Source organism: Medicago sativa, chromosome 7 (genome assembly GCF_051527215.1).
Source record: "Medicago sativa cultivar Bolivia chromosome 7, Bolivia_mono, whole genome shotgun sequence".
NCBI lineage: Eukaryota > Viridiplantae > Streptophyta > Magnoliopsida > Fabales > Fabaceae > Medicago > Medicago sativa.
The window spans coordinates 66,307,913-66,551,312 of NC_140755.1; the positions used below are offsets into that span (position 1 = coordinate 66,307,913).

Below are 243,400 nucleotides of genomic sequence, written 5' to 3' on the forward strand. Positions count from 1 at the left end.
TGGATTCTCCCCAACCTCTGGTGTTTCAACAGGAACTTTCTACAGTGCTGGGTTCATCAATGCTATTGCTGAAGATGCTGCTGGAAGTAGTCACGTGCCTACATTTGTTGTACCTGGAGGCACTGTGAGAAATTGGGAGGCCATTGATGTTCCTTTAGTCATGCATGCTTCCATGTAATGTGTCTTGTTGCTCATGCTTTTTTTGTTTTCAAAATAACAATCCTTTCGCCCTGCCCAAGACGAAAGTGATATCATTGTAAGGGCATGTTTGTTTCGGCATTGCCGTTATCAATAAAAGTTGTCGTCTTTTTCACGACTCTTTGTTTTTTACTTTTTAGTGCCTTTTTCTTGGAAATAATGGTAATGCCAGAAAAAAACCAAAACATCTGTATTTTCTCATTAATTTTAAAAAAAATCTGCATGAAAAAAAACATTTTTCTAAAATCATCCCAATCATATTTTGCAGATTGAACCATAATAAACCCGTTGAACCCAGTGACCCTATGGTTCCTCCAAATTTTGAATTCCCTGTATATGAAGCTGAAAATGAGGATGATGATGAAGAGATACCGTATGAGATCACTCGACTGCTTGAACAAGAAAGAAGAGCCATTCAGCCTCACCAGGAAGAGATTGAACTCACCAACCTGGGTACTGAAGAAGACAAGCGAGAGATCAAGATTGGTGCTGCACTTGAGCCAGAAGTGAAAAAGAAGATTACTCAGCTTCTCCATGATTATCCAGATGTCTTTGCATGGTCCTATGAAGATATGCTGGGTCTAGATCCCAAGATTGTGGAACATCGGATACCGACAAGACCTGAATGTCCTCCTGTCAAGCAGAAATTGAGAAGGTCTCGTCCAGACATGGCTCTTAAGATCAAGGCTGAAGTACAAAAGCAAATTGATGCGGGTTTCCTCATGACAACTGAATACCCTGAGTGGATTGCCAATATCGTACCAGTACCAACGAAAGATGGGAAAGTTCGAATGTGTGTTAATTACAGAGATCTGAATAAGGCCAGTCCAAAGGATAACTTCCCATTGCCTCATATTGATGTGCTTGTTGACAGTACTGCTCAGTCTAAAGTATTCTCCTTCATGGATGGTTTCTCTGGCTACAACCAGATACGGATGTCACCTGAAGATAGAGAAAAGACGTCCTTCATCACTCCATGGGGAACATTCTGTTATAAAGTGATGCCGTTCGGCTTGATAAATGCTGGTGCTACCTATCAAAGGGGTATGACCACTCTGTTTCATGATATGATTCACAAAGAGATTGAAGTATATGTTGATGATATGATTGTGAAGTCAAGTGATGAAGAGCAGCATGTGGTGTATTTGAAAAAGATGTTTGAAAGATTGAGGAAGTACAAGCTGCGATTGAATCCTAATAAATGCACATTTGGCGTAAGATCTGGAAAGTTGCTAGGCTTCATTGTCAGCCAGAGAGGCATTGAAGTTGACCCTGACAAAGTCCGAGCCATCAGAGAGATGCCAGCCCCTCAAACTGAAAAGCAAGTCAGAGGTTTCCTCGGACGTCTGAATTATATTTCAAGATTCATATCTCACATGACCACTACCTGTGGACCAATTTTCAAATTGCTCAGAAAGAATCAGCCTGTCGTATGGAATGATGAATGTCAGGAAGCTTTTGATAGCATTAAAGAATACCTGTTAGAGCCACCCATCCTTGTCCCGCCAGTGGAAGGAAGGCCTTTGATTATGTATCTGTCAGTGTTAGATGATTCAGTGGGTTGTGTTCTCGGTCAACAAGACGAAACTGGTAAGAAAGAGCATGCTATCTACTATCTGAGCAAAAAGTTCACCGACTGCGAGACTCGGTATACGATGCTTGAAAAGACCTGTTGTGCTTTAGCTTGGGCTGCCAAACGCCTGCGTCATTATATGGTGAATCATACAACTTGGTTGATATCCCGAATGGATCCAATCAAGTATATCTTTGAAAAGCCTGCTGTTACTGGAAAGATTGCGCGTTGGCAAATGTTGTTGTCTGAATATGATATTGTGTATAAAGCTCAGAAAGCAATCAAAGGAAGTGTCCTTGCTGAGCATCTTGCTTGTCAACCTCTTGATGATTACCAGCCAATTAAGTTTGATTTCCCTGATGAAGAGATTATGTATCTGAAAGCGAAAGACTGTGAAGAACCACTGATCAATGAAGGGCCGGATCCCAATAGCAAGTGGGGACTGGTGTTTGATGGTGGTGTTAACGCTTATGGTAAAGGAATTGGAGCCATCATTGTAACTCCGCAGGGGCACCACATTCCTTTCACTGCTCGAATAACTTTTGAATGCACAAACAACATAGCTGAATATGAAGCATGCATCTTGGGCATTGAAGAAGCCCTTGACCTGAGAATTAAGCACCTTGACATCTATGGAGATTCTGCACTTGTTATTAATCAGATAAAGGGTGAATGGGAGACTCATCATGAGAAGCTGATCCCTTACCGTGACTATGCAAGACGTCTATTGACATATTTTACCAAGGTTGAGCTGCACCATATCCCTCGGGATGAAAATCAGATGGCTGACGCTCTTGCTACTTTGTCTTCCAAGTTTCGTGTCAATCACTGGAATCACGTGCCCGTAATCAAAGTACAGCGTCTTGATAGACCCGCTCATGTGTTTACTATTGAAAATATGCCAGATCAAGCTGATAAAGACGTGAATAATGGAAAACCTTGGTATCACAACATCAAACAATTCTTGCAGAATCATGAATATCCACCTGATGCTTCCAACAGGGATAAAAAGACCTTGAGACGATGGGCTAGCAGATTCTTTCTGGACGGAGAAATCTTATACAAGAGGAACTATGACATGGTCTTGTTGAGATGTATTAACAAACAAGAAGCTGAGAAATTGATGCATGATGTACATGACGGTACCTTTGGGACCCATGCTTCGGGTCACACTATGTCAAGAAAACTGTTAAGAGCCGGCTATTACTGGATAACTATGGAGCGTGACTGCCACAAAAATGCTAAGAGATGCCACAAGTGTCAAATTTATGCTGACAAGATTCATGTGCCTCCACACGCTCTCAATGTTATATCTTCCCCATGGCCTTTCTCTATGTGGGGCATTGACATGATCGGAAGAATTGAACCGAAGGCTTCCAACGGACATCGTTTCATTCTAGTGGCGATTGACTATTTCACCAAGTGGGTTGAAGCTGCTTCCTATGCAAATGTGACCAAGCAAGTGGTTGTCAAGTTTATCAAGAATAACATCATCTGTCGATATGGTGTTCCCAACAAAATCATCACTGACAATGGCTCCAATCTGAACAATAGCATGATGCAAGCTTTATGTGAAGAATTCAAAATTGAACATCACAACTCTTCTCCTTATAGACCTCAGATGAATGGTGCAGTTGAGGCCGCTAACAAGAACATCAAGAAAATTGTTCAGAAGATGGTCACTACTTACAAAGACTGGCATGAGATGCTACCTTTTGCCTTGCATGGTTACCGTACTACAGTGCGCAGTTCAACCGGGGCAACTCCTTTCTCTTTGGTATATGGTATGGAAGCAGTTCTCCCTCTGGAAGTGGAGATTCCATCTCTTCGAGTAATCATAGAAGCAAAATTAACTGAGGCCGAATGGTGTCAATGTCGGTACGATCAGTTGAATCAGATTGAAGAGAAACGTATGGATGCTATGGCTCATGGACAGTTGTATCAAGTGCGGATGAAGAATGCTTTTGACAAGAAAGTCCGACCTCGAGAATTCAAGGAAGGCGAACTTGTATTGAAAAGAAGAATAAGCCAGCAACCCGACCCAAGGGGCAAGTGGACACCTAACTATGAAGGTCCTTATGTTGTCAAGAAGGCTTTCTCTGGTGGTGCTTTGATTCTTACACACATGGATGGTGTTGAACTCCCAAATCCTGTTAATGCCGATATAGTCAAGAAATACTTTGTCTAAAAAGAAAAGAACAGCGTGGTAGGTCGAAAACCCGAAAGGGCGGCCTAGGCAAAAATGCGCTTCCCGGTGGATCGAAAACCCGAAAGGGCGATCCAGGCAAAAGTTAGGGACAAAAAAAATGAATATGAAAAAGCTCGCTGAGATTGCATGCAACTCAGGCAAGAATGAGCGCCTCGATGAGCCGAAAACCCGAAAGGGCGGTTCATGCAAAAATGAGGTTGACAATAAAAGACAAGTAACTATATCTGGCAAATCACCATCACCCCTTGGGGCATCTGCAACTGTCAATGATCATATTCATCAGAGGCTTCTACACTTGTGAATTCAAAATTTCTATGAAATGTAGCGGTCATCATGTTCAATGTATCACCAACCAATAAAATTACCATTTTCCAAGCTTTGTAAATCCGTGAAGTCATGCCTTTGGCTAACTCTCACTCTTATACATCAATTTGAGCCTGTGCTTTTGTTTGAAACTCTATTTTTCTTTCTACTTTCAATGCTATATATACAAAACATTTTCCTTCTATTTGATAATGTCAATGTCTGAAACAAACATCTTTCGAAAATTGAAAAATCTTTCCTGTCTATTTTGAAAGCAAACCTGAGCAATAGGGTACATTTCAATGAAACATGCATGAATAAATGAATGTCAATGTCTATTTCAATACATGTTACGAGCAGGTTACTCCCCGGGATGATCTGTGGTCAATGGCAAGAATGAAAAAACAGAATGAAAAATGAAAAAATACAAATGAAAAGCTCGCTAAGTTGAAAACCCGCAAGGGCGGCTTAGGCAAAAATGAGCACCCCGCTGATTGACAACCTATGAAGGCAACTCAGGCAAAAATGGGGCAATGGAAAGAATCTTATTCCCCGGTGAATCGAAAACCCGAAAGGGCGGTTCAGGCAAAAATGGGGTTTGAAAATGAAAAAATAAAATGTTGAAAAGCATTGACCACAGATGCGAACATCCAATGTTTACCCAGCACTGACACGCCTAGCAACGGCGACCTGTATCCAAGGATCTTCCAAAGGTTCCCTCCTCTACAAGTTTATTGCCCTCAGCCATGGTTTCGATACGTCTCTCAATGGCGATCTCTCCAAAGAGGTTTTCCCCTGTAATATGTTGCAGCACGAGCCACTACGTGCCCAATCATCCAATGTCTTGTCTATCTCTGTGAAACTTCTCTGTCAAACTGCCAACCAACCATGCATTTCAAGCATTCATACATGCATAATCATGCATTTTATGTGCTCATACATCCAATAATCTTGCTATACTATACATACATGTTGCATATCCAACTTTCAACTGTCAAATTCAATGTCAATTTCAATTTCAATTCCAACTGTCAAAATTCAACGTCAATTGTCAAATTCGATGCAATCTCAACCTTCCAATCTCAATTTCCAATCATTTCAACTGTCAAATTCGATGCAATCTCGACTTTCCAATCTCAATTTCAAATCAATTCAATGTCAATTCGAAGCAATTTCCAATCTCAATTTCAATTCAATGTCAAATTCGAAGCAATCTCAAATTCAATTCAATGTCAATTCGAAGCAATTTCCAATCTCAATTTCAATTCAATTCAAATTCGAAGCAATCTCAATTTCAATTTCAATGTCAATCTCCAATTTCAATCCAATCTCAATGTCAATGTCAATTTCAACTTTCAATTCAATTCCAATCCAATCTCAATGTCAATTGCAACTCTCCAATCCAATGTCTATGTCTCTGTTCAATCTCAACTTTCAATCTCTCTTTCAATGTCAACTTTCAATTCAATTCAAATCAATGTCAATTTACTCTCAATTTGATTTTAGGCCAACAAAAATGGTCATGTCTACCCTCAAATCAAGTCAATGACAATTTACCCTCAATTGGTATCTTGTTAAACCAGACTTTCAATTTGTATCTCGTTACTGGTCAAGTGCCAGGTTCGACCCAAAAAGAACCACTTGTACCTGCTTATATACCTATGCTTCTGGACAAACGACAAGTTCGATCTGAAGAACAGTTTGTACCCAGCTTATGCTTTGTTATCGGTCAAACGGCAAGTTCGATCTAAAAAGAACAGTTTGCACCTACCCACATGATGTGGTGATAATCCAACGGCAAGTTCGATCCAAAGAATAGTTTGTATCTACCCTTTTGTCTATATCTCCAGCCAAACAGCCAGTTCGATCCAAAGAACAGTTTGTGTCTGCCTATCTGTTTGTATTCTCAATCAAGTGTCAAGTTCGATCCAAAGAACAGCTTGTATCTGCCTATATGTCTATGTTTCCGGTCAAGTGCCAAGTTCGATCCCAAGAACAGCTTGCACCTATCTCTTGTTTTGTATTCCTTGGTCAAGTGACTAGTTCGATCCAAAGAACAGCTTGTACCTTGTTTTCTATCCCCTGGATTGTCTACCCTGTCAATGTCCACCTGAATCCCCAGTGACATGACATGTTCCATAGACTCCAGTTGTTTGTCTTGCATTCATAATCAAAGTATTGCATGGCATTCATATTTTTGAAAATCTGAAGACGTATTTTTATGTCCAAAAACAGTGCAAATGTTAATATTTAAGTATCTTCGTCCTGTCAACTCTAAGACTTCGTCTCTTGACTCTCCGGACAAAGAAACTTAAATAGGGGCAGCTGTTATACCCTAATTTTGGACCTAAAAATACCAACTCAATTCTTCTTTTCTTCCATTATAAGTCATTTGATATGTCTCTGATCAATTACATCCTTCTCTGCATTTTATTTCAATATTATTTGCAAAATCCATGAAAAAGGGCAGTTTAGTCATTTCCTATGTCAAAATTTCTTTCTGTCTTTTAAAAATTTGTTTGAGTCCTTTCAAGTAGTTTGAATAAGTCTCTGTTTCATCCTATGACAAAACCCAGTTCAAAATTTGCATTTGAAGTCATTTTGGGTCAGTTTTGCCACTAGGGGCATTTTAGTCTTTTCATGTGTTAAAACTCTGTTCAAATTTTAAAAAAACTGTCTCTGAGTCTATCAAATTAGTTTAAATAAACTTTTGCTTAAATTCCTTGTTCAAAATCCTTTTTAAATCGCATTTGAAGTCATTTTGAGTCAGTTTTGCCCCTAGGGGCATTTTAGTCTTTTCATGTGTTAAAACCCTGTTTAAATTCTAAAAAATTATCTCTGAGTCTTTTAATTCGCTTGTATGAACTCTTGTTTTAATCCCTTGTTAAGAAATCATTTTAAAATTGCATTTGAGTCGTTTCGAGTCATTTTAGTCCCTAGGGGCGTTTTGGTCATTTCACATAATATTTCTGATTCGTTTTAATCTGCTTTGTTGTTTTTAATCGTCTCGTTTTACGTTAATTTTAAGTTTACTTTTTCAATTCAATTTTAGTTTTAATTTTCATTTTAGTCCTCACACTTTTATTATTTACATTTTAATCCCGTTTTAAGTTTGTTAGAGTCCAAGTGCCATGTGTCCAAATGCTATTGGTCCATAAGAGTTTGTTACAAGTCCAGTGCCATGTGGCAGCCAGTCATTGGTCCAAGGCCAATGAGCTAACCTATATAAGTCAAAGTCATGGTCAAAGTCCACTCATTTTTTCAATCATTTTTCCACAAAAAATCCCAAAATATAAAAATCAATTTCTTTCTTCCCTCTTTTTTTCCCTCTCTCACGTGGCCACTCCTCCACCACTTCCACCACCACAACCAACTTTCAACCACCACTTTTCTCATCTCTAACCAACTTCCACCACCCTAACTAACTCATCTCCACCATAACAAACCTCCATAACCACCTCAACTTCATCTTCAACCTCTCTCCAACAACCATAAACCACCACAATCTTCATCCTCTACAACCTCAAACCTCCACAAATTCATCACCAATTCACAAATTAATCCAAAAACGATTAACAACACTCAGATTTACACTCAAACATCTCAAATCACAACAAATTCAATTTCGTTTTCCTCTCACAAACACCACACCACGTTCATTCAAACTCGTCGGATTCAAACAATACCAACTACAACAAGTCCGAACAGATTTGAAGAGAAGCGAACCGGAAAGAGAAGAAGGAATTCGCATGACTTCTTGTTCGTGAAAGGGGAAGAAGAACGAATCGGACCATACGAAGAAGAAGGAAGAACCGGCAAAGCAAGCAAGAAGTATTCTCCAATTTGTGTAAGAGGTAATCATGTTAATCCTTTCCTTGTTGTGATTTTCATTCAAGAATTTGTTTTCAAAAGTGCTGAATTTGAATGTTTGATCTATGTGTTGTGGGAACTTTGAGCATGAACATGTTTTTGGTGAAAAAAGAATGAATGAAAGGAAAAGGAAAGAGCAGCAGCGCTGCTATATGCTATTCTTGTTGGACCGGTTCGGTTGAACCGACCCGTTCCTGAACCGGTCCAACTTTCCTTGGTCCCATCCTGCAGCCCAAAATGCTTCATTTTTTCCAGTATGCTGTTTACACCCCCCTTTTCTGTACGTTTTAGTTAATTTCTTGCTAATTACACCCCTGTGATGCCAAAAGCCTTTTAAAAAAATTCCTAAAAATTGTCCAATGATTTTCTTGATATTTTTGATGAATCTTGATGTGTTCACATGTTAAACATTGATCAAAGCTATGAGGAAATAATTTGTTCTTTGTTAATTCAATTCTTTTTCCATTTTTTTTGTTAAAATCTTGTTAAAAACTTCCAAAAATTTGTGAACTCTCTTGCAATTATTTTTGATGCTTGAAACTTGTTTCTTGTGATATTTTGGCATGTCAAAAAAAAATGATAAGAGTTTATGTAGAATTCCCTTGTGATTTTGTGTCACTTCTTGTCAATTTTTGTGAAATCTTTGTATGCTTTTGATTCTAATATTTTGCCACATTGTATTGAATACTTAATATGCAAATGTGTAATGTGTTTACTTCTGAAAATTGTGTTTGTTTGGCTGTTTTGAAAGTGCAAATTGTGATTTTCTTGTTTCATAAGTAATGTGTATTATTACCATGAGAAATAATGTGTAAAGTGGATTTGAAAATGCACTATAGGTCTTGGCTCATATTTGTCCTTATAATTCTCATAATGTGGCTGAAATGAACCATGTGAAAATTACCATTGATATGAGAATTTTAAGTCTTAAATTTGCCTTGATGTTATGGTAATTCTTCAAGTCCATTTTTTCCATTTTTTGGCTAAAGTTTTGTTACTTTTTGGTTAAATTTTGCTCATTTTGTTATGGAATTTCTACTTGCTTTATTTTCCATACTATATCTTGTATTGCTAATCTCTTTGTTTCATGTTTCATTCATAAGCATTCCATACTTCATCTCCTCCTCCATCTTATTTCTTGCACTTTAAGTTTCACCAAAAATTAGAATGTAAAACTTAGGAATTTTGTAATATTTTTCTTATGCATTTTTTAAATTCCTTGCAAGACCATAGAATGTAAACTAGGGCATGATGTAAAGGACAATGGACTCTAATAATGTACACCGACACAAGCACCGACACATGCACACACACCACTTTAGGTATATAGCTAGAATATGCATGTTTAGATGTATGTCTAGGATTGTATGTTTAGATGAATGTTTAGGCTTTATACTTAGAAAAATCATTTTCCAAAAAACTTGAACAAATTTCACTCCAACCATTTTCAAAATAAACCTTGGGATCAAAATCCCATTGAATTTTCCTTTTCTTTTCTTAAATAAAAACTTAATGAATTTTAATCATACTTAGACCGTATTTTGCAAATGACTAAATTTCACCTCACTTTTTTCTAATCTCATGCCTTTAAGGCCTCTCTTTCTATTCTTCAAAATCCAATTTTCAAACTTAAAATCAACCAACAAAAACAAAAACATTTTTTGAAAGAGAACTACGGTGGATTTGATCCCTTAAACGGGTACGTAGGCAAGGAATCAAAATTCCTTCAATTCAAATAAAATAAAAATTCAAACACATTCTTCTCCCTCCAATTCTTCACTTAGAAACTCTTAGGCTTAAATAAACACTTTCAAAATAGCATTTAAAAATAAAGCGCACGCGTAGAAGTTAAAGACGGTTCCTATAGGATACTATAGTCGTTATGGGTGCCTAACACCTTCCCATAGCGAAAACAACTCCCGGACCTCGATTCTCAAGGGTTTTGCTTACTTTTTCCCTTCCCAAGAAAAAATAAGATATCACCGGTTAAAAGGGTCAAACGTAATCAATGTTTGACACCCGAAAACCAAGATAAAACACATTCCATACTTCATCTCCTCCGTCACTCTTATTTCTTACATTTTAAGCTTCACCAAAATTAGAATGTAAAATTTAGGAATTTTGTAATATTTTGCTACATGTTTTTAAATTCTTGCAAGACCATAGAATGTATCTAGGCCAATTATGTAAAGGACAATGGACTCTAATAATGTACACCGACACAAGCACCGACACATGCACACACACCACTTTAGGTATATAGCTAGGATATGCATGTTTAGATGTATGTTTAGGATTGTATGTTTAGATGAATGTTTAGGCTTTATACTTAGAAAAATCAATTTTCCAAAAAAATATGAACAAACTTCACTCAAATCATTTTCACAATAAACCTTGGGATCAAAATCCCATTGTAATTTTCCTTTTTCATTTTCTTAATCAAATTTCAATGAAAAATAATCATACTTGACTTTCTTTTGCAAATCACTAATCCAACCTCACAATTTCATAAATCTCATGCCCCTTGAGGCCTCTCAATCTCCATTCTTCAAAATTCAATTTTCAAACTTAAAATCAACCAACAAAAACAAAAACATTTTTGGAAGTGAACTACGGTGGATTTGATCCCTTAAACGGGTACGTAGGCAAGGAACAAAATTCCTTCAATTCAACTAAAATAAAAATCCAAAAACATTCTTCTCCCTCCAATTCTTCATTTAGAATCCTCTTAGGCTTAATACCACTTTTCAAAATAGCATTTAAAAATAGAGCGCGCGCGTAGAAATTAAAGACGGTTCCTATAGGATACTATAGTCGTTATGGGTGCCTAACACATTCCCGTAGCGAAAACAACTCCCGGACCTCGATTCTCAAGGGTTTTGCTTACTTTTTCCCTTCCCAAGAAAAAATAAGATATCACCGGTTTAAAAGGTTCAAACGTAATCAATGTTTGACACCCGAAAACCAAGATAAAACACTGTCCATATTAAGCTATTATGTGTGTGCTTCTTGTGATTTCTGATCTTGATCATGTGGTTATGATGAATCTTGCCTGAGCCCAAACTGTTTTGCTAAGCCCATGCTGTTTCTGTTTGACTGTTTGCTATGTAAACCCCCCTTTCCTATGCGTTTGTGATGAATCTTGTTGTTTACACCCCCTCTGTACGTTGTTTTCATGCCTAAAAATTCTCCAAAAAATTCCAATATGTTCTTGATACTTTTTTGTGAATCTTGATGACTTTTGCATGTTAAATCTTGATCAAAATGTATGAAAATATTTTTGTGCTTTGTTAATTCAATTCATGCTAGTTTTTTTGCTAAAATTGTGTTCGAAGTTTCTAAGACTTGTGTGAGTTTTTGTGTGATTAATTTTTGGCACTTGATATTTGCTTTTGGAAAATAATTACATGTTAAAACCTACTTCAAAAATAATGTGTGTTTGTTTTTGTCATTTTTGCCACTTTTTGTTAAGACTTTTGTGAAAATTGTGATGTGATTTTGTCCTTGAATTTTGGTACATAAGTGTGGCTTTGAGTATGTCGTTCTTGGAGTGATTTTGTTTCTTTTTAGTATATGCTTGCTGTTCTTGTTATGGATCCTTCACCTTGTGAATAATGTGTGTTTCTTGTGTTAAATAAAGTGCAAATAGGCTTGAAAACACTATGATTGTATTGCATACTAATTTCCCTTGATTTCTCACATCATGATTGAATTAAAACTTTTGAAATGTTACCATTGATGTGAGGATTCTAGGCCTTAGTTTTGCCTTAGAATTTTAGTAATCTTTCAAGTACTATTTCATCATGTTTTTGATTAAGTTCTTGGTTATCTCTTTGTTAATTTCTAGTTACTTTAATTCTCTTTACTTGTTTCTATTTCTTTTCTATATTTTTTGTGCTACTAACATTTTCGTCTCATGTTTCATACACTCCATAAGCATATTTCATCCTTTAGTCTTAGTTTCACTTCTTGCCATTTAAATTCATGCAATACTTAGAATGTAAAGACCTAGGAATTTTGTAATTTCCTTTATGCTTTTAAATTCTTGCAAGACCATAGCATGTATCTAGGCCAATGATGTAAAGGACAATGAGCTCTAATGATGTACACCGACACAAGCACCGACACATGCACACACATCACATAGATACTTTAGATGTATGCTTAGATGTATGTCTAGGAACTTTGAAACTTAGGCAAAAATCAATTTTCCAAGAAATATGAACAACTTCACTCAAATATTTTTCTAAATAAACCTTGGGATCCAAAAATCCCATTGTATTTTCCTTTCATTTTCTTAAATAAAACCTTAATGAATTCTAATAATACTGGGATTTCTTTTGCAAATAACTAATTCAACCTCACCTTTTCAAAATCTCATGCCCTTGAGGCCTCTCTCTCATTCTTCAAAATTCTATTTTCAAACTTAAAATCAACCAACAAAAACAAAAACATTTTTGGAAGAGAACTACGGTGGATTTGATCCGTTAAAGGGGTACGTAGGCAAGGAATCAAAATTCCTTCAATTCAAATAAAATAAAAATTCAAACATTCTTCTCCCTCCAATTCTTCACTTAGTAAACTCTTAAGGTGTAAATATCACTTTCAAATAGCATTTAAAAATAAAGCGCGAGAAAGTAAAGACGGTTCCTGTAACACCCATACTAGACGTATCTAGAAAGTCTAGCACGTGCGTTGAATTTAGTACTGGATACATTAATAATTTACAACAATAAAACTTCGAATGAATATAAAAGACAACAAGGGCGTTCGTACGATGATAATACAACTTAACTTTTATAAAACATAATAAAAGCATCCTTTAAAATCCACACCATCCAGCTGCAAGTACGAACGAACACTTGTCGTATCATCCATTCGGCTACTAGCTTGCTAATCCACCTGATATCTGAAACAAATAAGGATTGGGATGAGACATAATGTCTCAGTGAGTTCCACCTAATCTTAGGCTATAGGCAACCTCAAGGGAAACCTACGGTCAACACGTGTCTACTTTACAACCTGACAGTTGATTATACGTGTGTGGGGACTTGCATACTTAGACGGTCGTGCATACTAGAGCCGTCATAATTTCATCTTACATATTACAGGTTTCACATCCTATATGTGTCATGGCGGCCGAGGGGAACCTAGGACCGCATTGCCAAGAATACGCTCTATGTATCATGGCCTAAACATAACATATCATGGCACGATTCTAACCGGATGATAAGGGGAAACTTAATATCGTCATCGGTATCATAATCTTTACTTGCTCTATTCCATGTCTTATGCTTGTCATAAAGCATCTAGTGCTCTTGGTCATGAACTAATTCTTGCATGGAAATCATTCTTGCATTTCACAATATAATGATAATCTTGAGAAACATAATCGTAACATAACATACATAGTCGTGCATACGTTCATTCATTGTTATGTTAGCGTTGAACAAACAATTATCTTGAATTCATTTTACGGAGAGTCCCGGGTGGAGTAACCCCGAGAACAATCCCATCATGACCGATGTACGTACATCAGACTCCCTCAGTGTCGTGCGATCCCCTTACGAAGCCTTCCCCGTTCTCATCATGAGAACCCCTTGAATCCATACCTTCATGGATTGCAAGAGACACGAACACCTACATTCTTAATTACTCAGTACCATGTGATCCCCTTACGGAGCCTTCCCCGTTCTCATCATGAGAACCCCTTGAATCCATACCTTCATGGATTGCAAGAGACATGGCACCTACATATTCATTAATCATGGTCTTATAGTTCATTTAGGTTAAACCTAATCATGCATACATAATTACCTCGGAACCTTGATCGATCCGATTAATGGTAAAGTCTTACTTGTACATGCTTGTACATTCTTGTCATCTTTCCTTGCAACTCATAACATTATGGCCTTGATTGATCTTGAAGAAAACCTAGCTTGATTACTCTCCCATATTACCATAAGCCAAACCCTAACTTTTATACACTTGCTTCTTTGGCTCAAACCTTACCAATCTTGTTGTTTTCTTGCAAACCCTAGCATGATGATCTTTACTAGTTCATCTCTAATCCATTCCAAAGCTTCTTTCACCAAAACCCTAATTTCCAAACACAAGAGAGGATTAAATTTCATGAAAGATTGGTGAAGAGGAAAAGAGATGGGATGAACTCCATGAGAGGTGGAAAAGAGAAATCACCCTTAACCAAGCTTCTACTTGTACAAGAGATCATGAGGGAGCAATACTAATTCACTTGCCTTGGAGAGGAAGAAGATTAGAATGATTGGGTGGAGAAGGAAAGGGATATGCGTGGGAGAAGAGAAGAGGAAAGGAAGAGAAAATATTTTCCCAACCAAGAGAGAGAAAAGGATATGGAAAATGAGATATTTTCCACCCCAAAATCATATAAATATCCAATTCCGTGAAATTACCATCATACCCTTGCCTCAAGTGTGTTTTAAACGACTCTGATACTTTATCCGTATTTAGCTGACATCTCATAAAATATTTCCATTAACTTACTTGTCATGAATTTAATTCCTCTGGCACGATCGACTGGTAATATCTCGATACTGACAGGCGGGATATTACATTCTACCCCCCTTAAAAAAATTTCGTCCTCGAAATTTAGAGATCACATACCGATCATCATGACAAAATCCTACCATCTTTGGTCTAAGCCATACATATGACAAATACAGATTTTTCAAGAAGTTCATCATTGCTGGTGTTTCGTCTTGTTTCTTAACTCACATGCAACTGAACATAGCCTCCTTAATCTTAATAGCACTTAAAATTTAGAATTAACTGGTTACATCATGACTTAGAACATTCCTTGTTACTCATAGACTTATTGTCTCGTACTCATACTTTACCCGCTTAACATGAATCATTCATAAAGATATCTTATCATAAACATGAACACTCAGGATTTGCCTTTTAACTGGGATCCTACGGAAACCAGGTTTGCCCTGCAGTGCTTACTTGTAACTTCAAAACATCTTTTCATGCATACGTAGCCTTTCTTACCGCACTTTGCGGCTTATGCCTCGTATCGAGTCTTAAGAAACCTTCCTATCTTATGCAACCTTTTGCACTCGCAATAATAGGTAAACTCACATAGCTTGACATAGAGGAGTGAAATCAAATTTGCTACATCTTTTGACAATCCATTAATTAACATCGTGGCTCACATGTTCCCGAAACTTTCTAGCAAATTTAATTGCACTTACATCATACTTTCTTAACACCTTTCCATGTATCCCGTAGGATATTGACTTCATACGAACGTTATTATTTTCACCACACGTACATACTCTCGAGTGCCACTCCTTGTTAAATGATAACGATACTTGTTCTAGAATCTTAATCAAATTTCTTAATTATTAGCATACGGTTTCTTGGAACAAATGGATACTCGGCTAAAAGAATTATCATTTCAAAACTGAGTCCGTAATGGTACTACATAATCACAAGACGAGTCTTTATATTTTGAAAAAAGGTTTCATAGCTCGTCTTGTGTGAACTTATTTGCTCTGAACGTACTTCCTCAGTTTTGCCAATAAAAGATTTCATGTTTTAAATAAACATCGGTTCCAAGTTCCACATACCAATCTTAGCTTTAAAATTGTTTAAAATCATGATTTGGCATATCTTAACGAGTATCGTTTTCACTCAACAAGTATTGCATACAAGAGTATGAATCTCCTTACACATCACTCAAAAGTTACATCTTTCTCATGATAACATGCTCAACTTCGAAGATGATTTCTTCCCTTTAACCGATATACATGCCCGCATTTCCGCTTATATATCCGTAGGAAATCCTTAGACTTCTTGATATATTAACTTGTTCCTCTTCCTCGGGACACTAAATTTGAATCTTCAAATAATTCTTTTCAAGTATTACTTGAACATCACTACCTTTCTCGAATACCGGCAATCATACTTTATGCTTCAATCATTACCTGAATCACAAGAGGAAACCTCCTGAACCTAACAGGTTTTCCAATATCATCATTCATGCATTCTTGACCATATAAACATTCATACTTACTTACCACATCGAGAACTTCTCGCTTGCCTTACGATGCTTCTTGCTAAACTTGCATTACCAACCGAACATTCATCCCGAAAATTCTTTCATACTAAAATTCCATGGCGCTACTCTGATCTCCACCGGTTGGCTTAAACTAATACTCTAATCCGTTAGAGCAATTGAAACTTCAATTCATACTTACCACTTGCTTACTTACTTCTTGAGACCTTCCATGTTGTAACCGACATCACAACCTTACACCTGTTTTGTAAATTCAAACTCAGGATGACTTATCTTATACTCATAATACTTGACATGGGGGTAACCTTACATTCTTGTTAGTTGGATTTACCGGCTGGGGTATACATGTTATACGTGAACTTGTTTCGAAGTAAACTCAAATTCCTTTGACAAACTCGTCTTGTACTTGAACATAACTTCCTTAAACTTCTAATCTTATACCTTCGCATTCTCGCATACTACATTTTGCTTAATCATACCAATGGTTGCTCGTTGACTTTTCTTTTAAAGAAAACTTCGCAAACTAGCGCACGGGTTATTGACGTTGAAAATTTTCTACTTTATATATAGATATTGAGTTTAGGCCCCGGTTGTTACTCTAAAATGATAGAACGAGTTGAAAACACATGCACGTCATCAAATCTAGATTTTTAATGAGTCTAGCTCGCTCTACGAGTATCGTAGCAAACCGGTTCATAGAAAATCTCATGAATTTTCAAATGTCAACTTCAATTACCCATACGCGTAAATCCTTCTTAAAATTATTTAAACTTTATGATTCAACATCATATCGAGCACCAGCATGTCTATTAAGCAAAACATAGGTTTGAGAGATACACCATAATTTCACATAATCCATGAACCTTGTGATTCCTCATAACTTTGCATCGCTTTAACTTCTTACTTCATACCTCATACATAATCATCTGTGACTTTCCTTCTAAACGCCGGAACTTCTATACTCTCGATCTTGGCTCTTGACACATCAACCTCCAAAGCTACCTTAAACCGTATCGACTTCGTTGATGGTTGCCCATGTCTTTTCCTTGAAAATTTTAGGATATGGTATGCATTTGTTACTTGATATCATACAATATTTTCGTTACATAAGAGTTTATTGTGAAGACATCTCTCCAATAGTCGTTGCAACCCATAGGAACTAACTGGTAGAAAATAAAAAGTTTTGTCCCAAGCTTGCTATTGGTGAGCTTCTCCAACTCTATTTTTCATAAACATTCTTTACATAAATTTTTATTCTCAAGTAACCAACGCGCATCATTTATTCCTATCATCATGAAATATTTTATAACATATGCATGGCAATCCTCAACCTTTTTCGATACAGTTCTTGGCACGTCGGAAATCAATGCCTTAATCCTGATAACATAAAACCTTCTCTTGAATTCTTAACTTCCACCACTATGAATAACTTACCTCATTACGTTGCCACTTACGCAACTTTCCGAACATACATGTCCTTAACTTCATTCATATAATACTATTCCTGAGAGCCTGCTGACTTCATCAACACGTGTCGACTTCTCATTATCTTGTAACCTTATACTGACATTCCAGAATTTCGTAAACTCGTTCCAACAACAACTCTTACCGAATCTTTCGGTCATGGTTAGATACATATCCAACTTCTGCACTTACGGGTACATGAAGTATTGCTAACATCTTAACCTACACTGTCGGAACGTTCCTTCTTAACATGCCTTACATTCCCGGAGGATTCATACTTGCACCTGATTAGTTCACCGGCCACCTTTTGGCACGATCAACTACTTCATCACATACTTCGTTCCTCCTGGGTCCTATTCAGCTCCCAGGCATCCATTCTAGTTGTTGAATGTTAAATTGAGTTTATCAGGCTCAACTAACAACAACAACTAGAACATTTACCCGGAACCCAATGGTCCCACTACCTTGTTGTAACTTAATGACCCAAGGCACGGTCTGAATCGACCTGCTCTGATACCAACTGTAACACCCATACTAGACGTATCTAGAAAGTCTAGCACGTGCGTTGAATTTAGTACTGGATACATTAATAATTTACAACAATAAAACTTCGAATGAATATAAAAGACAACAAGGGCGTTCGTACGATGATAATACAACTTAACTTTTATAAAACATAATAAAAGCATCCTTTAAAATCCACACCATCCAGCTGCAAGTACGAACGAACACTTGTCGTATCATCCATTCGGCTACTAGCTTGCTAATCCACCTGATATCTGAAACAAATAAGGATTGGGATGAGACATAATGTCTCAGTGAGTTCCACCTAATCCTAGGCTATAGGCAACCTCAAGGGAAACCTACGGTCACCACATGTCTACTTTACAACCTGACGGTTGATTATACGTGTGTGGGGACTTGCATACTTAGACGGTCGTGCATACTAGAGCCGTCATAATTTCATCTTACATATTACAGGTTTCACATCCTATACGTGTCATGGCGGCCGAGGGGAACCTAGGACCGCATTGCCAAGAATACGCTCTACGTATCATGGCCTAAACATAACATATCATGGCACGATTCTAACCGGATGATAAGGGGAAACTTAATATCGTCATCGGTATCATAATCTTTACTTGCTCTATTCCATGTCTTATGCTTGTCATAAAGCATCTAGTGCTCTTGGTCATGAACTAATTCTTGCATGGAAATCATTCTTGCATTTCACAATATAATGATAATCTTGAGAAACATAATCGTAACATAACATACATAGTCGTGCATACGTTCATTCATTGTTATGTTAGCGTTGAACAAACAATTATCTTGAATTCATTTTACGGAGAGTCCCGGGTGGAGTAACCCCGAGAACAATCCCATCATGACCGATGTACGTACATCAGACTCCCTCAGTGTCGTGCGATCCCCTTACGAAGCCTTCCCCGTTCTCATCATGAGAACCCCTTGAATCCATACCTTCATGGATTGCAAGAGACACGAACACCTACATTCTTAATTACTCAGTACCATGTGATCCCCTTACGGAGCCTTCCCCGTTCTCATCATGAGAACCCCTTGAATCCATACCTTCATGGATTGCAAGAGACATGGCACCTACATATTCATTAATCATGGTCTTATAGTTCATTTAGGTTAAACCTAATCATGCATACATAATTACCTCGGAACCTTGATCGATCCGATTAATGGTAAAGTCTTACTTGTACATGCTTGTACATTCTTAATCATGGTGGAGTGATTAACTAATCAAACCACGACTTAACTTGCTTGCTAAACACTCTTAAACATATGCGAAGAGTTTACACTTCGCGTCTTATCATGCTAAGAATTCATGCTAACTAGCTAGTTCTCGACAACTATATCGAGGCTCTAGTTTTTCCTTGCTTGGAGTATTACTTGCTACCCGATCGTGAAACAAATATTTCCCTCATACGTCATGCTTCTCTATACGATATAAATACTTGCTTTACTATTAGAGAAAAACATGTAAAAAGCTATGCCTTGGGGTCATGACTTGAGGGGTTTAATACTGTAAAAGACTGCACGAAGAAAAACTGGATCGAACGGCGATGAAAGGGCCTGATTCGGATGAACAGGGTGCTGCCACCCTGTTACTCGCCACTGCGAGTTCACCCACTCGCCACTGCGAGTTACTTAACTCGCCACTGCGAGTTCACGGCAAGTAAACACCCTTTTCGGTGTTGTTTGCTTGCCATGGCGAGTAATTACTCGCCGTTGCGAGTTATGACAGTCCAGAAGTGTTAAAACGATGTTTTTAACCCAAAATCCTCAAATCAAAGTATCCTAAGGCATATCATGACTCTATGGGTCATTTAGAACCTGCAAAATAGTCTAGTAGCAAGTTTTTACATGTATTGAGAGCATGACAATAAAAGGGATAACAATTTCTATGTATAAACCCTAAACATATATGTTTTCTTGCAGGCATAATCACACAATCCCAAAGGGTAGGAATTTAACTAAGGAACTCACCTAATCAAGATTTGCACATGTGGCCCAAGCTTCAAGCATCACTTTCACTTCTTGCCTCAAAACCCTAGCTTTTGATCCTTTTGTCTTCTTTGTTCAAACCATACATTCTTGTCATCTTTCCTTGCAACTCATAACATTATGGCCTTGATTGATCTTGAAGAAAACCTAGCTTGATTACTCTCCCATATTACCATAAGCCAAACCCTAACTTTTATACACTTGCTTCTTTGGCTCAAACCTTACCAATCTTGTTGTTTTCTTGCAAACCCTAGCATGATGATCTTTACTAGTTCATCTCTAATCCATTCCAAAGCTTCTTTCACCAAAACCCTAATTTCCAAACACAAGAGAGGATTAAATTTCATGAAAGATTGGTGAAGAGGAAAAGAGATGGGATGAACTCCATGAGAGGTGGAAAAGAGAAATCACCCTTAACCAAGCTTCTACTTGTACAAGAGATCATGAGGGAGCAATACTAATTCACTTGCCTTGGAGAGGAAGAAGATTAGAATGATTGGGTGGAGAAGGAAAGGGATATGCGTGGGAGAAGAGAAGAGGAAAGGAAGAGAAAATATTTTCCCAACCAAGAGAGAGAAAAGGATATGGAAAATGAGATATTTTCCACCCCAAAATCATATAAATATCCAATTCCGTGAAATTACCATCATACCCTTGCCTCAAGCGTGTTTTAAACGACTCTGATACTTTATCCGTATTTAGCTGACATCTCATAAAATATTTCCATTAACTTACTTGTCATGAATTTAATTCCTCTGGCACGATCGACTGGTAATATCTCGATACTGACAGGCGGGATATTACAGTTCCTATAGGATACTATAGTCGTTATGGGTGCCTAACACCTTCCCGTAGCGAAAACAACTCCCGAACCTCGATTCTCAAGGGTTTTGCTTATTTTTCCCTTCCCAAGAAAAAATGAGATATCAAAGGTTAGAAAGGTTCAAACGTAATCAATGTTTGACACCCGAAAACCAAGATAAAACAGTGGAGTCTCACAAAAAATATCTCCATTCCTTTTTTTTTTCTTTTCTTTGTACATATAATTATAAAAGAATTGGAATATGTTAGTGTGTGTGTGGTTAACGTGTGAGAAGGAACAAGGGGGAGAAGATATTTTCTTTCACAAGCCAATCTTCATTTGACTACTATAGTTACATTTGGTTCTTAAAAGAAAATTTTCGATGGAAAAAAAATATTTTTATTGCATAAATCTATCAAAAATAATTTTATGAGTATATACAAAAAATTTCGTACAAAACGAAGTTTGTTTTAAAAATTAAGCGCGGTAAAATTTCCGTTTGTGGAAGAGACTGAAAATTAAATTTTCGAGAAATTTTCTCAAAAATTTATCATGAGTCGCTATCGCGACAAAAACTACAAAATATTCGAGTAGCGATAAAAATTCATCGTCGAAGGTATTATTCATTTTTATTTGATCATAAACTAAAATAAACGAGGTAGCATAATATTATATTATTAATATTTATTTATTTTTCAAAATTACGGATCTGACAATTACCGAGCGGAAAAATGGAAGGACCGTGACAAGTAACAAGTGACACAAGCATTCTAGAAGATTGATGACTCATGAGTTTGTTAGGAATTTGGCTGTAAGTGTATTGGCTCAGCCAATAGAATTCTAAGATAAATGATTATTTAAGCTACTGTATCAGAATTATCAATGAAATAGAATCTTACTCCCTCCGTTTCAAAATGAGTGTCGCTTTAGCCAAAAAAATTTGTTTCAAAATGAATGTCGCTTTACATTTCCAATACAACTTTAATTTTTTTCTTCCAACTTTACCCTCAATAAATACTCCAACTTTTCTCTCACACAATTTCCAATGCAACTTTATGTTTGTCTTTATCTTATAAAGTAAAGGGCAGTTTAGTAAAAGTGTTATATCTAATGATTATTTCATTCCATTTTTAATTTGTGTGTTAACACCTAAAACGACACTAATTTTGAAACAGATAGAGTATTTGTTATTCTTATGAGTTTGCTTTGTACAATAACAAAGTATTATCATTTACCTATCATCTTCTCACATAAATTAAGATAATTATATAGCTGAATTGGCAAAATGTATGTGAGTAAAATACATAATTTTTTTAAAAAAATGTATCTTTTTTTCTGATGTAAAAAGCAAAATAAAACGAAACACTGATAAGACAAAACAATAGAGGAACAAACTATGATCATTCAAATCACTTAAGCAAAACCACATATTTCAAACACCAAAATAGAAACATGCTTTCTCAAATCCATCCTCCGTAATCAGTTATCACACCATAGGCTATTTCGAGCTTCATTTTTCTACCTTTGGCTTCTTTAGGGGATAGCATTAGTTGACAAATTAGCCTGAACAGGTCTACTTCCAGCCATGCATGTACATGAACATATAATGAAAGAGTAGCTAGTACATGTTCAAAATTGTTAACTCGAAAACAAACAAGTGACCATGATTACACAACCTTCATGACACTCTATTCTCTTCTCACCTATCGACCATTCTTTCTTCCATTAATTCTCTTCTTATTCCATGTTCATTTTTAATTACCCAACTTGAATGGTTTTTGTAAGCAAACTTTAGTAATTTAGTGGTTATGTTAGTTTTTAAAGATTAACTCTGGACCTCCGATTTAAAACTAATTCTCTTAATTCATTAACCAGACTACCTAATTGGAGAAAAATATTTGATGTGAAGTGTATACAAGCACAACCAATCAAAATCTTGGTAATACGAAAACAATTTCTATATGAGCTTTTGTATCGTTTTTATTCTAATTATAAATAATAATGTACAAAGAAGTTTTGTTTGGTTGAATACTTTACTAACCTATGTACGGCCGGGTTGAGGCCGTTTGTCAATGCAGATGTTGAGGTCAATGAAGCTTTAAGTATGCTGAGATCCCGCAATCATATAAACAATCAAATATTGTGAGTTGTTATCAGTGGCGGAGTCAGGATTTATATAGAGCCTGGGCGAAAATTTTATCGCAAATTTTACCTCGGATTATTGGACTATCTTCCATTCGGTCTAACCACCTTATGCACCATTCTACTTCTTAATAGATCTTCTCATTATGGGCGGTGAGTCCTAGAAGGTTAGGTGGTTTGAACTTCACAACTGAAAATGTTGGTGATGTTCTTATTTATACAAAACATTAGTTATTTAATCAGGTTTGAACTAATCTAGCAGTTACTTATATCCTCTATCATTACCCTAAAAAACTCTCACAACAGTTGAGAAAAATGAGCTCTATCATTATCCTCTATCATTACTTTTGAATTTGAATAATCAATTCCTTGATTGATTCACCCACCCATTAACAAATAACAAGCAGCAATAATGTTGTACCTTTGGGAGTTTGCTGTTCAGCATCTTTGTTAGTGCAGACTGAGGACATGCCATGCTCACAAGAGAAGAACATGAAGTCATCATTGTAGCAGGAGTTGTAGACACTGGAAATTCAGAAACTGCAGGTGATGTTGATTGAATAAGGTTAGTGCATAGCCAAAGAGCAAGTCTAAATTCATCATGATAAATCAAAAGTAATTAACGAATTGAAGATTTCTCAATATAGCCAAGTCATAGCAGATTTTGGTGACTTTAGAAAAACAATAAAAGCAAAAACATCAACTTCCAATTTCTTATATGATTCATCACATTAACAACACTCTTTCCACTTATCATTTCAGATGCTTTATGGCACGATATGAGCAACTCATCATGTTGAAAAACATTGTCTTCTACCACAGTAACATAATGACCAAATTTTACTCATAGGCATTTTATCAAACAACTACGATGCATTTCATCAAACAACTACAATGCATTTTATTCCCATTGTGGAGAAGATAGAAATTTATGAGAACTGATATGGTTGAGGCTTCCAAAGAATAAGGAATAGCAAATGGAAGAACAAACACAAAATTAAAAAACAGCAGTAATTGAATAAAAGTTAACTCATCCTAACCTTAATTCTCCATAAGTCCATCTTGGAATGGTTTACTACCACAGCAACATAATGGGAAGATGGAGGAAAAACTGCAATCTGGAAGCTTCACACATGAATTGCAATCAATTTGTAAAGCTTCAAACATGAACTGCGCACATCTCACTGAAGGAGAAGAAGCATTGCACTTTTCTGCGGAGCCATGAAAATCTTGAATCATCTCCGAAACCTAAACAAAGGTATCACAATCAACCACCACATTCTCCGTAATCAATTTCACCCTCTCTTTTTCAACAACCCCAAATTCTTCTCCAATTCTTCATTGCCTCAACAACCCACCACCAGTACTCCGCACGTTCAACAACCTTCGCTTGTTGTAAAGAGTATAGATTTGCCCAATTTGCCCAATTTTTTTTGTTTTTGAAGTGTGTAAATGGAGGGTCTAATGTGAGGAACTTATGGATCGAGCCCGGGCGACCGCCCGGGGTTGCCGGGCTCTGTCTCCACCACTGGTTGTTATCAAACATATATTCATGAAGTATTAAAATGAAAGACTTTTCTAAATGAAGTATCATACACTTCATTTACCTCCTTAACACCAATACTGATGACAATTTCCTCCACGTCATTAAGTGGGACCTTCATTCTTTCTAGATATGAAATACCATCAATGGATGACATTGGAGTTACAACCAAGTCGTCTGTAACCATAATCGTTAATGGCCCTCTTGTAAATCCTCCAGAAACAGGGTTTTTTTATCAACAAAATCAACTACCTTATCAGTGTTTTTGCACGTTAACTCATCCACAAATACCGGTAATATTTGGTTCTTGAGTCCAAAATTTGGAAAAATTTGAGGGTCACTTTCGTTTGCAAGTTTCTGTGACCTTAAACATCTGTCTGGACTCAACTCAGTCATGCTTTTATATAACATATCAATGCTGCTTAAAGAAGACAATCCTTCTAGCATTCGCAACACACCTCTCAAAGGAAAAGTGAGAAAACTGAAAAGGAAGTCCGCAAAATTTTCCTCAGCGATTGCAAATAAAATCTTTCTATTTGATGTCCTTCTCAGTACTTTCACAACAATATGCGTACCATTATCAGAATCAGATGGCAAACCCTTTCCAATCTTAATCTCAGGCTGGAATTTCGGGTCTTAGCGACAAAGGATTTGCTTCTTGTTTAAAACAAAGTCTGTCAGAGGGGTCTTACAGAGCAAGGAAAACTTGAGAAAATCTGCTACCTACACACACAAAAAATCATCTTAAGAACAACAACAATTAAAAGCAACACCAAAGATGAGATATACAAACCGAGAAAACATGCCTCATTCTTGCCGATAAGTAGTATTTTTTTCTCAATATCTGCAATGTCATTGATTCCTCTCTTCTGAAGCAAATATAGACTTGTTCCAAGATCATTTGGAATCACACAAAGATTGTCCTGTATTGTAAAAGTAGCACTTTCCTTTACAAAGCCATTTCCAGATGTCAAATTAACACCCTCTTTCAAAAGCTTTCCACAATGGCATTTTTTATTCCTAAAAATGCTCACACTTCTACACAACAAATTATCACATATGAAAAGCTGTGTGGGTGTGTCGTCGATTTTCAGTTTGATGGGCCTGCAATGATGTTCCAGTGAGTTCCTTGGCTTGAGTAGCATTTCCCTGTAATTATGTGACCATAGATGTTGTTCATCAAGATCTGATACACTTTGATACAGTGAACTCAGGCTGCCAACTCTCACTGCTTCAATATTTGACTCCTTGGCGACGAGTCTTGAAATAGTCCCTAAAGGCAGTGTTAAGAAGCTGAAGAGAGCATCAACAAAATCTTTCCCAGCCTCAGCATACACAACTTTGTTCCTCTTTTTGTCCACCATAACTCTCCAGGTAACTTTTTCAGATGATTCAGGTGCAGTGCAAGCCATAGTAACAAAAAAATCGCAGATCACACAGAAACTAAGCAATTAGCAATACAATTTTGTCAGCTGTTAATGGACGCTTTCTTTCTTCAATGTGTGTTTTAGTAGTTTCTATACGACTTTGGAAAGTGAAATGAAACTATTATTATAAGGGAAATGTTAATTCATATTAATTAAACACTTAAACGAGTACCAATGGATTTGTGGTTATACTTGTAATGGTACATCTTCATTTTTTATGTATAATGAATTAACGATACATCTTCTTGAATATGGTACAAAAACTAGGCGGAATTGATTGCAAAATAGAAAATCTAAAATAGCCGTATAACAATCAAAATATCAAACGGTATGATTTCCCCCTTCAATGTGTATATTAAATTCATTTCGGAGGGAGCACTTTGAAATTTGATTTTATTCTTACTTTGAAATTAGATATAACCAAAAATTTAAATTTTTTTTTTTGGTCAAGTAGCCTAGTGGCTAGAGCTCACACAATTATTATTTTTTTGGTCAAGTAGCCTAGTGGCTAGTGCTCACACAATTAAATTGTGGAGAAGTGGAGTGTCCGGGGTTCGAACCCCGGCCATGCATATAATATGCAATATCCCTACCAACTGAGCTAAGCTCGCGGGGATAACCAAAAATTTAATTTAAAGAAGGGAAATGTTAACTTCTGCTCTACAGCACAAGTTAAATGAAAATAAATATAATTTGAAAATATAATCTTTTTATTACGTCAAGGAATTTAAATAAGATTAAGCATTATTTTTAAGGTCATGTTAACTTAGGGTATTTGTTAAGGATTTAAAAATGAAAATAATTGTCAAGTTTTATGTGGAAAATATTATTTTTCTACATATTTAGTTAAACTTGTGATTTCTACCTATTTTCGGTCGTCTTTGGTTTGCTTTGGTGATTTCGTCGTATTCGCACGACTCTGTTCGTTTTGATTTTCAGTATTTGTGTGATGTGTTTTTTTCGTCTTAATGCAGTGTTTATTTGATTCAGGTTGAAAGGTTAGCGTTGAGAAAATGCATATCCAATCAATGACTTTGGCGTCGTCAACTTTGTAGATCGAAAGACATGAGTATTCTGTAGACTCGAATATAGTCATATTTTTAGGCATAGGTAGTATGTTGTTTTTTGTTATTAATACAGATGTTGTGAGTTTGTTCACAAATTCATCCTTTTTATTTTAAGCGACTTTGAATTTCTTTGTCCAATGAGTCGACCGACGCCAGTGTTATCTCCCCCATAAGGTCCAACGATGATATCATAGTCCGTTTCAACTTGTGGGGAAGCAGAAGTGGTTCCTGGTGATATATCTCAAATGCGGAGAGTCTCATAATTGAGGGAGAGATGTTAATGTGTAAAATGTGAGTTAAAATTTCATATTAAATGCAAAAGTAGCTGTTAAGGAACATATAAGAGATATGACCCATATACCTAATGCCCTAAGGTTTAGTATTAAGATATGATATCAAACTCACCTGTGTGGTTTCTCTTAATGTAATGTGATGATCAAACTCAATGTAGAATCTCCCAAAAGTCAAAGCATTATGATGAACTATTATTTTAGTTTTTGAATGTCATTTGCTTAATTTTTGTATCTTAAAATTTAGTTTGTGGATGTCGTTCTCTTTCATGTGAATTTTTTCATTCAACCTTATGATATCGAATTTATTCACTTTTGGTCTTTGATAATAAGTGACAATGGAAAATTGTAGATGTGTTATGCTGAATTGACAAAATAAATGTTTATTAGACATCTAAAATTATGTGACGTTTTTTTTAATTGCATCTAATTTTTTGGTAAAAGAGGTACCCAAACTTCCAACTTCTTCAACAAACCAATATAATTACCGACAACTCAACTATTTCGTATACCATCACGAAAAAAATACACAATACTTATTTTTTTACTTATCTTCTCTCATGTTCAAATTCCTTTTTCGTATTCGTTTTTTCTTCTAATTTTCTTTCTCTATTATCATGAAAGAAAGGAACACAACCTCCCTCCATAAAACCATCAGCAAAAAATATTTTTAAATTTATTTGACTCTGTCACTTAATTACGAACACAGAGAGTTATGCAGTTGATTAGGAGATGTTAATGTGTTAAGTGTGAGTTACAATTTTATATTGATGAAAGAGTAGATTTTCAAATTTTATATTGATGAAAGAGTAGAATTTCAGATAATACCTAAAAGATAATAAGTTTAAATTTCTTCATTGTTATAAATTTTCAAATTTTCCAAAAAAAAATTGCAAATTGACACCTCAGATTTTCCAAAAAAACTTGCAAATTGACACCATAATGGCTTGGCTTGGCTTAGAACCTTCTTTTTTGATTTACTGGTGATTGGCAGCAATATTGATGAAATGAAGAAATTCAAGATGCTTATGATGAAAGAGTTTTTAGATGATTGACTTAGGTAATATATCATACTTCATAGGAATATAATTCATTAAAACTTATAATTCTGTATTATAAGAAATATGCAAAAGAAGTCATGGAAAGTTCGATATGGTTGATTGTAGTCATGTGGCTACACTAATTGAATCAAACTTTAAGCTTGAGAAGAACACTGATGAAAAGCAAACTGATTCATGTATATATGCAATAGCAATCCTGACATAAGTTTTATAGTAGCTTAATTAGCAGATTCATGGATGTTCCTAGAAAATGTCACATGGGTCCCTCAGAACAAGAAGATGAAGTCATCACATGATTCTTTGATGCAGACTGGTGTGGCGATAAGGTTTAAATTGTATGAAGCTCAAATTTCTTGGTGCTTAAGGAACCAACTAGTAGTAAAATCATTCTCATGTGAAGCAGAATACATATCTGGTTCATATGCAGATTTTCAAGCTATTTGGATCGAATCAGTGCTAAAGGAGTTGAAGATTCAAATGAAGAATCCAATCACACTGCAGATTGATGATAAATCTGCTATAAATTTGGGCAAAAGTCCTATTCTACATGGCAAGAGTTACATTGAAGCTCGGTTTTCACTTCTAAAGGGAGCGAGTAATATTAAACAATGGAAGGCTAGAAGTGAAACATTTTCTAAGTGAATCTTATAGATTGCAGACATACTAACTAAGGATTTGAAGATAGACATGTTCTTAAACCTTGGAAGAAACTTGAAATCAGTCAATTGATTGATGAATAGTAGTTGAATTAAAGGAGCATGCAATGGAATAATTCAACAACAAAGCATTTCTTTGTTACAAATAGTTTTTTTTTTAGTTACAAATAGTTAGTTAGAGAAGTTGGTGGTTAGTAACAAACAAGTTTGTTAGTATTAGTTAGTTTACCTGTGATTCAAATCACTCTCAATTCATTACCAATAGAATTGCAATTTACTCTCTCCCTCTCAATTTCTCAATTCAATCCTTTCATTTTAGTTCTTTAGAGTGCAAGAAACACATCTTGCGCTGACAAAAAATAAAGGTCGAATACCACTTTTGGTCCTTTTAGTTTCACAAAATTCCCAAGTTAGTCCTTTAAGTTTCAAAAGTTTCAAATTGGTCCTTTTAGTTTGTAAATCATTTCAAAGTTACCGTTGCCGTCAGTCTCTGTTAAACAGATGCCAAGCAAACCAAGCAACACATCTGCTTTATTCAAGGGACAATCAACTGCTTCAATCTCAAAAAGACAAAAGATGCAAACTAGGAAGAATACATCTCAGAATGATATTCTAATCAAATTTCATTAACTTGATTATCTCATATTACAAAAAGAACACCACACATATCAGTCGCACAACACATTCCATCTATATATGGATTGCTAATCTAGACACATTACATTAACTAAACACATAACACATTCCATCATATGTATATCATCACTTTAAATTGTTGGCAATCAAGCATATTGTGGTGATGAAACATATCATAGCTAAGAACAAACAAATAACAATAACCACCATCAACATAGATTTGGTTGATTTTTCATTGCTCTTAATCTTGGTTAACTTCCTTGTAAGTGACGTTATTTCTGTATCCTTCTTGCAACATTCAACACATTGTGTACCAACAATCTGGCCTTGGTCTTGACCTTCAACTTTTGTTGATTTTTTGTTGTCTGAAGGACAACTAAAGAAGCCACATCCAGCAGTATCATCATTAGGCTGAACACAGATGTAATAAACAAGTTATTAGTTAGAATGGGAGAATGAGGGATGGAAGTTTAATAGATCCATGGTCACCCATGGCTTCCCTCTCATTCAGTAACAACTGATTCAATATCTGGTAGAACGACATTTTACAAAAGTAAAGTAATTTAAATTGCATCGACTTTTGTCAAGTGCTTTTCTATTGATCGATAATATCTTTAGCCTTGTCACATAAATAACAATAATTATATAACTGAGGTGGCAAAATCTATATGATAAAAATACATGAATTTGGTAAAAAGGAAAACAACACGAAACACTAATAAGACATGACAATAGAGGAACAAACTCCCCTTAGTCTTTCTCAAGAAGTAAATCATGACAGAATACAAAATAAACTGTGATCATTCAAATCACTTAAACAAAACCACATATTTCAAACACAAAAATAGAAACATGGTTATAACAAGCTTCATTTTTCTACCTTTTGCATCTTTAGGGGGCTAGCATTAGATGACAAATTAGCCTGAACAGATCTACTTCCTGCCATGAACATGCACATATAATAAAGGAGTAGTTAGTACTTATTCAAAATTATTTATGACTCTTACTCTCTTTCCTTCGCACCTTTCGTTCAATCTTTCTTCCTTTACTTCTCTTCTTTTTCTATGTTCATTTTTAATTACTCAATTTTCTCAACATTAACTGTCATTACTCCTCATTACCCTAAGATCATATGAACATCCCCATATATGGGTACCATTCATTGCATTTCCATGGAAAATTAGTACTACACATAACAAGTCGGTTACTACCGAACACATAAGAGGTGGTTACTAGTAAATGCTCAATTAAAAAAAGTTCATGCGACATGTTCGACGTGACTATTTTTGATGATATTTCTCGATGAACTTCAATATCGTTTTTGTTATAATTATTATGTAGGATGAGGTTTTGTTTGGTTTAATACTATACTAACCAATGAACTGGTTGAGGCCGTTTGTCAAAGCAAATTTTGAGGTCAATGAAGCTCTGAGTATGCTGAGACCCTGCAACCACAAGAAATCAAATATGGTGAGTTGTTATGAATCTAATTCAAGAAATATTAAAACGAAAGACTAACACAGTCCCTTTTACCTCCTTCTGGCCAATATTAACGACCATTTCCTCCACATCATTAAGTGGGACGTTCATTCTTTCAAGATATGAAATACCATCAATGGATGGCATTGGAGTCACAACCAACTGGTCTGTCACCATAAACGTTAATGGTGCTCTAGCATATCCTCCAGAAATAGGGGATTTAGGATCAACAAATTTAACTGACATATTTCTTACCTTATAATCGTTACAAGGTATCGGTAATATCTGGTTCGTGAGTTCAAATTGAGCAGAAATCTTTGGAATGGTAAGCATGTCTTTGAAATGCTGTGACCTCAAACACTTGTCTGAACTCAATTCAGTCACACTCTTATATAAATTGTCAATGCAGCTTACAAAAGAGATTCCTTTGAGAATATGCAACACTGCTCCTAAGGGGAAAGTGAGGAAACTAAAAACGAAATCAGCAAAATCATCATCTGCTTCAACAAACAAAATCTGTTCATTTGATTTTCTTCTCAGTACTTTCACAACCATTTCATCAGATTCTTCCTTTTCTTTACCAATATTAACCTCCAATTGGTTACTTAGAACTAAATTTTCAACAAATTGTTCCTTTTTAAATATAAAGTCGGACAAAGGAGTTTTTGAGACCAAAGACAATTTGAGTAGATCAACTACCTATTCAAACCACATATTGAAGAATTAGTTAGAGAAACAACATCAACAACAACAACAACTACAATAATAATAATAATTATTATTATAATCAACAACAAATATGTCAGACAAACACATAATAAGAAAACATACCTCTTTCTTGGTAATGTTGATATTAACGGTTTGTTTATCAATAGCATCAATGTCATTGACTCCAAGCTTCTGAAGGAGATTTAAACTTGTCGTAACAACATTTGGCATAACATAAAGATCATCAGATACAATAAACGTCGACGTTTCATTAACAAAACCGATTTCCTTACTCAAAATCATGAATTTTTCTCGGAAAGAAGATGCCCTGCGCGTGAATACCACGCTCTCGCCATAAAAAAAAAAAACGGTGTCACGCTTTAAAATTCCAATATTTTACATTATATGCAAAATATTTATTATTTATTATTGTTCTGATCTTTTGCATAAATTTTGGAATTTTTGACACATTGAATATTTTATTTGGGGATAAACTTAAGATTCCTCTTGCACCCAAAATATTTTTAAGAAGATTTGATTTATTCTATACCCTTAAAGTTTGGGATTTAAATTACTTTTGAATTCTCTAAATATTTGATACAAATTGATATGAGTATCATATACTCTTTTAAGTCATATATTCATTAGATTTGAGTCTATAATATCCTATGAGAAAATATTCTTTTATGGTAATAACACTTATGTGAATTAGTTTTAAAGTGTTATGATTGTGAAAATTCTTAGACTCGGACTTATATTCTTGCATCAAATATTCTATATTAATATATATTTTGAGATTTGTTGATACCCTCAAAATTATTTGTCTTGTCAAGAATAACTTGACTATTATACTATATATATTCTTGATTTGTGGGTTTCAAAATTTTGTCAAATCTTGAAAGGATCGTATCAATTAAACTGAGAATATTTCTTTCAAAAACATATATTCTCAATATTTGAGCTTAAACTATTTTGAAAATCCTTTCTTATATTAGTAACACTAACTATCTAATCAATTAAAATGTTACTATTGTGAATATATAGAAGGCTCAATTTTATTAATTTTTAATGCCAAATATAATTAATTTAAATTTTACGATTTTAAATATTCTTGGCATTTTAAATATTCTAATATGAGATATTCTTTAATTCATATTGTCTTAGCATAAAGATCCAAAGTTTATTATTTGATCATTCTTTTTGCGACATATTTAAACTTAGATACTTGTCACAAATTGTTTTGAAGGGTCCTAATAATATTTTGTTTTCAAAATGAGTATAGTGAGTTGTATATATATGTCATTTATATTAATTGAATCTAAAATTGGCATATTTCTCTTTAATATACATTATGCTTTCTACTATGCTCTCTATTCTAGTCCCGTAGTTTATTACTCTAAATTGTGTGACAAACACCATCAACTATCTAATTATGTGTCTTGTCGCAATTAAATATTTGGATCACAATGATATTAAACTATATATTTTATATATAGTGAATAATGCATTGTTGCATTTTTTTTATGCTAAAATTCTAATTATGAATTAAAATTTGTACGTCTCTTTGTTGTTTATCCGTCAACTATTATCAAAACAACTTATTAAGAATTGAGGCAATTTTGAAAATATTTATCATCCTTACATCTGAATTCTTATATAAATTATATTGGTTTATAATTAGAGTCTCACATATGTTTATTTACAATTGCTTATTCTCTATTGATGAATATTTTGAGATGACTATATTATAAGATATTCTCTTTAAGTCATCAAAGGTCATTGGCTCTAAGTATAAGGATGAATGTCACACTTTGTGAGGTAAGTTGTTATTTAATTATTTTATCCTCTTGTGACTTATTGCTTATTATTGCACATATGAAGAAATTTAGTTCTTCTTCTCTTTTGTTGTGCAATTATGATATCCTATATAGAAGTGAAATCCTTTTTCCAGAATATTCTAAACAGAACTCTGTTGTTATATACTATTTTCTTACTATAATACTCCATTTTGTATTTATGTTCTTTCAAATTTATAGTGGGAGTATTGAAAATTTTATTCTAAGAGTTCTATTCTGGATAAATTAGAAAACTATTTGAAACACTTGTATTCCAAATAATAACTTTTGTTATTATACTACTTCATATAAAAGAAATTATAAAGTCATATTTATGATGTGCTAATTTAAAATATTATTAAGCACATTTTTCTATCATTTGAATATGACCGAAGTTGAGTACATTAAGTACAATTGTTTATGCATGATATTAATTGTATCATATTCTCTTAAGCATAAAAATTATTTATTTGTATAATTGTAATCTCACCTATCGGGGGTACAATTATGCGAATTTTTTTAAATAGATTAGCATTATATTGATAAAAGTCATACCCTATCGGTGTGTTGTTATTAATATAATTGTTATTATTCAATGTACCTAAAATGTTTATACTTATGTCAATTATAATTAGAATACTCTATCAATGTTTAAATTTTGAGACATAAGAATTGTACATTGTGATGATATAGTTCTTACTTATTATTATCTTTAAGGTCCTCGAATGAGATTACAATAAGTAAGTTATTATATTAAAAGACATGTAGAAAATTGTATAAATTTTGCAATCCAATATTATTATATTTTGAATTAAATTTCTACCTAAATGTGATTTTATATATATATATATATATATATATATATATATATATATAAATATTTTGGATTGCTATTATCCTTTGTTATGTGAGTGACGAACATACCCTATCGGTGTGACGTTACTTAACATATCATTTTGTGATAGAGAAATAGTTGAATATTTTATTTAAAATATTTTCAAACTTTTAATTCAACTATCATGATTAGTTCTCTATCAAGTGAGAGAATCATTGCTATGTATTGTGTAACGTGATGGACATACCCTATCGGTATAACATTACTTAACATAATCATACTTTTGTGGGTAAGATAGTTTAACTATCATTCTCCATCAAGTGGAGAAAATATCATTCTTCAACAAGTGAGAAAAATTCTACATGTCAACTAACTATATCTCAAAAACAAATATATTTATTTGTTTCATAACTTTAGATATGAAATTATTGTAGAGACTTATATTGAGGATATTAATTATGCTATTGCTATTCTTTACTACTTATGGAAGCTTATGACTATTTTATCTTATATCCTCAGTAATAATAAAATATAAGTCTTATGTATTTCCGCTGCGTGTAACCTGATATTTTTTCAAATGTGTTGAAGAATAATTGTAGCATTTGAGTTTTGAGTGAGTTATTAAAATTGTGAATAGAGTCTCATATCCTATTTTATAATAATAGAGACTTATCTCACTCATATGATGATAAACCTTTTATATAACCATCATACTATGTCATATAAAGGTTACTATATTTATAAAATTCTTTGGAATTTTAATTGTGAAAAAGGAGATTTTGTGTTATAAATTTCTTAAATGAAAATTACATTCTCCTTAATTCTAAATGCAGAATATGTGGTTAACTACGAAACCCAATTCTTGATGATATCTGCCATTGATATCTGCCATTGTTAATAATTCTGCTATGCTTATGTGCAAAATATGTGGTTGAGTTCATGAAACTCTGTTAGTTAAAATTATATAACCACTTATGTTAATAATTTTGCAATATCAATTAAGTATCCCACTGTTGAATATTACATTATTATAATATTTTTTATATCAGTGATCACTAATGAGAATCCCACTTACTCTTGTTTATATATATACATATATGTGGGATCAGTGGGAGTGTGTACACAACATTATATATTATGAGCTCAAATGAGAAATCTCACTCTTGTTTATATATATGTGAGATCAAGAGAAATGTGTACACAATATTATTCTCGTTATCGCCATATACTCTTGTGGATACTATAAAATATGGCATAGCTTATGAGACTTTAAACTTTAGTCTCATTCTATTATATTGAGATATATATTAAAATTCTATCAATCTCAATGAGCATCATAATTGGATGCTTAAGTCAATTTTGTTGGAATATGCACAATAACTTCTTGGCATGCAAATATACATTGTGCTTCTGTTTTACCAACATTCCACATTTTTTGAGGTCATAAATAGTAAGTACAATGTATAATATCAATACTCCTATCGAGTATGATATTGTTTTCTTGTGGTACTTATAATTTGAGATAATCATAAATGTTCTTTTGTTAATGACATTCTAGTGGCCACATTAATCCACATCTTTTTCTTTAAACTAAGTGTCTATGTTAATCCAATTTGGGGATTATTGAATTTCCTATTTTGCTTTTATGGATTTTCATAGCCACATTTTTTGTAAAACTTGGATTAATTGAATGTCGTTGAACATTTATTGATTTTGACTATATGTAATTACACTCTTAATAGGCTATCCCTATAAGTAATTACTATTCGTGTACCTAGGTGGATATAGGACTTCTGTAATATTGAAAACTCATTGGCAGAACCACTAACCACAAACTTATATATATGAGTATTGTAACTCATAATGATTTGATCAAGTCTATGTTATTTTGGATTAGTGGGAGTTTGTTATAGCATTTATTAAAATGCTTAGGCCATTCTTTAATGACACATTCTTTTTTAATTCAAATGTGTCACTATAAATTCATCATTTGTTAGAAAAGTGAGTCTCTAATATGTATGATTTGTTTTCCCTATCGGATTCAATTTCTACAGCATTAAAGCTTACATCTATTTTGAATGATTAGTGCTTTGACCATAAATAAAAGTTTTAAAATGAATTTTATATTCTTTAGTGATTGAGTATTGTCATCCAAGTGGGAGACTGTTGGATTAATTAATTAATTAATGGCTAATGTTAACTTGTGCCCTCAAGGCACAAGTTAAGAAGTAAAAGTAGAAATGTTTTGTTGTAATTAATGCATTTGAATTTAACTTTTTAACTTTTAACTAATTGAATGCACAAAATTTAAGAAATAATTTCTACATTTGGGTTGCTTAACATGTGCCCCAAGGGCACAAGTTAATATGACCCTTAATTAATTAATCAATTATGGATTGACAATCACCAATTATTATAAGTTAATCTTATAATATAAATTATGGTCTATTGTGTTAAGCACTAATTAGTTGATGAATATGTGTGATTGGGCTATTGTTTCTAAATGGACCGTGATGGGTTGGACCATTTAGCTAAGCCCAGTGAGAGGACCCTGCCCTCAGCCGTTTAGCTATTTAAACGTCATCCCATCAGACGGTTAATTATTCTGAGTGTCATGGTGAAAACCTAGAGCTAGACGGAATAAGGGTAGTTACCCCTCTCATAGTTGTCGGCGTTCTCTACGGTTATCCTTCATCAACCTAATTCAAAGGTACACAGTTCTTCTTCCTTTTTATTATTGATAATATGCTATAACTTGTATCTATTGATATATGGCTAAACACTAAAACTCTCATCATGTACTTGTAAACGAAGATTAGTAGCTTATGTAAACTAAGTTTACATATACCTACTTGAACAGTTAACCTCAACAATATAAATTAATGTTAACGCCAACATCAAATAATTGTTGTTCTACAGTGCGAAACATATCAAATATAAATCTTCCATCAAATTACTTACTTATATGCAATCGAGTATGGTGAATTTCAATTATGTGAAGCTGGGTGTGGTTCGCATTGTTTGTGGATTGGTGGGTCGCTTTGAGAATCAATGTACGAATCGCATTGATCTTTAGAATGATGATTGTACACGTGATTGGGGTGCAAAGTTGAGAGCAGAGGCCGGGTGGCATAAAAACATCACAGACACAGTGGCTTTGGGAGCAAGGCTCGTTTGGAGGGAATGATGGAGTTGCCGACGAGACTCAGGAACCGTTGCAAAATCACATTGTGCATGCAAGAGGTGGGACCCAAAATAAGTGAGAAATAATGACGGGTTGATAAGTGTCAAATTTCGATAGTTTTACCTATTTATTCAAAGCACTTATTAACATGTTTTGCATGTAATCTCGGGAAAAACTTATGTCTCGGTGATTTTCAAAGATCAAGCTATTCATCAGCGTTGACTCACAAATCTTTAATTTTTTTTTAAGGGATAATGGGGGAAAAGTTCGAAAAAACCCACATTTTAAAGATGTTTAAGGTTCGGGGTTGGTTACGTGAAGGGAATGTGTTGGCACCCTAAACGTCTATAGTATTCTATACGAACCCCTTGCTTTTATTTATTTTTGACTAAATTGTTTTATTTGCTTAAAAAGATTAATGTGGTGAGTAAAAAGAAAGAAAATGTTTTTTATTATTTTTTGATTTGGAAAGACAAATGTTTTTTGCCTACGTACCCGCGAGGGATCAAAACCACGTAGTTCGGGGTAAAAAAAAACCGAGTGATTTGTTTGATGTTTATTAATTATTTTTTAAAAGGTTTTAAAAATGAAAGCCAAATGGAAAAGAGAAAAATTTGTTTGGTGTTTTTTAGTTTTAGAAAAAAAGTTTAAATATGATTAAATGCATTAAAGTTTTCATTAAAGAAAAGTAAATGAAAAAGTCTCCTGATAAGAATCAAGGTTTTTTTTTGTTCTCGTGAGTTTAGCTCAGTTGGTATGGACAATGCATAATATATGCAAGGTCTGGCGTTCGAACCCCGGCCACCACCAAAAAAAATTCCAGGGTTCGAACCCCGACCACCACCAAAAAAAAAATCAAGTTTTTTTTTTTAAGAAAAGGACCTCTTTTTGGATTTTTTTTTTAATATTTGAATGTTTTTGATTTTTTTTCTTTTTAACCTAAAATTAAAATAACGACGATGGAAAGAGCGAGAGTTCCGCAGTGACACCGGGTCAAAGTGGATCCCTTTCCATTGGATAATAAACTAAACCTAATTTTTTTACATTTTTAATATAAAAGATGAATAAATAAATAAATAAAAGACAATGCTTATTTTGTCAAAAAAAAAAAAAGACAATGCTTATTTTTCTTTATATTAACAATTACCTAAATAAATTCTAATTGCAAATGACAAAAATTAAAATGCTAGATGATAATAATAAAATGAAATAAAAAGTGGACCAAAAATGAACCAAAAAATGAGGTATTTTAAAATACCTCTCAGGGACAATAAACCGAATAGGGACTATGGTCTTAAGACCACTCTTAAAATCCGACGGGACTGAAAAAGAAAGAAATAGCTCGTCAACACAAGCTAAAGGAGGGAGAAGAGAGAAAAGTTCTTTGACAACTCAAGAGAACTTTTTATGTGTCTATAAGTGAGGAATGAGACCTCTCAGGAGATTGATAAAAATGGAAAACAGGTTTAATGGATTTTGATGGGGATTGAATGTGATTTGAATGATTTTTGAAATGGGGAAGTTGACAATGTGACTTGCTACGAATGGTGGCGTGGCTGAGAAATTTTTTTGGACCCATGACACATCTTTTAATTTTTTAAGACTTATTAAAAAAGACTAACTAAAATAAAATAAAAAGACTTAAAATAAAAATAAAATAAAAGGTAAAAATAAAATAAATAAAAACTAAAAAAAATAACATAAAAAAATAAAATAAATAAAAGGTGTGCCCGAAAACGAACAAAAAATGAGGTATTTTAAAATACCTCTCTGCCGAAATTTTTTCTGAAAAGACAGAGAATATTCTGGGCCACAAGACGTGTAAAAGTGGGATCTTAGGTCAAAAATTGAGGTATGACAACTTCAATTTCACATAAATACTTAGTTTTATACCATCTAAGTTGTTTTTACCTAATTCCCTTCAATTATGTATGATTTTGAGCTTAATGACCAAGAAACGATAAAGAGCAAGGATTCTGATCCAAATCAGTTTCGATGGGCAAGCTGAGCAAGCTCATGGCGAGGGATTCAATAGAGTTTAGGAGAAAACGAAAGAGTAGGTTTGCTAGGTGACGGTTAATTTAGCAAGTGTACTAAACTAGCGTCAAGTAGTAAAATTTAAAAAGTTTGTATCCAAAGGGAATGTGAAATTCCTACTTAACTACTACAATTATGATTTGGATGTGTAACTTGGAGGGTTTCACTTGGCAATGATTGATTTATACTGACAAAGTAAAAAACTATTAAAAAGTGATTAGGTCATGTTTGATTTCGATCTCTTTCGCTACTTGGTAACTGGGTCCGGAGTCTACAATTCATTTACTTAGTTTTATGGTGTTCTAAAAAAAATAGCTAAGCCCAATGTGTTGGTACTTAACCCGCTTCTTTGGTCATAACCCCCTAATGTCTTAGGTGAGTAAATATCCATTGAGGGTTTGATTTCACTCTTAAACTATTGTCATTAACCCTAGCTTTGATTACAGATTGAATGGTCAAGATTAGGTCAAACACCAAATCTAGGGTTAATAGTCAATGAAACCTTTATAGTTTTATGAATATTCTTAAACACGTAAAAAAACATTAACAACAAAAGTTTGCCAAATAAAACAAAGCTAATCAATTGTATTCAAAGGTAATTGAACAGATACATGGTTTAAGTAGCTACAAAGAAGGTTATCTACATGATATAACCTAGGAAACTAGTTACTCATGATAACTAAACAAAAATAAATGAATACGTAAAGAAGTGCATGAATAAGGGATCATTGTATGATGAATCTTGGTCTTTAGGATGTTTCTCATCGCTCCTAGTCATCGCAAATTTCACAATGTTCTAATCGCCAGATAGTGATTTTCCAATGAGGCATGGCTTTTATATTTATAGGCGAGTGTTTCTATACATTCTTGAACTCTCTCTAGGTGATGCGCTAATCATGCAACTCAATAGGTGTTTTGAGTCTTTTGATTGATAAATCATGAAATTTGGAAAATCAATACACCACATGGAGAATCATCCCAAGTTCCACGGCATTTCAAGACAGAAGAACGCTAAAAAAAAAGGACAAGAATCTTTTGAATTCCCCCCAGGGACTGTCCAATGCGCACTTGCACATGACAAAAGCACCCATGCACTTTTCAGAGCCTCAATGGTTGTCAATTGCACCCATGCTCTTAGGTTTATGCGCCTTGCACTTTTGCTGCAGGAAAAATACATTAGTTGCTTGTTTTTCAAGCTGGATTGGAGAAATAAGCCCATAAATCACATTAGTTGCTTTTTTTAACATTATAACGCTCTTCAAAAAACGGTTGACCTGATCTCTAGGTTAAGGTAGAGGACTGACTATCTTGTCTTTGCTTAAACAATAACAATAGAAAATTACTTATTTCTTTTAATCTAATATTTTAATTTAAGTATGATGTTAGAGTTATGATTCATCTCTAGGGGAAGTCAAAAGTATAACCATTATCTGGGCAAAAATACTAGATCTTTCAACAGATTCATCATGGGGTCATATCATAACTATCTTTTATCAATGGTAGATTATAATAATAACCAAAGTTCACTCCAACAAAGAATATAGAGAGGATTCAGGGAAACTCTAATCGGTGCTACTCATCTAAATCAACAAAAACTAATATAACACTATGTAAGACAATTAAAAATATGTAACGCATATTCTCTTATATTGTTTTCAATATAATAAATTATGTTATTTGATTAGTTGAACGACAACATCTTCGGAGACGATAACTCATCACTTTATTACTTGTTAATTTGTCCATCATATACCCCCAAAAAATCACTTGATAATTCTTGTAAAAAATATAGCACGGCCACAAAGTTGTTTGATTTGGGTGATTTGACATGGTTCAGGCTTTGTATGCTTAATTACTCTTCCATGCTCATCCATTGACAACGCTAGTGTTGATCAACAACGCCTTTCATGTTTTGGTTCATTTGTACCTTTGTGGAACATTGGTGTCTGAATCGTCTTCCGAATTGGCTTGTCAAGCTTCCAACTCCTTGACTTGGTTCATTGTTAGCCCTAGTTTCAAGAAAATAAACTAATAGAATAGTACACTTTTCGTTCACTATTATAAGCAAAAATAACATTTTAGATACATTCATTAAATGATATTAGAATATGTCTAGATTCATTGTATGTTTGACTTGTAAATATTCATTAGCAATTCATTAGCAATTGATTAGTCATGAATTATATTAATTAGCAATCAAATAGTTTCTAAAATAGAATCAGCAATGGTTGTATATTATTCACAATTGATATCAATGAAAGACACAGAATCATATTCTTACATGGTATCACCTCTTCCGATCCAAACCTAACCCTTCTCTTCTCACTGTCGCCGTTTCCTCTTCTGCTTTACCATGTCAGCAGATTCATCAGTCACTCAATCTGTCCCTCCTCCAACGGCGGCTCCAAAACTTCACTCCGCTTTCGCCATCAATAATGTCTAAACCATCATCCCTATAACGTTGGAAAATGACACTAACCTCTACCTCTCATGGTCTGCTCTCTTCAAGGTGCAAGCACGCGTTCACAACGTGCTTGATCACATCATCCCGCCGTCGGATGAACAGGCCATCAAAGCATCGGCTGACCTTAAGGCTACTGATTCTGATCTGTGGAATCACCTCGATGCTGTCGTGTTGCAATGGATGTATGCAACAGTCACAACAGATATTCTTCAATCCATCCTTGTTGTTGATGATTCCGCTGAAGCATGCTGGAACCGCATCGCCGCAATGTTTAATGACAACAAACATTCCCGTGCTGTGCAACTAGAGAACCAGTTCAGCAACACAAACCTGGAAGAGTTTTCCTCCACCAAAGCATACTGCACCCGCCTCAAAACTCTTGCAGACCAGCTTGCAAACATGGACTCTCCTGTTTCCAACACGCGCCTGGTTCTCAAAATGATAGCTGGGCTCACAGATGCATATGATGGTTTTGTTACCTACATACAACAACATGATCCTCTCCCTACCTTTGCCACCGCACGGTCAAGGCTGGAGCTAGAAGAATCCACCATGATCCAGCGTGCCGCCCGCGACTCCCACTCCTCATCTCCTTCAACCGCACTCATGGCCAAAGCCGCTTCAACTGAAGCTGTGTCCACACCACCATCATCTGCTCCCAACCCAACACCATCTTATTCTAATAACCGTGGCAACAGAGGCAAGAAGAACAACCGCGAAGGCCGCAATTCTGGGAGAGGAAACAGCGGACAGCAACAACAACAGTGGCAGCCATGGAACATCCCACCTTGGCAACAATGGGGTCCTTGGAATTATCCACCGTGCCCTTACCCAACTTCAAACTGGAACAAACCTAATAATGGGCCTAAAGCACAGCAGGGTGGAATTCTTGGACCTAAACCTCAACAGGCTGCTTTCAATGTCAACACTCCTAGCCCAACCGACATTGCAAATGCTTTCAGCACTCTCAACCTCGCTCAGCCTGATCCCTCATGGTACATGGACACTGGAGCCACCTCTCACATGACATCCTCGCAAGGCAATCTTTCGTCTTATTTTAAATTGAGCAAAAATAATAAAATCATTGTTGGAAATGGTCATTCTGTTCCAATTCTTGGTCTTGGTAGTACACATTTAGAAACCCCCCACCCTCCTCTTATCCTAAACAATGTCCTTCATGCTCCAAATTTAATTAAAAATTTAGTATCTGTTCGTCAATTTACTACAGATAATAAAGTTTCAATTGAATTTGACCCGTTTGGTTTTTCTGTGAAGGATTTTCAAACGGGGATGCCTATCATGAGATGTGAAAGCCAAGGCGATCTATACCCTATCACCAACCACAATATCACAAATAAGGCCAAGCAACCATCCACATTTGCAGCTTTGTCATCATCAACTTGGCATAATCGTCTAGGACATCCGGGCGATCATGTTTTATCTATTCTTAGCAAAAATAAGTTGATTGAATGTAATAAACCAAGTAAATTACATTCTCAGTTTTGTCATTCTTGTCCTCTTGGTAAACACATTAAATTGCCTTTTACAAATTCCATCAATAATAGTTTGTTACCGTTTGATATTCTGCATAGTGATGTATGGACATCTCCCATTTTAAGCTCGACAGGTCACAAATATTATGGTTTATTCTTGGATAACTATTCTAATTTTTTGTGGACATTCCCCATTTCACATAAATCTCAAGTTTATCCTATTTTTCAAAAACTGCGAGCTTATATCAAAACACAATTTCAACGTGATATCAAAACAATTCAGTGTGATAATGGTGGAGAATATGTTTCTAATAATTTTCGAAATATGTGTGAACTTAATGGAATTTCCTTTCGTCTCTCATGTCCTTATACCTCTCCTCAAAATGGTAAAGCTGAGCGAAAAATAAAATCCATTAATAACATTATTCGAACTTTATTAATTCATGCATCACTACCTCCATCATTTTGGCAATATGCTCTAGAAATGGCCACATATATCTCTAACATTTTACCAAGCAAATCAATCAATTTTCAGTCACCCGTTTCCATGTTATACAACAAAAACGCATCATATACTCATCTACGCATTTTTGGTTGCTTATGCTTTCCTCTTTTTCCTTCAAGCACCATCCACAAACTCCAACCTCGCTCCACACCATGTGTGTTTCTTGGGTATCCGTCAAACCATCGTGGATATAAGTGTCTAGATATGACAACCAACAAAATTATCATTTGTCGTCATGTCTTATTTGATGAGTCTACTTTTCCCTATGCAAAGTTGCACACCCCTGCAACTAATACCTACACTTTTTTAGACAATGAACTATCCCCTTACATCATCAACCATATCATGACCCACGGTCATCAGTTGGATGTCAAGAACGCATTCCTCCATGGTGAACTCAAAGAAACTGTCTACATGTATCAACCATTAGGTTTCCGAGATTCTACACATCCTAATCATGTATGCCGTCTTCGCAAATCACTATATGGGCTCAAACAAGCTCCTCGAGCTTGGTACAAACGATTTGCCGACTATGCTTCATCAATTGGTTTCTGTCAAAGCAAGTGTGATCACTCCCTATTCATCTACAAGCAAGACTCTAATCTTGCCTACCTCTTACTTTATGTAGATGACATCATCCTCACCACATCCTCAGACACTCTGCGACAATCCATCATCTCTCTCCTCAGCTCCGAGTTTGCTATGAAAGATTTAGGACAACTCAGCTACTTCTTGGGTATTGCAGTTACTCGCCACAAGCATGGCTTACTTCTTTCACAAAAGAAATATGCCGAAGCCATTCTCTCACGAGCCGGCATGTCGTTCTGCAAAACTTGTCCGACTCCAGTTGATACAAAATCTAAGATGAGTGCAACACACCGTGTCCCATATGAGGATCCATCTCTATATCGTAGCCTTGTAGGTGCCCTCCAATATCTCACATTCACACGACCTGACATATCATATGCTGTTCAACAAATCTGTCTTTTTATGCATAATCCGATGGACACCCACATGCATGCTCTCCGACGGATATTGCGATATATTCAAGGCACAAAACACTACGGTCTACATCTTTATTCCTCATCTACTACCTCATTAATCTCATATACAGATGCAGATTGGGGCGGATGCCCAGATACTAGACGCTCCACTTCCGGTTATTGTGTGTGTCTTGGAGACAATCTCCTCTCCTGGTCGTCTAAAAGACAACCCACGCTATCTCGCTCTAGTGCTGAAGCAGAATATCGCGGCGTTGCCAATGTGGTCTCAGAATCCTGCTGGTTAAGAAATCTTTTGCTCGAGCTACACTGCCCTATTCATAAGGCTACCTTGGTCTATTGTGACAACGTCAGTGCTATCTACCTCTCGGGTAATCCAGTTCAACATCAACGAACGAAACATATTGAGATGGATATTCATTTCGTTTGTGAAAAAGTAGCTCGGGGTCAAGTTCGAGTACTCCACGTACCCTCGAAACATCAAATTGCAGATATTTTTACCAAAGGACTTCCGCTTATACTTTTTCAAGACTTCAGAGACAGTCTCAGCGTCCGTCCACCTCCCGCTTAGACTGCGGGGGAGTATTAGAATATGTCTAGATTCATTGTATGTTTGACTTGTAAATATTCATTAGCAATTCATTAGCAATTGATTAGTCATGAATTATATTAATTAGCAATCAAATAGTTTCTAAAATAGAATCAGCAATGGTTGTATATTATTCACAATTGATATCAATGAAAGACACAGAATCATATTCTTACAAATGATGTATGTGATCTATAATATAATTAAAGATCATATACATCATTTAATGAATGAATGTAAAATGTTGATTTTTTCTTATAATAGTGACTGGAGGGTTTAAGTTGCAAATATATATTTTGAATTTATTGCAAACTAGGATTTATTTTAAAAAAAAAATAAATCATTTCTTTTTAGTTTTTTTTTTTAAAAGAAACTCTTCAATTCTAATGGAAAATGTACAGTATTCCATTTATTTGTCTTATAGATTTAGATAGCCGCAAATTTAATTGCCTTAGCTTTCAATGAAGAAAAATATAAACCCTTGCAGTTTGATTGTTATGCGATTACTATACTTGTCCTTTCCAAAGTGTCTAGAAACTATAACACATTCAAGAAATTTATTCTTCTCCTTTTGACCACTACGTAACTAATTACTCATTGAGCAAGAGTTTGGTTTAGTTCTTTTCTAAATTGTAGCAACTGTGTTGTGTGATTCTCATTGATTCTGTGTAGAGATTCTTATCATGGCTGCCAATGCGTCAGATGATCTAGGTGTCCAAGTTCCCCTAACAGTAATGGTGGACAAAGAAAGGAAGAAAGTTCTATATGCTGAGGCTGGAAAGGATTTTGTTGATGTTCTTTTCAGCTTCTTGACATTACCTTTAGGGACTATTGCTAGACTCATATCTAAAGAGTCAAATATGGAAGCAGTGAGGTTTGGCAGCATTAGTTCACTGTACCAAAGTGTGTCAGATCTTGATACACAGTATCTTAGTTCACTGTACCAAAGTGTGTCAGATCTTGATACACAGTATCTCTGGTCAAATACCTGCAGAAAAATGCCACTCAATCCTAGAAACTCTATGGAAGCTTATTGCCAAAAGATGAAATTGAACATTGACGAAACAGAATGCTTGCAGTTCTTTCTCTGTGAGGACGATAGTTGCAAAAGAAAAAATGGGTACTATGCAAGTACTTTTGGGGATCAAAACTGCATTTGTGGAAAACTATTGAATGTAATGCGCACACGACAATCCACTACAGATAATGGCTTTGTTAACGAAAGTTCTACCTTTATAATTTCTGACAATCTTTTTGTGAGGCCTAATCATCTTGGAACAAGTTTGAACCTCCTTCAGAAGCTTGGAGTCAATAACATTGATGATATTGATAAACAAATAGTTAACATCAGCAAGAAAGAGGTATGTTTTCTGAGTTTCAATGTTATCTTTTTCTGTTTATTATTATTTATTTTTGTGTCTCTCACTAGTTTCTAATCCCTTGTTTCATCAGATCATTGATCTTCTCAAGTTTTCCTTGCTCTCAAAGTCTCCTTTGTCAGACTTTATCTTTAAAAAGGAACATTTTGTTGGTAATTTAGACCCAAGAAATCGTTTGGAATTTTGGATAGGAGAGGTAGAGGAGCCGTGCGATGAATCTGATGAGATGGTTGTGAAAGTAGTGAGAAGAAAATCAAATGAACAGATTTTGTTTGTTGAAGGAGATGAAAATTTTACCGACTTTATTTTAAGTTTTCTCACCATTCCCCTGGGTGGAGTGGTGCTCATGTTTGAAGGTCTCTCTTTTTTATGTTGCATGGATAATTTATATAACAGTATGACTGAGTTGAGTCCTGACAGGTGTTTAAGGTCACAATATGTTAAAGACAGACTAAGTGAGCCACAAGTTGGCATGCATCTTGAACTCAGGAACCAGATATTACCGATTGGTGAGACAAACTCATCTGGCTATTTCATGCCCTGCAAGGATCATAAAAAAGAAGTGAAATTTGTTGATCCCAAATCCCCTATTTCTGGAGGATTTCTCAGAGGGCCGACGTCGTTCATGGTGACCGACGACTTAGTTGTGAGTCCAATGTCATCCATTTCTGGTCTTGCGTATTTAGAAAGAATGAAGGTCCCCCTTAATGATGTAGAAGAAAGAGTCATCAGAATTGGGGTGAAGGAGGTAAAGGGAGTGTGAGATTTGATTTGGCACGCAGTCTTTCATTTTAATATTTCTTGTACCATCATATATTCGTAACATCTAACAATATTTGATTGCATATATGGTTGCAGGGTCTCAGCATTCTGAAAGCTTCATTGACCTCAACATCTTCATTGACAAACGGTCTTAGCCTTTCCATAATGGAACAATTCTTATATCAAAATTATCTGTAGGCGTTATATATGCCAATAAAACTGAGGAGTAGAAGTTATAATATTAGAGCACTGCTTTTGTAACAATATTGTATTTGAGGCTAGTTGATGGGCTCTATTTGATCAAATATTTTGTATGTGTTATCAATATTTTGAAATGTGATATTGGCGATTTTAATTTCTCATCAATATTCTACCAGACTTCATTTTTTAGAAGTACTACACTTGTTTTTGTTGAGTTAACAATCTGTTGATAATTATTAGTGAAGCTCCAATTTGTTAACAACTAACTATTTGGTTCTAAAATAAAAATCTACTTTGTAAATAGTCTCTATTACCACTAGAATTATCTTAATGACGAAAATGAAGGTTGATCCAACACATAGGGTGATAACTTGAATAACCTGGGAAGCCTTTACAGATCTTTGCTGCTATTCAATTCAGGTAATACTAGTCGAGATACGAGCACAGAGTGTGATGCACAGAGTAGTCTCTAAGGTTGTCAACAGCTTCTTTGATTTCAACAGCTTCTGAGTACTTACAAGGCTTTGTATGAATAATTCCCAAGGCGTACAACGTTTACTATAATTTATTTATTCCGTCAGAAAAAGGAAAAAAAAAATTATTTACTGTACATTGTATGATTAATTCCCAAGGCTTTGACGCTTCATTTCTTTAACTTGCATTCTCAAGGCTTTTGTATGAGTAATTAAGTGTCTTTATTATCTTTTTGAAATACAAACGTATCCGTTCGGATACATATAAAATATCGATACTTCACTTATACATGTAAATTACAAAATAACTACCAAAAATATTCGAGTTTTTACAGTTTTAAACTTTTTTATATCGGTTTATGGCTTTATTTTTGATCGATTTAATTTCGAACACCTCAAAAAAAACATAGGTACATATTTAGGGCTGAAAATAAGTCAAGTCAAATTGAACTCGTCTGAGCTCGACTCGATTCGATAAGAATTGGTGCGGCTCGAAACTCGACTCGAGTTCGAAACGAACTAAATTTTTGACTCGAGTTCGGCTCGTTTAAAGTTCACGAGAAACTCGGTTCGGCTCGTTAGGTTCAACTCGTATTCCGAATTACATAATTCAAAAATAATTTTTTTTATAAAAAAAAAAAACAAAAATCATTTGTTTTATCAAAAAAGTAAAACAAAAATTCCTTTTAATCTTATATAGGGACCAAAAGTAGTGATTGAAAATTTTTTAGGGACTAAAAGTTGAAGGAAAATTTTAGAGGGACTAAAACAAAAAGTTGGTATATTTATAGGGACCAAAAACATATTTAACCCTTATTATTATTATTATTATTTCTCTCACTAATTCTTAAATCTCTGATTTGAATAGGTAGTTAATCTTCTCAAATTGTCTTTGGTATCAAAAACTCCTATGTCAGACTTCATATTTAAAAAGGAACAATGTGTTAGTAATTTAGACCCAAGAAACAGATCGGAGGTCGGGATCGGTGAAGAAAAGGAACAATGTGATGAAATGGTTGTGAAAGTAGTAAGAAGAAAATGGTCGTTAATATTGGCCAGAAGGAGGTAAAAGGGAGTGTGTTAGTCTTTCGTTTTGATATTTCTTGTATTAGATTCATAACAACTCACCATATTTGATTTCATGTGGTTGCAGGGTCTCAGCATACTAAGAGCTTCGTTGACCTCAAAATATGTGTTGACAAACGGCCTCAACCAGTACATAGGTTAGTAATTATTCTCAAACAAAAATAGTCACTTCGAACATTTCACATGAACTTTTGCTAAAAAGAAAGGACTAATATTAGTAACAAAAAATTTATAGAGACTAAACTTTGATGGAATTTTTAGAGTGATTAAAAATGAAAGTTGGTATATTTAGTGGGACCAAACATATTTAACTCTTGTTTGTATATTATCTTTAGAATTTCACTGATTGTGCCTTCATACTATTTTCATATTGAAATACTTATGTAAACTAACATAGCCATTAATTCACTTACATATTTGTTTATAAAACCATTAAGGAGGATAAATTACTGACGTGTTACGTGTAGTACTAGTTTTCCTTGAAAATGTAATGAAAGGTAACCATAAATGGGATGTTCATATGATCTAAGGGTAATGAGGAGTAGGAAAATTTAATGTTGAGAAAACTGAGTAATTAAAAACGAACATAGAAAAAGAAAAGAAGTAAAGGAAGAAAGAATGAACGAAAGGTGAGAAGGAAAGAGAGTGAGAGTCATGAAGGGTGTGTAATCTTGATCACTTGCTTGTTATCTACTAATAATTTTGAATATGTACTTATTATTACTCCTTTATTATATGTGCATGTACATGGCAGGAAGTAGACCTGATCAGGTTAATTTGCCATCTAATGCTAGCCCCTTGAAGTTGCCAAAGGTAGAAAAATGAAGCTTGACATAACCTATGGTGTGATCACTGATTACGGAGGATGGTTTCTATTTTGGTGTTTGAAATATGTGGTTTTGTTTAAATGATTTGAATGATCATAGTTTATTTTGTATTTTGTCATGGTTTACTTCTTGAGAAAGACCAAGTGGAGTTTGCTCCTCTATTTTTATGTCTTATCAGTGTTTCCTTTTATTTTGCTTTTTACATCTGAAAAAAAATATACATTTTGCCAAGTCAGTTATATAATTATCGTAATTTATGTGAAAAGATGATAGGTAAACGATAATACTTTGTTATTGTACGGGGAGCACTTCTGTGCCTTTGGTGCCTTTGTTCCTATCTCTCTCTAAACCATTCATTCTCTCTCATCTAAATAATTAATTTTAATCATTTATCTATCATTCTCTCTCCTCTAAAATGAACTAAAGGCACCCAAGTGCCACCCGTTATTGTACAGAACAAACTCTTAAGAATAAATAGATAAGAAGATTCTATTTCATTGATAATTCTCATACAGTAGCTTAAATGAATAATCACTCATCCTAGAATTCTATTGGCTGAGCCAATACACTTACAGCTAAATTGCTAACAAACTCATGACTCATCAATCTTCTAGAATGCTTGTGTCACTTGTTAGTTGTCACAAAGTCCTTCCATTTTCCCGGCTTGGTAATAGTTCTCTTGGACCTTCCTTGCACACTAGGCCCAACTGTTGGGTCGATATCATTACTCTCCTCTTCCAAATCGACCTTGTCCTCAAGGTCGTAAGTAAAGCGCAATTCATCCCACTTCTCCCATGAAGTGTCGTCTGGGGGGAGGCCATGCCACTGCACCAGGATGGGAGATCAATGGAATGCGGAGGAAGCTGATCCACACTAGATGGGAGAGGAGCTTTGTGTGGCTTGAGAAGTGAGCTATGAAACATGTTGTGGATCTTGGAATGAGTTGGGAGGGACAGTTTGTAGGTGACCTTATCAGAGGCGGATTTGTTTGAGGCAGGGTGTGGCAATAGCCACACCAGCCCAGCCCAATGCTTTTTTTTTTTATTTTTATAAAAAAATTGATCTAAACAGCCGGTCCAGTCCAAACACTCACGTTTTCCCTTTATCCCCCTTTCTAATTTAAACACCCACAATGGGGTGAAGATCCTCTCCATTTATTATCTTCTCCATTTCTACCATTTGGAGAGATAAAGACACATAAAAAAGTCAAAATTAATTAATCATGGTGGGACCCACTTTATGGTAGGACCTACTACTTATTTTATGTGTCTATCTCTCTCCAAATTGCATACTTCCATTTATTTTCTAAATGGAGAGGATCTTTACCCCCCACAATGGGAGTCACTAGTCAACTTATAATTTGCTATTTATTATAAATTTTTAAACAAGAAAATATACTAATAGCAATAATTATCTCAATGAAATATAAACAATATGAAGATGTAGCTTCTTAGTTCTAATTTGAAATTTATCCCGAGGTCACAGGCACGCTTAATGTCAAGGCTTAAAAATAAAAATTGAATAGCAAGACACTAAGAAATATCAACTTTCTTTGTGCAAAGCTTGCGGAAACAAACAAGTACACTATCTTTGATCTTTGATGTGGTGTACAAACCTTTGAAGTTAGTTCAGATTTTGACAGTGGCAACTGCACACATGTTTTCTCAGCCATAAAATATGTGAAGAGTCAATAAGTAAGAAAATGGGTGACTTCCTTAAAAAAAAAAAGGGTGATTCAATGATCAAATGTCTGTCTTGTAACATTTATAGAAAAATTTGCTCTTAGAACAGTTACCAACGATATATTTTTTTTTTAAGGAGTTAGTAATGATGAATTTTAGCTCATTTTAAACAAATGGATAATATATATATATTTTTTTTGTAATTTTGATTGTTACAACTATTTTTAATATATTTAGTATTATTTAGTTATGAACAAAAAAATTTAGCCCCACTGATATTTTATGTCCAGATCCGCCCCTGGACCTTATAGCAATACGCTTCAAGATCAAATATGGACCATAATACCTTTTTGACAACTCGTGGTACTTGGAACCGGCGAGGGAAGTTTGTCTATAGGGGTGGATCTTGACATGCACCCAAGAATTTACATCGAACTGAACTTCACGACGATGCTTATCCGCCATGGCTTTCATCTGCAACTGGGCTTTCAACAGATTCTTCCTAAGCTTGGACAGAAGGGCCTCTCGGTCAGTCAAGACAGTGTCACTTGATATCCAATTGTGAATCATTATTGCTTGCTGGTGCCGTGTTATATGTTGTTTCCACTCTTCGTGTGGCTGTTAAATTAAGTTTTGAGTAATTAATATTACCACTGGGCCGTGCCAATTTAAAAAAATTCAATTTAAATTGCTGTGAATTGCTTGCTGCGATTTCACTATATACTTTTGATTTAAAGTTTCCATCGTTAACAGGTTCGGTGTTACTAATTTGGTGTTACTGTTTCAAAACGACGGATAGCATTTTTCAATGATACACTAATATAGTAAAAGTATAATATAAATTCTAATCTTTTCAAAGTACACCAACAACAATATATCATTCTCCCACACAAAATATATATATATATATATATATATATATATATATATCATTCTTTCCCCCAAAAAACAATCAATATAACATTCTTATAGCCAAATTTATTCAAGGGTATAATTGAAGTGAAAAATCCACCCCAAAATCATATATTTCTTTTATTTATACTTCTATACTGTATATAAAGAAAATACATGAATTTGAGCTAACTTTTTTCCTTTCTAATTTTATCTCAATTTAGTATTTTATTAGTATGTGAAAAGAACGAATCGAGAGAGAAAGGAGCAGCGATAAACATGAACAGTAACTTCATCACCACCGCCCTTTTAGGGGTTGCTTTCAATCGGATTCCTTCATCACCACCGCCCTTCTGTTGTGAATCTCTCTATCGCGATTCAATCAGCAGGTCATATCTGGGTTTTCTTTGCTCTGTTCCTCTTGATTTTGTGGGTTTAGGTTTTGTTCCCTTGTTAGTTGTTTTCTGTGTTTTTGCTGCTCGTTTGTTGCTTCTGTTGGGTTTTGATTTTCCAGAGAGCTAATATGTCTGCTGTTTCGTGGCCGTTCTTGGGCTCTCCACAATCTCCGAATCTGCCGAACAACAGTCTTCGCACCTTTGCACAAGCTCTATCCAATGGCGACAACCAAAAAAATCTTTTACCCACTCCTGTCATCAAAGGGGACTCTCTGAGCATCACGATTTCACTGGATGAATATGAGAAAGGAGTTGAAGGTTGCCAACATAATCTTCGTGGAAGACTGAGCTTGAGCAAATGGGATAAACCAGTTACTGCCCGTAACCTTCATGAGAAGCTTCTTGCTTTATGGAAGCCTTTAGGAAAGCTGAAGATCAGCCCTTTGGGTAAAGGTTTTTACCATTTTCAATTTTCTTCAATGGATGACATGAAGAAAATTTGGCCTGCTGGTTCTTAGAATCTTAAACCAGGTATTCTCCGACTTTCAAAATGGTCTGCAGATTTTAGCATTCACAATCTGATGCAATCCCATGTTCAGGTCTGGATTAGACTGTTAGATCTCCCGCAGGAATATTGGAGACCTAAAATGTTATTTGAAATTGTTAATGGGGTGGGATCTGATAGACGTTTGGCAAGTGCACCAAATACTATCGAAGTAGTAAAAATATCGATCCCACGAGGACTGTTTTTAACTTCAATAATTCAATTGCGTTATAAAAATAGGATGTATAAAAGTTTATTTTGTTTTGCCACTAGACAGTAGATTTGGTTTGATTTTAATTAAATCAAGTAACAGAAAATAAAGATTTGATTAAGAAAATATGAGAGAAAGATGAGATCAGATCCTTCGAATCCTCTAAGTTCCCCTAATTGGTCTACTGCACCTATTTGTTATGAATCCTCTTCTAATTTACGATGATTAACAAAGTAGCCCTAATCAATCCCTTGAACTCACAGTTAGACCTTTGGAATTTAAGCTCTCCCACCTTAGAGAAGGACATGCAACCATCTACACACGAGTGATTTCCTTAACCCCTGTTTGTTCAGACTTCGGGAAAATGTCAGCACTCCTCACTTTTGGATTTTCTTCCACCACAACCTTGTGACACTCAATCTCCATCTGAACCAGCTTCCTCTGAGACTATGTGCTTTCTCAACAAGATCACCACACTGAACACCAAACTTCTCAAATGAAACTTGATTTGACACCAAGAAATCATCTAAAATATTCTGAAGTTGAGTATTGTAATCGATGTTGATCACCTCTTTCTTCCCTTCACCATCACTACCTGGTTGATTCGCCTCATAATGACCACAACTCGAGATTTTGTTGTCCAAAATTTTGATCTTAAAAGATAGCATATATTTTTCATACTGCAACTTAGCAATCTCTTCTGTGTCATAGAGGAGTACCCTGTCTATCATAGCTGCAAAACTTGGATAAACTTTTCAGTAGCACAGTACAATGAGAAGAAAACAAAGAGCATAATATTTTTTTATTAATATATATATATATATATATATATATATATATATATATATACAAAAATATAAAAGACAGAAATCCTAAATAATAACGTAATTGCCTTGTTGAAATAATTCAACAGTCCCCGGCAACGGCGCCAAAAACTTGATAGACGTTTGGCAAGTGCACCAAATACTATCGAAGTAGTAAAAATATCGATCCCACGAGGACTATTTTTAACTTCAATAATTCAATTGCGTTATAAAAATAGGATGTATAAAATTTTATTTTGTTTTGCCACTAGGCAGTAGATTTGGTTTGATTTTAATTAAATCAAGTAACAAAAAATAAAGATTTGACTAAGAAAATATGAGAGAAAGATGAGATCAGATCCTTCGAATCCTCTAAGTTCCCCTAATTGGTCTACTGCACCTATTTGTTATGAATCTTCTTCTAATTTACGATGATTAACAATGTAGCCCTAATCAATCCCTTGAGTTAGGACCCTCTTCTTAAACTACAGCCCCTAATTCCTTAGGTGGTCTAATAATTCTTGAAGGTTTTACCGAACGTTAACCTATTATCACTAACAAACAATTATCTATTCCTAGACTAACCCTGTTTATTAGAACAATTCAATTAGGTCTAAGTCGAAAGCCATGGTCAGTGGTAGTTCGTTCTCACGAAATCAAGTTATATGTGATCAAGATATAAAAAGCATTAAGAACAATTGAATTGAATAAACTAGAATTGAATTCATAAACAAAATAGAGTTTCACAACAACATGTGTTAATTAGGGTTACAAAGATTCATCTCGGATCTAATCTCTAAGAGATTTAGCTACTCATAATCGAGTTTACAAATAGCATAATCAATGAAATAATTAAAACATACATGAATTGGTAAAAGGTTGAAGAAATCGCCCTTCTAGCCATCTCCGATGTCTCAAAATCGCACTTTGCTCTCCAAAATCGTAACCCTTGTTCTTCAGATTGAGTGCAGTATTTATAGAAGTCATGGGCCTGACCCATCAAAATCGCGCCGCGCCTTGTATATTGGCATGCCGCGATTTCCCTCAAACAGGGATGTTGTAATTTCGCTTCAAAAATCGCAGCACGACTTGAAATTAGCGTGGCGCGATTTGCTTCAAACAGACTTCAATATTTCAGCTTTTTTGCACTCCAGAACAGTATAAATTGCATGAGAACTCTATCAAAATGTCACAATAAGTCCTAAAAATTACGTAATGACAGCATGTCATCACAACCCCAAACTTAAACCATTCCTTGTCCTCAAGGAATTTGCTTGCAATAGTGACAAACGACAGTAAAATAACAGTTACCTGACAAAACGATAATACCCAAAAGTTCATTCTCCTTCTAGCTAAAGATGAGCTAGTTTGACTTGTTCGCATCCACCAATTCACAACTCCTCGCATCAAATTGACATAGGGTTCTACCAGTCGACATGCAGGTCTACATATTACCATACGCTTGAAATGTTTCTAAACATCAATCAAAGTCAATATCATTACACACTTTTGAGGTCTTTAGGGTTATAACGGGGCTTAGGTGAAAGGTGGGATATATTTGGATAAGTAGGATACACAGAATTTGAGTTAGGCATTCCTACACGTGTAAAACAAGATTCAATCCCCCAATCCCTATTTGAAACAAAACTTAGGTACCTAGAGAACATTTTCAATAACTTTATCAAAAGCTTGGGACACATCGAGTTTGAAGTTACTCGGATATGACATTGTGTGCCCCTTTTTCAATTTCTTTCCTCTTTTTTTTTTTTTGATACACCTATTTTTGTGTGTATGTTTTTCATTCTTTTTCATTTTTCATCACTTGTTCTCTAGTACCCCCACCCCAAACTTAGTAGGTTGCAAATTCCAAGGGCAACCCCAAATTTAATATCAAGCAACATACTACATAGCCTAACTCAAATTAAAATTTCAAGGTAATCATCCTAAAAAGGCTCTAGGCTTCATTTGTAGTTTGTCACCGAACAAAAAGTTCTAATCCTACCGGATCATAATTGGTTAAGAAAGGATAAATTCAACAAATTAAACCAGGGTAGGCTTCAAAAAGGCTCACAGGACCAAGCACTTTTGCCTCAGTGTGTAATTAACAAAGACCAATCAATAATAGAGAAACAATCCAAGTTCTAGAAATGTAATTGCATGGAAAACTAATCTAAATATAAGTAAATTGAAAAACAAAATTTGGCAATGAACCTTATGGCTGAGATTTCTGGGAGTATGTGACTACCTAGCAACGCCGTACACTTCGCCTTTGAATCAAGTCACCCCTCCTTTAGAACTTTTGGAATACCGTTTCATCAAACAACTGTTACTAAACTGGAATAGGTCACATGAAACAAAACAGATTCATTAATAATAAACAAGTGCAGGAGCAATTACAATAGGGAAATAAGTTCAAGGGACTTCGATATAAAAAGAAAATAAAAAAAATACATCAAAAGAAAAATGACTGAAAATAAAATACAAAGCAAAAAATGCTAATCCATCAGTAGATCTGCCCATGTTCACATCATCATCCGAGTGTCCAGCCCCCGGTGTCCTCAATCCCTCAAAGATGCCATCCCATTGATCTTGCTCGATGGCATTGAAATCATCAGTGATTTCCCTCCTCATGCACATACCATACTCCTCTTGATGTGTAAAATACTGCTCCATGCGCTCACGGGAGCCTCCAAACCTCTCATAGGAATTTTTTTTTTTTTGAACTAGCCCAAATCGCGCTGCGGTTAAAGCTTAGGCGTGCCGCGATTTGGGTCAAACAGGGGGCTTGTTTCTTTGCTTGTGAAAATCGCACTGTGGCCATATACTGGCGCGGCGCGATTTTGGTCAAACAGGGAGCATGTTTTGCTTCCTCAGGCCAAAATTTTTGTTTTCTTGAAAAATGCCTGAGTTCCTTTAATTTCTGAAAAACTTTTGAGGAGAGAATCATGCAAGACATCAGTACCTTGCATGATTTTCTTGGCATGAGGTATACTTGAACAATTTTTTTTTTTTTAAAAAAAACTTTCCTGCCTCGTATTAAAAAGAAAAGAAAAATATTTTTGTGTTTTTGTTTTTGAAAGCAATAAAATCATACCTGAAAAATAAATAGTGGGTTGCCTCCCACCAAGCGCTTTCTTTTACGTCATTGAGCTTGACGCTTCAACCACTGTTAGGGTGGAAAATATGTCAAAAAGAACACATCATCCTTCTTCTTCCTCTTGTTTGGTAGGAATTCCATGAATTTGTAACAAATAAGTAGATGCTCCCATGAACTCACAGTTAGACCTTTGGAATTTAAGCTCTCCCACCTTAGAGAAGGACATGCAACCATCTTCACACGAGTGATTTCCTTAACCCCTGTTTGTTCAGACTTCGGGAAAATGTCAGAACTCCTCACTTTTGGATTTTCTTCCACCACAACCTTGTGACACTCAATCTCCATCTGAACCAGCTTCCTCTGAGGCTATGTGCTTTCTCAACAAGATCACCACACTGAACACCAAACTTCTCAAATGAAACTTGATTTGACACCAAGAAATCATCTAAAATATTCTGAAGTTGAGTATTGTAATCGATGTTGATCACCTCTTTCTTCCCTTCACCATCACTACCTGGTTGATTCGCCTCATAATGACCACAACTCGAGATTTTGTTGTCCAAAATTTTGATCTTAAAAGATAGCATATATTTTTCATACTGCAACTTAGCAATCTCTTCTGTGTCATAGAGGAGTACCCTGTCTATCATAGCTGCAAAACTTGGATAAACTTTTCAGTAGCACAGTACAATGAGAAGAAAACAAAGAGCATAATATTTTTTTATTAATATATATATATATATACAAAAATATAAAAGACAGAAATCCTAAATAATAACGTAATTGCCTTGTTGAAATAATTCAACAGTCCCCGGCAACGGCGCCAAAAACTTGATAGACGTTTGGCAAGTGCACCAAATACTATCGAAGTAGTAAAAATATCGATCCCACGAGGACTATTTTTAACTTCAATAATTCAATTGCGTTATAAAAATAGGATGTATAAAATTTTATTTTGTTTTGCCACTAGGCAGTAGATTTGGTTTGATTTTAATTAAATCAAGTAACAAAAAATAAAGATTTGACTAAGAAAATATGAGAGAAAGATGAGATCAGATCCTTCGAATCCTCTAAGTTCCCCTAATTGGTCTACTGCACCTATTTGTTATGAATCTTCTTCTAATTTACGATGATTAACAATGTAGCCCTAATCAATCCCTTGAGTTAGGACCCTCTTCTTAAACTACAGCCCCTAATTCCTTAGGTGGTCTAATAATTCTTGAAGGTTTTACCGAACGTTAACCTATTATCACTAACAAACAATTATCTATTCCTAGACTAACCCTGTTTATTAGAACAATTCAATTAGGTCTAAGTCGAAAGCCATGGTCAGTGGTAGTTCGTTCTCACGAAATCAAGTTATATGTGATCAAGATATAAAAAGCATTAAGAACAATTGAATTGAATAAACTAGAATTGAATTCATAAACAAAATAGAGTTTCACAACAACATGTGTTAATTAGGGTTACAAAGATTCATCTCGGATCTAATCTCTAAGAGATTTAGCTACTCATAATCGAGTTTACAAATAGCATAATCAATGAAATAATTAAAACATACATGAATTGGTAAAAGGTTGAAGAAATCGCCCTTCTAGCCGTCTCCGATGTCTCAAAATCGCACTTTGCTCTCCAAAATCATAACCCTTGTTCTTCAGATTGAGTGCAGTATTTATAGAAGTCATGGGCCTGACCCATCAAAATCGCGCCGCGCCTTGTATATTGGCGTGCCGCGATTTCCCTCAAACAGGGATCTTGAGCAAGATTTTGGTTCTGATAGGAGGCAACTTGCTTTAGTTGCTCCACCTATTCCTGCTGCGGTTCAAAGAGATATGGATTTTCTTAGACAATCCTGGGATAATATGGCTGAAGTTGATGACAATCAACAATTTCAAATGGTTGTCTCAAAGAAAAAGAAGAAGCATCAAAAGCAGCAGGCTGAAGCTAACAAAGGGCCTTACTCTACAAGGCTCAGGGTAAGTACTTCTAAAGGTTTTCAATTGAAGCTCTAATTTCTCTTTCTATCGTTTTTTGTTTCTCTGAGGGTTTTGGTTTATGTCCCCCCTCTTCTTTGTACTTTATTTTCTTTTTATATATATCTTTTGGGTGTGGCGGTAGGTGACCCCTCTACCTCATCTTTTGCTTAAAAAAAATTAGTATTTTATTTACTCTTTTATCTTTTTTTATAATATTACTTTAATTGTTAATTAAAAATAGTTAGTAGATTTTTTATGTCAATAAAATTGTATATTATATTTGTTATATTATATTGTTGGTGTAATTTTAAAATATAATCATTCAGTCACAATTTGAAATAACAAACATATTACCTATATTTTTTATCAAAACACTAGCGGAAAGACGGGCATTATCGTACCCGTTTGTCCCTTCTTTCTACTGCGCTAACGTATGTGATTATTTTATTATATTTGTTTGTATAATTTTGATTTAAATTTTTAAATTTTTTTTGAAGGAAATTTTTTTAATTTTTAAATATTATGGAAATTATTGATATATTGATTAATAAACAAAATATTGTCAAGGCATATAACAAAATTATTTTTGAACTCAACATATTTTAGTTTGCCCGCATATAAAATTAAGGTAAAATAATGATCATTTATTGTTTATTATAATAGTAATTGGTAACATCGTAACATAAATGTGTGTATTGTATATAAGAAACATCATAAATAAATGTATAACATGGTATGTAAAAGAAACATTGCTATGATTGCGATAAAAGAATATCTTTAAAAACTACATTTTTCGTAAAGTCACCATCTTCTCCTTCTATTTTCCCTTCTTTAATGAGAATTTTTGTTGAATTTTGAGAAACTCCTCTTGATAAAGCTACATATAATTGACCACGGCTGAAAACATGCCGTGGAAGATAGATTCCGACATTGGGAATGGTCTGCCCTTATGACTCATTTATGATAATAGAAAAACTTAGTTTAACGGGATATTGTTTTCTACTAAGCACAAAGAGAAGTCATGAACTCGCCTTTGTTTTTAATTTAATTCTTTGCAAGAATGCTCTTTTTCCAGCATTGCTTCCTGTCAAGATTTCCACATCCAACATATTCTTAAATAAACCACGATATAACAATCGTGTTCGATTACACAGGCCATATCTAGGGTATATGTTTTGCAACACTTTTTTTACCTTTAAAATATGTGGTGGGATACTTCCTTGATCAGTTGAGTTTAGGAATTATTGTTGATATAAGTTATGAGTATTCCCTTCAACCTCGTTAAATGACAACAAATTATGTTATTCTCCTGAAAACTAATTGATAATTATGTCATTCAATTTTTGAACATCACCATTTGCAGGTGTAATTATGGCTCTTTCGACCATATATGAATTATGGTATTACTCCTCGCCTATGAATCACATACACTCCTCATATTAGATGTGTCTGAACATGTGTTGCATCCGCATCCACTAATATAATTACCCTAAATTATGTGATTTTCTCAAATTATCAACGTTATTGGCGTGTCAGTATTTGTGTTGTATCTGGTGTCGGTGTTTGTATCCATACTTCTTAGCAGTCCTCTCTTTTTATGGCCTCTCGGATGGTGGTTTAAATATAACCAAAAACAAAAGATGGTGGTTTGAAGCTTTATAGTGTTTCTGTTTTTAGTTGTTGGTAACATCATGAGTGTGATTATCGTTTAACAATTTTGAATTGTTTAAATGGTTTTAACATTTTGATTTCATTATTTTTTGTTGGACATTGGATGAGGGCTATGGGAGCAGTTTATCAATTGTATACATGCAGAATGTTTGAAATCACAAAGAAAAAAGTAATGCTTTTATTCCTTTTAACGGCAGTGGAAGGAGTTTAACGAGAGGGGATGTATTGCTTATTTTCTCTTTATTTAATAATTAAAAAAAAACCATGGTTCTCTTTATATATATAAAAAAAACCCACGCTATCATAGTTTGTATAAGAAATTATAAACCAGAAAAGTCAAATAATTCTTAAAATTAATCGTAAACAATTTGAATCATAATCGCTTATAAACCAGCAAAGTCAAATATATAATCCTTAAAATTAATCGACTTTGATTAGTTGTAACATGAAAGAAAAAGAAAAAAAAAACTAAACAGGTTAATTTTGAATTCTGATGTAGAGGGTTGAGAGAGGTTGAGAAAAACTAAACAATTAACTGTGAGAACCCTATTTATTAATATTTAATATAGTGCTAACAAATCTTTTTCTAAAATATTTTGAGTTCTAATCTTTTTTTAGAGTATTGTTAGAGGATTTAAAGTCCAATCTTTAAACCCCGACCACCACCAAAAAAAAAAGTTCATTCTTTAACATTATTTTTTGCTTACGTTTGTTACAAATATTTTTTTAGAGGATTTAAAGTCCAATCTTTAACATTTTGCTCACGTTTGTTACTAATCTTTTTATCAGAAGACTTAAAGTCCAATCTTTAACATTATTTTTTGCTCACGTTTGTTACTAATCTTTTTTTTAGAGTATTTAAAGTCCAATCTTTAACATTATTATTTTTTGCTCACGTTTGTTACTAATCGTGCGTCTCTCTTTCGTTTATGCAAATACCTTTCGATCTCGGGAATTAGTACCACTCGATTTCAGGTTTTTCGCATAAAAAATTGAGAACCCAAGAAGTTAATGATAACAGAAAAATAAAAAGTTAAAACTAAAAATAAAAAGAAAAGAAAGAGAAGAAGAGAGAAATCTAATCACTAAAGAAAAGTTAATTAAATTAGTTAACTCCCCGGCAACGGCGCCAAAAACTTGATAGGCCAAACCGCAAGTGCACGGTCTATCGAAGTAATAGTAGTAAAGTAGAGTATCGTTCCGCTAGGGAGTTGTTCAATCTAATTAACTTTAAAAGAATGATTAGAGGAGGAGAAAAGTTATAAAAAGGGAGGTTTAGTTGCTGAAGGTAAATAACAATAATAATAAAGAGCCTTGGGATCATTGGTTCGTCATAACAACGAATCCTTCACAATCAAGCCTTAAACTTATAATTTACGTTATTCTTAATTTCTAAAGACAAGTTTCTCTTTAGCATATCAAAGCTTCTCTCGAAGTCAGTGAGTGTATCCCTCCAACAACCACACCTATTCTCATGGGTGATTGCCTTTGGGACCCTTGAAGATCGAAACTTTATATGTCACAAGGTTTTCTAGACTATTCTCATGTTTCGCAAACCTTGTCTAAATTCACTTGTTCGAATATCAAAGCTCCGCGTTCGCTTTATGAATTGATATTTGAGATGATGAATTAACCGTTATCAAACCCTCCGCGTTCGCTTCCACAGTTTGATAATAATTAATTCATGTTAAAACCGTGAATTTAGATTAGAAATTAAGGTAACATATAATTAGGGTTTAAGGCTTGGATTGATTCGGATTACGTCATTAGACTTATCCAACAATCCCAAGACAAAGAAGTCTACTCACTCATGTTCATTGTAGACATGGGGGAAGAAGAGAGAAAACAATAAAATAAATTGCGAGAAAGAAATAAAATAAAGGAAGAACTTTATTAAAATAATTATTGCTAAAATAAATTCAAATATTAAAAGGTGTGTCGTTTATGATGGAATGCTACTCTATTTATAGTTTTACAATCGACTTAGAAACTAAGCAACTATAAGGGCAAAACAGTAAAGCTGCAACATGGTAACTTGGGCTTGAAGAAAAGCAGCAAAAGAGCATCCTGGAGGGCGTGGCACGGCCGTGCCACATGTTGGCACGGGCCGTGCCAAGTTTCTGACTAGGTGGGATCATATTTTTGCACTGTATTTTCATATTTCTGCACCGTATTTGCTCCAGTTCTCTTTCTTTTGCTCCAAGACACCTTCCACCATATATTCGTTCTTAAAATAAAATAAAAAACAATTTGTAGTAAAAGATTTAAAAAGGAAATAAATATGCAATAAAATAAAATCAAATCTAATTAAAACTAATATAAGTAATGCAATAAAATAGACTAATTAATGACTCATCAAACTCCCCCACACTTGAATCTTTGCTTGTCCTCAAGCAAAAGGCAATAGACATTAGCAGCAGCAAAAGATTAATCATGGCAATACTATTAAGAACACATGTCTCAAAAAGAAAGGTTTTGTTTGAAGTACACTAATCACAATTTCAAACATTTCTCGTGAACCTATTCAACCCAACATCAAGTCTCAAGTGAATGTGTGTGTGCAGTCCAGTCCTCTTCTTGCTTCTGTATAAGACAGATATTATGAGGAACAGGTTCTATCCTTAATGCTAAAGTAACCGAGAAAAGTCCTTTCTCCATTTCATATAAGAGTGATGGGAATTTAAATTGAAATTGAATTAAATTAACAATTAAGCACAAGGGGCTGCAGATGCTTAGGGGCTATCTATCCTCATAGGAAGTCTTTTTGGATGTAATTGTTCTTTCCCCCTAGATTCAAAATCACCCTAAGCAGTGCTGCAAAATTTTTATTTCTTTCATCTCCGCGTAGGAAGTCTTTTTGGATGTAAATGTCCTTTCCACCTAGCATTGATGAAATTATTTTACTTTAAGTTCAAATTAAGGAGTCGCCACCACAATTAGGAAGTTAGGGATTGTCCTTTCCCCCACATGTTGGTGCCATTCTGTTGGAACAAAATGTGTTTAACAATGAACCTTAAAGAGTTTTGATGATAACAAGGTATTAAAAATTGTAAATTGGACTAGCTAATATTTGTTCAAGTGTACAGGACCACAGTTAAAAAGTTACATCATTAATTGGTTCTGAATGAGCAAATAAAGAGCAAAAGAAGATGAAGCTTAGACGATTCTGAAGGCAATATGCTCCTGAAAGTGGAAAGCGCTCCTGAAGTCAAGCTGCTCCTGAAGATAGTAAAAGCACTCCTGAAGAATAGTGCTCCTGAAGACAAGAGGTCTAGAAGCCACATTATCAGAAGATGTATCATCAGAAGCTGCACCATCAGAAGCTGAAGAAGCTGCATCATCAGAAGCTGCAGAAGCTGCTTCATCAGAAGCTGCATCATCAGAAGCTGCCTCATCAGAAGTCATTTCACCAGAAGCTGAAGATCAACTAGATTTGCAGAAGATTCAAAGATTGAAGAATCTACATTGCAAAAGCTGTCTATTGGATTCGAAAACACAGCAGAAAATTAGTGGAACATTGCAACGGTCATTTCAAAGGTGTTTGAAGGCATGTGCTTGCAATTTGGACGAAAGCGTTGACATTGTACTTTGTACGAATTGTACAACCACGTTCTCCACTACTCTGTTTTGTGTCCACGCTACAAGACAAGAAAACAGCTCCAGAATACGGTTTCGCCTGCATGTATGTTCCTTTGGATAAGGAATGGATTTCAAATTGGTTCTTCATAGGACAACAACCAAATCAGGCAAAAGATCATTGGTGAAAGATCAAGCTTCAACAACGACTCTTTGGTGTGCTGGCAATTTCACAACGTCTCTTTCACACCTCTATATAAAGGAGTGAAGACCTAGAGATTTGGTAATGCTGAACAACAGACTCTCAATATTTTTACAAGTGCCAAATCTCTGCTGAAATTGTTCTGCATTCACTTAGAATTTCTGTGTCTCAAAGTCATTTCTTAGAAATTCTTAAGTCCATTGAGTCTGTATCTGATTTGTATTGTGAGCACCTCTGATTGTATATCAAGTGTTCAACCTTAAACAATTTTCTGTGTAATTTTGTTTAGTTAGGAAGTCTCTTGCAGTTGTGCTTGAGCAGGAAGTCTCTTGATTGTGTTCTTGAGCAAAGGAAGTCTCTAGCTTGTGTGCTTGAGCAAAGGAAGTCTCTTGCTTGTGTGCTTGAGCAATCGTAATCAGATATTACTCTTAGTGAAATCTCCTTGGAAGTGCAAGGGGGACTGGACTACTTCCGGATTGTGGAAGGAACCAGTATAATTGCTTTGTGTCGTTCTTCTTCTCTCTCTCTCTGTTTTATTCCGCTGCATTTAGATTCTGATTATCACTTCAGAAGCTGTCTCACTTAGCTTCTGATCAGTGTGTTCAGTTTTTTTTGGAGAATTGAAGAATTTTTAAAAACACAATTCAACCCCCCCTTCTTGTGTTTTTCTCACCTTCAATTGGTATCTAGAGCCTTGGTCTGTTGTGAAACACTTAACCGTGCAACAGTCAAAGATCTGAGAAAAACATGTCTACTCCTCCTCCTACTGGTTCTGGTGATACTAGCTATAAAAATGTCTCACATGATTATAGTGATAGTAAGAAATCCAGTGTTGGAAAGATTCCAAAATTCAATGGAGATGCTGAAGAATTCTCTTGGTGGAAGACCAACTTTTACAGTTACATCATGAGCCTAGATGAAGAATTATGGGATATTCTGGAAGATGGTGTTGGTGATTTAGTCCTTGATGAAGAAGGAGCTGCTGTGGATAGAAAGAAACATACTCCAGAACTGAGGAAACTCTACAAGAAGCATCATATTATCAGAGGAGCCCTTGTCACTGCCATACCCAAAGCAGAATACATGAAGATGAGTGACAAATCCACTGCTAAAGCTATGTTTGCTTCTCTCTGTTCAAATTATGAAGGGAGCAAGAAGGTCAAAGAAGCAAAGGCTCTCCTGCTTGTACATCAGTATGAGTTATTCAAGATGAAGGATGATGAAACTATTGAGGAGATGTACTCAAGGTTTCAAACCTTAGTTTCTGGGCTACAGATTCTAAAGAAGAGCTATGTTGCTTCTGATCATGTAAGCAAGATACTCAGAAGCTTACCTGCCAGATGGAGACCAAAGGTGACTGCCATTGAGGAAGCTAAAGATTTAAACACTTTAAGTGTCGAAGATCTTGTTAGTTCTCTCAAAGTTCATGAGTTAAGTCTTAACGAACATGAGTCTACTAAGAAGAGTAAATCAATAGCTCTTCCATCCAAAGGCAAGTCATCAAAAGCTCTCAAAGTGGTTGAATCTGAAGAGGAAGAACAGTCAAGTTCAGATTCTGAACCAGATGCTGCTGAAATGGCCATGCTCTTAAACAGACTTCAATATCTGGCCAAGAAGAACAGAAAGTTTCTCGCCAAAAGGGGTAACTTCAGAAGCTCAAGGAAAGAAGATCAGAAGGGATGCTTCAACTGTAAGAAGCCGGGACACTTCATTGCTGAATGCCCTGATCTTCAAAGAGAAAAGTCAAAGGACAAGTCAAAGAGGTCTACATTCAAACCAAGCAAATTCAAGAAGCAGATTAAGCAGAGTTTAATGGCAACCTGGGATGATTTGGGTAGTGAATCTGGATCTGATAAAGAGGAAGCTGATGAAGATGCAAAGGTAGCTGTTGGGTTGGTAGCAACAGCAACTTCAGAAGCTGGATCAGATTCAGACTCAGAAGATGAAAACGAGGTATATTCCAAAATTCCCAGAGATGAACTTGTTGAGTCACTTAAAGAACTTCTTACACATTTTGAAGTAAGAACCAATGAGTTGAAGGATTTAAAAGAAAAATATGCTGATTTGGTACAACAGCAAAAATCAACTCTATTGGATCTGAAAGCTTCTGAACAAAGACTCAGGGGCTTTGACTTCTGTTTTATCTTGGTTTTTGGTGTCAAACATTGATTACGTTTGAACCTTTTAACCGGTGATATCTTATTTTTTCTTGGGAAGGGAAAAAGTAAGCAAAACCCTTGAGAATCGAGGTCCGGGAGTTGTTTTCGCTACGGGAAGGTGTTAGGCACCCATAACGACTATAGTATCCTATAGGAACCGTCTTTAATTTCTACGCGCGCGCTTTATTTTTAAATGCTATTTTGAAAGTGATATTAAGCCTAAAGGTATTCTAAGTGAAGAATTGGAGGGAGAAGAATGTGTTTGAATTTTTATTTTAGTTGAATTGAAGGAATTTTGATTCCTTGCCTACGTACCCGTTTAAGGGATCAAATCCACCGTAGTTCTCTTCCAAAAAATGTTTTTGTTTTTGTTGGTTGATTTTAAGTTTGAAAATTGGATTTTGAAGAATGAGAGAGAGGCCTCAAGGGCATAAGATTGTGAAAAAGTATGAGGTGGAATTAGTCATTTTGCAAAAGGGTCTAAGTATGATTAAAATTCTTTAAGATTTTTGTTTAAGAAAAGAAAAGGAAAATTCAATGGGATTTTGATCCCAAGGTTTATTAAGAAAAATATTTGAGTGATGTTGTTCATATTTTTTGGAAAATTGATTTTTCTAAGTGTAAAGTCTAAGCATACATCTAAACATACAATCCTAGACATACATCTAAACATGCATATTCTAGCTATACCTAAAGTGATGTGTGTGCATGTGTCGGTGCTTGTGTCGGTGTACATCATTAGAGTCCATTGTCCTTATTACATCATTGGCCTAGATACATTCTATGGTCTTGCAAGAAATTTAAAGGCATAGGAAAAATATTACAAGAATTCCTAAGCTTTACATTCTAATTTTTGGTGGAACTTAAAGTGCAGGAAATAAGATGAAGGAGGAGATGAAGTATGGAATGCTTATGGGATGCATGAAACATGAAACCAAATGGGTTAGTAGCACATGACAATATCAAGAAACAAAAACAAGTAAAAATTACCACAAAACATAGGAAAAATGATGCAAGATATAGCTAAAATCCTACCACACAATGCAAGGTTCACATGACTTATAATCCTCACATTTCAACACATTTTGAAGACATGAACTCAGATTTTAAAATGGGGATCAAAGAGATGTGATAGACCATGCATTTTGATAGTGAATTTAAGCACATTTTACATTATTTATTCACAAACAAATCTTGTAAAGCAAGCAACTAAGCACAAGACACACATTCAGCAAGAAAACATATCCCCACAGTAGCAAATCAATCCCCAATCCACACATCCCAACTCACAAGCATACACTAAAAAAATTGGACTCAAGATCATGTATATTTCACTAGTTCTTAGCCTAAAATTCAAGGAATAAAGCAACACACAACACATCATTTTTCTTATTCATTTTTGTATATCAAAATATCCTAGGTAGCAAGTTTTAAGTGCTAAAACTACTTCCAAGGAGGTTTACAAAATTTTGGAGGTTTTTAAACAAGATTTTCATCAAGAAATGGGAAAAAAATGAATCAACAAGAGACAAATTACTTTCATGTATTTCCTATCAAAATTAACATGTAAACCACATCAAAATTTATTGAAAATAACAAGAAAACATTGAACAACCTTTTAGGAATTTTTATCAAAAGTTTTTGGTAAAACAATGGTGTAAAAATCAAAACACAGCGTTAAAATAGTAAAAAAAACAAGAAGCAACAAAATCTGCGAAATAGAGGCCCAAGCCCAAGGTTACTGATGGATCTTGGATTATCCAGACGCCACAGAAGCGTTGGATTGATCCAACTCCATCAGAACCCTAGATCCAAGGGTTGAGAGTATGCAGTTCATGGTAAAGGGGCTCAGGTGCATGGAAGCAAGAAATCCTAGGCATACACGTGTCCAACCACGAATCAGACGGTCAAGAGGTGGAGAAAGGATGAACCGAAGCTAAACCGTCCTGGTTCGCAAGAACCGGCTTGGTTTACGTCCTATAAAAGGACATAAACTGGTTTAGACTTCATTCCATACCTCTCTTTCTCTCTCTAAGCTTCTCTAGAGAGAGAAGCTCTGCAATTCCTTCGCCTCCTCCGATCTTCTTCTCCGGTGAACTCAACGGCGCCGGTACGGTGGTTCGCCGGCGGCGCCACCGTACTAGAGTGGTTTTTTTAAGTTTTTTATACTGTTGAGTTCGTCTCTTCTTCCTCTTTACGATTTTGCAATTATTTTTTAGAGGAGAAGCTTGAATCGGAGTAGATCTTGGATTCTTTGATTCGGTCTAACTTCGAAACGAAAAGATAAAAAAACGAAGGAAAGAGATTGTACCTTTGTCTTAATTGGAGGAACCTTCTCTTCTTCTTCGTCTTACGCTTCTTCTCTGTGACTTTGTTCGAATTTGGTAACGTTCCAACTCTTTCCCTCTTCTTCTCTTCCTTCCTCTGTGATCGTATGATTCGTCACTTTGGTGGCGAATTCATGCTGGAATTGCAGAGTCTAGGGTTCAGTGATGATGATTCCCCAGCGAATCTCTGAGAACCTACTTCAAGCTCGTTGAAATTGTTGGATTCTGTTGAAATGGACCGTGAATTGAGCTTGTATCTTGTGGAATTGGTAGAAAGTTAGCGCGAATTTGTGAAGTTTTGGTCTGGAATTTGAATGTGAATTGATGATTCAGTGTTGGATTGGTAATGATTTGATGCGAATTTGATGTTCTGGAACGGTTAGGGTTTGAAGATTCTTCAAACCTTCATCATTGTTCTTGAAGTTTTTCTGCGTTTTTGTGGTGTTTGATCCGTGAGAAATAGAGAGAGAAAGATGGAGTCTGTTTGTGCAGTGTAATTGTGATGTGGCACTGTGTGATTGATTCTCTGTGATGAGTTGGCCTTTTATAGGCTGACACATGTGATAATTGGACCAATAATAAGCTGCCATGTGGACTGTAAATGTAACAAACTTTGACCAACTCTAACTGCTTTGACCTGTGGGCCCTTTTCTGCAAAGAGGAAAAATACAAGGACTGGACTGCAATTAACAACACTGGACCAAAGTGCAATTTTAGGAATTTTTAGGACAAAAATAAAAATAAAAATAAAAATAAAATGAATTAAAATTGGTAACCGGAAAATAACGTAAAGTGAAACGATTAAAAATTGACAAAACGGACTAAAATGAACCAATGACTTAAATGAGGTACTTTAAAGTAACCTCTCTCTGCCGAAATTTCGTGTGAAATGACCAAAATGCCCCTGGGGCTAAGAACGACTAAAAATGACTCAGATGCAAATTTTAAAATGAATTTTTAACAGGAGATTAAAGCAAGAATTTATTTAAACCAATTTAAAAGACTCAAAGACAATTTTTAGAATTTAAACAGGGCTTTAACACATGAAAAGACTAAAATGCCCCTAGGGGCTAAACTGACTCAAAATGACTTCAAATGTAATTTTAAAATGGACTTTGACATAGAATTGAAATGAAGACTTATTCAAACTATTTGAAAGAACTCAAACAAATTTTTAAAAGACTGAAAGAAATTTTAATTATAGGAAATGACTAAAATACCCGCTTCTATGTGAATTTTACAAATAATATTGAAATAAAATGCAAGGAAAGATGCAATTGATCAGAGACATATCAAATGACTTGAAATACAAGAAAAGAAGAATTGAGTTAGTATTTTTAGGTCCAAAATTAGGGTATAACAGCTGCCCCTATTTAAGTTTCTTTGTCCGGAGAGTCAAGAGACGAGGTCTTTGACTTGACGGGACGAAGATACTTAAATATTAACATTTGCACTGTTTTTTGGACATAAAAATACGCTCTTAGATTTTCAAAACATGAATGCCATGCAACATTTTGATTTGGAATGCAAGACAAACAACTGGAGTCTAACAGAGCATGTCATATCACTGGGGATTTAGGTAGACATTGCCAGGGTAGACAAACCAGGGGACAAAAGATAGGTACAAGCTGTTCTTTGGATCGAACCTGCCACTTGACCAAGAGATACAAACAAGAGATGGATACAAGTTGTTCTTTGGATCGAACTTGCCACTTGACCGAGAGATACAAACAAGAGATGGGTACAAGCTGTTCTTTGGATCGAACCTGCCACTTGACCAAGGAAATACAAACAAAAGATAGGTACAAGCTGTTCTTTGGATCGAACTTGCCACTTGATTGAAACCATAGCCATATAGGCAGATACAAGCTGTTCTTTGGATCGAACTTGCCGCTTGATCGGAAATATAGACAAAGGGTAGATACAAGCTGTTCTTTGGATCGAACTTGCCGCTCGATCAATACCACAACACGTAAGTAGATGCAAACTGTTCTTTGGATCGAACTTGCCGTTTGACCGATAACAAAACATAAGCAAAGGGTACAAACTGTTCTTTGGATCGAACCTGCCGTTTGACCGGAAACATAGACATATAAGCAGGTACAAGCTGTTCTTTGGATCGAACTTGCCACTTGACCAATAACAAGATACAAATTGGAAGTTGGATTTGGAAAGATACAAATTGAGAGTAAGTTGATATTGACTTGATTTGAATGTAGACATGGCCATTTTTGTTTTCCCAAAAGCAAATTGAGAGTGAATTAACATTGACAAAGACATTGAATTGAAAGTTTGAGATTGAAAGAGAGATTGAAAATTGAGATTAATCAGAGACATAGACATAGACATTGGATTGGAGAGTTGAAATTGACAATGAGATCGGATTGAAAATTGAGATTGAATTGAATTGAAATTGAGATTGAATTGAAATTGGAGATTGAGTTGAAATTGAAATTGAGATTGCTTCGAATTGAGATTGAATTGAATTGAATTTGGGATTGAAATTGAGTTTTGAATTGAAATTGGAAATTGATTTGAATTGAGATTGAGAATTGAAATTGGACTGAAAGGTTGAAATTGATTTTGACAGTTGAAATTGGAATTGTGATTGGATTGAAATTGGAGATTGAGATTGAGTTTGAAATTGAAATTGAGTTGAATTGGAAATTGAATGTTGATTCAAATTGAAAGTGGGAATTGAACTGAATTGAAAGTGGGAACTGAGTTGGATTGAAAGTTGAAATTGGAAATGCAGCATGTATGTATGGTATAACAAAATTATTGAATGTATGAGCACATAAAATGCATGATTATGCATGTATGAATGCTTGAAATGCATGATTGGTTTGTAATTTGACAAGAAAGTTTCACAGAGATAGACAAAACATTGGAAGATTGGGCACGTAGTGGCTCGCGCTGCAACATATTCACAGGGGAAAACTTCTTTGGAGAGACCGTCGTTTGGGAGACGTATCGAAACCATGATTGAAGGCGATAAAACTTGTAAAGGAGGGACCCTTGGAAGGTTCTTGGATACAGGTCGCCGTTGCTAGGCGTGTCAGTGCTGGGTAAACATTGGATGTTCGCATCTGTGGTCAATGCTTTTCAATATTTCATTCTTTCATTTTTCAATCCCATTTTTGCCTGAACCGCCCTTTCGGGTTTTCGATTCACCGGGGGATAATATTCTTTTCATTGCCCCATTTTTGCCTGATTTGCCTTCACAGGTTGTCAATCCGCGGGGTGCTCATTTTTGCCTAAGCCGCCCTTTCGGGTTTTCAACTTAGCGAGCTTTTTGATTTTTCATTCTCATTTTTCTTTTTATTTTCATTCTGTTTTTTCATTCTTGCCATTGACCACAGATCATCCTGGGGAGTAACCTGCTTGTAACTTGTATTGAAATAGACATTGACATTCATTTATTCATGCATGTTTCATTGAAATGTGCCCTATCGCTCAGGTTTGCTTTCAAAAAAAAATAGACAGAAAAAGATTTTTCAATTTTCAAAGATGTTTGCTTCAGACATTGACATTATCAAATAGAAAGAAAATATTTTGTATATAGCATTGAAAGTGGAAAGAAAAATAGAGTTTCAAACAATAGCACAGGCTCAAATTGATGTAGAAGAGTGAAGGTCAGCCAAAGGCGTGACTTCACGGATTTACAAAGCTTGCAAAGTGGTAATTTCATTGGTTGGTGATACATTGAACACGATGACCGCTACATTTCATAGAAATTTTGAATTCACAAGTACAGAAGCTTCTGATGAAAACGATCACTGACATTTGTAGATGCCCCAAGGGGTGATGGTGATTTGCCGAATATAGTTACTTGTCTTTTATCAAGCTCATTTTTGCATGAACCGCCCTTACGGGTTCTCGGGTTTTCGATCCACCGGGAAGCGCATTTTTGCCTAGGCTGCCCTTTCGGGTTTTCGACCTACCACGCTGTTCTTTTCTTTTTAGACAAAGTATTTCTTGACTATATCGGCATTAACAGGGTTTGGGAGTTCAACACCATCCATGTGTGTAAGAATCAAAGCACCACCAGAGAAAGCCTTCTTGACAACATAAGGACCTTCATAGTTAGGTGTCCACTTGCCCCTTGGGTCGGGTTGCTGACTTATCCTTCTTTTCAATACAAGTTCGCCTTCCTTGAATTCTCGAGGTCGGACTTTCTTGTCAAAAGCATTCTTCATTCGCACTTGATACAACTGTCCATGAGCCATAGCATCCATACGTTTCTCTTCAATCAGATTCAATTGATCGTACCGACTTTGACACCATTCAGCCTCAATTAGCTTTGCTTCCATAATTACTCGAAGAGATGGAATCTCCACTTCCAGAGGGAGAACTGCTTCCATACCATATACCAAAGAAAAAGGAGTTGCCCCGGTTGAACTGCGCACCGTAGTATGGTAACCATGCAAGGCAAACGGTAGCATTTCATGCCAGTCTTTGTAAGTAGTGACCATCTTCTGAACAATCTTCTTGATGTTCTTGTTAGCGGCCTCAACTGCACCATTCATCTGAGGTCTATAAGGAGAAGAGTTGTGATGTTCAATTTTGAATTCTTCACATAAAGCTTGCATCATGCTATTGTTCAGATTGGAACCATTGTCAGTGATGATCTTGTTGGGAACACCATATCGACAGATGATGTTATTCTTGATAAACTTAACAACCACTTGCTTGGTCACATTTGCATAGGAAGCAGCTTCAACCCACTTGGTGAAATAGTCAATTGCCACTAGAATGAAACGATGTCCGTTGGAAGCCTTTGGTTCAATTCTTCCGATCATGTCAATGCCCCAAATAGAGAAAGGCCATGGGGAAGAGATAACATTGAGGGCATGTGGAGGCACATGAATCTTGTCAGCATAAATTTGACATTTGTGGCATCTCTTAGCATGTTTGTGGCAGTCACGCTCCATGGTTATCCAGTAATAGCCGGCTCTCAACAGTTTCCTTGACATGGTATGACCCGAAGCATGGGTCCCAAAAGTACCGTCATGTACGTCGTGCATCAATTTCTCAGCTTCTTGTTTGTCAACACATCTCAACAAGACCATGTCATAGTTCCTCTTGTATAGGATTTCTCCGTCCAGAAGGAATTTACTAGCCCATCGTCTCAAAGTCTTTTTATCCCTGTTGGAAGCACCAGGTGGATATTCATGGTTCTGCAAGAATTGTTTGATGTTGTGATACCAAGGCTTTTTATCATTCACATCTTTATCAGCTTGATCTGGCATATTTTCAACAGTAAACACATGAGCGGGTCTATCAAGACGCGGTACTTTGATTACGGGCACGTCGTTCCAGTGATTGACACGAAACATAGAAGACAAAGTAGCAAGAGCGTCAGCCATCTGATTTTCATCCCGGGGGATGTGGTGCAGCTCAACCTTGGTAAAGTATGTCAACAGACGTCTGGCATAGTCACGGTAAGGGATCAGCTTCTCATGATGAGTCTCCCATTCACCCTTTATCTGATTAATAACAAGTGCAGAATCTCCATAGATGTCAAGGTGCTTAATTCTCAGATCAAGGGCTTCTTCAATGCCCAAGATGCATGCTTCATATTCAGCTATGTTGTTCGTGCATTCAAACGTTATTCGAGCGGTGAAAGGAATGTGGTGCCCCTGCGGTGTTACAATGATGGCTCCAATTCCTTTACCATAAGCATTAACAGCACCATCAAACACCAATCCCCACTTGCTATTGGGATCCGGCCCTTCATTGATCAGTGGTTCTTCACAGTCTTTCGCTTTCAAATACATAATCTCTTCATCAGGGAAATCAAACTTAATCGGCTGGTAATCATCAAGAGGCTGACAAGCAAGATGCTCAGCAAGGATACTTCCTTTGATTGCTTTCTGAGCTTTGTACACAATATCATATTCAGACAACAACATCTGCCAACGTGCGATCTTTCCAGTAACAGCAGGCTTCTCAAAGATGTACTTGATTGGATCCATTCGGGATATCAACCAAGTTGTATGATTTACCATATAATGACGCAGGCGTTTGGCAGCCCAGGCTAAAGCACAACAAGTCTTTTCAAGCATTGTATACCGAGTCTCACAGTCGGTGAACTTCTTGCTCAGATAGTAGATAGCATGCTCTTTCTTACCAGTCTCGTCTTGTTGACCGAGAACACAACCCACTGAATCATCTAACAATGACAGATACATAATCAAAGGCCTTCCTTCCACTGGTGGGACAAGGATAGGTGGTTCCAACAGGTATTCTTTAATGCTATCAAAAGCTTCCTGACATTCATCATTCCATACAACAGGCTGGTTCTTTCTGAGCAATTTGAAAATTGGTCCACAGGTGGTAGTCATGTGAGATATGAATCTTGAAATATAGTTCAGACGTCCGAGGAAACCTCTGACTTGCTTCTCAGTTTGAGGGGCCAGCATCTCTCTGACGGCTCGGACTTTGTTGGGATCAACTTCAATGCCTCTTTGGCTGACAATGAAGCCTAGCAACTTTCCAGATCTTACACCAAATGTGCACTTGTTAGGATTCAACCGCAACTTGTACTTTCTTAATCTTCTTTTTCAGATACACAACATGCTGCTCTTCATCACTTGACTTCACAATCATATCATCAACATATACTTCAATCTCTTTGTGAATCATATCATGAAACAGAGTTGTCATACCTCTTTGATAGGTAGCACCAGCATTTATCAAACCGAACGGCATCACTTTATAACAGAACGTTCCCCACGGAGTGATGAAGGACGTCTTTTCTCTATCTTCAGGTGACATTCGTATCTGGTTATAGCCAGAGAAACCATCCATAAAGGAGAACACTTTGGATTGAGCAGTACTGTCAACAAGCACATCAATATGAGGCAATGGGAAGTTATCTTTCGGACTGGCTTTGTTCAGATCTCTGTAATCAACACACATTCGAACTTTCCCATCTTTCTTTGGCACCGGTACGATGTTGGCAATCCACTCAGGATATTCAGCTGTCATGAGGAAACCCGCATCAATTTGCTTTTGCACCTCAGCCTTGATCTTAAGAGCCATGTTTGGACGAGACCTTCTCAATTTCTGTTTGACAGGAGGACATTCAGGTCTTGTCGGTATCCGGTGTTCCACAATCTTGGGATCTAGGCCCGGCATATCTTCATAGGACCATGCAAAGACATCTGGATAATCATGGAGAAGCTGAGTGATCTTCTTTTTCACTTCTGGCTCAAGTGCAGCACCAATCTTGATCTCTCGCTTGTTCTCTTCGGTACCCAGGTTGATAAGCTCAATCTCTTCCTGGTGAGGCTGAATGGCTCTTCTTTCTTGTTCAAGCAGTCGAGTGATCTCATACGGTATCTCTTCATCATCTTCTTCATCTTCAGCTTCATATACAGGGAATTCAAAATTTGGAGGAACCATAGGGTCACTGTGTTCAACGGGTTTATTGTGGTTCAATCTGCATAATATGATTGGGATGATTTTAGAAAAATGTTTTTCATGCAGATTTTTGAAATTAATAAGAAAATACAGATGTTTTGGTTTTTTCTGGCATTACCATTATTTCCAAGAAAAAGGCACTAAAAAGTAAAAAACAAAGAGTCGTGAGAAAGACGACAACTTTTTATTGATAACGGCAATGCCGAAACAAACACGCCCTTACAATGATATCACTTTCGCCTTGGGCAGAGCGAAAGGATTGTTATTTTGAAAACAAAAAAAAACATGAGCAACAAGACACATTACATGGAAGCATGCATGACTAAAGGAACATCAATGGCCTCCCAATTTCTCACAGTGCCTCCTGGTACAACGAATGTAGGCACGTAACTACTTTCAGCAGCATCTTCAGCAATGGCATTGATGAACCCAGCACTATAGAAAGTTCCTGCTGAAACGTTAGAGGTCGGGGAGAATCCAAGGCCCTCTTTACGCTTGTTTTCCAGAATCTGAATCACTTTGCCCCAGCCGGCAGCTTGCCCTTCTTGAACAGCTTTCTGGGCATCTTTCAGTGAAGCCATGCTAGCACCAGCCCTCCGGGGCTCTGCACCTTCAACAGTTAAGCCTTAAAATGACGTCCCTTTAGCGGACCCTGCTTCAACACAAGAGAAAGATGACACTTGGCGAACCAGATATGCTTCTTCACCATGCACAGTGACAATCTTACCGTTCTTCACAAATTTGAGCTTTTGATGCAAAGTAGAAGTTACTGCTCCAGCGTCGTGAATCCATGGTCTTCCGAGGAGACAACTGTAAGAAGCATTGATGTCCATGACCTGGAAAGTAATCTGAAATGTCTCAGGACCAATGGTAATTGGCAAGTCTACTTCCCTAAGAACATCTTTGCAGGATCCATCGAAAGCCTTAACCAGATAGCTACTTCCCCTTAAGGAGATTCCATGATGACTCAACTGCCTTAGTGTAGATTCCGGCATTACATTTAAGGATGATCCAGTGTCCACCAACACATTTGATAACATGTCAGACTTGCAGTGCACCGAGATATGTAGAGCCAAGTTGTGGTGTTTCCCTGCTTCGGGGAGCTCATCATCACCAAACCCCAAGTTATTGCAAGCAGTGATGTTACCCACTATTCCATCAAACTGATCCACAGAGACTTTATGATCAACATAAGCTTGTTTTAGTACCTTCATCAACACTTTCCTGTGAGCTTCTGAGCTCATAAGCAGAGACAAGATGGATATCTTTGACGGAGTTTGCAGCAGCTGGTCAACAATCTTATAATCGCTCTTTTTAATAAGCCTCAGAATTTCGTCCAGATTAGACTCTTCAATAGATTGGCCTGATGGGCCGGTGTTTTTGTCAATAGGAGGAGCAACTGGTGGAGTTATTGTGGCAATAGGTGGAACCACCTTCTTTTGGAACAAGGGTGGACGGACTTTTCCACTTCTCAGAGCTGTAATTTCACTAGCAACGTTATCAACTGTAGCTGGGGATACCAGAGGCACCTCCACTCCATTCTCAATCATGGTTGCATTGTACTTGTAAGGGATTGCTTTTGTAGAGGCATAAGATACTGGACCAGGTAACTTGATCACTAAGGGTTCAACATTCCTTGTCTGAGGTGTTCTTTCGGCCGGAGAATCATGAAACACTGGCACAATCACACAAACATCACTGGCAATCAAGTGCTTATCATCCATCAGACTCTGGATATCATCTTGCACCACAGCACAACCCATAGGATTCTGAAGACATTCTGAACAAGAAGCGTGATCGTGATCGAACAAAGAAGCCTGACAAAGTTTGACATGTAGCGGTACCAAGGGAGTAGCAACATTGCGGACATCCAGCATGGGATCCTTTTGAGGAACAGGAATTCTTTCGAAAGCCTCGATCATGTTAACAGCAGCATGGTTTGGAAGTGGATTGTCAAGAACATGAGGAACGCTATTCTCAAAGGTCAGCCTTCCTCTGTCTATCAGGTCCTTCACAACATACTTCAAAGCATAACAACCTTCAACATCATGGCCTTGAGTGCCCTGATGGAATTCACATGTAAGATCCTGTCGGAACCTAGGAGGCAAAGGATTAGGCGGAGGCCTGCCTGGTCTGGTGACACAATGTCCCTTAGCAAGTAGAGTTGGAAGCAGATCAGCATACCGCATTGGTATTGGCGGAAAATAAGTCCTGGGCCGAGGACCCTGTTGCTGCTGCTGCTGTTGAGCAGGAGGCTGTTGTTGTACTTGTTGAGCAATGGCATTAACGGGCACTGGTGGTTGACCCGGTGGCAAAGGATATTGCTGGTAGAATGGTGCGAAGAAAGGATGTTGAGAGTACTACATGTATTGGTAGGGTAAAGGTAACTGAGTAGCATTAGCAGGTGTAGACTGATTACCAGATACCATCCCTACTTCGGATTCTTTCTTCTTATGGTGGCCATTACCATACTTCTTAGGTGCGCTAGTTGAGGATTCACCCTTCTCAAGAACAATAATACCCTCTCTGACAGCCTCCTCTAGACGAGTTCCCATAGTAACCATGTCGGAGAAGTTGTTTGGAGCAGAGACTATCATTCTTTCCTTATATTCCTTCTTCAGAGTCTTCAGGAATGTCTGTGTTAATTTTTCTTCATCAAGTAGAGGAGAAACACGGGCAGCTGCCCCTCTCCACCTCTGAGCATATTCACGGAAGGTTTCATCTGACTTTTGAGACAAGGACTTAAGAGAGTCCCTATTTGGCTTCAGACGGGTATTGAACTCATAATAACTTTCAAAAGCAGTAGCCAGATCCTCAAAAGTATGGATGTTGTCTTTTCTCAAACCAGTGTACCAGTCTGCTGCATCATCTGCCAAGCTATCTTGGAAGCAGTGGATCATCAATGCGTCATTATCTGCGTAGTTTGCCATCTTTCGGACGTACCGGATGACATGGTTGTGTGGACAAGAAGTCCCATCGTATTTGTCAAATTCTGGCTCTTTGAATTTCTTAGGAACCTCAAATCGGGATACCAAGCATAGATCACGAGCTTTAGCAGGAGCACCATTGTTTCCACGGCTGGCCTTGACCTCATGGAGTTCTCCAGCCAACTCCCTTAACTGTCTTCTCATAGATTCCATTACAGGGTCTTGTCCACGCGGAGTATCGACATCAATCACCTGTTGCACAGTGTGTACAATAGGGTCGGTAACAACAGTAGTCACTTGAGGCATAGAGGTGGATACAGGAATATGTCCTTGACCAGCAAAACTAGAGACACCAGCAGCAGTATTAGGAGAGTAGTAAGCTGAGAGCCCATAAGGACGTCTGTTGGACATAACAAAACGAGCATCAGAAGCCACAGTAGACAGTGGGATAGAGGGAATCCCTTCAGTAGAAACTGGAACAGATGTGGCTGGTTGTTCCTGTGCAGCCATCATAGTGGACATAGCGTCATGAGCCTTAGCCAAGTCTTCTTTCATAGCAGCCAATTCGGCACGGAGCTGAGCATTTTCTTCTTCAAAGTTAGCCATGATTCTTCTCTTGTAAAATCTTGTTTGATGAACTCTATCTGGTTGGTAAACTTTGCGAGCACGAGCCACTTTTCGGACTGCGGCGGACAAAACCAGGAGGCAATGAGCACGAGAGAAGCTTTTTGTGACCAATGAATGCATATGATGCATGAAATGTGTAAATGCATATGCAAAAAGATTCTTTTTATGTTATCGAAGGGTTTTAGACAAATTAGAAGTTTGTAAACATTATTAAACAACAATTAACATAAACGGGAAACAATCTCCTCAACATATCTCATAGAGGGGTAAGGCATACCAATCTCCTCAGCTTGGTTTATCACCCACTGCGTATAGGCCTCATGAGCAACTCTGGACCTTACACCCATATGCTTCACCTCTTTCTTCTGGAGCTTAGACCAAGCTTCCATGAAATCTTCTCTTATTCCAGTGGGAGCATTGGAGTAGTGAAAGAAGTAAGGAGCTGTAGCAAGATTGATGGGTTTTTCTTTCATCGGGAAACCAAATTGTCGTAAAGCAAGCCCCGGGTTATAGTTGATTCCACCCCGGGTACCAAGAAGAGGTACATTAAGAAACTTTCCACCACCAAAGATAATTTCCTTGACTCTAGAAGCGGGAGTGAGCCAAACCACTTCATTAGGAGTGAAAGCCATAATCCTCTGTGAAATAGACCAATTCTCCGGATTGTCGTGGAAAGACTTCGGAAGGTGCGAAATAAACCACCTATAGAGGAGAGGCACACAACAAAGAATGTACCCACGACCTTTGCCGGATCGATCGTGAATAGCATGGTATGTGTCAGCTAGCAAGGTAGGAATCGGATTCTTGGAGTGGAAGATCATAATAGCATTCATATCCACGAAGTCATCAAGATTTGGAAAGAGAATAAGCCCATAGATGAGGAGTGCAAGAATAGCCTCGAGAGTGTCTTGACAAGTGGTCTTGAGGTTGGCTTTCTCAAGAAGATACTTTGAAGTGAACCCTCGGATGCGAGCCTAAGTGACAAGATTCTTGGAGACATCGGAGGTTGTAAGATGGAGATCCTTAGCAATAACCAAAGAAGTAAAAGGATGCTCAAGTCCCGCGAAGGGTACCCCCTTAGCAATAGATAAACCCGTCAAGCAAGAATAGGCCTCTAGAGTAGGCACCAACTGAAAGTCCGGAAAAGTAAAGCACCGATACTCCCGATCATAGAATTGCACTAGAGTGTGCACAAGCTTCTCATCCACATTAGTCTGGAGAATAGTAAGTAAAGCCCCGTAACGGTGTCGGAAACCAGTCGGATCCTCGATCTTGAGTGCCAAATCTCTCAAACTAGCCAAATCCACTTCCTTGAACTTGTAGGACTTAGTCTTTCCCATTCCTACAATGTTTACAAATTCAACTTGTCTAAGCCTTTCGATAACAATGCATGGAAAAAGTTTATGCATGTATGCATGAATGCATGATTATGTTCAAGTACGGAGAAAACATGGTGGGTTGAAATTCAAAGTCGAGGAGTCATGGGTGGACACGGTGTCCGGTGAAACTAGGGCTTTGGATAATAGTAACCGGGTTCTACGAAGTTCCCAAGTTGCAACCTCTCCGACGTATATCACGGTGTCACGAGACAACACTCGCTCCATGATTATACATAAGAAGGTCTAACTTGAGTGTAGTATCGCGTGATGACTAAAACTCGAGACAACACTCGGTTTAGCCTCCGCACTACATCCTAGAAAATGGCCATGGATGGGTTCGGTTATCTACGGTTCATAGCGTCATAGAACAATTAGAAGTAAAGTGCCTAAACGCGACAACAAGCGCCGACAACATCACCCCCAAAATTCCTTAGCTATGTGGGATTGATCGCATAATCCAAAACACGAGGCAACCCCCGGAATGAATTGTCGATTATATCCCTCCTAAATCCTAAGTTCACTCAGCCCGGGTGCAGGACTTTTGATATTCTCACCCCACACGTTTGCAAGAAATTAAACATTTATTCACATAAGAAAGCAAGTAAAAGAAGCAAGTGAAAACGAAGCGCAAGCGTGGGAATAAAGACTAGGCGTAACTCTCGAATCTCCCCAGTGAAGTCGCCAGCTGTTTTATCTTGGTTTTCGGGTGTCAAACATTGATTACGTTTGAACCTTTTAACCGGTGATATCTTATTTTTTCTTGGGAAGGGAAAAACTAAGCAAAACCCTTGAGAATCGAGGTCCGGGAGTTGTTTTCGCTACGGGAAGGTGTTAGGCACCCATAACGACTATAGTATTCTATAGGAACCGTCTTTAATTTCTACGCGCGCGCTTTATTTTTAAATGCTATTTTGAAAGTGATATTAAGCCTAAAGGTATTCTAAGTGAAGAATTGGAGGGAGAAGAATGTGTTTGAATTTTTATTTTAGTTGAATTGAAGGAATTTTGATTCCTTGCCTACGTACCCGTTTAAGGGATCAAATCCACCGTAGTTCTCTTCCAAAAAATGTTTTTGTTTTTGTTGGTTGATTTTAAGTTTGAAAATTGGATTTTGAAGAATGAGAGAGAGGCCTCAAGGGCATAAGATTGTGAAAAAGTATGAGGTGGAATTAGTCATTTTGCAAAAGGGTCTAAGTATGATTAAAATTCTTTAAGATTTTTGTTTAAGAAAAGGAAAGGAAAATTCAATGGGATTTTGATCCCAAGGTTTATTAAGAAAAATATTTGAGTGATGTTGTTCATATTTTTTGGAAAATTGATTTTTCTAAGTGTAAAGCCTAAGCATACATCTAAACATACAATCCTAAACATACATCTAAACATGCATATTCTAGCTATACCTAAAGTGATGTGTGTGCATGTGTCGGTGCTTGTGTTGGTGTACATCATTAGAGACCATTGTCCTTATTACATCATTGGCCTAGATACATTCTATGGTCTTGCAAGAAATTTAAAGGCATAGGAAGAATATTACAAGAATTCCTAAGCTTTACATTCTAATTTTTGGTGGAACTTAAAGTGCAAGAAATAAGATGAAGGAGGAGATGAAGTATGGAATGCTTATGGGATGAATGAAACATGAAACCAAATGGGTTAGTAGCACATGACAATATCAAGAAACAAAAACAAGTAAAAATTACCACAAAACATAGGAAAAATGATGCAAGATATAGCTAAAATCCTACCACACAATGCAAGGTTCACATGACTTATAATTCTCACATTTCAACACATTTTGAAGACATGAACTCAGATTTTAAAATGGGGATCAAAGAGATGTGATAGACCATGCATTTTGATAGTGAATTTAAGCACATTTTACATTATTTATTCACAAACAAATCTTGTAAAGCAAGCAACTAAGCACAAGACACACATTCAGCAAGAAAACATATCCCCACAGTAGCAAATCAATCCCCAATCCACACATCCCAACTCACAAGCATACACTAAAAAAATTGGACTCAAGATCATGTATATTTCACAAGTTCTTAGCCTAAAATTCAAGGAATAAAGCAACACACAACACATCATTTTTCTTATTCATTTTTGTATATCAAAATATCCTAGGTAGCAAGTTTTAAGTGCTAAAACTACTTCCAAGGAGGTTTACAAAATTTTGGAGGTTTTTTAACAAGATTTTCATCAAGAAATGGGAAAAAAATGAATCAACAAGAGACAAATTACTTTCATGTATTTCCTATCAAAATTAACATGTAAACCACATCAAAATTTATTGAAAATAACAAGAAAACATTGAACAACCTTTTAGGAATTTTTATCAAAAGTTTTTGGTAAAACAGTGGTGTAAAAATCAAAACACAGCGTTAAAATATTAAAAAAAACAAGAAGCAACAAAATTTGCGAAATAGAGGCCCAAGCCCAAGGTTACTGATGGATCTTGGATTATCCAGACGCCACAGAAGCGTTGGATTGATCCAACTCCATCAGAACCCTAGATCCAAGGGTTGAGAGTATGCAGTTCATGGTAAAGGGGCTCAGGTGCATGGAAGCAAGAAATCCTAGGCATACACGTGTCCAACCACGAATCAGACGGTCAAGAGGTGGAGAAAGGATGAACCGAAGCTAAACCGGCCTGGTTCGCAAGAACCGGCTTGGTTTACGTCCTATAAAAGGACATAAACCGGTTTAGACTTCATTCCATACCTCTCTTTCTCTCTCTAAGCTTCTCTAGAGAGAGAAGCTCTGCAATTCCTTCGCCTCCTCCGATCTTCTTCTCCGGTGAACTCAACGGCGCCGGTACGGTGGTTCGCCGGCGGCGCCACCGTACTGGAGTGGTTTTTTTAAGTTTTTTATACCGTTGAGTTCGTCTCTTCTTCCTCTTTACGATTTTGCAATTATTTTTTAGAGGAGAAGCTTGAATCGGAGTAAATCTTGGATTCTTTGATTCGGTCTAACTTCAAAACGAAAAGATAAAAAAACGAAGGAAAGAGATTGTACCTTTGTCTTAATTGGAGGAACCTTCTCTTCTTCTTCGTCTTACGCTTCTTCTCTGTGACTTTGTTCGAATTTGGTACCGTTCCAACTCTTTCCCTCTTCTTCTCTTCCTTCCTCTGTGATCGTATGATTCGTCACTTTGGTGGCGAATTCATGCTGGAATTGCAGAGTCTAGGGTTCAGTAATGATGATTCCCCAGCGAATCTCTGAGAACCTACTTCGAGCTCGTTGAAATTGTTGGATTCTGTTGAAATGGACCGTGAATTGAGCTTGTATCTTGTGGAATTGGTAGAAAGTTAGCGCGAATTTGTGAAGTTTTGGTCTGGAATTTGATGTGAATTGATGATTCAGTGTTGGATTGGTAATGATTTGATGCGAATTTGATGTTCTGGAACGGTTAGGGTTTGAAGATTCTTCAAACCTTCATCATTGTTCTTGAAGTTTTTCTGGGTTTTTGTGGTGTTTGATCCGTGAGAAATAGAGAGAGAAAGATGGAGTCTGTTTGTGCAGTGTAATTGTGATGTGGCACTGTGTGATTGATTCTCTGTGATGAGTTGGCCTTTTATAGGCTGACACATGTGATAATTGGACCAATAATAAGCTGCCATGTGGACTGTAAATGTAACAAACTTTGACCAACTCTAACTGCTTTGACCTGTGGGCCCTTTTCTGCAAAGAGGAAAAATACAAGGACTGGACTGCAATTAACAACACTGGACCAAAGTGCAATTTTAGGAATTTTTAGGACAAAAATAAAAATAAAAATAAAATGAATTAAAATTGGTAACCGGAAAATAACGTAAAGTGAAACGATTAAAAATTGACAAAACGGACTAAAACGAACCAATGACTTAAATGAGGTACTTTAAAGTAACCTCTCTCTGCCGAAATTTCGTGTGAAATGACCAAAATGCCCCTGGGGCTAAGAACGACTAAAAATGACTCAGATGCAAATTTTAAAATGAATTTTTAACAGGAGATTAAAGCAAGAATTTATTTAAACCAATTTAAAAGACTCAAAGACAATTTTTAGAATTTAAACAGGGCTTTAACACATGAAAAGACTAAAATGCCCCTAGGGGCTAAACTGACTCAAAATGACTTCAAATGTAATTTTAAAATGGACTTTGACATAGAATTGAAATGAAGACTTATTCAAACTATTTGAAAGGACTCAAACAAATTTTTAAAAGACTGAAAGAAATTTTAATTATAGGAAATGACTAAAATACCCTTCTATGTGAATTTTACAAATAATATTGAAATAAAATGCAAGGAAAGATGCAATTGATCAGAGACATATCAAATGACTTGAAATACAAGAAAAGAAGAATTGAGTTAGTATTTTTAGGTCCAAAATTAGGGTATAACAACTTCATGTGTAAAACATATGAAGATCAGCTCAGGTTCTTATGTCAGAAGCTACAAGAAAAGTGTAATGAAAAACCTTTAAGTAACCATGAAATTGCTCTTGAAGATTTTATTATATCTGGCATTGACAGAAGCAGAGTAGCTTCTATGATTTATAGCATTTACAAGAACAATGGCAGAGGAATTGGTTTTCCAGAAGTGAAACTTGAGAAAACCAATCTAAAATCTTGTTGTGAATGCATCAAGGAAGGTCTGAAAACCTTCTTTGTACCAGAAGGGGCTGAGTTGGAAACTGTTGTTCAATCAGAACCTGAAGCTTCTAGTTCTAAGGCTAAGATTACTTCAAAGCAAAAGAACTCTAAGTCAAAGGCTATGATCAAATCTGATTCCAAGATTTCAAAGGTTAGGATCCTGAAAAGATCAGAACCTATTCCTCAGAGTCTGGTGAAACCAAAATCTGGGGTTCTGAAGTCTAAATTTCAGAAGAAGTCAGTTACTGCTTCTGAAGTACCAAAACCTAAGGTGATGGTTAATCAGAAGCAACCCAACTCACAGCACAAGGTACAAGAAGTGAAGAGTAAAGCCTTAAGTACTAACCTTCCAGGACCCATAGGACAATGGGTACCTAAATCTAAAAATGTCAATGATGCATGTATGTCTAAGAGCAGTGCCAAAGCAAAGATCATGGTACCTAGACAGCGGTTGCTCAAGACACATGACAGGAGACAAGTCCATGTTCCTCAGCCTAACAATGAAAGAGGGAGGAAATGTGAAGTTTGGAGGAAACCAGACAGGCAAGATCATAGGAACAGGAACTATTGGTAATTCCTCTACCTCAATTAATAATGTATGGTTGGTAGATGGTCTTGAACATAACCTTTTGAGCATTAGTCAATTTTGTGATAATGGTTATGATGTGCTTTTTGAAAAACCCAACTGTACAGTAATCAACAAGGAAGACAAATCCATTGTGTTCAAGGGAAAGAGAGTTGACAATGTCTATAAAATCAATTTTTCTGAACTGGCTGATCAGAAGGTGATTTGCCTACTATCAGTGAATGATAAGAAATGGATGTGGCACAGAAGGTTGGGACATGCTAACTGGAGGTTAATCTCTAAGCTTAGTAAGTTACAACTTGTGAAAGGGCTACCAGACATTGACTATCATTCAGATGCACTCTGTGGTGCATGTCAGAGAGGGAAAATTGTGAAATCATCTTTTAAAACCAAAGACATCGTTTCAACCTCAAGACCTTTAGAATTACTCCATATTGATTTATTTGGACCAGTGAGTACTGCATCCTTATATGGAAGTAAATATGGATTAGTCATTGTTGATGATTACAGCAGATGGACTTGGGTGAAATTCCTGAAAAGTAAGGATTATGCATATGAGGTATTCAGTAACTTCTGCACACAAATTCAAACTGAAAAAGAGTCAAAAAATTTGAAAATCAGAAGTGATCATGTTGGAGAATTTGAAAATGAGCCATTTGAAGCTTTTTGTGAAAAACATGGAATCATTCATGAATTCTCTTCTCCTAGAACTCCACAACAAAATGGGGTTGTAGAGAGAAAGAATAGAACTTTACAAGAAATGGCCAGAACCATGATCCATGAAAACAATTTGGCTAAACATTTTTGGGCAGAAGCAGTGAATACAGCATGTTATGTTCAAAACAGGATTTATATTAGACCTATTTTGGAGAAAACAGCATATGAACTTTTTAAAGGAAGAAAACCCAATATCTCTTACTTTCATCAATTTGGATGTACATGTTACATTCTGAACAACAAGCTCTACCTAAAGAAATTTGATGCCAAGGCCCAAAGAGGAATCTTCTTAGGTTACTCTGAAAGGTCAAAGGCATACAGAGTGTATAATTCAGAGACACTCTGTGTTGAAGAATCTATGCACGTTAGATTTGATGTCAAAGAGCTTGAAGATAAAACTTCAAAGCAAGGTGAAAGTTTTGCAGAGATACAGGTTCCTGAAGTTACTCCAGAACCTGATCAGATAGCTGAATCTGAAGATAGTCCAGAAGCTGAACCCACATCAGAAGCGCAAGATGAAGCTGCTTCTGATGAAGCACAAGATGGCTCACATCAAGCAGATCCTCCCAGAAACACATTCAAGCACAAGTCTTCACATCCTGAGGAGCTAATCATTGGAAACAAAGATAGTCCAAGAAGAACAAGATCACATTTCAGACAAGTAGAGTCAATGATTGGACTAATCTCAATGATTGAACCTACAACAGTTGATGAAGCACTTTCAGATGATGGATGGATCCTAGCTATGCAAGAAGAGTTGAATCAATTTCAAAGAAATGATGTGTGGGATCTGGTACCCAAACCTCAGCACAAAAACATTATTGGAACAAAATGGGTATTCAGAAACAAGCTGAATGAGCAAGGTGAAGTAACAAGAAACAAAGCCAGGCTTGTTGCACAAGGGTATAGTCAACAAGAAGGCATTGATTACACTGAAACGTTTGCTCCAGTTGCAAGATTGGAAGCAATCAGGTTACTTCTTTCCTATGCAGTTAATCATGGCATAATATTATATCAAATGGATGTCAAGAGTGCATTTCTAAATGGTGTCATAGAAGAAGAAGTGTATGTCAAGCAACCTCCTGGATTTGAGGATATTAAATATCCTGACCATGTTTTTAAACTGAAGAAATAACTATATGGCATGAAACAAGCTCCTAGAGCTTGGTATGATAGACTAAGTAATTTCTTAATCAAGAATGATTTTAAAAGAGGACAGGTTGATACTACACTCTTCAGAAGGACCCTTGGGAAAGATATTCTTGTTGTGCAAATATATGTTGATGATATAATATTTGGTTCTACTAATGCATCTCTTTGCAAGGAATTTTCTGAGTTAATGCAGGATGAATTTGAAATGAGCATGATGGGAGAGCTGAAGTTCTTCCTTGGCATTCAAATCAATCAATGCAAAGATGGAGTCTATGTTCATCAATCAAAGTACACAAAGGAGCTTCTGAAGAAGTTCAAACTTGAAGATTGTAAAGTGATGAACACTCCAATGCACCCTACGTGCACCTTAAGCAAAGAAGATGAAGGAGCTAAAGTAGATCAGAAGCTGTATAGAGGTATGATTGGTTCTTTGTTATACCTTACTGCATCTAGGCCAGATATTTTATTCAGTGTATGCTTGTGTGCAAGATTCCAATCAGATCCTAGAGAATCTCATATGACTGCTGTCAAGAGAATCTTCAAGTATTTGAAAGGAACAACTAATCTTGGACTCCTTTATAGGAAATCCTTAGATTATAAGCTAATTGGATTCTGTGATGCTGATTATGCTGGTGATAGGATTGAAAGAAAGTCAACCAGTGGCAATTGTCAATTTCTGGGTGATAATCTTATATCCTGGGCTAGCAAAAGACAAACAACTATTGATATGTCTACAGGAGAAGCAGAATACATTTCAGCTGCAAGTTGTTGTACACAACTACTTTGGATGAAACATCAGTTGGAAGATTATCAGATAACTGCTAACAGTATTCCCATTTATTGTGATAATACTGCTGCTATTTGTTTGTCTAAAAATCCAATTTTGCATTCAAGAGCTAAGCACATTGAGATCAAACACCATTTTATCAGAGATTATGTTCAAAAAGGAATTTTAGATATACAATTCATTGATACTGAAAATCAATGGGCTGATATATTTACTAAGCCTTTAACTGTTGAAAGATTTGATTTTATAAAGAAAAATTTGAACATGCACTGCGTGTCTGATTAGATGTTTGCTTGCTCCTGAATAGGATTTTAGGTTCTGAAGTTAGTTCAGAAGCAGTAGTCCATCAGAAGCTCTTTATTGAGGTTCTGATAAAAACTCGCTTCTGATGATGACGTCAGCATCTGAAGTCCAGAAGCTGAATTTATTGCTTTCGAATAGTTGAATTAGTGGAAACGTTGGGAGTTACTTTTTAAAAGTAACTTCTGGCCCACTAACTTGGTAGTTACTCTGTGAACTTCTTACGTGGCCTGTATGTGTTGGTGTATAACTAAAAGGGCAATGATGATTTAATAGCTTTGAAAGTACTTTTCACGCGCCCCCAATTTTGTCATTAATGTTATGTTTGTTTGTCTCTTTTGAATTGCAAACATTTTTACTCTTAAACACTTTTTCAATTCACACACTACTCACTCACAACAAACACATTTTGCTCTCAAACCTCTTGCGAAGTAAGCGCAAAAACCTTAGAACCCTAAATTCTCTAAATCTTCTTCAATCATCATCAAATGGCATCATCAAACTTGCAACAAGAAGTTTCAGTATCTACTTCACGGATGGTCCCTGAATATGACTACAAAGGAAGAAGCATGAAATTGGAAGAATGGGATTTGCAAGTTCAGATAGAGAATCCAGTGGATTTTGATTCTCTGGCTTTTCACCACTGTTGGATCAGAAATTACTATGAAGAGCAAGGACTCATGCAATATTTCAAAATGTTGAATGGACCAACATACGAAGCATTGGTCAGGCACTTCTGGGTTAGAGCAAAAGTTTATAACAGAGCTGCTTCCATAGCTGAAGAAAGTCATATGGTTCTGCTCTATCCAGAACTGGAAGGGAAATCAAGAGAAGAAATGGGTCTTGTGCCATTTGTTGAAGATGAAATCAGGTCTAGCATCTGTGGTATTCCAGTAAGAATTGCACAATGGCACATAGAGTGTCTGAAACAGAGTCAGCTACTGGATAAACCCTGGGTTCCTTATGGAAGACTCTTATCGGAGATATTCTATCAAGGAGGTGTCTTGGACAGTCTCAGTAGATCTCAAGGCTACACAGATCAGCTACTTGACACTAAGAAGGGGAAGTTCATTAATGCTCATACTCTCTTAAATATGAAGCTAATCAGTAAAGTCACCCAACTTCAAACTGATTTAAGTGAATCCCATGTGTTGTCTGATCTTATGAGAGATTTTCCACCCATTTGCAAACGGGATCCTATTGAAGTGCAGATGAGGTACATCAAGGATCACTATGAGACAACCAACAAGATCATCAGGTTGGATGAAGTACCTGAAGAAATGTTTGGTGGTGCAGTGCCTCTAGCAAAAGGCAGAAGGTCTAAAAGAAAAATGACTACAGAAGATTATCTAGAGGTTGAAAAGACTGTTAAGAAGGCAAGAGTTGCTGCTGACAAGCTCAAGATTGGTGGTTCATCAGTACCTTCAATTGAAGAAGCTATTGAAGACATGGATTCTAGGTTGATCATGGATGTTGGCATTACTGGTGATCAACCTGTAGTACCAAAGAAGAAGAGGAAGCCAGCAGTAAGGATGACCAAGGACTTTCCTCATGTTTCTGAGAAGGGTGAAGCTCCTACTAATGTGTCAGAAGCTATTGGAAAAGCTATGGAGATCGCTTCTGAACTTCAAGAAAGGGTAATGACAGAAGCATCACAACTTCTTAAAATTTCTGGCATTGCTGAAGACGATCAAATGAAGTCAGCTGATTGTTCAGAACCTTCTACAACAGGTAATATTTTCACACACTCAGAACCAGTAGTACATGAGATATCTAGTGACTCTCCTTCACCTTCTTCAAAATCCTCATCATCATCTTCAGATTCTGATGATGATATACCCATAGCTAAACTTTTTCGAAAACCAGTAAAACGCCAGTCAACATCAACCAATACCAACACAAAGCCATCTCAGTCAAGCATTTATGAACCAGTTGGTCATATAATCAATGAGAAGTTGACTGAATTGGCTGTGCAGAGAGATAGAGTCATTAATAATATCTTTCGTCTTAACCCTCAACCTCTTAACATTCAACCTCTCAACATGATTGTACCAGAATATGTTGACTCAACCTCACAAAAAGCCTCTGAAACAACTCCAGAAGCAGCTGCTTCTGATAACGTTGTTTCAGAAGACCCCCCACAACAAAAACCTTCACCAGAAAAAGCCTCTTCACCCCCTACAACTTCATCACCCCCAATTGTTCCTGAACCATCTGTTCCTGAACAAGTCTCTCCTCAAAAGACCGTTCCTGAACATACTGTTCCTGAACAACCAGTTACTAAACCCACTCCTGAACCTGAACCTGAAACTGCTGCTCCTGAACACATTGTTCCTGAGCCAACCCCTGCTTCCATAACTCCTTCACCAGTACAAGTTATCAAGATCACCCATCATACTGGTGTATGTGATATGGACACAGACTCTGAGGATGATCAAAATGATCATGCCTCTGATATGGTAGTTGACCCCACTTCTGACCAACCATCAACTAGCCATTCCTTAACTACAAATGACCAATCATCATCAAACCTACCCATTGTATACTTGGCCCCTCCAAAACCCTCTAAACAACCTTCACCTCCCACCATTTTCCTGGATTCTCAAGTACTAAAAGATGTGTGGGAAGATATTGCTTCTGAAGCTCTCAGACTGATAGCAGGAAGAAATGACTTGGGTCATACAATAAGCTATCAGAAGCAATGGAAGAGGTTAAAAGAAAGGGTCGTCAACCTGATTTCAGCTTTGCATGATTCCTGCATTGAGGCTCAAGAGCAAGCCAAGCAGAAGCTGGAAGATTGGTTGAATGGAATAGAAGAGAATACTGGAGATGTTGAAGTTCTTGGTACTTGGGTGAAGAATCCACTCAGTATCAGAGGCAAAGAACCTGATGAATTCCTGCCTAAGGAGCTGCATCTGATTATTCCTTCTGAGATCCTGGAGAAGATTGATGCACCTAACCTGGCTCTAGCTCAAGAGAACAAGGTGCTCAAAGAAGAAAATGAAAGGCTTGAAACAGAGCTACTAGAACAGAAGCTGAAGATATCAAAATTGGAAGCTGATATGCAAGAAGCCAAAATCAGAGAAGACACCTACAGGAAAGAGATGGATCAGAAGTATGCCGATGTTCAAGAGCTTCTGAAGAAGATTTTAGAGAAATAAGCCAAACCCATAGTTGCACACTTTTAGCTTATTTTTTCTGTTTTTTTAGGCTTTTGATATTCTTTGTTCATTTCTGCTTCTGACTTAGTCTTATGCTTCTGATATTAGATGCTTCTGAATTCTTCTTGCTTCTGAATATCATTAACTGATTATACCTTGTGTGTTATTATTTGCTTTGATAATAATGCTTGCTATGACTGTTTATTTAATCTTTGAAGATGGTTAAAATGCTTTAAATTTATTTGAATTATGCTCTGAATCTTTAATCTTATGTTTTTCTCATCTCTTCTTTTTGCTTAAGTCTTTTTGCTAATGACAAAAGGGGGAGTATATGTGATAGTATTTAAAGGCTCTGAGCCCCATTAATTAATATTTGAAAATTTTGAAAATTTCTATCCTTTTTATCGGTGTATCAAAAAAGGGGGAGTATCAAATTTCAAATAAAAATTAATTGAACCATTCTTCTTATCTATAAGTCAATTCTTTCAATTTTTTAAGCTCTGATATTATTGTGCGAAAAATGAATTTAATTAACCTGGATAGAACATAGGGGGAGCTTACAAACCTCACCTTAAAGACTATCAGACTCAGGGGGAGTTAGAGCTTACAAACCTCAGACTCTGAGCTTACAAACCTCAGAACCCCAAGGTCAACTTGTTAATTAGATTAACAACAATTGATCAATTTTAAATACTATTGTTTGTCATCATCAAAAAGGGGGAGATTGTTGGAACAAAATGTGTTTAACAATGAACCTTAAAGAGTTTTGATGATAACAAGGTATTAAAAATTGTAAATTGGACTAGCTATTATTTGTTCAAGTGTACAGGACCACAGTTAAAAAGTTACATCATTAATTGGTTCTGAATGAGCAAATAAAGAGCAAAAGAAGATGAAGCTTAGACGATTCTGAAGGCAATATGCTCCTGAAAGTGGAAAGCGCTCCTGAAGTCAAGCTGCTCCTGAAGATAGTAAAAGCGCTCCTGAAGAATAGTGCTCCTGAAGACAAGAGGTCTAGAAGCCACATTATCAGAAGTTGTATCATCAGAAGCTGCACCATCAGAAGCTGAAGAAGCTGCATTATCAGAAGCTGCAGAAGCTGCTTCATCAGAAGCTGCATCATCAGAAGCTGCCTCATCAGAAGTCATTTCACCAGAAGCTGAAGATCAACTAGATTTGCAGAAGATTCAAAGATTGAAGAATCTACATTGCAAAAGCTGTCTATTGGATTCGAAAACACAGCAGAAAATTAGTGGAACATTGCAACGGTCATTTCAAAGGTGTTTGAAGGCATGTGCTTGCAATTTGGACGAAAGCGTTGACATTGTACTTTGTACGAATTGTACAACCACGTTCTCCACTACTCTGTTTTGTGTCCACGCTACAAGACAAGAAAACAGCTCCAGAATACGGTTTCGCCTGCATATATGTTCCTTTGGATAAGGAATGGATTTCAAATTGGTTCTTCATAGGACAACAACCAAATCAGGCAAAAGATCATTGGTGAAAGATCAAGCTTCAACAACGACTCTTTGGTGTGCTGCCAATTTCACAACGTCTCTTTCACACCTCTATATAAAGGAGTGAAGACCTAGAGATTTGGTAATGCTGAACAACAGACTCTCAATATTTTTACAAGTGCCAAATCTCTGCTGAAATTGTTCTGCATTCACTTAGAATTTCTGTGTCTCAAAGTCATTTCTTAGAAATTCTTAAGTCCATTGAGTCTGTATCTGATTTGTATTGTGAGCACCTCTGATTGTATATCAAGTGTTCAACCTTAAACAATTTTCTGTGTAATTTTGTTTAGTTAGGAAGTCTCTTGCAGTTGTGCTTGAGCAGGAATTCTCTTGATTGTGTTCTTGAGCAAAGGAAGTCTCTAGCTTGTGTGCTTGAGCAAAGGAAGTCTCTTGCTTGTGTGCTTGAGCAATTGTAATCAGATATTACTCTTAGTGAAATCTCCTTGGAAGTGCAAGGGGGGCTGGACTACTTCCGGATTGTGAAAGGAACCAGTATAATTGCTTTGTGTCGTTCTTCTTCTCTCTCTCTCTCTGTTTTATTCCGCTGCATTTAGATTCTGATTATCACTTCAGAAGCTGTCTCACTTAGCTTCTGATCAGTGTGTTCAGTTTTTTTTGGAGAATTGAAGAACTTTTAAAAACACAATTCAACCCCCCCTTCTTGTGTTTTTCTCACCTTCACATTCTGCCACCCCATTTAACTTTAACAATTAAGAATATAACAACAAAGCACAATTGATTAATTTCCCACACAAACTTATACTACTTTTACTCTAAAGACTTTTAAGGGTCTAAGTTAACACTTAAGATAGAACGTGCTCCTTAAAATACCTATTCATACACTTGCTCAAAGATTGCAACCGGGTGCTTTTCTCATTGGAGAATTTTCACAATAAAACAAGATATGGGTATAGCAAGAACACAAAAAGCTACTTTCATGTACAAGAAACAACCTTTAAAGAAGAGACAAAACAAAAAATTTTATGCCATAATTTACATTAAAAGCAAGCTATCTGTCATGCCTTTTACTTTAAAAACAAAAAAAAAGAATAAAGTTCAAGGGAGTTTGGAACACTACGACTCTAGACACTTTATTAGCCCCCCCCCCCCCCCCCCGACACACACGAAGCATTGTCCTTAATGATTCAAAAGAAAAAGAAATTAAAAGAGAAGAAGAAGAAGGAGAAGTAGAAGAAGAAGGAGTAGAAGAGATTGATAGAGAGAGTATGAGAAAGAGAGAAGAGAGAAGGGAAGAGAGGAAGAGGAAAGCACACATTTTCTCATTGAGGTCCGTAGGGAGGACCTTGGAGATTGAATTGGTGCATCATCCTTCGGAGCATTTGATTGTTTTCTTCCTACAAGCGGTTGCCCCTTTGGACTTCATTTCTTAGCCCTAAAAGTTTTACACCTTGCCTTTGTTGCTCGGTTGCCCCTTTGATCGTCATTTGCTCGGTTGCCCCTTTGATCGTCATTTAGCTCTTCGGCTTCATGGTCATGGTGCTCTTCCTCATGGTGCAAGTTTGCACCTTCTCCTTCATCATGGTGCTCATGTACCTGTTCATTATCAACAAATAGCAAATTTTCTTCCACCTCGGTGTTAGTCCGAGATAGGTTAGGAAGCAAAAACAGAATAGGCACATTGAGTTTAAGGGCATATTTCAATGGTGGACGATGTGTAATGAATTTCATAGAGATCAGTGTCTCTATGTTAAGCCTATTGTTGCCCTCAATTTGATTTATCCCCTCCTCCTCACTTACTCCAAACTTCCTAGCAATGAATGTGATAACCCCCCCCCCCCCCCCCCCCCCCGACCACTATGTCAGCTACAAGATTAGGCTTAGGTCCTATTGAGGCAAGGTAGTCATGCATGTAAAAACAAGTATTCACGGGATTATTATGAAGCATAGCCCAAAGCATAAAGAGTTCATCCGTCCTACATGTTCCTACTTCCTTCCTACCCCAAATGGTACAAGCCATTACCCTTTGAAGGTACCTAAGGACTGGGTTGTGAATGTTACTAGCTTTGTTGGAACGTGAAACATATTGATTTAAACCGGTGATGCGTTTCCAAAAGCTAGCAGGGTCATAGTCTTCCGGCTTTAGAGCTTGATTCCAAGAGTCATGTATGAACCCCACATTTGCGAAGCCCATTTCATTGCAAAAAATTTCAAGGGACATCTCGTAATCAATTTTCAAAAGCCGGAAGGAGACTCTATAATCGGGGTCATCTAAATTCAACTTATCTTTCTTGAATTGAATAGAACTTAAAAACTCATAAGTAAAATTTTCATACCCCCTCATAGGTCTAAGCATCTCACCCCATCCTAATCTATTCAGCAATTCAAAAGCATTGTCCCTAATCTCTAAGACATTCATAGTATGAGAATCAGGGTACCTACAAGGATGCAAAGGTTTAGTGATAAGAACTTTATACCTTTCTTTTTTGGTTGCTATCCTTGAAGGTGATGCCATGATTCTTAGCCGGTGCTCTTTTCTTTTGTGGAGGTCCTCTGGAAGAGCTTGTTGGCTCCTTCCACTTCTCCTTGAAGCCATTGAACCTTGACCTTGGGTTGACCTTAATTTTTGGTGAAGTTTAGGGTTTGGATATAATTTTTGTGGAAAGAGTTGGTTTAGGGTTGGGGTTGATGTTTTAGGAAGGTTTATGGGTTAGGGTTTGGAGATTGGTCAAGATTTATGGTCTTTGGGTTAGGGTTTATGGAGGTAAGGGTTTGGTGAATTATGGGTTTGAATGGATGAAAGTTGTTTTTGATTGGTGGTTTGTGTTTGTAATGAAGTTTGGAATTGATTGGGTGAAAGAATTGAATGATTTGGTTAAGTTTTGAGTGAGATATAAAGGTTTGAAGATTTGTGGTTATGGAGGTTTAGAAAAAAGTTTGAAAGATGAAAAAGGGTTGTGGTTTGTGAATGAGGAAAAAGAGAAGAAAAAATTGAATATATGGTGTGTTAGAAATCGGGCACGGCCGTGCCACCTATTGGCACGGGCCGTGCCAACTTACTGGACTTGGCATGGTTTTTGACTTGAACATCTGGCACGGCCGTGCAAACCTTAGCACGGGCCGTGCCAACCTTCTGGACATAGGGGCTTCAAAATTTTCAACTTTTCTTGAATCACACTCGGACAATTACCTACAAAACACTTAAACCAAAGGAAAACAAAAAATAAAGCAATTAAATGTGTGGGTTGCCTCCCATGAAGCGCTCTTTTAATGTCATTAGCTTGACGGTTAGGAAAAAGTCCTTAAAATGGATCAAAGAGATCATGTTGTGTAGATGACGCTATAAAACGCTCTTTCACATCATGATCTTTAATCATGTAACAAGAGTAAAGAGCGGGACCTTTCATAACATTTTCCAACTCAAAGCCGACCATTGTATCACTCACTTAAAAGACTATCCTACCAAGTTTAACATCTATAAGAGCTCCCGCAGTGGCGAGGAAAGGTCTACCTAGGATTATAGGGACGTCTTCGTCCTCTTCAATGTCAATGACTATAAAATTAGTTGGGTTGTATATCCCTTCTATCTTAACAGGTATGTCCTCAACAAATCATATTGGTTTCATGGTAGAACGATCAGCTAACTTCAACTTTATCTCGTTAGGTTTCAACTCTCCTATTCCCATCCGTTTAAAGGGGGACAAAGGTAACAAACTAACGCTAGCTCCTAAGTCACATAAGGCATTGTCAATGGTCTCACTCCCAATCATACAAGGTATGGCAAAACTACCTGGATCTCTAAGCTTAGGGGGTGTCTTTTGGATGATTGCACTAGTATCCTTAGCCAAAGCTATTGTCTCACTATGCTCTATAGCTCTTTTCTTTGAAAAAATTTCCTTTAAAAACTTGGCATATAGAGGCATCCTAGACAAAGCTTCCGCAAAGGGGATTTTAATGCAAATTCTTTTAAGGATGTTGACAAACTTATTGAATTGACCTTCTAGCTTAGCAATATCTAATGGGGATGGAGTTTGGGTCTTGTCAAGCGGTTTCTGACTCTCTATCATAGTTTTGTCACCTAAAAGCTTAACATTTTCTTTCTTGATGTTTTGAACCTTAGCAATAGTATCTCCTAACTTACTACCCTCAAAAGATATGACATTAACATGAGCTTTAGGGTTAGCTTCGGTTTGACCAGGAAAGACTCCCGGTGCTTGAGAAAGAGTGGACACTTGTTGGGCTATTTGGGAGATTTGTGTTTCAAGCATTTTAGAATGAGTAGAGATAGAATCAACCTTGGTATTGAGTTTGGAAAGAGAATCGTTCAGAAATCCGGTTTGGTTTTTAAGTTCTTGAAGTTGTTTATTTTGGTTGGAAATAGAATTTTCCAACAAAATTTCCAAATTGGATTTCTGACCGAATCTATGGTTGTTTGCATAACCAGGTGGTGCTACTTGTCCATAGGGATTTTAATTTTTGTAAAAATTTTGATTTTGTCTCATCCCTTGGTTGTATTGAGCATAGTTCATGTGCTCAACACCATCAATAGCACTACCTAGTTGGCAATCAACACCAACATGACCAGTTATACCACAGATTTCACAAGAAGAAGGAGTAGAAGCGGAATTGACAGCACTAACATTGAATTTTTCAAATTTTTCAGTTAATGCATCAATTTTGGAAGCAAGGTGGTCATAGTTAGAGACTTCGTACATACCTGCCTCCTTTTTGGAGGTTGAAGAACTAGTGATGGCTCTCTCGTCGGTCCATTTGTAATGATTTTGAGTCATGTCTTCAATCAAGGCGTATGCCTCCGTGTTCTTGTTCATTAGGGCTCCACCTGCAGCTGCATCAACAAACATCTTAGTGGTATAAGATAAGTCATTATAAAAGGTGTGGACTATGAGCCAACTCTCTAGACCATGGTGGGGACAAAGTCTAAGCATTTCTTTGAAACACTCCCACGCATCATAGAGAGACTCCCCATCCTTTTGATTGAACCGAGTAATTTGGTCCCTAAGTTTAGCAGTTTTGGATGGGGGGAAGAAACGGGCAAGGAATACTTGCCTCATCTGATCCCATGAAGTAATGGAACCGACTTCGAGGGAATGGAACCAAGCGCTAGCTCTATCCCTTAAAGAAAAGGGAAAGAGATGAAGTCTTACGGCCTCTTGGTTCTCCTTCATGGATCCACTAATTCGTAGGAAAACAAAGATGTGAAGATTGGGATCCTCGGTGAGGGATCCCGAAAATTGGTTTTGCTGCACCATGTTAAGTAGGGCAGGCTTGATTTCAAAATTATCATCCTCAACCGTTGGGTACACAATAATAGCTTGTGGCTCAGCCGTAGACGGCGTTGCATACTCTTTGAGAGTGCGATTAGCCATGGCGGTATTATTTCGTGTCTCTCTTTCGTTTATGCAAATACCTTTCGATCTCGGGAATTAGTACCACTCGATTTCTGGTTTTTCGCATAAAAAATTGAGAACCCAAGAAGTTAATGATAACAGAAAAATAAAAAGTTAAAAATAAAAATAAAAAGAAAAGAAAGAGAAGAAGAGAGAAATCTAATCACTAAAGAAAAGTTAATTAAATTAGTTAACTCCCCGGCAACGGCGCCAAAAATTTGATAGGCCAAACCGCAAGTGCACGGTCTATCGAAGTAATAGTAGTTAAGTAGAGTATCGTTCCGCTAGGGAGTTGTTCAATCTAATTAACTTTAAAAGAATGATTAGAGGAGGAGAAAAGTTATAAAAAGGGAGGTTTAGTTGCTGAAGGTAAATAACAATAATAATAAAGAGCCTTGGGATCATTGGTTCGTCATAACAACGAATCCTTCACAATCAAGCCTTAAACTTATAATTTACGTTATTCTTAATTTCTAAAGACAAGTTTCTCTTTAGCATATCAAAGCTTCTCTCGAAGTCAGTGAGTGTATCCCTCCAACAACCACACCTATTCTCATGGGTGATTGCCTTTGGGACCTTTGAAGATCGAAACTTTATATGTCTCAAGGTTTGCTAGACTATTCTCATGTTTCGCAAACCTTGTCTAAATTCACTTGTTCGAATATCAAAGCTCCGCGTTCGCTTTATGAATTGATATTTGAGATGATGAATTAACCATTATCAAACCCTCCGCGTTCGCTTCCATAGTTTGATAATAATTAATTCATGTTAAAACGGTGAATTTAGATTAGAAATTAAGGTAACATATAATTAGGGTTTAAGGCTTGGATTGATTCGGATTACGTCATTAGACTTATCCAACAATCCCAAGACAAAGAAGTCTACTCACTCATGTTCATTGTAGACATGGGGGAAGAAGAGAGAAAACAATAAAATAAATTGCAAGAAAGAAATAAAATAAAGGAAGAACTTTATTAAAATAATTGTTGCTAAAATAAATTCAAAGAGTAAAAGGTGTGTCGTTTATGATGGAATGCTACTCTATTTATAGCTTTATAATCGACTTAGAAACTAAACAACTATAAGGGCAAAACAGTAAAGCTGCAACAGGGTAACTTGGGCTTGAAGAAAAGCAGCAAAAGAGCATCCTGGAGGGTGGCACGGCCGTGCCACATGTTGGCACGGGCCGTGCCAAGTTTCTGACTTGGTGGGATCAAATTTTTGCACTGTATTTTCATATTTCTGCACCGTATTTGCTCCAGTCCTCTTTCTTTTGCTCCAAGACACCTTCCACCATATATTCTTTTGCTCCAAGACACCTTCCACCATATATTCGTTCCTAAAATAAAATAAAAAGCAATTTGTAGTAAAAGATTTAAAAACGAAATAAATATGCAATAAAATAAAATCAAATCTAATTAAAACTAATCTAAATAATGCAATAAAATAGACTAATTAATGACTCATCACTTGGCAATCTTTGTCGGTCGTATTGAGGGGAACAACACAGATGTACAACATAAAATCGGCTGATAAAAAAGTAACATGAGTTTTTGTTTTGTGCTAGTTTTTTGTGAGTTTGATATGTGGTTAACGGATATAAAAGAGGGTTAACTGGGACGATTAGTGACATGAATTGATTATCCACGTGTTATTTTATAATTGGCTAACAATAAAAATAGTTCATAAGGAATTGTGCGTAAGTTTTCTCCTTAAATTAAATTTATTCTTATCTATTTGTTACATGTGTTATTTGTATTTAAAATTAAAATTAAAAACTAAGGGTATCTTTGGAAAGAAAAATTCAACCCAAAAGTGTGCTGAGAGGGATAGTTTTTTTTTTTTTATATAGTATAGATAACTAAGTTCATAAAAAAAACGCATTAAAAATAACGAGTTGGTCATCAGAAGGCTTAGTAAATTTCTTCCACATAAAAAAAACGCATTAAAAATAATCGTTAAACCCACCCTCCACACGCAGCAACCACGGTCTCATTCGTCATCCTCTCCCATTCTTTTACGATTCCAATTTCTTAACCTAAGGTATTTACACGTGTCATCTGCTTTTCAAATTTTTTTAGTTTCGAACTTTTTATATATATGGTTGGATTCGTCAAAAAAAAAATATAGATGGTTGGATAAATTATTAGATACTTGCGTAAATTATAAAAATTTAAGGTAAACAATCGTCTTGCTCCCTCAATGTATGTGAGTCGCCATCACTATAATTCTTTTTTTTTTTTTTTTTGTGCAACCATCACTATAATTCTAATTTTAGAATAAATTGAATTATACACACTTCTACAACATCTCTTTTATTGATAAATTTAGTCCATAAAATTATTAACAAAAGAAATATCTAAGAATGTGTTTTTTATTCTAATCATTATTTATTTATCATATTATTTATAGATATATATTTTGTCGTTATAGGCTATTAACTTGTATGTTGTATGTATATCTGTTCTCGTGAGCTTACCTCAGCTGATATGGACAATGCATAAAAATATGCAAGGTCCGGGGTTCAAACCTCAGTTGTGTGTATTATTGTTTTGATTTTTTTTTTAAAAAATTATTAAAAAAATAAAGAGATCACCTAGGAATGTATTTGTGATTTGGATTGAGTTATACGTACTATATTGATACCACTTCACTCGTTTAATTTATTCATTTTTTGGTAGAATTATATTTAGGGTGAGAGGATGGTGACCCAATCCAAAGCAGAGAGGACATGTAGATTCGGATTCAAAGAACACTTACAAAGGTATTTAAATTTACCTTCCTCTAAGGGTATTAAGAAGGCTCGAACCCGGCACATCTCGGATTCAAGACCTGTTCTTTTACAACTAGACTAAATCCTTTGCTTCACTTCTATTAACTATATATGTTTACATTTTTGCGACTGATTCGATTAACTTCTACGTGGTATGACCCTTGTGGTAGCACGGGTCAAGAGTCTAGTTAAGTGAGATATTTTGTTAGCGTGTTGGGGAAGAGTCCCCTAATCCCAAATTTCAAGCTTTGCTTCTGAAACAATAAAGTGAGAAAGTAGTGCTACTTCTTTTCTTTTTCATTTTTTAAAGATAGTGCTACTTCTTTTTTTTATTTTTTTTATAGATAGTGCTACTTCTTTTCTTTTTTTTGAAGATAGTGCTACTTCTTTTCTTTTCTTTTTTGAAAGACAGTGCTGGCGTTACATCATTTCCTTTCTAAATGGCCGGCAGTGACCCCAAATATAATTGTTTTCCTTTCCAAAGTCTTCTAAAAACCGTCCTTTTTTTTCTTCTTTTTTGATAAGCAGAAACTACGCGGCTAGATTTCTACTCAGTGATTATTGTTCTCCTTTCCAAAGTTTGTCTAGAAACTACAACACATTACTAAACCTAGTCTGCCCTTTATTTTTACTAGTACGTTCACGCAACTTATTTTTTCTTCAATATTTTTACTAGTGATTTTTTCTAATAGATTGTAGCAACAGTGTTGTGTTTTTTTTTTTAGTTCTGAGATTCTTACCATGGCTGAAAATACCTCAGCAAAACAAGTAGACAAGGTTACCATTAGAGTTTTGGTGGACAAGAAGAAAAATAAAGTTCTATTTGCTGAGGCAGAGAAGGATTTTGTTGATGTTCTTTTGAGCTTCTTAACCTTGCGCTTAGGGACCATTGCAAAACTTGTGGCTAATGACTCAAATATTGAAGCACTGATCTTTGGCAGTATTAGTTCACTGTATCAAAGTGTGTCAGATCTTGATGAAAAATATCTATGGTCACAGACATGCAAGGAAATGCTTATCAATCCAAGAAACACAGAAGGTGCTCATTGCCAGAATATGAAACTGAACATTGACAATACTGATACCTTGCAGTCCTACTACCTCTGTGAGAACGAGAATTGCGAAATTGAAAATGGGTACTGTTCAAGTTTCTTCAGGAATCAAAAATGTATTTGTGGAAAGCTGTTGATCCGAGAAAAATTCATGATTTTGAGTAAGGAAATCGGTTTTGTTAATGAAACGTCGACGTTTATTGTATCTGATGATCTTTATGTTATGCCAAATGTTGTTACGACAAGTTTAAATCTCCTTCAGAAGCTTGGAGTCAATGACATTGATGCTATTGATAAACAAACCGTTAATATCAACATTACCAAGAAAGAGGTATGTTTTCTTATTATGTGTTTGTCTGACATATTTGTTGTTGATTATAATAATAATTATTATTATTATTGTAGTTGTTGTTGTTGTTGATGTTGTTTCTCTAACTAATTCTTCAATATGTGGTTTGAATAGGTAGTTGATCTACTCAAATTGTCTTTGGTCTCAAAAACTCCTTTGTCCGACTTTATATTTAAAAAGGAACAATTTGTTGAAAAGAGCAATGCTAGGAACACTTGCTCATACACTCTCTTTAAGCACTCTCTCAATGTATGGTGCCACGTTTCCCTCTTTTTCAATTTCTTACCTACTAACCGGTTCAACAGGTTGAGATACTTTCAACATTTTTTTTATTCTCTACTTTTTTACACGTTTTCTCCCCCTCTTATGACACTTCATCTAAACAACCACGGCGGCTCCAAAGACCAACACACCGGAGAAGACAAGAGTGATGAGAGGAGGGAGGAGCAGTGGAGGAAGACGACGGAACAGTCATGGAAAATGATGACGGCAGAGAAGACGACGGGATGGAGTTGAAGTGGGATTTAATAATGGAAGACAAGTGAACATCTTTCCCCATTGTTGTGGTTCCCGATCTACTTTAATGGCCTCTCCGCCGGCCAAATTCTTTGTGTGTGGCGGAGCTTGATTGACTACAATAGTAGATCTCGTCCTCCCACCAGTACAGCCCAGAAAAAATTGGAGTGATGCTGATATTTCAAATCAAAATTGATAGAAGATTTAAGTGTGATTATGGCATCTTTTTCGTTAACAATAGTTGCCTTGCTTTTTATAATTTTTTTACTAACCGATGATGACAAACGACAAGTCCGATTTGAGTGAAGAAAATGGTACTAAATTGATAGGCATACTTTTTATATTGAAAAAAAAAATCAAAAAGGAAAAAGTTATGGAACTGAGATTTGTACATGGCGGTTGTGTAATCCTTTTTCCATACACAGAAGCCATTGTGATTGTACATGACGGCGTCGGATTGCAACCGTTTGCGAACTGACCTTTCTGATGGTAATTATTAAAAATAAAAATAAAAATAATAAATTCCCTTACATTACTTTAAAAACCGGTAAACAAGTGAGGACTTAAAAATTTGGACATGTGGCACCATACATTGAGAGAGTGCTTGAGAGAGAGTGTATGAGCAAGTGTCCCTAGCATTGCTCATTTATGCAAAAGATCAGAACAATAATAAATAATAAATATTTTGCATATAATGTAAAATATTGGAATTTTAAAGCGTGACACCGTTTTTTTTTTTTATGGCGAGAGCGTGGTATTCACGCGCAGGGCATCTTCTTTGCCCGGATTTCAGAAAACGGGTCGTATTCGACCAGCAGCAAGGCCCGACGATATTTATGATTTAGTACAACGTTTTCGTCGATTTTTAAAGGCCTTTTGAACCCGAGATTGTAACAGAAGGATTTCACATATCAATTACATAAATTGTCGAATAAAATTTCAAATCAAAATTGGGGTTATTTGCACTAAAAAGAACGAATACGATGAATTCTCAGAATTCACATGGCATAAACATCTGATTATATCACAACCTTGAGCTTCAAAGGAAAACGTAAAACAATTCTCTCCTTTAATTTATATTGCCATAAAAGAGAATAAGAGTGATAGCGTCAATATAGATTGGCTTAGTATTAAACATAAAATAGCCAATTACATAGCAAAAAGGAGCTACGGCAAACAGATTGATCACCCCACATAAAAGAAGCTTTTGTTCAACGATATACAATTATACCCTAGATCAAACTTTAAACAAGATTCGACAACAAGAATAGAGTAGGATAATAGCCATAACATGTATCTATTTGGCTCATACCAATTGATGAAAGTTTTAGTGTTTAGCCATATATCAATTGATACAAGTTATAGCATATTATCAATAATATAAAGGAAGAAGAACTGTGTACCTTTGAATTAGAGCATCCACAATGGTAGTTCCCTAACAAGGACTCCTTAAATGGACCCCACGTGACACATCACTTATTTATAATTTTTTAATAAAAGTACCTATTAAGGACTCAATGACTCCAATGGTAATACACTAATAAGGATTCCAATGAAAAATACTTAAATATGTCCCACTATCTTTATATCATTAAACAAAAATAATTTATCCATTACTCATTTTTACAAGTGGGGCCAAGTAGTACACATTTTATTACTCATTTATGCAAGTGGGACCAAGTAGTACACATTTTATTACTTTTTAAATGTGGGACCCGTTAGTTACCCAAGAGAGAGAGGGTCCTTATATAGTTGCCCGTTCCTTAACGGGGACTCATTTTTTCTTCCTCCAATGGAGGGTCCTTAACGGGGAGTGGTCCTTGTTAAGTAAGGACCCCCCATTGGAGATGCTCTTAGGTTGATGAAGGATAACCGTAGACAACGCCGACAACTATGAGAGGGGTAACTACCCTTATTCCGTCTAACTCTAGGTTTTCACCATGACATTCAGAATAATTAACCGTCTGATGGGATGACGTTTAAATAGCTAAACAGCTGAGGGCAGGGACCTCTCACTGGGCTTAGCTAAATGGCCCAACTCATCACGGTCCATTTAGAAACAATAGCCCAATCACACATATTCATCAACTAATTAGTGCTTAACACAATAGACCATAATTTTTATTATAAGATTAACTTATAATAATTGATAATTGTCAATCCATAATTGATTAATTAATTAATTAATCCAACAGTACATACTTAAAATAAGATTACGTAGAATCATTAAACAAGGTCGAATATGTGAAAGCAAAAATTTAACTTTTAGCATTTACACTTAAACTCATACTTAAACTAAGTTTGCATGACCTACTTACACTGAGTTTAAGTAAGTACACTTAAACTCAATTTACATGACCTACTTAAACTGAGTTTAAGATTAAATTACCGTAGAATCAAGTCTTCTCCTTCGTTAAAGAAAGTCTTTTTTTTCTTCTTCTAGGTTTCATTTCACTCAATTTCAATTACACTCGAATCAAGTCTTCTACATCGTTCATCTCAATTTCAAAAGTTTTTTTTTACTGTTTTCAGTAAATGGAAATAGGAGAAGAAAATATCGATGCACTCAACGACATAATCGAAGAAGAAAATGTTGATGTGGTTAGCAATGGAGTGAAACTTGAAAACACATAATTATTAGATTCTACTAGTGTTTTTGGGTTTCGGAAAAAGATAGAAGCAACAAACATATTAGTTTTCTGAGTTTTTCTATTCACACCCACGTATTTCTGCCTTTTTATAAAAATTCTCAAAACCTTAATTTTATTCATTGTCACTCTAAAAATTCACCCTCTTTCACCCACAAACAATCATGGATATTCAATCAATCTCTATAGAAGATTCAAGAGTGAATTAAAACATCTTTCATCCATACTAGATTGCATATAAGTAAGCGATTTGATGGAAGGTTCATACTTGATATGTTATGCACTGTAGAACGACAATTATTTGATGGAGGCGTTAACGTTAATTTATATTGTTGAGGTTAACTTAAATTCAGTTTAAGTACGTTCATGTAAACTTAGTTTACATAACATACTTAAAGTGAGTTTACATGTACATACTTAAAATAAGATTACATAGAATCATTAAACAATGTTGAAGAGGTGAAAGCAAAATTTAACTTTTAGTATATATACACTTAAACTCAATTTACTTGATCTACGTAGACTAAGTTTACATGACCTACTTAAACTGAGTTTAAGCAAGTACACTCAAACTCAATTTACATGACCTATTTAAATTAATTTTAAAGGTAATTTTATCATTTTATGCTGTAACCAGAAATACATGGGGTGTAAATTGAAAAATTCCAAATCAAAATTCATTTTTACCAATAAAAAGCTTTAAAAATAATAAAATCAACTTCTATTCTCTACTTACAAACCTTTTTTTTACATAATACTTTGAAACTTTTTTGAAAGAGAATACTTATGAAATTTATTGACTACCAAAATCAATGTTACCACATTCTAATTATTTGAAGCATCATCAAAATTATATCTTTTGTGTACTTTGTTTCAACCTCCCCCTATTTTCACTTCTAAATATCTAGAGTCTAAATTATATCTTTTTGTGTCTTGTGCCTTTTTTTAACAAAGAAAATTCCACTAAGAGGCGAGAGAAAACAACTGGTCAAAATATATTGAGGTAATTTTGTAACAAAAAATCTCTTTTATATAGCTATATCTAAGCAAACTAAATTATTTTAAAAAAAGTTGTTTTTATTACAATTACAATAAACAAACACATAAAATATTTTGATATTTTTATAAAATCACTAAAAAAAAATCTTCAAATTATGGAATGTCAAAATCACATGTATTTTAATCCGTAACAAACGGTCTCATAGTTTGTTATAACTTTTTTAAGAATCAAAATCGTTTTGTTACCTCTAGAAAAATCTCTAATTTCTTAAAAAAGATCATATATTTTTTAAAATAATCACATTTTTTATCATAAACAAAACACTATAAAAGGCATTCTTTGCATTTCCTACAATTTAAAAAAAAAAAAATTCAGCATCTACTTTAGAATCTAATGGTGGCTGTCTACCATCTCATAGTTGGTCCTATTTTATGTTATGTTACCTTCTTTTAATTTCGTTAATTGTGCTTTTCCCATGAGTAGCTATGTTCAAATGATTAGGTCTAATATGAACTTGTATATCAAGTTGTTTGAACCATCTGATTGTATAAAATATAATTAAATTATAATTCTAGTTCTTATTCAGGATCACTTGAGCTTAATGTATTATGTATCTTAATCGCTTCAGAGATATTGGGTTGTTAGGTTGTGAATTATAAATTAAATTTCAAGTAAAACGTTTGATGGTTACGGACTCACCTAAGAGATTAGGGATAGTAACCCTAAAAGAGAATTCCGAGTCTAAAGATTGATCATAGTTATTTTGCTTATTTTTTGTAACACTAAAAGAATAATTGAAGAGAATAGGTGCAATTTACCAAAGGAAAAAAAACAAAGAATTCGAAAGACTTGATCATATTTTGTATCAATATTTCCATTTCCGGATTCAAATACTAGTTCATAACACACACATTAAACACAGAGTGCTAGGAGTTAAAAGTACAGAAATGAAATGCACTCAACATAAAAAAGCTTAAAAAAACAATAAAATAGCCAAAACGAAACTTTAAACTGTATGAGAAACCAAATTAGATTCAACAAAACCAAACTAAAGTTGCATTAACATCTTTCATTCCCTTTTGGTCCTTCAAATGTCTTCCACCGGTCTTTGAATCAATGTCCTATATCAAATGAATAAACTTTAATTCAGTCTATAGTAATACATATTATGAAAAACCTCCTATAACATACAATAATAATATGAACAAGACTATGTCAATTGAGAGACACCAATAATCAGAATAAATCAGCAACAACAAGTGATGATTTAGTCTAACATACAAAAATAATAGTACAAATTCAGTTCATAGGAGAGATTATATAAAACTAGAGTTTGACCAATCCAAATTATGAACAAGGTTGCACTGACTGAAATCAGAAGCTTCTTTAAACATCGCTACTACCAGGCAAGGAGCGACGAAAATAATAGCTAAAACGAGAGAACCCAATAATCACGAATTATGTCACCAGAAGCACAATAACCAAACACCACCAAAGTCAGAATATAAACAACACAAAGTAAACCAAATTAATCTGAAATAATAGAAGAGAAACTGCCTTGTGAAATAGAAAATAAATTTGGCAGGAGAGAACAAAACACAATAATTCAAGAACCATTCCTCTTATATTATGATCAACATTGTCAGCTCAACTGGGCAATACAGACAACTAAAACCAAACCATAAGTTCTGAAACAAAACACAATGACATCTTGTCCTTTTAGCTTATAACCTAGTTTCTTATTTCTTAGTTTAATTTGTCTCATGTTGGGTGCTTTTCATATGAACAGTCATAATTTAAGTGTGTTTTTTTCTTACATGGAACCCAAGTAAACGTATGTGACCCATGCTAAACTCTAAAAACCAACAGGTAATATATGACCCATGCGAAACTATAAAAATCAACAGCTGAGAATAGTGTGCTATGGAAAGTGAATCAATCCTAGTGATATAGTTCAGGAGAAAGCAAAGAAAAATAATGCAAGTCAAAACGGTGCAAAACACTTAACATGTTGCATTAAAATGTACATTATGATGTACCGAGTGATAAGAGATACAAGAAATTTAAGCTGACATCTTCAACAACAAAAAAAAATGTAGATGTAACTCCTAAAAATATGAATACTTTACTTACTTTTCATAATTCAAACTTTAGCAGATCAGTTCCAACATACTAGCAAACAAGGCATCCATGACGCAAGAAAAATTTCCGCTTTCTGTCACTACAACGAAAACAAGGCGGAGCCACTATCTTTCTAAGTGACGACCTTATAAATACCATTGATTTAACAACATCAGCAACCACTTTACAACAACCCTGCAAATTTATCTCTCTCAGTTGTGTGCAGTTTTCTACAACTTGCATGACTCCATTCTCTGTCACATTACAGCAATGTCCCAAGTCAAGATGCTGTAACCCAAAGCAACTCGTTGAGATCATGTAGAGTGATTTGTCACAAATTCTAGTATGTGACAAGTTCAACACCACCAGCGTAGAAACTTTAAGGTTCATTATAAGTTGCTTCAGTCTTGAACAGTGTGCTAAGTTCAAATGTCTAATCTTACTACTTTTCCTAAAAACTTGACCAATACCTTCTTTAGATATTCCATCGCAAGAGCTCAAATCTAAGAGTTGTAAATTGGGGAAAACAGAAGCTAACATATTGATGTCTTCATCCCTCAACCATGGGTTGTTAGCTAAACGGAGAGACTTCAATTGAGGGTATACATCAAAATCCATCAAGGTGTACGAATTCTCTACGCTCATCTTCCCAATAGACGTGCATTCCATTTTGACGTCACTTAGTTTAGCACAGTTCTTAAGGAGTGCAAACAAGGCTAAATGTGTGAGGCTGTCACATTTACTAATGTTTATAGACAACAAATCAACAAGAAACGAAGACAACTCAATAACATGCCAATCATTCATAAACTTAGCATTTTGAAGATCCAAATATTGAATAAATTGACACTTTGACAATAAGTTAAAGATTCCAACATAAGTATAGCCAAAGCATCCCTGTAGGAAGAGTTTCCTAATAGGAAGATCTTTCTCTGCAACAGATGAAAGCAATTCATCTGGGATAAACGAATATGATAAATCAAGACAAGTTAAGCCCATCAAACTCACCAACGACTCAATAAAGATGTTGAGATTTCCGAACGTCATTCTAGTTATGGAGATAGATCTCAACCCGGGTCTCTCACGAATAGCAGAAGCAATGTCATTGTCGGTTAAATAGTAAGTGTTCAACATCACAATCTCTTGAAGAAACACACAATTTTTACACAAGTGCAAAAGCACCGAGCCATTTGCATAGTGATGACCAGAGAGATTAACCTTGCGGAGCTGAGGAAGCTCCAAAAGCATAGCGTTTGCTGCAAAATTGCCATCATTTTTAGGGTTACTAAGGTCAAGTTCTTCAAGGAAAGGGAAACAGTTCGATATCAAAACCATGTCGTTTTTATGAAGAAAACCAATATTGGAAAATGTGAGAGAGGTCACAGTTGTAATATATTTGGACAAAACTCGTAACCCCTCTGTGGGAATATTGGATTGGTTGGAGAATATGAGGGATTTGAGTTTCAATGCGCAAGTGGAGATTTGGCAGAGAAGAGAGTTGAGGTCACCGCCGAAGTGAGTGAAATGGAGGGAGGTGAGGTTTGGGAACCTGTCAAATAGGCGAGGGAGGAATGGGAGGGTAGCATCAGAGATTGTGAGAGAAAATCGAAGACGGTTAGTGCTGGAGAGGAACTGTTTTGAGACAGAAGAGAGAGGTTCAAGGTAGCAGTTGTCGTGGATGAGAAATTTGGATATCGATTCCCAACACTCGTCTGGAAATTGTAAATCTCTGCGATTGTTTCTGTGGGAGAAACCATTTTGTTGTGAAGATTTGAGTGATTTTCTCTTCCGTTTCATTGTTGTTCGATCGGAAAGGCTTTAGGTTAGGTTGTGTGTGATGAAATGTAATCAAAATTGTAACATGTGTCTATCTTTTGTGTGACATTATCACAACCGTTTTTTTTTTTTACAACAATCACAGCCGTTTAAACTATCGGAGCAATCTGCTATTATCAATGCTATGAGATACGGTTATGTTAGAAAAAAATCAATTTGGACCAAAGATCATTGGATGAGATGGCAGCGAATCTCTTCCAATTTAACTAAAGATCATGAGTTTGAATTCAGTGTTGAGCAAACAACAATGTTAAATCTATTGGAGTTTTTTTTTTATTTATTACTGATTGAGCAGTCTTATTTTGTTGAATTTTCTAACACTGCCTTCCTTCCACTTAGCCTAATATGTACTATTACCCTAATATGTACTATTAATGATGATAAGAAACACAATAGGCATACAATGAGAATGACTATACTTTTGAGTCTTCTAGTTAATTTATATGATAGATCCTCTCATACTTTGCTTTTCTCTTTAGTAACATTAAACTCTTAGAAGATTCTTTAAACGGGCGAGCTTATAGGTTTCCTCACACTTCTTAAACATTAAACATACACGCTTCTCTTGAGAAAGATTCAGAATTTCAAACCGTTGATTTCTCACGTTGTAAAGGACTAATCTATTCGGCTTGATCTAAACTCAATTTCTATATGTTGCACAGTTCTAATATTTGATTTTTATGCAAAATATCTTGCCCTCTAAAATAGATGTTTATGACAAAATTTGTAGTTTCAAGAGTCCATTCTTTCCAACGAGTCTTCAAATAACAGATTCAATTTTATCAACAATTGTGCTTATTGAACATAGAAAAAAACACAGAAAATACACAACACTTAATAGATAGCTTGCAGCCTAAGAAAGCCACTTAAAGGGCATTTTAGTCTTTTTACTTTCTTTATCTTAAAACATGAACTATCTAATTCTTTCGCCTTCTCACCCACCCACTTGGTATCTTGTAGGCACATAGATTAATCTTCCTCCTAGCCATAGTGTCCATTATTTCTATAGATTTTCCTATATATAGTTCAAGTTCCCAAACGAATAATATATGCAAGGGCTGATATTCAAACCCCGGACACTCTACTTATTCACCTTGAAGGTAAATTTCTCTAACCACTAAACTACTCGACGAAAAAGAAAAGCATATAGACAACACATCTCTGAATTTCTACTAGTTTAGATAAAATAACTTTCACAATAACTAATGAATTGTTTCTTTTTTCATTTTTAAAAATGAATAAAAAAAAAAGGACAATCATTTTTTAAAAAAATATACATAATTATTTAAAAGAAATATGGAGAAAAGTTGTTAAGAAATCAGAGAAAACTAAAAAAATAAGGCCCCAAATCATATTATTCCAATATTAATATAGTCATAATATTATTTAAAATTTTATTTTATTCGTTAATTAACCCATCAAATAACCATTTATAATCCTAATTAGTAAAAAGGTGTAGTAAATATTTTAATATTGTTGTCTTTATCAACATGAAATGAATAGTCCTACATTTTTGGATTGACAGTGAAAAAAACTTATTTAAAAATGCTTAATGAGAGGAAAATACTAAGTTATGATAAAAATTATTTTAAGACTCTTAAGTATATAAAAAAAAATTGAAATATATGAAGATCCTTTTATAGAATTGACCTCTAAGGCATAAGAAAAAAAAATATCAAAGGAAGTTCAGTTATATAATACCCGATCATGACAATTAACTTTTTTTTTTGACAAAAATTAACTTTTATACGTTTTCAAATATTTTTTCCTTAACATTCTCGATTATTTTATTCATTAATTTATACATTCAATTCACTTATCGTATTTCTAATTATTGAATAATATAGTAATTATTTTATTGCACTTGTCTTATTTTAAGGGATTATTGCACTTGTCTTTCTCAACACGAAATGAATTATTTCAAAACTGAGTAGGATATAGATATAGTTACCAAAATTTTCATTAATATTTTTAAGCATATACTATATATGAATACGTACTGATCCACAATTATCACATCCAGTTCAGCAATCATAATCCTAATTGAGAAATAACTTAATGAATATACTATATATAATTGTCTTTCTCAACAAGAAATTAATAATGTCGTAATTCTGAACTAACTACTTGTAAAAATAAATCATTGTAAGAAATTATTTTTAAGAAATTATTTAAGAAATTATTTTTAAATTAAAATTCCAAAAATAAAATAAAAAATTAAGTTAAATTACATGCTGGTCCTCTTCAAAAACAAGTATTACTTTTAGCTGAACATTTTTATGAAACTTAAACAAGTGAATTAAATTAAAATGAGCACTATGACGTTTTTTTTTTTAACGTTAAGCACTATGACATAAAACACAATAGAATGTATATACAAGACAAGTTATTCAAGCCCAAATCATTGATTAAATAAAGGAAATTATACCCTATACCCCTACATACATACTTTCACCCCTACAAATCTTTGAAAATTCCAAATTTATCCTTTTTGTCATTTAACGGTGTAGACATTAATTTCTCACCCCTCAGCTCACTTTCAATATTTTCCAATCCTGAATGAGTTCACCCCCACTTACAATCCCATATGTATTTCTCGTACAGCTGCTTTAAACACGAACTAGTATTTGTTTCTCCAAAAATCATTATCAAACTTTTCCGAATTCAAACAAATTTTAGGAACATTCATGTTTATGTTTCAGGAATCTATACTGAAAGTCTTTACAAATCCTTTTCCAATAGAAGCATTAATCAAACAGCCTAACTTGATTAAAAAACAAATCAGCCTTACTTGATTAAAACAAAGAATTAATAAAAACACAAGAAATTAATAAAATAATACCAAACTAGAAGAATCGTAAAAAGTTTCAATTGCAACCTTTTCTATTATTAAAAAGTTTCTGTCCAAAAAAAAAGAGAATAAGAGTTTCGATCATAGTGGTAAAGGATTCAGTTCCGGAATTTTATGTAACCATGGAAAACCCAAAAAACCGATGAATGAATCAGAGAACGAATACAAACATCAGGAAACCTGCAACTCAATACAATTCATTCATGTAAATGAAAAATAATTTGGAAGACAAGGAACGGTTCAGGTAATGCACAATGTTATCCAGAAAAAGTGGGGTGAACAAGTGAAAAAATGACTGAATTTTATTTTAGATAAAGGGTAAATTGGGTAATTTGAGTTAAATGTTGGGGTCAAGGTATAAATGTAGGGGTGTGAGGTAAAACTTCCTTAAATAAAACATTCACATGGACATAATTTATGTTACTAAGAATAAAACATCCTTTTAAGAGCAATCATGATTTTAGAAAACCAAATTTAAATTACAAAATTGAGACATTTTTTCATTCAATTATAGCTCAAAAGCCACTATTAGGCCAATGTCCTTCTTTTGTATTTTTGAATATATCTTGTAGACTAAAGAAGAAGTTCTAGTGCTTGATAGCCAAATTCATTTACTATGTTATCCGCTTGTATGATCAATTTTTGTCTACTGATATTTGTAAGTTAATTCCATCATTGATCAATGAGATAGCAGAATTTCACCATTTGAAATTAGAGAACATCCTTCAACTAACTAATTGAAATTTACATCCACATAACCCCAAACTAATGATTTAAAAATCGAACCGAAAAAACTATGTTGAACCAAAGAACCTGTCAGCTCGTTGGTTGGCTTGGTTATGATTCTACCTTAATATAATTGAACCAGATGGAACCGGTTGAACTGCTGTTGCATGATTCATCTCGTTATTATTATTTTATTTTTTTTATTTTATTTTTGGCATCTGGTTAGTCATTGTTGGATTGAATCATGATTAATCGGATCATAAAATAAAATAATGATTTAATGGTTTTTGTCATGATAATAATGAGATTGAGGAAAGAAGAACAAGGATCAATGGAGCAAACTAATTATCCATTCACTTTTTTTCCCTACAAAGGGAAATACAAGACACTGAAAAACGAAATACAAGACATTGAGTTAAAGAAATGTATTTAAACTAAGAAATCAATAAAAGATTGGGGGTCCTATGAGACACCAACACAGACACAAACACCAAACCCTACGCTCCGAACTAGTAATGAATTGAAAAATAAAAAAATAATGAAAGTAATCACATGTGTCGGTGTCTGGTGTCGGACACCGACACATGTTAGACATCATACACATTCAATATGAAGGGTCAGTGCTACGCAGCTTGTATCAATCTAATTTTGAATAGCAGGATAATCATGTGATGGAGCAGCAGCATGAGAATGATTTAGGACATCATACAGAACAAGCGAATCGAAAACACCAGGTTGTGTCAGCCATGCAGTCAGCACTTCTCCAGGAGACACCAATCTTCCCAAATTATTCTCATAAATTCTGAAAGGTGAACCCATGCCGTTAAGGAGTGCTTGAACAGCCTTTTTCAATGTTCCTTCTCCCATTATTTTACTGTGCTTACCCCAACCAGTTAAAATGCTACAACAAAAAAATGAAATTGTGATCAATAATTTAATCATCTTACTAATCCAATTAAATGAAAACAATAAAAAATTCATAGGTAGTAAAGATCCGTACTTCACAAACATAGGCAGTTGAATGCCTTGAAAAAGAGAACTATGCAAACTGAGCAACCATGAATGAACCATTGCACAAGCGGCACCACAAGACATCAGATGCAGATCCAAGCAAGAAATTGACCATTCGCCTTTCCACACATTTCGGCGTCTCCCTTCAATTACAACCATTTCAGCTCCGCGTCTCTGATGTCAATAACAAATTTTATTGTAAAAAAATAGACAATTAGAATGTTAGATAAATAAATCAGAAAAATTAACAGAAGCAAAACTAGCAAATTACTAATGGCTGGACTTTTTACCTGACCAAAGTGCCACAGCATATCAGTGAGGGAATTATAAAAGGCAGACGAAGTTGAAGGATCCATGCGCATGATTTCATCGAACAGAGTCTCAGCACTAAACCATACTTGTTCTCTGTAACCCATCAACAGTCCATTGGTTACGCCATACACCTGATTATCAAACAAGCGGAGCGTGTCTAACAACAGTGAAGCATCTTCATATGAATTGCAGCGACTGCATCAAAATGGATCAAATTATATGGTTTGAAAATGGTTATAATTCATGCAAGAATATCAACGCACACATTACAAAAGATGTATAATTCAAAAAATATTGTCAAAGTATTTACCTGCAAGCATTTAAAATGGCTGAAAATGTGACAACATTTGGTTTAATGTTCAGCTCATGCATTTTTTGAAAGAGCCACAATATGCACTGTTTGTCTTGTCGTCCACTTGTATTCTTCTTTATCTGACCAGCTTTTTCTGCAGCAAGCTGCTCGAACATCTTCAAAATCCGGTCCTCCCCTGGCTTATTCTGAAAAGCCCCATCAATAAGCATAGGAGGCGATTTTTCAATCGGATGGTCAATGGCATCAGAAGATCCATTTACTCCATATTCCAAAGTTGGCGATGGTTGAGATGCATCAATTATGGAGTTGAACGTGACCACATTTGGCTTTATTCCTTTCTCCATCATTGCTATAAGCAACATAATAGAAGACTCCATTAACCCGTTTTTGCATAGTGTATCTATGATTGCACTATAAAAGACGACATCAATCTCCAATCTTGCCATCTTGAACTCTCTATAAACATCCATCGCTTCCTGAAACATTTCACCTTTAGTGTACATATCGATCATTGTAGAGTAAGTTAGCGTATTTGGATATATATTCCGTGCCTTCATCTCTTCAAACAGTCTTCTAACTTCATCATACATGCCATGCTTGCCATACCCGGACAAAAGAGCATTGTAGGTTACTACATCTCTGTTGATTCCAGTTCTCTCCATCTCTTTGCACTTCTCAATAGCTTCATCAAGATTGCCGAGCTTCGCGTAGATTCCTACTAGTGTGTTATAGGACACTCTATCAAGACAAACAGATCGGAGCTTCATTTCTTCGTACAGGTTTAGGGCATCTTCCAAGAGGTTGGCCTTGGCATAGCCATCCATCATTGCACTGTAAGTGACCACATTTGGCCAAACTCTCTTCGACGACATCTCTTCGAATACCCTTCTGGCCAAATCAATTTGGCCTGCCTTACACAAGGTGTCCAAATATGTGTTATAAGTAAACACATCGGGAACAATACGCCTGTGGTCCATTTCACTCAATAATTTTTGAGCCATTTCCCACATGCCCTTCGATGCGCAAACAGAAAGGAGTGAATTGTAAGTAAGCCGATCTGGCATTATGCCGTTGGCTATCATTTCATCATAAAACTTAACAACTACATCAAAACTCACTTCCCCTTTTGCCCCAGCATCAATGATTGAATTGTACGTTATCACATTAGGTACAACTCCCCAGCTACTCATGGACCTGAACAAATCCACAGCATCAAGGAAGCGCCCATTTCGGCCAAAAGCACTAATCATGGCCGAAAAGGAATACACAGTGCTTCCATACCCTTCAAGCCTAGCTCTTTCAAACAATCCCAAAGCAAGATTAATCTCCCCTAACCTACCAAGAGTGCCAATCATAGCACTAACTAACTTACCTTTATCAACCCTCCCATTTTGTTTCGACATAATGAAATCAAAACACTTTGTAGCATGCAAAAGACTACGAGTATTACCAAACTCTTTTAGCATATAAATATAATCTTCAACCTTCCATAACTTATGTTCATATGTAATAAAAACATTATCAATAGCAGCAACATTGTTACCAGCTTTGAACAGAAAGCTAAGTGCCTCGTCAGCCGCAGCACTGTGAGCATGTTTGTTTGGAGTCACCCTCGGCATTCCAGAATGCATCTTGGCTGCGTACCACGTTGACCTCCTGCCAGAAAATTCAGGAGCCAATCTTGATTGCCTTCCTTCCAGAAAAGTGGAGGAATATGCAGCTCTTCCTCTGCCATTGCCCCTGCCACCAGCAGCACCACCACCAGCAGCAGCAGCAGCACTTTTATTGGCACCTACTTCAGCAACAGCAACAGCAGCTAAAGGTGCAGAGTGTGAGTTGGAATAGTGCCTAGACGACGAAGACCAACAATCTCTAGGACGTTTATGAGTACTGTGGTGACTATGTCTAATGTTTTGTTGATTTTGGTGATCGTGTTTATGATTTTCAGCATGTCTAGGAGCAGCAGGGAGTAAGGAGTGGTTTGGTGGAGGGGTTGGTGTAGAAGTCATTGTAGAAAAAAGCTAAAAGGGTATCTAAAACTTTTGGCTAAGGAAGAGCTTTTAGCTTCACTACACAAGAATCAATGAAGTGAAAGCTTGAAGCAAGACAAAGGAGAGAGATTATGGTTGTGTTGGTGTGAGGAAAACGGCTGAGAGTGAAGGGGTATTTATAGGATGATTGAGGAACCTTCTTCAACTTATTTCCATTCATGGCTTTCATAGCTTTTCTCTGGTTTACACTTCTGGCTTTTTAACCACTCTATCTAGTCACATAGATTTCTATATCAATAATAGGATAAGATCATTTCTTTTTCATTAAACAAGTGTTTTTAACAATTTTTTTATCCTCAACTTTTAACCATGTTTCTCTTAAAAAAAAATTACCACATAAACAAAATAATATATATGAATGGCGTCCATGACTTTATTTAATTTAATTTGTTCAAGTATTTATTTTTTTCGGTAAATATGTCTCTTTAGAAAATATAGAATGTTAAGTTTTAGTTCTTACATAAGTCTTATTGAGATCATTTTTTGTATAATTTTCATATAAAAATATGAGATTGTATTTTAGTCACTGTGCATAATCCCTACAAAGCTGGATATTGTTAATTTTATAGGGATTAAAAGTATATTTAAGTATTTTTGTTACAACCATAATTTTATAATGGAAAGGATGCTTAAGGTTTTTATTTTACCTTAGTGTTGGAAAAATAGGTTAAAGTAACACTAGTCTCATTATAATATGTTAAGATCAAAACAACGCAAATTTAATCTTCACAGCTGTTGAAATTCCTTTCCAGGTCATCAGGACAAAACAATTCATTTCGTGTCGAGAACGACAAATATTATAAGTATACACTTAAATTTTTTGCCAATTAGGGTTGTGATTGGCTTAATTTGATGAATACATTAATGGAGAGTTATTAAAGTATTCAGCGTATCTGTTCAATATATTATTACATAAAATTTGGTAACTATATTGATGACCTTCTCTGTTCACATCTTTCGAGGTAATTCACTTCGTGTTCAGAAAGACGACAATAAGTCTTATTGAGATCATTTTTTGTATAATTTTCATATAAAAATATGAGCTCGTAATTTAGTCACTGTGCATAATCCCTACAAAGCTGGATATTGTTAATTTTATAGGGATTAAAAGTATATTTAAGTATTTTTGTTACAACCACAATTTTATAATGGAAAGGATGCTTAAGGTTTTTATTTTACCTTAGTGTTGGAAAAATAGGTCAAAGTAACACTAGTCTCATTATAATATGATAAGATCAAAACAACGCAAATTTAATTTTCACAGCTGTTGCAATTCCTTTCCAGGTCATAAGGACAAAACAATTCATTTTGTGTCGAGAACGACAAATATTATAAGTATACACATAATTTTTTTGCTAATTAGGGTTGTGATTGGCTTAATTTGATGAATGGAGAGTTATTAAAGTATTCAGCGTATCTGTTCAATATATTATTACATAAAATTTGGTAACTATATTGATGACCTTCTCTGTTCACATCTTTCGAGGTAATTCACTTCGTGTTCAGAAAGACGACAATAAGTCTTATTGAGATCATTTTTTGTATAATTTTCATATAAAAATATGAGCTCGTAATTTAGTCACTGTGCATAATCCCTACAAAGCTGGATATTGTTAATTTTATAGGGATTAAAAGTATATTTAAGTATTTTTGTTACAACCACAATTTTATAATGGAAAGGATGCTTAAGGTTTTTATTTTACCTTAGTGTTGGAAAAATAGGTTAAAGTAACACTAGTCTCATTATAATATGATAAGATCAAAACAACGCAAATTTAATTTTCACAGCTGTTGCAATTCCTTTCCAGGTCATAAGGACAAAACAATTCATTTCGTGTCGAGAACGACAAATATTATAAGTATACACTTAATTTTTTTGCCAATTAGGGTTGTGATTGGCTTAATTTGATGAATACGTTAATGGAGAGTTATTAAAGTATTCAGCGTATCTGTTCAATATATTATTACATAAAATTTGGTAACTATATTGATGACCTTCTCTGTTCACATCTTTCGAGATAATTCACTTCGTGTTCAGAAAGACAACAATAACTCTTATTGAGATCATTTCTTGTATAATTTTGATATAAAAATATGAACTCGTTTTTTAGTCACTGTGCATAATCCCTACAAAGCTGGATATTGTTAATTTTATGGGGATTAAAAGTATATTTAAGTATTTTGTTGCAACCATAATTTTATAATGGAAAGGATGCTTATGGTTTTTTTTTTTTACCTTAGGGTTGGAAAAATATGTTAAAGTAACATTTAATTTTATAATATGTTAGTTTCCTTATTGACATATCATATATTTTAAATATTTCCGAAATACAACCACAAAAAATCCTATCAAGTCATATTACTAACATTTAACTACTCATATAAGAGTCAAGTGATGTCATAAAATAGTGAGTTTTGACTGAACTAGTCTCATTATAATATGTTAAGATCAAAACAACGCAAATTTAATTTTCACATCTGTTGAAATTCCTTTCCAGGTCATAAGGACAAAACAATTCATTTCGTGTCGAGAACGACAAATATTATAAGTATACACTTAAATTTTATGCCAATTAGGGTTGTGATTGGCTTAATTTGATGAATACGTTAATGGAGAGTTATTAAAGTATTCAGCGTATCTGTTCAATATATTATTACAGAAAATTTGGTAACTATATTGATGACCTTCTCTGTTCACATCTTTCGAGATAATTCACTTCGTGTTCAGAAAGACAACAAAATTAAAATATTTAATTTACTATTTACTGATTAAAATTATTATTGGTGTACTAAATATCTAGATTAATGAATGACAGATATAATTACGGAGTGAATAGGCTATTTCATTCCCGAATTTGCACGTACTGGTTAATTTCATCCTTGATTTTTTTCATAATAGCCATCAGGTCCCTAAATTTTACGAATGTCAATCAATTGAGTCCCTCCGTCAAGTTGGGTCGTTAACGGCGATGACATGGAATGTTAACCGGTGACGTGGCTTGCCAAGTCAGAAGCCACATGTTCAGGAACTAATTTGACCGAAAGTGAAAAAAGTCCAGGGACAAAATTGACCGAATTGGAAAAAAATTGTTGCTTTAGGACCGTTATACAACGATTCTTTCCTCCCCATTATATATATATATATATATATATATATATATATATATATATATATATATATCTGAAACCCTAATTTTTTAATATCTCATTTACACTCCGAAATCCCCAAAATTTATTTCATAAAATTTGTTCAAATTTCATCCAAAATGATGGGTGGTGGTCCTATGGTCAACAACAGCTCTCAAAGTCGAGCTTCATCTTCAAAGCATCATCGGAAAGGTCACTATCTAATTCAGATAGTATAGCTTGTCCTTATTGACCACGTGTAGAGACAAACAAAGAACTTCAAGAACAATTGGAATGAAACGAATAATTTCTTTTCAAGCAAAGGAATTTCAAATGACCTTTAAACAACTTAACCATATTAGTAAACATTTCAACGTCTATGATCAAGCTTCTCTAGGACTCAAATAATACATTGGCACCTCTCCAACGTCTCTCAGATTTCTCTCTATAAGTAATTGAAGACTCGAAGAAATTAACAAGATTCTACATAGAATTTCTTACAAACTTTGTAAATAAAGGTTGTTGCCAATACTAGGCGTTTTACATACACAGGTTTGAGTTTGTATATGACTAACGTAAAGTCCTCTCTAAGAAAGGATAAAACAATAGAATTTAATATTAATTCAAGAGTATTTCACACTACCTGATTGATTTACATCAAGATCTACATTACACTCAATTAAGAGGATATTACAAAGTATTTCCAAATCATGTTCTTGGTTTTTTTTTTCTTTCAAAATTTCCTTTTGTAAAAGAACATATCACTTTCTTTTTAAGTGTGGTGTATTAAACACCTACATGGATTCTTCCTCTACATAAAATTAGTGAAGGATCTATGATGAGAGTATTAAGAACAACATCAAAGTATATTGAGTATCTTCTCTTTTATACTTGAAAGAATACTACCGTTGGATAATGAGGCAAAGTCGTGTACAAAGATTCGTTGCAATAGATTGTACGACTTGTACTATTTGACCATTGTCTTCATTTTTTTGAATGTAATCTCTTTATCATTCAGCTATTATTCAAACAGAGCTTGGGGCATGATATTTAGTTATATCGTTGCATCAGATCAATGTGTCCACATTGATTGCTTATGATAAATGGTTGTATCAATCATCCAGAAGATAGCTTGGTCAGATGGTTGAACTTTTCTTAGCGTTGACGATACAGAGGATACTCATATCTAGACGATGGCTTTGAAACCTTTAGCACAATTGATTCTTTACAATGATTTCCCATTGACCGTAAGATTATCTTATGTGCTTCCTTTGAACGTGATCAACTTATTTTGGAGGGGGGGTGGTCTGGTTCTTTTGTCTTTGGTTTTCTTATCGTTCTTTGGACCTAGTTGGTTCGTTTATTTTCTGTCCCTTATCTCTTTTATTTTGATAGATTAAATTCACACCATACACATGCATAGTTTTCATTTTACATACATTCTTAACCATGTTTCAGAATCATTGTCTTAACCTTATTCCGAAGTTGTAAGTAAACCAAAAAATTTAAAGAGTCATAATTCAACCCCTTCTTTTCTTACGACTGTTATTTTTACTTCACACTCTACCCATTTCATCAGCTTCAATAATTCTCCTCTCATCAAACCATAAACCACCACCACTTCAAATTTTACCCACCCTCCCTGCATTTTAGCTTCAATGGCAACATGACCCTTTTATTTCATTTCGATGCACAATGGGGTCACCCAACAACCTTCAACCCCCACATCTCAACGGATTCATGTTGCTAAAGAATCTTGATTTTCTCGATTTTGATTGGTTTTTATGGATATAAAAGCTGCAGATAAAGAGATCAAAGACTAATGGAAATATGAATATAGAACAATCAGCTCCTTCCTTAATTTTCCAGCACCGATGAAACACGAACACAACTGATGAATTCCCCACACAGAAAGCTGATGAATTAAAATTCTATGAAACACGAACACAAACATCGGACACAACACTTATACCAACACACCGAAACTGATAATAATTTGAGAAAATGACAAAATTCAGTGTAATCATAGGTGTCGGTGTATGTCGGAGTAAGACACCGACACATGCCCGACATCAGGACATACCTAATCCGGGGAGTGTCCGGGTTTGATTTCCCTCAAGCGGTTGGAAGCCTTTTTGAAGTAAACTCCATACTACTGCTAGGAGTCTAGGACTGTATTCAAACATCGATTATAGCATTGCGGAATTGGAACAAGCCACTGTTGTTCCAGGAAACACTATCTAGTATAAAATGTTGTCAAATATAACACTGTAACAGAGGAATGTGAGAAAATCGCTATTTTCCGAGATTCACAGTCATCAACCTTGCATCTTACTATGAAGTGTGATTTTTTCAATAAATTTTATTATTTCATCTCTGAGGACAATAATGGACTTGAAGGGCAAGGTATGGTCGGAGAAAAAACATAACAATATCAATTTTGTGTTTACTCTATATAGTTTGTGTTTTTAATTATGGTTTCCATTTATGTTGTGATTCTACATATTAAAGCATTGAAATCGTTTTCGGTCTAAAAACAATGCAACAGTCATAAATGAAGAACCCAAACCTATAATTGTAAAAAAAATAAAGATGTATGTTTTTCAAGTAGACTCTAACTAGAGCAAATTGTTTATCTTATGAATGAATACAAAATAAATGCTCCAAATACCATAAAGACGGCATGGTTCTCTGCACCATCCCTAATCAGTTATCACACACACCATAGGTTAGCTCAAACTTCATTTTCTTCCTTTGACTTCTTCGGAATATCTGTCAAAGCAGCATTAGATGATTACCTTTTTGACTCTATTGCCTTCTCACCTTTCATTCATTTTTTCTTACTTTTCTTCTCTACAATTTCATCTTCGTCGTTTTTAATTACTCTATTTTCTATGGAATCAACAATAACTATCATTCTATACTGCTCTTAGCTTTAGATCATATGAACATCTTATATATGATTACCTTTTATTACTTAGAGAAAGAAGTACTACTTATAACATGTAGGATGCTATATATTCATGGAAGAAGATAGAATATTGATGATAATTGAAAAGCAACCATTGCCAAATTTCTGAACATTTTGCTGGAATATAATAAAAATTGATCTAATAGAGTCTCCCTACTCTCAAATGTAATAATTCACCAAAGTAATCTAATGTTATTAAGCAAGAATCGCGAATAATCAATAATTTGAAATGTTTTTTTAATAAGAAAATGTTGGTTTAACTCTTTCAACATAACTCGTCCCTTCGATAGCGTGGCGTGCGTAAATTTCCATAGAGGGTGCGTGCATTTGAAAAAAATAAAAAAGAAAACATGACAAAAGTGTAACCAAAAAAAAAAAAAAACCAGACATGACAAATAGAGGAACATACTCCCCTTAGTCTTTTCTCAAGAAGTAAACCATGACAGAATACCAAAATAAACTATGATCATTCAAATCACTAAAACAAAACAAAATATTTCAAACACCAAAATAAAAATATCCTTTCTCATAACCATCCTCCGTAATCAGTTTTCACACCATAGTTACAAGAAATAATGTTGATGAAAAATGAAAAAGAACAATCCTCTAATCGGTTATCACTCACACCATAGGTTATCTCGAGCTTCCTTTTTCTACCTTTGGCTTCTTCAGGGGGCGAGCATTAGATGACAAATTAGCCTGAACATGTCTACTACCTGCATGTACATGCACATATAATAAAAAAGTAGTTAGCACATATTAAAAATTATTTAACAAACAAGTGACCAAGATTACACACCCTTCATGACTCCTACTTTCTTCCCTTCTCACCTTTTGTTCATTTTAAATTACTTAATTTTCTTGACATTAACCGTCCTTACTCCACATTACCCTTGGATCATATGAAGATCCAAAATACATACAGTTACCTTATGGAAAATTAGTACTATTTGTTATATTAAATGCAGAGGTCATCTAATATTTTTATAAGCATGAGTTGCGTAGCACATTTGAGTAGATTAAAATAGTCGGTGATTTCTCCTTAATTGTTAAATTAAAAAAGTGTTAGTGATGTAATGGCTATGTTAGTTTACACAAGTATTTCAAATATGAAAATAGTATGCAGGCACAAACCAGTCAATTCTAAAGATAATATACAAATAAGTGTTAAATATGTTGTTGGTCCCTCTAAATATACCAACTTCCATTTTTAATCACTCTTCAAATTCCTTCAAAATTTGGTCTCTAAATTTTGGTTAACAAAAGTTCACTTAACATGTTCGAAGCGACTATTTTTGAAGAATTTTATAGATGAACTTTAATATTGTGTTTATTATAATTAAAATGTAGGATGATATTATGTTTGGTCTAATATACTAACCAATGAACTGGTTGAGGCCGTTTGTCAAGGCAGATTTTGAGGTCAATGAAGCTCTAAGTATGCTGAGACCCTGCAACCACATGAAATCAAATATGGTGAGTTGTTATGAATCTAATACAGGAAATATTAAACTGAAAGACGAACATACTCCCTTTTACCTCCTTCTGGCCAATATTAACGACCATTTCCTCCACGTCATTAAGGGGGACCTTCATTCTTTCAAGATATGAAATACCATCAATGGATGACATTGGAGTCACAACTAATTCGTCTGTCACCATAAATGTTAATGGTGTTCCAGCATATCCACCTGTAATAGGGGATTTAGGATCAACAAATTTGTATGACATATTTTTTGCCTTATAATTGTTTTTAGGTATCGGTAATATCTGGTTCCTGAGTTCAGATTGAGCAGAAATGGTTGGACTGGTTAGTATGTCTTTGAAAAGCTGTGACCTCAAACACTTGTCTGAACTCAACTCAGTCACGCTCTTATATAAATTATCAATGCAGCTTACAAAAGAGAATCCTTGGGGAATATGCAACACTGCTCCTAAGGGAAAAGTGAGAAAACTAAAAACAAAATCAGCAAAATCTTCCTCAGCTTCAAGAAAAAAAATCTGTTTACTTGATTTTCTTCTCAGTACTTTCACAACCATTTCATCAGATTCTTCCTCTTCTTTACCAATATTAACTTCCAATTGGTTACTTAGAACTAAATCTTCAACAAAATGTTCCTTTTTAAATATAAAGTCCGACAAAGGAGTTTTTGAGACCAATGACAATTTGAGAAGATCAACCACCTGTTCAAACCACATATTGAAGAATTAGTGAGAGAAAAAACAATAATAATAATCAACAAAAAATATGTCATACAAACACAGAACAGCAAAAGATACCTCTTTCTTGGTGATGTTGATATTGACGGTTTGTTTATCAATAGCATCAATGTCATTGACTCCAAGCTTCTGAAGGAGATTTAAACTTGTCGTAACAACATTTGGCATAACATAAAGATCATCAGATATGATAAACGTTGACATTTCCTTAACAAAACCGATTTCTTTACTCAAAATCCGGGATTTTTCTCGGTTCAACAGCTTTCCACAAATACATTTTTGATCCCTAAAGTAACTCAAACAGTACCTATTGTCCACATATAAACATGACACGTTCTCGCAGAGGTAGTAGGACTTCAAGGACTCGGTATTGTCAATGTTCAATTTCATATTCCAGCAATAAGCACCCGCTGAGTTGTTCGGATTGAGTAGCATTTCCTTGCAGGTGTGTGACCATAGATATTGTGTATCGAGATCTGACACACTTTGATACAGTGAGCTTATGCTGCCAAATTTCACAGCTTCAATATTTGAGTCCTTAGCCACAAGTTTTGCAAGGGTCCCTAAAGGCAATGATAAGAAGCTCAAAAGAACATCAACAAAATCCTTTCCTGCCTCTGCAAACAGAACTTTGTTTTTCTCCCTTAGCACCACAACTCTAAGGGAAACTTTGTCGACTTGCTCAGCTGAGGAATTTTCAGCCATGGTAAGAATCTCAGAACACAGTCAGATAACCTGAAACATATTTAAAGAATTTTTTTTATAAGCTTATAACTTGTTTACTTAAGATTTCCTGTTCAAGTAACCTGTAACAAACAAGGTTATACTGTCAACCACCTCTATAACATATGCAGGTTGTTACTAATGACACGATTTGGAATAAATCAGTTCCGTTAAAATTATCTCTTTTTTGTTTAGAGGATACTACGTATCTGGATTCCTACAAAAGATAATTTCGTTATGGGAGGAGTAATTCAACAAAATTCTAATGTGTGCGTTGGTGGTCGGAGATCAATGGAAAGTACTCACCATCTATTCGTGGGTTGCAATTTCCGTGCCCATTTGGGTCGCGGTCCTCGCGAATCAATGGATAAGTGTTCATATAGGGAATCCTTTACATTTGAGAGCAGTCTCTAAATATAATTGGTCTGTATTACAAGTGATTTGGCTAGCTTGTGCATGGTAATTTGGAAAGAACGAAATTGTAGTTTCTTCGACAAAAGGAAAACTCAATACAACATTAGTTTTATAAAGTAAATCTATTATCTTATTCATTGTTGAAAGCAAAAAACTTAGTTACAGTTTTTCATCTTCACCATTGGTGGTTCAACTCTTATGGGTTTGAGTATTGTTTTTTAGTCTTAGATTTAGTGTTGCTGTGTTGAGCTACTAATTGACTTTGTGAACTCTTTCCTAAACCTTCAGTTTAACATAGCTGTGAACTTAATTAAGTCGGTTGGGACATTGCATAATATACGCAGGGACAGATTCCAACCCAGACACTCCATTTATTTTCCTTAAAAAAGAATTTCTAGTTATTAGTACTTGCCAAAAAACATTGTAACCAAAAAAAAAGTACTTGACAAAAAAATACTACCTTTGGATTAAATTAATTTATTATATTTTGACTTGCTAAAAAATTAAAAAATAAATAAAAGAAAATACCTAAAAACAAAAAGAGCTATAACGAGAAGAAAAATAAACGAGAAAGAGAAGAGAAGGTGGAAAAAAAAGGTACAAGGTAATAATAGAATGAGAAGATGAAAAAGCATTCGATAATAGAAAGAAGAAAGAGAAAAACTTGATAAACCTGAACAGTAAAGGTGAGAAGACGATAACAGCTTCGAGTCGTTTGGGTTTTTCTTGATAAGCGGGGGCCGACCAACAATATACTTCAAAATTTGGACTGAAAATTTTAGAGACAAGTCATGGTTTTATAACATGGACCTGTCTTAAATAAATGAGGGTTTACCCCTTCTAGGGTATAAAATCTTTGTTGCATATTTTTTTTTCGTATCCATGACAAATATTTGCTTCTTATCTTTTTGATATTTATTATTGTTAAATATTTATCCCGTGTTTTTATATTAATCATAACAAATACTTTTCTGGCACTTTTTATATATTAATGATAAATATTTGTTCCTTTTTTTATATATATCAATGACTTTTTCTACGTATTAGTGACACATATTTGTCCATTATTATTTTTAATAATTATCAATGATGAATGATTTTTCGTATTTTTTTTTATATTATTTAGGGTCAAAGTATTTGTTACTCCCTCGTCCCTTTTCATAGGAGTACTTTACAAAAATCAACGTACTAAGAAAAGTTGTCGGAGTAATAAAGTTATCTCATATGTGTGTGATTATTACTAGAGTACCCTTATTTAATGTTAACTTTTCATGTATCAAGACAAATTAGTAGTATTAATAAGGATATATTTGGAAAAAGAGGAATCAATGCGTCTAAGAATTTGTACATGATCTTATATTTAGGGACTATTTTTTTTTTTAAACTACTCTTATAAAAAAGGATGGAGGGAGTATGTTTTTTATGTTCAAATCAGTTAATGAGTATTGAGTGTTATGGATAAAAGAGTGATGTGTGTAAATTTTAAGCTTCAACGACTTCTTGATTTACTTGTTCATTGAAGTAAAACTTGAATAAAATTGAAGTGTGAAAAAAATTATAGTTAAGTTTTTGAGGGAAGAAAATTATAGTTAATGTTTTATATTTGTTCTCATTTTTATTTAAGTGATATTTAAAAAACACTAATTTTAACTAATTATATCGTCACCATCAATTGCATTGTGTATTAATTTTATAATTAACACAAATTAGTATATTATAATCATTCTTGTTTTTTTAGAGGAAAAGACTTGTAGTTTTTCATTCATCAAAATATGTAATACAATTTGATATGTTAATCAGTACCTGAAAACTAGTGGATAATGTGGTTGTTTTAGATAACTGACGGGTAACCACATTTGCTTAACTTCGTACAAACCCCACACATGACTTTTCATAATATAACTAAAGAGCATTTTCACAGTTTTTAATAATAAGGTTAATTAAGTTTTTAGTCCCGGTAAATATTCACAGTTTTGTTTTTAATAGTCCCTGTAAATATTCACAGTTTTGTTTTTAATCCCTGCAAAATAAAATCACACTTTTTAGTCCCTATGACATTTTTCTTAAGCATTTTAGGGACTAAAAATGCTGATGGAAAAATTTTATTGGGACTAAAAATGCTGATGGAAAATTTTATAGAGACTAAAAAGTGTGATTTTATTTTGTAGGGACTAAAAACAAAATTCTGAATATTTATAGGGACCATTTACTTAATTAACCCTTAATAATACTATGTTTTATATAATGAAAACCATCAACAACTCTCTTAGCATCTAGCTCAAAATCCACATGTCTAAGATTAAGCTCATGAACCCATTTTAGAGAAGATAATAATCCAAAAACTCCACCCACATGAACCTCAAGAATTGGGATAAACCATTCAGGTTTAGCTACAACAAATGTACCTGTCGCATATGTTGGTTGATATGATGAAAAATAATTCACAAAAAATTATTTTTGTGAATCTTACTCAACCTTAAGGATACATTTGATATGATAAACAATAAGTACTCAACAAAACACCACATGATAGAACAACACAACACAAGACAGAACAACGCATGACAAATTTTTATGGTATTCAATAATATTTGGTCTTAAATAATTTTTGGTGGACAAAAGACTCTTTTGATATTTTAGACAACTTGTACATGAGACAAAAAGTTGTGTTGTGATTTAGTGAAGGACAAAAATTCCAGTTTTTGTCACGTCCTTTGCCTTCAATTTGTCCTTCATTTTTTAGCAGATCGCCATTTACTTTTTAGAAAAACAATGTGTGAAAATTGAGAAAACATGAGGGAAAAAATGAAGAGGATCTACTCCCTCTTTTTACACCTATTGCTTTCTCATCATTAACTTTATTTGCGCACCCCTATCATTGGTTTTTTTTAATGTCTCATTTGTTCCCTTTCTTCAAACTACAGACGTTGAGAAAGGAATCTTGTCCCTCGATTCGGGCTTTCTTAACTGATTAGCGTTAAATACAATTGCTTTTGCATTTTTGCTACTGTACCAAGAAATGCTTATAAAATGAAGAGTTAAAAATAACAAATATAATTGTGTTTCATTGTATGTCTAGTAAATTTTATTGGGTAAGTAGAAATGGAAAACTATTCCTACTCGCCAAAACGACATGTGTCTCGCCTCCTTTATCTTGGTAGTGCATTGAGGGCACCGTGGTGGCCCACGTCCGGATGCTTGCTTCCCATTTTGCGGCATGATATGTTGACAAAGTCCAAAGTGTGGATCATTCGAATAAAACGTGCTACTGTACTCATCGTTCCTTCCTTGCGGTTGATTGTGCTATAAACATGGAGTGTGGTTTTGATGATTTATTATCCACTTCTATTGAGATTTTACTCATTCTGAGATCTTCAACACCCACCTAGTAGACTTAAGAAAGAATCGGCTATGTCTGACCTCTAATTGCCTATATGCTGATTTTGACTAACATGATCATTATTTTTAAGTTTAAACATAAATATATGAAGATTTTAGATGCATTGTTTTTAAATTGGAAATGCAATTTTTCAAAACAAAAATAGGAAATGCAACTATTATCTATAGCTTGAAAATCCAAATATCAAAGTTTAGGCGAAACTTTCCTGTCGCTCTGGTCTTGATTGGTAATCTACAACGAGTCTTCCTTCCAGATCTATCTGTTTGTCCTTCCTCTTATAGTAATGGAATTTTGGCTAAAGATTAACCAAGAACTTGGTTTGATTAGGAAGTATTTACTGCGTTGATCACATTCTCATTATGGGAAAGAAAAAGCGGTCACAACACGAATACTACTCCCTTGAATCTCCCAAAAAATATATGGAAAATTAACTAATCACACTCTATATATCATAAGGAAAATTAAATTAATTATACTCTATTCAGAATTGCAAGCGGTTAGGTCTTCAAAGCAGTGATTTGTTAAGTACAATGACAGAACTTACAATTATGCAAGTGAAAAATTTCATGATGTTTTTAGGTTATTCGACAAGGAGAATTTGGACGAGATTAAGGTAAGTTGGTATGGATTAGGATTTGCAGCCTAAATTGCAGACTTATCCAGCTATGAAAATGAGTTCTCCAATCATTTCGCAATAGAATTGGTTGAAGTCTTGTATAATTTGGTGTCAGCCTAACATTATTTTGTCAATGAATCTAGAGTTTTATTCCTTTAAAGAGGCAGGAGATGAATTTCTGTCATATTTTCCAGTTATTTAATGAAGGTTTCATCTCTGTTGACAAATTTGAATTTGAAATATATTCTGCTGTGAACAAACTTGTGCTGAAGATGGTAAAATATTTCAATATATACAAAAATGTTTTCTAACTGGCGGTTGAAGTTTACCTCGCAAAGTGCATGCAAGCTGGCATTGTTGATAAACTACTCATTCTGACCTTTCTGAAATTGTGGGGTGGCTAAAATATTGGTGCACTAATTCTGAGTGCTATGATTGTTGTTTCTGATCAACAGACCTATCAACAGACCTAAAAATTTGATTTAATATAAAAGGTCTCTAATCAGAACAATCTCCATCACGAAACTCATAAAGTTTTCATAATAAAACAACATAAAGTTATATAGGTTTCAGCATTAACCAACATAATACAAAATAAACTATGACCATCCAAATCATTTAAACACAACAGCATATTTCAAACACGAAAAAGACTACACGCTTGCTCTCCAGTCTCCACCATCCCTAATCAGTCATCACACCATAGGTTTCCTCAAGCTTCATTTTTCTTCTTTTGGCTTCTTCAGGTTGCACATAGGATCATCTGTCAAAGGATGCATTAGACAACAAATTAGACAGAACAGGTATACTTGATGATTAAGGAAAAAAGATCATTTCACACCATGATTAAATTGAGGTTGCACATACGCACATAAAATTGTGTAAATTTAGTATTGAGTAGCAAATCAAAATTGTTAACAAGAAACAAGTCACCATGATTAAGGAAAAAAGATCATTTCTCTCTTCTCTTCTTATATTTCAACCTTTCTTCCAACTCTTCTTCTTCTATATTCGTTTTTAGTTACTCCATCTTGTCAACATTAACTGTCCTCTATATATTTCACACTAGCTTTAATAATCATTTGTACATGGCATATATACGATTACCTTTCATTACACAGATATATAAAGTACTACTTATAACAAGTAAGATACTAATCATGTTATAAGAAATAATATTGATAAGAAATGTAAGGAAATCATTGCTTTAATTCAGAATATGTTACAGAAAAATTAACAAAAGATAATCAAAGATTCGAAATTACTCTTAAATGTTATAAAACAAAATCCAATGTTTTTATGCACGAATTGAGTGGAACCCACGATTTGCATTAATGTAAACAAATGGTTAATTCTGATCCTTACTGGTTTGCCAATTTTTATGTGAAGATGGTAGTAGTAAGTAAGTGGTTAACTCATTCGGATCCCCTTAGCTAATAGACCAAACTACATACTACTACTAATTGGACAGGAGTATTTCACATATGACTTTTGAATAGAGTCACATTCAGTAAAAATCTAAAGATAAAATTAAAAAAAGTTCTGCACGAGCTTAATATTGTTTTTGTATTAATTATAATGTATAAAGTGTTATGAGGTTTTGTTTGGTTGAACATTTTACTCACCTATGTACTGTTTGAGGCCATTAGTCAAAGCAGATGTTGAGGTCAATGAAGCTTTTAGTATGCTCAGACCCTGCACAATAGATATTAGATAAAAATTATGCAATCGAGAAATATTAAAAGGAAAAGGTATGCTAAATGAAGTCTCACACACTCCCTTTACCTCCTTCACTCCAATATCAACGACAATTTCCTCTATGTCATTTAGAGGGACCTTCATTCTCTCTAGATATGAAACACTATCAAATGATGACACTGGAGTCACAAGCAAGTCATCCGTAACCATAATTGTTAATGGCACTCTTGCAAATCCTCCCGAAAGAGAGGATTTAGGATCAATAATTTCAAAGACCTTAAAACCTGATTTGTGAGTAAACGCAGCTGTTTTGATTGGTAATATCTGGTTCCTTACTCCCAATGTAGGAAAAATTCGAGGCTTACTTAGTTTGTTTTTAAGTTCATCTGACCGCAAGCATCTCTCAGGACTCAACTCAGTCATGCTTTTATATAAAATATCAATGCAGCTTAAAGAGGAGAATCCTTCTAGCATTTGCAACACTCCTCCCAGAGGAAAAGTGAGAAAACTGAAAAGTAAGTCCGCAAAATCTTCGTCAGCTATACCAAACAGAATGTTTCGAGTGGATTTTCTAACTAGTAGTTTCATCAGCATCAGCTTATCCTCTTCAGATGGTAAGCCCTTTCCAATACCAATCTTACCCTCTTCAGATGGTAAGCCCTCATCAGCATATGTTGGTTTCTTCTTTAAGATAAAGTCTGTCAGAGGCGTTTTCGAGAGCAAGGACAACTTGAGAAGATCAACAACCTACACATATAAACACAGATATTCATTTAAAATAAAATCAACAGAAATGATAACGATATAAATATCGAGAAAATTCAAAAAATCATGCCTCCTTCTTGCCGATAAGTAGCGTTTTTCTCTCGATATCTGCTATGTCATTGATTCCATTCATCTGAAGCAAATGTAGACTTTTAACTGGATCATTAGGGATCACACAAAGGTTGTCATGAATTATAAAAGAAGCAGTTTCCATAACAAAACCATTTTCATCAAGAAACAAATCTCTCGGACGGATATCTTCTGTTTCCGTAAACCGTCCACAAAGACACTTCTGATTCCAAATAAAAATGGTCAATCTCCCACATTGAATACATCTGTAGTATTTCCTCGGTGTGTCATCAATATTCAGCTTGAGCTTGTGGCAGTAACCTTCCATTGAGTTCCTTGGTTGCTGTAGCATTTCCTTGCAAATCTTTGACCACAGATATTGGTGATCTAGATCTGTCACACTTTGATACAGTGAGCTAATGCTGCCAAATTTCACTGCTTCAATATTTGAGTCCTTAGCAACGAGTCTTGCAATAGTACCTAAAGGCAATGTTAAGAAACTGAAAAGAACATCAACAAAATCTTTTCCAGCCTCAGCATACACAACTTTTTTCCTTACTTTGTCCACCATAACTTTCAAGCTAACTTTGTCAGCCTGTTCACTTGATTGATTTGCACTGCTAGCCATTGTAAAGATTGCACTGCTAGCCATTGTAAAGAACAACAATAAATCACTTAGAGACTATTAATCACATCAGATAGTGCAAAAGCCTTGGAGTAATTGGCCACAAAAAAGGTTTGCTTATTGTTATACTTCTTCATTAAAAACTTAAGCAAATATACCAATGAATTTGTAACGTCACATCTTATCACTGTTTTTTTTGACAAAACACCTTATCACTGTTATAAACAAACATTTATATTTTGCATTCATTCAATAAATAAATACGATCTTTGCTAAAAACGGCATACATAATTCAATGTTGTACTGTTGTATATCGTCTCATTTGTTCAATTGATTGAGCATTGTCGGCCATTTAGAAAAGAAAAGATGTAACGTCTTGTCAGACACAAGAAAAGAAAGAAGTAGCACTACTTTCTCACTTTACTAAATGTGGTATTGTTGTATAATGCTTGCAATTTGCCCAAGAACCATACCCAAACAATATTACTAATTTGATCAACCAATTTTCCCACATTATCCACCCCACCTTGAAATATACTATTTCTTTCAATATTGTAAATGTACATATTGTTGCCAATCAAACCAATTTCTTAAATTTCTTTATGCGACTTTGCTATAACAAAGCTCAAAAATGTTCTCTCTAATTGTTATGCATAGAACCTGAAAACATAATTAAAAGAAAAACAAAATCAATCTTGTTAAAAAAATAATGTGATCTCATTAAAAATAAAAAACAACAACAAATTTTGTTAAGAAAATAATATGCTCTTTCAATATATAATGATACAAAATTGAAAGTTGATTGAAGAAAGTGATAATGATGATCTAAAACCAAAATAATACAACCGAAATATATACTCAAAAGGATGGGACAATAGCCCTTAATTAAAATTATAACCAACCAATTTTCAACAAAAGTGTAGAAAAGTATTTGTTGTGAAATTGATATCAATAGAATGCTTGGTGGAAACATCCAGGGATTGAGTGAAAATGAAAGTGGCATAAGTTATGGTTGTAAAGGGTGAGTGGGAATTCAAAAAAAAAATGTGCTTTAAATTTTTCCATTTTGTAGGTTATAATTGAAGGAATGTTAAGAGATACAACCAATGATGATGGTGTAAGAAATTATAGAATGTTTGAATATTTTGTTAGTTTCATAAACCATTACTATTAGATTCTTAAAACATGGCTATAGAAAAACAATGATGTTTCTGTTCATTAACTTACATCTTTGTTGGTTTTTATCTAGAGTGAGTTCATAACTCCTTGTATTCTAATGCATTGTATGATTGAGTTATCATTATTGTGAAGAGAAAAATGTGAGAAGTTACGTATTAGATTAGTTTATTAGATAGAATAATTAGAGAGTATAAATTTAGCCTTTTTTAGAGGTGCCACATAGGCACAGTCCTAACATTAGAGTGAGTCAAGTTTAGTTTAAAAAGAGAAGAAGATATAGATAGATGGATGCTTCAAACATGTGACACCCATCTTGTTCCTGTTGGAACATTGGTGTGAAGTTGGAAAGAAATTGGAAGGTTGGAAGATTAAACACTAAGTAATTAAACTTTGATCTAATGTTGTGTGAATTAAAAAAATAGAATGTGGGGTCCCACATAAAATAGAACACACACATTAGTTATGTTTAAATTGCGGTATTTAATTTTAAATACCCGATAATGATGAAAATAATAGTAATTATTATTTTTAATTCATGGATATCACTTCCCATAATTTTAGTTTATGTTGGTTGTGATAAGATTGAGAATCCAACTGAATTTCCTATTTTTCCTTCGTTAATGGATTTGTTTCTGTTTGAACTTATCCGATTAGTTTGTTACTTGAGCTGATCTGTGGGTTGCTTAATTTTTATGTTTACTTAATTCTTAAGTTTCTCCCAATTAGTTACAAACTCTCCCTATAAAAGGAGAGCTCACCTAGTTCAAAAATCACACCAAAGAGTTTCATTGAGCTGTCAGGAACTCTTTCTCTCTTCTCCCTTTCTTGACTTGTGTTGATGAGTCTTTCTTCTCTTCATCTCCTTTTTCTGTCCCTTCGGAATTAAGAGTGTTCTTAAGACCATAGTCCCTTTTAGGTTTAATGTCCCTTCGGAATTAAGAATGGTCTTAAGTTTATAGTCCCTTCAATATTTTTATGTCCTTCGGAACAAATAATAATTTAAGATAATAATCCCTTTTCGGTATAATGTCCCTTCAAAATTATGAATGATCTTAAAATATATTATTCTTCGACTCTTGAAGAAGTTAGATGTTCGAATGGTGTAAACCCATATTTGAGTGATCATAGTATCATAGTTGGAGAAGTTAATAATTAGAATGGTGGTAACACCATATTTGAGTGGTCACAGTACCATAATAGAGTGGTAACAGTACCATATTAAAGTGGTTTCAGTATTAAAGAGTGGTCTTAGTACCATATTTGAAGGTGTAATTCTCGAACGGTTTTCTGCAGTGCAGTAATTAAACCGCACAGTTGTAGCTGGGCTTGTTTTATCCTGGAGGCAGCGTGGTTGATAATCTGCCTTGCACAGTTTTGGGCAGTGCCACGAAACGTCTTAAAGAGAGCGACCTGGTCGTGACTCAACCTAGTAACAACTTCGGTAGAAAATAGAATTTGGAAATTCAAACATAACAGTTTGGAAATTCAAAAACAACAGTTCCTCAACTCTTCAAACTTGTCATGCTTCACAATTTTTGTTGGAACGTCTGCTTCATGTATAGCAGTAGGACAATGTAGCGGTTCCAGCCTCCCTTTGTTTACTTGATCTCTAATACAACGATTTTTTGTCTCAATGTGTTTATGGTAAAATTTCACAATATTTTTTTAGATAGGTAAAGTTTCATAATGTTTAATTTAAGTTTAACAATTAGACTGGAGAAAAATATGACAACTTATAATTTTTTTTCCTTGATTTACATTGTATTTCAAATGGTTCAAGTAAAAAGCAATAGTTTATTTAATATAGTTTCTAATCTTCACATATTCTTTTCCCACAACTTGTAATATATTAAAACAGACCGCGGAAGTAATTTGTTTACAACTCATCAATTATTATACGCTACATAATTACCTCAAATCCTCCTCTAATCCAACACTGTGCTCCAAAAAATCATTCCCAACACTTCTTTTAATTTATTTCTCATTCTCTCTCTCTTTTTTTTACTAACTCTTTCTCACATTTTCTACTCTCTACGCCTTTTTTAATGGAGGATAAATAACAACTACAAATATATTAAGAAGGGATATATTAAGAAAGGGTGATAAGTTTTGTAACTTAGAATTACTTGCATTATTTTAATTTTTTTTTAGATGCATTATTATAATTATTAGATTAGATAGATTAGATAGAATAAGAAAGGGTGAGAAGTTATACTATATACTATATGTGAGAAGGTTTTTTCTTAGAGGTGATGCATATGCATAATCATAGTTTAAGAATAACGAGTCAAATTTAATTTATGGGAAGGTCTTAGTGGTACCATATCATCATAATACTAGATAAGTAACTCAAAACTTACTTTACAATATAATATAGAAGACAAATATATAATTGATAGAGACACTTATACATTCAACTTTAACCTCATACTTTCAAATATATAAAATCCATATAAACTTCATTAAATTAAATATGAAAATATTGCTAATAAATTTATTAAACCTTAATTAAAAAGAAAACAACTAAATGACAATAAAGTCATTATATTAGGGAGCGGTTATGGTGCATAAGGAAATCCTTATGCACTGTGCATAAATCCCAACATAATTGCTTCCTACACCCCCAAAGGAAACCAAACAAAACAAAACAAAACGAACCAAATGCTGAAACAAACTGAATCATCACCGTCGTTCATCATCATCACCATTGGAATCCTCAATCTCATCATCAACACCGTCGTTCATCATCATCACCGTCATCATCCCCGTACCGGAATGCCAAAACCATTTTGTTGTGGAAATGGTTTCTGTGAGTTGTACTCCAAACCCATTTTGCTGTGGAAATGGTTTCCAGAATCTTCAATCTCATTAACAACACCATCGTTCATCATCATCACCGTTATCATCACCGTACCGGAATGCCAAAACCATTTTGCTGTGGAAAACCATTAGATGTACTTAATGGTTTCCAGCTGTTGTGCTCAAAAACCATTAGATGTACTTAATGGTTTCCAGCAGTTTCCCAGCCATAAATCCCTCTAACATCACAAAGATTTTGAATCCAATAACAACTTCAGATCTAAAACCGTGAACACAAACAGTGACGAAACAGTAACATATAGCAATCAACACAGTGTCATTGGATCAAAGAAGAAGAAGAAAACGCGAGGGAAGAAGAGGAGCGAACCAGTTTTAATCTTTAGATCTACTTCTTCTCGTCGTGTTTTTGCGCGATCCGAGTTCGGATTTAGCTTTAAAACGAAAATGGATGTTGAAAAATGGCTTTAGTTTTTAAAAAGGGTGAGTTTGGTTCTCCGGTACGGCGGCGCCGCCGCCTCTGGCAGGCGACCACCGCGCCGGAATCATCATGTGTGGCCGGAAGAGATGAAGACTCATCTGAATTGTAGAGAGAGGGAGAGTTTTATGTTTTAGTGAGAGAAATGTTTGAAGCAAATGAAGTTTGATTTGGTGTAGTTTGAGAAGTCTGGGATTATTACATGTGTACACTAGATCTGATGGTTGTGAAGTGTTTATGCACGGTGCATAAGGATTTCCTTATGCACCATAACTTTTGTCATTTAATTATCCTTAAAATAAAGTAATAATAAAACTTCCCTAGAGGAATGTGGGTATAGTTAGACAATTCCATAAGTTGCACCCAAATTTACTCTTAATTGTAGGAAACTCAATTGATGGAAAGTATGAAGGTCAGCCAATTCCATGGTCAAGGATTAAATTTCCATGTTGGTGCATTCAAATCATCAAAACATGATTTTGTCTTTCCAATTTCAAGAAGATCAAGAACATTCCAATATAATTTTGAATAGATGTGTGCTTAGTTGCTTAGGCTTTGAATACATGTGTGCTTCTACAATTAGTTACCTAGGATACTTGATCTTATAAGAAACTATTCAATTAAAAAATAATAAGAGTTCTCTTATTACAAAGACACGAATACTAGATCAAATTAAACTAACAGCTATGAATAAAGATTCTTACTTTATCTTGTTCGACCCTTTAGGATTTTTCGTGTTGAGAGTTTTGAGTTTCTTGTAAGCTCCATCCAAATCCTCCTCCATCTTGTGGCAATTAGTTGAGAAGGAAAAATCTCTAATAGTTATAGCAACAACCACATGCTGACTTGGAATAAAAATGAATAAAAAATATGCATTTTTTATACATTTTTAATATGTTTCATAACAATGTTTAAAAAAAAATGAAAAAAATACTTTAATTTCAATGAAAAAAATACAACCACCTTTTCATATATGAAGTATCCTTTCAACAAAATTCTCCCTTTTCCCAAAACCCGTGTATGTGAAATCAAAGAAAAAATATCCATTAGAGAATACGAAAAATTATAGAAATAGAAACACACACACGAAGCTTGAAGAGAAAATCAAAACTATCAAAAAATGAAAAGGATAACATAAGCAACATATATATATATGTGTGTGTGTGTGTGTGTGTGTGTGTGGGGGGGGGGGGGGGGGGGGGGGGGGGGGCCTGTTAACTTGCACCCACCTAAAAACACTAAGGTGCAAGTTAACAAGCTGCACCTACTTGTACTTTACTAAAACACTTTTTTGTCTCTATTAAACTTTATTTTAATTAAAATGAAATTTTTGTAAATAGCATAAATAATATTTGTTTATAATAGAAAAACATGGGTGTTTTGGTAAATAACTAGTAGGTGCAGCTTGTTAACTTGCACCTTAGTGTTTTTAGGTGGGTGCAAGTTAACAGCCCCCTGTATGTATGTATGTATGTATGTATGTATGTAGAAAACAATGAGGAGCTTTATAGTAAACTTGTGTGTGTAAGAGGATTGATTAAGAATATGAATAATTTTAAAATGTAACCCCTCAATATTAATAAAATGGATTATAATGCATTCATTGTGTAACTTGCATGAAGTGAAGTAAATGGAGTGTTTTTGCAATTGATGGGAAATGAAAGATAGATAGTAAGGAATGGCTAGTAAGAAAGGAGAGCCACATGGCATAACTCATAAGTATGAGAGATTAGTTACAAAAAGGGAACATTGGTGGCTCAGGGACAAAAGGAAAGGTAGAGAAAATAGAGAAACTCTCTAATATTCTCAAAGAAAGATATTATTATTTGAATGCTTCAATACTTGAGTATCGAATGTGCCTAAACACTTGGTGGTGAGCCTTACTGATACTACTCTAGCTAGGAAGGCTCTACATTACAAACTAGAAATATTTAGAAACATTTAATGCTACTACTTAATTACAAGAACTATCTAGAGATGCAAATATCTAGTTCATGTGCCTAGAAAGTTCTAGAGATGTTAAGTTGATCCTAATCACTACGATTTTATTTTGTAATATTCTTGAAAGTTCTTCGACATCTTGAAAGTTCCATAATGTTCTATATTATTCTCCATAATTCTCTATCATTCTCCCCAGGTTGGAATTGTCCTCGAGTCAAGAATTTCTTCTTCGTTCTAAAAAAGCACCATTAATCTTCTGATATGAATCGTTTATAGAATCCTTCTGTTGTTGAGACCAGAGTAATCCAAAGGAAAAACAATAGTAGCATCTTCCCAAGGTGGCTTAGGAATTGGACGAGGCATGTATAGATTTGTCTTATCCATGAATGGTTCATTTGCGAGTGAAAGTTCAAGTAGCTTGAATTCCGCTTTTCCATCATTGAGTGGTAGAGGTGCCAACTTGATTTCAATCATATATTTCACGAAAGTGCATGTTTTGGCATAATCATCTTATAATGCACAATGATCATATTGACAAGGCCTCCAAGTATCCATATAAATAACATCACACCATTAATTTTCCTTATAAATATTGCCAATGGAAAATGAGACAATGGAGTGTTGAGATACTTTTACCTTATCATCCTTGTTGAGCCACCGAAGCTTGCACTGGTGTAGGTGCTCCTTTGTTGGTAGCTTTAAATTGTCTACCATATAATTTGATACAACATTTTCACAACCTCCACTATTGATGGTAATATCACAAAGCTTACCTTGCAAGGTGTTGGAAGTGTGGAAGATATGCATTTACCATTATTATAAATGCAAATTAGAATATACTCCCTCAGGTCACATTTATAAGAAAAAAACACTTTTTAGATTCATTCAATGCTTAATGTATTTGGTCAAAACACTTTTTAGATTCATTCAATGCTTAATGAAAATACATTATGTTTTCAATGAACCTAAAAAGTACATTTTTGCTTATAAATGTGACCGGAGGGATTACATATTGAATTGTGAATGATACTCCCGCTGTCCCTATATGTAAGCACCCTTTTATTAGAGGTAAAGGGTGTTTACATATAGAGACGGAATGAGTAATAGGTAGTATTAATTATCATACACATAAAGTTTTCAAACCTATTAATTATCATACACCTATACTTGACAAGAAACTCAAGTTTTAATGCATTTTTCATTATCATGTACCTAAAATAGAATATTAATTAAAGTAAAATTAAATTATTTTGGGACAATTTTTTTATGAATAACTCGGTTATTTTAGGAAGGAGGGAATATTACTTATTAAGGATAATTTGAAAAAAGTAATGAATGCGTTTAGTTTTTTTGTCAACTTGTTGCATTGATTGAGCACTGCCGGCCATTTAGAAAGGAATAGATGCAACTCCTTATCAGACACAAGAAAAGAAAAGAAGTAGCACTATCTTTCAAAAAAAAAAAAACAAAGAAGCACTATCTTTCAAAAAATAAAAAAAATAAGTAGCACTATCTTCAAAAAAATAAGAAAGAAGTAGCACTACTTTCTCACTTTATTGTTTCAGAAGCGAAGCTTGAAATTTGGGATCAGGGGACTCTTCCCCAACAAGCTAACAAAATATCTCACTTAATATCCAGTGAGCTTAACTCAAATGGTAGGGATATTGCATATTATATGCAGGGGGTCAGGGTTCGAATCCCGGACACTTCACTTCTCCACAATTTAATTGTGTGAGCTCTAACTACTAGGCTACTTGACCAAAAAAAAATATCCCATTCAATAATATTTGCTTTCTGTGGACTTCCTCATTGCACCTTTTCAAAAGCTATCACCATAATATCAGTCCCCCTCTATCTATTCTACAAAACCCCTCCAAAAAATACGTGATCAGAAGATTTATTCCGGTGACCACCGTGCCGGAAAAGCAAGCAAAGATCAGCATTTGCAGAGAAAATTAATCACTATACCATGGGTGCAAATCTAATGAAAGAACAATGTATCAGTGTGAATCTTTTCATAGATGAAGAGAAAAATAAAGTTTTGTTTGTTCAAGCACAAAAAGACTTCATGGATGTGTTGCTAAGCTTTTTAACTTTGCCTATGGGCACGATTGCTAGGCTTGTGAGTAAGAACTCTAACATCCAAAAAGTTAGAGTTGGAAGCATAAGCTCTTTGTATGATAGCGTTGTCAACCTTGAGGAAAAGCAATTCTGGTCACCTGTTTGTAAAGAAATGCTGCTTCAACCAAGGAACACGATGGAAAAATATTGCCAACATATAAATGAAGTACTTTGTATGTGAGGACCGGGACTGCAGTCGTAGATCAGGGGCATTGTTGAGTACTTTCAGGAATCAAAGATGCATGTGTGGGAAACCAATGAATCGAGAGATATTTCATGCAAGTTCATCTACCGATGGAAATGTTGATTATGATGGCTTGTTCCAGAAACTGCATCTTTCATTATTTCAGATGATTTCAGTGTAAAGCCTGATACTTGTAATGGGACTATTTTCAAACCTCTAAATCTTCCAGAAAGTCGTGATTTGGATGCTATCAAGCAAGTCACTATAAATGTCACTCGGAAAGAGGTATTTATATCTGTTTTATGAAATTTCCAATACTCAAATGATTGATCTTATTTTATTGTGATTTCTTTTCTTTTTTTCTTTAAGCAATTGATCTTTGATATCTATGAAAAAATGGAGCTCAAAGAGAACTTGGATTGTCAGGGATCCTATGCAGACACCCAATAAACTATTGGGTCGTGATCAAATGGTCTAGATTAAGATTACAACGTAATAGAAATTTCTTTTAAACTGTTGGATTGAGATTGGAGGGTCTAGATTACAATGTAGTTGATAGGTTACCGATGCCCTAACAACAAAGACATTTGTTATGTTGGGACCTGAACTCGGACATACAATTAACCATTTTTACGTTGTGTGAGATTCGCCATTGAACTTTTTAAATCCCCCCAAAAAAATCCATTATTTTCAATGTGTTGAAGTTTTTTTATTTTATAACAAACATTTTCTTTTGTAGATACTGGACTTGCTCAAGTGCTCCTTATTTTCAATGACACCTTTAACAGATGTATTCTTGAGAAAGAGTTTGGTTACTGAGAATAGGCAAGCACAACCCATCAATTCATTTGATTCTGGTACTGGTGACCTTAAAGCAAAGTCAAAAGAGAGAAAAATAACAGTAAAGCTACTCGTAAGAAAATCAAGTAACACAGTATTGTTTTCTTTGGGTGGAGAGGATTTTACGGACCTTATTGTTAGTTTGCTGACATTCCCCTTAAGAGGTGTGGAACACATGTTAAAGGGAAACTCTAACATGGGCAGCATTGATAACCTATACAAGAGTGTTCTTGTTTTGGATCATTCTAACTATTTAAGATCCCCTAATTTGATGGATAAGCTTGTTAATTCTAGGCTTGCACACCAATTTAAAATCCACAACCAGATGTTACCTATTGATGAAGCTTCTGCTTTTAATTACTCTTGCGATAGTAAGAAAGACATGTTTGGTGTAGTTAATAGTTCTTTAGTGTCTTCAAGAGGAGGTTCTGCTGAAGTTAGTAGTAGTTCTTTTGCTTTTATTAATTTGAAATATTTGGAGCCGCAGTCATCTACTGGTGAAGCATATAACACATATGGTGGCAGAGGATTCACCAAGAAGCCATCGGTCTACATGGTAACTGATGACTTATTCGTCACACCAGGTTCGTCCACTTCTGCCATAACCGTTCTGACTAAGTTGAGAATTCCTCTCTCTGATGTGATGGAATGTTCGATCAACATTGGCCAAAATGAGGTAATAAGATTGTCTCTGTTATTTTAATCTGCGTTGTTTCATATTTCTAATCAAATAGTAAATTGTTTCTTTTTTTTAGTATTCTGTTACCTATGTTTTTTCTGTGGAATTAATTGCAGTGTCTCAGCATTTTAAAAGCTTCTTTAATCTCATCATCTGCTCTGACTAATGGTTTGAGTCCATTTCTTACAAAATTTACTTAAACACCGCAAACATAGACAATGGAATTTGATCCTCCACAGCCAAACTTCCACCCTCGTTGCAGTTATGATTTAAGATCCTAAATCGTGGTGCCTACCTTAATGGTCTATATCCCGATTACTATGTCTTATATGAAATGTTCAGTAACGTTTATTAGTACTTGAAGTGTATGGATTGATTGGGCTACATTGCCTTATGATAGTAATATATTTAATCTTGTTTCGTAATTACTGGTTTCCTATCAAGTTTTCTTCTTATTTAGTATTTCAATTAGTACTATTTACAATATGTGAGATGAGAAATTTGCCACCACTCTTAATAGTTGTAACTTCTAGATCCAATGACAACTATATATGCTCTTCAAAATATTTTGCAACTAGGTCGATCCTGATGATTTATATGTCAATTGGGGATTTTTTTTTCTCTCAATTATGGTTGCTAAGTTCTCATTTTAAGGCATGGATACCCTAGATAGTTCATCAAGAATAAGTTCTTTAAGTTTCATAGGTAATTATTCTAACTCTTGCATATCTTTCTCCTTTTATTCGGACTTGAGAACAACTATGCATAACAAGGCAAACATAGGAACGAATAAAATAAATAACTAAGTAAATAGAAACAAATTTTTTCCTACAAAAAGGACAACTAAAAATGAAAAGATTATAAAATATGTTGTGATTAGGACCATCGAGTTAATTGGAGTCACAAATCACAATCTACATATTACAAGTGTGCAGAGGATTCACCAAGTGGCCATTACTTTAATTAGTGACATATGACTTCTTCCGTTTCTCCATCGAGTTATTTGGAGTCATCGTCTTCTTCCTCCATTTACTGTCAGACCGAACTGAGAGTTCCACTCTGATTTGAAGGAAATAATAACCATCTTTGGTTAAAGAAAAGGTAATGTTTCACTATTGAATCCATTTCTGCTATGTTGTTTCAAATAAGATTCTTAGACAAACGTGTAAATTGGTTACCTTTGATTTATTCTACTATTTTGGTGGTACTTCAGGTCTTAGCTTTCTAAAATCTTATTAGATCTCATCATCTGCGTAGACTAACGGTCTTGGTGTATTCCTTAGAGTTAGAACCAAGAACAGTGAGAGCATCGCAATCTAGTACGATCATGTTATAGTCTCAACATTAATTCATGGCGCATGTGTTGATTGTGTATTGTATATGCTCATTATGAATGCTGCTTATGTAATGTTTTGTAACTGAAGGGTATGGATGAATTTGCTTGCCCCATATCAAAGATATATTATAGGTATCAATTTTTTTTTTTTTTTTGACAGATAAATGTAAGTTGTTAGTTTATGTCAGTTGTGAGACTTTAAAATCTGAGACATCCTTCTATAATGTATGATTAGATACCCTCTGTACTCGTTCTGATTTGCAGCCATAAAACCACAATACCTCAAGCATTTCATTCACACACTTAAATTATGAGTGAACCTTTGAACCTTTTATAATTGTTACTTAATAAAAAGCGGGGTTATCTAAATTATGAATTATTCATTATTCTCAATAATAAGGTTTCTTCTTAGAAAATTAGAACTAAAAAAAATCATATCACCATAATGTTCCCTTAAATGAAACTAAAACATAATTCAAACAATAAAAATTTGCAAGCTTGCTCTACACCACGCTTTATCAAGTAATTATCACCCTATTGGTTAAATCAAGCTTCAGTCTCTTGCTTATTCTTTTTCAGTCAAAGCAGTATAAGAAAATCATTTCACAGTTGCTAACTCTACACCATCCTCTGTTTGTTGTATACCTACCATTTTCACATCTTTAACTGAATTTCGCTATCCCAGAATTTTGATGAGCTCGATGATAATACTTGAAAACATAATCATTATGTATTAATAAGAAATAAAAGCACAGCCAGATTTCAGAATACTTAACTGAAAACAAAACAACAAATTGGATCAAACTCTGTCCAAAAAGTCATCAATTACTAACAAATATAGAACTCCATTATGCAGCATCCGGAGCTTTTAATTTGTTTCTGTTCTTTCAAGCTTTACTCTTTTATGGTTAGACTGAGACCTTTTTTCATTCATGAGTTGTTCCATAATGCAAAGGTTGAGGCCGTTTGTCAAAGCAGAAGTTGTCGTCAATGAAGCTTTTAATATGCTGAGACCCTGCATCATCATGCAATCAAATTTTGTTATAGGGAATCATATACAAGTAATATTAAGATGTAACTATGCAGTGAGTGTTTCCAAACTCCAAAGTGAAGTTTAACACAGTGCCTTACCTCCTTCCGACCAATCCTGATGACCCTTTCTTCCACGTCATTAAGGGGGACCTTCATTCTTTCTAAAAATGAAACAATAGAAATAGATGACATTGGTGTCACGACCAAGTCGTCTGTCACCATGAATGTTACTGGTCCTCTAGTAAATCCTCCTGAAATTGGGGATTTAGGATCAACATATTTAAAAAAATCTGATTTACCTGGGTTCTCAAGTAACTGTGATATCTGGTTCCTAATTCCATGATGGCGGGCAAGAAAAGGACTAGTTAGTTTATCTTTGACTTTTTCTGACAATAAACATCTATCCGGACTCAACCCAGTCATGCACTTATATAGATTATCAACACAGCTTAAAAAAGAGAACCCTTGAAGCACATGCAACACTCTCCCCAAGGGAATGGTGAGAAAACTAAAGACAAAGTCAGCAAAATCTTCCTTTGCTTCAACAAACAAAATCTGTGCATTTGATTTTATTCTTAATACTTTCACAAGCATTTCTTCAGATGGTTTATTTACATCTCCAATCCAAAACTCCCATCCGTTTCTTGGGTCTAAATTAACAACAGATTGCTCCCTTTTAAAGATAAAGTCAGTCAAATGGGTCTTTGATATCAAAAACAGCTTGAGAATATCAAATACCTATTCATACCAAGATTTATTAGAGAATTAATGACGGAGAAAACTAAATAATAACTATAAACAGAAAAGATGACATATAAATACAGAAAACATACCCCTCTCTTGCTGATATTAACAGTTTGTTTATCGATAGCATTTATGTCATTGATTCCATACTTCTGAAGGAGATATAAACTTGTTCCAACAACATTTGGCATCACATTAAGATCATCAGAAACAATAAAAGTCAAAGTTTCCTTAACAAAGCCATTCTCATTCCACAAATTTGGCCAAGTTTCTCGGTTCAATAGCTTTCCACAAATACATATTTGATTCCTGTATAAACTCAGACAGCGCTTATTTTCAACTTTGCAATTATTGTTCTCACAGAGAAAATATGACTTCACTCGTTCTGTGTCGTCAATGTTAAGTTTTATATTTTTGATATAACAAGCCATGGAGTTTCTTGGCTTCAGTAGCATTTCGTTGCATATCTGTGACCATATATATTGTTGGTCAAGATCTGAAACACTTTGATAGAGTGAGCTAATGCTGCCAAATTTTACTGCTTCCATATTTGACTCCTTACCCACAAGTCTTGCAATAGTTCCTAATGGCAATGTAAAGAAGCTGAAGAGAACATCAACAAAATCCTTCCCAGCCTCAGAATACACAACTTTTTTCCTTACTTTGTCTACCATAACTTTCAAGGTGATTTTGTCAATTTGTTCACTTGATTGAGTTGCACTGCTTGCCATTGTAACGAACAACTGCAGATCACACAGAGATTAAATAATTAACACAACTTGTTTTAGGTTTTGGACAGTTTTGGAATGTGAATAAAACTACTCACATCAGATAGTGCAAAAGCTTTGGAGTAATTGGCCACATAAAAGGTTTGGTTATTGTTATGCTTCTTAACAAAAATAGGTTTGATACCAATGAATTTGTAACGTTACATCTTCTCGAACACATGAATAAAAGTCCTTGGAATTGATTGTAATAATGGAAAATCTAAATTTCATACTAGTAGTATTTTTTGGGAAGGAGAATATTATTAATCACATCACATTAACCGTTTAGTAAAAATCGAAATATTAAACTGTATGATTGTCCAATGAAACGGGACGGGAATTGGAGTATTAAATAGTAAAGATTATCAACGACGGTGAAGTAAACTTATGAAGAAGAAAAAATAGTACTCACTCGATCCTCTTTGGGAGAGGATCCACTCCAGTGGAAATTTTCTCCTGTTTTCTCCTGTGAAATCATTTTAGCCGTCCATTCCTTTTAATGACATCTTAATTAATCCTAGCCCTTCATTCATTTTAATGTGTCATTTTCATTTCCCTCCCTCCCTTTTCACTTTCACGTTCTGGCTTCCTGTAGAAATAATAGAAACTGCTTCATCTTCTTCCATATCAACACAGACCCAATGAACATTGAACATCATCTTTATCGACGCCGTTGTCGTGTGCTATCTGTTGACACCGTCACGTGCTACTATTGTTGCTGCCGTTGTGTGCTCTTTGGTTGACAACGACGTCGCCGTGCTCCATTGATTACTACCGCAGTGCTTCTCGATTGCCATCGCCGTCACCGTTGTCGTTGTCTCTGTCCCAGTAATCGACGTTGTCTCAAGGTAACAAGTAACATTCTCTCAAATTCATCGTCTTCCTATTGTGTGTTTTGTGTTCTGGTGTTCTGTGTTCAGTTGCGGCTTCTATGTTTTTAACTTGTTCCATTAATAAATCTCTATGTTTGAACATCTCAAGTTAAATTTAATTGTGTATTGCTTTTACATAGGCAAATGTTGTTCCAAATAGCTTAAATAGCGTGTCAAGTTCACAACCACTTCTATTTGTTCCAAACATTCATGGCTATGGCCTGAAGGTAATTTCAGTTGCGACTTAAATGTTTTTTAATTCGTTTAATTAGTAAATCTCTGCGTTTTAGCATCTCAAGTTAAATTTCATTGTGTGTTGCTGTTAAATAGGATAATGCTGTTCCAAATAACATGTTTGTTGTGTCGACTTCACAACCGGTTGTGTCGAGTTCACATCCACTTCAATTTATTTCGAATACACATAGTTTTACTAGACTATTAATGGTAAGTTTTCTGTTTTCATTATTGTGTTTTAACATTTATGTCGTTTTAGAATCCTTTTAACCGTTGTTTATACTTTGTCAATAATATAGGATCCACAAAATGATACTTATCTCCAATCGTTAAGTGGAGACTTCCACCAAGTTTCAAATCACAAGTCAGATTGGCTTCCTCAACCGCAACGGGATCGGGATATTTGATCGCAAAACCTGAGATTTTGTTACAGTGGTTTTATACCAGTGGCTAATTTAACAAACTATTGTGTATTTGGATCTGTTTGTATGCTCCACTAGTGTGTATTTGCCTTTTTTTTGGTGGATTGGTCTATGTATGTTTTGAGAGAAATGGGTGAAAATTGTAGTAGCTTTGGTGGCTATAATATTTTTACAATTTGACAGGTTCAGTTATTAATTTGAACATGATCAGAATTTCTATGTCTTTTATTGCCGATACATGTTGGTTTCGCATCTGTAAAATATGTTTTTCTGCACTATTCTAGCAGTGCACAACTGATCATAAGAGGTATGCAATCAGAATACCTTGTAGCAGCAGTTTTATGTGTTGTAGCAGCAATTTTATGTTCTGTTTTTCTGCACTATTCTAGCAGTTTTATGTGTTGTAGCAGCAGTTTTATGTGCTGTTTTTCTGCATATTCTAGCAGTTTTATGTGTTGTTGTAACAACAGTTTTATGTGGTGTTTTTCTGTACTATTCTAGCAGCTTTATGTGCTATTTTTCTGCATTATTCTAGCAGTGCAATACCCGTAACAAAACCTATAGTAGCGGTTTTATGTGTTATTTTAAGTTGTCACAAGTAGAGAAATATTGCATTGATCACAAGTACAAGCTATACAAATAATTAGATTCCATTGATCGAAATTTCGAAGTACAAGATCTTGAAGATCATATGTTAAAACCATAACTATAATTTTACATTGATGTACAAAGAACCTAATACAAGCTAATAACTCTTCCTCTTTTACAACTAGGACTATAATTTTACATTGATGTACAAACGTACATCAATCTAATACAAGCTAATAACAGATGTCACCGATATAACGGAAAACCCGAAACCAACAGCAGCCAAAACAGTAGCCAAACCTTGCTGCTATCAACAAACAGCAGACAAACCTTGCTGCTATCAAAACAGAAAAACTGATGCTGTCATATACAACAGTAACAGCAGCGCCAAAACAGTCCCGCACGCGCCAAATACCACAGCTTCAGCCTCGAAAGCACAACAGACCACGACAGCCCTACCGCAACAGACACTCTATAGGGTACCATCTTCCTCTTCCTCTTTTACATTGATGTACAAACAATCTAATTCAAGCTAATCAACCATGTTCACTTTGATGCTTTCTAAAATCTTCTTGTATTTTCCCTACAAGTATGCTTATATTCTTCAACATGAACAAACCACTTGAAATTCCTCCACATAAACCATTTTGTGACATAACCAACTTCTCCAAATAAACCATATCTCCAATTCTTTCAGGTATTTCACAAATTAAGTTAGAGTTGTAGACATAAAAAAAACCTTCAATTTGTTCAACCTGGGCAAACTCAAAGGCAACGGAAACAGTAGCATTAAAGGACAAATCCAAACACTCAAATTCAACAATTCACCAATCTCATCAGAAACCAACAGTACCATTCAAACAAAAAATAATGAGACCAATGATTTGAATTGAAAATTAATATTCTGTAATCACTGTAATCAAATTAAGATTTTTTTTCAAATTATCACTATAATTACTCTAATCACCGTAATCTATTCAAATGATAGGAACCGAAATAAAATTCAAATTCGTACTCACTATAATCCACCATTGTGGTGCGCCGCTGCCTCCGCCGCCGCACAACGTAAGGAAAGAAGGATTTTGAAGGAAGATTGAAAATAGAGAATGAAGGACAACCGTCGCTGTAGTCTGCCGATGTGGTTCGCCGCCAGACGTCTTCACCGTGCAACCACCGTCACTACTATTCTGCCACCGCTGTTGAGATGGTTTTGGGAGGAAAGTGGGTTGAGATGGGTTTCTGAAATTGAGAGTGAAGGAATGGCGTCAGGAAGGGAAGGAAACGAAACAACGTGAGGAAGGGAATGAACTTGTAAAATAAAATCAAAATGAATGAAGGGCTAGGATGAGTTAAAGTGTCATTAAAAAGAATGGATGGCTAGGATTATGTCACAGGAGAAAACAGGAGGAAATTTCCACCGGAGACAATCCCCTCCCATCCTCTTTACATTTAACACATTACATTTCACACAAATTAAAAGATTAATTAATTTTATATGAAAAGGATAAAAGTCACATGTCAAAGATTCTGAAAATAGTAAATATATATCGAGAAAAAATAATTTTAAAAAATAAATTGACACGACTTTTAATATATGACTTTCATCAATTGGTACTTTATCATGTGTCCTAAGGGTGCATGAGAACATGTTAGCATATTTTGCTATGGTTTAATATGAAAATAAACATTGAGTATGGTGAAATGATATAAAAATAAAACTATTTTGTGTTTAGAAAATACTAATATGTGCCTTTAGGGCATACGTTAATATACCAAATATAGAAATTATGTAGATTTATTTATTAAAAGTTTGAAAATTATCTTTTCACATTAAACACCTACTATTTGTGGAATCATTAACTTTTTATACTAAATTAAAATATACTATGAGATGAAGTATTATGCATTTAAATATATCTGAAAAAGTTCTCGTGAGCTTAGCTCAGTTGGTAAGGACAACGCATTAATATATGCAAGGTCCGAGTTCAAACCCCGGCCACCACAAAAAAAAATATATCTGAAAAAATAATATTACTTTCAAATTATTTTTTAGGATAGAATCCCTTATAGCCAATTTCCAAAATTAAATGGACTGATGTTGTAATGTTCTTTTTTTTTTTGGTTTGTTTTTCCTCGCTCCTTTTTAGGACTCCTACTCCTTTTTATTTAGTTCAAACGAGTTGAGTTACCCTCCTCCATTTCAACTTTCCTGCATGAATTTGATGATTTACATCTCCTTCCATTTTTCGATCGTTTTGTACAATGAACCAAAAATATCGAAACTATTAAGCGTGTGGTATGACATGATCTCTATCTTTCACTTCTAAGCTGAAAATGCTTCAATTTTTTATTACGTAAAAAAACAGCTTAACCATTATTCTTAAAATGTAACTAGTAGTTACGTAGTTGACTAGCAGTTTGTTCTTTTAAGTTTTTTTTTTTTTTAAGAAGCTAAACTAACCCCTTCAAATTGGCACCAGAGAGAATCAAATCTGAGACCTTGAGGAGGAGCACACTCCCAGATTTCAATCCAATACCACTAGGTCAACCCAAATGGGTTTGTTCTATTATGTTTTTTACTCATCAAACCAAACAAACCAATAAATTTTGATATTTTTATTAAATTATTTTAATTTTTTCATTCAAAATTGTATTTTTAACTATTTATTATCGCATACAACCAATTTATCTCTCTGCAATATATAGTTAAAAGTATACGTAGTAGACAACTAAATAGATTTTTTTTCTATAAAACCTGACAATAAAAAATGAATAATGTGAGCATTCATTAACAATAAGATTTGAAAATAGTCATATTTGTAGGCTTATGTGTTTTTATATTTTATCTTGGTTAAATTATACTATGGATCTTTTAAGTTTCACTTTTGTAACAGATTCGTTCTTTAAATTATTTTTGTCTCATATCTGTCTTTTAAGTTTACAAATGTGTGTGCAAAGTTACCCTTATGTTAAAGTAACGCTAGATATTGACGGTTCACAGATTTACCCCTTTCTATTTTCCCCTTTTCTATTTTTTGAGGAACCCTAATTATGTGTTTGTTTGATTAAAAATTATAACACCTAGGACTGTCAAAATGACATCAAATGACTTGTTTCATGCCATGTCACACACTTAACAAACAACTCATCATTCTTGTAATGTCACTTTAACATAAGGATAACCTTGCACATCCTTTATATCTAATCCTAGCAAACATGCTTACCCTAATTCCCTAACCCTAATCCTAATTTTTTGGCTCCAAATCGTTTCAGCCATTAGATTAATCTATGTTGCTTAATTCAAATGATAATTTCCCTAATTCCAACCTTAAACCGAAAAAAATGGCCCCCGTATTTCAAATTCAAATTTCAAATCTTCCTCAAACCCATAAGCATTAATTACCGGCATATTCCCAACAAAGCACTCCACCGTCTTCTAACATTGGAAAAAGAAAGCATGGGTATTGGTAACATGTCTAGAACTGCACTTTTCCATCAAACCCTCTCCCTCTCAAACATTCATCCTTCCTTCTTCATCTTCTTCTCCAAAAAACAAATTCTTCATCCTTCTCTACTGTAATTTTTTCTCCTTCTCAATTTCCCAATCCACCTTTCCTTCCCATCTACTTCTGACAAAACCCTCAAAGAAAAAATTTTGCTGTTTATGATGTGTTGTGTAATGAAAGTTGTGAAACGTACATGACACCGACGTGACATAATCATTTAACGTTGATAATAAACATAATATGGTACATGTTACATAAGTTCAGAATGGTGTAAAACTAACATACAATCGGAACCACTCAAGGTTTTTTAATTTATAAAAGTGGCCTTTGATGTTCTAATAAGGGAACTGTAAATCAGAGAATAGCCTTGGAAATCTACATAACTTATCAATTATTCTATGCGATCGGTATAAACCATAATTCACTTCTCCATAAAAGTAACAATGGAAGATATCCATGACCCTCCTTACTGCTGGCTTCCTCTTCTTCTTTGGTATAGTTGGTTGATCAGGAGCAACCAAAGAAGTAGCAACTTCTTCAATTGATGGTTTTGCAGATCCACCAATCTTGAGCTTGTCAGAAGTAGCTTTTGCTTTCTTTGAGGGTTTTTCAGCTTCTAAGTATCCTTCTAACTTATTCCTAATCCTAGTTAACACTCCAATTATCACTTAAAACCCTATTTCTAAGATTTTTAGGCGCCAAACAATCATGACCATTAGATCTCTATCATTAGGCACAATTATCATATCAGCCATTGATCATATCTTAATGTTGGCTTGCACACATCACAACCATCAATTCAAATGTGAATTTTCCCCATTGGAACTCTAATTGTTCACCGATACACTAAAAATCAGTGTGATATTTTTACTATTCCATTGCACATACATTCCCATGACTTCTATCTCTCTCTCTCTCTCTCTCTCTCTCTCTCTTTCTCTCTCTCTCTCTCTCTCGCTCTCAATCAACCAAAACTTTCATCACTTAATCATTCCTTTTCTTAATTCCGATCTCATGTCCCTCTCCTTCGTGTACTCATTCATGATGGTGAGGCTTTGATTTACGAAATTTCTTCTGGTAAAGTTTCTTCTTCCTCCTTTATGGTGTTGTGTCAAACGGAGGATTCACAACATTAATCTGATCATTATTATTTCAATACAAATTCGAGTATTTCAGATTCTTCTTCAAAACGGTTTATTTACTTTGAGACTCTTCTTCAGTACGGGCATAACAGGAGAGATATTGGTGAGGATGATCTCGATGAGTCCCAGAAGGATGAGACCCATGCCGACGACTCCGCAACCGCATCTGAGTTTGATGGCGCTTTTGGATTGGAAGTTGAGGAGGTGAGTGTAGGGGTTGGTGGTGTTGGGTGGAGTGTGGATCCAGCGGTCGAAGAATTTGACGAGGACGAGGGAGCTAGGCCAGATGGAGGTTCCGACGTGCATGGAGAGGTTGTTTTGGTGGAGAGATAGTGTGGTTCCGGCACGGGAAGTTCGATCAACGGTGAGTCTGTGAACTTCATACTGTCTGAAAGAGGAAAAGGAAAGCGCAAGTAATGTTCGACTTTTGTTGTGTCAAGAACTTTTGATAATTGCTTTTAGTGGAAATCTCTTCTTCTGGTAAAATTTCTTCTTCCACCTCTATTTGTTCCTTTCTTATCTAATTTTCTATCGAAGAAAAATATAATAGTTGGATTTCTTCTTCTAAAGTTTGTGTTCTTATTGTTGAGTTTTCCATTAGATTGTTGGCTGATACAAGAGATTTGATAATTCACAAATGCTTATTACGTACAATTTCAAAACTTACATGTTCTTATTATTGCTACAGTAAGATAAGATTGCAAGCCCTAAATTTGATTGAGTGGCTTTGGATATACACTTTTGTTGGAGCTAAGCGATCAAACATTGCTGAGTTTGAGACCTGCTGGTGGGGTAGAAAACAGGCTTCTCTGTTGCAAAATATGGTCTAATATAGGTACTTAAAGAGGATGATTTGGAAGGTAAAATTATTAGTAGTTTCTATGTGATTTTTGGATTACATGATCGCTTTTGAAATTTTTAGCACAATTATTCTCTTATGAGTCATCATCTGAATAAGTTATTTGGATTTTTAGCATATAGGACAGTACACTAGCAAGTTTATATTCGTTATTAACTCTGTGATCATCAGATTTATTTCGTATTGTTAATAAATTTTTCTTTGTTATGTTGATAAAGTGACTAGAATTTACTCTTTTGACTGATTCTTTACCTATAATTTTTATTCTTATACTCCATGAGAAATGGAGTATACTTTTGTTGTCAAGTCTGTGAAGGATAATGTATGCTTCTTATAAGCATGATATGTAGCTGTTCCATTTCCATTGAATGGATCACAAACGTATTTAGTTTGCTTTCCTTTCACTGATGTTTTATTCATACCATTCATTCTCACATTTTCACCGAATACTAATCTTAACATCCTTTCCCTACATAATGAGAGTAAAGTGTTTTCTTTGCCAATAACTTTCAGAGGCTAGGCTATTCTTTCTTTGTGAATTAATAATCACTACTAAAATGGTGTCTTTCAAAAAAATGGACATGTGTTCTAATAATAACCTTTATTATTAATACTAATGTTCATGCTATATCCATTTGTTTTGTCAATTTGGTGACTTTCTATGTGTAAAAGTAATTGATTATGAGGTAGATACTGCTAGCTAATACTGACAGAAACATTTATTAAGACAAGAATAAGGCTGTCTTTCCCCTCTTTTTCTTCTTATTCTTGGAATGATAGTAAACATTGCATCCTATATTATTTTCTCTTTGATTTAAATTTGTACATTGACATGATATACCAATAGTCTCTCTATGATAGTAAACATTCCTCTTCTCTTCTTCATCGCTGCTCTTCTCTCAAAATCATTCTTCATATAAACTCTCTCAAACACTCCTCTTCTTAATCACTCTCATTAAACTGCAGTTCATCTCAATGATTTTATTTGATAATGTACCAATTGAGGTAATTAGCTGTGTTACCTTATGCGTTACTATAACTTGGCATGATTGGTTTTGTTTCTGTTAATAGAATACCTTATGTTCCAATGGCAGAATCGTTTGATAGAGTATGGTGACTCAACAAAAACTGACGGCAAATTCATAAATGTTGACAATACACCATGCTGAAAATTCCCACCCTGAGAAGTATGTATTGGATTTTCAGTTCTGCTTAATCACAATCATAGAAATGATGGTTCCTGTTTTCTCAAAAGTTGTGTGGCGTTGTGTTTGTACATGATATAGGTACACGGGTAAAAGTTCCTGTTTTCTCCATTGTTTATGACCCGGGCGGTAGCACGGGTAAAAGTTCTAGGAAAATGGTGGGTGGTGAAGGTTGTTTAGAAGGTTTTGGAGGGGCCATGGGTACAATGGCTAGGTTTGTTGTTGGTTGGCCATTTGTAGTTAGAGGTTGGCTGGTTGAGGGTTGGTCAGAATCATTGTCAATGATCATATCACAGGAATGATCATCTTGATCATCCTCAGAATCAAAATTCATATCATATGCATCATTGTAATGGGTGATCTTGACAATTTCAACCGGTAAAGGAATGGTGGATGATTGGGTTGGCTCAAGAACATGTTGTTCAGGAGCAACTGGTTCAGGTGTAGGAACAGTTTGTTCAAGAACAATGTGTTCAGGAACAGATTCAGGAACAAATGGTGATTGATGTGGTGGAGAAGGGGTCTTTTGTGGTTCAGGTTGTTGTTGTTGTGGTGATGGAGTCTTTTGTGGTTCTGGTTGTTGTTGTTAGGGGCTTTCTAAAACGACTTTTTCAGAAGCAGATGCTTCAAGAGCCATTTCAGAAGCTGTTTGTGAGTTTGACTCAACATTATCAGGTACAATCATGTTGTGGGGTGTTATACCCTAATTTTGGACCTAAAAATACTTGCTCAGAATATTTTTCCATCTTTGATATATGTCTATTACTCTTGAAAGATTGCCAATTTGCTATTGTTTTACACTGATATTTTACCCTGCTTTATCTTCCAATTTTGCCTCAAAAATCTTTTCAAACTGTGAGTTTGTCTATGTCTTCTTACATTTAAAACCATCCAAATGTTTTTCTTACATGTCAAGTCATTTTGAAGTTGTCTCTGATCAATTGCATGTTTCTCTGCACTTCATTTCAATATTATTTGCAAAATTCATAACAAAGGGGTATTTTAGTCATTTCATGTGTCCAACTTCATTTTAATCCCTGAAAATTGTCTTTGAGTCATTTCAAGTTGTTTGCATAAGTCCTTGATTTAATTCATGTCAAAATCCCTTTTAAAAAATTGCATCTGAGACATTTTGAGTCAGTTTAGTCCTCAAGGGCATTTTAGTCATTTCCAGTGTCAAAACTCTGTTTGATCTCTTAAAATTGTCTCTGAGTCTTTTTAATTTGTTGTACAAGCCTTTGTTTCAATTCCATGTTAAAAAACCATTTTAAAATTACATTTGAGTCATTTCGAGTCATTTTAGTCCCTAGGGGCATTTTGGTCATTTCACACGAAATTTTGACGGAGAGGGATTACTTTGAAGTACCTCATTTCTGTAGTGGGTTCGTTTTAGTCCATTTTGTTTTTTTTAATCGTTTCACTTTACGTTATTTTCCATTTACCAATTTTAATTCAATTTTACTTTTAATTTTCATTTTAATCCTAAAATTTCTAATAATTGCATTCTAGTCCTTTAAGTCTCAAATTTTTGTTTTTAAGTCCTTTTTCCATAATTGCAGTTTGGTCCCCAAGTTTTAATCAATTGCAGATCAGTCCAAAGAGTTAGTTACAGTCCAGATCCACGTGGCAGCAAGCCATTGGTTCAAGAGTGCACAAGTGTCAGCCTATAAAAGGCCAAGTCATCACAAGACCCATTCATTCTGTTACAACTCATCACAAACACTTTCACAATTTCTCTCTCCACCAAAAACAGATCAAGAACACAGAAAGATGATGAACACGTTGAAGTTCATCAAGAACATCCATAACCGAATCATCATCACCAAACCCTAATCCAACAAAATCCCAGAATCATCACAATCAAAGTCAAATTCACCCAAATTGATCACTGATTTCGCAGCAATTCACCAAATTCATCATCAAACACGCAAATTGCACACAAATCTCCAGAAAACCCAAACTGAAACCGTTCCAATTCAACAAACTCTTACCAAATTCGATCAAGATTGCGAAGGTTCTCAGTGATTCTCTACGAGAATCTTCATCACCGAACCTTTCTCTTGCAATTCAAGCACGAATGCGATCACAAGAAAGAAACTGAGGAAGAGAAGAAAAGGATCGAAGTGAAAACGAAGCAGAATCACACCGGTGAAGAAAGAGAAGGAAATAATTGGTTCATCTCCAGTGAAAGCACTTACCAGAGAAGACGAAGAAGGCGACGAAAGGTGTTTCGACGTTCTGCAACTCATCTTCTCCGATTAAACTCCTGGTAAACCCTAATTTCTCAAAATCTATTTCCAAGATCCATATGTGTGTGGGCTTGGGCCTGGTTTCTGTACTGGGTTTCGTTTTTACCTATTTTCTTGCTATGTTAACACTGTTAATTGATGTTTACACCACTGTTGGCTTAAAATTGCATGAAAAAATTCCAAAAAAATTGTGAGTGTCTTTCTTGTTATTTTGATTGAATTTTGATGCTGCTTGCATATTGAATCTTGACTAGATTGTGTGGAAATATTTTTGTGCTTTGTTAATTCAATTCATGTTAGTTTTTTTTTTGCTAAAATTGTGTTAGAAATTTCTAAAACTTGTGTGAATTTTTGTGTGATTAATTTTTGACATTTAAAACTTGTTACTTAGGATATTTTGACATATAAAAATGGACAAAAAAAAATAATATGTTGTGTGTTGCTTTGTTTCTTGAATTTTAGGTTAAGAACTTGTGAAAATATGCATAATCTTGATTCCAATTTTTAGTGTATGCTTGTGAGTTGGGATGTGGGGATTGGGGATTGATTTGTCACTGTTTGGATATGCTTCTTGTTGTATGTGAATATGTGTGGTTAATTACTTGCTTTACAAGGCAACTTAATGTTTGTTTGTGAAGATAAAGTGCCAAATATGTCTAAACATATCATAATTCTTGACTTGAATGTGTTCTTATAATCCTCACATTATTGATTGTAATAAAGCCTTTAGAAGATTGTCATGGTGTGAGAATTATAGGTCATATACTTGTTTTGATGTTATGATAAACTTTAGGCATATCTTTACCACTTTTAGGTTAAGGATCTTATCACTTTTTGTCAAGTTTTTAGTGGTTCTTTTGCTTATAATTTCCATTCTATTATGCCTTATGCTACTAACCACTTTACTTCATGTTTCATGCATTCCATAAGCATCTCATCCTCCATCTTATATTCTTGGTCTTTATTTTCTTACACTTTAAAATTCATGCAAAAGTTAGAATGTAAAACCTAGGAATTCTTGTACTTTACCTTATGCTTTTAATTTCTTGCAAGACCATAGAATGTAAACTAGGGCATATGTAAAGGACAATGGACTCTAATGATGTACACCGACACAAGCACCGACACATGCACACATATCACATGGATACTTTAGATGTGTGCTTAGGGAATGTATGCCTTAGATGTATGTTTAGGAATCGCGATACTTAGAAAAATTCTCTATTCCAAAAAATATGAACAACATCACTCAAATCATTTTCTAAATAAACTTTGGGATCAAAATCCCATTGATTTTCCCTTTATTTTCTTAAACAAAATCTTAATGAATTCTAATCATACTTAGACTTTTTCTTTGCAAAATAACTAATTCCACCGCACATTTTTCACAATCTTATGCCCTTGAGGCCTCTCCCTCTCGTTCTTCAAAATTCCATTTTCAAACTTAAAATCAATCAACAAAAACAAAAACCTTTTGGAAGAGAACTACGGTGGATTTGATCCCTTAAAAGGGTACGTAGGCAAGGAACCAATATTCCTTCAATTCAAATAAAATAAAAATTCAAACGCCTTCTTCTCCCTCCAATTCTTGACTTAGTAAACTCTTAGGTGTAAATATCATTCTTCAAATAGCATTTAAAAATAAAGCGCACGCGTAGAAAGTAAAGACGGTTCCTATAGGATACTATAGTCGTTATGGGTGCCTAACACCTTCCCGTAGCGAAAACAACTCCCGGACCTCGATTCTCAAGGGTTTTTCTTATTTTTCCCTTCCCAAGAAAAAATTAGATATCAAAGGTTAAAAAGGTTCAAACTTAATCAATGTTTGACACCCGAAAAACCAAGATAAAACATGGGGTTGGATGTTTAGAGGTTGAGGGTGACGGCGGAGAATTCTATCAATGTATTGGTTTCTTCTCTCAGAATATTCTTCTAACTTTTGATCAATTATATGACCAGCAGGCTCATAGGAGCTAGTCTGAGAGGGGTTTGTGTGCGTTTTGGTTGATGTTGGATGTCTTTGTAATAGTTTTGGATAACGATGACCTAGGGTTTTATCATCATCCGAGTCAGAAGATGATGATGTGGTTTCTAAAGAGGTGGAAGAAGAGTTGCTGGATATCTCATGTACTATAGGTTCTGTGTGAGAAGAGACATTACCTGTTGTAAAAGCTTCTGAACACTCAACTGTTCTCTTCTGATCCACTTTTGCAGTAGCGGGACCCATCAGAAGTTGTGAAGCTTCTGACATCACAGTCTCTTGTAGTTCAGAAGCAATCTCCAAAACTATTCCAACAGCTTCAACAACACCAGATGCAGCAGTAGCAGTTTCTGCTTTTTTAATAACATGAGGAAAATCCTTGATCCTCCTTACTGCTGGCTTTCTCTTCTTCTTTGGTATAGTTGGTTGATCAGGAGCAACCAAAGAAGTAGCAAATTCTTCAATTGATGGTTTTGCAGATCCACCAATCTTGAGCTTGTCAGAAGTAGCTTTTGCTTTCTTTGAGGGTTTTTCAGCTTCTAAGTATCCTTCTAACTTATTCCTAATCCTAGTTAACACTCCAATTATCACTTAAAACCCTATTTCTAAGATTTTTAGGCGCCAAACAATCATGACCATTAGATCTCTATCATTAGGCACAATTATCATATCAACCATTGATCATATCTTAATGTTGGCTTGCACACATCACAACCATCAATTCAAATGTGAATTTTCCCCATTGGAACTCTAATTGTTCACCGATACGCTAAAAATCAGTGTGATATTTTTACTATTCCAATGCACATACTTTCCCATGACTTCTATCTCTCTCTTTGTCTCTCTCTCCCTCTCTCTCTCTCTCTCTCTCAATCAACCAAAACTTTCATCACTTAATCATTCCTTTTCTTAATTCCGATCTCACGTCCCTCTCCTTCGTGTACTCATTCATGATGGTGAGGCTTTGATTTACGAAATTTCTTCTGGTAAAATTTCTTCTTCCTCCTTTATGGTGTTGTGTCAAACGGAGGATTCACAACATTAATCTGATCATTATTATTTCAATACAAATTCGAGTATTTCAGATTCTTCTTCAGAACGGTTTATTTTCTTTGAGACTCTTCTTCAGTACGGGCATAACGGGAGAGACATTGGTGAGGATGATCTCGATGAGTCCCAGAAGGTTGAGACCCATGCCGACGACGCCGCAACCGCATCTGAGTTCGATGGCGCTTTTGGATTGGAAGTTGAGGAGGTGAGTGTAGGGGTTGGTGGTGTTGGGTGGAGTGTGGATCCAGCGGTCGATGAATTTAACGAGGACGAGGGAGCTAGGACCTATGGAGGTTCCGATGTGCATGGAGAGGTTGTTTTGGTGGAGAGATAGTGTGGTTCCGGCACTGGAAGTTCGATCACCGGTGAGTCTGTGAACTTCATGCTGTCTGAAAGAGGAAAAGGAAAGCGCAAGTAATGTTCGACTTTTGTTGTGTTTTAGGGGAAATTTCTTCTTCTGGAAAAATTTCTTTTTCCACCTCTATTTGTTCCTTTCTTATCTAATTTTCTATCAAAGAAAATAGAATAGTTGGATTTCTTCTTCTAAAGTTTGTGTTCTTATTGTTGAGTTTTCCATTAGATTGTTGGCTGATACAAGAGATTTGATAATTCGCAAATGCTTATTGCGTACAATTTCAAAACTTACATGTTATTATTATTGCTACAGTAAGATAAGATTGCAAGCCTTAAATTTGATTGTGTGGCTTTGGATATACAGTTTTGTTGGAGCAAAGCGATCAAACATTGCTGAGTTTGAGACCTGCTGGTGGGGTAGATAACAGGCTTCTCTGTTACAAAATATGGTCTAAGATAGGTACTTAAAGAGGATGATTTGGAAGGTAAAATTATTAGTAGTTTTTATGTGATTTTTGCATTACATGATCGCTATTGAAATTTTTAGCACAATTATTCTCTTATGAGTCATCATCTGAATAAGTTATTTGGATTTTTAGCATATAGGACAGTACACTAGCAAGTTTATATTCATTATTAACTCTGTGATCATCAGGTTTATTTCGTATTGTTAATAACTTTTGCTTTGTTATGTTGATAAAGTGACTAGAATTTACTCTTTTGACTGATTCTTTACCTATAATTTTTATTCTTATACTCCATGAGAAATGGAGTATACTTTTGTTGTCAAGTCTGTGAAGGATAATGTATGCTTCTTATAAGCATGATATGTAGTTGTTCCACATCCATTGAATGGATCACAAACGTATTTAGTTTGCTATCCTCTCACTAATGTTTTATTCATACCATTCATTCCCTCATTTGCACTGAATACTAATCTTAACACCCTTTCCCTACATAATGAGAGTAAAGTGTTTTCTTTGCAATAAATTTCAGATCTTTGTGAATTACTAATCACTACTAAAATGGTGTCTTTTTAGGGTTCTTTAAGAGTTTAGATAAAAAAATGGTGTCGTTTTAGAGTTGCGAAATGAATGCAGCTGATCTAAGTTTCAAACACTTGGACATGTGTTCTAATGATAACCTTTATTATTAATACTAATGTTCATGCTATATCCATTTGTTTTGTCAATTTGGTGACTTTCTATGTGTAAAAGTAATTGCCTATGAGGTAGATACTGCTAGCTAAAACTGACATAACATTTATTAAGACAACAATAAGGTTGTCTTTCCCCTCTTTTTCTTCTTATTCTTGGAATGATTGGAATGATAGTAAACATTGCATCCTATATTATTTTCTCTTTGATTTAAATTTGTACATTGACATGATATACCAATAATCTCTCTATGATAGTAAACACTCCTCTTCTCTTCTTCATCGCTGCTCTTCTCTCAAAATCATTCTTCATCTAATCTCTCTCAAACACTCCTCTTCTTAATCACTCTCATTGAAATGCAGTTCATCTCATTGATTTTATTTGATAATGTACCAATTGAGGTAATTAGCTGTGTTACCTTATGCGTTACTATAACTTGGCATGATTGGTTGTGTTTCTGTTAATAGAATACCTTATGTTCCAATGGCAGAATCGTTTGATAGAGTAGGGTGACTCAACAAAAACTGATGGCAAATTCATAAATGTTGAAAATACACCATTCTGAAAACTTCACCCTGAGAAGTATGTATTGGATTTTCAACTCTGCTTAATCACAATCATAGAAATGATGGCTTCGGCGCGTTTTCTCAAAAGCTACGTGGCGTTGTGTTTGGTACATGATTTAGGTACACCACTTTGTTTGATCAATGTGAAAGCATGTTTTCAGAATTTAGTCGTGTTTTAGAAAAGTTAAAAATTGTTTAATTTTTCTTTTTGATTTTATATGCCATTAAAGTTGATTTGCATCTCTGTGCTCAATCCGTAAAGATTAGTTCTTGATAGTTTTATGCATCGTTGACTATTAGACTTACATGATTGCATGTAATTATCTGTAAAATTCTTCTTTCCTTCACACTGCACAACATCTAATTGGAGCTATATTGACAATTTCCAATGTATTTACTTAAGGCCTTGGGTACTGTCTACTGGTCTCAATGTCATTATTATCTATCTAACTTGAGGTGCTGCTGCTATATAGAGGTCATGCCTATTTTTGCGACTGCTATATAGCAAGTTGCACCCATGCATTTGTTTTCTACGTTATTCAAACGTGTTATGTAATTTTTTTTATCCAATAGTGACTCACGAGATTGTCTGACATATTGTTTTGCGATAAAAAAACATGCAACATATTATTGTTAACTGATGAAAATGGTGATTGCATCAATACAACGAAAAATGTAGTATACAAAGAGATTTTCCAGAATGTGTAAACATCCTATATAAATTATATATCATATTTTATTATCAAATATTCCAACTTATTAGATACTTTTTTTTTTACAGTCAAACATTCATTCAATTCAAAGAAAGAAGGTCGATACAAACAGCCGCAGCTGCAGGTTCAGGGACATATCCCACCCAAGAACAAGATCCAAATTGTTTTGCTACTCCTACAAGGCTATGAGCAACACTATTCTTACATCTTTGAATGAAACTAACACTACAGTTACAAAGGTTTGACAAAATAACATTGCAGTCAAGAATAATATTTTCAATAGCAGATAGGATGACAACACCTTGCATGCATTTCACAATGACCTCCGCATCTGTTTCCACCAAGAAGTTCCCATTCTGATTTGAGTCCAGAATCCACTGCAAGCACCATCGCAACGCAACCGCTTCAGCCATGGTAGGAGACATCTGACACTTCTCAAGCTTTGTAGCAGCAAACTTCACATTCCCTTCATTATCTCTGGCCACCATTCCACATCCCAAACTGCCATCCTTGAACACCCCTGCATCAACATTCAGTTTAGCATGCCAACTGGTGGAGGACACCAATTTTTGACAGGTTGTGCAGCAGGGGTTGCTGCCCTTTCAATTTTGTTCGCACTGATAAATTCACCTGTGAATTCAGCAGCCGCCAAGGCTATCAGCATCGGATCAAATTGCTTTTTTTGAAAAACCACATGATTTCTACCCTGCCAAATTTTCCAAAGAGTGATGCCAAAAAATGGAAAAGCTAAATGGTCTTTTTTGGATAAGTTGTATAGGTAATTGCATCACATTGTATTACATCATAAGGAAGAAACTTAGGTGATATTTGTTTAATGGAGGCATTGTAGCCATAGTTCAGCCTCTCTACTATTGCCGCAAAAAGGAATGACCTAGAATATCAAAAACAGCATGAGGAATAAAGCTTAAGGATTTTTGTTTTCAATACCCTCTCTTATGTGTGCCTGACTAATTGATTTTGCCATCTCAAATGACACTATTGCAAGCTCTCCATTGTTGTTATAAATTGATGAATGTGATAGTTACAGTAGAGGTTCCATTGTCATTACATATTGAAGAATTGACTGAGAGTAATTGACATGAGAAAATAAATTTATTGTAAAAATTAGACTTGGCCCTTTGTGAAATTTGGGAAAAGATTTATTTTGTTTACCTCATAAATTGACAAAAAAGTAATTGTTTACCTCTTATAAATAGAACCAAACAAATAAAACGAGAAAGATTAATCGTTAAAAAATATTAGCTTCTAAGTGTTTTCTTATCTATGTAATGGATCATATTGCAATATATTAGTTTCTCCATTGTTTATGACCCGAGCGGTAGCACGGGTAAAAGTTCTAGTTATATCTAATCCTAGCAAACATGCTTACCCTAATTCCCTAACCCTAATCCTAATTTTATGGCTCCAAATCGTTTCAGCCATTAGATTAATCTATGTTGCTTAATTCAAATGATAATTTCCTTAATTCCAACCTTAAACCTAAAAAAAATGGCCCCCGTATTTCAAATTAAAATTTCAAATCTTCCTCCAACCCATAAGCATTAATTACCGGCATATTCCCAACAAAGCACTCCACCGTCTTCTAACATTGGAAAAAGAAAGCATGGGTATTGGTAACATGTCTAGAACTGCACTTTTCCATCAAACCCTCTCCCTCTCAAACATTCATCCTTCCTTCTTCATCTTCTTCTCCAAAAAACAAATTCTTCATCCTTCTCTACTGTAATTTTTTCCACTTCTCAATTTCCCAATCCACCTTTCCTTCCCATCTACTCTCTTTGAACCCCATATGCACTCTTCATTCCCCAAAATGTCATCGTTTCCAAACCTTCTCCTGTCAATCTCCAGAAACTTACTCAGCTAGCAGGAAGAACTCTTATATTCATCCTTTATTTCACTTCTCTCATTGATACACTCTTTCTTCTCTCCGCCTTCTCTCCGCCTTCTCTCCCTCGCCGCCTTCTCTATTTTCGCCGTCGCGGCATTCCGACATCTTTGTACGTATGTTTTTTCATGAAGTACTTTTCCATCCTATTTTCTCTTTTTCTTCTCCTTCATCCTTCCACACTATTTTTCTACAATTTCTTCTCAACGTTGCATTGAGTTTTGATATGGAAAAGGTTCCTTTTTAAGGCTGCTGAAGAAGATCAGGAATTTGCAGAGAGGCATTATTCTTACAATCACCCTTCCAATTAGGTTTTCTTTTTATTGAATTTTAAATTCGTGTTTCTTTTAAATCATAAATTTGTAATGAAAATATCTTCCATTCGTGACACAGAATTGAAATCGTCCTACCTAGCCGTCTTGAAATCGCGTCACCGAAGAGAAGAACGACCATCAGAAATGGGTTGTATCGTGATTATGCTCATAAAGAACCTGTAACTCAGAAATTAATCTGGAAGGAGAAATATAATGGTATGGCGGCACTACAGTGGAGTGTAGGAACTGTGTGCCTTCAAATCCGCGGAGCGGTGGATCAAGGTGACAACTTTTTTTTTTTTTGGAATGAAAACTGCAACGTGTTTTATGTTATTTAATTTTTAATTTTAAAAATATTATTTTAAACTTTTAATCTGAGCCATTGAAAATTTATTTGCTAGATGTCAAAAAATTGTTAGAACAATCGAGCATTACATTGTTCATTGAATGTTTTAAATTTTTAGACTATATAGATGTTGTGGATTTGTGGTTTGTTTCTGCAAATGGATGTTGTTGGTGGTTTTTTTAGCTCTTAACTCAATCTTAAATCTTTAATGACTGTTTTCACTCCGGCTATCAAGTAAAACGCTTTCAATTTGCTGAAGCAATTGGATCATGTTGAATACATTTTCCTAAAATCTTGCTTGCTTTGGATCGACTAGCTTCTTATGAAAGACTTTTCCAAAAGGACTAAACATTTTTACAACACCGCATATTCTATTCCAAAGCTATTAAGGTTTGCAATTGCAGCAAAAATTCAGCATTATCCTCCAGTCGATTGAAAATTGATCAGTTTGTATCAATATTAGGGATGATATCAGAATTATATGAATCTTTCATATGAGTAAGCAAATGCATGTTTATTTTATTCAATTTTTGTAGTATTCAAAGCTAAACCCAAGGTTTAGAAGGTTTCTTTTACATAAGCTATCAATGGTGATTTTCCTAACGTTTTTATTTTTGGTTTCGAATTTTGAACAAGCTACGACTCTAAGATGCTTCTGGGGTTCGATTTGAAGAAAGGAAGATTAAGGGGAAGTTTTTTTTCTTTCTCTTTTCTTTGTTGTGCGACTCTTGCTTTATATTTATTTGTTGTGTGACTCTTCTGCTGCTGCTGGAAAAAAGAACAGTCTATGTAAAATTTTAAATAGCCTATACCAGGTATGTGCCATTGAGACTCTTCTGCATTGTTCATGTGATTTACATAATTATGGTCTGCATAATTTTGTTGTGCAGAATTCTGGTATGTAGAATTATGTGCATTCCTAAAGTTTACCCAAATACAATCTTGCAAAACCGATGTGGCCCGATAGATGACATGTGAAACATCCTCTAGAATATTATTCCAGCAACATTCATTCATTGATTTCCACAAACTCAATAAGCACATAGAGACCATTTGCTGATCATTTAAAGGCATGAACTTCAATAGGTTCAGGAAAACTGTGCTATAGTCTTCATTTGCTGCTAACACAGGTTCAAGATCATCTGAAATTAGTGATTTAAATAATCGAGCAACTAATTACATTTTTTTAGATTTAATAGTTGTATTATATTTTTAAGGATTGAATATAAATGTAGTTTTTTATGAGAAGAATGAAGGTGCACCACAACCAAATGTAGTTTTTGTAAATTGCTTGAAGCCTTGAACTTTCATATATACACCCACAACCAACTATAGTAATGCAGTTTGTTATATTAAACTTGCTTTCTCTCTATGTAACTGAAGATAATTGATGAATCCACAAATGACTAATGTTGCCTTATCTGTTTTGCTTCAATAATCTCTGGTTTTGTTTTGGTATTTATTAGCCAATGGAAAGATTTGTTTCTTTTGATTAAATTTACGAAATTCCTCCATGTGATTGAAATAACCTTATTTTGAATTATACTTTTAATTGGTTGATGGTATGGAATGGAAGCACTTACACCAAATAGTAGATCACACACTAAAAGTTATATTCATATATCTCTCTGTTTTTGTTCATTTTCCCTCACACTTTCTTTTAATTCTACAAATTGATATGATTATATGAAGTTTTGTATCATGTATGATTGTTTGGTCCGTTGATTGATCTGAATGTTTGTTACTTGATTTTCTCAAATTATTGAAATGGTGCTTCTTAGTTAGATTGTATAATGATTGGCTACTCACATAGAATATCAACCCCATCATGTCATAAGTTTCTAAAATAGGCTCTATATAGAGCATCCTACTGCCACTCTCTTGATCACAATTCTTGCTAACTCTTCATCATAAACGAAATATTTGTGTTAGATAATTTTGTGTTTAAAGATGTCTAACAATGGTAGAGGTCATAATAATCTTCAAAGTTCACAATGTATTTAAAATATTAATTTTTTTAACAATTCTTGAGTAACTTATTCCCCTGGTAGATTAATTTATTTTTGTAGTACATGCTTTGGAGGATTAATTTATCCCCATGGTGGATAGTTTGGAGGACTATGTAGTGGTTGTTGTCAATGGAATTAATGTAAGTTAGCACTAATAGTAAGGGATGAAAGTAAGTTGATAGTTCTTTGTAACAACCAACCATTTTAATTGCTTATATCTTTAGGGTGATTAATTGTTGTTCTGTTTTTATTAAGTATAATGTTATTGCTGTTCTGTTTTACTACTGTACGAATTGCGGCCTAATGTAAATTCGTACGCAACTGTTTTGCTAAGTTGTGTGCGCGAAATGTTTAAGGTATTTTACGTTTTTTTCCAGCATTTTGGGTATTGGTGTAGCAAAGGACATATACTATTGAGGCATTGGATAGTTTTTGTTTATAGCAGATTTTTCTGCATAATGCAGAATTTCTGGAGCATATCAGCTTAGCGTAGTGTCTGGCAGCTACTGGTGCACCGTCAGGAGGATGTTTATGCTAATGTTGATATCTATCCCAAAGACTATTTAACTTAGGATGCATTTAGTGATAAATTTTTTCCACCTCTCATTTTCTTCTTCAATTCAATTCATTGTTGGTTGTGTTTTCATTTTCTTTAATTTGTTTTCACCTAGGGTGGTTGCCGTTTTCTTCTTCCACTCATAACATCTATTTTTTCCAGGTTTGCTTCTTTCGCTCCTGAATATTTTCAAACAATTCCTCCAAGACCAAGACATGGTTTAAAAGTATGTGAATGTTGTGAAAAAATTGTCACGTGCAGCCTGTAACACATGTAGTCTAATAGATAGCGTTCTTCAAGGTTGGAAATCTCGCACATGAATTCTTTCATCATGGCAAGAAACAGTTGGAAGGTTGCATCTGCTTTAAAGGTTGGTTCATTATTGTCTTAACTTTACCATAATATTAACTTTCGTATCTTAATTGGTATAGTAAAAAACGTAACTTGAAGATTCAAAACAGAATTTTAAATGGTATAGTCGTACTGTGATGTGAATGATTCATTTCGTTGTTCCCGTATTTATGCAGGTGAACTCAGTTTGTATACAATTCTGGAAAAATTGAAATAACGGTAAATGGAGATAGGTAAATGCTAAACTGAGATTCAACAGAAATTTATATAGTATAGTCGTACTGTGTTGTGAATGATTCATTTGGTTGGGTCCTGTATTTGTGCAGTTGAATTCAGTCTATATGTGATGTTATAAGCCATTGTACGATTCGTACAGATGCAACCAGGTGACATTGGAGAAGCACTGATGATGTTTTAAGCCTGCTAAACTCTTAGGTAACTTGAAAGGCACAATGTTTGCTGGTATGTTCGAATTTAATAGGCATATTATATTTCATGTTGAAAAATTGACATGTTTAATTATACCTGCTAACAAAAATAACATTGCTTCTCAAACTGTTTATTCTTTTGAATATGAAAACAGGTTGATGGGGAGCTAAGTGAGCATATTTTGATGTCAATGTTGTTTCAGGACCCATCCTTCAATACATGTATTCCAAGTCTATATAATGACATTGTTAATGCATTATGTTATGCTTCATTGTGAAAGGCAGTATTGAGTTATATTGTATTTGCTTAATGTATATATTATGTAAAAGCTGTGTATCCAATACCTTGGCGTAGTCGGCGGCGTAGTCGGCATACTTTTATCAAACTCACATTAACTTAACTGTGTTGTTTTCTCAAATAACATCTGCGGTATTTTATATTTCTTCAAGTTATCTTTTTTACTATATATGACCCGTGCGGCAGCACGGATAGACGATCTAATGTTTGTAAATTTAAAGGACTTTTGTTGAACAAAATCAACATAAAGGACAAATTTGTTACAAACATAAACTTAAAAGACCCCTGGAGTAATTTGGCCTTGATCCTACTAACATGAATATTGTTGCGGGATTGTTCATAAATTAATTCTTTTTTGTTTTACCTTCAATTTTTTTTTTTAGAAAATTTGTATTATATTAATGTACTATCAATTTGAATGAATTTATGATATTTTTATTTTATTCAAAACTTATTTGAAAAAATGAGCGGAAGTAACTACTATATAGTCAAGAGGGTAAGACGCTATTTATTAAATAATAGAGGATGAGTTTACAGCGTATAGCTGAAAAGATAGTTGATAGCTAGTAAGTTAGTTGATTGAATTTGTGGGGTTTAGCAAAATTAACACTTGAATTAACTTATTAATAAGATATGACATAAAAAAATATTTAATTAATATTTAATTTATTTTAAAATAAAATAATAGAGGTAAAATTGAGAGAGAGAAAAAATGATGACTTATAAGTTTTAAGCTACTTGACATAGTTTATCAAGAAACACCTGCCGTGAAAAAATAAGAGTTATTAAACAAGTCTTTTTTCTTTGTACAAAAATGAGTCTTTTTTTAATCGTAAAAGTTTACTCCCTCTTGTCTTCTAGCAACCAAAAAAAAAAAAATGCACCTTCATTAAGAAAGTTAGTTCACTGCATTTGATTGATGATGATGATATTAAATAATAGTAGTAGTAATAATGATGATGTTTCTTTTTTTGTCCTTCTCTTACAAATGGAACATTGAAAACATCTACTACTATGGTGAGGCCTATGTTACCCTCTCTTATTTAGAGGGTAATTACCCTCTCATTATATCAACCAATCAAAATGTAATATATATATATATATATATATATATATATATATATATATATATATATATATAGGCAACATAAATGTCAAATAAATGAGTAAATTTTTTCTAAAAATAGAAGCGTTAATCATAAGGTAACTTTTAATAGTTTTACTTTCACTTTTTACTTTTAATTAAATAAAAATTAAAAGTATTCTTAAAAAAAATACTTCTAATTTTTATTTAATTATATTAAGGTGTTTAATCCTAATTAATTTACACTACAAGACTTCTAACAAATAAAATTTTACATCAAATTTCTTTCATCTAAATGTCCTTAAATTCATCACTTACATTCATAAAATTTCTTCCATTCCAGAACCCCGAACACGAGAACAAAAACATCTTCTTCATTCAAATATCTTCTTCTTTATTCCTCCCTATTGATCAATTCTTGTTTCTTTTTCTTTCTTATTCCCATATTGATTTTTCAATTTTGTCGTTCCAAACTGCCGTTGTTTCCAATTATAGTGAGAATTATCGTTATTTCTAGAACCGCTTCAGGTATCGTGACTTGATTTTTCTTATTTAAGCAGCCAACCTAATAAAATATGCTGACACGCATAGACCTGCCTCACTATCAGCCAAAGCCTTTAAGTCCAAACAAAAGAACAAAAGCCTCATGACATAACCATTTCAGCAGCAATCGAAAAAATGCTAACAAACTCCCACAGCATCACAACAGCAACACCTGCTAGCAGTCCTCAAAGTACAATGGATGACTTACTCAATTGTTATAATTAACTACCTCACAACCAAGAAAAATCAAATCAAAAAGAAAAATAAAGTCACCATACCTGACATGGTTCTGGAAATAACGGCAATTCTCACGATATTCGGAATCAAACGAACGACGACGATTCTCACAAAAATTGAAAAATGCGGCAGTTTGGAACGACAAAATTGAACAATCAAAATGGGAAGAAGAAATTTTATGAATGTAACTGATAATTTTAAGGACATTCGGATGAAAGAAATTTGATGTGAAATTTTAATTGTTCTAAGCCAGTCATGTAGTGTAAATTAATTAAGATTGAACACCTAAATATAATTAAGGCAATATTACATTAGGGGTCCTTTATCTTATTCTTTTGTAACACTTTGGTCCTTTATCTTTATTTTTCCCGTTTAGGTACTTTATCTCTCTTAAAAAAGCACGTATACATCTTTTTTCTCATTTTTTATTAAAAATACATAATTTTTCTAAAAAAATATTTTTATTAAAAATGAAAAAAAAATTCAGAAATATGATGAAGATGTTCATCATCTTCATCTTCTTCCTTTGAATCTTCATCATCTTCTTTAAATCAACAAAAATTCTACCAAAATATATCTCCAAATATCGTGAAATAATGTTATATTCACCTCAAATCTTTTAAACACAAAAATCAAAACCTTAATTTCACAAATGTTGCAAGATGGATGGTGGAGGCTTAGTCACTGGCGGAAGGGTTAGGCTTTACGAAAGTTAAGATTGTTCTGGAAACAACAAAATTGATGTGCAAAGCTGCTCTCAATTTTGGGGTTATTTTTATGTCGTGTTTGAATATTGAGTTAGAAAATAATAATAGTAATAATATACAGTGTGACAATTTATATAACTAAATCTTTTTTTTTTGTGATGAAACTAAATCTATTTCTCTATAGGATTTTGATTTTTGTGTTTAAAAGAAGATTTAAGGTGAACATAACGTTAATTCATGATATTTGGATATATATTGGTGTATAAATTTTTTTGATTCAATGAAGATGATAAAGATTCAAAGGAAGAAGATGAAGATGAAGAATCTTCATCATATTTCTGGATTATTTTTCATTTTTAATAAAAATATATTTTAAAAAATAAGATTATGCATTTTTTATTTAAAAAACTGAGAAAAAGGATGTATATGTGCTTTTATGAGAGATAAAAGACCTAAACGGAAAAAAATAAAGATAAAGGACCAAAGTGTTACAAATAAATATGATAAAGGACCTCTAATATAATCTTGTCTATAATTAAATAAAAATTAAAAGTATTAAAAGTTACCTTTTGATTTTTTTTTTAGAAATATTTGACTCATTTATTTGACATTTAATGTTGTCAATGTACATTACATTTTGATTGGTTGATATCATGAGTGGGTAAATACCCTCTAAACAAGAGAGGGTAATCTAGAAAAAACCTAGTACTATAGTACTATGTATAGAAGTTGGAAAACAAATCAAAATAACATCAAGCTTCTTCGTCTCCTTTATTTAATTTAGGATTTCTGTCTTCTTTGTGGATAAATTGCACCCAATTCATCAAGGGATAATATAGGCATCACCAGTTTGCAAACATATCCTAAGAACTACCCGTCCCTCATCTAAGCTTTTGCATCAGAAATTAAAATTGATGAACTACATAGTCTAATTTAGTTTAAATACTCTTTTAGGTAAATATGATTGCAATGAAATGTTTAGTGGAAATATAATTTCATCAAAAGATCAAAAAAAAATTATGATGAAGGGACATGCGTTTCATTGAGTTATTTGGAATGACAATAATCATCAACTGATGAAGCATGTAGAAGTTGTAGGGCCAGAGGATTCACCAAGAAGACATTACTTTAGACAAAATTATAAATTGATTAGTTATATCTTTTGTTTTTCATCTATATATGGTTTGTTAGACTTCTTAAAAATTCTTTGATATCATCTTCTGTTCTGACTAATTGTCTTGGTCCATTCCTTAGTAATAAAAGAACTGTTAAATAATTTCATAGGTTTTTCTTTTTTCAATAGCTTTTTCTTTAACAAATTCCATTTCTAGTAAAATAGTATTTCATAGGTTTTTCTTTTTTCAATAGCTTTCCACAAATACATTTTTGATTTCTGATTAAGCTCACACAAGTCCTGTTTTCAATTTTGCAAGAATTGTCCTCACATAGGAAGTAGTGCTGCACGGTTCATTGTTGTCGATGTTTAATTTAAGCTTGAAGCAATAAGCTTCCATGGAGTTCCTTGTCTTGAGTAACATTTCTTTGCAGGTATGTGACCATAGATATTGTTGATGAAGATCTTTCACACTTTGATATAGTGACCTGAAACTACCAAATTTCATGCTTCGATATTTGACACTTCAGTAACCAGTCAAGCAATAGCACCTAAAGGCAATGTTAGGAAGCTGAAGAGAGCATCGACAATATCCTTCCCTGCCTCAGCCAATAGAACTTTTTTTTTCAATATCTTTGGGTTATTGCTAGTATTGCATTTGTTCCACTTTGTCAATCCATATTGGCGTCTCAAGTAAATTCTTTTAAATGATAAACAACTTCTAGATATTGAAGAACAGTGATACACATCTGCTCGTGGCCAATGATTTTTGCTAGACGATAAAAGAAAAAATTAATGTGGCTTTTTAGAATAGGAAATTGATTCACAAGGAAAGTGTTCTAGCTGCTAAGGTTTTTATCAAATGAAAAGGATTTACCCCCTCAACATGAAACTTACATCTTACTAGTTACTATGATCTTTTCAATAAGTTTCAATATTCATGCACGTATACAACAATGTGCTTGAAGGACAAGGTATGCGCGCATAGCGGCATAGGATTATAGGAAATTCATAACCTAATAATTTGCTACTCTATAGTTTGTATGTGTAACATTCTAGTTTTGATCTATATTATGATTATTTTGGTTCAATCTTTTCTCACTTCAATGGAAATATAACAGTCATAACTAAAGTAGAAAAATCTATATTTGCAAAAAAAGAGATAGATTAGCCAAAAAGTCTTTAATCAGAACAATCCATCGCGAAGTTTATAAAGTTTTCAGCATAAAACAACATAATACAAAATAAACAATGACCATTCAAATCACTTAAACATAACCACATATTTCAAACACAAAAAAGACCACATGCTTGCTCTCCACCATCCCTAATCAGTCATAACACCATAGGTGGCCTCAAGCTTAATTTTTCTTCTTTTGGCTTCTTCAGATTGCACATTGGGATATCTGTCAAAGCAGTATTAGATGACAAATAAGACAGAACAGGTATACTTCATGCTTTGTACACATGCACGTAAAATTGAGTAAATTTAGTATCGAGTACTGTTGGAAATGAAGACGATGTCACTGAGGCAGAGGAACTGCTACTGCTGGATGCATTTACAGCAATGTTGCTAGTTGTCATGCTAGTACTGAAAGTTGCAGGGGAACTAAGGCTGCTGCTACTTGTTGCAAGGGTTGAACTGCTGAACATATTCTGACTTGTAAAATTATTTGTAACCACAGGTAGAAATGGGGAGGAAAATGTAGAGCTTGAAGCAGCAAATCCATTATTTTGACTTGAAATGTTGCCAGAGGTAAATACATTCGTCGTTGATGTTGATAATGATGTAGATACTGCAGACGATTCTGATGATTGGGCAGGGAATCCAGAAACTATATTAGTCTTGGCATCAGCATTATCCGATTCAAGAACTTTTGGCACGGAATCAACATCACCAGCAGCAGTAAATGAACTGGTCGAGCTCAGCTTTGAGTCGGAAGCTCCACATAATTTAGAAAAAGTAGACTCTCCACCAACCGATGAAGAGAAAGTAAATGGCACTTGTGGAACACTGTCAATATTTTTGTTGAAACCAAAATTAAATGATGGAGCATCAACACTTGTTTCCTTTGATGGTGCAGCTTTGTCCAAACCAAATAATGGACCTGTTTTAGTGGACTCTTTCGATTGACCATCAGCACCTGACAGCTCTGTTGAAGGAACAAAACTTTTCCCCAAGTTAAACAGGGGAGGATTAGCAGCTGATCCATTTAGTGTAGACTTGTCGGAATCTAAAATAGTGTGTGTCGATGCTTTAACTGAACCCGTATTTGCCTTAGCTGTAGAACCAGCAACAATAGATGAAGTTATTGGTGTTGGTGTGTCAACCTTCTCATCAACTATAGAACCATCAGCATTCCTAAGTTTACCATCTGCTATAAATCTTTTGGATGACGACACTGCAGATGAACCCGGTGGCGTCTCCTGTACAGGTTTTTCGATGGCAAAGGTTGTTTTCTCAGCCGCAGGAGTAGAGACGGGGGATGCATTTTCATTAGGATAGGCATCATCATCATCATCCAACTCCAGATAATCCTCATGTGCACTCATACAGAATGCCCTCTTTTTTGAGGGAGGGTCAGAAGAATCTCTAGACTTTCTGATAGATATGACTTGGTTTCTTGGGACAGGTGAGTCTAAACCAGTTACTGCGGGAATTAATCCATCATTCGCTGAAACAGACTTCAGGCCATTTTCCACCTTGCTTACCTTTGATGTCAACTTTTGAGTACTAGCAGACAAACTTCTAAGAGTGCCATTTAATTCATTATCATGTAGATTATCCAATAATTTTGATGAATCTACTGTCTCCATGCTTCAAAGAGCTTGTCCTCGTAACATGGAAGATGACAACTTCGATGGAGAATTATCATTCACATGTGGCAGCCTTAGTACCGATGGTTTTTCTTTGGGAGAAACCATCTTATCAACTTGCTGCAGAATTTTTGATGCGATCTCACTAGATTTTGATGGTAAAGGAGGAAAGCTGCTACTGAGCATGGTGTGATCATTTTCCGCTGACAATTTGGTACCGCTATGCTTAACTTCACCCGTTAGAATAGGCTTCTGCATGGAAGACGAAGGTTGCTGTTCAACATCAATCCCACTGCTATTTATAGATACAGGGATGTCTGAATTGGTCAAGGTCAATCCTTTTGAGGACAGAAGACTGGCCTTGTGACGGATTCGGCGTATAGGACCAAAAGACCCTATATCATTGCCTAAAACAGTACTTCTGTGTTTTAATCCCCCTTGTTTAGTTCCAGAAAGCACACCATGATCGAGTGCATGCTGAGATGAAGATGACAGCCCATCTTCAACACCAACCCCAGCACCCTTGGGTGTGGAGTCTGGATAACCTCTAGGATAAGGTGTTCGAGCCATGGTATATATAACCGATCTGCCACGAGATCTTGGGGTCAAAAAACCATTTTCATAAACCCTGGCATGGTTAATAACCCTTGGTACAACTGACATAATAGGGGATTTTTGAGCAAAGTGATGGCCTTTTAGTAAAGTTGAATCCTCCCCAGTAGGACTTTGCATGCTTAACATTGATGGGGAAACCTTGGAAGGCCTACTCCCAATGTAAGCTTTTGCTAGTTGCACAGGTGAAGCAACATCTTCAACAGAAACACTGGAAGTGGCATGTGCTGTTGAAACAGGATGGATTTTTATCCCATTTTCTACTGCTGGTGTACGGGGATACTCTTCCTTTTGGTTAAGAGGCAACATTGATTCTAATGGAACTACTTCTGTCTTCTTCCCTTCTTCCCCAACAACTTCCCTTTTCAAATTTGGATCCACCCCTTTACCATCAATAAGTTTACCTGTATCATCTTCTGGCTCAGAACCAGTGGAAACCAAGGGCGGACAGAATGCTGGAATTGGCCTTTTTGGGTTTAGTTCGTCGGCAACATCTGCAAATAGTCAGTCTCAGATTCAGGGTTCTGTCTTTGGCAGCACTATAAGTGGGTCCACCGTTGGTACTCTAGCACCTAGTGCTACTAGTGGTTTTGCAACTTCAACACAGAGTCAGCCTGTAGCATTTGGTTCATCTTCATCATCCCCGTTGTTTGAGCATCTAAGAATGTAACTGCCATGGAAAACGCCATGGATAAAGCTTGAAGCTTGAGGAAGAAGAAAGTGAAATGAAAATCTCTTATTGATTCAATGTGTAAAACGGTTACAGTGGTTGCTTATTTATAAGCTCTGAATCTGTAACTAACTACATGCAATCCAAATGAAATGTAAATGAAACTCAAATTACAATTCAACTAGAGTTAACTTGGCGTGCAAGGAATAGCTCTTTCTTCACTCTTTTGTATTGCCATGCTTTGTTCTTTCTTGCTTTCCTCTAATACCCCCCCACAAGATGGAGGTTGGTAAATATCCAGCATCCCAAGCTTGTTGATACACTCATAAAACTGGCGTGGTCCTGAAGCTTTAGTAAACACATCTGCAGTTTGATTGTGGGAAGAAACAGGGAGCAACCTCATGACTCCAGCTTGTAGCTTCTCACGCACAAGGTGGCAATCAATATCTAAATGCTTAGTGCGCTCATGAAAAACAGGATTAGCTGATATATGGAGAGCACTTTGATTGTCACAATACAACACAGGCAAACGAGATGGTGACTGTTGTAAGTCATGAAGAAGAAAGCATATCCATTGCAATTCACGTGTTGCTGAAGCCAAAGCCCTATATTCTGCCTCTGCAGATGAACAAGAAACTGTGCTTTGTTTCTTTGACTTCCATGATACCAGGGAGTGACCAATGAAGAAGCAATATCCAGAAATGGATTTTCTGGTATCTATACATCCTCCCCAGTCAGCATCACTAAAACCCAACAACTGTAAATCAGAGGTTTGAGGGAAGAATAAACCACGCCCAGGAGATCTCTTGAGATACCTCAAAACCCTAAGAGCTGCCTGATGATGTATTACAGTTGGGGAAGCCATGAATTGACTCAATTGCTGCGTGGCATATGCTATGTCTGGCGTGGTAGTAGTGAGATAAAGCAATCTACCCACCAATCTCCTATAGCCAGAAACATCATGATGAAGACAACCTCCATCTTGATGCAAACGTGTTGCAGGATCCAGAGGAGTACTTGCAGGTTTACAGTTAGTGAGCTTTGCATCCTCCAAGAGTTCCAAGCAGTATTTTCTCTGGCATAGAGTAATACCTTTGGAAGATCTAGCCACCTCAAGACCAAGAAAGAATTTGAGCTGCCCAAGGTTTTTGATCCTGAAAGGTTGATGAAGAGCAAGCTTCAATTCATCAAACACTGTGAGAGATGTACCAGCAAGAATGATATCATCCACATACACCAAGAGTGCAGTAAAGGATGAGGCAGTGGATTTGATAAACAAAGTATGATCAGAAGTAGCCTGAACAAAACCTTGTGCATAAAGAAACTGTGTGAGTTTTTCAAACCATTGCCTGCTTGCTTGTTTCAAACCATATAAAGATTTGAGGAGTTTGCAGACCTGGCCTGACTTAGGAGCAGAAACTCCTTGTGGTACTCTCATATACACAGCTTCATTCAAGTCTCCATGAAGAAAAGCATTATTTACATCCAATTGGTGAAGATGCCAACCATGTATGGATGCAAGTGCCAGGAGAACTCTGATAGTTGACAACTTGGCAACAGGAGAAAAAGTCTCAAAATAATCCAACCCTTCAGTTTGAGTGTATCCCTGTGCCACCAATCTAGCCTTGTATCTCTCTACACTTCCATCAGCATGTCTTTCGATTTTATAGACCCATTTGCTCCCAATTGCAACAGCATTAGGAGGCAAATCCACAAACTTCCAAGTATGATTTGCATTGAGTGCCTCAATTTCATTCTGCATAGCAACTAACCACTTGGAATCTTGACAAGCTTGATGATAAGTAGTAGGCTCTATATCATGTGAAATGGAGAGAGCATAGTGTTGATGATGGGATGCAAGCTGTGAATAGCACACATAGTTTGCCATAGAGTAATCTTTGGACTGACAAACATAATCTTGCAGATGAGAAGGAGGCCTGCTAACCCTTTGAGACCTTCTAACAGTTGCTGATTGAACATCCTCAACATTATTGTTTTGATGTACAATCTCTTCTGGGTTATCATCATCATCACACACATCTTCAATGTGTGAAGTATCTTCAACAAATTCATTTGTGACAGCTGGTGCCTTGTCAGACAAGTCATGACTGCTATCTATATAAATGCGATTATGTGGAAGAGGATTCAAGGACTTTGAGTGAAAAGGAAACTCTAAATCAAAGAATTTCACATTTCTGGAGATCAAAATCTCATTATTACAAGTATTAACCAAGATGTATCCCTTCATGCCTGGTTTATAACCCAGAAATGCACATTTCTTTGCTCAGGGGTCAAATTTGTGCCTGTTAACTAGCAAAGTAGATGCATAACTAAGACAGCCAAAAACTCTAAAATGACTTAAGTCAGGTGCATGTCCATATAAGAGCTCATAAGAAGACCTAGTTTGAAGTAATTTGGTTGGTATTCTATTCAAGAGATACACTGCATGCAATACTGCATAGGACCAAAACTTCTTAGGTAACTTGGACTGAAACATTAAAGCCCTGCTGATATTCAAAATATGCTGATGCCTTCTTTCGATTCTTCCATTCTGCTGAGGTGTATAAACATAACTTCTCTGGTGTAAAATCCCTCTCTCAGCATAAAACTCTTGTAATAAGAACTCAGGACCATTATCACTTCTAATGGATTCGATTTTCTTTTCAAACTGATTCTCTATCATACAAACAAAACCTTTAACTTTTGATGAGGCTTCTGACTTGGATTTCAACATAGCAACCCAAACATGCCTACTATGATCATCCAAAATGGTCAAGAAATATCTAAAACCATGTATGCACTCAGTGGAGAAGGGTCCCCAAATATCAACATGTATAAGATCAAACATGTTCTGTGCATTATTTAAACTGATGGAAAAAGGCAACTTCTTTTGTCTAGACAGTTGACAAACATCACAAGCAACATGTAAACTTACAGAAATATAGCTGTACAGTTTATTCATGCATTGCATTCTATCATGAGATAGATGCCCAAGTCTAAGGTGCCATAGGATTCCTGAAGGCACTAAACTACTGTCTTTATTTTGTAAAGCAGAAATACTAGAAATCTTAGCAACATTTTGTGACTCTTTTATAGTCTTCAAATGGTAAAGTCCATCCACTTCTTCAGCCAAACCAATCTTCCTCATATCCTTCTTGTCATGTATGATACACTGATTAGCTTCAAAATTCAGTATACAGTCTTGCTCTTTGCATAATTTTGAAACAGATATCAGATTCACAGCAAATTGTGGCAAGTATAACACATCATGAATGTGCAAAGATTCTGTCAACTTCACATTTCCTTTGTAACATGCCTCCACTATAGTCTTATTAGGTAAAGTTACACTAATTGGTTTAATTTCATAGTAGCTAATAAACCAACTCAAATCATGGCAAGTGTGGTGTGTAGCACCTGTATCAACTATCCAGCTATTATCATCAAATTTGCATCTAGCATTACTGGTAAAGAATTTACCTCCTGCATTCATAGTTGAACTGCTAGCCTTCATCACATTTGCAGAACCTTTAGCTTCAACATTGCTTTTCTCTAACAACGCAATCAAACTTTGATACTGATATTTGGTCAGCATCATTCCACTTTCATCATTTTTCCCAGTGGAAGCATTTCCTTTGAACTCAGTTTCTTCACCTTCAACAAAATTAGCATTAGCAAATGTATTTCCTCCTCCTCTTCCCCAATTTGGAGGATATCCATGCTTCTTGTAACAAGTTTCAACTGTATGGTTAGTTCTATTGCAAAAACTGCAAACTCTGGGATTTCCTCTTCCTCTTCCTTGAGAAGAATATCCTCTACCTCTTCCAAATTGTCTTTGTCCATCCATTGCATTAACAAGACCAGATGCTGTATCATCTATAGGAGTAGCTACCACATTGTACTGCATCTTCCTTTCTTGCTGCAGTACCATAGAGAAAACCCTATTTATTTGAGGTAAAGGATCCATCAGTAATACTTGTGATGTTACACCTTGATAATCATCACTCAATCCCATTAAGAACTTAATGATTCTATCTTCAGCTCGAAATGCTTTGTTATTTCTCATAGCAAAACAAGTGCACTGAATTGGACAGGTACATTGAGGCATAGGCCTGAACTGATCTAACTCTTCCCATAGACCTCTCAAATCAGTGAAATATTCAGTGATTTTCTTACTTCCTTGTTTCAGATTTGCAATTTCTTCTTGCAATTGTGCAACCCTAATTCTATCACCTCTCATGAATCTATCCTTTAGATCATTCCACATATCAACAGCATTCTCAATAAACACTACACTTTGAGCAATTGAAGGCGAAATAGAATTGATTATCCAAGTATGAACAAGATTGTTGCACCTTTCCCAAGCTGTATATAGAAAATCATCCTCTTCTGGTATAGGTATAGATCCATCAACAAATGTGAATTTGTTCTTCATCGCAAGAGCTCTTCGCATCTTCATAGTCCAAGAGTGATAGTTTTCACCGGTTAGTTGAGGCGTAACTGTAACCGTTGAAGAATTTTCTGAAGGATGAACATAGTAAGGATCAAGAGCTTGATCCTGATTATTGTTATTGTTATTTCTCACCATTGTTGAACCAAAGATTCAATCACAAACGAAGAACCACAAAGAAGCAAAAAGGTTCGAAGAAACAGAGTAATCAAAACGCAATGAAATGCGAAGAAAGAGAAAAGATGAACCGAACAACGTTCAATCTATATCATGCGGAAGCAGAACAAGATTCACTTGCTCTGATACCATCTAAGAATGTAACTGCCATGGAAAACGCCATGGATAAAGCTTGAAGCTTGAGGAAGAAGAAAGTGAAATGAAAATCTCTTATTGATTCAATGTGTAAAACGGTTACAGTGGTTGCTTATTTATAAGCTCTGAATCTGTAACTAATTACATGCAATCCAAATGAAATGTAAATGAAACTCAAATTACAATTCAACTAGAGTTAACTTGGCGCGCAAGTAATAGCTCTTTCTTCACTCTTTTGTATTGCCATGCTTTGTTCTTTCTTGCTTTCCTCTAATAGAGCAGACTGGGAATACATCTTTTTCTTCAGGGAGTTCATCGGCCCCTTCTTCAAGTCCTGCAACAAATGTTTTCAACTCTGGTACAACTTCTGGACAAAGCACCCCTGCTTCCTCTTCGGAAGCCATCCCTGTTAGCCTCTACATTGTTTGGGGCTCCTTGGCAGCCCAGTAAATCTTCTCCTTTTGGTACACCCTTTAGTTCATCATTGTCATCTTCATCTGCATTTACCTCTGAGTTCTCCTTTGGAGCATCCACTCCTGTTGCTTCTACCAGCTCTCAGATGGTATTTGGATCATCCACAGGTGCATCAGCTCCTCAATTCTCATTCACTTTTTTTTTTAAATAAATAAACATCTCTCTTTAGATTAAAGTATTTCAAGTCGTTCACCAAACAGAAAGCTTGTGCTAGAATAAATGGAAGCCCTACAAGAATAATCGACAGGCTCCGCCCAGTTGAAGTTACTTGATCACCAAGTAAGCCATATATCAAATCCATGCCTAATTCGGGCTATGATACAAGCAAACGATAAAATACAAGGATTTGAGAACAACACAACATATCAAATCTTGATCTAGAACTATTACAGATACATCAAATAATGTAATATCATATCATATACTAATACAAAATTTTGCAGAGTTATACCATGCATTGTATAAGAAGCAAGACAAACGAGACCGACCTGCATGTGTTGATTTTTTTTCTCAATAGCACCACTTGTCCAAAATTCAACCTCAACAGTTAAATTATGGAATAATAACTCACGTTTTCGAGCTTATTTATTTGTTGCACTAATCAATAGCAGACTGTAGCAGTGACAATAATAACCATTTCCATAAACAATAGTCTTATTTCTTACGTTGCCTGTGTTTAATTTTAATAATTTTTCGACCAGACTTGTGACCACCACCAGAGCCCAACGAGAAACTCCCTCCGGCATTAAATTCTAGACTGCCAGAAGCCTGAAATGGAGATCGATTTTGTGGAGCAATATTTTGTTGACCCCCAAACTGGAAAGGATTCTGTGGAGCAATATTATGTTGACGTGCAAATACAAAATTTGATTGAACTGGGACAGGTTGTTGACCAAATACTGGAGTGACGGGTGGAGTTGCTTGAAATGTGTCCTCAGCCATACTGTCCTCCATGCTTGTCTGATCATTATTAACTCCAAATACAAAACTTGATTGAACTGGGACAGGTTGTTGACCAAATACTGGAGTGACGGGTGGAGTTGCTTGAAATGTGTCCTCAGCCATACTGTCCTCCATATGCTTGTCTGATCATTATTAACAGAAGCTGGGTGGATTTAGTCCCACATCAGTTAGATTGGAAGCTTGGTCAGAGTTTATAAAGAGGAGGCACTCCTCACCTTACAAGCTGGTTTTGCAAGGATGAGTTATAACCATATATAAATTACAATTTACTACTTTATAGTATAGTTTATAGTATAGTTTTTTTTGTTATAATTTTTTGTTATAGTATAGTTTTTTTTACTACTTATAGTTTTTACAGAAAAATCAACAAAATTATGAGAGACTAAATTACACTCAAATGTTATAAAACAAAATGGTAATCTAATCTTTTTAACCATGAAGTGTGTGGCTCCCAAGATTTTTTGTATAGTTTATAGTATAGTTTTTTTTTCTTATAATTTTTTGTTATAGTATAGTTTTTTTTACTACTTATAGTTTTTACAGAAAAATCAACAAAATTATGAGAGACTAAATTGCACTCAAATGTTATAAAACAAAATGGTAATCTAATCTTTTTAACCATGAAGTGTGTGGCTCCCAAGATTTGCATAAATGAAAATAAATTGACATTTCTTATCCTTAATGGTTTTACCAATTTTTATGAGAAGATGGTAGTAAATTAGTGTATAATGGTTATAATACTTAACTCATTCAGACCAAACTACCTACTACTTCATTCAGTATTTCACATGGGACTTTTGAATAAAAGAACAACCAGTAATTATCTAAAGATAAATTAAAACAAATTCTGCATGAGCTTTGATATTGTTTTTATTATAATTGTAATGTAATGTATGACGAGATTTTGGTAATTTGGTTGAATATTGAACTCACCTAAGTAGTGTTTGAGGCCGCTAGTCAAAGCAGATGTCGAGGTCAATGAAGCTTTTAGTATGCTGAGACCCTGCACCATCACCATAGATACAAATTATGCAATCGAGAAATATTAATGAAAAATTGTGCTAAATATTGTTTCACACAATCCCTTTACCTCCTTCCCTCCAATATTAACGACAATTTCCTCAATGTCATTTAGGGGGACCTTCATTCTTTCTAGATGTGAAACACCATCAAACGATGACATTGGAGTCACAACCAGCTCGTCTGTCACCATAAACGTTGTTGGTCCTGTGACATATCCTCCAGAAACAGGGGATTTGGGATCAACAAATTTCAAGACCTCGCCACTGTCTTTGGAAGTAAACACAGCTGTTTTGATTGGTAAAATCTGGTTCCTTACTCCATATGTAGGAAAAATTTGAGGCTTACTTAGATTGTTTTTAAGTTCATGTGACCGTAAACATCTCTCTGGACTCAACTCAGTCATGCTTTTATATAAAATATCAATGCAGCTTAAAGAAGAGAATCCTTCTAGCATTTGCAACACTCCTCCTAGAGGAAAAGTGAGAAAACTGAAAAGAAAGTCCGCAAAATCTTCCTCTGCTATACCAAACAGAATGTTTCTAGTTGATTTTCGAACCAGTAGTTTTATCAGCATCTGCTTACCCTCTTCAGATGGTAAGCCCTTTCCAATACCAATCTTGGATTGGAATATTGGCTTACCCTCTTCAGATGGTAAGCCCTCATCTGCATATGTTGGTTTCTTCTTTAAGATAAAGTCTGTCAGAGGAGTCTTCGAGAACAAGGACAACTTGAGAAGATCGACTACCTACACATATAAACATAAATATTCATTTAAAAAATCAACATCAGTGATAAAAATATAGAAATTGAGAAAAGCCAGAGAAAGCATGCCTCCTCCTTGCTGATAAATAGTGTTTTTCTCTCGATATCTGCAATCTCATTGATTCCGTTCATCTGCAGTAAACCTAAACCTTTTACCAGATCATTAGGCATTACAGAAAGATCATCATGAATTATAAAACTAGCCATATCTTTAACAAAGCCATTGTCAAAGGAACTGGGACAGGTAACTTCTCTGTTACAATACGTTCCACAAAGGCATTTCTGGTTCCTAAAAATACTCACACACTTCATAATCCAGCCCTCACAGATAAAGTACTGTATCGGTGTGTCATCGATGTTCAGTTTGAGCTTCCAACAACTACCTTCCATGGAGTTCCTTGGCTTGAGTAGCATTTCTTTGCATTCCTGTGACCATAGATATTTCCCATCAAGATCTTGCACGCTTTGATAAAGTGAGCTAATGCTGCCAAATTTCATTGCTTCGATATTTGATTCTGCAGCCACTAGTCTTGCAATAGTCCCCAAAGGCAATGTTAAGAAGCTGAAAAGAGCATCAACAAAATCATTCCCAGCCTCAGCGTACAAAACTCTGCTCCTTTCTTTGTCCACCATAACTTTCAATGTAACTTCGTCAGCCATGGTATTACAAACTATAGCAGATCACCGAGAGAAGCAAGTAGCAATGCAATTTTGCTGTAACAGTCTTGTAAAACCTCTTTATAAAAAAAAAAAATATATATATATATAGGAACCAAAAACTTTGGCGTGACCAAAAACCTAAGAAATATTTTAGATAGATTAAAATCAAATGTTTGATATATTTATAGGAACCATTTATTTATTTAACATTTTATGCCTTTAAAGCACAAGTTAAAAAGCCAAATATAAAAACTTAATTTTAGAAATTGTGCATTCAATGTCTTGATAGATTAAAAACTTATATTTTCAATACAAAACTTACATTTTAATTTTTTTTTTAAATCCTTAACTTGTCGCTTTAGAGCACTAAGTTAGGATGACCATTTATTAAAACATCTTTATCAATTATTGTTACTGAAGTAATTAAGTGAAATCTAATTTAATAAATAAGAATATACATCATCCAATGTTGTATTGTTGTATATTGTCTCATTTGTTCAATTGATTGAGCATTGTCGGCCATTTAGAAAAGAAAAGATGTAACGTCTTATCAGACACAAGAAAAGAAAGAAGTAGCACTACTTTCTAACTTTATTGTTTCAGAAGCGAATGAATTAGCAACACAATTTGCAACGCCTTATCAAACACAGTGAAAAGAAAAGAAAAGAATTAGCACTACTTTCTCACTTTATTGTTTCAGAAGCGAAGCTTGACTCTTCCCCAATACGCTAACAAAATATCTCATTTTTTTTTTTATAATAATATCTCTTTTTTTTGTAGTAACCAAAATATCTTTTCTTTTTGTGGTGGTCGGGGTTTGAACCCCGGACCTTGCATATATTATGCATTGTTCTTGCAAACTGAACTAAGTTCACGTGAACCAAAATATCTCATTTAACAATACTAGCAAAACACCTGCATGGGTCACGTAATATTACGATAATTGTATTTAAAATAATTAGATTAATAATACTGTATAATATTTATAGATATTAAATAAAAGTTATGAGTATTAATATAATGTTTCTATTAAATATTTTATATATATATATATATATATATCTATTAAATATATATATATATATATTAAATAGTTGAATCATGTTCGTTGTGGATTTTATTTATTTATATATGCCAAATATCACTTTTGGTCATTTTAGTTTGACAAAATTCTCAAATTAGTCCTTTAAGTTTCAAAAGTTTCAATTAGGTTCTTTTAATTTGACAAAATTCCCAAGTTAGTCCTTTAAGTTTCAAAATTTTCAAATAGGTCCTTTAAGTTGATAAACTATTTCCTCATTACGCTTGTTGTCAGTCTTCGTTTAACTGATGATGATGTAGTCGTTAAGTTGTTGACTTGGATCAAAATGTTATCTTTAATTTTAAAAGCTCTAGGGTGTCAAAACACACATTTAATGGTCACAAATGATCATTTATAGTGCTAGAAAGGCAGCTATTTACAACAACAAATGTCTTTCTAGCACTATTGAACGACATTTATAGTGCTAGAATGATCATTTGTGACAATCAAACGTGACGTTTTGACACCCTAGAGCTTTTAAAAGGCAGCGTTTTGATCCAAGTCAACAACTTAATGGCTACATCAACATCAGTTAATTATTAACTGACAACAGGGGTAACAGTGAAATAGTTTATCAACTAAAATAATCTATTTGAAACTTTTGAAACTTAAATGATTAACCTGGTAATTCTATTAAACTAAAAGGATCTATTTAAAACTTTTGAAACTTAAAGGATTAACTTGGGAATTCTTTCAAACTAAAAGGACAAAATGTGGTATTTGGCCTATTTATATGTAAGAAAAGTTGTTATGATAAAATTTTGAAAACTCATGACTATTTTCAAAATCAAAATTAATGTAGTCTTTCTATTAAATAATTTTTTATTCTATGCAAAAGATTGTTCAATATTTACACCGCAATTGATGCTGATTTTATGTACTTATATTTGCATAAACAAATTTTTATATACATATATGCGAAAGTCGATATGATAAAATTTTGAAAACCCATTACTATTTACAAAATCAAAATTAATGTAGTATTTCTATTAAATAACTTTTTATTTTATATGCAAAAAATTGTTTAATGTTTGTACCTCACATGTTGTAGATATGTACTTATATGTGCATAAAAAAAAATTCTATATACAAATATGAGAAAATTGATATGATAAAATTTTAGAAACTCATGACTATTTTCAAAATATAAACCTTAATGTAGTTTGTCTATTAAATTAATATTTATTTTATATTTAAAACACTGTTAAATATTTAAATTGCACTCATTAAATATTTTTAATGTACCGATATGTTATAGTCGATATATTAAAATTTTGAAAACTCGTGACTATTTTTAAAATATCAGGATTAATGCAGGGTTTTTATTAATTAAATTTTTATTTTATATGAAAAACATCGGTTAATGTTTGCACCGCTTCCGTTGCAGATTATAAATGTTTATATCTGCAGAAACAAATTTTATATACATATGAGAAAGTAGATATGATAAAATTTTGGAAACTCATGACTATTTTCAAAATATCAACATTAATGCAGTGTTTCTATTAAATTAATTTTTATTTTATATTTTAAACACATTTAAATATTTAAATCGCACCGTTGAGAATTTATTATATGGTTATATATGCAGAAGAAATTTTTTACGTACCGATATCTGATAGTCGATATGATAAAATTTAGAGAACTCGTGACTATTTTCAAAATATCGGCATTAAGTAGATATGGCATTAAGTAGATCATGAGTTTCAATAAAAAAAATGTTGTACTTAGATTTTTATATATCGTAAGTAGATTCTTTAATATATATATATATATATATATATATATATATATATATATATATATATATATATATATATATATATGGAGAACATATCTAGTGAGAATGACTTCTTTATGTGAGAATATGAGAATACAATATCAGCCATTTAGATTAAAATGAAAGGCTTAGATTTAAAGTTCCAAAATAAACATCAGGTGGACCATCGCTTCTTCTTTTCTTCTCCACGTTCCAACACAACTGCCTCTACGTTTCTTCTTCTTCTCACGTTTGAGAAAAGGGCCCAAATATGCAACCGAAGAAATTGTAACAATGGTGCCAAGAAGCTTCTCCACAAATATCCAATTGAAGAAAAGGGATATCTGCCATTCAACTTTCTATATTCACGCTTTCAATTAGAGAGAGAAAGAAATAGAAAATGGGGAAAATGAAGGAACTACATCACATAGATAGAGATGTAAGTAGTGTCTCATATATAGATAAACCATAATTAGAGATAAATCGACAGTGGGGCGCTAGATCCAGTGCAAGCATTGTATTTTTTTCGCTTTTAATTTCTTTCCCAAAAATTATATATGTATTTAATTGTTTTTTATTTCTCCTGTACTTTATTTGATGAAGATGACTTTGTTCTGGAGGAAAAGAGGACTTTGTTCTTAATGTATCGATGGGGGAAATCGATTGTTTTTTTTTCTTCTCAATCATGAAGATGAACAGATAGAAGAGAGGGATGTTTTTCACAAACGTGGAGAAGAAAAGAAGAAGGTGATGGTCCACCTGATGTTTATTTTGGAACTTTAAATCTAAGCCTTTCATTTTAATCTAAATGGCTGATATTGTATTCTCATATTCTCACATAAAGAAGTCATTCTCACTAGATATGTTCTCTATATATATAGAGAACATATCTAGTGAGAATGACTTCTTTATGTGAGAATATGAGAATACAATATCAGCCATTTAGATTAAAATGAAAGGCTTAGATTTAAAGTTCCAAAATAAACATCAGGTGGACCATCACCTTCTTCTTTTCTTCTCCACGTTTGTGAAAAACATCCCTCTCTTCTATCTGTTCATCTTCATGATTGAGAAGAAAAAAAAACAATTGATTTCCCCCATCGATACATTAAGAACAAAGTCCTCTTTTCCTCCAGAACAAAGTCATCTTCATCAAATAAAGTACAGGAGAAATAAAAAACAATTAAATACATATATAATTTTTGGGAAAGAAATTAAAAGCGAAAAAAATACAATGCTTGCACTGGATCTAGCGCCCCACTGTCGATTTATCTCTAATTATGGTTTATCTATATATGAGACACTACTTACATCTCTATCTATGTGATGTAGTTCCTTCATTTTCCCCATTTTCTATTTCTTTCTCTCTCTAATTGAAAGCGTGAATATAGAAAGTTGAATGGCAGATATCCCTTTTCTTCAATTGGATATTTGTGGAGAAGCTTCTTGGCACCATTGTTACAATTTCTTCGGTTGCATATTTGGCCCCTTTTCTCAAACGTGAGAAGAAGAAGAAACGTAGAGGCAGTTGTGTTGGAACGTGGAGAAGAAAAGAAGAAGCGATGGTCCACCTGATGTTTATTTTGGAACTTTAAATCTAAGCCTTTCATTTTAATCTAAATGGCTGATATTGTATTCTCATATTCTCACATAAAGAAGTCATTCTCACTAGATATGTTCTCTATATATATATATATATATATATATATATATATATATATATATATATATATATATATATATTATATATTGCTAGTAGATGTTAGTAGATATGACCATTGTCTGTAATTAAATTTTTGAAAAGCAAATAAATTAGTTTCATAGTTAACTGTAGAAATTGCTTACACCGGTGATGAGCATTATCTGTAATGAATTTTTTTTAAAACAAATAATTTAAATTTCATAAATAGATAATAAAAGATATAGACTATTGATTGATATTGTTGATGATTAGAAAATTGAGTAAATTACACTCTCTTCCCTTAAAAAATGTTTGAATTACACTCCTCTCCCTCTTATGCAAAAGATATTAGAAAATAGGCTAAACTGCAACTTTGGCCCCTTATCTTTCAGAAAGTTGCGATTTTGGCCCCCTAACTATGAAAACTACAATTTTGGTCCCCTATCTTTTAGCCCCTTTGCAATTTTCGTCCTTTTGCTCAATTTTGACTTTGTCAACGGTGATGTGTCACCTCATTAAACGCGCTGGCATGCCACATGTGTATATATTGATTTTTTATTTATTTTAAAAGCCAGGCAGGAATTTGGTTGAATTAAAAAAAAAAGAAAAATGAAAATACAAAGGTTGGCACGTGAGAGCTTTCTCATTTCTTCAACTTCTAGGGTTAACTTTGGGTGTGCAATTTTGGCCCTCTACTTTCAATCAATCTTTGTAAATCAAAATTTCTGCCAAATCCAACTCTTAATCACAACTAAATCGTTACCAAAGTTGATTGTTCTTACCAAAAACAACATACAAATGAAATCCAAACGAAATGAAGTGGTTCGAAAATGGACAGTCGAAGGTGACGAGTTCGGAGAAGACGAGTTCGGAGAAGACGAGTTCAGCGAAGAAAGTAGCAGGGACGGCGAAGAAGGTTACAGAGGTCACAGTAGCAGCTAAGACGAGTTCAACAACAGATGAAGGAAACATGCTTAATGTAGGTGACATCAATATATCAAAGTAAGTGACCTTTTGTCTTTTTTCTTTTGTTTTATACCTGGAAAGCACATTTATGTTGTTTATTACTGAATAAAATAGGGTGGGTGGATGTATTGAACAATGTGTTAAATATGAAACCTAACCCTAAAATGGAAAATGCCAACTGTAGATTCCTTTGTATGTGTAAAATCGTATCAGAAATGTATGTATGTGTAAGCTTTATAAAAAAGTCAGTATGTATAGAGTATAAATATACTATATGTATATTGTATAATTATACTTAATGTATACAGCTGAATACTGTATAATGCAATAGCTGTACTTAATTTATTCTTTCCTTTTAGGGTTGTTGAGGACCACAGTTTAAAGATAAGGTTTCACTACAAGGGTTACTTCATTTGTGACCCTGTTGTCGCTTACAAGAAGGGTGAAATACATGAATATGGGGGTGAGTGGGACATTGATAAGGTCAAATTAATAGATCTGGACAAAGTGATCAGAGAGATTGGGGTGGTAGGAGACTACAAGTTGTGGTATATCTGTCCAGGTTTTGACATAGTTGATGGTCTAAGGTTGTTGAAAACTGATAGGGATGTTGTTAGGTTCATTAATGAGCATAAGAATTCAGTAGGTGTTGAGTTTTATGTTGAAGCCAAAGATGTTGAAATTGAAGATAGCAGGTATGAAAGTGAGGTTGAAGAGGTTCTTGTAGTTGACAAAGGGAAGCAATCAGCTGATGAGTGTGATGATAGTGAGGAGACAGATCCTGATTACATTGGTGATGAGGGAGATGTTCCTGAATGTGAATTAGAAGATGAGGATGGAAGTGTTGATGGTGTATCTGTTGATGATAGTGATTATGATGAAGGGTGGGATTGGACTAATGTTTTGCCTAGCCAAACTTTGAACCCAACTGCTGTTAGTCAGTCAGTTAACCCTAATCAATCTATAGTTGGTGTTGAAGTATCTAGGAACCCTGAAGTGACTGGTGTGGAAGACTTTGAAGATGAGAATGAAGACTCTGATGTGTTAGAAAGTCATGATTCATCTGAAGAGAATGACAGATCTAGAAAGAGGAAAAGGAATAGGTTTAAGTTAGGAAGTAACAATGAACCTGTTGTATTTGAGGTTGGTCAAATATTTGCAAATGGTTTGTTAGTTAAAGATGCTGTGAAGGAGTATGGTCTGCAGAACAAGAAGAATGTCTACCTAGAGAAGAATGAGACAAAAAGAATTATGGTGAAGTGCTCAAAAGGTTGCCCATATTATATTAGATTTAGTAGGGTTCCTCCTCAAACTCATTATGTTATTTCTACTTTGAAGCCTGATCATAGTTGCCATCCAACTGGTAAGATTAGAGTGTTAACCACAAAATTGTTGGCAAAAAAATTAGTTCCTATACTCAAGCATACACCTTCTATGACCCTTAAGGCTCTGAAAGAAGAGTGCAAGAGTAGGTGGAATGTGGTGATGAGTTCTTATCAGGTATACAGAGCAAAAATCAGTGCTTTGGAAACCATTCATGGTGCTAGTGATGAACAATATGGTCATCTAAGAAACTATGCTGAGGAGTTGCTCAGAAGTAATCCTGGAAGCAGTGTTAAGATTCAATGTAAGCCTGGTCTAGGGGGAATGTTTTTTCAGAGAATGTATGTTTGTTTCAATGCTTGTAAGATGGCTTTTGTGAGTAGCTGTAGGCCGTTGATAGGACTTGATGGTTGTTTTCTGAAAGGGAGGTATGGTGGACATTTGTTATCAGCTATTGGTAAAGATGCTAACAATCAAATGATCCCCATAGCTTTTGCTGTTGTGGAAGCTGAAACAAAAGACTCATGGGATTGGTTTATGGATCTGCTGCTATCAGATTTGAATGGAATAGAATTTAAGAGATGGTCTTTCATATCAGACCAACAAAAGGTAATATTTAATTCAATAAATTTTATTTTTCATATTTAATTCATTTAATTTGAATTTTACAATAGTTTTCTGTTGAAGTTTTATTTACATTGCTTAATTGTATATTGTAATTGATTTTTTTTAAGGGATTGGTGAATACCATAGCTGCTATTGGTGAACATGTTGAGCACAGATTATGTGTCAGACATTTGTATGGAAACTGGAGGAAAAGGCATGCTGGGGAGCAGTTGAAAGAAGCTTTATGGAGAGCAGCCAGGGCCAATACAATGACTGAGTTCAAGGGAGCCATGGATCATCTGAAAATGTTAAGTGTACCAGCTTGGGAGGAAATGATGCAGTATGCACCAGGTATGTGGTCTAGGGCAGGATATAGTACTCACACAAATTGTGATTTGCAAGTCAATAATATGTGCGAGGCATTTAACTCTGCAATAATTGATCTAAGGGATTTACCAATTATTTCACTTGTTGAGGGGTTGAAGTTTTATATAACAAATAGGATAGTTAAGTTAAGGGACTACATGTTAAGGTTTCAAGGGGACATCTGTCCAATGATAAGGAAGATTGTGGAAAAATCTAAAAAGGATGCTAATGGTTGGACCCCAATTTGGTGTGGTGATAGAGACTCCTCTAGGTTTTCAGTTACTGATGGAACTGACACATATGTTGTCAATCTCCAAGACAGAACATGTGCATGCAGAAAATGGGATTTAAGTGGTATCCCATGTGCTCATGCAGTTGCTTGTATCTATTACAATGAAGCTAATCCTGATGATTATGTGGCACACTGGTATAGGTGAGTGAATATTAACTTGTTATTTATTTTGTAGTGTTAAAATTAGTTTATATGATAGCTGATTGCTCTGTTTGTATAAAAATCTGTTTGTATAAATATGATAGGAAACAAACATTTTTGGAGACCTATGACCATTTGATCCTTCCTTCAAATGGCCCAAGACTATGGCCAGAAGTTGCTACAGAACCAATACTCCCACCTCCTGCCAGAAGGGCGCCTGGGAGGCCTAAAAAGGTTAGAAGGAAAGAGAATGATGAGCCCAAATCAGGAAGCAAGAAAGGCAAGAGAAACCAGGAAACTGTTAGATGCAGAAGGTGTAAAGAGCTTGGACATAATGCCAGGACATGTGGTGGAAAGACAGGTGCTGACAGAAGTATTGCACCTGGAGGGAACAAGGTAATGTTTTAAATATCTTCCTTATATCAACTGTAATTTCCTTCATAAAATATTAATAATTACGTATTTAACATTTGTAGGATAACACTGCTGCACAATCTTCACAACACAATACTTCTGCACAAGCTGGTGCTGCAGCTTCTGGTGCACCTGCACCTGCACAAGCTGCTGCTGCAGCTTCTGGTGCTGCAAGAGGAAAAAAACCAATGAAGAAAAAGTCTAAGACTGATGCTGGTACAACTGCTGCTTCATTTGGCACAACTTCTTTGCCAACTAAAACACCTGCTGCCAACATTTCTGTGCCTGCTAAAACTACAGCTACCAACACTTCTGGACTTGCTAAAGGTCCTGTCAACAACAATTCTGCCCCTGCTGTATCAAATGCTACAACAAACACTTCTGGAACAATGAGAGGTGGCAACCATGTTGTTGGTGAGGTAGCTTTGTTTGTGCCAAGAAAAAGTAGAACCACAGGGGTGAATAGGTCACTTGAAGAGGTTGGAAATGTTGGGACTCAACAGTCGGCGAATAAGAGTTAGGCTATGATAGGAGAATGATTAGTCTATTGTTTTGGTGATGAAACTTATTGATATTTTGGTTATGTAATGTAATGTCAAGTACTCTTTAGCCTTGATTATTTTTTTGCTTAAGTTGTGTTTAAGAAGTTGTGTTTAAGTACTCTAAAGTACACATAATTAGCTTTTGGAAATGTACTCTGAATTTAAGTACTCTAAAGAGTATCTTTTGTGTTTAAGTACTGATAATGTTAAGTACTGTAATGATATAAGTAATTTGCTATCTAAATGTCAAGTACTCTTCTTAAGCCTTGGTTATATCCTTTCTTAATGCATAAGTTTACATCATAGCAAATTTATATTACATTAACATTAACCATTATCAGTTGGTGTTCCATAAACATCAGTTTTCATTGAAAACATCAAACTCAATTCATTTCATTTCTTCCATCATAAGAACATTTCATCAGTTTACATTACATAAAAGAAATCATTTCATAGGTTTACATTACATACAAGCAATCCTACATAACTTATCCAAACTTAATGAAAATCACCAACAAACTTGCAAACAACAGTATTCCTAAAGTTACAATGATCAACATAAGCTTTCTCTCTTTATTCTTCAATGCATCATTCTTCTTTAACAGGCCTCTAATTACTTTCTTCTGCCTTTCAGGAACTTCTGGATCGAACCATCGGAAAAAACTACATTTTCTTCTCTGCCAGTACCTTCCACATCCATGAAACCTCCTACCTGGATTTTCATCTGTCCAGGATGTTACTAGAGGGGAGTCGACGCCACAGTAACATGCCAACTTTGTTTTCCCCATCCATGATGAACCACTCACGGTTGAAGATGAAGATTGCCCAACCATTTTCTGTGTCTGCAAATCGAACAGGAAGATGACACAACAGTATGAAGAACGAAAAATGGAAGGATGAGAGGAAGAAGACAAAACTCTCACAATAGAAGCAAGAACGATGGAGCAGGATGGAATAAGAAGAAGAACAATTCTGTGATAATGGATGAATGAAGGGAAGAATAAGAAGAACAATGGAGATTGGGGTCAGATTTGGGGCTTTTTAAACCCTAAATCATGACCGTTATACCTCTCTCACGTGCCAACCTTTGTATTTTCATTTTTCTTTTTTTTTTAATTCAACCAAATTCCTGCCTGGCTTTTAAAATAAATAAAAAATCAATATATACACATGTGGCATGCCAGCGCGTTTAATGAGGTGACACATCAGCGTTGACAAAGTCAAAATTGAGCAAAAGGACGAAAATTGCAAAGGGGCTAAAAGATAGGGGACCAAAATTGTAGTTTTCATAGTTAGGGGGCCAAAATCGCAACTTTTTGAAAGATAAGGGGCCAAAGTTGCAGTTTAGCCTAGAAAATATTTCACTCCCCGCCCCTGAAAGAAGCTTGAATTACATTCCTCATCCCTCTTTTGATAAAATCTACAATTTCTTCCCTTAATAAGTTTTTTTTTTATTTCTAGTAATTTATCAACAAAAAAAAAAATCAAACACACTCCGAAGAAAAATAATATCGTGGGCCCACTTTAATATATTCAAAATTCATATTTTTCTCTATTTTTTATTTGCAATTTCATTAACATCTAGTTTTTTTTTGTTCAATAGCCTACTGGCTAGATCACACACTTTATAAAGTGTGGAGAAGTGGGGAATCCAGGATTCGAATCCCGGTCGCTAAAAATATTGTCCTTAAGTGGAAAGATTTAGAGGTTTGAAAATAGTCCCATAAGTTGTAAGTGATTTGTGCCAAGAGCGCGTTACAAATCACGACTTGGTTTGAAAATAGTCCCATAAGTTGTAAGTGAAGCATATAACATATATGGTGGAAGAGGATTCACCAAGAAGCCATCACTCTATATGGTGACTGATGACTTGGTTGTCACACCAGGTTCGTCTACCTCTGCTATTTCCGTTCTCACTAAATTGAGAATTCCTCTATCTGACGTAGTGGAGTGTTCAATAGGCATTGGAAAAATGAGGTAAAATGATTATCAATCTAAGTTTATGTTAATTTCTTGTTTCAATTTTTATAAACTGAATGTTTCTTTTGTGAGTAGTTTGTTACCGTTGATTTTTCTGTGGCGCTGCAGTGTCTCAGCATTGTGAAAGCTTCTTTGACCTCATCATGTGCTCTGACCATTGGCTTAGGTTCATACCTTACAAAATCTACGTGAACATCTCAAATAAATTCAGAACGGAATGTGATCCTCTACAACAAAACTTCTACCCTTGTTGCAGTTATGATTTAAGATCCAAAATCGTGTTGTCTACCTTAATGGTCTATATCCTGATTCTGAATGTCTCATATGTAATATTAAGTAACGTTTATTAGTAGTAAGTGTACGGATTGATTGGACTGCTCCGCCTTATGCTAGAGATATATTTAATCATGTTTAGTAATTACTGGATTACTATCAAAGCATTCAGCTAATTTAGTATTTGAATTACTGGTTTACTAATGTACTATATATTTACAATATGTGAAATCAGAAGTTTGATATCACTTAATAGTTTTAGATCCAATAACAGCTATGTATGGTCATCAACTTAGTAGTTGATGATTTAAATGTTAATTAGGAATTTTTCTCAGTTATGGTTGCTAAGTTGTCATTTCATGGCATGGATACCCTAGATAACCATAGTAAAAGCATGATTAGTTAGCCAATCAATGTATGCTGTTTTTCCTACAAGTGTCGATAACCTGTACTTATTGATTTGAGGTCATTAAATTCCGGGTATGCTTTATTGAGGTGAAATTACCACCTTCGTCGTACTTCTGACCAACTATTTTCAATCACAAGGTTGGTCTCCCTAATACTCAATTCATTTCAAAATGTATTGCTTGAGGTAACATTTAAATCAAACTTGTGGTATGATTTGATCTTCCACTTTCACCTCTATGCTAGAAATGCTATTCCTTTTGCTAAAATTGCATTCCATAATTCATATGCTTCTAAGGCTTGTCTACAATTCTCTAACACTGCACAACTAACATGGATCTATGTATTAGATCCATGCAATAGAGATTTGACTGAAGTGTACGTTTGCTATAGGCTGCTTGAAATAACCTTCTCCTTTTATTCGGACTTGAGAACATTATGCATAACAAGGCAAACATAGGTATGAATAAAATAACCAGCATTGTTTAAAAAAAAAGGTAAAGTTTCACAATTGCATCCAATTCTGTCATGTTGTTTCAAATAACATCCTCAGACAATACTATAAAATGGTTACTTTATTTGATTTTTTTTTTCATTTATGGATTGTTGCCTTGATTTATTCTACTATTTTGGTGGTACTTCTGGTCCTAGCTTTCCAACAGCTTCTTTGATCTCATCATCTGCTTTGACTAACGGTCTTGGTCTGTTCCTTAGAGTTAGAACCAAGAACAGTGAGAGCATCGCAATCTAGTACTCATGTTATAGTCTAAAAACATTAATTCATCCTGCATGTGTTGACTGTATATTGTATGCTCATTATCAATGCTGCTTATGTAATGTTTTGCTTGCCCCTTATCAATGATATATCAATTTGTTTTTTGATTGATAAATGTATTTTGTTAGTATATGTTAGTTGTGAGAGTTTAAAATCAGAGACATCCTTCTATAATTTATGATTAGATAACCTCTGTACTCGTTCTGATTTGCAGCCATAAAACTACAGTACCTCAAGCATTTCATTCACACATTTAAACTATGAGTGAACCTTTTATATAGTTGTTATTAAATTAAAATGAGGGTTATCTAAATTATGAATTACTGATTAATCTCAACAATAAGGTTTCTGCTTAGAAAATTCGAATTAAAAAAAAAACATATTGATATCACCACACTGTTCCCTTAAATGAAACTAAAACATAATTCAAACAATAAAAGTTTGCAAGGTTGCTCTACAACATGCTTTATCAAAGTAATTATCACCCCTATAGGTTAAATCAAGCTTCAATTTCTTCCTTATTCTATTTCTGTCAAAGGAGTATATGAAAATCACTTCACAGTTGTTAACTCTATACCACTCTATGTTTGTTTTATACCTACCATTCTCACATCTTTCACTGAATTTCTCAATCTCAGATCATTGAAAGATCACAATTCATTACTTAATTAAATAAGTAATTCTTACGAGCTCGATGATAATACTTGAAAACATAATCATTAAGCATTAATATGAAATAAAAACACAGCCGGATTTCAGAATACTTAACTAAAAACAAAACAAAAAATTGGATCAAACTTTGTCCAAAAAGTCATCAATTACTAAAAAATATAGAACTCCATTATGCAGCATCCGGAGCTTTTAATTTGTTTATGTTCTTTCAAGCTTTGCTCTTTTGTGGCTAGACTGAGACCTTTTTTCATTCATGAATTGCGCCATAATGCAAAGGTTGAGGCCGTTTGTCAAAGCCGAAGTTGTCGTCAATGAAGCTTTCAATATGCTGAGACCCTGCATCATCACAAACAAATACTGTTTTAGGGAATCGTATACAAGTAATATTAAGATGTAACTATGAAGTAAGTGTTTCCAAACTCCAAAGTGAAGTTTAACACAGTGCCTTACCTCCTTCCGACCAATCCTGATGACCCTTTCTTCCACGTCATTAAGGGGGACCTTCATTCTTTCTAAATATGAAACAATGGAAATAGATGACATTGGTGTCACAACCAAGTCGTCTGCCACCATGAATGTTACTGGACCTCTAGTAAATCCTCCTGAAATAGGGGATTTAGGATCAACATATTTATAATAGATAGGATTACCAAGGTAGTTATGTAACGGTAATATCTGGTTCCTAATTCCATACTGCCGGGAAAGAGGAGGTCTGGTTAGTTTATCTTTGACTTCTTCTGACAATAAACATCTATCCGGACTCAACCAAGTCATGTACTTATATAAATTATCAATGCAGCTTAAAAAAGAGAACCCTTGAAGCACATGTAACACTGCCCCCAAGGGAATGGTGAGAAAACTAAAGACAAAGTCAGCAAAATCTTCCTTTGCTTCAACAAACAAAATCTGTGCAGTTGATTTTCTTCTTAATACTTTCACAACCATTTCATCAGAAGGATTGTCTACATCTCCAATCCAAAACTCCCATAGATTTCTTGGGTCTAAATTAACAACAGATTGCTCCCTTTTAAAGATAAAGTCAGTCAAAGGGGTCTTTGATATCAAAATCAACTTGAGAATATCTACTACCTATTCATACCAAGATTTGATGACAGAGATTAGAGAATTAATGACAGAAAACAAAATAGTTACTATAAACAGAAAAGATGACATATAAACATAGAAAACATGCCTCTTTCTTGCTGATATTAACGGTTTGTATATCAATAGCATCAATGTCTTTGATTCCATACTTCTGAACGAGATATAAACTTGTTCCATCAACATTCGGCATCACATTAAAATCGTCAGAAACAATAAAAGTCAAATTTTCCTTAACAAAGCCATTTTGTATACTCAAATTTAGGGGAACTTCTCGGTTCAATGGCTTTCGACAAATACATGTTTGATTTCTGTAGAAACTCACACAGCACTTATTTTCAACTTTGCAATTCTGGTTCTCACAGAAGAAGTTTGACTTCAAGGGTTCGGTGTCATCAATGTTCAGTTTCATATTTTGGATATAATAAGCCCCCGAGTTTCTTGGCTTGAGTAGCATTTCTTTGCATGTCTGTGACCATATATATTGTTGGTCAAGATCTGAAACACTTTGATAGAGTGAGCTAATGCTGCTAAATTTTACTGCTTCCATATTTGACTCCTTAGCCACGAGTCGTGCAATAGTACCTAAAGGCAATGTTAAGAAGCTGAAGAGAACATCAACAAAATCCTTCCCAGCCTCTACATAAACAACTTTCTTCCTTTCTTTGTCCACCATAACTCTCAAACTAATCCGTTCATGGGATGTATTTGCAACCGTGGTACGTGGGAACCGCTCTGACTCACATAGAGATTAGACTATTAACAATACAAATACAAAATAGATAACGAGTGAATGGGAACAACAATGGAAACTAGGGTTTACCAATAGCTTATCAAAATAAGGGGTTACAAATTACAATAGAAAATGCGTAATGCTAATTCTCACGAAAAGTAATATAAAGAACTTTTTTTTTTTTTTCTTTCAATACAACTATCAATGCTCTCCGCCAAAATAAATCCAATGAGGAAAACCCTTCGTGAAGATATGTTTCGCGATCTACGAAGCACGGACACTCGTCGAATAAGGCGTGTCCCTGTGTCAGGTCAGACACGTGTTGTCTCATACCGTCACATATAATTACACTGAATTATGTGATTTTCTAAAAAATTTAGTTGTGTCGACGTGTCAGTGTCGTGTCCGTGCCCCGTACTAGATGGTTCAAAACATAGGTTCTCTTTATTTTAATCAATCGACGGTACTAGATGGTTTCGGAAAACATTATCAATCAAATACATCAGGTAAGCAAGAGTCAGGATCCGTTGACACCAGGTGTCAACGGATTCGTTGACACCAAATCATAGCCGTCTAAATTTTTTAATCAAGCGGCTAACATTTATCTACATGATAATTTTGGTGGACTCTCCTTGCACTTAGGTGTTTTAGGTTTTTTTCTTTTATCCTTGTTACTGATAAATGTCCAGTTTTGCCTCCCGATTCGGTGGCCGTTCAAAACAACAATCTTTTAACTTCAATCATAGTAAAACCTTACACAAATTAATATCTTCTCTTTTCCCCTTTTTGTAATTGATTTGCATTCTAACATTAAGATCAAAATGGGAATCGATTAGTATGAGGTAAACAATTGCTAAAGGTGGAAAAGCAATTATGTTGTGGAGGAACGCTCTAGACATCAACACATTAAAACTCATAGCCTTTCTTTGGCAAATCCATGGTGATCGTCGAAATATTTAAGTTCACGACAATAAAAAGTCTTTGTTCATGTGCTTGTGTGCACTATCAATCTATCATGTTATTTTTATTTATTATATGTACAAAGATCTCTGTTCCCATGAACAAAAACCCAATACAAACAAGACATTGAGGACGTTGTTCAGGCAAATTGAGGAGAAGAAATGAGTGTGCTTCGGAGTAAAGAGAGACTCACCAAATTAATTAAACAAACAATTAAGGACATTTAGATTAAACTAAATAGATGGTTGTGATTTGATGTCAACGAATCCGTTGATACCTGGTGTCAACGGATCCTGTCTCGGTAAACAATCACGAGGCATTTTTATTAATCAAATAAACTAATGAACAGACCGGTGGAATTATCACAGTAAACCACAAGCTCATAGATAGATACATAATAGTAATACGACACACAATATAAAACAGCAGTATAAATTGTACCTTCTTTAGAGTGTAATAGTTCATGACTCATCTCTATGATGTTTTACCTCTATTGACTGTATTTTTGACCTAATTTAAAGGTCATATATATATGCACCATAAGAGAAAGATACTGTTAACGGGCTAATCAAAAGAGTGGCCCAATACATCCCGGGTCATTCTCAAATATAGCTCAATTAAATCATATTTTCCTTGTCTGTGAGCTTATCAGTCGTTAACATTGCATTTCCAATCAAGAAATCCTACTTATTCTTCTTAAAAAAATCCTACTTATTCATCTTAATTCTTAAAAATATGTATTTCTTTATTTTTTTAGTGTTGTCCTGGGTTCGAATCCAAATCTTGCATATATTATAGATTGTCCTTATCAACTGAGCTAAGCTCACAGGACTATATTTTTTTCTAACTACCATACTACTTGACCAATTTTTTTTTTTATACAATCCATTAAATAATTATTTATAGTTTAAATAATTGCATTTAGATGAAATAATTGATTAATTATATTTCTCAACCTAGAAGAAGACACGGCGGCACTGCCAAGACAAACTAATACATTTACTAGGAAATCCAATACCTTACAATTAGGGGTGGGACCGATCTAGGCATTGCAAGGTTTAAACATGGCTTGTCAAAAATTTTAGGCCTAAACATCTCCTGTAGCTTGTCATATGCTTATTTTTTTTAGTTTGAACCTGGTATTTTGAATGTCTGATATGGTCTGCTATCATGTTTAAATGTCTATTTCATATAAACATATTTGAATAACGAACAACAAGACAAGTGAGATTAAACTCTCCTTCATTAATACGTGTAAGTATGCAAAAGTTAACGTAGACTAATAAGACTTACCGAAAATGTTAACAAATTTCTAATTTGATTCAAAGGACAAATTATAATATACTAATATTAGTAATAAATAATCCTCTGAAAAAGTATAAGTAGTAAATAATAATAGTCACCCCAATGAAGGTTAGTAGCAGGCCTTCAAAGGCTTCTCTTGGTAAATCTGAACGAGTTTCATTGTCAGCAAGGTCTGATTCATCGGCAACTAATGAAGAATGGAAAAATTGGGTTGCTTTGCATGTTAATAAGAAGGTGGTGGATGATGATGTTAGGGAGGTTGGGAAGGTTATTGATGTTCTTAGTAAGAATAAGTTTCAAGTATTGTCTAGGGGCAACAATGGTGGGTGGGAAGGAGGGAGATGTGTTGGAGGTGGAGAAGGGGTGAGGGGAAAGGCAAGCAAGGAGGGTTCTAGTGTTTAGGTGGGTTTGTGGGAGTGTGATTGGGGGTTGGGTGGTGGTCATGATGATTGTTTCTTATAATTTGCGAGCACTTGGGGGTTGGGAGAAGAGAAGGGACGTCCAGAGGTTGGTGAGAGAGATGTGTCCGACATTGATGTGTATCCAAGGGACGAAGTTGGAGGTTGTGGATGAGTTTGTCTGTCGATTTTTGTGGGGTTCAACCTTTGTTGGTTTTTCTTATAGGCCTTCAGTAGGTGCGGGGGTATTTTCACATCATGGGATTTCCTTGAGGTTGATGTTTGGATGACTATGAAGTTTTCTATTGCAAATGTTTATGCTTTTTGTGATAGTGTGGGTCAGAAAGTGTTATGGGGTGTGATGGTTGATTCGATTAATAATGATCATGAGGATGTTTGGTGTATTTTGGATGACTTTAATGTTATCTGTTCCATTAAGGAGCGACGAAGTAGAACGATAGGTGATCGTTATGAAGATTTATCTTAGTTTAATCAGTTCATTGATGGCAACTTCTTGATTGACTTACCTTTATGTGGTCGGAATTTTACTTGGTATCATGGAGGATGGAATGTCTATGAGCATGTTAGGTCGTTTTTTATTATATGAATCTTGGTTTTCTTGTTGGTCGAATTGTATACAAGCTTCTCTTCTTAGATGGCTATCTGATCATTGTCCGATTCTTTTAACGATTAATGAATATATTTGGGGTCCTAGGCCACAACGGTTGCTGAAATATTGGACTGATTTACCAGGTTATAAGGAGTTTATTAAGGAGAAATAGTTTTCTTTTCAGGTTCATGGGTGGACCGGGTTTGTATTGAAAGAAAAATTTAAATTGTTGAAGGGTTGTTTGAAGGAATGGCACCACAATCATACTCAAAATTTAGATAGTAAAACTCAGGGTGATAAAGATCGTATGTCCTTTTTGGATGTTAAAGGGGAGGTTCAAGGTTTAGAGTAAGAGGAGGTGGATGAGTTTGATATTCTATCAGCATGTTTTGTCACATTATCTAAATTACATGCTAGTATTAAGTGGCAAAAATCTAGAAATTATTGGTTGAAAGAGGGTGATGTGAATTCTAAAAAATTTCATGGAGTGATGTCTTCTCGGAGAAGCTCAAATGTCATTATTTCTATTGATGTCAATGGAGTTCAAATAAAGGGTATGGAAGGTGTGAAAAGTGTTATTTTTTGAATATTTTCAAAATTACTTTAAAAAAAGGGCGGATGCTGGATCTAGGTTAGGGGGCATGGCGTCTATATATGTCCATTAGTGCTGAGGAAGGTGTTGATCTTACTAAGCCGCTTTTTTGTTAGAAGAGATAAAGGAGGAGGTATGGGATTGTAACGTTTCAAGGGACCTGGACCAGATGAGATTAATATGGGATTCATCACAAATTTTTGGGATATGCTGAAGGTAGATTTGTTGGATTTTTTTTTTGTTGCTAAATTTCACCGTAATGGTAAGTTGACCAAATGCAGCAGTAGTACTTTTATAGCATTAATTCCTAAAGTTGAGAGTCCATAGAGGTTAGCTGATTTTCGTCCAATATTCTTTGTTTGTAGTTTTTATAAGATTTTGTTGAAGGTGTTGTCGAATAAGTTCAGAGTGCTGGTCGGTAATGTGGCATCGGAGTCTAAATCTAATTTTGTTAAAGATCGACAAATATTTGATGGTATTCTTATAGCCAATGAATCGGTGGTGATGCTCGTAGGTCGAAGAAAAATTTACTTATATTTAAGGTTGATTTTGAGAAAGCTTATGATTCATTTGATTGGATGTATTTGGGAGATGTTATGGTTAAAATGAATTTTCCTCCGCTTTGGTGTAAGTGGATTTTAGAATGTATCACAACATCAACGGGGTTGGTGCTTGTGAATGGGAGTCCAACTGTTTTTATTTTGAAAAGAGGTATTCGTCAAGGAGACCCTCTTTGCGACCAATGGCTATATATTTAGCATAGCTGGAGGAGTTGTTTCATGGAAATCAAGGAAACAAACCATTCTAGCTCAGTCCACACTAGAATATGAGATGATAGCTAGTGAAGAAGGAAGTTGGCTAAGATGTTTGCTAGTTAAGATCCCTTTATGAGAAAAACCATTGTCGGTTGTGTTAATTCATTGCGATAGTACCGCGACTATTGCAAAGATTAAGAATCGTTATTACAATGGTAGGAGACGATAGCTAAGGATAAAACACAACACGATTAGAGAATTTCTCTCTAATGGAGCAGTTGGAGTAGATATTGCACGTATTGATGAAAACTTGGTTGATCCTTTGACGAAAGGACTAACAAAAGAGGAAGTCCAAAATACATCCAATAGGGTGAGACTAATATGCCTATCGCTCACTAAGTGATGGTAACCCGATTTACATGACTGGAGATCCCAAGATGTAGGTTCAATGGGTAATAACAAGTCATGAGGTGAAAGAACATGTTATGATAAGACTAGGGAAGCATGATCCTGCAACGATAGAAGGATGCGATAATAGAAACTCTGAATGAGATTTATACTCTATGTTGAGTGGGGTACATAGTTACATAAGTACTCTTGATAGACTCACCTATATGGATGTGGAACCGAGGTCGTTTCCTATGGAATTTTGAGGAAGAATTCCCAGAGAGTTCGTTAAATCTGGGATAGACGTGCATTGCCATAAACACAAGGGCTTTTAGAATACACCTTAGGAAAAAGTTTGTGTGTGAGTTCTATGTATGAGATAAAGTTCAAAGTTTAGACCAACTCTTGCCAAATTAGAATAGTATCCGCTATGCAAAAGTTCAAGTTGTAGGCGACACCTTTGTTTACTAACAACCTTATAGAGATGTCTTTGACGTTAATTGACGAAACTAATTTTTAAATTCAAGTGGGCGATTCTTAGAACACTAGTTGAATTTGTGTAGAAGTCAGAAAAATAAACACAAGTCCCATGGGAAAGTGCTAGTGTTGGTATGAATTGAAAAAATATCCCACGGAAGAATAAACACTAGTCCCATGGGAAAGTTGTAACGCCCTCCTTGTTATTTAATTATTTTTCTTGAGATAGAATCGAATTATATGATTTATTTAATTATGTGATATGCTGATATTTTATTGAGTGGCTTTATTTTATTATTTATTAGAATATAATTAGTGGAAGAATATATTTAGTGGAAGAATATATTTAGTGGAGAAATATAATTATTAGAATAAGTAGATTTGGGGGATGAAATAGAAAGAAGAGAGTTATTGGGCCTAATCAGATTTAAGAAGAGTAATTAGTAATATAAATAGAGGAGAGATTAGGTTGAAAGATTAATATATGCAAAAACAAGGATTTGGAGAAAACAAGGTTTAGAGAGAAGAGAAGAGAAGAGTCAGAGAAGGAGAACTCTGTAGACCTTGCTGCTAATCAATCTAAGGTAAGGGTGAGACTAACATTCAGTAATTTTAAGTCTGTAATTCTGAATTTGCATCTAACATGTTGTAGGAATAGTTTGTAAGAGTTTGAGAATTAGGGTTAAAGTGAGGAATTGTTGATTAGATGATGGAAACCCGTCGAATTGATGTAGGAAAACAGTGTTCAGACCTTAGAACTTTCAAAGTACAATGATTAGAACCAGTTTTGGGGTTTGGGTTGATGAAAATTGAGATTTTGAGAAAAAGCGATTTTAAGTGTTTTTGGGAAATAAGTGATTCTGGGATAAGCTGTTTTGGACATTTGAAAATATGATTTTTTTTTCAGTAAAATATGATAGGATTTGTCGAATAGAACGCATAGGCGAAAACAGAATTGGAATCGGGGTAACGATTAGGTTTTTACGGACGAAACGGTAAAACTGGGAAAATACCAGGACTGCACAGAGCTGCAGCGCAGGTCACTGGCTACTGCCTGCCCACGCCTGGGAACAGCTTGCCAGAGCCTGAGCGCAGCAAGGCATCCCCTCATGGGTGACTGCTTTGTTGTGCCTTCGTTTGGGTGCTGTCAGGACTTCGATTTTTGCGTTCTTGTGTCTTTTCACACATTTTTGTTTTGAATTGACCTTAGGTGTAAACATGAAAGTTTTAGATAATTTTGTTAGCTTTCTAATGGTCTTGGTTTGGCTCAAAAATGATTTTTAGATTTTGTGTTATGATGAAAATACTCCAAGTGGGTCTTAGTAAAACTTTATGAAAATTCAGCATAACTATTTCTAAGTTAAACCAAAACTTATGGATTGTCTCCAAACTTCAAAGCTTGTGTACTATGAGTTTAATTAAGGTGTTTAATAGTATTTAACCTATGTTGTGATGAGTCTAACTAGTGGTAGGTTTCCTTGAATTGTTGTCTTGCAATCCTTTTCGCACGTGCAGTCTTGAGATGACCTTGGGGTAGGAAATGAAAGTTATTGATGATGTTAAAAGCTGTCCAGAAGACTTGAATTAAGATGATTAATATTAATAGTAATGTGATGTTGTTAAATATGCACCTTAAGTATTACTTATGATGATTATGTTGATGCGATTCATTCTTTAATGATTATATGATGTATAAGAGCTGTTATTTGATGCATATGTTGCTGTTTTGGTGTTGTTGACCATTAATGTCATAAAGTTGTAAATGTCGGTCTAAGTTGTAAAGTTGTAAGATGTCATCCAAATTATTGGAGTCATATAAGATGTTCATGATGTTTCAAGTTGTATGAAGTTGAGTCCATGCATACTCATTCAAGTTGAGGGCTTGATGCCCTGGAGCTTTTGCTCAAATATGTTGGGGGCTTGATGCCCTGGTGCCGTTTTACGCTCAAATCTGTTGGGGGCTTGATGCCCTGGAGCTTTTGCTCAAATATGTTGGGGGCTTGATGCCCTGGAGCCTTTTTACGCTCAAATATGTTGGGGGCTTGATGCCTTGATTGGTACCACATGCATTTTCATTGTCAAGATGATTTAAGATGTTAAGAGTTGCATAGTCGAGTTGAAGTTGCAGAGTCGAGTCAAAGTCGTCAAGTTGTTAAAGATTAATTTACGAAGTTGATTATGAAGTTGATGTTGATGATGTTTATGTTGTTAAATGTAATTGATGAATTATATGCTTAATATTGTTGGTTGTGAAATCTCACCCCTTCTGCTTGAAAATGTTGCTCTTCGTATGGGTAACTTGCAGGTAACCAAGATTAGTTGCGGTCGTGAGTGGACTCCTCACAAGTGTGTGTCTTAGGTGCTCTGATACGTAACGGGATGAGAAATTTGTCATTGTTATCTGTTCCTTACGTATTACCTTATGAATTTTCCAAGAGCTATTGTTGAACCAAGATATTATGAGATTTTATGTTGAGGCCCTTGTGCCAAAGATTATGTTTAAGTTGTTGAAACTATTCCGCTGCGAAGTTTAAAATAATTACGTTGTTGGATTTTGAAGGATAAATATTTATTTATACAATTTATGATTTTAAGAAAAGAATGTGACATTCCATTATGATTGAGAAACTCTGATTTTTATTATGAAATTTTTATGTTGGGAAAACGGGGTGTTACAAAAGTACTAGTTCAATGTTTAGTCGTATATATATATATATATATATATATATATATATATATATATGTATGTATATCTATATATATATATATATATATCTATATATATATATATATATATGTATATGTATATAGATATATATATATATATATATATATGTATATATGTGTATATATATGTATATATGTGTATATATATATATATATATATATATATGTATATATATATATATATATGTATATATATGGGGGTTGTTAACTTGCACCCACCTAAAAACACTAAGGTGCAAGTTAACAAGTTACACCTACTAGTTCTTTACCAAATAAGTTTCGTTACAATCCGATCTGACAGAAAATCTGGAAAATTCCGACCATATCAGCTCACGTGAAAACAAATCCGCATATTGCTTAATAATTAAGTTTGCTTAATTCGCAAGTTAGCTTAATCCTTAAGTCGCTTCGAATTTTTTACGAACTCTCCCTATGAAAAGAGAGCTCGCCTCACTTATTTAGTAAACCAAAAAAATATTGTTGATACTTCTAATATTTTTCTTCTCTCTCCCTTTTCGAATTGTGTTGAAGAGGATTTCTTATTTTCTTTTACTCATTCTGTCTCTTTGTTCTCAAGTGGCCTTCGTACCATATAAGAGTGGTTTTATATCATATTGAGGGTGTTATTTTTGGAATGTTTACTTATGGTGAAGTACATAATCGAACAGGTGAACTGGACTGTTTTATCCAGGATGCAGCACGGTTGTTAGCCTACCTTGCACAAATTCAGGTAGTGCCGTGAAACGTCTTAAAGAGAGCGACCTGGTGGTAACTAAACCCGGTAATCTCTTCGGTGGTGATCTTTTCCTTTTAAGATACTTTTCTAAATCCGAGAAAAACATATTTGGTACAATGAAGGCAGGGTTAGTTGATGTAAGAGTGGGTGGAGTTGGAGGAGGGGGGTTGGGGTTATTTGTGTTCGTGGTTGTGGAATAATTTGATGTGTTGGTGCTCATGTTGATACGAGTGTGGTAATTTGAGGATAAAAGAAGAGGGGAGATACAATGGTGATTGAAGGTAGATGGAGAAGGGAGATGCGATGATAATAGAGGGTAGAAGAAGGAAGATGTGCCAGTGGTAAAGAGGGAGAAGGGTTGAGAGCCTTTTTTTTTAGGGTTTTTTTGGATTAGAACAAATTGCTTGTTGTAACACCGCAATTTTCACTATGATTATTTATTTATTTATTTTTATTCGTCTATTTGCTTATATGATGTGTTTTATTTGGGATTAGTGGATTTTTAGGTGATAAGGGTATTTTAGTCATTTTAGGACTAAGGGTATTTTAGTATTTTGAGTAGAGAGTTATTCTGATAGAATTAGTAGTAACTTTTGGAATTATTATGATTAGTGGTGCATGGGTTTTTAGTAGGAGATTTTAATGAGGTAATTATTTAGTGTCATTTTAGTGAGGTGAGAAAGTTATTAGGCCCATTAACAATGAGGAAGATATAACCCGTTTAGTGAGACTATATAATGATAACTCTAGTTGTAAAGTAGGGTTGTGCATATTCATTTCATAAATTTTACTAAAAAGTGGCTAGAGAGAGAGAAGTAAGAACAGATAGAAAAATAAAAAGAAGAAAACCTTGAAGAGGAAGAAGAAGATCAAGCTAGGAAGGCAAGGTAGAGGGGAAGACTTGAAGTTCTAGCTTAAGTTTTTGGGAGACAAAGGTAAGGGGGAAGAGATTCTCATAATACGCTATAATCACTTTTATGATATTTGGGTCATGTTTGGCTTTGTGAAATTATGAAATTGATGATTGTTTAAGTTGATGTTTGTGCTTTGATTTAGTTGCTAATTATGGGTATAGTAAATGTTGTGGAATTAAGTTATTTATGTGCTTAAACTCATGTTTGGTGGTTTGGAATAAGTGAAACCATGAAGTTGTTGTTGATTATTGCTCAAAACATGTTTTAATCACATATTGAATAATTGAATATGTTTGAATGTTGATGAATATATCATATGTTGATGTTGGTTGTGATGTTTGGCTTGAATTGTGAAGTTTTGTGAATTATGTGAAAATGGGTCAAAATCATGAATGTCGATGGATTGATGATTTGGAATATATGTTTAATTGATGAAGTTGTTATTTTGAACATGAGTATGTTTCTGGTTGTGAAAATTGATTTGGGTGGGATTGAATTGGAGAAAAACGGGTTTTTAAGCTAAAAGTCATTTTTAAGTGATTATGTGAAATAAGTTGTTTTGGATTAATTTGAATTGAAATGTTTTCAAGCGAAAAGGTGGTTATATAGTAGGGTTTAAATGATTTAAGTTATTAGGATTGTTTTGGCGCGATCAAGGTCGAAAACATTTTTGAAAACAGATTCTCGCGTGCCAAAATCGACAAAACGCATAAAAATCCTTTGCTGCTAGGCTGACACGGACCCTGCACCTGGAGGCACGGACGGTGCGTGTGGTTCGCTATATGGCTGCACGACCGTGCGGCCTGTCATGTACACGGAAAGTCTGATTTTTCGTCGTTTTTCGATATTTCAAGCAAACCATTGGGTCCCAAACACCTAAACCTAGTTAATCTTTTTTTTTTTTTTTTTTTGAAGAAGCTAAATTAGCCCACCCAAATTGACACCGGTGAGAATCAAACCTAAGACCTTGAGGATGAGCACGCTCCCAGATCTCAAGCCAATACCACTAGGCCAACCCAAACACTTAAACCTAGTTAATTGATGTATAATTAAGTACCTACGCTTGATTTAACTTGGTTTTGATTCGAAATTGAATGTATGTGTGAAATGGTGAAAATAGACGAACTTTGGTGAAAGTAAGAAATAGACGGACTTTGGCAAATGATGAATTATGCTTAGTTAAGTTGTAAATGATTATGAATTACTGTCGAGGTGATGTTTAATGATAGTTTTAGTGATGATATGTATACATGAAAAGTCGGTTAACTTGGAGGAATTGATTGTTCGTCTAGAATACGATAATTGCTAACTGGTGTGATTATGCTCCATGGTTGTGATAGATGTTTGTTGGTAATCGTAATGATGATTTGAAGGTGATTTTGGTGATGATGATTGTTTGATGATGATGAATTGTTGATGTATGGATGTAATTACTTGATAATGCGAATGGTGGGATATATTATATTATGATGTGAATTATATAATGTTAAGTTGTGAGTTATGCATTGTCGAGTCTATTTGGAGAAGTTACATATTGGTGGGGATTAATTCAGTAAGATAATTCCAAATTATTTCTGTTACGTAAGGTTGGAGGGGGATCACTTGGTAATATAACTCTGATATCCATTGCTACCAAAAACATGTAGAGTCGTGTCTATAATATTGCAAGCATACGAATTATATGAAATGCTTCATACTTGATTTTGTGACTTTGGTGAATCATGTGAATTGATGTGACGTTGTGTACTTGATACATTTGCTTGGTGATACTTGTACACTTGAGATAATGTTGTTAACTTTGAGAATGATGTGATAACCTATTGATGACGTGATAATTATGAGAATTGTTTGTGGACTTATGATGTTATAATTTAATGAAGATAGCAAGGGTATGATGTTAGTAATCTAGGAATGATGAATATATGTATATGCATGATACGTGAAATTCTAGAGTGATATATTTGTGCTTATATCTATTTATGTGGATATTATATTGCCACCCCCCCCCCCCCCAATGGTTCTTTGGTTAACCGCCTGACCATTGAAAAATAGTGTAGACATGAAGGATCAGGACGCTTGAGACGACGTGAGTACTTGAGGCTTATCTTGGCGCTTTCCTCGATTTTCTTGTTGCTTGGAGTTTTGTTTAGGGCTCTGACTAGGATGTGTCAGGAGTCTTTACTTTTCATTTATAGTTGGATTATGCTGAGAACTCTGTTGTTGATGCATTTATGAGATTTGAAACATGTTGTTGAGATTCTTAGATTAGCCATGATTATTTGAGGTGTTGTTTGTATTCCGCTGCGAGATTTTATAAATCCGAATTATGCATGTTTTTGAGAAAATGATGACGTTACATCTTGAACCTTTTTGAATTTATTGTTTATTTTCATTAAATATTGCTTATGGGGTTCAATGGTGTTACACTTGTCAATACCATGTGAGAATTATAATATGAGAATTATTTAAGGAAATCGCCAGAATGGCATAGGCGAGCAAGGGCATCATTACAAGAATTACCTCATGATATATATGACTGATATCATAATATGAATCATCCACCAAGAATCATTTGGCAAACTAAGGATCCTACCTAAGAGAGGTTCAAGAATACCAACAGTAGGTTACCCATTTTTAATGTTAGAAATTATCTAATTCTCACGTTGGGTATAATTAGTGTTGTGTGATTGAAAAAAGTGGAAGTTCCATATCGGATATAATAGTAGTGTTTATATAGTGGGGGTGTACCTCTAAGAGAGGTACATAATTATGTGAACGAGTAAGCACAAGAGAAATGTTAAATTAAAAATTAAATAATTAATTTAATTATTATTAAAGAGTGCTTTTTAGTCCATGAGTATTTTAGAATGCAATCTGAAATATTTTTGTATGCAATCGAATATATTTTGATACATGATCTGAAATATATTTTGATACAAAGTAATATATTTATGTACTCTATAATATATTTTTGTACTAAATATGATATATTTTGATACATATTTTTATACTAGATCTAATTTGTGAATTATTTGTTCTCAAAGTTTCTCACATATTAGTTGTGAATTTTCTCTATAAATAGAGAGCTCACATAGTGCACTTCATACACCGAAAAAAATTCTGAAACTTCGAATCAATTTCTTCCTCTCTTTATCTCCTTCTTCTGTCTCCTCAAAATTAAGAGTTTTTTTAACACCTTAAACTCTTTTTAGACGTTCCTTGAAAATTAAGAAGGTTCTTAAAAGCATGGTTCATTCGATATTTTAAGGTAGATAACACACTTCGAACAAAGGGGGAAAAAAAAATCATGTTTTCTTGAAATTACGTTCTCTTCGTATCCAAAATGTCCATCAGAATAGTTGAGTGTGACCGCAATTCCAGCTACCATAAAAATAAGTATGATGTTCTCTTCCACTCTGAAACCATTCACACAACGGTCACACATACTCCTTTCGTGGTTGACGACTGGATCTCAAACTTTCCTCTCTTCGGCAGCAACCTTGTCGGCCTCGATGTTGAGTGGCTCCCAAACTGGCAACGCAACATGGATAACCCTGTTGCAATTATTCAACTCTGCATAGAGAGAGCATGCCTTGTTTTTCAAATCTACCATGCTTCACGCGTCCCAGAATCACTTGTTGCGTTTCTTGAGAACCGAGATAACACATTCGTTGGTGTTGGTATCAAAGATGATGTGAAGAAGCTTAATAGAGACTACTCCTTGCATGTTGCAAACTTCGTTGAGCTTGGTTCACTTGCTGCTAAGAGATTGGGTGAACATCTGAGAAGTGCTGGACTTAAAAGATTGGCTTTAATTGTTCTTGGGAAGGATCTTGAAAAACCAAAGAAGATTACTATGAGTAGGTGGAATAATCTGAGGCTTACTCCTCAGCAAGTTCAGTATGCATGCATTGATGCCTTTGCTTCATTTGAGATTGGAAAGGTTCTTTATGCTCGTTGCTAGGGTTTGAACGGTTGATTTCTCTTACTTATTGAATGCATGCATTGATGCCTTTGCTTCATTTGAGATTGGAAAGGTTCTTTATGCTCGTTGCTAGGGTTTGAACGGTTGATTTCTCTTACTTATTGATCTAGTCAGTTTTCTTTTTCGGGTTGCTTTCCTTTGATATTTTAATTTTTAGGTTTGTGCTGTCTAGAGTAGAAATCTGGTGCATTGGTTTAGTTCCTTATGTAAAGCAATTTTGGGGTTTTTGATTTATGTATTATGATTTTTCTCTCTTCAAAATAAAAACGTTTCAATCTTTATTTTATTGAATTATGTTTGTATGTGGGTTTCCTTCAAAATAATACAAGCCTCCCTAGCAACAAACTAAGCACCAACAGAAGGCCTAACCCAAGCAAGAGCATTGTGCTATTGGCCGAAAACAGCAGCACCCAAGGTTGTTGAAATCGGGACTTGGCTTCAGGTCAAAAGAGAATACCAAAATCAAAAATTTTAAACTGCAATCAAAATTGAAGGATTTTACTCAACTATTTTTGTGGAATCGATATAGAGTAGCAAAATCAAAAATCATAAAATCGCAATCAAAATCGATGGATTCTACCAGAAGTTGTGTATTCAGTGTTTTGGAAATTGAACTATTTAATTTTTTTAATAAATAATTTCCTAATTTGTAATGCTTAAAGAGTGTCCCGGGGACACTCGTCAACCGGACCCAAACAAAAATAATGTTAAATATATGTTATAAATTGAATATAGTAATAAATGACTAAGTTTAAAGTCCACAAAATATTTATACATAAGTGACTAAAAGCCTAGATGTAAAATATTCTTTAGTAGTCATATTAATGCTAAACAACCTAGACAAAATACTTAAAGACAAATCGTAGATGTCTAACAAAATACTTATTCATAAGTAAGTAAGTGACTATTAAGTTTCAAGACGAAGAAAACGAACATGCAATTTGGATGAAGAAGAAATGGAAAAAATGATGGATGATGGATTCAAGATGAAACGATGATGGATTGAAGGAAAGGATGATGAATTGAAGAGAAGAGACAATCTAATTAGCTATAGTTTATTTTGAATTAGATGCATGGTGAAAAGGCATTGTGGTGTGAAAGAATTAAAAAAATGTGGTCTTTTATGTATTTATAGAATCTAGTATCAGGTACAAACTGGGTCAATTAACGAACTCGGTGAAAATTGACCCGTATAAAACATGGACAAAATGCGCTTTTGCATGAATTTCACGATTTTGTGCGATTTTACTAGGATTTTGCCCGTTTTGGGATTTTGCTATGAATTTGAGTCATTGAAATTGAGTAAAGTCACAAAATCCTGGATTTTGTTATTTATGTCAGGATTTTGACTGCAATGGCAGCACCTCACAAAGGCAAAAACCAGGCAGTAACACACTGCACTGCTGCAGACAGCACCTACACCAGTCAAGACACTTTGAAAATGAGTTCCACTTAAAGTAGTTGGTCATATACAAGGTTATCAAAATCGGGACTTTACTTCAAGTCGAAAGGGAGTAGCAAAATCGGGATTCGTAAAATCGCAATCAAAATCGAAGAATTTTACTCAAGGACTTTTGTAGAATCCATGTAGGATAGCAAAGTCGGGACTCGTAAAATCGCAATCAAAATCGAGGATTGTACCAAAACAAAAATAATGTTAAATATATGTTATAAATTGCATATAGTCATAAATGACTAAAGTTCAAAGTCCACAAAATACATATACATAAAGGTGGGGGAAGTGAAAGAATGAAATTTTTTAGCCTTTTGGGTATTTATAGAACGGGTCATGGATTCAAATCGGGACTATTTACGAACTGGGTCATAAATTAACCCTTATCAAAAAATGAACAAAATCCTTCAAAATCCATCAAAATCCTGCGTTTTTGAATGGATTTCACGATTTTGTGCGATTTTGATAGGATTTTGTCTGTTTTTGGGACTTTGCTATGGATTTGAGTCGTTGAAGCTACACAAAGTCGCAAAAACCAGGATTTTGGGACTTAAGTCGGGTTTTTGATAACAATGGTCAAATATTGGTTTCACCCAATAAAAGAATAGATGTTGAAAACAATGTTGAATAAAGAGTGTCTCAAGCATTTTCATGCGACAAATGATAAGCAAAATAAACAATAAACAACCTCACTTAATAATAATTGTATACAATTTAATTTAATAACAAATGAAAAAATTATATTAGTAAAGTCCTAGTTAGGACCAACAACAAAAAGCTATATGGAGTATTTGGTTTTATAAACAAGGGTTAATTATGTTTTTGGTCCCTACAAAATTGCAACCTTGTAAGTTTAGTCCTTACTTAATTTTAATAGCATTTTTAATAAATACAAAGAATACTTAACACGCAAATCGGGAGAAGTACAAGGGGTATCTGACCCACAAAAAACAAGAGACCTACATCAAAAAGTTAAACAAATTAGAAGAGGATTCGAAAATCATTCATAGTATATATGGTCCCCCTTTTCCAAGAGAGAAATCATCACCAAGAGGTAACTTTGATGTCTTTTACTCCCTCCGTCTCGGATTAACTGAGTCATTTGCTCATTTCACACATATTAAAGAAAAATATATAAAGTAGTATTTCCTGAAATATATTGAATTGGGAGTAATAAAGTAGTATTAATTAGAGTTATAAAGGGAAAAGGTAATTAATATTGTATTGAAAAGTGAAATGGCTCGGTTATTTTGGGACATTTTTTATTTGCAAATGGCTCAGTTATTATGGGACGGAGAGAGTACTATCTCAGCCACCACCAAATTTTGAAGAAAAAATAGCTTGATTACACGCTTCCCAAATCTTAAAAAATGTTGTATGTCAAATAAGCATTAGGCATTTTCGATGCTTTTTAACCCAATAAGAGGTAAAGAAATAGTCTATTAGAGAAACAACATTTCCAAGTGAAATCGCCACCATCCCGATCCACTTAAAGATCACATACCAAATTGCTCCAACAAAGCTACATCTACAAAACAAATGACCTTCCACCTCTAGTTTTCTCGGACTCAACACACAATCCAAACTCACTTCGTCTAGCAACACTCCTCTTCTAATTAGATTCCCCTGTATATGGATTCTACCTAGAATAATATGCCAATATAAAATTTTAAATTTTTGTGGAGCCAAACTAGCCCAAATTCCCCTTAGACTCGTTCTAGATGTCACGTTCAAATCTAGTGGAGGATGCATTTAAGCGCTCAAATCAACATATTGGGATTTCACATAAAACACATTCGAAGCTTCAAGAACCCAATTCCCATTGCCTAACTCCTTATTGACAGCACTATTGGAAATAAGACTGTTGAGATCAACCAATGCTTGCTCCTCCCTATCAAACATATCCCTCCTCCAATCAATCTCCCAACACCACTCTTCATTGATTCACCGCCAATTTGGCTCACCTTATTGTTCGTTTGGATGGATAAAGAGTAAAGTCTTAGAAAAGTTAAGGATAGGGATTTACCTATCATCCAAATATCATGCCAAAAGAAAATTGATTCCCCATGTCCTATGCTTTTCCTTGCAAAACATGAAAACAAATATTGGGAGTTTTCTTTCCCCCATACCTGAAGCACATAAATCCTCCCACCAAAGAGACGGAAAATTTGAATTTGATTATAGAAAAAATATTTAAGGGAAACTCACTATTCTCCATATTTAGCTTTCAATGCATCTATCCACAACACCTTCTTGTCACTTAACAACCGCCATTTTCGCTTTGCAAGAAGAGACAAGTTTTCGATTTTTAAGTCTTCGATTCCCATACTTAACCCATGAAATCTTCTTCTTAGCGGTCGCAGACCCCATAACCCCCCCCCCCCCCCCCCCCCCCCCCCTCCGCGATCAAATTTTCTTTCAATTGTCGTGATCAACTTCCACACTTTGTTTCTCCAAGGCTCACATATCTATTTCTCCAAGCACTTAGCCTTTTTTCCAAAACATCAATTAAGAATAATAAAACATCAATATTTATCCCTAATAATCATCACTTTTAGCCCTGAAATTAAATGGAACAAGTTACGAATGGTCTTCATCACCAAATATTTTTAACACAAGCCTTGCATATGAACATAGTATCATCGACATATTGCAAATGAGAGATAACAATGTCCCACTTGCCCACCTTGAAACCCTTAATGAAACCTTTTGACGCCTCTTTCTTCATAAGCTCCCCCAATCCCTCTACAACCTAAGGGTGTGTTTGGGAAGAGGGTTTAGGAGGGAAAGGGAGGGGAGGGCTTACATTCCTTTTTAAATTTAAAGAAATTATAAAATGATTTTTAAAAAATTGAATTAACAACATGATAAATGATCATATAATACTTCAAAAACACTTAATTTATACTAAAATGACATTTTACATTGTTCGTAATTTAAAAAATAAAACTGAGCCCTCCCCTCCCTTCCCCTCCTAAACCCTCTTCCCAAACACACCCTAAAGGAAAAGAAAAATGGCTAAGGGATCTTCTTGTTTAAGCCCTTTTTGAATTCCCACTTGGATTGTTGAACACCCATTTACAAGAACCAAAATATTCTCCGCAAAGAAACACACCTTAATCCAACTAATCCACTTATCCACTTACCCAAAAAAATCCAAACTTCAACATTAGAACTTCCAATTCACCGACTCATAGGCCTTTTCAAAGTCCACCTTAAATATCAAACAATATTTTTGTTTGAGAAAGTCCAACACCTCATTCACCACAAAAGTTAAGAAATATAACTAATGGTCTTGGCCATATCATTTGGTTAGACGACTAATGGTCTTGGTATATTCCTTCAAACCAAGAATAGTTAAGAAATCCAATTACACTTTACTTTGTTTGACAAGATAAAGGGTGTGTTTGTTTGGGATTCTTTTAGTTATTCTTTTTACAGGGTTTATGTAGAAAGAGAAAGACACAATATCATCATCTCACACAGTTAGTTAAAATAACTGCAAAGTAGTTTGGTTTTACCTCAAGCTATTATTATTTACTTGAGAATTACTCCTACAACCACCTACACACACTAATGTAGTATACGCTACTATATGCTAGAAGTTATAAATAAGCCCTGTTCACTCATTAATTGATCAAGGGAAGTGAATACTTCCTCCGTCTCATTTTAATAGCCGTGTGCGATTTTTACAGAAATGTTTAGTTGCGTCAATTTTAATGGTAAACTTAGTATAATTTATTAAAACATCCTTATTAATTATAGTTATTGTAGTGACTAAGTGGGGTGGAATTCAATAAAGAAGGGAATATTAGATGAAAATAAAATAAATGTTGTATCGACTAGAGATTTCCGATAAGAACTCCGTACTTAATTTTACTATACGTTTAGGGATTCCACTTGTGCGACAATATGGCGGGGAATGTCACATGATATTGTCCAACCACAACATGACACATTGACAACCACATTTTAAAATAACGTAAAAAACCAAAAACCTTTTATGAAAGAGATAGAGAATAAAACAAAAAAGTCGTGTGCCACATTGTAGTTGAGAAATGTCACATGACACTCATTAACAAGACCTCATCTTTAGTTAAGGATGGCCAGCTAACATTTGTATTATTCCCGAGAACTATTTTAAGAAATTAATTTTTTATGCACAAACAATAAAAATTATATTCACAGATGCTCCAAATAAATACTTATAAAAACAGTATTTGAGCTCAATTATTGTTAATGAGCTTACCTAAGACGAATCATTACCTCCCGCGAACTCCGAATTACTATGGCCCCCCTTCCTAAAAACATGAGGGCTAACACACACACACACACAAAAAAAAATACTTCTAATGATATTTAAGAAACTAATTTTAAAAAAATAGCATCAAGATGTGATTTGATTGGATGAGTAGCTACACATGGATTTAATCCTTCTTCATATGAATTTTTTCCACTATTTTCCATGGAAATAAAATTTAATAAACTTTTAACATGCATATTTTCTACCAATTTATTGACAATAATCTACTGATGTTAGAAATGCCATTAACATTTTTTCTAACATTTTCTCCAACACAATTTTTTTGGGGAAATCAATGTCGATCCTACACTTATATTTTGAAAATAGATGGCACATAAATGGTGAAAGATTTCATCCAATAAATTAATGAAGGTGTTGAAAAGAGATGAATTTTAGCAATCCTCCTACCAATTCTTCGAATCAATAACATGGAGTATTCTCTTGTACCAAAATAAGTGTGTCGTTTGCTCATTTCACATATATTAGTAGTGACTAATGAAGTATATAAGTGAAAGAAAAAAAAATGATTTTAAGTACCCTTATCAAGTATTTGTGCATTCAACATTACAATAATAAATATAAAGTGAAAGATATTAAATTTAGAGTGATGAAATTAATATTAATTTAAGTGAATGATTGAGAAAATGTAATTAATATTGCTTTAAAAATTAAAATAAGTAATTTTTTTGGACAATTTTTTTTACAAATGAGTCACTTAATGTGGAATGAAATCGGTACTTAAAATATGCAAGGTCCGGGGTTCAAACCCTGAACACCACCAAAAATCCAGTACTTAGAACTCCTTTTGTTTTCCTGTTGAGACGTTGCATTTTCCAATCCACATTATTTCGTTTGAAACCGTCGAATCATCATTTGTTTGGGATATTGGCATATTAATAATTGCCCATCCATAATTGGTCACGTATAAGTTTCACACCTTAACAACGTCTATATGTTCTCGTATTTTGATATAATAACTTTAAGGGTCATGTTAACTTGTGCCCTAAGGGCACATGTTAAGCAATCCTAAAATAGAAATATTTCATTAATATTTGTGCATTCAACTAATTAAAAGTCAACAAATTAAATGCAATATACGAATTCCAATAAAAAGTTTCTACATTTGACTCATTAACTTGTGTCTTGAGGGCACAAGTTAACATTTCCCTAACTTTAATTGCAGGACACACGCCGGATTTCAATCGTTCTTTTGGTGAAAAATTAAAATCCATTGAACCTTACCGATTCCTCTCTCTAGCTTTATTAATTGTTTTGAAACTTACAAAATAAAATTGATCATGTGTTACAAATTTCTTTATATATCTTTGTGAGAAGAAAATTACATCATCATACTTAACATTTACAAGTTACTCCTACGCTAGTATTTACTTTATCATGGCCACACAAATTTCACTAAGAATTCTGATCGATGAAGAGAAAAATAAAGTTTTATTTGCTCAAGGAGGCAAAGATTTCATGGATATCATGCTTAGTTTCTTAACATTTCCCCTAGCTACAATTGCTAGGCTTGTTAACACGCCATCTAACATTGAGAAAGTAAGCTTTGGAAGCATTAGCACGCTGTATGAAAGTGTGGCCAATCTCGAAGAACAACAATTTTGGACACCTGCGTGTAAGAAAATGCTTCTTCAACCAAAGAATTCAATGGAAGAATATTGCCAAAAATTAAAGCATAACATCGATGTCTCGGAGGAAACTAAGTTTTTAATATGCGACGATTGGGATTGTAGTCGTCAATCCAGTGGTGGCTTGTTGACCACTTTCTCAAATTTAAAATGCAGTTGCGGGAGTTTTATGTCTCAATCGATATATCTTGCTGATGAAGAAAAAATTGATAAAGAAGGATTTGTTGCAGATGCAGCAACTTTTTGTATTTCTGATGATTTAGGTGTGAAGTCTGATAGTTTTCAAAATTCTATCTGTGAACCCATGAATCTTCTTGCACTTGAAAACTTCAGTGCTTACAAGTTTATGACCGTGGATGTCACTTACAACGAGGTATGTTTTTCCCTTACAGAAAATTCAATATGTTATAAATATTTTGTTTACTGAATTCCATGTTTTTGTCAAGATTGTTTCTATTTTTTTTAGTCTAATATTTTGCAAGTGAATACTAGTATAGTTTTTGTAATTATATAATTAATAATGTGAATATTAGTATTTTATTGGCAAAAATTGCTTCATTTTTAATATAGCGCATTGTTTATTGTATTTTGTAGATACTGGATTTGTTGAAGTGCTCTTTAGTCTCAAACACACCTTTGACAGACATTTTTTTGCTGAAGAAACAAAATATTGAGAATTCAATGCCCAACCCTGTTGTATTGGATTTTGACACTAATAGTGTTAATGAAAATGAAGGGAAGAAAATCAAAATGAAGGTAATGCTGCAAAAATCCAACAACAAAATTTTATTTGCATTAGCTGATGCTGATTTTGCAGACTTCATTCTTAGTTTCCTTACATTTCCCTTGGGCGGGGTAGAACACATGTTAAAGGGAAACTCATGTGGATCAAGCATAGACAATTTATACAAGAGCATTCTTGAATTGGACAGTGACACATACTTGAAATCTTCTGATTTAAAAGATAAGCTGGTTAAACCTAAACTTGCCTACCAATTCAAACTCCATAACCAGTTGTTGCCCTTTGATGAAATGCCTGATCCTAATATATTTTGTGTCACTAGACATAATAGGAGAAGAACTGGTTTCCATGCACATTTAACTGCTTTGGAAGATCCATATATTACTTCGAGAGAGTTATGTGTTCCATTGAAGTTTTTGGAGCCACAATCATCAAATGGCGAAGCGTATGGTGATTGTGGTGGAAGAGGATTCATGAAGAGTCCAGCATTTTACATGGTGACTGATGACTTGGTTGTCACGCCATGTACCTCTGTTTCTGTCATTTCATTTTTGAGTAAGCTTGGGATTCCTTCTTCCGATTTGGAGGAAAGAATGATCACCATTGGAAAAAAAGAGGTAAAGTAAAGCATGTTACTTTCACATTAGTATTCATTGTTTCAACAAACTTCATTTACACAACACAATGGTTCATTTTATTCCTTTGGATTTTTTTTTTTGCAGGGTCTTGGCATTTTGAAAGCTTCCTTGATGTCGTCTTCTGCTCTGACTAATGGTCTTGGTCCATTTCTTAAAGTCAAGGTTGAAACACTTCTCAAAGTTAAGGATGAGCTCAAAGTTAAGGATGAGAATACCTCAAACTGATACTCTTGTTACAGTAATGAATTGAGGCGATTAAACAACATCAAAATCATGGTGTTTAATGTTTAATGTGTTGTTTTTTAGTGTCCAATATTTAGTTTCATGAAATGTTTAGTACTTATATATTTATGTTTTGAATATTGAGCAATGTTAGTGTCTTTTGTTTATGTCAATGATATGTTTTGTTCCTAAGTTCCACTTCACTGGCTTTACAAGAATGACACAAACTGATGAACTCATCCATCAAATGTTGTTTGCATAACCTCACACGAAATAATACACACGGTCAGATTCAATAAGGTAAAGTTTTATGGTAGAATGTTGCCAATGAACGTTCTATTATTTCATCACATTTGCTACCCCCCTACAATAATAAAAGCTAAAACTAATGTAGTTACTATGCAAGGATACAAAAATTAAACCTTTCAATAGACAATGCTAGCTATGACCTCCACAAGTTGTGTCAAGAAATTGTTTAGAAGCCGCAAGGTGTGGATTAATTTGCTACTTTAACTTGCCATTGATATGTTTTGTGTAATGGTACTAAAATTGATATAAGGAAATCTCAATTAATTGATAATGTTTTACTATGAACAAACAATGAGAGAGTACAATTGCAGGAAAATAAGGATAGTAAAATGAGAGAAGAGATTAGAAGAAGAATGTTGACATCACACATATTCCATGCCTTTTTCCCTTGGCTTTCTCTTATTTATAAGAGTTCACATTCACATTTCCTATAATACCCCTTTCAACTCTTTGACTCATTACATTACCATCCCCATTAAAAATCAACCTTGTCCTCAAGGTTGACTCAATGATTGTTGAGTGATAGTAATGTCATTCCTTTGCTTCCAAGTCAGATGGACCTTCTCATGAACAAGAGAACATCCACCCGGATCCCATTGATGAAATTGTAGAGACCATTCGTTATAGAAAAAATAGCCATTACCACCCGGATCCCATGTACAAGTATTGAGAATTGCCAAAAGTAGAGTGGCTAATTTGGTAGATAACCCTGTTTGCTCCAGCTCAACAAATTTTTTGGCAATTGATTCCTCCAATTGCTTAACACTATTGCATTCCAAAAGCACTATGCGCCAAATGACCACTTCACATTCTCTAAGCATTGTAACAAACTTGTAACCCATATCCACTAATCCACACCATACATAGAACCAATATGGAGGTGATGCCAAAACAGAAGGCATAAAAACCTCTACATACCAAAAGTCAAGGTAACTATAAAGCATGGTGGCAGCATAAACTTCCAGGAATATATTTAATTGCTTCCCATCACAAAAAATGATATAAAACTTTTGTAAAACAGCACCGACTATGTCATTAACTCTAAACAACCACTCAATATCAAGCTGATCAAAATAAGGCACCACGGCAAATTCTTCTAACAGTTCCAGCAAAGCATGTGTATAGGCATCAACAAGGGATTGAAATACCTCACTATGACTTGAAAACGTAAGAACTTTAGCATATATTGGTGCCACAAACATTGAGTGCAGCCTAATTCCAACAAGCTTCCACTGGAACAGCTCCGTCCTCATGAAAAAGCACTCCACATGTGTTGCAATACTTATAAATGACCTAGTAAAAACATAGACTTCAATTGTAGACTTCTTTTCACCATTGAGGTCTTGCTGACAGTTCACAGAATGGTAATGATCAACAAACAAGGCACATGTGTACAAGAATGAAAATAAGTCTGACAGAGGGTTCCATTGCCATATTGAGAAGATTAACACATTGTCGAGCTTAATATTGGTCTCACTACTAACACTAACACACGCTGACTCGTGCTTGCTTCTAAAGGTCAGAAAAGCCACATAAACATTACCAATAATAGCAAGAAGTGGAAGGTCCTCGTAGTATAAATCATATTCAGTGCCGAAAGATATGAATGGACTTAGCCATTTTGTGAAAGTAAGCATGTTGTGAGTGGTAACATTACTACTTCGGCAAATTTCACAGTAAACAATTAGTTTGTTGTCTAAATTCCAACAAACCTTTCCAACAACAGGACAATAGTTGCCTTTTACAAACAATTCACCAAATACTTTATACCAAGCCATGAAAACAAGGATTGAGGGAGTCATGTTACTAGTATTTCCAACACTATTCTCAATAATCATCACTGTAATTCCTTGATGTCCAAATGCATGAAAAGTCACGTGTCTATGATAAATTTCAGTGACAAGAAAAACAGACTTCAGTTTATGACTTTCAAAACAACAGGGGCCATATTGTTTCAATGTCAATGTCTCGAAGATTGAATTCAATTGGAACACTCTATTTTGCCGATCATATACATTGAATTGCTCTTGAATCCCCACACAACTATCAATATGAAATGAATGATAAAATGAAGAGGAATAAAACCTCATGGCAGCAGCTCCACGGCAACATAAATCAGGTGGCTTAGGCAGGGGTGGAGGTTGTGCCACTTTGCTGTCGTTCCAATCTGATGGTTTCTTTGTTGGGACATTTTGTCTAACATGAAGAAGGCATCTGTGTGAAATTGTCACAGCAGCAACAAGTTGTTTGCCTTGTCCTTTTGTGCGACTATCAGTAATAAGCGGAAGACAAGGGTTGAAAATGTTGTCCACTATCACAATTATGTTATGTTGACAAATTGAAGGTATTTTCACTGTAGAAGGAAGAAAAGCATCATATGATAGCAATTTGTTCTCATTCAAGCTACCAGTTGTTTTCGACAAACAGAAAAAAGAGTTTAAACATCCCACAAGCACTTTAGGCATATCAGCGAACACCTTACATGCAGTCCCAACTTCACCGAATTTGAAAAATGGCGCAAGACAAAATACACCAATTCTTGGAAGACAGATTAGTTTTAGAGGAAAACATACTGAGATAAACACATCAAGTATATCGAAAAGTTGCAGAAAACATTCAGAAACTAAGTCACTCACCATCGTTCCATACTTAGTGTCGGGCGGCTTTGGAGGTTTGGCCATGACACCACAACTCAAATTGGGTGGTTTAGGTGGTTTAGGTGGCGGTGGAGGCATGGTGCATTCCTTCGTCACATTGAGTTCCTCAATCATTTTTGAAAAACTACCATATGGTGAGTAATTTAGGCGCATGTGAGCAAAAGATTTGGGCATCTTCAAACCAACATAATCATCACCAGAGACAAAATGTTGCTTGAAATTTTCGTTCAACATAGGGAGCGAATTGTTGTCTACCGATTCAGAATCTGCTCTCACCATTGATGTTCTCAAACCAATCGATTCATCTGTAGATTTTTCATCAATTGATTCCATGGACGAAAGAGTTTTAGCAGAAGTTGGAACTGAATCGTTTGTCGATTCGGTAGCATCGATCTCCTCTTGTAACAAATTGATCATTCTTGTATAAGATTGCTTGATTTGTCGCGACAATTCCGCCGAACGGAGCTTAATTTCTCTAGACGATTCAACAACAGGGGGTATGTAATTGGAATGTAATGGTTGTTGTACGGTTTCCTGACACGAGTTCATCGCACCACGGGAAGAGCTACATATTTCCTTGGATGAGTTCTCGGCACCATGGGAAGAGACTGGTGGTAAACCTTGTCGCTGCAATAATGTGTCCAATACAGCAAAAATTCGATCAAATGTCTTATCGCGGCGTTCCTCCACTTCTGCAAATTCAGCATCAGTCATCAATCTATGCTCTGCCATGGTGAAAATGAAAGCACCAATGTAATGGTACTAAAATTGATATAAGGAAATCTCAATTAATTGATAATGTTTTACTATGAACAAACAATGAGAGAGTACAGTTGCAGGAAAATAAGGATAGTAAAATGAGAGAAGAGATTAGAAGAAGAATGTTGACATCACACATTTTTTTTTTGAGGGAAAAGTGCTTATAGCATATCATTAATAATCAAAGTCTCAATACATCTGGGTATATTAAAATAAGTAGCGGGACTAGCGAGAAATGTGGCCTCTCCTGCGAGAGTATGAGCAACCGCATTTGCTTGTCTCCTGACAAACTCCACCCGAGAGTTAACAAACTTAGAAAAGAGCAATGTTCGGGAAGCCGTAATAATATTGCCAAGATCAGATATGTCTTCCCGTCCAGAGTAAATTCCGTCCTTTGTGGTTTTAGAGTCGACCTCAAAATCTATGTTGTCAAGCTGCATATCGCTCATCCACTGCAAAGCGAGATGGAGACCCAAAGCTTCACCTATATCAACCGAATAAACGCCAACATAGCTTATAGTTTTAGCCAATACAAACACTCCTCCTTCATCGCGAAGACAAATGCCAATTCCGGTACGATTACGTTGAGCTGAAAATGCGGCATCGATGTTACATTTCATCCGACCCGGTGCAGGGGGCTGCCACTTCAACCTTGCTGATACTGTAGCAGCAGAAACTGCAGTAGCAGCTGCTGTTCCTGAACTTGCAGGTGCCATATTTTGGTCGTGAGCAGCAGAAGCATTTGCACAATGCCAGTCTTCAATCATGGAACGCGCCCTCTCGACCACTGTTGCGCAATTGTCTGTAACATTCTCCCAAACCTTGTTATTTCTTCGCTTCCAAATACTCCAAAACAGTGCTGCAAGCCTTTGTGAATGTGTCACAGACAGAGTTTGTAACAATGAAAAAATGATATCAATTGCAGAACCTGTTGCTGTCATGGCCAGCTGAATATCATGCCATAAACCTGCCAAATTCCAGACTTGAACAACAGAGGGACATTCGAAGAAAATGTGCTTTAAGTCCTCATGGTTAGAGTCGCAGTTTACACATTGAGTGGGACACTGAATCCCCTTGTCAAGCAAACGAACACGGGTTGGAAGACATCCCCGACACATACGCCACACTAGATTCTTAACCTTCGGTGGAACCTTAAGCTTCCAAATCCCCGACCAAAATCCCGGTACATGAAGATGGGATAAATCAACTAACTCCGTAACACATAGCCTGTAGGCACTACGAACCGAATATCGACCAGATTTTTCTGCTTTCCAAGTTAGCTTATCATGTTGGACCTGTTCATAAAGAGGGGTATTCAAAATCTGAACAGCTAGCTCTTCACTAAAAACCTGTCGAATATTCAGTTCGTTCCAACATTTAGAGGCAGAATCCATCAAAATGTTAATAGAGACATTCCGAACAAGAGGGGCGCCAGCAATGGTATCAGGGATACTCTCCCCATTGAGTAACCAAGGTTCATTAAGAATAGGAATATTATGGCCGGATCCAATACTCCACCGTGCCCCACCTCGAGCAATGAAACGAGCACGAAGAATGCTACGCCACACATAACTTGGATTGTGGCCAATTGTTGCCGTGAAATAGCATTTGTTGGGAAAGTAGCGAGCCTTAAAAATACGGGACACCAGTGACTCGGTATCCGTTTGAAATTTCCACCCTTGCTTGCCTAACATAGCCAAATTATATGCCGAAAGATCTTTGAACCCCATACCTCCATGGGACTTATGCATTGATAATTTCTCCCAACTCAACCAATTTATTCCTCGAGCTGTACTACGACCGTGACCCCACCAAAATGAATTAATCATTCTCTCGATAGCAGTAATCAAAGTAGATGGCAGCTGGAAGATACTCATCACATAAGATGGAATAGCCTGCAAGACGGACTTTATCATAACTTCTCGTCCGGCCTTCGAGAAACATTTACTGCTCCACGAGTTAATTTTCTGCCAAACTCTATCCTTGATGTATGCAAAGGTTGCTGTTCGATCACGACCTATCATGGAAGGCAAGCCTAGGTATTTACCTGTTCCTAAAACAGCTTGGACTCCCAAAATATTGGTGATGGTAGTCTTGCGATTTCCGTCTACATTCCGGCTAAAAAAGATTTCTGACTTCGGCAAGCTAATAGATTGACCGGATGCAGCCTCATACTTCATTAAAATGTCTTTCATAACCTGAGCTTGATCCTCTTCGGCTCTAAAGAAAAGGAAACAATCGTCCGCAAAGAGAAGGTGAGACACCGGAGGTGCTCCCCGACAAATACGAGTACCAGAGATGTTATTTTTCTCTTCTGCGTCACGAATAAGGGATGACAGCCCTTCCGCACAAATAATGAATAGATACGGTGAGAGAGGGTCCCCTTGTCTGAGGCCTCGACCTGGAATAATCGGACCAACCGTCTCCCCATTAACCAAGACAGAGTAGTCAACTGATTCAACACATAAACTCATCCAATGAATCCATTTTTTATCGAACCCCATTTTAGACATTACTTGACGAAGGTAATCCCAATCCATACGATCGTATGCCTTACTAATGTCCAGCTTAAGCGCAACATACCCATCTACACCTCTTTTCTTGGTTTTCATGAAATGAACAACTTCGATAGCCACCATGGCATTGTCAAGGATAGACCGACCCGGAACAAATGCGGATTGAGAATCTGAGATACACTGAGATAGAACGACTTTCAATCGATTAGCTAGAACTTTCGAGATGAGTTTATAAAGTACATTACAGAGAGCTATTGGACGCCAATCCTTCATACTGTGTTGGGAATTGCCTTTGGGTATAAGTGCAATATTTGTCATATTGAGATCAGGTGGGAACTGCCCTGTATCAAGCCAAGCACAACATTCTTTGTAAATATCATCACTGCATAGACTCCAGAAATGCTGATAAAATCCCGGACTATAGCCGTCAGGGCCTGGGCACTTGTCCGGATGCATGGAAAACATTGCGTCCCGAAATTCCTCTTTTGTAAAGGGTGCCGTGAGGCTCATGTTATCATTGGCTGAAATAGATTGTTGTATGACATCAATGACAGGCGCAGCAGCACTGTTGTGTTGTTGAAATAACTCAAGAAAATAATTTTTTGCAAGATCTCGCATGCCTTGATCATTCGAGACTTTATTACCGACATTATCTTCAAGAGAGAGTATGCGATTCACCTTCTTACGCGCGGTAGCAGCAGCATGGAAGAATTTTGTGTTACGGTCTCCGTCACGAAACCAATGAGCTTTCGCTCTTTGACGCCAATATGCATCATCTTGAGCTAGCAGTCTGTTCATTCTTTTCCTCACTTCTAACAATTGGCTCTGGCTGTTACCTGAACTGTTAAGTCTGATATTTTGCATTTCACGACGACATTCAACAATATTATTTTTTAACTTACGACAATGGTCCTTGCTCCAAGAAGACATATCCTCTGCACAGGCTGAAAGTTTTGGAATTATGCTAGTGTGAGCACTCATGTTCCACGCATTAGTGACAACTTCTCTAAAGCCAGGTTGAATGTGCCAAGCATTTTCATATCGAAAATTACGGTGACGAAGATGAGGTCGGGGTACTGGATTTCGATTCAAAAGAATGGGATAATGATCCGATGCCGGTGCTACAAGATTTTCAAGATTAGCATTCGGAAACAAGTCGAACCAGGCATTATTCGCAAGTGCTCTGTCCAACCGTTCTTCCACTGCCCGCGGCGTACCCAAACTCTTAAACCAAGTGAACTGATACCCTTCAACCGGGACATCTGTCAATCCGGAATCAAGAACAGCTTGACGGAATCCATTTATGAGCCACCGAGGCCTAGAAGTACGACCCCTCTTTTCACTATCATCCATAATGTCGTTGAAATCACCAAAGATACACCAAGGACCTGCATATTGGTTAGACAACTGACGAAGAAACTCCCACGCAGCTCTCCTACGTTCCCCATTGGGGTACCCGTAGTACCCGGTGAGTCTCCAAGTACCATGAACAGAATCAGAAAATTCAACGGTAATATGATTATTAGAATAATTAACAAGCGTGCAGTTACAAGAGGTACGCCAAAATAAAGCAAGGCCACCACTTCTACCGGTGCAATCAACGGAAAAACAGGAATCAAAGCCAAGCAAGTAACGGAAAACTTCAATTTTATTTCGGGATACAAGTGTCTCACTTAAGAAGAGTACATCCGGATTGAAGTGCCGAACGAGATATTTTAAATCAGGAGTTGCGCTCGGGCTACCCAAACCTCTGCAATTCCAACTGATAACACTCATTTGTTGGACACTAAACCATGTCTGATGTATTGGCGTAGGCAAGACATGATCTGATCATAGTATGGACATAAACCTTTTTTCCAGCATAAAATAAAGACGCAGCCACACTAATCAATATATCATTTTGTGGATGCCAGAAAGAAAGCCACGTGAATCACAAACCTGATGTACTAATTGATTTGATTGTCATATGGTAGCCAATTGATGAAACCAAGCCTCCATCAAAAAAATATCTTCCATAATCAATGAATTTGAAAGCCCATGTGATCACATAACATGGAATGGGAAAAGGACTTTGTTATTGCAAGGATTCCAATATAGCAAAGAGGAGGTTGAATCAGAGTGCCAAAAGACAGATGCAAACACACGTAAAAATAAATCCAACACACAAACGGTGCCCAAGCCTAGACGACCAGATCTGGATGAACCAGAACAATCGACAACAACACACTCACAAAGGAATTCCAACGATGATCAATGGAAAACCCTAGGAGAAAAAATCGAATTGGTCATACACGGTGATGAAAATTGAGATATTCCATGCCTTTTTCCCTTGGCTTTCTCTTATTTATAAGAGTTCACATTCACATTTCCTATAATACCCCTTTCAACTCTTTGACTCATTACATTTTGTTCTTAAGTTACACCCTCTTTCCAAGAGGAATACAAATTGATAAACTCATCCATTATAAATGATTTTAAAATCTCTTTCTAATCCTTGTGATCCAAATGTTGATAAACTCCCAAAATATTGTGATTGAAATGTTAAAATTGACTAGAATAGTTGAACATGTTTGGACGTTTTAGGACACAACAATTGTTTAATATTTCATCAAATGTTCAACGAAGCACCAAACTTGGCCATAAAATCTGCACAGTTATCTCCTTCATGACGGGTGTAATTAATCGTTGCATTAATTTGCTCCATTAACTTGTCTTGAATCAAAACAACATAAGCATCTAACTTCATGGAGAGGTCGGTTATGATCCTGACGCAAAGTAAGGAATCAAAATAGCATGCTAGATCGGAAATACCTTTTTCTTTGACCAGCAAGAAGCCTTGGCAAATGGCATACACCTCGGCATCAAAAATATCAAAAATATAATGGATATATCCTTAAAACCTGACAAACCTCACCATGGAGCCGTTAAGAATGACTTTAGAATAATTGTTGTTGTTCCACTGGACCAAAGTATCATCCATAGAGCCGTTTGTGATAGAGGCTTTGAGTGTGTCGACCATACCTTGGATGTTGAAGGAAAGTTGGTTAACAGATGGGTTATCATTGCCCTAGAATGTCATATGTTTTGATTCCTCCAACCCCACCATATAGTTGCTACAAAGAGGAAAGAGAGAGGACCCATCAAGCCATTCTTCAGCCAATCATGAGTAACATTATTTGTTAAAGAGGCCACACCGAGAGCAATGACACGAATCTGCAAGCGTACGGTTCTTATCGAGTAGTAAAAATATCGTCCACAGAGAGTTATATGTAATTACCGATTTCTTTTTCAATTGTGATTAGCTGAAATATAAGAGTTTAGAAGTTCGACAAATTTTTGGTTTAAAGTTTAGATTAAAAAAGCGTCTAGGGATTATTGGTTTGTCATAACAACAAATTGCTAACAATCCAAGCCTACGTTTTCATCCTATTTTAGATTCGTTTTCTAAAGACAAGTTTCTCGGATGTATTTTATGTTTCCTTTCGGAATCCACAAATGTATTTCAATGGCAACCAAACCTATTCTCATGGGGTATTGCTATTGAAATCCTTTAAGAATGAAACTTTTTAAGTCTCAAGGTTTACAAGACTATTCTCATGTTTTGCAAACCTAGTATAATCTCATTTAAAAGTTATGAGATTAGATTAGAAAACAAATTAAATAAGATAAAGTTCTAGACTAGGCTTGAATAGGATTTAGTCATTAGACTTATCCAACAATCCCAAGACATAGAAAGTCTACTCACTCATGTTCATTGTAGACATAAAATAATGATTAAAAAGCATGGAATAATAATGAATAAGAATAAAATGACTGAATTATAAAAGTGCAGAATTGTAAAGAGCAAGAGAAATAAAGAACAGAATTGTAAAAGTGCAGAAAAGCTTAGAACAAAATGACAAACTTGATTGCAAGCATATAGTGTGTTCACAATGATCCAAGGTACTTTATCAGTCTCATTGGAGCCCTATTTATAGCCTAAAATATCAGACAAATCATTAACCACAATTACAAGGCTTTAATGGCAAAATTCCAAGAGTTTGTAACTGCAAAACTGCACTGAGAGGGACGCATGGTCGTGCCTAAGAGGCACACAACCGTGCCTGGTGTAGAAATGGCCAAAGCTGGCCTCTGAAGAGATGCACGGTCGTGCGTGTGGCGTGCACGGTCTGTGCCTGCTGTTAGTAATTGGTGCGCACGGTCTGGATGGCAGGGGCACGCGGTCAGTGCAATGTGAGGCACGACCGTGCGTGATGATTTTGAACTAGGAACTTGATTTTTCAGCATTTTCTTTGGCCTTTTAACACTTGACTTGGTACTCAATCATCGTTCTTCATTTATTTTGACCTGAAATTCAAATACAAGCAAATGAAGTAAACTAGTTCTATAAAATAACAAAAACACACAAATTCTAAGTGAAATTATCAACTAAACACCACATAAACTATGTTGGAACAAAATGTGTTTAACAATGAACCTCAAAGAGTTTCGATGATAACAAGGTATTAAAAATTGTAAATTGGACTAGCTAATATTTGTTCAAGTGTACAGGACCACAGTTAAAAAGTTACATCATTAATTGGTTCTGAATGAGCAAATAAAGAGCAAAAGAAAATGAAGCTTAGACGATTCTGAAGGCAATACGCTCCTGAAAGTGGAAAGCGCTCCTGAAGTCAAGCTGCTCCTGAAGATAGTAAAAGCGCTCCTGAAGAAATAGTGCTCCTGAAGAATAGTGCTCCTGAAGACAAGAGGTCCAGAAGCCACATTATCAGAAGCTGCATCATCAGAAGCTGCATCATCAGAAGCTGAAGAAGCTGCACCATCAGAAGCTGCAGAAGCTGCATCATCAAAAGCTGCCTCATCAGAAGTCATTTCACCAGAAGCTGAAGATCAACTGGATTTGCAAAAGATTCAAAGATTGAAGAATCTACATTGCAAAAGCTGTCTATTGGATTCGAAAACATAGCAGAAAATTAGTGGAACATTGCAACGGTCATTTCAAAGGTGTTTGAAGGCATGTGCTTGCAATTTGGACGAAAGCGTTGACATTGTACTATTGTACGAACTGTACAACCACCTTCTCCACTAATCTGTTTTGTGTCCACGCTACAAGACAAGAAAACAGCTCCAGAATACGGCTTCGCCTGCATAGATGTTCCTTTGGATAAGGAATGGATTTCAAATTGGTTCTTCATAGGACAACAACCAAATCAGGCAAAAGATTATTGGTGAAAGATCAAGCTTCAAACAACGACTCTTTGGTGTGCTGACAATTTCACAACGTCTCTTTCACACCTCTATATAAAGGAGTGAAGACTTAGAGTTTTGGTAATGCAAGAACGCTAATGCTGAACGACAGACTCTCAACATTTTTACAAGTGCCAAACCTCTGCTGAAATTGTTCTGCATTCACTTAGAATTTCTGTGTCTCAAAGTCATATCTTAGAAATTCTTAAGTCCATTGAGTCTGTATCTGATTTGTATTGTGAGCACCTCTGATTGTATATCAAGTGTTCAACCTTAAACAATTTTCTGTGTAATTTTGTTTAGATAGGAAGTCTCTTGCAGTTGTGCTTGAGCAGGAAGTCTCTTGATTGTGTTCTTGAGCAAAGGAAGTCTCTAGCTTGTGTGCTTGAGCAAAGGAAGTCTCTTGCTTGTGTGCTTGAGCAATTGTAATCAGATATTACTCTTAGTGAAATCTCCTTGGAAGTGCAAGGGGGACTGGACTACTTCCGGATTGTGGAAGGAACCAGTATAATTGCTTTGTGTCGTTCTTCTTCTCTCTCTCTGTTTTATTCCGCTGCATTTAGATTCTGATTATCACTTCAGAAGCTGTCTCACTTAGCTTCTGATCAGTGTGTTCAGTTTTTAGGAGAAACGAAGAAATTTTCAAAACACAATTCAACCCCCCCCCCTTCTTGTGTTTTTCTCACCTTCAATTGGTATCTAGAGCCTTGGTCTGTTGTGTAACACTTAACCGTGCAACAGTCAAAGATCTGAGAAAAACATGTCTACTCCTCCTCCTACTGGTTCTGGTGATACTAGCTATAAAAATGTCTCACATGATTATAGTGATAGTAAGAAATCCAGTGTTGGAAAGATTCCAAAATTCAATGGAGATGCTGGAATTCTCTTGGTGGAAGACGAACTTTTACAGTTACATCATGAGCCTAGATGAAGAATTATGGGATATTCTGGAAGATGGTGTTGGTGATTTAGTCCTTGATGAAGAAGGAGCTGCTGTGGATAGAAAGAAACATACTCCAGAACTGAGGAAACTCTACAAGAAGCATCATATTATCAGAGGAGCCCTTGTCACTGCCATACCCAAAGCAGAATACATGAAGATGAGTGACAAATCCACTGCTAAAGCTATGTTTGCTTCTCTCTGTTCAAACTATGAAGGGAGCAAGAAGGTCAAAGAAGCAAAGGCTCTCCTGCTTGTACATCAGTATGAGTTATTCAAGATGAAGGATGATGAAACTATTGAGGAGATGTACTCAAGGTTTCAAACCTTAGTTTCTGGGCTACAGATTCTAAAGAAGAGCTATGTTGCTTCTGATCATGTAAGCAAGATACTCAGAAGCTTACCTGCCAGATGGAGACCAAAGGTGACTGCCATTGAGGAAGCTAAAGATTTAAACACTTTAAGTGTCGAAGATCTTGTTAGTTCTCTCAAAGTTCATGAGTTAAGTCTTAATGAACATGAGTCTACTAAGAAGAGTAAATCAATAGCTCTTCCATCCAAAGGCAAGTCATCAAAAGCTCTCAAAGTGGTTGAATCTGAAGAGGAAGAACAGTCAAGTTCAGATTCTGAACCAGATGCTGCTGAAATGGCCATGCTCTTAAACAGACTTCAGTATCTGGCCAAGAAGAACAGAAAGTTTCTCGCCAGAAGGGGTAACTCCAGAAGCTCAAGGAAAGAAGATCAGAAGGGATGCTTCAACTGTAAGAAGCCTGGACACTTCATTGTTGAATGCCCTGATCTTCAAAGAGAAAAGTCAAAGGACAAGTCAAAGAGGTCTACATTTAAACCAAGCAAATTCAAGAAGCAGATTAAGCAGAGTTTAATGGCAACCTGGAATGATTTGGGTAGTGAATCTGGATCTGATAAAGAGGAAGCTGATGAAGATGCAAAGGTAGCTGTTGGGTTGGTAGCAACAATAACTTCAGAAGCTGGATCAGATTCAGACTCAGAAGATGAAAACGAGGTATATTCCAAAATTCCCAGAGATGAACTTGTTGAGTCACTTAAAGAACTTCTTACACATTTTGAAGTAAGAACTAATGAGTTGAAGGATTTAAAAGAAAAATATGCTGATTTGGTACAACAGCAAAAATCAACTCTATTGGATCTGAAAGCTTCTGAACAAGGACTTAGGGGCTTTGACTTCATGTGTAAAACATATGAAGATCGGCTCAGGTTCTTATGTCAGAAGCTACAAGAAAAGTGTAATGAAAAACCTTTAAGTAACCATGAAATTGCTCTTGAAGATTTTGTTATATATGGCATTGACAGAAGCAGAGTAGCTTCTATGATTTATAGCATTTACAAGAACAATGGCAGAGGAATCGGTTTTCCAGAACTGAAACTTGAGAAAACCAATCTAAAATCTTGTTGTGAATGCATCAAGGAAGGTCTGAAAACCTTCTTTGTACCAGAAGGGGCTGAGTTGAAAACTGTTGTTCAATCAGAACCTGAAGCTTCTAGTTCTAAGGCTAAGATTACTTCAAAGCCAAAGAACTCTAAGTCAAAGGCTATGATCAAATCTGATTCCAAGACTTCAAAGGTTAGGATCCTGAAAAGATCAGAACCTATTCCTCAGAGTCTGGTGAAACCAAAATCTGAGGCTCTGAAATCTAAGTTTCAGAAGAAGACAGTTACTGCTTCTGAAGTACCAAAACCTAAGGTGATGGTTAATCAGAAGCAACCCAACTCACAGCACAAGGTACAAGAAGTGAAGAGTAAAGCCTTAAGTACTAACCTTCCAGGACCCATAGGACAATGGGTACCTAAATCTAAAAATGTCAATGATGCAGGTATGTCTAAGAGCAGTGCCAAAGCAAAGATCATGGTACCTAGACAGCGGTTGCTCAAGACACATGACAGGAGACAAGTCCATGTTCCTCAGCCTAACAATGAAAGAGGGAGGAAATGTGAAGTTTGGAGGAAACCAGTCAGGCAAGATCATAGGTACAGGAACTATTGGTAATTCCTTTACCTCAATTAATAATGTATGGTTGGTAGATGGTCTTGAACATAACCTTTTGAGCATTAGTCAATTTTGTGATAATGGTTATGATGTGCTTTTTGAAAAACCCAACTGTACAGTAATCAACAAGGAAGACAAATCCATTGTGTTCAAGGGAAAGAGAGTTGACAATGTCTATAAAATCAATTTTTCTGAACTGGCTGATCAGAAGGTGATTTGCCTACTATCAGTAAATGATAAGAAATGGATGTGGCACAGAAGGTTGGGACATGCTAACTAGAGGTTAATCTCTAAGCTTAGTAAGTTACAACTTGTGAAAGGGCTACCAGAC

At 35.2% G+C, this 243,400-nt stretch overlaps 14 protein-coding genes, 6 long non-coding RNA genes, 1 other non-coding gene and 3 pseudogenes across 27 annotated transcripts; 12 read left to right on the plus strand and 12 right to left on the minus strand.

Annotated features, from left to right (window-relative positions):
- Nucleotides 1–24,708: 24,708 nt before the first annotated feature.
- On the minus strand, nt 24,709–26,113 carry LOC146907813 (uncharacterized; annotated as a pseudogene).
- A 3,688-nt stretch (nt 26,114–29,801) lies between these two features.
- On the minus strand, nt 29,802–32,336 carry LOC146907814 (uncharacterized). Its single transcript, XM_085726203.1, has 5 exons — nt 32,149–32,336; nt 31,372–32,016; nt 31,214–31,283; nt 30,719–30,777; nt 29,802–30,249 (listed from the first exon to the last, which is right to left on the minus strand). The coding sequence occupies exons 1-5, from the start codon at nt 32,326–32,328 to the stop codon at nt 29,965–29,967; spliced, it is 1,239 nt and encodes a 412-aa protein (XP_085582329.1). The 5' UTR covers nt 32,329–32,336; the 3' UTR covers nt 29,802–29,964.
- Nucleotides 32,337–46,421: 14,085 nt separating this feature from the next.
- LOC146907815 (uncharacterized) lies at nt 46,422–50,011 on the plus strand. 2 transcript variants are annotated; one of them, XM_085725565.1, is made up of 3 exons: nt 46,422–47,329; nt 47,421–48,095; nt 49,937–50,011. In XM_085725565.1, the coding sequence occupies exons 1-3, from the start codon at nt 46,652–46,654 to the stop codon at nt 50,009–50,011; spliced, it is 1,428 nt and encodes a 475-aa protein (XP_085581691.1). In that variant the 5' UTR covers nt 46,422–46,651. The 2 variants fall into 2 exon arrangements, with proteins under 2 accessions (XP_085581691.1, XP_085581690.1); XM_085725564.1 differs by lacking the exon at nt 49,937–50,011 and adding an exon at nt 48,206–48,475.
- Nucleotides 50,012–100,329: 50,318 nt separating this feature from the next.
- Nucleotides 100,330–100,436, plus strand: LOC146907816 (small nucleolar RNA R71). Its single transcript, XR_015020816.1, has one exon. It is a non-coding gene; the product is annotated as a small nucleolar RNA R71 (small nucleolar RNA).
- Nucleotides 100,437–104,014: 3,578 nt separating this feature from the next.
- On the plus strand, nt 104,015–105,510 carry LOC146907817 (uncharacterized). Its single transcript, XM_085729167.1, has 2 exons — nt 104,015–104,976; nt 105,109–105,510. Exons 1-2 carry the CDS (start codon nt 104,335–104,337, stop codon nt 105,508–105,510), a joined length of 1,044 nt encoding a protein of 347 aa, XP_085585293.1. The 5' UTR covers nt 104,015–104,334.
- Nucleotides 105,511–111,330: 5,820 nt separating this feature from the next.
- LOC146907818 (F-box protein At5g51380-like) lies at nt 111,331–113,076 on the minus strand. Its single transcript, XM_085729168.1, has one exon. It carries the CDS (start codon nt 113,074–113,076, stop codon nt 111,331–111,333), a length of 1,746 nt encoding a protein of 581 aa, XP_085585294.1.
- Nucleotides 113,077–117,024: 3,948 nt separating this feature from the next.
- LOC146907819 (uncharacterized) lies at nt 117,025–120,630 on the minus strand. Its single transcript, XM_085726205.1, has 4 exons — nt 118,326–120,630; nt 117,994–118,210; nt 117,693–117,877; nt 117,025–117,593 (listed from the first exon to the last, which is right to left on the minus strand). The coding sequence occupies exons 1-4, from the start codon at nt 120,335–120,337 to the stop codon at nt 117,335–117,337; spliced, it is 2,673 nt and encodes an 890-aa protein (XP_085582331.1). The 5' UTR covers nt 120,338–120,630; the 3' UTR covers nt 117,025–117,334.
- Nucleotides 120,631–127,541: 6,911 nt separating this feature from the next.
- On the minus strand, nt 127,542–130,582 carry LOC146907820 (uncharacterized). Its single transcript, XM_085726207.1, has 4 exons — nt 130,507–130,582; nt 128,757–129,431; nt 128,016–128,660; nt 127,542–127,927 (listed from the first exon to the last, which is right to left on the minus strand). The coding sequence occupies exons 2-4, from the start codon at nt 129,399–129,401 to the stop codon at nt 127,853–127,855; spliced, it is 1,365 nt and encodes a 454-aa protein (XP_085582333.1). The 5' UTR covers nt 129,402–129,431; nt 130,507–130,582; the 3' UTR covers nt 127,542–127,852.
- A 3,784-nt stretch (nt 130,583–134,366) lies between these two features.
- On the minus strand, nt 134,367–137,291 carry LOC146907821 (uncharacterized). The gene is made up of 4 exons (XM_085726206.1): nt 136,383–137,291; nt 135,635–136,294; nt 135,475–135,544; nt 134,367–134,612 (listed from the first exon to the last, which is right to left on the minus strand). Exons 1-4 carry the CDS (start codon nt 137,031–137,033, stop codon nt 134,569–134,571), a joined length of 1,425 nt encoding a protein of 474 aa, XP_085582332.1. The 5' UTR covers nt 137,034–137,291; the 3' UTR covers nt 134,367–134,568.
- An 8,023-nt stretch (nt 137,292–145,314) lies between these two features.
- Nucleotides 145,315–147,762, plus strand: LOC146907822 (uncharacterized). Its single transcript, XM_085726208.1, has 3 exons — nt 145,315–146,011; nt 146,466–147,242; nt 147,362–147,762. Exons 2-3 carry the CDS (start codon nt 146,499–146,501, stop codon nt 147,443–147,445), a joined length of 828 nt encoding a protein of 275 aa, XP_085582334.1. The 5' UTR covers nt 145,315–146,011; nt 146,466–146,498; the 3' UTR covers nt 147,446–147,762.
- Nucleotides 147,763–149,364: 1,602 nt separating this feature from the next.
- On the minus strand, nt 149,365–151,088 carry LOC146907823 (uncharacterized). Its single transcript, XM_085729169.1, has 3 exons — nt 150,447–151,088; nt 149,713–150,351; nt 149,365–149,596 (listed from the first exon to the last, which is right to left on the minus strand). The coding sequence occupies exons 1-3, from the start codon at nt 151,086–151,088 to the stop codon at nt 149,450–149,452; spliced, it is 1,428 nt and encodes a 475-aa protein (XP_085585295.1). The 3' UTR covers nt 149,365–149,449.
- Nucleotides 151,089–151,546: 458 nt separating this feature from the next.
- On the plus strand, nt 151,547–152,889 carry LOC146907824 (uncharacterized). The gene is made up of 4 exons (XR_015019918.1): nt 151,547–151,972; nt 152,137–152,223; nt 152,327–152,440; nt 152,530–152,889. It is a non-coding gene; the product is annotated as an uncharacterized LOC146907824 (long non-coding RNA).
- Nucleotides 152,890–153,284: 395 nt separating this feature from the next.
- On the minus strand, nt 153,285–154,573 carry LOC146907825 (uncharacterized). Its single transcript, XR_015019421.1, has 2 exons — nt 154,260–154,573; nt 153,285–153,995 (listed from the first exon to the last, which is right to left on the minus strand). It is a non-coding gene; the product is annotated as an uncharacterized LOC146907825 (long non-coding RNA).
- Nucleotides 154,574–158,032: 3,459 nt separating this feature from the next.
- LOC146907826 (uncharacterized) lies at nt 158,033–160,033 on the plus strand. The gene is made up of 3 exons (XR_015018984.1): nt 158,033–158,368; nt 158,577–158,748; nt 159,842–160,033. It is a non-coding gene; the product is annotated as an uncharacterized LOC146907826 (long non-coding RNA).
- A 5,646-nt stretch (nt 160,034–165,679) lies between these two features.
- On the plus strand, nt 165,680–168,967 carry LOC146907827 (uncharacterized). The gene is made up of 3 exons (XR_015018985.1): nt 165,680–166,071; nt 167,234–167,429; nt 168,091–168,967. It is a non-coding gene; the product is annotated as an uncharacterized LOC146907827 (long non-coding RNA).
- Nucleotides 168,968–169,636: 669 nt separating this feature from the next.
- On the plus strand, nt 169,637–174,216 carry LOC146907828 (uncharacterized). 2 transcript variants are annotated; one of them, XR_015018878.1, is made up of 7 exons: nt 169,637–170,040; nt 170,177–170,239; nt 170,322–171,403; nt 171,479–173,523; nt 173,681–173,737; nt 173,831–173,966; nt 174,088–174,216. It is a non-coding gene; the product is annotated as an uncharacterized LOC146907828 (long non-coding RNA). The 2 variants fall into 2 exon arrangements; XR_015018877.1 differs by having other exon boundaries at nt 170,322–173,523.
- A 4,862-nt stretch (nt 174,217–179,078) lies between these two features.
- On the minus strand, nt 179,079–190,737 carry LOC146907829 (uncharacterized). 5 transcript variants are annotated; one of them, XM_085726212.1, is made up of 4 exons: nt 190,065–190,737; nt 189,301–189,978; nt 189,144–189,213; nt 179,079–179,321 (listed from the first exon to the last, which is right to left on the minus strand). In XM_085726212.1, the coding sequence occupies exons 1-4, from the start codon at nt 190,653–190,655 to the stop codon at nt 179,251–179,253; spliced, it is 1,410 nt and encodes a 469-aa protein (XP_085582338.1). In that variant the 5' UTR covers nt 190,656–190,737; the 3' UTR covers nt 179,079–179,250. The 5 variants fall into 5 exon arrangements, with proteins under 5 accessions (XP_085582338.1, XP_085582340.1, XP_085582336.1 ...); XM_085726214.1 differs by lacking the exon at nt 179,079–179,321 and adding an exon at nt 187,436–188,207; XM_085726210.1 differs by lacking the exon at nt 179,079–179,321 and adding an exon at nt 187,436–188,332.
- Nucleotides 179,335–181,848, minus strand: LOC146907830 (uncharacterized; annotated as a pseudogene).
- A 4,785-nt stretch (nt 190,738–195,522) lies between the features above and the next one.
- Nucleotides 195,523–200,089, plus strand: LOC146907831 (uncharacterized). The gene is made up of 5 exons (XM_085723792.1): nt 195,523–196,178; nt 196,502–198,074; nt 198,200–198,870; nt 198,975–199,266; nt 199,347–200,089. Exons 1-5 carry the CDS (start codon nt 195,991–195,993, stop codon nt 199,803–199,805), a joined length of 3,183 nt encoding a protein of 1,060 aa, XP_085579918.1. The 5' UTR covers nt 195,523–195,990; the 3' UTR covers nt 199,806–200,089.
- Nucleotides 200,090–200,314: 225 nt separating this feature from the next.
- Nucleotides 200,315–200,659, minus strand: LOC146907832 (uncharacterized). The gene has a single exon (XM_085729170.1). It carries the CDS (start codon nt 200,657–200,659, stop codon nt 200,315–200,317), a length of 345 nt encoding a protein of 114 aa, XP_085585296.1.
- An 884-nt stretch (nt 200,660–201,543) lies between these two features.
- Nucleotides 201,544–202,327, plus strand: LOC146907833 (uncharacterized). Its single transcript, XR_015018879.1, has 2 exons — nt 201,544–201,803; nt 201,915–202,327. It is a non-coding gene; the product is annotated as an uncharacterized LOC146907833 (long non-coding RNA).
- A 1,681-nt stretch (nt 202,328–204,008) lies between these two features.
- LOC146907834 (uncharacterized) lies at nt 204,009–206,682 on the minus strand. Its single transcript, XM_085729171.1, has 4 exons — nt 206,518–206,682; nt 205,124–205,771; nt 204,382–205,020; nt 204,009–204,267 (listed from the first exon to the last, which is right to left on the minus strand). Exons 1-4 carry the CDS (start codon nt 206,680–206,682, stop codon nt 204,130–204,132), a joined length of 1,590 nt encoding a protein of 529 aa, XP_085585297.1. The 3' UTR covers nt 204,009–204,129.
- A 12,287-nt stretch (nt 206,683–218,969) lies between these two features.
- On the plus strand, nt 218,970–219,809 carry LOC146907835 (3'-5' exonuclease-like; annotated as a pseudogene).
- A 6,966-nt stretch (nt 219,810–226,775) lies between these two features.
- Nucleotides 226,776–228,753, plus strand: LOC146907836 (uncharacterized). Its single transcript, XM_085727678.1, has 3 exons — nt 226,776–227,386; nt 227,608–228,372; nt 228,478–228,753. Exons 1-3 carry the CDS (start codon nt 226,844–226,846, stop codon nt 228,616–228,618), a joined length of 1,449 nt encoding a protein of 482 aa, XP_085583804.1. The 5' UTR covers nt 226,776–226,843; the 3' UTR covers nt 228,619–228,753.
- The last annotated feature ends 14,647 nt before the right edge of the window (nt 228,754–243,400 follow it).

Excerpts from the sequence above, each read along its gene's own strand:
- LOC146907829 (XM_085726210.1), bottom strand. The coding sequence starts at position 190,655 with ATGGCTGACGAAGTTACATTGAAAGTTATGGTGGACAAAGAAAGGAGC. Across the intron at positions 189,979-190,064 it reads TATTTATCAGCAAGGAGGAG|GTAGTCGATCTTCTCAAGTT; the intron begins GCATGCTTTCTC and ends TTATATGTGTAG. Across the intron at positions 189,214-189,300 it reads TTAATATTGGAGGGAAGGAG|GGTCTCAGCATACTAAAAGC; the intron begins GTAAAGGGATTG and ends GTGATGGTGCAG.
- LOC146907822 (XM_085726208.1), top strand. The coding sequence starts at position 146,499 with ATGACACCTTTAACAGATGTATTCTTGAGAAAGAGTTTGGTTACTGAG. Across the intron at positions 147,243-147,361 it reads TCAACATTGGCCAAAATGAG|TGTCTCAGCATTTTAAAAGC; the intron begins GTAATAAGATTG and ends AATTAATTGCAG.
- LOC146907821 (XM_085726206.1), bottom strand. The coding sequence starts at position 137,033 with ATGGCTAGCAGTGCAATCTTTACAATGGCTAGCAGTGCAAATCAATCA. Across the intron at positions 135,545-135,634 it reads TTGATATTGGAGTGAAGGAG|GGTCTGAGCATACTAAAAGC; the intron begins GTAAAGGGAGTG and ends TCTATTGTGCAG. Across the intron at positions 134,613-135,474 it reads TGGCCTCAAACAGTACATAG|ATGATCCTATGTGCAACCTG; the intron begins GTGAGTAAAATG and ends ATCCTTTGACAG.
- LOC146907832 (XM_085729170.1), bottom strand. The coding sequence starts at position 200,659 with ATGGTTGGGCAATCTTCATCTTCAACCGTGAGTGGTTCATCATGGATG.
- LOC146907817 (XM_085729167.1), top strand. The coding sequence starts at position 104,335 with ATGGCTGAAAATACCTCAGCAAAACAAGTAGACAAGGTTACCATTAGA. Across the intron at positions 104,977-105,108 it reads TCAACATTACCAAGAAAGAG|GTAGTTGATCTACTCAAATT; the intron begins GTATGTTTTCTT and ends TGGTTTGAATAG.
- LOC146907814 (XM_085726203.1), bottom strand. The coding sequence starts at position 32,328 with ATGATTTTGAGTAAGGAAATCGGTTTTGTTAATGAAACGTCGACGTTT. Across the intron at positions 32,017-32,148 it reads TCAACATTACCAAGAAAGAG|GTAGTTGATCTACTCAAATT; the intron begins GTATGTTTTCTT and ends TGGTTTGAATAG. Across the intron at positions 30,250-30,718 it reads GCCCCCTAAAGATGCAAAAG|CCTAATGATGATACTGCTGG; the intron begins GTAGAAAAATGA and ends ATCTGTGTTCAG.
- LOC146907815 (XM_085725564.1), top strand. The coding sequence starts at position 46,652 with ATGGCTGCCAATGCGTCAGATGATCTAGGTGTCCAAGTTCCCCTAACA. Across the intron at positions 47,330-47,420 it reads TTAACATCAGCAAGAAAGAG|ATCATTGATCTTCTCAAGTT; the intron begins GTATGTTTTCTG and ends TTGTTTCATCAG. Across the intron at positions 48,096-48,205 it reads TCAGAATTGGGGTGAAGGAG|GGTCTCAGCATTCTGAAAGC; the intron begins GTAAAGGGAGTG and ends ATATGGTTGCAG.
- LOC146907819 (XM_085726205.1), bottom strand. The coding sequence starts at position 120,337 with ATGACTTCTACACCAACCCCTCCACCAAACCACTCCTTACTCCCTGCT. Across the intron at positions 118,211-118,325 it reads GCCATTTTAAATGCTTGCAG|TCGCTGCAATTCATATGAAG; the intron begins GTAAATACTTTG and ends ATTTTGATGCAG. Across the intron at positions 117,878-117,993 it reads TGCTGTGGCACTTTGGTCAG|AGACGCGGAGCTGAAATGGT; the intron begins GTAAAAAGTCCA and ends TATTGACATCAG.
- LOC146907836 (XM_085727678.1), top strand. The coding sequence starts at position 226,844 with ATGGATATCATGCTTAGTTTCTTAACATTTCCCCTAGCTACAATTGCT. Across the intron at positions 227,387-227,607 it reads TGGATGTCACTTACAACGAG|ATACTGGATTTGTTGAAGTG; the intron begins GTATGTTTTTCC and ends TGTATTTTGTAG. Across the intron at positions 228,373-228,477 it reads TCACCATTGGAAAAAAAGAG|GGTCTTGGCATTTTGAAAGC; the intron begins GTAAAGTAAAGC and ends TTTTTTTTGCAG.
- LOC146907831 (XM_085723792.1), top strand. The coding sequence starts at position 195,991 with ATGAAGTGGTTCGAAAATGGACAGTCGAAGGTGACGAGTTCGGAGAAG. Across the intron at positions 196,179-196,501 it reads GGTGACATCAATATATCAAA|GGTTGTTGAGGACCACAGTT; the intron begins GTAAGTGACCTT and ends CTTTCCTTTTAG. Across the intron at positions 198,871-198,974 it reads TATGTGGCACACTGGTATAG|GAAACAAACATTTTTGGAGA; the intron begins GTGAGTGAATAT and ends TAAATATGATAG.
- LOC146907834 (XM_085729171.1), bottom strand. The coding sequence starts at position 206,682 with ATGAGTTTTAATGTGTTGATGTCTAGAGCGTTCCTCCACAACATAATT. Across the intron at positions 205,021-205,123 it reads TTAATATCAGCAAGAAAGAG|GTAGTAGATATTCTCAAGTT; the intron begins GCATGTTTTCTA and ends TGGTATGAATAG. Across the intron at positions 204,268-204,381 it reads TCAGGATTGGTCGGAAGGAG|GGTCTCAGCATATTGAAAGC; the intron begins GTAAGGCACTGT and ends GTGATGATGCAG.
- LOC146907818 (XM_085729168.1), bottom strand. The coding sequence starts at position 113,076 with ATGAAACGGAAGAGAAAATCACTCAAATCTTCACAACAAAATGGTTTC.
- LOC146907823 (XM_085729169.1), bottom strand. The coding sequence starts at position 151,088 with ATGGCAAGCAGTGCAACTCAATCAAGTGAACAAATTGACAAAATCACC. Across the intron at positions 150,352-150,446 it reads TTAATATCAGCAAGAGAGGG|GTATTTGATATTCTCAAGCT; the intron begins GTATGTTTTCTG and ends TGGTATGAATAG. Across the intron at positions 149,597-149,712 it reads TCAGGATTGGTCGGAAGGAG|GGTCTCAGCATATTAAAAGC; the intron begins GTAAGGCACTGT and ends ATGATGATGCAG.
- LOC146907820 (XM_085726207.1), bottom strand. The coding sequence starts at position 129,401 with ATGGCTGAAAATTCCTCAGCTGAGCAAGTCGACAAAGTTTCCCTTAGA. Across the intron at positions 128,661-128,756 it reads TCAACATCACCAAGAAAGAG|GTGGTTGATCTTCTCAAATT; the intron begins GTATCTTTTGCT and ends TGGTTTGAACAG. Across the intron at positions 127,928-128,015 it reads TTAATATTGGCCAGAAGGAG|GGTCTCAGCATACTTAGAGC; the intron begins GTAAAAGGGAGT and ends ATGTGGTTGCAG.